At 33.8% G+C, this 288,358-nt stretch overlaps 2 long non-coding RNA genes across 2 annotated transcripts; one reads left to right on the forward strand and one right to left on the reverse strand.

The window, feature by feature from the left end:
• The first annotated feature begins 54,957 nt into the window (after positions 1–54,957).
• Positions 54,958–177,659, forward strand: LOC118194113 (uncharacterized). The gene is made up of 4 exons (XR_004759049.2): positions 54,958–55,366; positions 126,470–126,644; positions 160,654–160,764; positions 177,345–177,659. It is a non-coding gene; the product is annotated as an uncharacterized LOC118194113 (long non-coding RNA).
• Positions 135,728–214,484, reverse strand: LOC118194114 (uncharacterized). The gene is made up of 4 exons (XR_015038520.1): positions 214,409–214,484; positions 144,318–144,422; positions 139,904–140,012; positions 135,728–136,224 (listed from the first exon to the last, which is right to left on the reverse strand). It is a non-coding gene; the product is annotated as an uncharacterized LOC118194114 (long non-coding RNA).
• Positions 214,485–288,358: the final 73,874 nt, after the last annotated feature.

Genomic DNA, 288,358 nt, shown 5'->3' on the forward strand with positions numbered 1-288,358 from the left:
TAGAATTCTCTCTTGTTCTTCTGAAAGACTAACATTAGAAATATTAATTATTGGCTTGATGTTTACAATGGGAAGATTTTTTGAACTACTTGGACTGGAAGACTGTAAAAGAAGTTTTTCGAATTTAACTGCAAGGGTGTTTTTATGACGGTTAACTACATTCTCCGTTCTAGACCAAGACTTTTGTTCAAGGGCAGTGAATTTTGGATAAGTTTTAGCGAGTTCCAGATGAAGCTTATAGAGTTCATGTTCAATTTTGGACAATTGTTGACGTGTATCCCTTATCACGGACCGAAGTAAGGCAAGTTTGCAATTTAACAGAATTCTTGAAACGCGACTCGAAGGTTTTTGATTAGATTTGATTTGAATAAAATTGGGGATCAATTTTTTACATTTACATTTAAGTAAAAAGTCAAGATGATTCAGGAATTTTTGCCGTTTCAGGCGTAATTTAGTGAAACGATTAACGGATGAAGGCATGATAAACAATGCAGAAAATCAAACTAAATTAACTGAGCAATAATAAAGTACACAAAAAATAGCAGAAAAATCCCTCACTGAAATGAATAGAAAACAAAATGTTTGTAAGCAAAATGCATGAAATCAGACAAGCAAAGCACAATATCCAAATGTACAAAACATAAACATAACTTGAAAATTGCAAAAATGTACTCACTGAAACTCCTACAATCACAAAATGGCGGCCACACCACGTGCAAAAAAGAAAGCAAAATGTAAGCCTGTTTGGGGCTTCTATAATTAAGACACAATAACACGCCGAATAAATACTAATTCAGAAGTCAAACAACAAAAATCAGCGTTAATTTACAAAATTTTCACAGGACTAGTTTCGATGGTTTTACCGAACCATCATCTTCAGCTACAAAACCGCAAATGAACAAGATAGGAAATAATGTTTAGATAAGATAAGAAAGCCTGGACAAGAATAAGCAAGTGGCGCCATATGTTCGCGAAACCAGAACTAAAACATAATTTCTCTAAAAGCCGAAGGCAAATTTGGATTGGAATTAGGATCGTTAACTAGAACAGAAAGATTTTTATGAATGTGAAATGCCTCTAGAAAATCCAGTTCTCCAATGGAAGATGTTTTTTGAATAATTTTGGCAGCAGAAAAATTGAAAGTGTGATTTTCGGACCAACAATGTTGAGCAACAGAAGACTTCTGTGTTTCCTTTTTTCTAACATATGCCTCATGTTCTTTGACGCGAAATTTTAAGGCTCTCTTAGTTTGGCCAATGTAAATTAAACCGCACTGGCAAGGAATCCTATAAATACCCCAGGAATTCATATCCGGAATGGGGTCCTTGAGTATAGAAGTTGGAATTTTATTGATGGGAGAGTAAACAACCCGAAAGTTAAATTTCTGCAAAATATGTGCAACTTTATAGCTAATTGATGGAAAGAAGGGAATGACAACAGAATTTTTATAATCTCCTAAAATAAGAGTATGGCTTTTAGTGTGTTGAGATTAAAATTTTTTAACTGCTTCATGAATAATGTTGGGTGAAAAGCCCCTGTCAATAGCTATTGCTTTTAAATAATTTAGTTCTTCATCAAGGGCTAGTTTGGAGGAGCAAACTTGAAGAGCACGGAAAACATAGGAATAAAATGAAGCTAACTTTTGTTTAGTCGGATGACATGATTTAAAGTGTGGTGGAAGGCAAACCGATGAAGTTTTACGGTAAACTGTAGTACTGAAGTTGGATGTGTTACGTGTGACCAGAATGTCGAGAAACGGAAGAGAATTGCAAGTCTCAAGTTCAAAAGTGAACTGAATAGCAGGATCAATAGAATTCATTGTTGAAAGAACTCTATTTAAATCATCTTTATTACCTTCAAACAGGGTAAAAGTATCGTCTACGTAGCGGAACCATGCCGGGAAGTTTAAAGTTTCAAATAATTTTGATTCATAATAATGCATGTAGATATCAGCCACGATGGGACTGAGGGGGCTTCCCATGGCTAATCCCTCAGTTTGCTTGTAATATTTATTTTGAAAAACAAAATGTGTTTGTTTCAAACAGAGTTGAGTGAGAGAAATTAGCTCATCAATTTCGATGCAAGAGAAATGAAATTGGCGAAGTCTGGTTTCTAGACATCTTAATGCACCCTCCACTGGGACATTGGTGAATAATGATTTTACATCAAAAGAAACCATGAGACATGGTTTTAACCTTTTTTACAAACTCTATTGAATATTTTATGGTGTAAATGTTATTGTCTAATAGAGTGGAAAATCTAGAAACTAAATATTTAGCTAATGGATACGAGGCAGTACCTAAATTTGATACAATAGGGCGGAAAGGAATACCACTTTTATGAATTTTGGGAAGAGCATATAATCTGGCACAACTCGCAACAGATGGGATAAGCGAATGTTTTAAGTTGCTTGAAATGATTTGCGAAGATTTGATCGCAGTTTTTATTTTGGATAAGTCCGAAGGTGAAGGATCTTTAGGGATCGGATTATATGGTCCTTCGTTTAAGAGTTTAGTGACACCATCGATGTAAGCGTTCTTATCCATTACGACTATCTGGCCACCTTTTTCGGCCTTTGAAATGACAATATCCGGGTTAGAATGAATCTCGCGCATTGTGGCTCTTTCTCTCGCAGTTAGATTTGGTTTCAAAGGTTTATTATTGAATTTCACATTATGAGCGATAAGATGCCTAATCATTTCTTTCTGTGAATCTGAAACTTTACTGAACTTGAAAGCTTTTTCGATAGGAGCCAAAATCTTTGGAATCGAGGGTTTACAGGTTTGTGAGAAGTTAAAATTATATTTTAGAATTCTCTCTTGTTCTTCTGAAAGACTAACATTAGAAATACGAACTATTGGCTTGATGTTTACAATGGGAAGATTTTTTGAACTACTTGGACTGGAAGACTGTAAAAGAAGTTTTTCGAATTTAACTGCAAGGGTGTTTTTATGACGGTTAACTGCATTCTCCTTTCTAGACCAAGACTTTTGTTCAAGGGCAGTGAATTTTGGATATGTTTTAGCGAGTTCCAGATGAAGCTTATAGAGTTCATGTTCAATTTTGGACAATTGTTGACGTGTATCCCTTATCACGGACCGAAGTAAGGCAAGTTTGCAATTTAACAGAATTCTTGAAACGCGACTCGAAGGTTTTTGATTAGATTTGATTTGAATAAAATTGGGGATCAATTTTTTACATTTACATTTAAGTAAAAAGTCAAGATGATTCAGGAATTTTTGCCGTTTCAGGCGTAATTTAGTGAAACGATTAACGGATGAAGGCATGATAAACAATGCAGAAAATCAAACTAAATTAACTGAGCAATAATAAAGTACACACAAAATAGCAGAAAAATCCCTCACTGAAATGAATAGAAAACAAAATGTTTGTAAGCAAAATGCATGAAATCAGACAAGCAAAGCACAATATCCAAATGTACAAAACATAAACATAACTTGAAAATTGCAAAAATGTACTCACCGAAACTCCTACAAACACAAAATGGGGCCACACCACGTGCAAAAAAGAAAGCAAAATGTAAGCCTGTTTGGGGCTTCTATAATTAAGACACAATAACACGCCGAATAAATACTAATTCAGAAGTCAAACAACAAAACTCAGCGTTAATTTACAAAATTTTCACAGGACTAGTTTCGATGGTTTTACCGAACCATCATCTTCAGCTACAAAACCGCAAATGAACAAGATGGGAAATAATGTTTAGATAAGATAAGAAAGCCTGGACAAGAATAAGCAAGTGGCGCCATCTGTTCGCGAAACCAGAACTAAAACATAATTTCTCTAAAAGCCGAAGGCAAATTTGGATTGGAATTAGGATCGTTAACTAGAACAGAAAGATTTTTATGAATGTGAAATGCCTCTAGAAAATCCAGTTCTCCAATGGAAGATGTTTTATGAATAATTTTGGCAGCAGAAAAATTGAAAGTGTGATTTTCGGACCAACAATGTTGAGCAACAGAAGACTTCTGTGTTTCCTTTTTTCTAACATATGCCTCATGTTCTTTGACGCGAAATTTTAAGGCTCCCTTAGTTTGGCAAATGTAAATTAAACCGCACTGGCAAGGAATCCCATAAATACCCCAGGAATTCATATCCGGAATGGGGTCCTTGAGTATAGAAGTTGGAATTTTATTGATGGGAGAGTAAACAACCCGAAAGTTAAACTTCTGCAAAATATGTGCAACTTTATAGCTAATTGATGGAAAGAAGGGAATGACAACAGAATTTTAATAATCTCCTAAAATAAGAGTGTGGCTTTTAGTGTGTTGAGATTAAAATTTTTTAACTGCTTCATGAATAATGTTGGGTGAAAATCCTCTGTCAATAGCTATTGCTTTTAAATAATTTAGTTCTTCATCAAGGGCTAGTTTGGAGGAGCAAACTTGAAGAGCACGGAAAACATAGGAATAAAATGAAGCTAACTTTTGTTTAGTCGGATGACATGATTTAAAGTGTGGTGGAAGGCAAACCGATGAAGGTTTACGGTAAACTGTAGTACTGAAGTTGGATGTGTTACGTGTGACCAGAATGTCGAGAAACGGAAGAGAATTGCAAGTCTCAAGTTCAAAAGTGAACTGAATAGCAGGATCAATAGAATTCATTGTTGAAAGAACTCTATTTAAATCATCTTTATTACCTTCAAACAGGGTAAAAGTATCGTCTACGTAGCGGAACCATGCCGGGAAGTTTAAAGTTTCAAATAATTTTGATTCATAATAATGCATGTAGATATCAGCCACGATGGGACTGAGGGGGCTTCCCATGGCTAATCCCTCAGTTTGCTTGTAATATTTATTTTGGAAAACAAAATGTGTTTGTTTCAAACAGAGTTGGGTGAGAGAAATTAGCTCATCAATTTCGATGCAAGAGAAATGAAATTGGCGAAGTCTGGTTTCTAGACATCTTAATGCACCCTCCACTGGGACATTGGTGAATAATGATTTTACATCAAAAGAAACCATGAGTAAATTACGAGGAGAAATGGTTTTAACCTTTTTTACAAACTCTATTGAATTTTTTATGGTGTAAATGTTATTGTCTAATAGAGTGGAAAATCTAGAAACTAAATATTTAGCTAATGGATACGAGGCAGTACCTAAATTTGATACAATAGGGCGGAAAGGAATACCACTTTTATGAATTTTGGGAAGAGCATATAATCTGGCACAACTCGCAACAGATGGGATAAGCGAATGTTTTAAGTTGCTTGAAATGATTTGCGAAGATTTGATCGCAGTTTTTATTTTGGATAAGTCCGAAGGTGAAGGATCTTTAGGGATCGGATTATATGGTCCTTCGTTTAAGAGTTTAGTGACACCATCGATGTAAGCGTTCTTATCCATGACGACTATCTGGCCACCTTTGTCGGCCTTTGAAATGACAATATCCGGGTTAGAATGAATCTCGCGCATTGTAGCTCTTTCTCTCGCAGTTAGATTTGGTTTCAAAGGTTTATTATTGAATTTCACATTATGAGCGATAAGATGCCTAATCATTTCTTTCTGTGAATCTGAAACTTTACTGAACTTGAAAGCTTTTTCGATAGGAGCCAAAATCTTTGGAATCGAGGGTTTACAGGTTTGTGAGAAGTTAAAATTATATTTTAGAATTCTCTCTTGTTCTTCTGAAAGACTAACATTAGAAATACTAACTATTGGCTTGATGTTTACAATGGAAAGATTTTTTGAACTACTTGGACTGGAAGACTGTAAAAGAAGTTTTTCGAATTTAACTGCAAGAGTGTTTTTATGACGATTAACTGCATTCTCCGTTCTAGACCAAGACTTTTGTTCAAGGGCAGTGAATTTTGGATAAGTTTTAGCGAGTTCCAGATGAAGCTTATAGAGTTCATGTTCAATTTTGGACAATTGTTGACGTGTATCCCTTATCACGGACCGAAGTAAGGCAAGTTTGCAATTTAACAGAATTCTTGAAACGCGACTCGAAGGTTTTTGATTAGATTTGATTTGAATAAAATTGGGGATCAATTTTTTACATTTACATTTAAGTAAAAAGTCAAGATGATTCAGGAATTTTTGCCGTTTCAGGCGTAATTTAGTGAAACGATTAACGGATGAAGGCATGATAAACAATGCAGAAAATCAAACTAAATTAACTGAGCAATAATAAAGTACACACAAAATAGCAGAAAAATCCCTCACTGAAATGAATAGAAAACAAAATGTTTGTAAGCAAAATGCATGAAATCAGACAAGCAAAGCACAATATCCAAATGTACAAAACATAAACATAACTTGAAAATTGCAAAAATGTACTCACCGAAACTCCTACAAACACAAAATGGCGGCCACACCACGTGCAAAAAAGAAAGCAAAATGTAAGCCTGTTTGGGGCTTCTATAATTAAGACACAATAACACGCCGAATAAATACTAATTCAGAAGTCAAACAACAAAAATCAGCGTTAATTTACAAAATTTTCACAGGACTAGTTTCGATGGTTTTACCGAACCATCATCTTCAGCTGCAAAACCGCAAATGAACAAGATAGGAAATAATGTTTAGATAAGATAAGAAAGCCTGGACAAGAATAAGCAAGTGGCGCCATCTGTTGGCGAAACCAGAACTAAAACATAATTTCTCTAAAAGCCGAAGGCAAATTTGGATTGGAATTAGGATCGTTAACTAGAACAGAAAGATTTTTATGAATGTGAAATGCCTCTAGAAAATCCAGTTCTCCAATGGAAGATGTGTTTTGAATAATTTTGGCAGCAGAAAAATTGAAAGTGTGATTTTCGGACCAACAATGTTGACCAACAGAAGACTTCTGTGTTTCCTTTTTTCTAACATATGCCTCATGTTCTTTGACGCGAAATTTTAAGGCTCTCTTAGTTTGGACAATGTAAATTAAACCGCACTGGCAAGGAATCCTATAAATACCCCAGGAATTCATATCCAGAATGGGGTTCTTGAGTGTAGAAGTTGGAATTTTATTGATGGGAGAGTAAACAACCCGAAAGTTAAATTTGTGCAAAATATGTGCAACTTTATAGCTAATTGATGGAAAGAAGGGAATGACAACAGAATTTTTATAATCTCCTAAAATAAGAGTGTGGCTTTTAGTGTGTTGAGATGAGAATTTTTTAACTGCTTGATTAATAATGTTGGGTGAAAAGCCCCTGTCAATAGCTATTGCTTTTAAATAATTTAGTTCTTTATCAAGGGCTAGTTTGAAGGAGCAAACTTAATATTTAGTTTCTAGATTTTCCACTCTATTGGACAATAACATTTACACCATAAAAAATTCAATAGAGTTTGTAAAAAAGGTTAAAAACCTTTCTCCTCGTAATTTACTCATGGTTTCTTTTGATGTGAAATCATTATTCACCAATGTCCCAGTGGAGGGTGCATTAAGATGTCTAGAAACCAGACTTCGCGAATTTCATTTCTCTTGCATCGAAATTGATGAGCTAATTTCTCTCACTCAACTCTGTTTGAAACAAACACATTTTGTTTTCCAAAATAAATATTACAAGCAAACTGAGGGATTAGCCATGGGAAGCCCCCTCAGTCCCATCCTGGCTGATATCTACATGCATTATTATGAATCAAAATTATTTGAAACTTTAAACTTCCCGGCATGGTTCCGCTACGTAGACGATACTTTTACCCTGTTTGAAGGTAATAAAGATGATTTAAACAGAGTTCTTTCAACAATGAATTCTATTGATCCTGCTATTCAGTTCACTTTTGAACTTGAGACTTGCAATTCTCTTCCGTTTCTCGACATTCTGGTCACACGTAACACATCCAACTTCAGTACTACAGTTTACCGTTAACCTTCATCGGTTTGCCTTCCACCACAGTTTAAATCATGTCATCCGACTAAACAAAAGTTAGCTTCATTTTATTCCTATGTTTTCCGTGCTCTTCAAATTTGCTCCTCCAAACTAGCCCTTGATGAAGAACTAAATTATTTAAAAGCAATAGCTATTGACAGGGGCTTTTCACCCAACATTATTAATCAAGCAGTTAAAAAATTCTCATCTCAACACACTAAAAGCCACACTCTTATTTTAGGAGATTATAAAAATTCTGTTGTCATTCCCTTCTTTCCATCAATTAGCTATAAATTTGCACATATTTTGCAGAAATTTAACTTTCGGGTTGTTTACTCTCCCATCAATAAAATTCCAACTTCTATACTCAAGGACCCCATTCCGGATATGAATTCCTGGGGTATTTATAGGATTCCTTGCCAGTGCGGTTTAATTTACATTGGCCAAACTAAGAGAGCCTTAAAATTTCGCGTCAAAGAACATGAGGCATATGTTAGAAAAAAGGAAACACAGAAGTCTTCTGTTGCTCAACATTGTTGGTCCGAAAATCACACTTTCAATTTTTCTGCTGCCAAAATTATTCAAAAAACATCTTCCATTGGAGAACTGGATTTTCTAGAGGCATTTCACATTCATAAAAATCTTTCTGTTCTAGTTAACGATCCTAATTCCAATCCAAATTTGCCTTCGGCTTTTAGAGAAATTATGTTTTAGTTCTGGTTTCGCGAACAGATGGCTCCACTTGCTTATTCTTGTCCAGGCTTTCTTATCTTATCTAAACATTATTTCCTATCTTGTTCATTTGCGGTTTTGCAGCTGAAGATGATGGTTCGGTAAAACCATCGAAACTAGTCCTGTGAAAATTTTGTAAATTAACGCTGATTTTTGTTGTTTGACTTCTGAATTAGTATTTATTCGGCGTGTTATTGTGTCTTAATTAATACAAGGCATTTAATACATGCTGTGAAATTTTCTTTTTCGTTTAGTCATTCGCAGTTTCGTGACTACTCAGAATCCGTTTTTGCAATAAAAATAAGTAGAAATATTTACAAAGGAAATAACTGATTTCTTAGGTGGTATTTCATTTCAAGGGATTATTAATTGATTATTTAAGTATGACAAACTGCACACTGGCTGTCTATTTTGAAATGAGTTACTCTTTAAGTTTTTCTGAGAAGAGTTTTCTCTCATGTTTTCACTCTTGTTCGTTTCTTATCCCTCAAGAAAAGACTGATCACTCCTTCGTAATCCATTCTATTGTAAATCGAGTTAGGAACATTAATGAAGAAACCAACTGCTTAAAGAAAGGCACTCTTCGCCACCTGACTTCAGATGACATTGTTTACGCAGAAATAAGTGAAGTCAGTGTGGGAATAATTCTCCCGTTAGTCATTAAATGCGAACAAATCTATGTCGAGCAAACTGATCAGTCATAAGGCAAATTGCAAGTAGCTGAAGTGAATCTATCTAGCTAGTTTTCAACTACTTTCAAAGATTCAGTTTAAAGACCGTTATGCGACCAAAATAAAAAATAAATAATGTTTTTATTAGTGTCTTTTGAACTATTTAAAGACTTAGTTTATTTTGAGAGGAATGAATATAATGAGATAAACGAATGAACTATAGAATACTGAACTTTCTCCCAAACGAATTAAACACGTAGCGCTGACTACAACAAAATGTTGAGATGTTTATACACTATGAACTCTCAGAGCGGATTAGTTTATATAGATTACTTTATCACTCAAAATATACTTCATTTTATGGTTTCGGAAGTCAGCTGTTTTAAAATGATATATAGATATCATGAAAATATGTAGTTTTCTCTACTAAAAGGCCCATATTTTTGTGTGTCCGAAAAAGAACGGAGAAATAGAAAAAAAAAAAAAAAAATAAATGCCAAGATAGGAAAAAAAAACCCTCTCACTTTCATCTTCCGTTTCATGAGATAAAAATAGGGGCAAATTCTTTTCTTCATCGAAAGAGATATGTCCTATTCAAAAGTAGTTTTCCACTGCAAAGCTTCCGCATCCTGTTTCGTGGTCTGTAAATTTAACATGCGTGTGAAAAATCTTTCTATGAAATTTGAGCCTGCAAAAACGAGATAATGCGCTTATTTAGTTGATAAAACTGGAAGAGAAAATAAATAAATAATGATAACTGTAGCGAAATTACAACAAAGCGCTGAGAAATTTCAAACACAATTTTTGGATAAAAATGAGAAATAGGGGTTTTATCTAAAGTTGAAATAACTTCACAAAAGTAAAATTATCCATTACTCTGCTATACAAAAGCCTATGGAAATTATGTAAAGAGATAAAAATTATGTGCGTTTAAAGTAATAAACTGCAGAACAGCAAATACCTTTTAGAGGTTCTTTAACTACTCAAATCGACATGAAAGTAATGTATAAATTATTTTCACTAAAGTAAAATATAAAGACTTTTTAACAAATGATTCTTATTAATTCTTTAGGGAAAGCAGCTTTACAAAATATTCAGTAGCTTTTTGGAAATTTTTGTATATGAATTTAAAGTACGTAAGAGATCCTAAGAAACTTGAAAATTTGATTAATTCCATTTATAATAATCAAATTATTATTTTCTAAGTTACCAATAAAATGAAACTTAATTATACACTACTATGATATATTTAATAATAGTTTGTCTTCGGTATTTTCTTCTGAAGATAATTTCTTCCTTTGTCTCTGCTTAAGCGAGAAATAAAGCATTAATAAACTTAATTAACTGCACTGTAATTTGCTGCACTTACGCTAATTAAAGAACCCATTTCAATAAAAGCAAACAAATGCTTTGCTTAGGCAAAGAGACAATTAAAAGATTAAGAACGTCCTTTTTAAATACTAAACGTTTCCGTATATTGTTTACTTTAGAAACAAAGTTTTGACTTTTGGATCTAATTGCTTTTTAAGCTAGCATTCATAAAACTTCTGATTAAAGAAATATGATATTTAAACTGAATAATAAAAACTTAAGGTTCGACTCTTAATTAAGACGCTCATGATAACTTTTGTTCAGAAAATGTTGTCTGCACCGTAATTATGTGATCAACTGTTTGTTACAAAAGTCTCGCTGTTCTTAAAAAAATATTACATCACAACTTTATTAAGAAACATTATATAGCCTGACTAGAGGCTCTTCAGTCGCGTTAATTGGGAAATATCTTGCTGAAAACCGCTTAAGAAATACGGCAAAGGATCGGCTATAATCTTCGAAAAAACTTTAGTTTTGCGTTCAGTTAACATGTTAATTAATAAAACGTATCTCATCCTTAAAGAATACTGCTTGAACTACAAATCTTAAGATACTGTGAAATAAAAAATAAATGATTTTCAAGATAAGTTTAGTTATAAATAGGAGTAAATAATCTTTGAAGGAAATTCTAAAGTAAACAAAGTTGTTTAAATTATTTCAATTACACCGATATGTTCAAATGAACACATACACAGTACCTACACACAGAATTTGGTATACTTAAGCGTATACGCATTTTCTCAAGTGTAAATACGTTATATACACATGTGGAGCGTTGCTCAAATGTACATTTGCAGCTCCATGTCAAACATACGTTTATAGATACTTTTAATCCTAAAAAGCTTAAGTATAATGAAAAATTTACACTTAGATTTGTTAGTGTACAGTCAAGTGCACATATACAAATTTATAGTTCCATGTGTATTATGAATACTATTAATCAGATTTAATATAAAAGGAAGTTCAAGGAGAATTCAAAATAATTACGATGGCATGAGCATTATAATATAAAACTTGATTACAATTTTAACAACTATGCAGAGATTTCATTCACTAAGTTTGCCCTTAGTTGCCAGCTCGAAAATTTCCTAATTGAAAGGGAATTGATTATACGTCATTGCCCCCCATGCATCAAAGATACAGGAGAGTGAAGCATGGGATAAACAAAAATAGAAATACAAAAATACAAAACAGTAAGTAATATCATTACAACAATAGCTACATCAAAATGAAAAAACAAAATGGAAAATGAAAAAACAAATAACTACATTAAGCATTAATAATAATAATAATAATAATTATAAATTAGTCTCTGGATGTCAACTGCATCAACTCTCTAGCCCGCAAATATCGACTTTATAGGTTTGTTTCCTTCAACGAGAAACATTTTAGCAAATGATTTCTTTTCATCTCAGACTGTTATTTATACCAGTGCTGTGCATATGTTTAGCGAGATGACCATGTCCGATCTCCAAACGAAATACTGCAACTGCGATGGATCTGAGAGTGTTCGGGATATTACAAATCGAATCTATATACTTCTTATTCTTAATTTCTTCAAGTTCAACTTCAAAATTGTTCCTCAGGGTATTTTTTACTATTCTTTTCATTGATGTAAATGTAAGCCACTATTATTTGATTGGAAAATTTCAATTTCTTTTAGCTGATCTATCAGCCCACTCATCACCAGTAATTCCAACGTGAGTCGGGATCAACTGTAAGATGACATCATCTCTTTTGTGGCTAGAAGATACGAATTCTTTTTCAAGATTTAACGTTTTTTTTATCCCGCTACATTATGTGCAAAAATCGCTTGAATTGCTAAAAGAGAGTCTGAAAAAATAAAAAAAAATTATTGGGTTGGATTGTGCTAACAATAATTTGTTCAGTTGCAACTCTAATTGTCTCCAGTTCTCCATCGATATTTGTCCCAAATGGATCAAGGGAAGTGTAGAAGGTAAAACGCTCTGAATACACGCCAGCTCCAACTTTGTCGAGCATTTCCGGTCCATCAATAAATATGTGCAGCCAATTATTCTTTGCATACCTGGAGTAATTTGCCTCCACAGCAGCTAATTTAAGTTCACTATCAATTAGCGATGACTTCGTTTTAGCACACACCAAACAACATTCAGTTCTAACTGATTCTAGGTGGATAGGACTTGTTGTTTTCAATAGTTCCTATATGGGAACGTCCAGGAGAAAGTTGTCTGATTTCAGTTTTAAAACTTTCCGCAAAATTCCGTCTTGATTCTTCAATCTTATAGGTCTAGAGATATCATAATGTCTCCATAAATATATCGATGGTAATATGATTAATTTCTCATATAGTATTAAAGCTCCCTCCTGAATAATTTCCTATAGTGGTTTATTGCCTATGATGGCAAGCATTGCTTTTATTGGAGTGGTTTTCACAGCTCCAGTAGCAAGTCTCATGGCCTCATTTCGAAAGACTTCACGTTTTGAAATATTTACATTGCTGCAATATAATAGGTAATCAGGGCTTCCCAACAAAAGCAAATCAATGGTTTGACGTATAAATTATGTGTTTTCTTTAAAGTTTCTCTTCCGCAACCCTGTATTACCCCTGCGTCATTTAATGAACATGTGTCTTTTTCGAACTCTATCAATCACGTTATCAATATGTCTCGTTTAAGAAAGCTTTTTTCCAAAATCAACTCCTAAATAAATAGCTTCATCCGTCTCCCGGATGCTTCTACCACTATACTTAAAATCCATATTAGGTGGTTGATGATTCAGGGTAAATGTTTGGTACATGATTTTGTCAATATTCAGTTCTATTTCATTTTCTGTACAGCATTCATGTAACGCTTCCAGAGTCTGAATGACCCTAAGTATCATTTTATCAGTATGTGTTCTAGGTGCTGAAATTCATAGTACCAAGCCATTGGCAGATAAAATACATTTAATGTCCTTTATTTTTTTAAAAAAATTAGTCAGGAAGCTAATTAATGTAAACATTAAAAAGACTTGTGCTTGTCACACCCTGCGATAGACTATAATGAATTTGTTCGTAACCAGAGGTTTCCGATGGTATACCAAACTGCACAAAATCTTTGAGTAATGAAATTCTTTAGCCATCGGAGCATTTTATCACCGTTTCCCAGTATTTTTAATTTATTAATAAATTTAATTCTATAAATACTATCAACAAAAACTGAGCTGAACAAAAATTTTCACCAAAGTTTCAGCTCTATCTAAACTATCTTTAATTGCTTGTGACATTCTTATGACTTGTTGATTTGTAGACTGATGAATTCTAAATCCACTCTGAGTATCTTAAAAGATCATGATATTTTAAATAAAAATCAAGACTTTTATTGATCTTTCTATCCATTGTCTTAGCCATAGTGAAATTTAGTAACTATCTGGACATTTGCTGGTTTATCTTTCTTTGCTATCGGGATAATAATAGATTTTCACTAGGTTACTGTAAGGTAAGAAATGCTTAATACATTCTGCATGAATGCCATCAGGACCAAGACTCTTCTTAATATTTTGTTTCTCAATAACATAATTCAGTTCACTCATGGAAAATTCCATACAACAAATATCTTCACCAACCGAACGATTACGAACAATTAATTTGTTTAAAACTCTAAGATCTAGAACAGGCATACAGCAGAACTATGCATTTTATTCCCGACTGTTAGATAGATTATCTTATCCTAAACGCGTAGTACAGAGACTGCTTTTGATTGGTTAGTTGTTATTTAATTCTTTATTTTTTTATTTTTCTTTCTAGTTAAGAGTCTTTCATTCTGTATCTTCTTTGACTTCATGATAGGGATCTCGAATGCAATAGCAAAAGAATTATGTAACCTTATTCTATAAAAATAATGCAATTTATACACATACACAGATAAAAATCTTAAAGAGTTCTAGTCTCTATTGCCAACAGACAGTTGTAATTAAAATGAGAATTATTTTTCTCATAATTGCATCTTCTAATGTGTTTTTAATTAAATTATAAGAGACTGTTTCCAATCCATATCCCTTACCGGAGAAGGCCATTCCTTTTAATTTTCGAAAGGTGTGATTAGAACATGGCTTGGCTTTTAGTTTTTTGCTATATAAATTGATTTAAGACTGATGGAGAATCTTGAGTTGGAGATTAACTGCTATGTCAAAAATAGCAGATTAAATATTCCACAAAAGGAAAATTGTATGTGGGAGATTTAACTGCAATGTCTATACGGGGATATAATTTTGCTCTTCACATTCTTTCTTAAAATGTCCGATTTTATTTTCCTTATACCGTTTTCTTGACAATCTCATCAACGTGACCGCTTCTATTCGGTGCTGGAATTCACTATCACTTTATACATCATTTCATTATTCAAATTATTTTACTTAATGTCTTTAATGGATTAACTTTTATCTTAAGAAATAAAAGGCTATGAAAATAGCAAAGTATGCATTGTAGTAATTTTTTCTAACAAATATTTAACGCACCTGAAAATACATTTCCATCCTTACCAGATAATATCAAAATGTAAAACATATGGGGTTTTGTTACATTTATAATGTCTGAGATTGGATAGGCTAAGCTGAAACCTGTGGAAGTTATAAGTCTTAACTGAACTAAATATATAGTTGTATGAAATAATTTCTTCATTGTTAACAAACTTTAATTCTGACTTCATTGTTAAAACTTTAATTCTGGTTTTGTGTATTGCTAAATATATATAAGAAACTTAAAGTTTGAAAAGAGTGAAAATGGTTTAGATTGCTCTACGATAAATTGTAAATTTGCTCTAATTAATTTTATGGATGTTTAGCATGGAATATTTGCTTCATTTCGTATTTTAGAATACCTCCTGTATAAAAGAGTGCTCTTCGGGTAAATGGCTCTAATAAAGCATATCTAATTGTTTTTGAAAGTTTAGTGACCCTCACCGTAATGTGGTGAGATTTTGTCAGGCTGCTTATTTTATGAAAGCTTTCGAAACATCGATATCAAATAGTAGAAAGTTATCTAAAAATCCATACAAATCATCTCCACCTTTATCTTACATGTGAAAGACAGATTGCACTCTTGCGTTAGTTCAGTTCAACCTTAGTGAACATACACTGAGGACAAGATATTGGAGAGCATGTCGAAGTACTTCCAGCAAAATGTGTTTTATCTGATAGAGTAGTAAATTAAAATGTATTTTCTGGAACGAAAACTGTTTCTGTTTCCTGAAGAGTGTTACAGCTACATGACTTAAATTTATCAAATGGCTCAGTTCTAGCTACTTGATTCATTTGAATAATATTTTATATTTAATTTTTGGGCCACACTAAATCTTCAATATATACTTCAGAAACATGGCTGTCCTGTCATATTACCTCGTGGCACTAGCTCCTCCAAATGATGTTGTGGTATACTTAATGTTTCACTATACTTTATTTGAAATGCTTTTGATTTATTCTACTCTCTTGTATTTTAAAAAGCTTTGTCCTCGTCGTTTTGATACTTTTTCTTTGAAGTATCAAATTCTTTCTGTTCTAATATGTTTATAAAAATTTATTCATTTATTTTTTTACTAATTTTTTTGCAGCTTTTAAAGTGTTGTTTTAGTTAAAGGTTAGGTTTCAGCTTTTTTCTTTTGTTATAATTTATTTAACTTTGAATACACTTAAAAACTTAAAACAATGAAACCCTAAATTCAAAAAACCAAAACCTGTGTCCCGCTGTCGAGCTGCAGTAAATTGGTTGCAGTAATTAAACTGATTTTTATAATATTTGAGCCATTTCTTTTCCATTATTGCCAAATTAGGTGCGATATTTGAATCTGCTTCGAATTTTATTTGAATTTAATTATCTCTCTCTCTCTCTCTCTCTCTATATATATATATATATATATATATGTACACACACACACACTGCCCAACAAAGAAATTGTAACACCATGACAGTTTGGGTAGAGCGTGATGTTAATTGATACACAGGCAAATCATGCGTATGTAAATAAGATCTTTTGTAGAAAGCTAAATTTAGACCGTACTCAAATATACAGAGAATCAATAATATTTGTATGACCACGTCTTGCGGTGATGCAAGCTGCAACCCTGCGAGGTACAAATTCAATTAGTCTGGGCATAGTGTTCTAAGAGATGGAAGCCCATATGCTTTGAACCCTTTTCCAAAGTTCGTCCTCCGATAATGGCTAGACAGAGCAGACAAATTACTATAAGTCACGTCGCAGATATGCTCAATCAGCGAAATATCAGGGGACATTGCAGGCCAGGGAAACAATGGAACATGCTGCTAGGCTTGTTGGTTAATGAATGCCCTGTGCGGTGCCCCATTGTCCTGCGCAAAATACGCAACACCTCATCAACGTATCCTTGTGCCGTCAGTGTGCCTGTAATGCGTAGCAGACGTGACGTAGTATCATGACTGATGACACCCCCAACCTACCTGTACATTGACAAGCGGTGTTACGTTCAGCAATAGTGGTCAGATTGGCTATATCTCCCCGACGCATCCAGACTCTTAGTCGACGACTGTCATAAGACAAACAAAACCAAGACTCGTCGCTGAATACAATAATTGTGCCAATTCAGATGTGAAATTGGCTCGTTCATGACGCCATCGCAGTCAAGTCGATAGATTCTCGTTAATGACAACCTTCGCAAACACGGCTTTCAGAAAAAGGTCGGTAAGCTGTTCTTCCAGATACTGGAGTATCGCACGCTTTCTACATATGCCGTAAAATGCCCGCAGCAGTCGACTGTTGGGCCTCCACTGCTTCTCTTCGTGTGTGTCGATCTATGCGTTTTGTAGTACGTGTAGATGGACCTGATCTTTCCCGAATATTTTCATTTCCTTCATCATTTCATATAGACCTAGTTCTATGCACAGTGGTTACATCTACTTGCGTATCAGGATCGATACGACGGTAAGACGACAAAGTGGAAGACACGTGTCTTCAGGAACATTGAAATTCTCAAGATTCTGAATGCTGTAAGCAGCAAAGAATAGCGAACATTGGTTCTTCGTCCGTTTCCTTCCTTTTATCTCGCTTTATAGTCAAGTGGATAACTTGAATCTTATATCATCTGCGTGACATGTTTCGCTACGTATTCATAGAAATTTGCATATTTATACGAGCAAATTTTCATGGTGCTGCATTTCTATGTTGGACATTGTATATATATATATGTATATATATATATATATATATGGATTAATTTAAGACATTATTATAAGAAATTTAAAATAACTTTTTTCATTGAAATAACTATCTCATCCAAGGAAAAATTGTTCAAGTCATTTTTATTGCCTCATGCTAATTGGTAGTGAATTGAAAAATTATTAAGTTAAGTATTGGAGCTGTAATGTTTTTTTCTTAAAAGAGTAATTCAGGTTTGTAAAAGTATAAATACGAGAAACAAATAAAAGCTATTAATCACCTTCTGGTTAATGCTCCAAATAGAACTTTTCAAGGGGTTAGTATCTAAAATATTAAACTCAGATGACTAATAAGTGCCTAACACGAGTTTCCTTTTTCCTGCCAGTGTGGGAATTCAAATCGGTGCTATACAATTGTCCAAAAATGTTAATAATATTTCTAATAATCCCATGATGACAAAAACTACCCCAACGTGTCTTTAGCACCATACCAATAAACGGCAAATTAAATAAAATTAAATTCATAATAAAACTAAACTGAAATGTAAAATTACACACAAAACAAAATTTATGAAAAGCTACAAACCGAGAAAAACTGTACACAAAAGTATTTATGTACGTATGTATCTATATATGTATATATTTATATAATGGTAAATATTATGTATTATAAGGTATTTTCATCCTCCTTTCTGCGTAGTTTGGCGGTGTAATTGGAAACATACTGGACACGTATACGAGAGGTCCAGGATTCGAGTCTCGAAAAGGGCATTGCACGTTTTTGACGTCTGCTTCAAAAAAATCTAATGACTACAGTATAACTACTGATAATAACTTTTATATTTTTTCTTTGTCATTTTTCCTGAAAGTGTTTCTGTTTGCATGCTCAAAAGGCCTTTTTTAATTTTTATATTTCGATCCATTTCTTTTTATGATACCAGTTCTATCTTTGTTATACCAAGTTGTCTAAACTTGCAGTATTTCTGTTCAGAGCATTCGTTTTTATAATCCAAAAATATATTTTATTCCCTCAGAATTTGATAAATATATTCTATCCCCTTATTCATGCTTTCCCAAACCACTTTACCGGCAGGTATTTTAGAAGCAAATTATGAAATTAAACATGTAAATGAAAGAATGGAAAAAGTTTGTTTTCGCCTTTATGTCAGTAAAACTTGTAAAACAAAGTTAATCCAAATTTCCATGCTATAGTTTAAATACTGAAGTTATTCACTTTCATCATAGTCGTTGAAAATAACAGAGGCTTAGATTAAAAAGTAAATAATTAACCTTTTATAGCAGTTTAGCCAGCTAGTTCAAAATGTTAACAGTTCAAACGAGCTAATATTCCCAAACTCAGTTCTCAGCAAACCTCCATGCAAATAAGTCTTCATAATTCAGAAAGATGATTCTAGTATATGACTCCTAAGAGAGTAATTATTCCTAACAAATCTTAGTTATCAGTGCGAGGTTCAAGACTTTAGAGTTGTTCTAAATTAATGAATTGCAAAGTAACGGAAATATCTTATAACAAAAGTGAATGTAGTACAAATTAAATATCGGTTCCTTTTGTCGCGTGCTTTTATTTAAAAGTTCAGGCAACTTACTGACTTACCCACTGGATAATTTGAACAGTCCAGAAAGATTCGCTAGTCTAATTTTCTTTTAAAAAGGAAAGAACACAGCGTATGTCATACGTCAGTTGCTCTCTTATAACTTTTAAGGATTAAAACAGTCAGTTGCTCTCTTATAACTTTTAAGGATCTTATAACTTTTAAGGATCTTATAACTTTTAAGGATCTTATAACTTTTAAGGATCAGTATTTAGTGTGATAAAATAGTTCGCTTAGGGAGACGAGTATTACTTACAAAAGTAATCAAAGTAATGCATAAAAATATATGAAGTTTGGAAAAATAAATGTAAAATACGAATATGAATATAATAAGCTGGAAACGTCTAACATGTATTAAAAAATTAGTTACATAAACGCGTTGTACTATCATAAGGTCAAATTTACATCAAATATCATAATTTCTATTATTTTCGTTCAGTATAATCATAATTTTTCAGTTTACATGTACACTTTGTTAAAATACATATTCTGTACTGAGATTTAGGAAAACTCATATACTCTAAAGCATTGGACTAGTTTGATATAAACAGATTTCCATATTGGTCCACTATTGGGCGATAGCATAAAGTACAAATATTCAACTGGTTTATTGCATGGCATTTCTGCTTTTCTGGAGTGCACTTTGGGTTCCACCGCAGCCCGAGCTTTTAAAAACTTCCAAATACTTGTAATTAATCCTGCACTAAAACCCAAGTGTTCATATGGATATACGAGATAGATACATGGTAATATTTGTGGTTTCCTCATGTATAAGTTGAATACGAAACAGTTTCTCTTAGAAAGTCCTCCAGGAAGGCATCCTTCCCCTTAGGCAGATAACTATCGTATACATTTTCACATTCAAATAAACTTATTAAACCCCTAAACCCTATGTGCAACATAGCAACGAAGAAAGTTTGCTGCGCGGTGTCTTTCAAAAAAGCATCCCTGTGTTTAATCGATAAGCTTTACATGGTTTGTAATAACAAACTAAACTGTCACAGATTTGCTATTTAACTCGAATCTTTTAATGATTTTAATTTTAAATTGCTTTTAGAAAAAGAAGGGGAAAATCTAAGTATTCTCTCGTAACTTCCCTTCTGTTTATTCATTCACTTTTTTGCGTGGTGCTTTACCATTGGCCGTTAAATTGCTGCATTTACAATTGATGCATTACCATTGGTTAAGACCATTGAATGCTAGGATCTCAAACCGAGTTCTGTACCAGGTGAACGAGATAGCTGCATGGCTCAGTTGCGTAGTTTTCACCATGTCTAACGTCATTATGAGTCATGTTTACTTATAAAGTCCTCCTCAAAGGCATCTCTCTCTTAGGCAGACAGCACTCGTGAGTTTTGCTATATTTAGATTACATAACATCATTTATTTATTACTTTTTGTATATCTATTTATATCTAACAGCCGAAATATATTTATAATGTCATATTATTGCTAAAATTCCTTTATACTCTTTAATAATTAAATGATTCTTCTTTTCTTTTTTCCCATGTTGCATATTTATTTGAATTGCGTATATTTTTGATACGTTAGTTTGTCAGTAAGTTTTTGCTTTTGCAAGTGGTCGCATAAAAATTAGGTTTAGTTTATATTTTAATAAATTTTTACGTGACCAAAATTATGACACGTGAAATTCTATTTTATTGAATTCATTTTTAAACTGAAACCAGGGGTGCGTAACCAACTGTTCAAGAAATAGTATTTAATCATGGAACTTTTCCCAAACTCCTTGCAAAAGGATAAAAAATATACTAGCGAAAAAGTGTACTTCAAAAGCTCAGGGCCGTTATTTATCAAGAAAAGTGCATCTCATCTGCTGTTAGGGAAAAAAGATGTTAGAGCCATGGTAAAAGAAGCAAAAGAAAACCTCTGCTAAGTAAGAAACAAAGAAAAATTTGGATAGCTAGACTTACAAGGTACAAATAACGTAAAATTGGTATATATATATATATATATATATATATACCACTGCATTTAAACTGAAAATATTTAATTTAATTTGGTAATTACTAGTGCATTTGTTTTAATTATTTCCATTCTCTCGCAATGAGAAATTTGTACATTTCATTTTTTCATTTCATTTTCATTCAAGTTTGTACATTTGTACATTCTTTTGTACATAGATTTATGTTTCTGAAATTGCTATATTTTGCTTCAACATTCCTTTTTAAGACTTGCAATTAAAAGTGCTACTAATATAAAAACAATTTTTTCCACAAAATTAAAAAAAATGTTTGCCAAATATATGCTCATTTCAAATAAAAATACAATATTTGTATCAGTGAAAAGGTTACTTAAAAGCAGATTTATATGCAAACAGTTACACACGCATGTATATGTTTATAACAAAATAATAATTTTAAATTCTAATTTTAATTTTAGATTCATATTCCACTGAAGCACCTTGAATAATGCGAAGATAAAAATATATAGCAATAAAGTATAAGAACATTGCAGACCAAATATAACTGCAGATAACTAAAAAAATGGAACTCAAACGTAGAAAATGATAAAAAATCTTAAAATCCAGAAAGGGGGCTTTTAATTCCTTGGAACTATTTTTTAAATTTTAATTTGTGTATATTGCTTTAGCTGTTAAAATGACATGGATTCTAACGTAAGATCGAAACGTTAGGAATTAATTTTTCTATGTACCTCTTAACTACTTCAACTTTAGGTGCGATGTTTAATTATTTTCTTCAGCACTTGTTCCCCTCAAATTTGAATTTTAGTACATATAAATATATTGAAATTTTAAATTTAATGTGTGCATTATTTCACTACTGATCTCAATAGTGTTTTAATTTATTTATTCATAGTTTTTGTAGTTAATGCAGACAGTTGTTTTAAATTATTGCTTGATCCAGGTTGAATATGTAATGAATTTAATTTTTTAATTTTTTTTATAAAAATGAAGTATATACTATATATTGTCTACTATTTAAATATCTACTATGTGTCTACTATATATCTACAATATATTTTAAAATCAAATATGTGCTGTATAGTGTCATATAAGTGGCACACATTTTTAAAGGTGAATATCAAAATCAGGCAATTAAAAATTTCATGAAAGGAAATTTTTAATTGCTTGCTTTAGTCCTGTGCATGCATTTAACTATACGTCCATATTCTAATGTATGCATTACTCATGAATTGCATTTAGAGTTAGGCAATATAATATTAATATTAAATACACCAAGCATTAAAATACTTTGTTTAAATTTGCCCAAAGTAATGACTAAGTCTTTTACAGATAAGTGTATTTAAATTTTATTTTAGTTTATGCACATTCTGCACTGAGAGATGCTATTTAGAGAGCAAGTCAAACATTTCTAAATAAGTTAATATTTTAAAAGTTATTTTCTATTTATCTATACTGCATATAATTATTAGCAAATAATAATATATTTTTGGTTTACATGCTGAATGTAATTTTTAAAAACTTTTATCATGCTTCTATAGTTTTATTAATTTAGTGTTTAAATAAATATCTTTTTAATATATATGCTATGTCAGGACACTTTTACAGGGCAGAAGCTAAAATTTATTAAATTATGCTACATTAATGTATTAAAAGCCCTTACTTGTAAGTAAAAGTATAATCTATAAGCCTTATTACTGATGAGAAAACTTCTTTATAAATTAGTAATAGTATATTGCATAAAAAATAGGGCGTTTATAAAAAACACCAATTGGAGCTATTATGCATATTTTATTGGCGGTGGTTTTTGTGCTTCTAAGAATTTCAAATTAATTTTTCATTCATTAATATTTAAATAGTTCTAGTTGAAGTTAAATCTAGTAATTATTCTAGTTGAAGTTAAATCTAGTAATTATTCTAGTTAAAGTAATATTTTAGGTAAAGATATTATTTTCCGTAAAGAAAAAAGAATTGTACACTGAACTCATGAAAGATGATATGACGTTATTTACTGTGTTTGGCTGAGTGAATACGTTTACATTCTGTAAAATAATCTTAGGTATTTGTTTTAAGGAAATGAAGTTATACAATAAACTTAAAATTTACATACTCCTTTTTTCCTAATATATTATGATGTCTGAAATTGTTTTAACAAGTTTTTCCTGCCCACTGTAAACGTTATCTGTGTTAAGGAATTAAGTATGAATAAAGGACTTCTTGGCGAAATTGCTATTAATCAATTAGCAATTCCTTTAGTAAATAGCCGTAATTAATAAAATACACACATAATTTGTAAGAATTGAAAATAAGAATTAAAATTAAAATGTTGATTTACCTAACTTGCACTTTTATTATGATGCATTGAAATAGGATACCAACTAAGAATTTAAAAATAATAATGAAATAACTAACACATTCAACGGTCCATCGTACAATGAAGGATTTTACTTTTGGAACACGTTTGTTAAGAGTATGTGCTAAGGTTAATGACAAGCATAATGCTATAAAAGTGACTGTGAGAGAATAGGAATTTATAAACTAATAAACAATCCTGAGTCAGTAAAAGCTGTTGAATGAAAATTTTGCATTTCAGTATGATTACACAAAGAAATTACAATGTGGGAATAGGTAGCACTGTGCAAAGAAGGAATTGCTGGCTTTCTTTCTTCACTATATGTATTTATTTACGTGCACAGAGGTTGCGATCAATCCTACATGTAACTCCATGTGACTTTGCACATTGCTTACTCCTAAACTATAATTCGTTCAGAACTCCACCGTAATGCAAATTCAAAATTTTCTCATGACTCAAGGATTATATATAGGATACACGTTCATTTGTGGCAAAGATATAAAGTTCTTTAATGTTTCTTTAAATCTTTAATGTTTAAAGACTTTCAAAAATTTAAAACAAAAACGAATTTAAGTATGATAAAAAATTACAGTCAGAATACATACTTAGTCGCAAAAGACATTCCAGCTACATCTGAAAGACTTTAAAAAAATGGAAAGTAATAGAAAACATTATTTAATTATCATCTAATGAGAATTTTAGTTCTTATTTAGTTAAGTTGGTTTATTTCTTATCTTCTACGTTGGAGACCAAAAGTGCTGGCCTCTGTGTCCCGAAGTGCGGGAGCGGCTGTAAACTGTGACAAATAAAGGATAAAGTTAACCCTTCTCAATTAGTGCTATCTCTTCTATGCACATGCGAACCTAGTTTGAGTTAGCTCCCTGTTCCTACTCAGGACTCCAGTAATGTTTCCCAAGGCAATTAGAAGGAATAGCAGTCCTGACAATGCGTACTAAGGTCCACACCAATAAGTCTCAGTATTAAAGAAATAATAAAAATTTAAGTTAATAAAGTGTTATTTATTGTTGTCTTCAAATTTCATTTTAAGCAGTGCAGTTAGGAATTAAAAAATAAAGATTGTATGTCATATCGAATGGTAGCAAACCGGACGTCAGCTGTTTGCTGCTCAACTTGAGAAATGAATTAAAAATCTTACCTCACGCTATAAAATCTTAGAGACGTGGATGGTAAATGTATAGAAGCGTAACGTAATGTCAATATCCGAAAACTTTGAAAGACTCAGCTAAAGATGTTTCTAATGTCGGGAAACATTACTTTGATATTTTTGTGGAGCTTTATCTTTGTTACAACAAAGGGAATTTTTTAATATCAACAGCGTTGAACATTTAAACGACATTCGTTGTATAACATTTAATTGAAAATTTGGTCTGTCTTTTGTTTATAAAAGGAAGTGGATATATAAGAAAATGGATCGGCAATAAATAATCATAGTGAAACACAGCATATATTTGGAAAACATGGGAAGAACGAATGAACGAATGAACGTGTGATTGTGGTTCAATAACCTCAATGAATCTATCAAAATAAGCTTTCAAATATTGTGAGACTTTTGTACCTGACACCTTCCGGCAAAATTAAAAAGGCTCAAAACTGAGTGTGGTTTTTAATGGTCGAATTGGTTAAACAAAGCTAAATAAGTAATAAATTAATGAATGAATATCCTAAATCAGCGTGGATTGGATTGGATTGGATTGGATTATTCAGTTATGATAAAGCACACAAGGGCTATCTGCCTAAAGAGTGGGATGCTTTCGTGGAAGACTTTCTAAGGGAAACTGGCTCGTATACACGTTACACATGGGGAAAACCACGAAAACGCCCATGCAGCCAGCCCGTTCGCGGTATTCGAACCTCGGACCGAACTACCAGTGTTCAGCGTCTTTACCGCTCGGCCGCTGGTAGGCTCTAAATCAGCGTGGTGGGCTCTAAATCATGCGATCTAAATCAACGTGATGGGCTCTAAATCGTGGTAGGCCACTGGTGGGCTCTAAATCATGCGGCCCTCTTATTCATTTTGTTGGCACTTGTCCTTACTGAAAAAAAAGTGTTAGTTAAACAGTTAAACATTTGGAAAAACAAAAGACTCTCCTCACTGCTTTAATTAATAAATAATAAATATAAATAATCGTATTAAATATAATAATTAAATAATAAAAATTATAAGGCTCACTGAGCCAATGAAAATGGTTGTAAACATTGTTAATTTAATAAAGGGAAGCAAAACCCAGAGACAGAGAGCGTTTATTGCATTTGTGAACAGTTCGGATGCTGAGTACGCTGACATTTCATTGTCACCATACTCAGCATCCGAACTGATGCTGAGTATGGTGATTCATTGTACTGTCAAGTTTGCTAGCTAAGTGCTGGAAATTGTCTGTAATAGCTTTTTGGGTTGAGGAATGAAATTATTACTTTCTTCAAAAAAGGAAATATTGGGCATGAGTATCAAGAAAAATTGGAAGAAATCCAATTTTTAAATAGTCTTGCTTTTCTGACAGATTTAAAATCCCATCTAAATGCTTTAAACTTGAAACTACAAGGCAGAAAACAAAATATATCCCAGCTTTCTGGACATATTGAAGGCTTTCGCAAAAACCTTGAAGTAATGCAAATTGCATTGATGGCAAAATAATAAGGCACATTTTCCATTTTATCAGCAACTGAAAGATGAAAATGACAGACATTTTAGTACGTTTCATGAAATAATTGTTGATATCAAGAAAGAGCTCCAGGACAGATACCAGGATTTTGACTCCCGAAAATCAAAACTTTCGTCGTTAAACAACCCCATGCAGATTGAAGTCAGTGAGGTGTCTTGCGACCTTCAAATGGAAATTTGTGATCTTCAGGCAGATCCATTCTACCAGACTAAAAAGTGTGATGTCACTGAACATTTCTGGAAACTGATTTCTAAAGAACGTTTTCCCAAACTGCATAACTTCTCTTTGCAAATGTTATCGCTATGGCAGAACATATGTCTGTGAAAGTGCTTTTTCTGCTCTCAAACAAATTAAATCAAAAACGTGAAATTGCATTGAAAGTGCTTCACTGGAATCGAGCCAGAGACTTTGCCTTACTGAAATTACAGTGAGCATAGATAAACTCGTGTGAAGAAAGCAGGGCCAATCATCACATTGATTTCTAGACTGTAAAATAGAGTAATGTATTAAACTAGTGATTTATATGTAATTCATTTTCTTTCTTTAATGTCTCTGGCCCTTACTCTCCTACACTAAAGTTTGATTGACCCTCGGGTAACTAAAGCTTGGACCACACTGTCCTAAATATTGAGCTCCTAGCTCAGATATATTAATTTATCAGAGTTAGCTTATCCTAGATGTTACCAAAACCATCGTAGATATCATCCTTATATCTTAGGCAAAAATAAATAAATAAATAATAAACCTTAATGAAAAAATATTCTAATATCAGCACAATGATTCGAGATGTCGTTATTTAAATTATTTCGTATCCGTATAAAAATGCTGCTATAGTGAACTACGCAACATGCACACATAGAAGTGATCTTTGAGATTTAAATCTAAATTTTTACGATGCAATGCATATGTTTTTGTTGTAAATTCTGCTAAAATTAGTTTACTAATTAAAATTCATAACAGGTACATTTTTCTTTGATAAAACATGAACCTCGAAACACTTATTTCAAATTTTTCGATTTGTAGAATTTTTAAAATTCGGTCTTTTTTAATCCATTACCTATTACCCTTTCTCCTGAAATCAGATACTTTTTGAGCCTTGAAATCGAAGTTTTCTCGTAACTGTTTACCATTCATTGAGGAATAAGTCACAAAATATTAGGGTAATTTTTTTTTCCTTTTTTTTTTTCGAGACCAATTTTTTTTATGCTACTTAATCTCAAAAATGCCGTTATTTACCACAGAAACAAACGTTTCCAACTTTTTAATTTTGAGAAATATTCGTGAATATTGAATTCAGAATAGTGCATTTAAAAGGACATATTATACATATAATTAAGAAAGATATCATCTTCACGAAACAGTATTTCTTTAATAGTCGAAACCCAACAAATGTTAAACACGTGATTACGTTTGATTTCCTTATCATTTCCCAGATATATTGTACCAAAACTGAAAATTGTCGTGCTCCTACCAAAATAAATAAAAAAAAAATTCTGAAAGCACTCTTAAAGTCACAATATACTTAGTGATGGTTTAATATTACCAATCGAATTTAAGCCATAATTCCGGTGATTTTACTAAATCTCAAATTGAGCAAGTATTATGTTAAGGTGTCAACTGTTAAGCAGATATTAGTTTTCTTGCTAGATTTCAAATTCTTTAAAGCTGAAGTGAAATTTTCATGCATTTAGGCTTAAATGTAAGAAATGGTTGTTTGCCTAATTCTTCCCGAATTATTTGCTTTTGGAATATTTAATGCAAAAACTTAAAAACAATTTTTGTAACTTTTTACTTTTGTTCCCCTGTTCATTTATTCTGATTCTTACTTTAAATGTTTGCTCTTTTTTATTATTTATCATTGTTCTTGTGTGATTTTTGAGCTGTTTTATATGTTTGGATTGATCTTACGAATATAGCCATATATAACAAAAACAACATCAACTTTAAAAAAATATCGATTGGGCTGTAATAATTTAGAATTGAAGAGCCTGCATAATTTTTAACTCCTTCAAATAATAGCATTATGTTTTTGACCTTGAACTACTGTATGTCATACATTTTTCTTCTCTATATAAATTAATAAAAAACACAAATGAACGAATCGAATTTTAATAATTCTATATTTTCCATAGTTTACGCTGTCTTAGATATAAAGTAATAAACCATTATTTTATTTCAATGACTCGAAATCATCACTAAAACATCTGACGTAATAATATACCTGACACGACGAACATAGAATAGCAGTTTATTCCTTCATTCTTAATTCTTCAACTAATCTATCATTTGCAAATTTCTTCTGCTCTGCATTTAATGAGCACCTCATTAACAGTGTTTCAAAAATAAGAAAATGCTCTTTAAGCTTCTAATGTAATAACCTATTTGTAAGCCTATTAATAATGAATTAGTATGCATATAAGTAAAAGAACAAACTAGATGCTAATGTATATACTTTATTGTTGTGTTTTCGCAAGAATTCTAAAAAATGTTATATAATGTTAGATAATGTTCATAAATATAGAATTATCCAATCTGTTTAATGAAAACTCTTGAACTCTTTATATATATACATAATGAATATATAGCATATATATATATATATATATATATATAAATTAGATACTGATGGGATGGAATGACCATGCACAAGAGATATAGCAGCTGTTCAGCTTTTTATTATATATTTAATGAAACACACATTTATTTCTTGACAAATAATATTTTACACATATAGCTTGTTGGCGTAAGTCGCGCAAAATATTGAGAAACTAATGTTAAAAAAATGACATTTTTTAAAATTTACATCAACTAGCGATGGAAGATTTACTTAACGTGAAGAAACCAAACAAAATATCAAAGAGAAAAATAATCCTGAAAATAAAATTAAATTAAATCGAAAACGCAAATTGAAATGTTCTGGTAACACTTTTCGTATTTTTCAAGAAGCTTATCTTTATTTTGAACACTATAATTTTTCAAATTTTAAAGATATACGTAAAACAGAAATTTTCAAATTAAATTTAAGTAAAAAGAATTTGATTTTTTAAAACATATAACATAATTCAATGATTTAATCAAAATGTAACTGCCCCGAAGCACTAAGCGAGGAAATACGCTTTTACCTTTTACTATCCAAAATCATAAAAGATACTTCAATAATATTAAAATTTACTGAGTCTTTAACGACAGGGTTTTAACAATAGGTAACAGGTTCAACTATTTTCTCGATCGAGAAGCCATTTGGGTAAATTTCCTATTCTTCATTTTAGAAAGGAACAACATAATACTCCATTTCACTACATAATAAAAATCACAAGAAATCATTCCTTCGAAGAGACTGAATTTCTGGTGAATTATAAAATGAAGTCTATATATTTAGAGAAAAGAGAAATAAGCTCATTATGTATTACGGAAATAAATTTTGTAAAGATAAAAAAACTGAAAATGATTTGAAATGGAGTTGCTGCGTATGAAAATGTATAATATTATATAATGGCAGTGAAGTTAAAATGTTATTAGAAAGTGAACTGTATCATAATCATGAAATCGTGAGACACTTCTACGGACGCTTTTGTCAAATTATAAGAAACGAAAAGTAGCACAAGATATGTGAGCCCAACCGTAAAATCTAATTTATGAGAAAATAATGAGTCCTCCCCAAAACTGTGGTATAAATATGGGTATATTCATTGTCCGTTACGTTGAATATATCACCAAATATATAGCTCAGGCAAGAAAGTAAATTCATTCTCCAATGTGCAAATTCCTTGATGAAATGTATACTGTACTGATTAACATTGATACATCTTTCAGCTAGGAATGCGTGTTAATAGTAACTGTGAAAAGAATGCTTATCTACAGACGTGAAATTAGAATGCCTTGCTAACCGTGACAGAATTTTCATGGGTAGAATAATTTCTTACTATCGAAGTACAGGTTGGACGAATATTAACTCTATGTTCTCTCGCTGCGCATCTCGCGATTTCCACGGGCAGCGTAGAAGTAGCAAAATTTGCGCAACAAGCTATTTCCGCGAGGATGAATTCTTGCCGTCTATTTAACTGTGCAACCCGCTCTTCTCAAGTTCAAGGTTTCCTTTCGGCTTTTCTGTGATGTTTAATTGTTTATTTAGATGCGGGCTAACAGATAACGTTAATTGTCCTCATTTCTGCCAAATATACAAAAATACGTAATGTAGCATTTTGTGCGCGCTTTTCAGAGCTCAAAGATGTCTGGTAGGAAGCGTTTCGCAAGTGATGTAACCTATATTCCTGACGATATTTCCGACACTGATAGTAGTTCTGACTCTGATTTCAAGTATATTGAAGATAGTTATAGCTAAACTGATGAGAATTTCTCGGATTCCTCTGCAGATAATGATGAATTTGAAAATTCAGTTTTTATTGAAAATGTTCGACAGTGGTGCAAAATTCATATGCAAAATATTACATTATGCAAATATTTTCATTAGTATATATATTTTGCCTTTGCATTTCACAAAATAAGTCATAATTTAACCAATATTAATGTTCAAAATAAAAATGTTCCTTTTATATCATCATTCTTCAATTTCAGTATTCTGACAATCTTTTCTTATGATCTAATTCTATATTGAAAAAAAAAAAAAAAACTCTTTTGCAAAAAAATTTTTGTATATTTTAACTCTAAAACATATGTAGATTTGAAATATGTAATAAAAAAATACGTCATTTTTGAACCTATTTTCACAAAACAAGTACACAGTGAGAGGGTTAAAAACTGTGTACAATTTTCTAATACTTAACGAACTTTCATGTAAGAAAAAGCATCTTTGCATTGGTAGAATTTAATTGCATGATATCTCATTTGTGTCATTGCAGGTATCTGTGGCAGACCATGGCGCCACATCTAACCTTTCGTAAGCAGGCTCAGCTGGTATTCGGGTATGAAATGTGGCGGTCCGTTACACAAGTATAGAGAAGGTGGCGAAATGTAAGAGGACTCCGTATAGAGACATTAGATATTTTTGAAAGCAGGAAAGGTGAAAAATTAACCACGCCTTTGCCGGGAATCGAACCACGGACCTCTGAAATACCGGCCCAGCGTGCAGAACCACTATACCATGAATGCACGCTAGGAAAGTGGAAGAAATACCTTATAATACTCCCCTTTTCAAAGGGCGACTGGGGTTTTCAGGAGACCCAATCGCCAAATCCTGGGTGTGGAGAAACCTCATCCAACATCTTTTTAGTTCGGGGGCCACTATAGAGACATTAGGTATTTTTGGAAGCATTAAAGGTGACAAATTAATCACACCTTTCCCGAAAATCTAACCACGGACCTCTGGAACACCGGCCCAGCGTGCAGAACCACTACACCCCGAAGGCACACTAGGAAAGTGGGAGAAATACCTTATATCCGTGCCTAAGATAGATGCAAAGACCGCAAGGATCTTGAAGCTAATTAACACAGGTTCTGTATCATATGTTAGTAGACGCAATCGCCCTTCGACATACAGGACGGAGGAAAATGTGCAAAAGGTTCAAGAAATATTCTCTCGAAATCCTCATAAATCACAAATACAGGCATCTCGTGAAAGTGGTTTAACCGTACGCGCAATCCGAAGTGAGATTGTACTGGGATGCCAGTTGATTCCCCATACGCAAGGCTTTGCGTCAATCTGAACTGACATAAATGAGATACCACGTAAATAAATTCTACTATTCTAAAGAACAAAATGTTCTTTGTTACATGAAAATTCGTTAACTATTAAAAACGTCATAAACAATTTTCAGTGGGGAGTTAATTCTCTCCTAATCTATATATTTACTTTAATTATTAAACATAACAGCGTAGACAATGTATTTTGTAAACGTTTTCCCCTTTGAATGCGGAAAGAGCTGAAACGTTTAGATGTGTGTTTCAAGTATTGTAGTACTGTAGTAATTGTACTGTATTGTAAGTACTGTAGTAAATTATAACAGGATTTCGAGCCTCAAAATCTAATAACAGATTTTCAACAAAACATATATCTATCTGTGATTTTTTTTTCCAAAACTGTTTAATTGTTGCCTGCAGATTTCATTTAAGGGAGGAGTGGTGGAGATGTATTTAAGACGCAAGATTAAGTTCCGAGTGCAAAAACTCCAAATCCGGAATCAGAATTTGATTTGACCAGATGGAAGTTAAAAAAAAATTAAGCAGTAGAATATTTATTATCTGAACAACTAAGAGTTATTCAATTTTTCGATTTCTTAGACGATAATTATAAAAGTGAAAATTCAAAATTTTCTTCAGCTGCGGGCATCTTTTAAGTATCATTTCAAACAGACAACAAATGCCTCAGAAATTTTGTTCTAAATTTAACGATATATTTCATTTCTACTTACTGTTTCGACTAAATAGATTTAATTAGATAAGCGTACTTCTTTAAATCTTTTATCATTTACCAAAAAATATTTCCTAGACAACATGCTTTCCTGCCCGTCAAAAACAATAATACAAGAATTTGTACAAGGCCTAACTGCATGACTTAAAATTTTGTTTAACGCGTGGCAGATCATTATGCAGAAGACGTACATGAAATTATGTAATGTCAATTGGATTTCGTGTCACTTATTTACAAAATTATGTGAAATGTTTGATATTTTTATCAAAAAGAGTTTAAATGAGGCAGGAAGTATATGTCATTTATTTACAAGAAATTAATGTCATATCAATCCAAAATAACTAATATAAATTATTGAAGTAAAATAATGTCATATCAGTTTATAACGTTGCGCGCCTCCAACTTGCACGCAACCAAGAGGTGACTGTGAAAACTTGTATAAAAGATAGAAGCTTGTGAAGGGTTTAAGTCCCTTTTTATTCAACGTAATAAATTACAATTGCGTTCTTTTGACGCTTACAGACGGTGCCAACTTGGCAGTCAAATAAACATAATAACCTGAAAAGAAAATAAAGACAAGATTCTAACTACGAGGCTCTCTAAAATAACTAACTCACCGCGTTTTACAATACCGCTGCTAATTCAGCAGACTTGAAGCTCACTGGAACGATGACCACTACTTCCCGCCAAGCACATAGGCCGCAACGCGGGGTTCTTCAATTCTCGCTAACTACCTCCGCGCTCGCTAAGTAAGAGAATCACTCACACCGAACTTGTTTCCTTCTATTTAAATCAGAATACTTCCGCTGATAATTTGAATCCTTGCGCGTTCTACTCAAATTTACATATTCTGGCATTGGCAGTTCCAGGGGAAAGTAAGGCTTGACAGGAAAGATAGTTGAAACTTAAAATAAATGTTAGTTAAAATAAATATAAACCCTACATTTGCCGCTGCCAGAATTTGGAAAACTTGGAAGCAGGTCCTACAAACGACCTGTTGTAAGTTTATCTAATTCTGAACTAACTGGCGAGAACCTCGTTTACACAAAAAAAAAAAAAAATCTTATGTAACAATTATATATTAAAATTCTGTTACTCGTTACAAAGCTTTCTTCTTACAGCAACTTTTCCTGGACTTCATCAATCAATCTTGGTCTTTCCTTCCAGCATCTGGAAGGAATAAGTATCAGTATCTTTCTACATACATTATAATTTACACTTTCTTGACACAATAAATTTTTGTTTTTAACGATTCGTTTTTCTTAGTTATTGCTTACTTCACATTCATTCAATTTTTCAAGCATTAATTTAACTTTACCCTGGCTCTCCACCGTGTGTGGTGTCAAACGGGAATATTCGTGTTTTAGTCTTACAACACTTCCCCTAACCACCATGATTTGTTAGAATTCAACAACCAAATAGACACACCTTACTAGACATTCTACAACTCAATGAGCTACTTCAATATTCTTAAAAATTCAAATGTAGGTGGAGAACCCTACAAAACACATTCATTCTAACTTCCCCCTCATTCATCTTTAAACATGCAGGCTTTCGCTCTAAAGCATGACTTTATCTACAATTTACTACTTAAATTTTGACTTCATTGCTTTTAAGCATTCACTTTTAGCATCTACAATTTTATGCTTCTAGACTAAATTCTACTTTTACATAACCTTCAAGTATTTACATACATTTACAAAATTTTATACATATGCTTTTTACAATTTACCATAAAATGAATAAGAGAAAATAAATTTTTACTTTACTCATTCTTCGCCAAGCTGGCGGCACTGAAACTAAAATTCTTATTAATACGAAGTTATTTTTATCTTCGGCCAAATTTTGGCTTTAACATAACAGAATTAGTCTTTCGACCAACAGAAAATGCTTGTTTTTAGCTTTTACACTTAAAGAAAATAATACTTTTGCCTTAGCTAAATAAAGTAAAACAAAACTAAGTCTCAACCGAGACATATTGACTTTCGTCAAAACATAGAACTTCGTACTTATGCATAACATTTCGGAACAAAAGAGAAAAAAATTTATAGAAGGTTTTAACTTATCTTTGAGTTTTCGATGCTTGAAACTCCGTCATCCGTTTTTGGCAAAATTGATCCCAAGTTAGAGGTTTCATGGATGTCAATCTTCTCCTTATTGATCTCCGAGTGTCGTCCATGTTGCTTTTTCTTTTGCGTCCTCTACATACTGGCCTCTTGACGGAGTAATCGTCTGGCTGTTGGCCTTTCCGTTTCTGCCTGGGACGGCTGGTCTTGACGTCCTCCGGTCTGGAGTCCTTCTTGAACTTCTTCTGTTCTTCGTATTTTTGTGCCTCCTGCTGGCGTTTCAGTTTCCGGAACGGCGGCCTTGCTGGCACCTGACTCTGTGGCCGTGTGCGCGTTCTCCTTGATGTGTAATTTCTCCTGCCATCCTTTGTAGGTGGTGTTTTCGTCTTTACCACGGTTTCTTTACCCGGTTCATCTGTATTTTTGTTTTTCTTAAACGCCGGAGTTTGAAAATCATTTTTTCTTTTTGACACCGACGTCCGGGCTGTAGAAGTGCTAGGTCTCTCTTCAGTTCTCCGTTTCTTGGGTGGTGGAATAGTTGTTGTAGTCTCTGACCCTTCTATTTCGTTTAGACTTGAGTCCTGCAAGAAACTTTTAAGGATTTCAAAATCATTTGGATTATAGTATTTTTTCACCTGGTCTGGACTTGCTTTACAGATTTCCCCTCTGTCGTTCTTAAGATATAATACTACCCCTTTGATTTCCTGAATTACATAGGGGCCTTCAAACTTTGGAGCTAGCTTTGCCATAAAATTGTCTGGGGCACTTGATAAAGAAAATTTCCGCTTCAATACTTTATCCCCAACTTTAAAATCTGCTTCACGGCGTTTTCTATCATAATATAACTTTTGTCTATTTCTTGCCGTATCCGAGGTTTTAAGCGCCTGATCAATCAACTTTTGCACATCTTGTTGTTTGAACTCCTGCTCTCTTTGTTGCACAAAGAATAATTTATCTAAAGGCGTAATTAACTTTCTGCCTAAAAATAATTCTGCTGGAGTTTTTCCCGTAGTATCATGATGTGCCGTTCTTAAAGCATAAGCTAATTCATTTATGTAGCCATCCCAGCGCTTGTGATGTGTGCTCACGTAACTGCGAATTATTTTTACTATGTTTTTATTTACTCTTTCTGCTATGTTAGCCTGTGGTCTATACGGAACCATTTTGATATGGCGTATGCCAAGTCCATTGCATATGTTTTCAAATACTTGACTAATGAATTGTTTTCCGTTATCGCTAATGACTTTTATCGGTGCACCGTATTTTAAAATGTATCTGTGTAAGAATGCATCTGCGACTGTTTTGGCTGACGCGCGTTTAAGAGGAACAATTTCTATCCATTTTGAAAAATGATCTACTATTACTAAAAGAAAACGATTTTTATTTAACTCGCTCTGGGGGAAGGGACCAAGGAGATCTATTCCTAAAATTTCATTCGGAAATGTAGCGCGAATGCTATTTAAGTACCCGGCCGGGCTGTAATTAATATCATTTATTAACTGACATTGATTGCAGGACCTGACATACGCCGTTACTATTTTGTATAATTGCGGGAAATATACCGCCTCGCGTACCCTTTTTATAGTCTTTCTGACCCCGAGGTGGCCCGCTGTTTTTTTTTCGTGCAACTCCCTCAAAATGCTTAATCGAAGCGAGGCTGGGATGACTGGCTTCTACTCAAGATTTTCGTTTGTTGTTTTCGTATAGAATAATAAATTATCTATTATTTCATAGTTTTTTGCTCTATTTCTTATCGCATCGATATCTGTGTGCTCAAAGCTTTCGGGGTCTTTCAAATAAGCATAGATATTTCCAAATTCAGGATCAGCTTTCAGTTCAGTAATAACCGTATCTCTAGAATCTAAAATTTTTGAAGTCAACACAGCGCATTTAATTTCATTTCCTTCGTCGTCCAGTTTTATACGAGAAAGTGCGTCAGCTACATTGTTTTCCTTACCCGGTTTATATTTTATTGTGATATTATATTCTTGGAGTTTTAAAGCCCATCTTATTAACCTGGGCGTTAGGTTTTTTCCCGAGTAAAGTCTACCAACAGCCGCATGATCCGAAAAGACTGTTACTGGCGATTTGCCGAAATAAACTCGAAATTTGTGTACAGCCATTAATACGGCTAATGTTTCTCTTTCTGTAGCTGTATAATTCCTTTGTGTCTGATTCAATGTTTTACTAAAAAATGGCAGCGGATGGTTATTTTGCATAAGAACCGCACCCACCGCATAGTCTGACGCATCTGCCGCAATTTCCAGGTTTTCGTTCCCCTCAGGGAATTTTAAAACAGGGGCATTAATAAGCGCTTCTTTTAATCTTTCAAAAGCTGTGTTAGCTTCCGCTGTCCACGTAAATTTACTCTTTTTTCTTTTGATTACTAAGAGTGGTTCAACAATATTAGCGAAATCTTTTATGAAAGATCGATAGTAAGAACATAATCCAAGGAAAGACGAAAGTTTCTTGGCGGTGTTGGGCGGTGGGAAATTCTTAATAGCTTTTATTTTTGAATCTTGCGTTTCTATACCCTTTTGCGAAATTTTATAACCGAGATATTTAAGTTCTTTAGTTGCGAACTTGCATTTTGAGGCGTTAATTGTAAGACCGGCCTCTTTTAATAATTTAAAAACTTGTTCGAGGTCATTAATGTGTTGTTCCAACGTACTACTCGTTATAATTATATCATCTAGATAAATTAAAGTTGATTTTCCTAGGACAGGCTTTAGAACAATGTCCATAGCTCTCTGGAAAGTTGATGGGGCCCCACACAACCCAAAGGGCATGCGTAAAAATGCATAAGTGCCCGATTTTGTTATAAACGCGGTTTTGTGTATATCTTCGGGTCTCATAGCTATTTGATAGTAGCCAGACGTTAAGTCCAAAGTAGACATATAACTTGTCGATTTGATCTGTCTAATGATCTCGTCTATAACCGGCAAAGGGTAAACTGGAAATTTAGTAATGCTATTTAGTTTTCTATAATCGATAGCAAACCTCCAAGCCCTTTTATCTGAAGGAGGAAACTCGTTCTTTTTCCTACATAGTACGACTGGACTCGCGTACTCACTATTTATGGGCGTTATTATTTTATTCTTTAACATCTCCTGAATATGTTCTTCGATGATTAAGTCTTTTTGTTTATCATAGCGATACGGTTTAGTCCTACAAGGTTTTTCGGCATTTAATTGAATCTTGTGAGTCACGATTTGACAGTTTCCTGGTTTTTCTAAAAACAAATGAGAAAAATTACTCACCACTTGCTGTATTGCTTTACTTTCCTGGTCATTCAAATGGCTAAGGTCCAATTCAGGTGTCTCCACAGGTTCCACCACCCTCTGGTCCATCTCCAGCACCACGGAACTATCTTGAAAATTTAATTTGGCCCTCGCGGCCCTTAAAAAGTCCATACCTAAAATAAGAGAGTGTTGCAGGTGTTTCACCACAAAAATTAATACTTTGAGATTTTCCTCTTTTACCTGTAAGTTTAATGATAATTTCCCGATGCAGTGACATGTTTTTCCTTGCGCCGCTATAATTTCCGTATTTCTGGTTTTCCCATACAGCATATCCGTTAGCTTGATTTTTCGTAAAATAAAGTCCGTCAAATCTGCTGTATCCCGTTGATAGAAACTATATAGCTCGGCTTCCAGCCGTGCGCGATCTTTCACTATGGGGAAGGCCTTTACTAACGATTTTTTGAAATTTTCAAATGTATACGTCGGGCTTCCAAATTCACCTAGAAGAAATTTGCCTATATTTTTCCACCATAGCGCGGCCTGTCCTCTTAGTGCTGATGTGGCGATGGCAACTTTTTGTCTTTCAGGCACAGGGTAGAGCTGAAAGTGGTTTTCTATACCTTCTAAAAATACGGACACCGAATTTTTTCCGTCGAAATAGACGTTTGGCTTGATTGATGCTCTCAAAGTCTGGACCAGGTATCCAAATCCTTCTAACTGCGTTGTCATTTCTTGGTGTTGTCCAGCGGCTTCCATCCAGTTTTCAGCCATTTCAGTTCGATAAGTGTTCGGGCGCCAATATAACGTTGCGCGCCTCCAACTTGCACGCAACCAAGAGGTGACTGTGAAAACTTGTATAAAAGATAGAAGCTTGTGAAGGGTTTAAGTCCCTTTTTATTCAACGTAATAAATTACAATTGCGTTCTCTTGACGCTTACAGACGGTGCCAAGTTGGCAGTCAAATAAACATAATAACCTGAAAAGAAAATAAAGACGAGATTCTAACTACGAGGCTCTCTAAAATAACTAACTCACCGCGTTTTACAATACCGCTGCTAATTCAGCAGACTTGAAGCTCACTGGAACGATGACCACTACTTCCCGCCAAGCACATAGGCCGCAACGCGGGGTTCTTCAATTCTCGCTAACTACCTCCGCGCTCGCTAAGTAAGAGAATCACTCACACCGAACTTGTTTCCTTCTATTTAAATCAGAATACTTCCGCTGATAATTTGAATCCTTGCGCGTTCTACTCAAATTTACATATTCTGGCATTGGCAGTTCCAGGGCAAAGTAAGGCTTGACAGGAAAGATAGTTTAAACTTAAAATAAATGTTAGTTAAAATAAATATAAACCCTACAAGTTACATTCTGTAGAGACATTACGTTATTTCGAAGCAGGAGTGATGAAAAATGAATAAAGCTCTCGCCGAGACTTGAACCACGGACCTCTCGAATACGTGTCGATTGTGCTGAGCACAACACCACAAAGGCATGCTAAGAAGACAGGAGAAATACTTTATAATTCCAATACTGAATTTCCACGAGTGCAATTCATTCATTGAGCTTAAAGCGGGGTTAACGAATCAGGAGAGAAAATCACCTGCACATTTGCTCTTTCCCCTGTTTAGTTGCGTGAGTATAATTCACCAACACCGTTGCCAATGAATAAATTTTCTCTTGGACCTTGTCTGCAGATCTCCATATCTGATACCTAAATATTATTTTCTTGGTACCTTTCTAGTGTCCGGTTTAGCGAAGATTCTCTCTTGTCTTCTAAGGCAATACACAGAAACAGCAGTGTTGTTATCAAAAGGTAGATTGATGAGAACACATGTGCAATTTTAAAACGAAGAGCTCAAAGTCAAGATGCCCAGCAGTTGGATGAAAAGGCGATATAGTGGCTGAAATTCTGAAACAGAGAAGAATTCGAAAACAATAACTTAAATTAATGATAAAAATAATCCGACAGCTTAGAAATATCCGAAATAACTCAATCAGTTTTAAAATGTTCATCTAAAATAAGGTAAAATTTTTTCTGATCACTACTGGTTGAATTCCATTTTATCGTTAAATAGCGCTATATCTACTATGCGTAAAATTAACCTGTATAATATCGATTATCTTCTGCTAAACAATAAATATAATTTATTACTTTGATTGAGAGAGTTAGTTACATAGCATGTTGATGAAGTAATATAAATATGAGTAATTCTTGATTGGACACAAGTATATTTTAATGGCATAACACTTCTGTTATACTCAGGTTAAGAGAAATGTTAAATGAAATTTAAATCAGACTATACCATTGAAAGAGATGAAATCCTGTGCAACAATTAGTCTACATAAGTAAATTATAAAAATAATTTGCTAGGTACAAAATCAGATTACTGAAGAATTTTTTATTTAAAAAATAATAATTTAAAACTTCAGAACTGAAATCATTTATGTTGAAAATTATGCCTGGAAGACCCGTTAGCTTTAATAATTACGACCTCATCGCTTGAAACACTTATCTTCTTGGATAAGAATTCAGAAAAAAATAAAATTAATTTCTTGAATAAAACGATTACCATTAACAGATAATGTCCACAGTGATACTTTCAAATTAATTTAGCATTTAACTGTTTCCATAGTATTCGTTTGCGTGGTAAAAAATAAAATAAATAACAAAAGTAAAAATTATCACTCTTCTGTCAGGTACTTGGTTGAGAATGTTAGTAATCACTTACAATAGAGTACAGGTTACTGGCATACGAGCTTTACATTTTATCATGTTTGCACTGAAACCATATTTACAGTGTTGGATTATGTTAAATACACGGGAAAGGACTGTAATTGCCATGCATTTTCGTTCGGAATTAAAGAGGCATTAGTACATGAAATTTTCGGAAAAATATAATTAGAAAAGACTTACACAGATGGAAAGGATGTGCGTGAAAATTTTGCGCGGAAGATTAGTAAAGATGGGTATCTAACCGACAAATCCTTTAGTCATTCCAATTAGCGATTCAGTAAAAGAGGATCTGAAAGATATATTTTCACTTCAGTTTTAAATTTGTTATGCAACAGCTAACTTAACTAAGTAAAGACGGGTATCTAACCGACAAATCCTCTAGTCATTCTAATTAGCGATTCAGTAAAAAAAGGATCTGAAAGATATCTTTTCACTTCAGTTTTAAATTTGTTATGTAACAGCTAACTTAACTAAGTAAAGACGGGTATCTAACCGACAAATCCTCTAGTCATTACAATTAGCGATTCAGTAAAAAGAGGATCTGAAAGATATCTTTTCACTTCAGTTTTAAATTTGTTATATAACAGCTAACTTAAAAAGATTACCTGAAAAGGTTACTGATTGCAAAGGTTTATCGTGTTCAGAATCAATAGAATTCACAACACTAAGTTAGTTCTTCCAGTTTAACACTGGAAGAAATGTTACTACGGACAATTTTTTGCTTCCTTAAATTTATAAAGAAATTTAAAAAAAGACTTCGATATGTTAGCACAGTCAATCGTGTAAACATTTGGTCTCTCTTATCGTTAAAGAAGATGAGAAATATATTGTTGTAAATCAGTTAGACAAGAAGAGGGCCGTAACGTCAGAATAATAGAAATGATAATATATACACCTCACTCTTATCAGGGAAAAAGGAAGAAAGGTATCTTTGTCATGAGTTCATTTCAGTCCAGCTCTGAAAGTTGTATCAAACGAAAAAAACATCCGAGAGTATGAGATTTTACGATGCAATCAAATATGGAATCAATATTTTGGCTCAAATTGCCCGAAAATATTCCGTCAAGTCTCCAAACCGAAGTTGTTCAGTACACGTGTTTTAACGTCCTTGATTTATCTAGGATAAAACTCATGCCTCATCTATGAGAAGACTACTTGCGAGGAAGACAGTAGTCGTCGTGATTTCATTTAAAATCTGACCTAACAGCTTCGAAAAAACTGCATTTTCCCGGAAAAGTATTTTCTTGGTACTATAAGAAGCATAAAAGATGTTCCTTCTGAAAATAATTGTAAAGAGCATCAAATTAACCAGTGTAAGGAAAATAAAGCTGCAAATGCTTATGCAAGCTGGAAAAAATATTTTCATGAATCTTGCGTTAGGGAAAATTAGTAAATAAATCATTTGTGTAAACTGGAAAGACGAATAAAGTAAGTATTTTGCTTCATTTTTAATACCTGTATGTACACCTATTTTAAGAATAAGAAACAATATTTTATTCTGCGAATATTTAGATAAAACTATTAGTATAGCGTATAAATATTAAAGATTTATATTCTAAAAGAGAAATTGTTGTCATTTAATTCTATAAAATAAAAAAAATTAAATCTCTGAAACGTTTTAAAACGCATAAAAAAATTAATTTAATGAACTAAATTATAACATGTTTTATTTAAAAATGCAAAACTGCTAGATTTTCCCCCGTTAACTAATAGTATTCAAAATGACCGCATACCATAATTAGTAATCTTCTTAATTATTATTCAAGTTTATCATTTTATCACCTTTTTTAATGTGTTAGGAAGAAAGGAGAAACTAAAGAAAATGCTTCTGAATTTGTGTTTAATAAGAAAAGAATCAAACGACACCAAATCCCTCAATGTCGTCACCGTAAGTGTAACCAGTAACACAGTATAGTGTGATGAAAGCTATTCAGAATTTATTTCCATGTTTATTGGATAGCAATTTCAAAATTTGGATAAATTTACTTTGGGTGAAATGCTTCAAAAAGCTAGTTGCATTGTTCTGAAAATTTAGCTGCTTAAAAAATATACATTATTGCAGTTTCAGTAAGGATTATTATTAATTTTTATAGCGTTTTATCATTTTAATGTTATTTTCTTGACGTAATAAAGTAATTTAGTGAAACCACTCAGCAACAGTTGACATGCATCCTGAAATGTACGAGATATATGTATTAGGTATAATATATTACACTGGTGTGCAAAAATTAAGGACGAAGTCGAAAAATTAGCATATCAGCTGAACGAAGAGGCAGAGCGAACAGAAACACCAATCAGGAGATTAAGTAAGGTGATGTACGGTAGCACATGCGCAGATATGCAGGTAGACGTAATGGGGAGTGTCTAAGTAGTATAAAGCATGTTGTCGGTGTAAGATCAGTATTTCTGGCAAAGAGATTGCACGCCGTATAGCAGTTAAAACCACACCGAGTTGCTGCCTCAGCGAGAAATGGCGAATAATCAATCTGTTAGACGACATCTGGATGCTTTTACCCGAGGTCGAATCATTGGAAAGTTGGAGGAAGGCCGCAGTGTTACAAGTGTGGCTGCAGAGTTCGGAATTGCTCACAGCATCGTTTCACGACTTTGGAGACAATTTCAAACTACAGGAACAGCTATCCGGGGGTTTAGTAGTGGTCGTCCACGAGGAACCGCACCCGCAGATGACCGGTATATTGCCTTACAGGCCAGAAGAAACAGGCGGCAGACAGCGGGAGAAATCGCTACACACGACACAGGCGACTGGACGACCCATATCGCGTTTTACCGTGGCCAGAAGACTGCACGGTGGTGGTCTGTTTGCCCGACGCCCTGTACGGTGTGTACCTCTAACGCCTGCCCATCGGAGAAGGCGTTCTCTGTGGTGCCGGGAACACCGGAATTGGAGAGACAATGAATGGGGACGAGTACTCTTTACAGATGAGAGCAGATTCAGTCTGAGTAGCGATTCTCATCGCATACTCATCTGGAGAGAGCGGGGAAGCCGCAATCATCCTTGGAACATCATTGAAAGGGACAGGTATGGAGGTGGCGGTGTTCTCGTTTGGGGAGGCATCATGCTTGGTAGTCGTACAGACCTTCACATCTTCGACGCAGGTTCAGTCAACGGGACCCGTTATTGTAACGAGATTCTTCTTCCATATGTGCGTCGTTTTAGAGGCGCTATGGGTCCGCAGTTCCTTTTCATGGACGACAATGCACCATGTCATCGCACAGTTGCTGCCGAACAGCTCTTAGAGAGTGAGGATATTGAGCGTATGGATTGGCCGGCACGATCTCCGGATCTCAATCCCATCGAGCATGTATGGGATTTTCTAGGCAGACGCTTGGCAGCTCGTACCTTACCACCAGTAACGATTCCGGAGCTTCGATTGGCGCTGCAAGACGAATGGGCAGCAATGCCTCAACAACTCATTGACACCCTCGTTCTCAGCATGGGCAGACGCTGTGAAACCTGCCTAGCAGTCAGGGGAGATCATATCCCCTATTAAAGACCGGATGTTTCTTGCTGGACACCCATCACAGGGATGTTTCGGCCTTCAGTCGCATTGCGCTCCATGCTACTTTTTCAATAAAGCTTCTTTTTATCTCTCTGATTTCTTTTTTAGTAAGTGTTGCTTACATTACTCATGTCCTTACGTATTGGGGATCTTAGAGTATTAAATTTGTTGATTTGGAAAGCTTTTGTACAAAGTTATATTGAAAAAACCGTCTCGTCCTTAATTTTTGGTCACCAGTGTATGTGAAGTCCTTAGAATATTTAAAAATTAAATTTTATAAACTAATTAATACACAGTTCGTCGTAAATAATACAATATTTATAGCAATGAAGTAACTTAAATTACAGCAACAAAAATAAAATTTGAAAAAAAAAAAAAAAAAAAGTTTCTGAGAAATTTGATAACTCTATTAAAATATTTACGCTGTAACATGAAATAGAAATTTCTTTTTAGTACTTTAGTAGTATATAAATTGTAGACAATATATCCTGGTTGCCTTTGAATAGTTAATATTTCAAATATATTCATTCTTTAGGAGTAGGAAGCAGAAGCCATGTCCTCGCTAGGATTCGAAATCCGGATCTTTCAGTTGCTAACCGGATGAGTTTCCATTACACCACAAAGGCACGCGGTAAGAAAAAAAAGTATTTTACATTAGTACCTTAAAATAAAAAAAATGCTCTAAAATAATTTTTGCAATCCAAACGTTTGTTGTTATTTTCATCATCATAATGAAAGTTAATCGAAATAAATTAAAGTTAATCGAAAAATTATACCATAAAATTACAAGAAAAATAATTCATCCTAGTTTATTCTTAGTCAATATTTTAACGTTAGTATTTTAGTAATTTAATTCTTATGATGTGTTACTCCATAAAATGTTTTCCTTAAACAACAGAAGATTCAAATTCAAAAGCATAATATAGCTTCATATTTTAAGATTTGAATTTTTTTATAGGTTATACGTAACATTTCATCTGTTTTTATTGTTCGTTAAATTAATTATGTGGCACAATAAGCTAAGATTCAGATTTGTGTGAGTTTTCTTTGCTACTCGTTAAATAAACCTACTATAGCAAATATAAGATTGAATAAAAGGAAGAAAGCTGGGAGCAAATTCTGCTGATCATATTTTACATATTTCACTTCGATTTATTGCTTTTCTAAATGCATTTTTTTATCTGAACTGGGACAAAAAAAGTCCCTATCAATCATCTACGATGTATAAGCTTCGCAAAGTTTCATCATGCGAAATGAAATTGAAACCCATTACTTTTAGCCTCGAAGATCTTCCAAAAAAGGAGAAAAAAAAAAAAAAACAGATGTTACTTCCCACAAATAACAAAATGAGGCACAGGAAGAAAAAATATTACAAATCGAAGAACAGAAAGAGAACCAATCGAAAAGCAAACTCATCTTTGCTTCGTGTAACTTTTCGGGCGAAAGAGAGGAGCTGCTGGCGTAAATAATGCAAGGACCAGGTACTTAGAAACCGCGTACTGCCTCTAAAAAAGGGGACGTACTAAAAGCATGTAAGATACGTTACCTGATGTGAATTAATGACAAAATTTCGGAATTCATTTACGCGCTCTTAAATCATGAAGTAATACTGAGTTTTACTTATTCTATAATGCAATGCTGACAGACAGGATTCATCTGTATATGATTTATGTTTACAGATAAAATCGATTATTAATATTGGAAGCTTTCCACGAGGAAAATGGAAAAGCTATTTTCTTTCGAAATACCGTAATCTAGGATATGATATGACCATGAAAATTATGAACCTACAAACAGTCACTGTGATTAATTAAAACCCAAATTTGTATGGAAATATAATATCTTTTATGTCTCCATTTATTTACTATTTATTTACTAATGCACTTTATTACTATTTATTTACTAATGCAGCAATGTCTCTAATACATTATGAATAATGAATACATTTGAAAGAAACGCCGCGAGTAATTCTTAGGGCTCCTTTCCTATTAGCATTGTGGCATGGAGAGTCAGATGCCATACTTCTGGACCCGGGTTCGAATCCTTTGTCTTTGTGGGCTGGGAACACTTAAAGTACGCTCGAGCCGAAAATCCTCTCTAGGGAGGTACGATATGAGAAGGGGATAGGACATCCCTCGATTAGTCCCCTCGGGAAGTTTTCCGTTAAAACTGGACAAATCTTCCCCTCTCTTTTTCGATGTGATTTAGATGCCCCCTATGATGCACCCTGAGCCAGTTGTAGTGATGAGAAGGCTAAATGACTGTTGACTTCGGTTTTTCCAGACGAACGCTCAACTACAAAAGGGTTAAACAGAAATCTTGGGGCTTAGAGCTAATGCAAACATATTATAATATGCTCTGAGTCTAAGACTCGAATGTATATATATGTCTCATAAACTATTTTGCCTATTCTAGCTTTCTTAGGTGCATTTATATACAAATTTGTACATGTTCACTGAGTGATGTATTATTGTTAACGTTGATTTCTGAAATCATTTAAATGCCGCAAATGTTTCTTAGCCACAGTTAATTTTGCTTTTTGGAAAAAAAAAAAAAAAAAAAAAAAACTGATAACAATAAAGGTATATTTTGAAAGGATGTTATATCATTGTGACAGAATTTCTGCCCCTATGATAGTATTCACTTAAATTTATGTAGCACTTCTATTTCGGTATTACAATAGGTTTCGGTGTTATAATCCTACTTTTGTTAGTTCAAAGCTTATTTGCCTTTGTTTATTTGTTCTAATGTTCCCCACACGAATAACCTACTGGATAAGAAAATGCGAATGTGCTTCAGAATTTATTCAGAAGTTAGCTAGACTACAAGCGAGGTAGCTCTTTTACTGTGATGTCCGTGATGCAATTACTTTAATTTAAACAGCTTCTGAGACCTAATTCCGGGTTGGTTAGCAGAAACGAGCATTTGCTTCAAATTCAGGGTCCCCTGATCGTCCGTGACGCGTTATTCTCATTTAATTAGACAGTTTATTAAGCTTCTATTCGATCTATTCGTGATTGATTAGAATTAATGAGTTTATTACTGGATAAAATGGACTCAGATGCTTCTTTCGCTACGTTATAGGCATTAATTTTGTTTCAAAATCTTCTCTGTTATTATTACGTCTGATCTTGTTGTGTTTCTTTCTTTTAGCTTACAATTCCTTATCTGAATGAGTGTTTAGAATCGCGTTTAATTTAAATGAGAACGAGTAGTATTTAAGTCGAAGTTCCACTGACTGCGAGAGAGAAAGAGAATCAGAATTTCTGAATAGCGCGCGTTCACGTTTTGGCTACGTCTCTCTAAGCTGTTACTACGCTCGGCTGTATTACGTGCCCTTGAGAGCTTCGCTGGATAATTCGATACTTAGAGACCAACTAGTTAGAAATTGTGTTAGCTTTGGTTAAATCTCTTTAGTTAGTCATTAGTTAAGTCTTATTTCTTATATTTTTGAGTTCAAGCCCAAGTGGAGGCTTTGTTGTACGTCCTGAGAAAGGGACCGCCTGTACACCTTTAGTTTGAGCAATAAAGGGCAATTAACCCTTCTTGAGTTTTACGTGTCTGTTTCTGGATTTGAGCGATTATTCGCTTAGTAGTTCCCTAGGTTCCTTTACACTTAATTTGTAGAGACATTAGGAATTTTTTGAAAGCAGGAGAAGGGGAAAATGAGCACCTCCTTCGCCGGGAATCTAACCACGGACCTCTGGAATACGCGCCCAGCGTGCAGACTACTACACAACGAAGGTACGCTAAAAATACCTGTATAAGTTAATGGATAAAAGGGAGGCTTCCTGTAAAATAACTGATAGCCAAAAGAATTCCATGTTATCGCCTTTCTCAAGTTACTAGTTTAATGAGTTGTTCATGAGGAACTGATTAGCTTCGTTCGACATTTAAACAGATATTCATAACATTCGCAATATTAGCTGCGGGAAGTTTCTACGAAATTGTCGCAAAGGCAGAGTATGTATCATAATTAATGCAGATATGATTTATTTATCCTTTAAAAATGTGAAATCTTCACGTGTTTGTTTAGGTTTATGCCTTGTTAATTATGGCAATGCATAGGGTTATCTACTTTCTGTATAAGGAGAGAAATGCATTCTTAGAGGATTAGGCAAGAGATATTTCTTCGTATTCATGTTACCACATGGTGAAATCCGAGAAAAATTCCATACAGCTATTCGCTCACTGGGATTCGAAAATATCTCGCTAAATCTTAACATTTTTATTCCCATTTTTCAGTACTGCAGTAATTGATGAAATAAAATAGCATCTGTATAAATTTAATGTATTTATATAACTTTTCAAGTTGGTTGCTAGTTTTCCAAACTGCTTCGTGTCTCCAAAACATCCCACAGTACTTTTATCGGAAAATACAATAATGCACGTGTAAATGGATCTACATATTTCTAGCGCTCATTTTAAAGGATAAACTTCATTTGAATTTAATGATATTTTCCTGTGGCTTTATGAGTGTTGTTTGCCGGTCTTTCTTGTACCGTACACATACATGTATGCGTCTACTCATGTTTTATGTTTATTATATTTATGATGTAATTTATCTACCCCCTTTTTCAGATTTTAAGCTTCTTTCATTCTGGTTTCATTGTTTCGGTAGAGCTGCATAGATATAAATTCAAATTAAATTTTATATTTTAGTCCAGTACATTATTAACGACCTGTTTGTCGTATGTGTTTGATAGCTAGAATATTAATTCCTATTCAGTTTAAACGCTCTGTAACCGAAGGATTATGCGTTATATAGCAGTCCCGTGTATTTGGCTTGTAATCCATCATTGTCAAGTTGTCAAGACGGAGTACTTTGAGGCACGTCCTGTGGGACACATTCCAAAACGCTTCTTACGTTCGACAAAAAAGCCTTTGTTCCAGCTTAACAGTTCATTAATAGTTTAGTTGCGGTGTTAAGCAGAGGTCTTTTAACCAGCTTTTAAATGCATCATGTTAGATGAAAATGTTAAAGATTTCAGACGTAACATTTATGAATTTTGCAAACCTCAGCATCTATGTGCTATAAAAGTAAGTCGCAAGAAAGGTATTATTAAAATGAACGTCTAATATTAATATATTTTATGCATGACTTAAAGATTTTCTTTAAGTTCTACTCAAAATTATTCGCAAGAACGATTTTAAAGACTGCTTACTTCTCTTAGAGTTAACACCTTTTAATCAGTCAAGTATTTTTAAATTTCTGAAAGAAAGAATTGTTTTTCAGTTCCTTTTTAAGATGACAAGTAATTCATTATTTGAGGATGTTTCGCTGTACTTCGTTAGCTTTATTCATGCTATTTTTGTAAACTGGTCCTTGTTGTTGGGATTTTTGCATTCATCAGATTCTGAAATTGTCCTAAGTCTTTCAAAAGTGGAAACCATGAACTCAAAATCTTCACTTTGCATGAATTCGTTACAATTATAAGACGTCCGTAAACTGTACGTGTCGGAAGTTTATCTTCCAGATCTCAGAATTGAAAAAAAATTGAAAATGAGTCTATATATGCTACTTGATTTAGCTGCTACTTGAAACAAATAATGTCTGTTTTCTTCTGACCGTTATTTTCTTTCTTCGTTTAATTTTGAACTGTTTTTAACAGATGTTTTGTAACCACGTTCTTTAACAGATAATGCGATGACCGAAACAGCAAGTTGCCCTTTTCGTTGAAAGTAACTATGTCGTAATTTCTTGTCACCGAACAGAATATGATACGAAATTCGTTGATTATCTAATCAATATATGTAACTGTTCACTGTGTTTTCAAAAATACAAGCTTTAACAAAGAGACATTACTGGAAGCAATACCACCAAAAATTGTCAAGTACTTGAGATTGAGCATTTTCTTTTATGAAATATACCATCCAAAATCTAAAAATTAATCTACCAGACATTACCACTGCAATTAGTGACACCACCTCACTTAGACGTTCCAAAATATCGCTACCTTTCTCTTAAGAGTTCGCCCTGCAATTGAGGAACTTTCCCTCTCTGATATGCGCCCCCAAGCAGTACAGAATTTTGAAATCCCACCTTAGGAAAATGTACGGATTCAGCTTCTTAATGTTTTAAAGCATCATGCGAAGGCAAGCACTAACGAGATCATTTACAGACAACTCTTCGCTGAGCACAGGCACAAATATAGCAGTTATTTTCCAGTCTATACATATGGTTCAAAGTCAAAAGATCATGTCGGAATGGCATTTGTAATTGAAGATCACATGGAGGGCAGACGCTTGAACCATGCTTTCTCTGTCTTAACATCCGAACTAACTGCGATATATTATAGTCTTTTGTACATCTCAAGGCTCTGCCACAATAAGTTTATAGTTTATACAGACTCTTGTAGTGCGCTTAAATCATTAGAAACTTTTTCCCATACTCAAAATCCAGTCATAGTGGATATTCTGAAGTTACATATAAACTTAACGAGTCGTGGGTATGATATCCTGTACTGCTGGGTTCCCGGCCATGTGGGAATAAAAGGGAATGAGCTGGCAGATATCACAGCGAAATGTGCTGTTGATCTGTCCAGTCGCCTCATCCCTTTTGGAGACATCTGTTGTGAAGTCAAAGAGAAGATCCGAAAAAAATGGCAGCAACTTTGGGATGTTCAGCTTCAAAACAAGTTAAGACATGTAAAGCCTAGAATTGAGCATTGGGAATTAACTAGAAATCGTAAGGAGGAAGTTCTTTTGACTCGCCTCAGAATTGGTCACACCAGAGTGACACATAACTACCTTTTAAAAGCTGAGAATGAGCCTGTTTGTTCAAATTGTAATGTTTGTCTATCTGTTCGTCATATTTTAATTGAGTGTCCCTGTTTTAACAGTCTTCGTCAGAAATATTTTAATAGCTGTGACTTACCTCTCGACCGTTTAATCGGAAGAGAGGTCAATTGTAATTTATTTTATTATTTAAAAGAGACTGGCTTTTATTACCAAATCTAATTTGTTTTGAAGACTGTGTCTTGAATTTTAATGTGTGCTTTTAACTTTTGTTTATATGACTTCATCCTCTGGATTTGGTAAATTTATCTACTTGTTTTTATTTATTCAATTTTAATGTTATCAATTGTAATCATCCCATCTTGTGTTTGGCGCGTTATAATCATCTGTGGTTTTTGCGCCATAATCACTCACTCACTCACTCACTCACTCGTTCCAAAATATCGAGCACTGGGTTGTTCTCTGCAGAAAGGTGACGACCCTCTCCAGCCTTTATGGTTCAAAATATTAGACATATTTTTTATTATTTATTTATTTGTATTTCGCTATTAAGCACTACACAGAAAGTAAAAGTATTTTAATGAAAACTGGTTCGTATCCGCGTTACACGTAACAAAATCTACGAAAAGGGCCATGCAGCCAGTCGTTTGCCCGAACCCAAACCCTGGACTGAGCTACTAACTAGTATTTAACGGCCTTTTACTCCTCGGTGACTGGTGGCACTTTAGATACCTGTTGAAAAATGTGCATTCATAATTTCGTTTAACATGTAGGAAATATCAAAATAAATTTTCCATAAAATACATTGCACTTTGTACGTTATGACACGGTAACTGAGTCGATGGTCTTCTCAGCTAAAATGGATTTTAGCTTGATGATACGAAATATTTGATTCAATTGTTTTAGTTATAATTTTCCTATTGGAACACTGCTGTTCTGTACTTTTTTTGTCGATGGAAATGAAGCTGCATGTTGAAGATTTTCAAATATATAAGCTACTGAGAATTTTCCCTTTAATATGATATATTTACTTGCAACTAAATAAAATTTTTAGAAATTGAAATGTTTCACTGAAAATTATGCAATCATTGTCTATTCTAAATAAAGGGAAAAAATGAATAAACCCCATTAAAATGCATAAGAATTATAATTTTTCAACTTCCTTCTAATTTTCTATTTATTTCATACGATATTTCATAATCGGTCTTTATCTGCAATTTCCTAGCAAACATGATTTATTCCTCTAATTCTGTCCCAAGTTGCAATTACCTGCATTTGAAAAATCAATTTTGCAAGGGTTTTTTTACGAAACTCTTTGATCACATTAAAGCACCTAAATGTGCTATGTAAAGCATGTTAGTGTAAATATATTTGATGATATTTAAAACAGTAACATTAATGCATTTGATATTTAATAAAACAGCAAATATCAAGTATCTATAACACATAAACGTTAAATACCAATTTATATTTAGCACATAGACATTCAACAAACACATTACCTAATACTAAAGTTGTGAATGTTCTTTTCAAAGATATTGCAGTGTGTTTGTATAAAATGAATCCCAAGCTGTATTGGCAAACACCTATATGTTATCCGGATGGATGGTTATTTCGAATTGTTTGCCCAGAATGAGGGAGAAAGTTTATCAGTAAATATTTGTCAAATACCTGGATAAATAAACGTATCAGGACACTTAAGTGTTATTTGTTGAACGTATACTAGAATTATTTGTTCAGCGTATAAATCAAACACAGAAATGTCTTAGAACTAATTTTCCTGATCTTCAGCTTTCGAAAAAGCTATCACCTAAATGTTTAGTGCCATTACGTCAGCAGTTCCATTACATTAGAATTATGAGGCAATCGATCTTTTTATTATCGCACATGGAATTATTGTATTAATATTTCAGTGTAATAAATGAATAGCTTGACAACTTAAAGGTACTTTTATGATTACGGAAAAGGTATTACATTTAAAATATATTTCATTTTGGAATGCTTAGAGTAAGAAAAAATAAGAATCCCTCTTAAAGGTTCTCCTATTTCATTTGGCAAATTGAATTTCTAATAACGTAAAGTAATAAATTGAGTAAGTAACCATATGTCCTAACATTTGTCTTTCTGTTTTTAGGCTATTAACGAAAAGGTGAGCTCTGCCATTATGAAGTAAGGCCAATTTAGGAAGAAAGCGAAAAAATTACTCGTCTGCTAATTTATGTTCTTAATTTTTAAGACACTCTTGCAGATATAACTTTTGCTTCAAACGGGGCATTTTTCTTCAGGCTTTCAAGCTACACATTGTTGTAATTAAAATATTTGGAAAACATTTTTATAAGAAATTACAAAAGCTAAGGCTTTCAAAGTGCGTGATATGGTTTTTATTAGACATATTTTATGATGCATAGTGGCAACCACTTTTAAGAAACAGTGAATATTGAAGGAATCAGGCGCGAAGAACTGAGACTAGACGAACAAAGGTTATGTTTTAACAAGTTAAAATTTTAGATTTAAGAAATCGTGATTGCCGCTTTCTAAATCCAATTTTTTTCATATTTAGTGATGAAAATAAAAAATCAATTCCTTCCCCTTATCGTTAGCTGAAGAAATGCTTATTGTCATTTCTTTCCCTACATAACAGCAGAGGAGAGTTATTATGCGACAGCCTAAAGGGCTCCTTGAATGACAAAGAACTTCTTAGTAAAAGGTACTTGAAAGATCGAAAGAGTTACAAATCTCTTTAGTATTTTGTTGTAAAAAGGGACTACTACTCAAAGGTGACTTTGGTTTATGTGCTCACGTAAGATACGTTCAGCTTTAATTATTTAATGTTTCGATATTAAGAGTATCCTGCCGCGCAAGACAAAAAATTTCTTTACTTACTGCGTAAGAAAAATTTACTGAAAATTAAAATCCTTCCTCGCCATGGAACAAGAAAGAAAATTCTTTTGTATTATAAATTATAAAACCAACGCTGTGATAAGATTCTAAAAGATAGAAAGATATTCGGTTGGCAAATTATAATCTTTACAGAAGATGGAAAAAAGAAACAGGGAAGGCAACTATGTTTAAAACGGCACAACATATAAATGTTTCATAATTCCAAGTTTAAACGCTGCCATCAAGGTTCAAAATAATTTTAAAATATCTACAATTTTGAAGATAAATCAAGAGTAGAGACTTTCCTCAAACTGACGGAGGGTCAAGTCGCTAGAAATGCAAATCGAATAATAATTCTTGAAAAATTAGGTTACAATGAGAGAAAGCTGGAAATGATTTTACTGTAGAATCATGTCTCGCGCCTTAGTACCCACCAGTGCTGAGTGGTAAGCACTGATAATTCAGTTTGATTGGTTTATTTCGTTATGCATTAAATGGCACTAAAATTCTGTCCACTTAAGGGAAGGAATGCTTTCGTGGAGAGCATTCTAAGGGAAATTTCGTCGTATACACGTTACACGGGGGGAAATCATGAAAACGCCCATGAAGGCAGCCCCTTTGCTTAGATTCGAACCCAGGTCAAACTAGCAGGTTTCAGCGACTTTAATGCTTGGCTTTTGGTGGGTTCTACCGGTAATATTCATTGCAGCCTCTGACCAAATGGGCGGGGTGCATGGGAGGTTTTGTAGTTTTCCTTCATGTGTACTTGGATACGAGTCAGTTTCCCTTAAAATTTCTTCCACAAAGGCATCCTTTCCTGTAGGCGAATAAACCTCGAGTTGCTTTGACTTCATCAATCAATCTAACTTAACCTTATCTCATATTTCAGTCATTTCAAAATAGTCATAAACAGAATACACTTTATGTGATAATGACTACGTTAATTACTGGTTGAAAATATAACACCCATAGATTTCATTAAAAATATAACAAAAAGTCGATTTATAAAAGTTCCAAAATTGCGAGGCTACAAGACGACCGAGTGGTGAAAGCGCTGAACCTGTTCGCTTGGCATCGGTTCCAGTCACGGTGAACGACAGTCGCACGGGAGCCGCATGTGCGTGCAGAAGTGAGCTCCACGTTTTACTCGGTTAAAGCGCTGTATTAAACAGAAAAAGTGCATAATTTTTATATCAACGAAAAGATCTCGTCGAGAGCTTCAATTTGGTGTCAATTACTCGTGGCTACGCCGAATAGTTCCAGAGATTTGATTTAATATAATGTTAACTCCATTGTCTTTGTGATTACCATTGTAAACGGAATTGGGGAGTCGTCAGCTCAGTGAAGTGCCGCTCAGATGCAAATTTACTCGTATATTAAAGGATTTCTCGGCACCTTTTAGCCATCCAACTTCAATCTACATACCAAGAGTAAACTGGTACCTTCCACTTGCTTCCGGTACAAGTCTCAAGTCTGTGGTGACATCGTGAGTGCTTTTATATGTTTTTATAAAGTGTTTCTACAAATGCCATTTTCATGGTTTAATTTTTTAATATTGCTTCTTCTATGGGAGTGTTGCAGCCTTATAACAGTAAAAAGGTAGGCCACTCTATTATCTACATTTTGATGTGCATCTTAGAATTTTAGCTACAATAGTTATAATTTCATTAACTGATTTCTGCGCTTGGTAAAATCCTAGTATACGGTGCATCCTTGGTGCGATTTTGAAAATTATCGCCAACACGAAAATAACCCGTTTTCATCGTATATGTCCCGTTTACTACTCATCATAAAGTCGCCAAATCCCTTGTGCACCGGATACTAGGATTAAAACCTACGCTTTGACGCATCTGCATTTAATTTTTCCCCAGCTGACTTCCTTTTTCGTCCTTGAGGAAGAAACGGCGCAGAGTAAATTCACTTGATCAACCGCCCCCCCCCGCAACAATAACAACCTAACCTTCAAAGGTCATCTCAGAGTAAAGTCTGCTTTGGGAGTGCGCAAGTACAACTTCTCACGTGCTACTGTTTATATACAGAATTTATAACTTTTTTAATGTAGCACGTCATGGCCATTTTCTGAATACAGTTTTTCACATGAATAAGCACTTTTCCTGTAGCACATTCACTGCTAATTTTTGGACTGTTTATTTATTTATTTATTTATTTATTTATTATTTCCCTTCTTTTAATTTTTGCAATTCTTGTTTTTACGATTTCTGTTTTTTTTTTTTTTTTTTTTTTTTTTTTTTTTTTTTTTTTTTAAAGCATAGTGCATAGGTATTTTGTTGTTGCAATCTAATATTGCACAACTTCTTTTTCCAATTTAATTTTATGATAGTTAGTACCAACATATAGGTAGTGTAATCATCATTCATTATTGTGTGTCTATTTACTTTTGTTTCTTACATAACTTCAGTGTATTCTGTGTATATATAAAATACTTAAATTATGTTTATTATGTGCAATTCGAATAACAGCGCTCTGTAACTTTCGCTGGTCTCGGGATAAATTCGCAATACAAGCACATTTCAGCACGCATTGTTAAATATTTTGGTACCTAGTTTCATAGCTTTTTGTGTATTAATTTATTTTTACCGCCTTTATTTGATGTATTAATTTATTTGATGTATGTATGTATATAAGATAATCACTTACTGTTGTTAGTTTCTCAGCATTTAACTTACTGTAGTAATAAGCTCTTACAATAGTTGTTTTGTTCCAATAATTGCTGCTGTCGGCACTCACCACTACTCTCCATATCAGTAGTACCAGCACTTACCTGCAGCCATATTTGGCTACAGCACTTAGTACATTCAGCTTCAGGTTTCTTTGATTAGGGAGTTTCGTTTTTGCTACAACTGTGTACTAAGCAGTGCTGTTTTCCCGTTTTTAATGGGGACACTCGATACCTCTTCTACTTCAGGCAAAGATATTACTACCTTGATTACTCCCGACAGTCCATTGTCTAAGGCCTCAAGACTGGAGAAAATTAACGCAATTACGGAGGATATTAGGGAGCACCTTACAGTGTGCAGGGTCAGATCGAAGCTTAAGATTGCAGATCACGAGAAATTACAGGATTTTATTCGTAAGATCCTGAATTTAGTCTCACAGCAAGAGATCCTTATAGCTAACCAAGAGGGGCAAATTCTGGGACAAACAAGACATTTAAATTTGCAACGGCAGTCCTCAGCATCGGTAGCAGCAACCGTGGAAGTAGCAGCAACTTCACCAGTACAGCAAGCAGGGGACAGGCAGCAGCATTAAGAAGCAGCAGCAAACGAAGTCTTTACCGTTGTGGGTTAATAGACGCAGAAGACTAAATGAAGTTTCTCCAGCCACAAAGCTTCCTGACCACGTATGCTCCTTATTAAAAGTAAAGACACGAGTCGCACTACTGAAAGTGTTCAGAAGCAGCTAGTGAGTAGTATTACGCCTAACAAAGTAGGGATTAACGTCGTCCAAGTAAGGCCGACGCGCTCGCAGGAACTATTCATCACGTGTAGAGAGAAGACAGAACTGGACAACTCAGAGCCGCCATCAGTGATATTCCGGAATTAGATAACTCATTAACCACCTCACTGCGTACCTTTTTTTATCAAAATAGGTTTAAAAATTGCGTATTTTTTATTACATATTTCAAATCTTCATATATTTTACAGTTAAAATATACAAAAATTTTTTGTAAAAGAGAGGTATTTTTTCAATATAGAATTAGATCATAGAAAAAGGTTATCAGAATACTGAAATTGAAGAATAATGATATAAAAGGAAAATTTTGAAAATTAATATTTCTTAAATTATGATTTATTTTATAAAATACAAAAGTAAAACATATATATTAATGAAAATATTTGCATAATATAATATTTTGCATATCAATTTTTCACCACTGTTGAACGTTTCCAATAGAAACTTAATCATTCATCACTATCTACAGAGGAATCCGAGAATTTCTCATCAGTTTCGCTATATCTATCTTCAATATACTTGAAATCAGAGTCAGAACTACTACCAGTTTCGGAAATATCGTCAGGAATATAGCTTATATCAATCGCGAAACGTTTCCTGCCAGGCAGCTTTGAGCTCTGAAAAGCGCGCACAAAATGCTACATTACATATTCCTGTTTATTTGGCAGAAATGTGGACAATTAACGCCATCTGTTAGCCCACATCTAAATAAACAATTAAACATCACAGGAAAGCCGAAAGGAAACCTTGAACGGGGAAAGCGAGTTGCAGAAATTTTGCTACTTCCACGTTGTCCGTGGAAATCGCGGGATGCGCAGCGAGATGGTTGAGTGTAAGAGTGCCTAGACCACCTAGGCGTACACCATAATAGTCTTTGGAGTGCCACAGGACAGTACAGCTAGAGATATCATAGAGGCTCTCTCTAACTTCTTCCCAAGTAACACGAAAGAGTTTATATTCCCTATTCGTTCCTACCCAAAGGAGGATAACACCTGCCATTGTTTAGTCGGTGTTGCAAGGGAACGGGCCGAAGAGCTATTAGAAAAGAAAAGAATCTACATTGGACTTTGCGCCTGCAATTTCAAAGAATATCTCTAAGTGAAACTGTATTACAACTGCCAAGAATTTGGGCACTTTAGACCAAGGATGTCAAACTCGCGGCCAGCGGGCCGCATACGGCCCACAACGAATATTTTTGCGGCCCGGCCAATATATCGGCAAATAATAATATATAATAAGCCATATGCAAATGGAGGTGATCAAGATTCAATGCAACTCAAATTTGAAAGCAAAATTCATTGAAGTGGGCGTGCTTGAATTTTACAAATATTTACCAACCAGGTTTGAAAATACTCGAAAATTCGCATATGAAATTATTTCCATGTTTGGTAGTACTTATCGGTACGAGCAGTTATTTTCAGCCATGAAGGGTAATAAATCTCCTATTAGAAACCGTATTAATGATGCTCACCTTGGGTCAGCGTTGAAAGTTATCACTGCAAACAAAATTTCTCCCGAAATAGGAAAGATAATAGCAGAGAAGAGATGTCAAGTATCAGGACGTAAACATTAAATTTTTCTTGTTCTTTTCTATATAAATAAATATATATATATGTTTATTATTGTATTATTCGAAATAAATCTACGTTTCTATGAATATTGATTTTTTTTTTTTTTTTTTCGGCCCGCCTAAAGTTAAACCTTGTTTGTTTGGCCAAAGTGTACTTATGAGTTTGACATCCCTGCTTTAGACGTTAATGCAAGTCGAATACAGCCTGCTCCAAGTGTGGCAAAGGTCACCTGTAAAAGTGGGACTCAGTTACCATTAACTGTGTCAACTGCAGCCTCGCGAACTAGAAGACAGCTAGCACCTTCGACACACAACATCCAGGAAGCGCATCGAAGTGTCCATGTTAGAGACAAGAATGAGCGAATCAGACAGCGAGTCTACTCAATAACAGAGAAAGTTTACAACAGAGACTGGTCCAACATCAAAATTTTACAGTGCAATCTCCAAAGGGCAAGAGCAGCCACACTCAATTTGATGGAGGTGGTGTCCTCCAGTGCAGCAGACCTGGCACTCTTACAAGAATCTTACTTGAGGGACGGGAAACTTCTTGGCCAACCTTCAACAAGTAAATCCTACGCCTCCAGTACGAGAATGGCCGTCATCTTGTATAACGGCCTCTAAGTCCATTTCTTCTGCATATGACAGATTACACAGTAACAATCGTGATTGAATCCTCCAACGTGAAAATAACAATCACTTGCGTTTACTTCCCCCCAAGCATGCAAATTGAATACCTGCTACAGGAACTAAACCCAGCCTTACTACGAACATTCCAGAATACCACAGTGGCTGGTGACTTTAACTTCACCAACCCTTTATGCGGAGCACAAGCAGAAAATCGCAGAGCGCAGAAATTGTTAGATCGTTAGCAAGCAACCTATGTTACATTACAGAAAATAACCACCAATAAAGTTTTTCAACCCCTACAACTTACCGCTAAAGTAAAACAAGATGCAAAAAGCAAAACAGAAGCTAAACACTATCCTAGAAACAATCGTTGTTAAAGACAACACGAAATTTGATTTAGTAATTCACACAGAAATAAGGCAGAAGTTTAATAGGAAACGCTGGTAAAGCAGCAACAGAGATATTACTCTTCCTACAGACCACGAAGTTCATAATATCATCAAAGCCTTAGCTGACAAAAGAGCACCAGGTCCCGATGGCATAGATAATACTATTGTTAAAGAAATTCACAAAGAATTCCCAGGTTTGTTTCCAAAAATATGCAGAGCCTGCTGGCGACTCGGCCACGTCCCTAGAAGCATGAAACTAACCGAAATTGCACTCTTTCACAAGCAGGGCAAAGACCCGTCAGACCCGGCATCATATAGGCCTGTAAGCTTACTGCCTTCAATCAGTAAGATTTTAGAAAAAGTAATTCTACAACGCCTTAATTTCCACATGTACAGGAATAAGGTCTATAAACGAAAAACAATTCGGTTTCTGCGCAGGAAAGTCCACAGACAATATTTAAAGCTACTGCAACTTAAAAGAACAGTGGAAAAACCTTGTGCCATTAGCAGTTTAACATCGGGCCGGTAAGCAACCCAAGTTGTTATTGCCTGTGGTTCAGCCACTTGTGCAGGCCGTCCCCGGCGCATAATAACAGCAGGACAATGCCCGGCTTCATAACACTCGTCACACTCTGAACAGCCTCAGTGGACCTAATATCCTTTCTGGCAGGCAGCCTCATCCGTTGAACATGTTTGGGTTGCCATTGGACATGTGGTGCACAGGACATTGCAGGCGCATACTGTAGAGTATCTGAAAGCTGCAGTGAACTCGGATTGGTAAATAATATCTCAGGAGACCATTATAGCCTCACCGACAGTATGCCTTGCTGTTTAGAGGCTAATATAGCTGCCCGTGGTGACTACATTAGATACTCAATGGACAGTTTAATATTTCGTGTCTTTGTGTATTTCTTTAATCATCTGCATATGTGTTTTCCCGCCACAGATCCTGTTATTTTCACACAGCTACGCGCATTGCTTTCAGGTGTTTCAGTTCCATATTTGACGAGTGTATGTCATCAATGTTCAGCTGTATTTGTCTACATTATTTCTCTGACAGATTTCCTTTCAGACTGAAAACACGTTTCAAGAAATAAGGTTTTATTCAAACAGCTGATACTTTTCGTATTTTATCTCTTGCTACTGCATATTCACTCAGAAACCTTTTGATTTTATGCAAGCAAATGCTTCACTTCCGTTACATACGAACATTCTTATGAAATTCTTTAAGTTCTATCTTTAGGTAGGAGCATTTTAAATCTTCTGTGTATAAATTGCCAATGACTTTAACCTTTGAATCTAAATGAGAAATTTCCAATTTTAATAAATTATCCAATGAGATTTATTTGCCTGTCTGTGAGAAATGAACTTATAGGGGCAAATTGGCAAACAATGGTATAGATAAAAACTTTCGTGTCTGAAATCTTGAAATAGGTAAATTTTCAGTCGATTTAGAAACAATATTAGATCATAGAAATTAATGCCATTTTTACTGATTACTTATTATACTACTAATTACAGAAAATGTCCGTTTATTTATGTGCCCTTTAATCTTAAAAATAAGCTCTTCTAATTCGATATTTATTAATTTCTAAGATCAATGTTATTTGCTTCCATCTTGGAAATTTTCGTGATCGTCTCTGTTAAAGACCCAACTACGTGTACACCATTAGTATATGATTAATTGCAGTTCCGCGATATACAAATGAAATATTCAGATCTTTTCTTCAAGATGGGGAACATATTTCAGTTTTTCCTTGATAAAACAGTATTTTACTTGAAAGTAAAGTGCACTTTTAATTTTATTAAAGTTAACTTTTATCATAGAAATCACACTTAATTCATCTTTATGTCATGAACAATATGTTATTTTTTTTTTCCTTTCCGATAAAAAAAGGAAAAGACAAAATATGCATTTCCTCATTATGTGCATAATAGTTTTATTTCGAGCAATGTACATCATAATACATATGTCGTTTTATAAAATCAGTCTCAATAATCTAATGCTGAAATTATCTGCAGTAATATACATTTTTCTCCAATATCCGAGTTTAAATTTGGCTTTCTGCAAACTTTCTTCGAATTAGATGGCTGTTCTTGTCTTTTATCATCTACATGACATTTTATTAGAACAAATACTAGAATATGAAATGCAATACTGAATGTGAATTTACATGAAATGAATGCAATGAATATGAATATGAATGTAAGTAATGAATGCAATGAATATGAATATGAATGTAAGTAATGAATGCAATGAATATGAAATGTAATATAGAATATGAATTTGCATAGCTTAACTCACTTTACATTTCCTGTAAGTTTGGTTTAATTGCGTACCTTCATGGTGTAGCAATTTTCACAAACTTTAGTGTAATTACATGAAAAAAAAAACTTTCTAGGGATTACTAGGAATATATGTTTGCCAAAGAAACAAAGAAATATCAGCAGTTTTGTTGTTCTTTAAATACATTACTAACTGTTGTTATTGAAAGCAAAGAAATAAATTTCTGATCTTTCATATTAAGATTTTCTTTTAATCGAAACATAATATTTGCGAGAATTAGCTGAGTTTTATTCCTCTAGTATTGAAAGCTTTCAAGTATTTAATTTTTTCTTTTTTAAATATTCATATTGTTTTTATAGTTTATTTTCTATTTGTATATTCTATTTTCTTACGCTTCGAGTTGCAAGTATAACGTTCTGCAATATTAAAAAAAATCCTTTTGAACCAGTAGAAACAAGTTTAAATACACTGCTTTATTTTTAAACTTCGATTGCGTTTTGTGTAAGAAACTCGCTGGAAAACATTTAGAAATGATTGATTGCAGATGCATGAAATTAGCTACTGAATCAACAGTGAACTTCTCAGAAGTATATGAAGTATATAAAACGTACGAATGCCATAAAGTACTTGAATACACAATATTAAGTGAAATTAATTTTAAATAAAAAGTACTACTTACAGAAATAAAAGGTTTAATTTAAACAGGAAGTCATTTTTGAGAGATATTCCTTGCCCTTAACCTTTGGTACATTAATTTTTTCCATAGTTCTAATGATAATTGATACGAAAACAACGTAAGAAAATTCAGATACGGACACATGCGATTCGATGATGAGGATAGAAGTTAAAGGTAACAGGCTCAAAGAGTGGAAACGAAAAATGTCTGATGTAAACAAAGAAGCAAGTAAGTTGCAATTAAAGGAAAACAATTATGATAACATCAAAAGCGGGCAACAAAACAATTTTCTTTTTTAATATTGACGTAATTTGCATTGTTAGCTGTACTGAGACACTTCTATTTATTTTAAGAAAGAGAAGAAATGTGATACATTGCTGAATGAATAAATTAAGAAATATAAGAAGTTTAAAAATATTAAGAGTGTTTTATGTAATTTTAAATAAAAAAATCACATCTTCTATTAGTTAAATTTTTAATTAGTTATTATTATTTATTATTAGTTAAAATCCCCCAACAATTTGTTAGTTGACAACAAACGTCCCCTCACCATGAAAAAAAAAAAAAAAAAACAGGAAATGAAACACAGATGTGGACCCACCTTTCTGTTGTCAATGAACTGACCGGTGTGATTTGGAGAAATACAGTCTGTCATTTGTTCTAGTTTCTCGGTGAGCTCACTCTGGGAACACCTGAGGTTCGCCGTTCGATTTTAGGCAAGATTTCAAGGTAAACATTTAAAACTAATACAGGATAAGGGGATTAGTATACAGCCAAGAAATAACAGAGAAATTTCTTTTCAAACACTTCCTTTTATGCCCTAAAAAATCTGGAAGATTTCTTTGAAAAATGAGGGTCTTAACAAACTAAACATGGGTAAAATATATGGACTGGTTTGCGTTGAGCTGCCATCTACTATAAATTAAGAAGGTTCAGAGTAACGTACAGTAACCTATAAATCCTTTTCTCATTCAAATTTTCTGTGCTTATAGAAGGAAATTTGTAAGTGTGTCCAGACAGGGCACACAGTGCCGCAAAGGGTTAAATAAGTATATTTAATAAAAATTGTAAAGTGTAACCAATGATGACATGTGTAGAAAAATGTGTTAGCAAAGGTATGAAGCGTAATTGTAATTATTTAAGGAAACTGGAATTATGCTAATATATTTTGTTTCTTTAGTCTTTGGATTAATAGTTTTATTTTATCATTTTCCATTAAAATATTGATATGAAAACAAGTGCTTCAATGCTAAATTGTTGTTTGTTAAATTTAATGGGAAAATTTTTTAAATAGGGAAATGATTTATAAATTAGGAGTGTAAAATTAGAAGGGTTAGCGAAGCGGATTTTCGCTGTGTCATTCTATTCTGCAAAATACAGGAAACTCGTAGATTGTTTTAGAAGCTTTTTACATTGTTCTTTAGCTTGCACGGGGGTTGGATTACGTGATGTCTCTCGGTAAATTTCAAGGGTTAATGTGAGGTTACGTTAAAATGTCAACAGTTTTGGCGAAGTGGTATCCACTGTTGGCTATACTAGTTTTTTTGGTAGCGCTTGCGCAGAAGTCTGTTTTGAATGATTTCGCGGAATAGTGGTTTTAGTCGTGTTTAGTGGGTACGAATTTTTGGACTTCTGGTATCCTGTTTCTTGTGTGATCGCGCGTAGGATTTTCCATTGTTGAGCACATTTTACTCGGCTGTCCTTATAGTAATGCTCCCAGATTCTTCTTATCATTGGGAATTTGAGAGTGTCACTTGTTAAGCAACTGTATGTGTAACTTGTTAACAACTATATGTGTTTCAATGTCGCTGATCCAGTGATGTTTCTTGACCGTTTCCTGGACTAGATATCTCGATCCTGTGTGTTCTTACTTTCAATGTTACTGTGGGATTTTTCGGAGACGCCGGACTCTCGCGGGGGAGATTTTTGTACAGCAGAATCACTGGCCTTGTCCTAGTTCCCGACTCATCGAAGTAGCTGCTTTCGTCCCAGCACTGAGCGTCGTCCGCAAGCTTGGGTTCTCCTAAATAAGTTCCCTTTTTTTTTTATCTTGTTTAGTCTTGTTATTTTTCTTTAATTTTCTTAATTTGTATTTAATCTCATTAATGTAAAAGGGTTTTGTATGAATGAGCAGTTAGAATTTTCTTCGCTGTCTTTTTCTTAGTCGGTAGCAATGAAATTAAATTAACTGTTAGTCTGAAATAAACTGTTAGTCTGTTATTGAAAATATCATTAAACAAATAAGTAGCTACTGGAGAAGCTTTATTTATTAGGAAGAAGTGATAATGCTAAATAATAGTAACGGATTTTTTTTTTCTGTGCCAGGAAAGTAATTGATTACTCCTTTACTTATGTGAAGATATGATTTTGCTTAATATATGTACTTTTTGCTTTTTTTTGTTACTTATTAGTTAACCTAGAACTTAAAGCTAAATTAAATAAAAGAGATTAATTGCTTAAATGCTCTGCTAATTATTTTATCTTTTCTTAATGTGGTTGTTCTCAGGGTCACGAACCCGGCACTCGATAACACAACACATTGCCCCATTAAATTCGGTCTTAAATTTGAGTTTGGTGAAATTGACCTAAATAAGGAATATAAGTTTAAATGAGAATGAAGAAAAATATGTTTAGGTAATTTCTAACCTTTGAGTTTATTTTAATAAGTCAGTACCCTGGCGGTACTTTACTTCGGTACCATGATCGTACTGAACACTGGTGCCGTGACCCTTAGGCAGACGCGGTACTGAACAATTCTGTTTTGTTCTGTGTTTATTAATATAAACCGCTTAAGAGATCTTACGTTAGAGCGCAAATCTTTTACCAGAGTCTAAATGACCTGACAACGAAAGTATATTTTTTTGCAAGAAGTGTCATGTTGGCTTCGCATGTCTTTATTAGACAAAATTGTGTGGCATATGTTGTCCTGTAACGGGAAAGATGCAAAAACTTCTAAAGCAAGTGATATTTTGCTTAATTTCAATAATCCAGCCAATTACATTTTCTTCATCGATTTCGCAAAATGGATAAATAAATAAATTATAATAAAACAAAAAATTGACTGTATAAATTCAGGTTTACGTAAGAATAAAGGAAACAGAAATTTCTAACATTCGGTAGATAAGAAAATATTACACAAATTATACTATCGTCTAAAATTGAAATCTTAGAAGTTTTTAAATGTATTTAAAGTTATCCCTTTAGTTTTAAAGGCTGACTAACATGTGCTTCATAAAGAAACTTAAAAACTTGCAGAAGGTAATTGTTAATTCCAAAATGAGTTGCGAAAAAATGGAAATCGAGAAATTGATTTTAAACTTTTTCTGCATAACTGCATGATCTTGAAAGAAGATTTATTCAAAGAAAGTAGATAGCTCTTTATCAAACAAAAAGTGTCGTTAAAATGAAAAATCATTCAAGGAAAATATCATATTCATACTTTGCAATTGCATATGGACTTCGAACGAAATACAGAGTTTACAGAAGTACACCCAAAAGAAACAAATTTAGAATCCCACACAAATGGAAGTATAAAGAATGTAAGTTTCGGCGGAAAAAAAAATGGAAGTGGTAATATTATTCAGAGCATGATATTGCGTTAACTCATTTATTAACCATATAAGGTATTTCTCCCACTTTCCCTAGCGTGCCTTCGTGGTGTAGTGGTTCTGCACGCTGGGCCGGTATTCCAGAGGTCCGTGGTTCGATTCCCGGCGAAGGTGTTTGCTAATTTTTCATCTCTCCGGCTTTTCCAATTAACCCAATGTCTCTATAGTGGCGCCCGAACTAAAAGGGTGTTGGATGAGGTTTCTCCACACCCAGGATTTGGCGATTGGATCCCCTGAAAACCCCAGTCGCCCTTTAAAAAGGTGAGTATATAAGGTATTTCTCCCGCCTTCCTAGCGTGCCTTCGTTGTGTAGTGGTTCTGCACGCTGAGCGGGTATCCTGAGGTTAGTGGCTCGATTCCCGGCGAAGGCGGTTGGCATTTTCCATCTTTCCTGCTTCCAAAAATATACCTAATGTCTCTACAAGCAGATAGTTACTTGGAGCGTTTAGAGTTTCTAATATATTATTTTCTGATGATATTACATGTATGCATTTTTATTTAACAAAAGTAAACAACTTTAGAGAAGTTAGGCGCTCCGAAGTTCACGTATTTAAAAATATAAATTTTGTAACATTTTAAAAGGTGTCAGCTTAGCGACAAATTCACATTTTTTTAAAATTCTCTTACGCATTAAATACGTTAGCTATTTCAAAACATCAGAATTTAATCTAAAGTTACTTCAACTTGTGAGCACGTTATCTAACTTTGATTTCAATAGTTATATAAAATATAAAAATTATTTTGTTTCAATTGACAATTTCTGAACAATATTAATAACAGTTTTATCATTATCTGCTTGTATCACAAAAACGGAAAAACTTTAGTTTACAAGAGAACGGTTACATCATTCCGACAATCCTACATTATTTGCATTTTATTAGATGCACTGAATTATAGTTCTATATATAGATTAAATAATAACGTTGTTCATATTTTCAAACCTTCATAATTTTCATAAACTAACAGAGAATTAGAAAGAAAGAGTTATGTAGAGACTATTGTAGCAAACATTCTGCTCAGGAAACAAGTTCTTTCTCTCCTACATATAGAAAATCAGCCAGAATAAAGCGCTTGAAGAAAATCGAAAGTAATAAAAGAAGCTCCTCACACCTGTTTAAAATATTCATCGCAAAATCTCTTATTTCTAGTTCTCTCACGAGGTAATTTAAATCATGAAAAGAAATAGCTATGCCCCAAACGGCGTCTCGTGTCTTTTAGAGGAAAGTCCGTCTTCCTTCTATTAAGCGTTTCAGCAGACTTAATCTTGTTGAGGCTTCGGATAAGTGGATAATATTTGATATGCTGCCAGTATTCCTATCCCTCTCTGATATCTAAGTGGCGTGATGAAGTACCATAAAAATGCAGAACGTTAAAACGCAAAAGAAAATAACAAAAGGTTTATAAATAAATAAAAAATGTAAAAAAGAGCATAAGCACTTAAGCACAATACGAAAAGTAGTAACCTGAGTTAGCGTGGTTGTTCTTCTCAAGAAGAAAATATTTTATCTCGCACGAAGGGATTTTCTATATCGCTTCGAGCTATTATTATAAGAACTTCCATTTGCAAACAACGATTAGCTTCTTCCAATATTTGCTTATAATATTTGTATATTTCTTGAATGGTAATATGATCAAATGCAATTAACAGACTTTGAGTAAAATTGACGGAAGTAAAAATGGGTGACTTTAAAATTGTGCATACTTTAATAACTGAACGTGAAAATGTTTGCTTCAAATATATGCGAATATATTAAAATTGCTCCTTAGGTTTTGATGTGACTGGAAACATGCGCATACTATATATGTAAATTTTCATAAATTTTTTTGCTACTTAACGTCTTATCTCTTTTCGACGACAAAGTAGCGTGATTTAGCTCCCATTATGGATGCCCTTGTCCTTTAGCCTCAGTACCAATAAGCGGTTGAAACACCCGTTGCGGAAATTTCCGCCAATGATCGACGGAATGATACGTAAATACTAATTTCTTTCTTATATTTTAAGCTAACATTTTAAATTAATTTGAGCTTAATTTAAAATTTTAACATAGATCCCTTCGTTGGAAAAGATTAAAATGGTGCCCATTTTTAATTTTTTTTTAAGTTTATATTCGCTGTTAGTTAATTAAGTGTAATGTCGCAATATCATTTTAAAATTCACATAGGAAATTATAAAAAAACACCTGAATTTAGTTACTTTACAATGACTTGTAAAAAACAGGAAAATGCTGAATTTTTTCAATCGGCTAATTAATCGGCAGATACTGAAATTCTTGAATATTTAGTATATAGAACATTTTCGTTATTTTTATTGTAATAATTTCTGCAATTCTTCAAATGTGAAAAAATTCAGTAGCAAATTCTAAAGAAAAATATGTATTCTGTATTTTAATGTATTAAATGCATATTTCAAATAAGTAGTAGAGAGAAAAAGTCTGTTCTCTAATAGCAGAAAAACATAAAGTAACTTTTGCAGCATCCGTGAAACCGAATATAATATTATAACGACCAAATAGTGAGTGTTTTAATAGAAAAGTACGCAAGAATTGAAGCATAATAAGTAGACTTTCATAAAGGCGAATGGTGAAAGGAATTCAGTCAAAAACATTTCGATCCTTATGTAAAATGGGGATTGGAAAATATGGATAGTAGTAAATAGTTGTAAGAGAATGAAACTACGAGAAACGATAATAGCTAATCTCCTAATCCTTTTCTAGTGTTTATATTGTAACTGCCGTGGTTCGTTTTGTTGGTGTCTCGTAATCCACTTAAGAAGGAGACATTTGTGTTTTCCGCAGAAGTATTAGTTTACTTTCGCATAAGAGATATAGATGCATTATTTAAAATAACTATGTTTACTATGGAAGGTGGACTTTAAAAATTAGTTTTTCAAGTTTTTGTGTTTTCAATAAGAAATTTTATAGATATACGCATCATAACATCAGTTTATAAAATATATGTTCAAAATTTTAATTTATTTTAAATTAAAAAATTTTAAAACAAATAATTAATTATTTTAATTAAAGATTTGAAATGCTTCTTGCGAGCTAATTTTCAATATTTTTTCCTAATTTTTCCTTTAAGTTTGTTATAAAAACTTGAAAAAAGTTTTAGCGTATCCGTTATTGAATATGATGGATCAGAAAGTTTTAAAAACAATTTTTGTGAACTTAGACCGAGTTTTCGGAAAAATATCTCCTTTTGTTAAGCATTATCACAAGTGTAAACTTCTTAATAACCTCATATTCCAAAACGCATACACAGATCTATTGTAACATATAACAAGATAGTTTCTTCCAAATATCTTTCATTTTTAACTAAAAATGAGACGCATGGAGCATTTTTAAGACATACGAACTGCGAAAAATTTTGTTTTGAGACAACAGAGTTTAAAGTTTTCCTTCAAACTTACTTTAATACATATTCATGAGAAACAGCAAATTAACCTTAAATATGAATATGTAGACACTAGATAATATTTTTGTATCATTTAACCATTTTTAATTTCATAATATTAATATGAGAAAAATAAACATATCGCAAATTGGTTCCTGATTCGAAGTTTGAGGTAGAAACAATTTATGCATTATATCCAATGAAACTTTTAAAATTCACTCGCATCATATGTTTCACCTTCATTTGTTACATTTACATTATCTTTTAATGCTGTACAATATTTTTTACTATTTCTGTTTTTTCCCAAGCAGGTAAACTTATCCTTTTGCTTTGGTTCAAGCGACGTTGATCACGCTTTTTTGCAATGAGTAGAGAAAACGAGATTGTTTCCTCATGTTCTAGACTTATAACATTTACATAACCATTACATAACCATTTACATAACCATACAAGTTAAATTCATTAATAGTTGTCAGTACTTGACATTTTTAGCCTTTATTTCAGAAATAAACACTTCTTTTGGGCAAATATGTAAATTATTACATCAGTAAATAACTGTTGAAATACTTTTTTTTATATTTTTCTCCAAAATTTAAAGGGCAAAGTTTTTATTCATTTTAAATGCTTGTAACTTCTTTAAAAATTAGAATATTTTAACTCTTTTTTGCATACGATATTGTTACGCATATGGAATATTATAAGAGTAAAAATACAAATTCAACATTTTGGTAGATTTTTAGCTATTTTAAAGTCCACCGTCCCCTTAAGTGTATATTTTCATCCATGTCTTCATTAATAGGGTGGGTATCCACCGGTGACGGATTAGGATTTTCAGGAGTAGTTTGATTAGCTGGTTTTCTAGACAGTTTACGAGGTCTTCGAGTGACATTGCTAAGGGGCCTCCATCACAGTCTGACTCTTCAGCATCTAAAACTTTATACATAGTTACATCTTCTTCGGAGTTAGACGGACTTTGCACGTCTGGTATTTATTTTACTGGAAGGCAGTGATCGGAATTTATTAACATTTTCACTTTTCTGGAAGGTGTCTTGATCAGGAACCTTAGGTAATCTCTCAGCATTCATCATGAGGAATTTCTGCTCAGCAAACGCTTTGAAACGCCGGAAGAAATGAAGATCTCAGGTTTCATTTTCATTTAAACATCCTCTATCCTTTTGCAGAAGCTCGAGGTTAGTAATCACAGCATTTATGTAAATAGCCCCAAACTGCCTCCATATTGGAGGGAAGCAGTAACAAGCGATGCTGTAGTAGGTGCAAAGCCACAAGGCTAACTAGGCCTTTTTACACCACAGCCAGCTGAAGCCCAATTTCCTAAGTACCTTGCAACGTATATGAAGTAAAGAGCATGATCAGCAAAACTCAAAGCGAGAGGAAACACACCTTCCTACTCTTTCTTCTCCAAACCGGCCAATTCGCATCAAATCCTTCATAGCTTTTATCAGCGCACTACGTGACGCACAACTTCGGCAATCCAAAATTTTCTTACGCACAACATCTTACTGTGCTTCGCACTTACGCTAATTTTCACATTTTTTCTGCCTTGCATTTTGTAGTTGCTATCGTTGCTACTGCCATTGGTCCGTAGCAATTGTCTACCAGATCAGTTTGTGCCCTCTGCTGTGCGTAAATGCGAGCTGAGCTCGTCCAAGTCATAAAAGGTTTCAGAACAAAAGAGACTTATGCTGCAATTCTTGAGACTTGATTTGGTATTCGAGTGTAGGAACACCTGATCTTTTACCAGTTTGTCATACACTCAGAGCACTATTGAAGATGTAAAATCATATTTTTTTTTCAAAACTGTAATAAGCAAAGTATTCAATTTAAGTTCCAGAATGCCTGTTTCTTAATTAAAAGTTTGCTTCGTCTGCACTTCTGCTTGTCTTCTCGTTCGTATTGGTCAGAAAATTGAATTATATGAAACCGAATTTTCACATTTTAGTGGATATGTGTAATTTTAGTATCCTGCTTAGTTCCTGAATCTTTTACAGTGTAACATTTTGCATTCTGAAGAAATTTTGTAAGCTGAATGTTAGAATACATTAGGCTGCAGAGTACAGAATTTAAAACTGAGAGTCTCATTTGATGCTTTCTGTTCATTAAGCATAATAGAAGTTTATAATTAACAAAGGTGTTCGTTTGAAATCTGTAGTTATACAATTAGCTTCTGCAAAATTACTTAATACAAAGTATCGTGAAATTTGAATCCTTTCCAATACCAATTGAACGGTAGAAAAAATAATTTCATATGAAATAAAGTAAAACTCGTTTAACTATATTTTGTTCTTCCAGAAACAAAAATAATGATTTGTTCTCCAAGCACAAAAAATATACCATAATAACTTCCATTAGCGGAAAATGATACTTACATAAGAAAGCCATTCGCATCAGATTATCTGACTGCTTATTGACTTTCAACCACTTTTATTCGGAAAACAAATATAAAAGCAATAGAGAGCAGAGTACATGAAATAATTGAAAATCTATTATTAGGAGTCTAGTGCATATACTTACAAGAAGAGGAAAATTCAGCAACAACATAGCATACAAAGGACTTTTATGTTTTAATTGATGTATGTATTGCCTGATATGTTTTCATCTAACGGTTTCATAGTGTTGAACATTATTCATGTGTGAAACAGTCAGAACTAAACAATGTTTTTAATATAATTATAGATTCAAATTATTCACATTATTTAAAAGTTGCACTACTTTGTACACTGGATTTTGTCCGTTGCGTTTTGCTTTGTGATCATCGATTTTTGAAAACGATCGTTTTCCTTTCTACACCTAATGACAAGTAAATTTCAAGAAAACATATGATAGAAATAATTCCTTACGTGAAAACGAAACTGCAAGAAATGATTTAAAAGAGTTAGAGCTCTTATGAGATGAGATTTAAAACTGTAGCAAGAGAATTCTACTTTAGATCAACAGAAGTAATTATTACAAGAAATGAAATAAACAAAACCAAGTGTTTTAGTCTCTTTGCTTATTTTATAATGGGGGGCCGCAACCTCTTTTAGGGCAAGTCAAACTCGGATGTATTGTCTTTTATTAATATTATATATTGCCAGCTATAAATACGTTGTAGCATTCTAAAGGCTTTGCATTTACTATAGTTCTTTGGAATTAAAAAATGCTTATTATATGGATCGTTGATTCTTTCAAATAATTTTAATAAAGCGCGTAAAGAACATTTGGCGTTATTACGCCTTATAACAAATATGCTAAATTTCAAAAGTCGCGTTTTCGAGAGATGAAAAATGCAAATGAAAATTCGCCAATGGGCACAGTAGGAACTGGAGATACAAAGCTGTCGCTTTTTTTTTTTTTTTTTTTTTTTTGTGAAAAGCGTGCATAAATGATATGTACGTACTGTATATAGTTTCTGAATGTGCTTTAGAACGTTAGTTACGCAAAAGCTATCTCGCAACCCGCAGGGCCAGAATATACCTAAAACAGACCCTCGGTATGTGCAATAGATTGACGCAGATGTCGTTATGTTAATTTGCTAACCGTATATGAATTTAATTTTGCAGAGAGATTCTCGATTGCGAGCACATAACTTTCACTGTTTGAAAGTTTGCAAAACTACTCTTTGTCTAAGGCGAGGGGCCCTTAGGCAGATAGCAATCGAATGCTTTGCGATAATTGAATTTTCCCTTACCATGTAGCGACATTAGGTATTTTTTTTTGGAAGCAGGGAAGATGAAAAATAGCAAACGTCTTCGCCGGGAATCGAACCACTGACCCAGGATTTGACGACTGGGTTTGGCCAAATCCTGGGTGTGGAGAATCCTCATCCAACACCCTTTTTAGTTCGGGCGCCACTGTAGAGACGTTAGGTATTTTTTTTGGGGGGGAAGTAGGAAAGATGAAATATAGCAAACGCCTTCGGCGGGAATCGAACCACTGACCTCTGAAATACCGGCTGAGTGTGCTTACCACTACACCACGAAGGCACGCTAAGAAGGTGGGAGAAATACCTTATAACCATACCTAGTTTAATTTTGTTTTTATTTATTTAATTACTATGTATTTACTATTACTTACTGTTTTTATTTATTTGTTTTTACTTGAATTTTTTTCAGTTTTATTTAATTTTTTTTTTATTTATTTATTGTTTTTTACTTTAGTTTTTGTCATGCTGAGTTTACCAAGTTTACAATTACCAAGGTGGACAAGGTTAACTTAGGCTTAGTCTAAGAAACATTCAGAGAGTTTTCTGGTTCATTTGAAAAATTTAAATTTTAAACCATTTCAGTTTTTTAATACCGTCCTGAGTAAATGTCCACATGAAACGTCATGAGTCCTGATTCCCCATGAAAACCGTCCTGAGTTATAACTTTACAAAATTTGCATAGCACTATAAAGCAGATAATATTTTAGTTTATTTCCTAAAGTGTTTTTAATCAATTGTTTCTGAGATATATGTATATATTAAAACATTAAAAAGACATATATCAATCATATTAAATATACAGACATATTAAAAGATTAACAAATATATTCACGTGTATAAAAAAGTAAAAATAGTTACTGGAAAAATCAAATTTGATATTGGGTTTATTGAGATAATAAATCGCAAGGTACGAACCCACACAGTTTTGCATTTTTCGTGTCTACTAAATTACTGCTTTTGATTTCGTTCAACTTATTATCTACGAAATTTTAACTGACTTTTAGCGGTGTAATAATTTGAATACTTTCATTTAAAGTGACTTAAAATTAAAAAAAAAATACAAATTAGAGCTCTATCAGTAAGTCTTAAAATTTCTATTTGGGGAAACATAAATCTTGATTAAATTTGATATTATACGTTTTTATTTACAGTCTCAGCTTTGCTTTCAAATAATTCATTTCTTTTGTTAAAGCAACCAAATTTCGTAAACATAATTGTTAATTTTCCTTCTATGTTTAACCCAAATAAATATAACTGTTGCATTTAAGTAACTGAGAATTAAATCTCATAATAACTAAAAATAAACTAAAACGAAAATATTATAAAGCGAAATGTTGAATTTACGTAAACTTGATAATGGTTTTAAATATGAAAGGGTGTGCTTCCCCAAAAGACGCTTCATAATAACTTCAGCTTTACAGATATGTAGATTTCCAAGAATGGAAATTTTATTTCATTTTGCAACTTTTTATCAAATTTATGCTTAATATTTCACTTCGAAATTTCCCAAGTGTCAAATGAAGTTCTTTAATTTCCATTTATAAATTTACAAGAGACTAAAAATTACCTCCTAATAATCCCTTAGTTCATGTCATAAAATTCTGTAACCTTCATATAAAATGAACTATAGAAAGAAGACTCGTATTTTAGCATCAGACTCGTATTTTGCACCACATTATTCCGTGCCGTAATATACGGGGTCATTTATAAGGCATTTCTCCCACTTCCCTACCGTGCCTTCGTGGTGTAACGGTAGCACGCTGAGCCGGTATTCCAGAGGTCCGTAGTTCGATTCCCGACGAAGGCGGTTGCATGTTTTTCATCTTTTCTGCTTCCAATTAACCTAATGGCTCTACAGTGGCGCCTGAACTAAACGAGTTGTGGATGATGATTCTCCACACCCACTATTTGGCGACTAGGAGCTCTAAAACCCTACACGCCCTTTAAAAAGGGGAGTATATAAGGTATTTCTCCCACTTCCCTACCGTGCCTTCGTGGTGTAACGGTAGCACGCTGGGCCGGTATTCCAGAGGTCCGTGGTTCGATTCCCGGCAAAGGCGGTTGCTAATTTTTCATCTTGCCTGCTTCCAACAAAATACCTAATTTCTCACACATTAAATACAATAATTGTGCAAATATGTACATAATATTCGACATGATATGTGATAGATTAAACGAGTTTCAATTTATATCACTACATTATTTAAAAAAGAAAAAAAAAAAAAAAAGATGAATTATTACGAAGTATATTTGTTGCTTTCAAAATCTATTAACTTATTAATTAGGTACAGTATAAATAAATATGGAAGATAAATTAAATTAAATAGCTTAGGTTGTGCCGATTGGCATGTCTAACAGGTAGTTATTCGCATAGCCATGTAATAGAAAATTTTAACATTTTATTTTTTTTGCAATAACCACACTTGCCAAGTCCCGTGAAATCATATCGTAACAATTTTGGAGGTTTCTAACGTCAGAACACATTTACCGATGCCAAACATACTAAAATGATATGAAAATGAAGAGTACTTTGCTTTAAGGACCGTTTCGTCAGCAAATAAGGCTGGATAAACCACGTCCATCGTCAGTAGGGCTCGTAAGCTCTGCTTTTCCATGTTATTACTAACAGTGCTGATCATTTTTCTGTGAAAAGTCAAATAAAAACGGTCGCACATGTTTTTGCACAGATGGTGCATATTATCTGTGCAAATGTAGAAGTATAAATTTTATGTGTAAAAGTCACATTCAATCGATATGGGGAAATTTTATGCGCAAATATTATTGCTGAGATTTGACGCACATGTGAATAAAACTACTTTTTTTTTTTTAAATTCTATACAAATTGGTATTTAATTTTTCAGAGGATGAATTTGAAATTTTATTATAAGATAAATTGCGATCTGCATTCAAAAGACAGAAGAGATACACGGGATATTTCCTTTGTATATAAAATAATCTTTGCGTCAGATATCATGTTTGAGGCCATCGGATACTTTTCATAAGAAAAAAAAATATTAATTTGCACCAAATAGTCAACTATAATTTGAATTCTCGATATTTCTTTCGAATTTCGAGAGCAATGTATGACGAACTGTTTGTAACTGTAGTCAGGTAAATAATATTCTTGAACTCAATACGTTTCACTAAAAATTCAGTCACGTATGCATTTAGGAAGCTAACAATAAAATGACTAAGGAAAAAAAAGTATATTCCTTTATCCTGTACAAAATGAAAATCAGGAAAAAATATTTGCAACTTTTGAAAAATATTTCCCACGCTATGTGCAATACTCGTATGCATATTCTAAAAATGCCGCGAATACTAATCAAAATATGGTTTCGTTTAAAAATTCTAGATTTTTCGCAAGCTTCCTGCTTATAATATGAAAATTTTACAACTAAATTCAACAGAGGTTAACAAGAAACATGACAACGCGTAAGCGAAACATTTACATGAATTTTGGATTGAAAATAGTGCGAATAGTGAAAATAGTGTAAATTCTGCGAGATAAGATGATTTAAATAAAATAATTTTAGGTAAAAATAATGCACAAAACAGATCAAATTTTTTTCTTTTACAATATGGTAGCCAGTTTATAAGAAATTCAAGAAGAAATCTGGCAGGTTAAGAAAGATATGGAGGATATAATGAACCGTACCATAATTTTAGTTAGTTGGATGATAAGGGATTTTCCACTAATCGCCATTTTCTTAATTATTCGTATCCTTCATTTCTGTAGGTGAACTAGTCCAACATTTTTTCAGAGAAGCAAAAGCATGTGTTTGATATATAGTACCGGCAGAAAACGTGCTTGAGTATAAAACACGTGTTTGAAGTCAGGTGAAAAGCAATGGCATAAGCAAATGACAATTTGCGGAAAATCCACTATCATCTGGCAAGTTTCAGAAATTAACTACTCTACAGCTCCGTATATCTATAATATCTTTCTGAAATACACTTTATACACCTGGAATTTCAATATATGTAATTTACGCTCTACACAGTGGCGTAACTAGAACTCTTGGGCCCCTATGCAAAAAAAAAATGTTCCTGGGCCCCTTTCCCAATAAAATTAATGTGCGTAAAAATAAATAAATAAATAAAAACCGCGAAAATTTAAAAAAAATCAAGGATTCCAGGAGCCAATGTTTTCATGATGATTTTTATCACATCTGGATTAATTGTTAAAAAATAAAAGCAATTAGGGAACCAGTTGAAAGGTACGTAACGTGAAGAAAGAATAAAAAGGAAAATAATTTCTATTGACCAACTGGTGAAATGAAAATTTGCTTTAGTCTGGGTCTTTGACGTCAGATGATTTTAATTTCAGTTACTTAAGACTTTGTGTGTGAGTGCGAGAGACAGATTTTTCTCTCCTTCCGTTGAGATGCATACTGATAATAAATGAATAAGTCTATATAAAAAAAGGAACATATCGACGTATAGCATTAAGAAAAGGAAGAAAATATGTCTACTGATTATTTGATTATAATGCGAATTATACAGAAACAAATTAATACATAAAATAAGTACTTTATAATAAATAGTTACAATTAATTTCCACTTCCACCGCTTTTTGATTTGGGATTGCAAAAGGAGAAACCTTTCCTTTAGGGGGTCGCCTTTAATAATTTTCAGGTTTGAGACTAAAGAATACAAAGAAACTTTTCCTATTTTCCGCTCACTGCTATCCCTAAATTGGGGTAGGTCATGAAGTTATTATTTCATAGTCGAATGCTGGAATTTTAACTTTTGCAAACACTTGAATTTAGCTGTTTCGGGTGCTTCCAAGAGCCTCCTATCTGCGTCATACAGAGAATTGTGTTACTGCACCATATAGGTAGGGGGCCCTTAAAAACTTAAAAGAAAACGAATTCTATTATCTACATATACTTAAGGATTCTAAAGCTGAAAGTAAATTGTAGTGAAATCAAGGCTATTCCTCAACTATATTAATATTAACAATCGTGTAAAAGGGGTTTAACACAAAATCCAAACTTATCAAAATTAAAATAAGAATTTATACTACTACAAATTCTAAAAATAAAAATGAAAAGCCAAAGGGAAAATATACAAGATAAAAAATATAAAAATAATAATTAATCTTCTTTTATTGAAATTCTAATTCCGAACTCATCAAGGGAAAATGAATTAAAGCTTCTTTATATATGTAATGGAATCCGTCTTTTAAGTTTAAACATCTAAATGTAGTTCAGCAGGACATTTAAGGGCCCCTTAAGCCTTCGGGCCCCTATGCGACGGCATTCCTTGCATACCCTTATTTACGCCATTGGCTATACACTTCACTTAGATTCCAAATTGTGATAGCAAAACGTTGATATATATTTCGCGTCCTTAGTTACAAATTATTTTTTAAATCTTCGTACCTCATTAAATATTCACTTTTCAAACATTCAATTCACATTGTTTTCATTTCAAATTTCACTTTAATATTTTATTTGAATATTTTAATACTTTCCTCAACTTCTTAAATTTGGTGGGAAACTCTGCATGTTGTATGCCAGAATATAATAAACAAAATGGGTACCGGATGATGAGAACTATTTCTATTAATTATTTTGTTGCTAGTCCCTTAACTGTGCTCACGACTAACTTTTCTTTAGAAAACGTGAATTAAAGAAGATGCAGTTACAGAATAATTTGTCGTGCAGTTCCCTAAAGATTCGACATAAATATTTACAAAATCTGATGTGTACACCACATGACTTCCTTGTACGGAATATTAAATTATACGCATTTTTTCTTGAATTTCATTTAAATTGATCGGATTGGTGGTGTTGGTGTTGGTGTATTTAATTATGGCAAAGCACAAGAGGGCTATCTGCCTAAGAGGAGGGATGCCTTCGTGGAGGACTTTCTAAGGGAAACGGCTCGTATACACGTTACACATGGGGAAAACCACGAAAACGCCCATGCAGCCAGCCCGTTCGCGGTATTTGAACCTCGGACTAAACTACCAGTGTTCAGCGATGATTGGATTGAATTAAATCTACTTCGTCGACAGCGCATAAACCACAATAGAATAAATGCAATCTTTAAAATTCACTATATTTGTTTATTATAACGACACTCTGAATGCACAAAATTTATATCATTTGAAGAATTATCGTTGCCACATGTTCTATTCAAATATTATAATAAAGCTAAAACGATGTATGAAAGAAATTAAGCAAACAAAACAGAAAAGAAACAGTTTTTCACAGACGATTTAGTATTTCTCATTCAATTAATTCAGTTCTCACTTCGAGATAAGGCAAAAATACATAAAAACTCAAAATATCTGCATTAAAAATTACGAAGTAAATCTTAAACACTTATTTCCTCAAAAAAATTGCAGAAAGGATTAAGCATGATTTAATTCACAATAATAAATGAAGGCGTTAGTTTTGTGTTGCGAAGCTTAGTCTCTCTAGATTGGCAACAAATCTACAATTCTGCTGTTTCTAAAGTAAACAAATATGTCCTCCATGTTATATAAAACTTAACCGCACTTAAACAGTTTTTAAATTGTTTATAATTGTACTAATATTGCTTCCAGAATTACGAAAGGCATAAAAACCTTAACCGGAAGATAAAAACAACGTAATTCAATCATTTTTAAAGCAAAAAAATGTACAATTTACAAACATATAAGAGTAAAGAAACTGAGATCACCGAGTCGGGTAACAGAGTGGATATATATATAAATATGTTTATATACATTTGGTGCGGCCGATTGCAACCAAAATACGAGGTGCACATCTACATGTTATAGCAGTCCTATATACAAAATTTCAACGTTCTGAGGCTACTCGTTTTTGAGTTATGCGAGTTATGCGAGATACATACGTTCGTACCACGAAAAATTCTCTTCAGAATTAATTTTAAAGCAGTTTTACATTTTTTTTTTTTTTTTTTTTAGGAAAAGAGTGTTTTATTATGTCCTTACGTACAGATATCACGCAAAAACATCGTTAAATTGCATTCGATAGCGGTCAAAATGGATATTTTCGTTGAAATATGCTGCCTGAAGCTTTTCGCGATTACAATACTTTTTTACTTCGTAGAAGGAAGTAAAAATAACCGCTTACTTTGGGGTGTATAGTGTTGCAGTATCATTAGGTTATGTTCAAGCAGGAGACATGAAGAATGAGCAACAATGTCGCCGGGACTCGAAGCTGGACTTCTCGAATACGTGCCGAGTGTTACCGTTACACCATGAAGGCATACTGGAAGAAGGGAGAAAATAACTTATAATGTATGTTCCCACTTGTTTTGTATGATTTTTATCTCCTGCTTTGGGGATTTGGGAAACACAACTTTAATAAGTTTAGAGTATTTATTTAAATAGATTTACTGCAGTATTAATCATTTAAGAGATTAGCCTAAAGAGATGTTCGGCCTAAGGTAAGTATGCTAAATCAGCTTTTGGTATACATTAGTTTATATTGGTAATTTAAGTAGAATTAAGTAGCCCTTAGTAAATAAACAAAGGCTCTACTAATAGATATTTGCTCAGGAAAATGTCAAAGATAAATTTAGAGGAAAGCTACTATAAATTGTTATAGATATTATCACATATTTGAAGAGATTTTCACATATTTCACACGGTTATTTTCAAATGACAAATTTTATCAGAAATAAAATCAAATTCATAAGATTTAACATCAGAAATGAACATAAATATCAACTTTGTTTCACAAATGACTGAAATATTATACTAATTTAAGACTTGTTGATCTCAGGTCTTGAACCTTATGTAATATATGGGCGAAAAGAAGCCATAAAATTCCATAAATCAAAGTGTCGAATAATATTTCATTTATGATTGCTAGAGACCTTTCTTTTGTAAAAATGAATAAAAAGTTTGACTTGCAGAATACAAAAACACAGTAATTATCTTTGATCAAATTCATCTGCTTTAGGAAAGATGAACGTGAACGGAGTGTTCCAACTAAAATCCCCTAAAGGGATAAACTGATGTTCGCTTTTCCCGCGGCAAGGGGAAAATACAGTTAGAACACAAACGAAAGATGATATGGTAAGATGTATAAATCCGGCACTGTGCCGCGTATGATATTTCATATTTGTTTTAATCATGTTTGTTACTGTTAACAATAAATAATCAAAAGACAACTACTGTAAATTAAATGGAGAAGACAAAACGAAGAAACCACACGGAGGAAATGTGTATCGAATAAAAGGTGCTGCACAAATGAGGACACCTTACGAAAACATTCGGGATCATGAAGTATTTAATTCTGAGCTTTCTATATCACTTATATAGCAAGCGTTTGTTTTGATAATTATCAACTGCTAGCAACCTTAAAAAAGGAGGGAATGAAATATTTTCTTTAAGTCTAATGTTCCTTTAATCTAGTTTATGCTATTGAATCTCATTACCTTATTTATCGATTTTCACCAGAAACATGCTTCTGACGGAACAAAAAATCGAAGAAATCCGAATCACAGAAGAAAATCAAGCAAACGAATGCTTGGCTGCTGCTACGAGAAAATATTTAAGAAGAAATTTCAGAGAATATATAGCTCACTGGAACAATATCGAGTGTTATTTATTTTAAGGGAAACGAATTTTCTTTCAGTAGGCGGGAACTGCTATCTGATTTCGGAGCAAACATTAGAAATTCGAACGGCTACATTCACCCTGCTTCAATATAGTACCTCATTTACACTTAAATGGAAGAAAGTTTTGATGCCCTAGAGTTCGTCTCTGAATAAAATTTTTATCGCTCTTTCATTCTTTTGATCATCAAATGAAGTGGCAAAATCTATTAATGCACTCTTTTGATACCGTTCGGTAAATAAAAGTCAAGTATTAAATAAATTTTCCTCGCTCATACTGCTTGGAGATTTTGTTAACTATACTACAAGTACGTATATTTGTTACGCACACTAAAGAAAAATGTCATAAATTTTGATGCAAATGCGATTTCTAACACTTTAGTTCAGTATCGCAGTACACCTAAGTAATTTTGAATTATAAATCGTAATCCACAGTAGTGCTTCTTTATCCGAGAAAGATACACCTTGAGAGGAAGCCTTACTACAGATAAGGCAAATTTACGAATTACATAGGACATATTATATATCGGGATACTCGTGTAAAGTACATAGGTATGTCAATGTTTAATTGATTAGTTATAAACAAGATGGTTTCACCAGTGTTACATAAAGTAAAGCGTGCTCTATTAATTCTATATTTACAGTGTACTCTTACTATCTTTTATAAATGATAAATCTTTTATATCTTATATATCTGATCTTTTATAAATCTTATATATCTGATAAATCTTATATATCTGATCTTTTATAAATCTTATATATCTGATAAATCTTATATATCTGATCTTTTATAAATCTTACTATCTATAAGATAGTCAAGATCCTAATCTTTTATCCTAACTCCCAAGAGATGGTACAGCAATGAAATACGTGCCTGACCTGTACTTTGTGATACAACGATGAGTGTCAAGGGATAACAGAACAATAAAATTGGGATTTCTAATTAAAGTAACTATCACATAAACAATGGAATATTTTTCCGAATCGTGTGTGATTGTTGGCCACGAGTGGCCGAGCGGTAAAATGGCGAAGAATATTAGTTTGGTCTGGGGTTCGAATCCCAGCAAACTGACTAGCTGCATGGGCGTTTTCGTGTTTTCCTCCATGTGTAACGTATACGCGAGCCAGTTTTTTCTTAGAAAATCTTCCACGAAAGCATTATTCTCTTTAGGCAGAGAGTTTTTGAGTGCTTTGTCATAATCCAAATACACCAACCAAACCAAACGTATTTGCTTGTTTCTGTTGATGGTCGGAATTACTATGGGAAGAAAACAAGAGGCTTCACTTCTCTATTTTGTGGTCTATTTAAGGTAAAGAACTTATCTCATGCTACATTTTATTTAAAAAAAATGGATCTAGAATGGCAATATTTAGAGATATTTAATTTAAAATTTTGAAAATATTTGGCTTTTATGGCATCCGCAATGTAAAACAAGGTTACACTTTCGATCATTTAATTCCATAACGGCAATTTAATTCTTCAGTCGGCCATCATAATAGAAATTTAGCACTAATTTATAACGTATTTCTACCGACTTCTTAGCATACCTTCGTGGTGTAGTGGTCAGCACGCTCGACGCGAATTCCAGAGGTCCGTGGTTCGAGTCCCGGCGAGGACATTGCTCATTCTTCAAATCTCCTGCTTCGAAATAACCTAATGTCTCTACAGTGGTGCCCGAACTAAAGGTGGTGAATGATGGTTCTTCACCACCAGGATTTGGCGATTGGGTCCCCTAAAACCCCAGTTTCCCTTTAAAAGGAGGGAGTATATGAAGTATTTCTCCCTTAGAACATATGTTCAGAACGAAACATATGTTCAAGCCATATCAGAATGCCGAGAGATCTGGGACAACACTGATGCAGGTCGAGTGGGACATAAATATTTTCCGAAGGTCTCCACAAAAATCAAGACTAACTGCAACTATTCCTGATGCACAACTACATGTAAGTCATTGTCTCAATCCTGCATATTTATGCAGATGTGAAAAACAGAAAAGGTCATGTATACTGCTCTGGTATCAAGGGCGAATTCAATCATTACCTGCCCCATTGTCACATGACGGCAAATCTACATCTGTCAAAAACAACGACAAGTAATGAACGAAAATGGTGCGAGCTGATCCCAGGTAATAATGGAGCTCCATACAGAGCTACAGAGATAATTAAATTCATAAATGATAAATCTGATGAGTTGCAGCGCCTACCAAGACTGAAAAGACCGTAAACCTTAAAGACGGTAAACAAGAATTCTGTAAAACATTTTATAATTGTAACACCAAATAACGCAGTTCTGAATTCTGTTCTAATTTCAGATATAAAGATACAGATCCAAATTTTGTCTTTCGGAACGAAAATTGTAAAACAAAATACTTGTAAATTTAAATACCTGTAAAATTCCGTTTTCAAGATTTGTAAAATTCCGTTTTCAAGATTTGTAAAATTTCCAGTGTCTATAGGTTCCAGTTACACGCAATGTACGCGAAACTGCATTTGTAAACTATTATTGTAATTCTACTAATACACAAAAATAAATGCCCGATTCGACGCCCGGTGGCGCAGTGGCTAGCGCATCGCGCAGCAGGACTACAGGTCCGGGGTTCGATTCCCGGGCTGGGCAAGGTCGACTCAGCCTTTCATCTTTTAATTTCCATCACTTGGGTCGGTAAAGTGAGTACAAAGTTCGGTTGGGGACTAAACACTGGGGGTCCTGCGACAAGCTGACCACTTACGCTCCCCGAGGCCGACGGTCAAGAAAGCAGATTTCGGGCACAGCAGGCCTTGGCCCATTAGGGCTGTTACGCCATTGAGTTTCGTTTTTTAAATGCACGATTCGTCTGCCTGTCGACCCTGCCTTTGGGCTGTATTTGGCTAGGTTGTAGATAACTTCTCACTGGCTGAACGTAATGGCTTGGAGCATAATAGCAAATAAGCTGTCCAATCAAAAGGAGTGAGAAAAGCAATTAAATTTGGCTTATTTGACTGTGGCAAAGCCCTAGAAGGCTACCTGTCTAAGGGAAGAGATGCCTTCGTGGACGACTTTCTCAGGCAAACTGGCTCATATCTACGTCACACATATCGAAAACCACAAAAGGCCCGTGTAGCCAGCCCGTTCGTCTAGAATCGAATGCAGGTCGAACTGTTGGTGTTCAGCGACTGTAACGTTCTGCCTCTGGTAAACAATTTTAACATAAGAACCATTTCTTTTTTATATTTGAGAAAAAATAGTCACAATAGATCTTCAATAACTGAACTCATGGACATTGAACCAGTGATTGCAAGAATATTTTTTTTTAAATGTCCGGAACAATTTTACACCATTTATGCGGGAGTTGCCTTAGAATTTAATAACTTATACCTGCTTCCATAAAAAAACATGTAAATATATCATGAAATATTGTGATATAAATTAAGCAATGAGAGAAATTTTGCAATGAAAATACAAAACAATAATTTTATCTCAAATTTCCTTATTAGGTTGAAATGTATTTAGCGACTTTCTTAACTGTGTAGCATATGCTGGGGTTATACATAATCAGAAGAAAAGAGACGAAGTTGGTTGTTAGCAGCATTTGAATACCGGTGAACCAAATTTCTCCATAAATCATGAAATTAATTATTCATTAATTGAAATCATAAGACTCATGGTTCTAAATTAGGACCAATTAATAAAAAACATTAGTTGCAAGGGAAAACATTTGGAATTTTGAAAATCGAATTTATAAGTATTTTAAGCATATACGTGTGTTATAGATCACGTTTTAATAAGAGGACTTTTAATATGAATACAATTTTAAAACTATCATCGAGGCGTTGCTAAATTACGAACTAAATAAAAATGTCTTGTTCGTTTTTCGTAAACTGTATAATAGCTGGGAATTAAGTAGGCATTTTTAATATTAAACATACACATTTTAGTTATAATTTCTGAATAGGATTTCATTTAAATTGTAGTGGTAGTTCCGAGCCGGAATTGATTCCAGGTAAACGAGCTGGCTACATGGGCGTTTCTGTGGTTTTGCTCAAGTGTAACGTGTATATGAGCCATTTCCCTTAGAAAGTCCTTCACGAAAACTTCCCTCCCTTAAGCAGACAGGCCTCGCGTTTATTGCTGTAATTAAATAAACCAAACCGTTTATAAATTAGATGCTGACAATTCTGATGATTTCAACATTTGATCTTCTGGAAGTTATTTCAATAATTGACAGCCACAGATAATAAAAGACTTCACTATATTCGCACTTCAGTAATGAGCTTAAGCATGTACCTTCAACTACAGCTGTTTTTCACAAAGCTTAAGATGTCCACGTTGCTTTTGAACAATGCAAAAACCGATGGACATTTTGTGTATATAATCAAAAAAAAAAAAAAAAATAGGCTATGTTGAAGTGAAAATCAAAACAGAATAAATTAAAATGTCATTTATTTTTATCAAGCTTTATAAGAGTATATCGTCCTATTTACCCATCTGCTTGCATTGATCTCTGTGTAACGTACAGCTCTATTTCCTCCTTAATTCTGAAAATAAGAATAATAAATAAAATTAATAAAGTAATAAAAGCCTTGCGAAGCTAAAGGTATTTTCTATATGGTTTTATTAGATTTACGTAACTAAAAGATTAAAACTACCGTGTCATTTTAATACTTAATACTTTAGCAACATCATGAGAAGAGCCGTTCCTAGTTAGTTTGCTGTTAAACTTGGAGTCATTAAAATTCTCGAAGTATTGTCCATTATTTTTCCATTATCTTCCCAAGAACGATCTGTTTCAAATATTATCAGAATTTTTCTGTTAATTATTGGGAAAATGACTGATGATCTTTCTGTCGAATCAATCTTTAAGAAATACAAATTTTGTGACAGTTTAGAAAAGTAAGTACCGTATTTGACGGCATAAAAGACGCACTTTTTTTCCTAAATTTGGTTTCAAAAATGTTACCTGCGTCTTGTACGTGAAGGACACAGGTTAACTTTCAATACTGAATGCTATTTTTAGCCCGGATAAAGATCTAGACACACATAGACAAACTTTTTTTTCTTGTGTGTGGGGCCTTCTAAATAAGGGTGCGTCTTATATGCCGTCAAATAAGGTATTAAACTGATTATTTAAAAAAACGGCTCCTATATGGTTCACACCAATTATTCACCACTAGGAACAGAAATGTAGTTCCGCCGCACTAAATATTAAGATCTTTCCCACGCATATTATGATGAAGAACATTACGAGGAGTAGTCTGAAGGTCTTCCCCTACCATCAACCTTTCGAAAAGACTTTTCGCTCCCCTTTTACTTTGAGTACTCCGTTGCCACTCAGACACTATATTTACAAGCATCCATGCTTTCTCCGGGATTCGAAACCAAACGCAACAAATGGTAAGGCAGACAGGAGCAGTAGATACTATAGCGATTGGGGCGATTCTACAGAGGAATTCAAGGCACAGGATCTACTTTGTGTTTGCAAGACTAGAGTGACATTTGCAGAGAAGCTCTATACCTTACAAATAATTTTAGAAGGTCAGCAATCAATGATCTCGTACGTGTAGAACGTTTCAGCTTCCTGTCTTTTTCCTATATGAAAACTGCAGTCACCCATCCAAGTAACTTGACAACTATTTATGAGAACAAATCAGCTTTGAATATAAGCTTTGAAAATCAGCATTGTTTTACATGTAATGATTTTCTTCTAATGAAAGTGGGCGTATGAGGCTTTTAAAACAAAGAATTGTTTTTCTATAAATGTCTTCACACATTTATGATAAGTTTTTGTGGTGACAAATTTTTATGCTGGAACTTGTTTGCCAATCTATGTTTTTATACATGTGTTTATTGATGTATGAACACACTTTACACATTTATGATATTAAAACAATTTATTTAAATGAAAATATTTAAAAAAATAATTTTATAAGTCGGTAAATAAGAGATTACAACAATTAATCCAGAACAAACTTGTCCATTATTACGTTAAAATCACATTTTTGCTATTTAATTTGTATAAGAAAGAGTTCAGGAAGGAATTTGTTTTCATTTTAAATTTCTCATGGATACAAAATCTTTTGTCTAACATTAATTACAAATAAAGAACCGTTCTTTATAATGAAACAACAAATTTCAAATTACAGATAGCATTTTTATGAGCTTAAGTGGCTGTTGCTTCAATATTTGTCTTTATTTAAATTGAATTTAAAGCATTGTGAAAGTACAAGCGCAAATGATTTCTGTTGTTCAGTTCGCTGGTGAATATTGATTCTTCAATCATATACGTTTTTCATCATGTAGGAAATATTTTAAATAGCACTTTTTCTTAGTAATATTAATTTTATATTAATCATTTTTATTTCATTTGATATTCAAAATGAGTCTCTATTAATAGATCTCTCAATTTATAACTATGGTGGGAAGCGTTTAACTTCGGAAAATATCTTACATATTTCGATGCTTTGAAAGGAGGTAAATGACTGTATGCGTTAGCATGTATGCATATTATGTGTGGCAAAACATGTTCAGGGGATACATTCAGAATGTGCTAGGTGTACAGACTGCAACTATGAAAGTTTAGTTTGGTTTATTTAATTACGGCAAAGCACACTAGGGCTATTTGTCTAAGGGAAAGGATGCCTTCTTGGAGGACTTTCTAAGGGAAATCATACACATTTGAAAGAATAAAATTTTCAGCTACTCAATTGTTCATTTATTTGTAATGAATTGTGTGTGTGTGATTATGGCAAAGCCTCGGGGGCTATCTGCCTAAGAGGAGGGACGCCTTCGTGGAGGACTTTCTAAGGGAAACTGGCTCGTATACACGTTACACATGAGGGAAACCACGAAAACGACCATGCAGCCAGCCCGTTCGCGGGATTCGAACCTCGGTCCGAACTACCAGCGTTCAGCGACCTTACCGCTTGGCCGCTGGTGGGCCTGCAACTATGAAAGAGCAATGGTAATATATTTTTGCATTAATTCTTACTTAACTTAGCCTAACTATTAACTAGTAAAACATGAATCTTAACATTACACATCAAATTCATGAAGTGAGAACGCTCCAGTACATTCTTAGTAATATGTATTATTATAATAAATGCAAACGACTTTGAGATCTTTCAGGCACGACTGGTGTTAAAGAGGGTAACATTCTGTAGCGTTAAAACGAGGTCTATGAGCTGAATGAGTAGCAGATCTGGTCGTTAGTGTACGAAGCAGAACATTCCTTTTTCATGAATGCTCTTTTCGATTTCTCAGCTTCGTATGCTTTTCGTCTCTAAACTGTGATTCAAGGTATTTGTGAAATTGTATAATTTTTTTTGCAAAATTTTACGATATAAAATAGTACTGACGCGTGGTAAAGTAGTTGAATACTGGTAGTATGACCTGGGTTCAAATCCTGGCAAATGGGCTGAATAAATGAGCACTTTCGTAATAAACATGAACAGTGGATACGAAATGATATGCATCATGGATACTTTTTCCCTTTGAAAGTCTTCTACTGAGGCATTAATTTTCTTAGACAAATAACTCATGTCTATTTTGCCATAACCGATTAAATAAAGGTAATTGGGTACAAACGAAAATAGAAAATAAGCGGAAAGCATGGACAGCACTGATATCTTCGAAACTAGTTCCTTATAATAATGCACAGTTTAAAAGGAATAGGAAGAACTTCTTGTTATAAATCGTAAAAAAAAAAAAAAAAAAAAAAGTTGAAAACTTGAACGCTTTGAGATCAAAGGCATTTAAAAACAGGTTTTGAAAGTCAGTGTAGGGCCTTAGAAATTATTTACAATGAACGTTTCATTAACTGAGTTCATAGAAGATTCTAAGTTAAGGCAAAGATGTGTCCATTTCTTTATATTGGATTACGAAGCCGAGAAACGGGAACCCCAAAATAATTTAAGAACTTCGTTCAAATTAAGTGTCTGACTGAGTACTGAAGTTTCTGGTATGCGCCTATTTGACGAAAATTTTGCCAAATATCCTGAAATTCCAACATCTAATTATAAAATATGATGCTCTGTTTCTGATAAATATATTTGCACGTTACGTACTTGAAAAAAAGTCTATGCGCATATTTATAAAACTAATATTTACATAGTTTATTACTACTTTCTACGTAACCTTAAAAGTATATCAAATGAGTCATGCTTAGTTCCAAACATATTATTGATACTATTTCTTATTATTCAGCAAAATATCATTTTCATACATGTCTACTTTAATGTAATTATCGTGGCAGTTTCTAAGTTCATTCAGATTAATTTGCTTGAAAGCTTCGCATTTACATTATTTTATTTAATAACAAAAGTTTGAAGTGCGTAAGACTTTGTTCTTTAAAAGATACCTCAACTCAACTGACATATTTGATTGACTGGAATTTTCTAAATTCCATAGTTTAATTAAATTTTGAATACTTTTAAAAGAACCTTTTTTATTTTTTGTTAGTTGCCATTATGTACGACATCCACATCTCTGTAGATAGATGTCCTGAGGTTAAGATTAAAAATATAATATAATTAGATTCAGTTCATACATAAAATTTTCTGGTTTTTCTTGGAGTTTAGACTGAAATGGATTGGCTTTGCTACGTTAGACAGGAATGACGAAATGCTTACAAGCTGCTTGTCTGATGAAGCGAATTTTGTTCTGGCATATGATGTGCATAGATTTCAAGAAGAATTAACTATCCCTTTCTCTAGCAGCAGCTCCGGCTTAGATGGTATTTAAAATCCCATCTGAGGAGGAAAGTTAAAGAACTTTCTCACTTAGGTAGGAACACGAAGAGGAAATTTTTAACCCTTTGTCTTGCTAATTGCACCAAGGGATCTGAAAAGTGTTTTAATGCCCTTCTTCGCTTTTTTTCCTTGCGAAATTCCTTTTATTATGAGCAGCTTCCCAAATGCTGCATTCATGAAGGCTACAATTTCAGGTGTCCTAGCAATTTTCACAGAGGAAGCTTCAGTACTCTCTGAAAGAAGACCCAAATCTTTAATAAAGAGTTATTTTCAATTGACTTAATGAATAAAGGACATTATTTTCGCCTTATATTTATGTAGCTGTACTTATCTCTATATGGACAGACATACATAAATGTGCATTTTTACTATATAGTTTTAAATACTTTCTTAATATATTTTGAATTAAGGAAAAGTTTCTGTAACTTACGAAAAGTTTCTGTAACGTATATTTCTCCTGTATAATTTTTCTCACATTTCATTGTTTAGCTTACATCATGATGGAAGTGAATCTAATGAAAATATCATCTAAATTAAAATGTGACTTATTTTAAATCCATTGCTAATTTAGTCCTCCTTTCAGAAAATTTTATATAATCACACTTTTAGTTTACTTTACTACCAAGTGTAAGACATCCAGTCACCTGCAGAGAGTAACTAATCGGCTAAGAGCCCAGTTGTCTGAAATGTTTATATTTCAGGGAGTTTTAGAATGCAGGACGTCTTGTGTTAAACAGGGATAATTCTAATGGATTTTAGCCTTTAGCTAAGTATCAAGTTTCAAAAAGTGGAGGGTCACGCGAATCCCCGTGAATGTATCTCGAGCAAATTTAAGAAAGCTTGCACTTAAAAGAGATATAGTGTATATATGAAAGCGATATAAATAATCCTTACATCGAACAATTATATTAAACAATACTAATGTTAACACGTATTGTTTAATATAATTGTAATAATGTTGTTTAATATGTTGGTAAAATTATGGATAAGTTTAAAAACAATTTTTATTGTAGATAATATATTCAAGTTACAAAAGGCAAGTGCTTCGCATTTTTAACACAAAATGAAAGTAAACAATACTAATACTAACACTTAAATAATCAAAACTGATGATAAATGCAGTAACATTTGAACTAATTAAAAAGTAATGCTTAAATGAAAAATGCAGTTCATAACCTATATTAATACCTTAGATTAATTATTAAAGGTACATATAATTGAACAATGCTTAAATTAGCACAATTAATACTTAAATTAGAAATTACTACATGTAAATCTGCTACACAACATACTTAGATTAAATACAGCTGAAATTATTGTGTCTAAAAGAAATAGAGATACTGATGTACAGATGATCATTCTCTTATTGTAACATCAAAAATATTTTAAACAAAATCGATAACTTAGTTAAATTATGAGATAAGTTAACAAGGAAGTTGAGTTTTTAATTTAGCATTGCTTTACTAACCACATGCAACGTCTTAGTATTTAACACGACGTATGTGATTTTTACTACTGTCTTTTAAACCACTGTTGAAATCTTAACGAATTTTTAGTAAATCTTCAGTTTCAATTTCCTGAAGGACTGAAAAAACGTTAGCACAAATCCTCTGTTGTTGCTGAAAATTTCAGATAACTGGACGTTGTAACTGAGCATAAGCGTATAAAATACGATAATTCTAAATTTATGTAGATGCTTTGTGCTAAATATTTGCATTAAAATTATATGTCTTGTTCTAAAACTTCATGAAATTTTAACTGCAGGCTTAAATTCTAATTCATCGTCTAATATTTTAATTACCATTATTTCTGCTCCAGGTTCAAACATATTCTATTACATGCATGCTTGTATTCTATTTTAATAAAATATTTTTATCTTTCAATGAATTGTAATAAATTTAAAAACATAAGTTCAAAATTGATACTTTATCTTGGAGTTATTTGTTAACGATATCTCTTATGAGAACAATATGGCGTCATATTATCAAATAAAATACAAATTTAAAATAGCATATTTTAAAGCAAAAATTATCATATAATTAAATTATCATATTAAATAATTTCATATAATGTATCATAAATTTTCCTGAAAGGACTGAATTGTTTCAATATTACTTCCCCATGCAGTATTTAACGGTTACTTCGGTATTAAATTGGACATAATATTCAAAAGAATTGTCTGAATTGTAGGAGAACAAAATAAAGGCTGCCTCTTTTTAATTTTCGTGCTTTTTTTTTTTTTTTTTTTTTTTTGTTACAAGCATAATTTATTATTTATAAATTCAATTTACGTCTTTTCAAAATTTAAAAATCTTGTTTCCCATATTTGGAGATGCTCGAATTTTGGAGTGAAAATATAAGATAATAAACAAAAAGATACTTCAGAATCGTAATTTGCATTTTATATCCATTTGCGAGTTTCAGTCATTTACTGTATTTATTACTTCTCGTTACCAGCGTGTTAGCTTTCAGCTATTTTCATGTTTATGAGAGAAGACGTATATTTGTGTATGGCCAATATGAACTAAATAGTGTATTGCCAATATGAACTTTTGTGTTAAAAAATTAGTTACTAAATCCATGTATACAGACAGATAAACTGTATATAGTTGCTTTTAACGAAACAGGCTATTTTGTCTCTTACAGAAATTTCAAAATGCTGTCAAATTTTTGTCCCAAAAATTACTCTTTTTTGCAATTACAAATTCCAAGTTTGGAATTTTTTAGTTAATTGTATAAATAAATTTTATCTTTAAAAAATTAAGGTTTTATATTTGTTATTGTATTGCAAAAGATAATAATAACCAATATATTAAATTATTAAAATTGCACCAGTAATCGTTAAATTATTAAATATTAATTTTTCAGTTACGCTTTATCATTTTATTCAAAGGTGGAATGATGCTTATGTCGTTGACTTGAAATTAAACTAAATAAGCATTTATCGGTGTATAACGGTGTACACGATGGATAATACGAAAAATCTCTGAATTTTTAACTTTTCCTAATTGCATTCGATATACAATTCAGTTTCACTGTGAAAATGTACATGTTAAATATCATTTATACAATTACATCTTCCTACTTTTATTTTTTCCGAATTTGTTCTGCATAGTCCCTCATTTTCAACTAATATAATAATAACAAAAAATGGAGAATTTTGAGCCGTCGAGCAGCGTTTCGTTTTAGGTTATGTTTTCTCGCTATGTAAGTTTTGGAGACAGCTTTTGCTAACTTTGATTCTAGTCTAACAAGGAAAACTCTTGAACTTCCCGACGACAAACATCATGGTATATTTAGGGGTAATCACGTATGTGAACAGAATAACAGGTACAAAATTTGTCATTTCGGAGCGGTAAAATCCTACGAGAGCCACACCCATGGCGACAAACTGGGAAAGTGCAGAATCGCCCACTGCTTCGCGCGTTTCTGAAAATCCCTGACTTCAAAATAACAAGTCAAAGAAATACTCAAACTCGGTTTCCATGTACACACCGACCTATTTTCACTTAAAAAAATCAGAGAATTGCACAAACATGGCATTGCACACTCCCTTGACTTTGTCCATATACACACAGATACGCTCCATATAAGTGGGCGATTCCGCATTAACTTGAAAATAACAAGTCAAAGAATTGCACAAACTCGGTATCCATGTACACATTGACGTATTTTCACTTAAAAAACATCAGAGAATTGCGCATACTTGGCACTTCGCACTCGCTTTCTCCATGTGCACATCGATACGCGCCATATAAGTGCGCGATTCTGCAACTACCCTTAGTTCAAGGATTTATGCGCTTGGAATATCTAGTGTACCAAAGTAGGGTTACCAAGATTGGAGCAAATATCGTCAACCAAAATAATTCGCGAATTCGTTGTATTCGCTAGTATACAACTTTTCGGAGCTTTTGCGTTCAAAACAGGAGCGTATAAAGTGACGTAGACTTTAGGATTTGTCGCAATGTTGCAAAGAACCAACGTCTCCGTCTCGCGAAGTTAACGTCAAAGATGACTATATCGCGTAAGTAGTTTTTCAATATTTGCCTCTTGGAGAGCAAAACCTGAAGTCAGATGCACACGCACACACACCAGACACTCTAGAAAAAATAAATAAAAATAAATTAATAAAATAAATTAAATTAATAAATACAATTAAAATTCAATGAAGTTCAAATGCTATTCAGCTTCTAAAGACTGGATATTTAAATTTTCATCAGATTTGTAGCTGAATCAGTAAAAAACCACGATGCTACCTTCGAGATTCGATCTCTGGATCTTTTGACCCTAAACATCGAGCACTAAACACGGGGTTACTTAATGTACAACCTGAATGAAAGTCATCCCGAATGTTTTGGTGGGGAACCCTTCGGTACATTCCCTAGGGAATGAACGGAGTTGGGTAAATTCATACTGACACAGGGGTAGATATATTGATACATAGGGTGTGCAAGGTTTATCCTAAGTTTTTAACAGTTAATTTTTAGTTAAAGCCACTTTCTTGTCGCTTCTAATTTCAGCTTACAAATTTCCTGCCAGAACGTGTTTTCAGAATCGCGGTTAAATGCAAATGAGGGAGGAGAAAGTATTTAAAGTTGAAGTTCTACTGACTTCGTTAGAGAGCTAAAGATTCTGAACAGCTCGTGTTCGCCTTTTAGGCTACACTCTCTCTAAGCTATTTCTACGCTCAGTCGTATTTTAGGCAGTTTATAGCTTCGCCTTTTAGTTAACGTTAAGGGGCCAACTCCTGTAGAATTGTGATAGATTCGGCTATATCTCTTCAGTTAAGTTTAGTTAAGTTTTATTCCTTAGCATTCTTGAGTTCAAGCCCACGTAGAGGTTTTTCTGTAATTTCTGAGAGAGGACAGTCTGTTAAATTTATTTTGAATACTAAAGGGTAATTAACCGTTTCGAGTCTGTTCTCTGTCTATTAAACTAAAGAGATTATACCCTTACCATTTCTCTAGGTCTCACATATTTAGCTCTAAGTTATAGGTTGGAATATTACAGGTGCATACATACAGGTGTGTGTGTGTGTATAAAGAATGAAATTTATAACCAGTTTTTTACAAAGCTTAAGAATTGAATTTCAAATGAAAATCTTAAAAAGAATATAAGAATTAGTAATATTCCCTAACCCTTCACAACAAACTCCACAATACTGAAATAAGAATAGATAAATGCATTGTCTGAAATTCACAGCAATTATTTCATTTTCGCTGTCATGATAAATGGCTACAGTAATAGATCAATGCAACCAGTCACAACTTTGCACTCCGAATAGAAGAAAGGACAAAGAAGTTATCCGTTATATGTATGAACATACATCTAAAATATACGCGTATAATATTATGTTTCGAACAGAAAATCATTCCAAGTAAGCAAGCTAAGATATTTTTCATTCAGGGGAGTTGGAACCCCAAAATCTTCAAAAGATTGTGATTTCGGATTTTTTCATTTTCAAATTCTCTACACTTTAATCTTTCTAAAAATACAATTTTTTAATCTCTATGAAAATTAGAACTGTAAAAAAATCTAGTTTTAATTTGTCATCTACTGCTTTGATCAATGAGGATTTTTACATAAACACGCGTTTTTCCCGAAACGTGATTTTTTTATACTCAATGTACCGTTTCTCAGGAACTACTGCTCACAGGTATCTAAACTTTTTATGGCTCATTTATTAGGTTCTTAATATTTACTGAAATGAGCATTTTGTAATAAACTTAGAAAAAAATATTTTTATTTTTTTGTGTGAGAAAAGTGCTAAATTTTACTATGCCTAACAAAATATCATGTAATTTACTCTAAAATTCAAAATGTTTCAAAAGCTCATTTCAGTATAATCAGATAGGTATACTTTAATTACAAAAAAAAAAAAAAAAAAATTCAAGCTTGTATCTACAGCAGATTTTGAGAAAAGGTACATCGAAAATGGCCAATTTAAGATTGTCGGTATAGGGGTTTCTGATACTCCTTCAGTTTGTGAATACACTCATCTGAAAACGCGAGTTAAACGCAATTTAAATGAGAGCTAATATTTAAAAGGAAGCAATGTATCAGAGCATAAACGAGAACTGAGCTAATAACGTACAGTTAATACATGAGTTTTATTGGTCGTTTGTCATGGTTACAATATAATGATATAAAACGAAAACGAGTATGACGAAGAAAAAATGTTAAAGGCACTAATTAGCAACAAAAATAACGTAGCGTAAATAAAATCGCATTGCTATAGTTTCGGAGCTTAAATAGCTTTCGTTTTTAGCTCCAGAATTCAAAATTACAGTTGAGAATCATATGCTGACATAATAACAAAAAATGTAAATTTATGGAAAGCCAAGTTGTGGGATGCCTTTCTAAGGGAAAGTGGCTTGTATACACGTTACACATGGGGAAAACAACGAAAACGCCCATGCAGCCAGCCCGTTTGCGGGATTCGAACCTCGGACCGAGCTAGCAGTGTTCAGCAACTTTACCGCTCGGCCGCTGGATGGCTGTGGGGAATGAAGGATTTATACATTTTGTTTTTTTCTGGCGTAAGTCTTCTGCTCCTCAGTGCAAAATTTCAGGGCTCGCTTTGCTTGATCAATGTATATTAAGCCATATTGTCAAAGAATGCTGTAGATTCTTCAGGAGTTCATATCTGGAATGAAGTCTTTAAGTATCGGAATCTGAATTTTATTGGTAGGAGAAATGTATTGGTCTTATTGGTAGGAAGAGAGTTGATTACTTGTGGTGGTGGGGGAATGGTTTACTTGTTTTCCTGTAGCCAAAACTATTCATAAAATCACTTTCGTTGATTATTTAAATTTCCTAGAGGCATTCCACATTCACAAAAATCTTTCAGTGATGGTTAATAATCCCAATTCTAAGCCGCCTTTCTGCTTTTCAGGAAATTACTTACCAGTTACTTATCTTTCACTTTTATCTCACTAGATGGAGCCAGAAGCTTTGTTAATTCCTTAATTGGAACTTTCTCGAATTTTTTTTTCCCTGCTGTTGTCACTTGAGCCCTTATTTCTCAGTTGTTATTTTGATTCCTGCAGCTGAAGAAAGTTCCAGTTTCGAAACTAACTTTTCAAATTATAGTATTACACACTTGTCCATGTCACGCTGTTTTTTTGTTGGTAAATAATGCCTTTAAACTATTGGTGTTATTGCACTGTAAAATTATTATTTCATATATTTAACTGAAAATTATTTGAAATATGCAACTGAAACCTATGTTTGAAAATGTTAACATTATATTGAAACCACTTTTAAATACACAATTCGTGATATAAAACTCACTGTCTCAGATGTTACAGTAGTTATCAAAATCTCACTAAGTGATCTATATCTTTGGGTTCGTGTTCGGATACGAATTCTAGATGAGAGAAGGATATTTGTTTTTGTTATGTCCTGGCAGAATGAATAAAACGGTACTTAAAAAAATCTGTAGATTACGTGTCTTCTGAATGAAATTTGTCCTTTACAGGCTAGGAAAGGAGTTTACGAGACCCTCGACTTCCGTTTTATGGACCAAACGTTTTATTCACCAAAACTGGAAAGAAGTTCAGCCATATATCTTTCGCATGCTTTGCTTACAATCAAAAGTAGAATAAATACAATCAAAAGTAGAATTTGAATTTTACTTCAAGATGTCTTTAAACATTTTATGGTTCACCATTGAAGTAACTATACAAATTATGCATAGTTCAATTAACCCTTTAAATCATTTACAGAGAATTATAACTTTGAAAGCATACATATAATAAAATATCGAACAATCTGCAAATACTGTAATGAATAAGTATTAAATTCACTTCAAGTTTCAAATTATTCGCTTGGCTGGATTTTAACATTCACGGTATTATTTCTTCCGAAACTTAATAGCGATGCTAAAATCCATAATTATCATTAACCGAGTCAATGGTATTTAAATAACTTGATCCATTCTGAGGTGACGGGACCACTTCCCAGGGTGAATCTTTCCTTCCTATTTGTAGATCCATATTCGTATTCGGTACACTAAATGTAGTCTTCGAAGGGGAATCTAAAAGCAAATAAATATGGATACTTTATTTCCTCTCTTACGGTTTCTAATCTTTATGTTTAATCGCTTCAGAATGGGGACAGAAATGTAAATATTCTGGAGGAACCAGATTTTTCCCACCCTTTGCTTCCACTTTTCCAGATAGCAGTTCGTTGGTGACTTTCATTCCTCCCTCCATTTTAAATGTAGCCACCCGACGACCCATGTTGTGGTTTAATTAAAAGGCTTTTGTGCCCCTCTTGCCGAGAAACTTCGCTCATTCTTCAGGTCTGATTTTAATAAATGCCTCTTCTGCCCCCTTCAGACTTGAGTCACTAAGTTCTTCGAGTGATGCTCTGTGAAAGGAATTATTTTTCTCTGTGAATGAAACGAATGTGCAAGAACAACATTTCTTGCTTGTTAATTGCTCATGCAGAATGTTGAATGCAGTGATGCTTTAATAACAAAATACATACGCTAGTTTATTTCTTTTCAGAGCTCTAAACACTTATACAATTTTAACCGAATTAGACCGAAAAACATTCTACAGATTTCTCTCTTCATTAAATGTAAAAAGACCACTAATATCCTTCTTTCCGATGTAAACATTTAAAAATGATGTGAGTAATGCTGCAGTTATGCATATAAATATTAAATATTTATTTCCATACTATAACATATAGCAGTTGTAATTCTGCGTCAAACTAGGAGTCATTTCTCAAGGTAACCAGGCAATATTAAAATCTTATAACTTAAACTTCTGTTACCTTGTTAACCCGGCGGAAGTCGCACCAAGAAAAGTTACTAGAGTGGGCGCGTGGGGTATCACATACCCCAATATTTAAAATACAACAAAAATAGTATTATTTAGTTTTAAAACTGTTTTTTTTTTTTTTTTTTTTTTTTTTTTTTTTTTTTTTTGTTCACGTGTATTATAAATAAGTGAATAATAATTGGTTTCAAAAAATTAATTTCCGAAATAATCTTAGAGTTAAAATTAAGATAAATGAAAATAATAAACATCATGCCTCTAAATTTCATTGCATCTCTAATACACCATGCTTATTTTATTTAAAAATTAACGAAATGCATTCATGTGTTCTTGGCGCAGAATGTTTTGACATTTTAAACATTGCATTCACGTTCTTCTGTCCTTGGCGCGTGGGCAAAAAATTTGACACATCTTTCATACTTAGTTGTTTCGAATTTCATGCATTCGTTTTAATTCTTCGTCGAAACTTCTGCTTTTGTTTTGCATGCAGTACGTCAATTTCTTGGAAAAGTATTAATCTCTGATCTTTGTTCAATACTTTTTTTCATTAATTGTAATGCTAAGTCCTTCAAAAACAGACTTCTGGTTCTGGTTGGTGGATTAGCAGTTGAATGTAATATAATTCAAGCATTTATTACAGCAACATTCAATGCAGGAAAGAAAATTACCATTGGCCACCTTCTTGTTATTCTGGCAATTGAATAATTGGCTGACATTTCATCCCCCATATCCACTGATTCTTTAGTCATATTATTAAAACATATAATTCTGGACGTTTTATTTTCTCCAATAGTATCATATATAGTATGATCGTTATATAATGTTGAAAGCATAAGAACAGTTTTTCCTTTTTTTAGGAACATCAGGAATTAATGTTTTATCTTTTTCGAAACCAAAACATTCTAGAAAATATTCTCAGTTTCATCTTCAGTTTCCGAAACGCAATCTTCATCGCTTTCAAATATTTCTAATAAATCTCACATGCGTTGCATCTCCAGTTCATAGGGACTCATTATTTTTACGATAATGCAGTTAGAAATTCTTAAGAATTTAATGTCAAGTACTTTAAAATCACTTGCGAGTAGAAATATTTACTGTTACACTCTAGAAATAAATTTTTGAACTAAATATTCCGTCAGAAAAACACTTACGCGGACAGTCGCGTGGGGTGTGTCATACCGCAGTTCCAACAAAATACCGATAAATTTTTTTTCTGAAACACACAGGCAAAGAAAAAGCGGTTCTGAAAGTCAAAACCACAACTAGAAACTCAGCTACTGAAAGCAGCACAGAATTTCAGTTTCACAAGTTAGGAATATTCCACTTTTATGTAGGGTTGGGGTATGATACACCTCACTCGCCTTCCCGCGGGTTAAATGTCCATCAACTGAAATATTAATACCGAAAATTACATTTATCGTGTATTTCTAATGCTTTAGAAAATAACTGACATTTAATTTCCCGGTTTCCGGTTTTAAACCAAGCACGAAAATCACTATGCTTTTCTGTTTTCAAATGCAGGATAGCTTCAATTATAGGCGACATAGGTAGCGGCCGAAAGCATCAGTTTTCAGAGGCCATCAGTTAAGTCGTTGTCAGAAGTGATAACTAAATGAAGGTATGCTTTGGTTTGAATTACTAATCCGTTCATTTTATACAGAGAGCTATCAATTTTTGTTATCTAGGGTGTCGGAAACATTGAAGCTGAGCCAGTTTAAATGCATTTATTCGTTTTTTTAAATCACCGATAAATCCATCTTAGTCCCTGCTTGCTGATAAATTACTTAATTAAACATATAATAGTCTGCAAGCAGATACCTATCTCTTAAATCAAAACTTTGTTATTCGTACAGCAACTTATTCTGTTATACATTTATTTGTCATTATTCTAAAACAATACTCAAAAATCTTTTCTTTAGCTTCAATAAGTGGCCTTAGAATCAAGAGTTTTAAGGAATAAAAATAAAAATAACAATTCTGTACAATCTGTCGTTCTCAGCATTTTTAGCCTAAGCTGCTGTACTCATACTATAAGGTATTTCTCCCACTTCTCTAGCGTGCCTTCGTGGTGTAACGGTAACACGCTGGGCCGGTATTTGGTATCCGGTTCGATTCCCGGCGAAGGCGGTTGCATATTTCTCATCTTTCCTGCTTCCAATTAACATAATGACTCTACAAGTGGCGCCCGAACTAAAAGGGTTGTGGATGATGATTCTCAGCACCCAGGATTTGGCGACTAGGTCACCTAAAATCCTAGTCGCCCTTTAAAAAGGGGAGTATATAAGGTATTTCTCCCATTCTCTAGCGTGCGTTCCTGGTGTAACGGTAGCACGCTGGGCTGGTATTCCAGAGGTCCGTGGTTCGATTCCCAGGGAAGGCGGTTGCATATTTTTCATCTTGTCTGCTTCCAATTAACCTAATAACTCTACAGTGGCGCCCGAACTAAAAGAGTTGTGGATGATGAATCACCACACCCAGGATTTGGCGATTGGGTCCCCTGTAAACCCCAGTCGCCCTTTAAAAAGGGGGGGTATATAAGATATTTCTCCCACTTTCCTAGCGTGCCTTCGTGGTGTAGTGGTTCTGCACGCTGAGCCGGTATTCCAGAGGTCCGTGGTTCGATTCCCGGCGAAGGCGGTTGCTAATTTTTCATCTCTTCGTCTTTTTCAACTAACGTAATGTCTCTACAGTACTAGAAACAACAACAGCAAAGGAAAATATACTCGTAGGTGTGCAGCTTTATTTAGGGCATTGTTTATATTTATATGTGCGTAAGTGTATTACTATCACTGAGCTACTGGCATTCGTTAAAATCATGCTACGAACAAGTCATAAATTGCTTGAGAGTTGTTTCATGAACTGAATCTTGCATTGTGGCACAAGGACAAAATTTATATAATAATTAGTAAAACTTAAAGCTATTACATAGAAATATAATTTTTGCATGCATTTGATGTACTATTATTAACAATTTATATGTCCTGAATTCTCCTTAACTTAAGATAACACTTAAATTTCTACCACCTTATTTCTCAGTTACATTATAACAATTTGACAGATTGCTTTCTAGACAATTAAATACCTCTATTAGTCACTCACTCTCAAACTTTGCCTTCACTGCAATGTCAAACGGTAGCCCTTATCTTAACTTGACTGTATAAACAACGCACCCCTAGAATGTAGAATATAAAATATTAACTTGCTTTTTCAGCGCTGGTTCGTTGACTTGAAATAAAACAAAACCAAAATCGATGTATTCTTGAATTACAGCTAGCGGCTGGAACGTAAATGTTGCTATTATCAAACCTGGGTCGGATAACCTCTTTTATTGAAGTTCACACTTACCAAAACCACGCCGAAAGTCCTGCTTTCACTTTTGGTCTGACAGGGGCTTTCGCTAGGCAAGGCTCATGGCGGTAGCAATAGCCAAAGTCTATGCTGTATGTTAAGCAGGTAACAATTCTTACTCTTAAATTAAAACTATGTGGCTTGACATAAAATCTGCATCTACTCCTGGATGGTTACAGCCGAAACCATCGCGGCAAAAACATCGTGGACGAAAACGTCGCGGAAAAAACAACGCAAGGCGAAAACGTCGTGCTACAAAACATCGTGGGAGAAAACATCACAGTTCTAAAACATCGTCGAAAATAAAGCGGTTCAAAAACTTCGCAGTTTAAAAACATCGTCGTCGAAAATATCGTGGTAAAAAATAAAGTATCTACAAATCATCGCATGACGATAACATCGCAGACATGCTTTTTTCAGGCATGCTTTAATAAGTGTAAATGGATATTCCCATAATGATTTGTGAGCACAAGATGGAAAGAAGGATAATTTTTACTTTCATATTTTTTATTAATTAATAAATTTTTGCTGAGAAAAAAAGGGAACTTAAGCATAGAAAATTAATGCAACTTATAGCACTTAATAGAATTTTAAACCGACATAGTTAACTACAAAAGGCCATTAATAAATCATTTTTATAAAGTTTTTACTGGTAATACTTCACGAAAAGTATAATCTATAAGTTACATTTGATTTTCTATGCTTAAGTTTCCTTCTTACGTTTTCAGCAAAAATTTCTTAGTTAATAAAAAATGTGAAAGTAAAATTTATCCTTCTTTACACCTTGCGCTCACAAATCATTATGGGAATATCCATTTACAATTATTAAAACCTGAAAAAAGCATGTCTGCGGTGTTATCGTCATGCGATGATTTGTAGATACTTTATTTTTTACCACGATATTTTCGACGACGATGTTTTTAAACTGCGATGTTTTTGAACCGCTTTATTTTCGACGACGATGTTTCGTGCCACGATGTTTTAGAACTGCGATGTTTTCTCTTTGCGATGTTTTCTCCCACGATGTTTTGTAGCACGACGTTTTCGCCTTGCGTTGTTTTATCAGCGACGTTTTCGTCCACGATGTTTTTGCCGCGATGTTATCGGCGGACACCTCCTGGATTTGACGAGTTGTAGATGAAACGAGTCATTAAAAAAATTAAAAAATAAATCCTAGCTGTGGGTTAAATTTTAATGAAATATCATAAAGCATACTTAATAATCAGCAACTGGGAACATTTTAATCTGTACCCATCCAGATAGAGTATCTTTGGTGCAAAATACATACCCTAAAATAGTATACAAAGTAAAGGCTCCTATTAATAAAATATGAGTGTAAAGCAAATATATTTTTAGTAACAATTGCATTTACTTTTATTGTTATTCTCTAATACGAAAATATGCTATTACTAATTTCAAAGAAAGCTCTCTTACAATTCCATTATATTAAAATTATAAAAATGATCGAACCACATCAATAATCACACCATTAAGTTTTAAAATAATTTTGTTGGTGATGGTGTTGTTTTATGATTTATTGATAGTAATATTTTGTTTAAATCATTTTAAAATGAAAGTCATTAAATTAAAAAAAATATGATTTATTTATAATGTAGCTTTGTATATTTAAATTTAAAAAAATACTAAATTTGATAAAAGTTTGTTAAAGAATTTTAAGGATTTTACTTGGGTTAGGTTAGGTTATTTAATTACGGCAAAGCCTCGAGGGGTATCTGCCTAATGGGAGGGATGCCTTCGTGGAGGACTTTCTAAGTGAAACTGGCTCCTATACATGTTACACATGGGGAAAACTACGTAAACCCCCATGCAGCCAGCCCGTTCGCGGTATTCGAACCTCGGACCAAACTACCAGTGTTCAGCGACTTTACCGCTCGGCCGCTGGTGGGCGATTTTTCTTGGGGAAGGTTCCTAATGCGATTAATTTTTGCACTATTGTTTAAATGTCTCTGAATTTATATTTTTAAATTTTTGCTGCATTTTAAGAATGAAATTATTGTTTGAAAATTTAAAATTCTATGAATTTCTTTAATGTTTTAAAGATAAACGTTAAAGGCTCTCACCTTATGAAAAAAATACATTTTTTTCTTAAGTATTTTTATTTTTTAATATAACAAAGTGAATTTTTAATTTTTTTATAAGGGAATGATAGAGCAGTTCGAAGATGGCTATTTGCCTCTTTCTAAGGAACGGAGGCCTTTTATTCAGTAACTGCAAATTTGGCATTCTTTTTGGACACTGGTGCAGAATAAATACACAAGTTCACTCAATTTGGATAAGTCAATAAGATGGATATGTTAGCATTTAGAAAAAGTTGTGGGGTCTTCAGGTTTTGTAAAGAATAAGTAAATTTAAATGTCTTAATAACAATGGAAATCATAATTTCAGTAGATTATCTCAAATAATGCTATAAGGAGTGAAAAGTTTGAAATTTGTTATGTTTATGAATGATGTATATTCCACCATGAAAATGCCTTCCTAAACTAGCCCACCAGTGGGCGAACGGTAAAGTCGCTGAACACTGGTATTTCGGTCCGAGGTTCGAATCCCGCGAGCGGGCTGGCTGCATGGGTGTTTTCGTGGTTTTCCCCATGTATATTTTCCCCTTTTAGCAGATAGCCCTAGTGTGCTTTGCCATAATTAAATACACCACACCTTCCTAAACTATCATTATGGAAATTCTAAAAAATAAATTATGGTAATTTTAATTCGGAAAAAAAATTCCATTATATGTTCGCATTCATTCGCTCAGTTTTTGTTGCAGATCTTATTAACAGAACTGAAAAATATTACATGGAATTAATTTAAATATAGTTTCTTTTCAAGATTTTTTATGTAGTTAATTGCATTGAGGATGATTCAGTTTGGACGAATTTTATCATCGGTTTTCACTAGTTCTAATGTTTTCTTAATATAGGCTATGCTTTCTATAGTAAATTAATTTCCAAGTAAAGTTCCAGGTATAATTTTCGAATTAATCCGAATTAATTTTACATTTTCTCTTCAAAGGCATTAGAAATAGTATTTAGAAATTAATGTGAAATAATTCTACAGCCTGTGTATCCATAAAACATACTTTTGTTTTTGTATGATTTAAGGTGAATTAAGTAAAAGAAAATTTAGAAATCCACCTAATGAAACGAATTGTTTTGTGAGCGCATTACTAAAAATTTTGGATTTGAATATGATGTACTCATGACGACTATCTGGCAACGTGAAGGGATGCTTTCTTGAAAGACTTTCTAAGATTGCTTAGCTCGTATTCCTTTAAACATGGAGAAAAGTCTACTATGCAACCAGCTCGATCGCTTGCGCTTGAACTAGGGCCCAGTTACTAGCATTCAGATATCTTAACCACTCCTACACTAGGTGTTTTTGGTGTATTTAATTATGGCAAAGCACACTAGGGCTATCTGCCTAAGAGGAGGGATGCCTTCGTGGAGGACTTTCTAAGGGAAACTGCCTCGTATACACGTTACGCATGGGGAAAACCACGAAAACGCCCATGCAGTCAACCCGTTCGCGGGATTCGAACCTCGGACCGAACTACCAGTGTTTAGCGACTTTTACCGCTCGGCCGCTGTTGGGCCACTCCTACACTAGAGAGAGGGACATTACTGAAAATGCGATATTACGTATAAAGGAGCTATTGTTTTGTTAAATGTAGTTTATAAATTTGAAAACCCTTTTGGTTACCCTTGGAATTTTCATTATGGAAATTATTTATTTAACTGATATTCGTGAGTATTGCTTTATTTCTTTAACTACTATTTATATATAAATATATGTCAGTTTTTCTTATAGAATGATTATTATTTATTGATTAATAAAAGTCAGTTTTGTCGTATTAAGGGGACTCATACACCTTAAACCCCTTATGATCTTCGAATATGTGACTGTTGCAAGAATTGGGGTAACTTATTTATTTTAAAAGCAATTACTTCCAACTTTTTATGGCTGTCTACATAATATAGCTGCTTTCTGAAATCGTAATCAGAAAGTTTGTGTTGCCACAAATATTTTTGTAATTTAATCCGCTTTGTGACAAAAATTTTCGTCATGTTTCCATCTTGCGCGCACAGTTTAAAATTATCTGTTGCATTATTTAATTCCATAGTTTATAATGTAGCTTTTATAACATTTGAAAACTTCAGTAAACCAAAAAAAATTGAGAATTTCATGTTAAATTTTTATTTTATTTGGAGTTGAGTTTATAAAATGTATTTTATTAAAAAAAAATCTGTAATGTTTTCATGCATAAAATTTTTTAATATTAAAATATTCATCATATTTTTGGTTCAGTTAGAAAATAGTGCCCATATAAAGAATTCCATCAAATTTCAAGTATGTACCATTAGCCATTTTTAAAATATCATGCGCGCAAGGTGGAAAAATGACGAAATATGTTATCACAAAGCGGATTAAATTACAAAAATATTTGTGGCAACACAAACTTTCTGATTACTAGTTTCCAAAGTAGCTATATTATGTAGTCAGCTGTAAAAAGTTGGAGGGAATTACTTTTAAAGTAAATAAAATATTTCAATTCTTGCAACAGTCACATAATTTGAAGCTCATAAGGGGTTTAATGTGTATGAGCCCCTTTAATAAGGCAAAACAGGATAAAGAATTACGAAATTTAATTATTCATTACTTACATAAAATGGGTAAGTGTTGTGTATTGAAGTGTAATACATCTTTTCGATGGAGTACCAGCTGAAGCTCGTCATTTAGCTATAACTGAAGGATTTCCTTCTTCAGAAAAGTCTGTTCCTTGCTTCTTTAAGAATCCGATAAAATTCATTCCTAAAAGACCTCGAATAAGAGTCTCTAGAGGAACTATTCTTTGGGGAATATTCTTGGTACAAATCGAGTGGGAAAACTCAGAAAGTGTTGTGTATACATAGCATAAACAAACTCGAGAAACAATCAAGTGAAGAAAATCCTTTCCCGAAGGGAAAATTTAAAAATAGTAACAAGTAACTAAAAAATTTATAAATCAATACGGTTAGTCGCTGAAAGTTCATAAGAATCTTAGGATGAGATGGTTTCTGAAACAAAGCCTTCTGGAAGTAACTGGTGCTTGAAATGAATTCCCACGCTTCAGTTGTGATGAACCGAAAATTGTTCGCAGAGTTCAAGAAGATGCATTTAGTCTATAAGATCAACTATTCGAAAACGATTATTTATGATAGTGTGTCCTTTTGTACATTTATGACGTTAATGTCCAATTACTAACAAAGAATATTATATCTTTTAAGTGATTCAAGCGAAATAAATTTGAAGTGCTTTACACAGAACAAAATATCTAAATTATTTTAGCCCAGGTGCAGAACTTTTTAAATTATATGGTTTCATCTTATTTAATTACTGTAACAGAAAACCTTTCAATAAATTTTCCTGTAGATATTTTTTTTTCCTTTCCTTTTATTTTTTGGAAACATATTTACGATTTTAAATATAATTTGTTTTTGCATGAGGTATTTAAATAAAATGCAGTGATATCATTTATTTACAAATCTGAAATGATAGAAATGTACAAAAGAAACGAAAAATAAGTGAAAAAGCTTTCAGCTATGATAAATATTTTTTCCGACTGCCTACGACCAGATGTTTTAAAATTTATTTATAACATTATTGACTATAATTTTACTTTTTTCTTCCTCATTCGAAACCCTACCCCTCATTCGAAATGAAAGATTATATTCATATATGCAGATATATAGATCGATATCTTTTAAAATGTTTACGAAAAATTTGTTAGAAAGGAAGTTTGCTTATGCCTCTGTTGGCACATTATTTAGCAAAACCTGAATAACCGAGAAGGCCAAATGTTTTTATAACCACTGAATTTAATCATATTTTAGAATTCCATACGATCGGGTTAAATACACCCTCATTCCAACAGTAGTCCTGATTAGTTTAAATGCTGTTTCTCCGCCCCTTCTTGCCGGTCACCTTGGCGATCGCCAAATCCTTTTCTTTTATTTCGAAAGTTCTTCCCACCATTCAGACTGTAAGGTATTTCTGCCGCCTTCTTAGCATGCCTTCGTGGTGTAGTGGTCAGCACACTCGACGCGTATTCGAGAGGTCCGTCTTTCAAGTCCCGGTGAGGGCATTGCTACTTTTTCATCTTTTCTGCTTCTAAATAACCTAATGTCTCTGCAAGACGCTGTCACCTGCTATTCGCTGTCAGCCTATGAAACTGTACTCGAAACACTCGACGCGTATTCGAGAGGTCCGTGTTTCAAGTCCCGGTGAGGGCATTGCTACTTTTTCATCTTTTCTGCTTCTAAATAACCTAATGTCTCTGCAAGACGCTGTCACCTGCTATTCGCTGTCAGCCTATGAAACTGTCCGTTAGATCTCTGGACATATTCTACTGCACGCGTACATTGGGCCGCCCTCCAATTTTCAAATTTAAGGGGTATCAGAAACCTTAAATTTGACGTATACCGACAATACCGATCTATACCGACAATGTTAAATTGGCCATTTTCGATGTACCTTTTCTCAAAGTCTGCTGTAGATACAAGCTTGAATTTTTTTCTGTAATTAAATTATACCTATCTGATTAAACTGAAATGAGCTTTTGAAACATTTTGAATTTTAGAGTAAATTACAGGATATTTTGTTAGGCATAGTAAAATTTAGCACTTTTCTCACACAAAAAAATTAAAATATTTTTTTCTAAGTTTATTACAAAAAGCTCATTTCAGTAAATATTAGGGAACCTAATAAATAAGCCATAAAAGTTTAGATACCTGCGAGCAGTAGTTCCTGAGAAAAGGTACATCGAGTATAAAAAAATCACGTTTGGAGAAAAACGCGTTTTTAGGTAAAAATCCTCATTGATCAAAGCAGTAGATGACAAATTAAAACTAGATTTTTTTACAGTTCATATTTTCAAAGAGATTAAAGAATGGTATTTTTAGAAACAATGTGTAGAGAATTTGAAAATGCAAAAATCCAAAATCACAATTTTTTGAAGATTTTGGGGTTCCAACTCCCCTTAACGGCCAGCTCAAACAACTGTTCCAAAATTTTTTAGTTCAATAAAATCTTTAATTTGGAGTAATAATCGGGGCAAAATAATATGAATCACTTCGTTATCGGTCCTTAGAACTTACAATAAATTAATGTTTTGTAAAAAATAAATTCGGTCAACTTCTCGATCTTCCTTTGATACTTGTTGAGTAATTTAGCTTCTAACTACGCTCAGTCTTTGACCACTGGGATTGCTTCTACCAGAGCGGTCTAAAATCTTTCAAATTTCAAAATACCAGGGCGGTGGTAGATATCGTTATATTTTGAACTTCTGCGACCAGGTATAGTAAAAGGTGATTGTCCATCTGTTAAGAAAACTTAATGACTGATATTCTACCATCAAATATCACAGTGCGCTTCATGCAGGTCCGTGTTCTATCCACTAGGAAACCAAATCTTTCCATAGGGTTTACTGGAGCCGGTGGGTTCTGGGACGTTGGTGGGGGCAGGGAGAAGGTGGGCTTACCTGAGCCATTGGTTCGATTTATTTAGGGCCCCAGTATAAGATCTAGTCTTCTTGTTTTGCATAAACTGCTACTAGATCTACTTGAAAGTCTATTTAGCTACTTCTTGCTAAGACTAGATATTGAATCCAAAAATGGAAGGTTGTAAAAGACCCTTTTATTGAACTCAGTTACTTACAGGCGACACTGTCTTACGTGCTTGCAGTTTCACTACAAACCAAGTTAATAGTACGCTAGTAGTTCAGGACTACACAAATTAATTTAGCCTAACTATTTGACTCAGGAATCTACACCAGCGTGATCGGCGACAAGAATGCGAAGTCGAGATTCAGAATTCAAACAGCTGGTAGAAATAATAGAGTGCGCACTCAATAGCGAAAGTACGCATTGACTAATCTTTTCGCTGCTTCTGTACACTATCATTCACCGTAGCTCATTTATATCCTGGTGAGTAAAAGCAAGGGGAAACTAGGAAAGACAGAAAAAGCTAAAATCTAAATAAATATCAGTAAAATAAATATAATCCTGACAATCTTTTCCTTGTAGAGACGTTAGGTATTTTTTAGAGCAGGCAAGATAAAAAATTAGCAACGCCGGGAATAGAGCCGCCGATCTCTGGAATACGCGCCCAGCGTTCAGACCACCACACCACGAAGGCATGCGAAGAAGGCGGGAGAAATACCTTACATGCTTCCCCTTTTAAAGTGCGACTAGGGTTTTTAGGGGACCCAATCGCCAAATCCTGACTCTGGAGAATCATCATCCAACGCACTTTTTAGTTTGGGAGCCACTGTAGAGACATTAGGTATTTTCTGGAAGCAGGCAAGATGAAAAATTAACAACGCCTTCGCCGGGAATCGAAACGCGGACCTCTGGAATACGCGCCCAGCGGGCAGACCACCACACTACGAAGGGACCACACTATAAAAACACAGATAATAAATATATGCATGAAAAAGGAGAAACGGGACATATGACAATTGCATTAGGATTAATGTACACTGCTGGCCACCCAAATTGCAACACCAAGAAAGACAAGAGACAACAAAATTGATTTAGTAGATAACATGTTGACCAAGTATCAAATTAAATATATAGACTTCTGTGAAGTCCTTCCAGAATCAGAAGCCAGAGTAGCCGCCATTGTTGGAGATCACCGCTGCCACACGCCTCGGCATTGATTCAAACATACTTTGGATGAGTTCTTGGAATACAGCAGACCGAGCAGCTTCCACACGTTGCCAAAGTTGATCTGGTGTGGCAGCTTGGGATGTAATCTGGGTCAATCGTTCAGCAACCATGGACCACATGTTTTCTATCGACGAAAGATCCGGAGAGCGAGCCGGCCAAGGAAACAATTCAATCTGTCGATTGACGAAGAACCCTTGGACAATGCATGCCACGTGTGGTCGCGCATTATCCTGTTGAAATATGGCTGCGGGCAAGCCCTGAAGGTAATGAAGGACACCTGGCTCCAACACCTCGGAGATGTAGCGCTGGCTGTTTAAAGTACCGGCAATGCGTATCAGAGGAGTGCGAGAGTAATATCCAATACCGCCCCGTACCATAATACTCGGTGCAGGACCAGTGTGGCGGTGCATAATGCAGCTGTTCAGCATCCTTTCTCCACGGTGTCTCCAGACTCGAATCCATCCATCGTGGTATTGCAGACAGAAGCGTGACTCGTCAGTAAAGGCAATTTCATTCTATTCTGCCGTCTGCATCCTTCTTTCATCGCACCATTGGCGGCAGAGACGTCTGTGGTTCTGCGTCAAGGGTAGACAAAGCAATGGACGTCTTGCGAACAGACCACTCTGATGTAAACGGCGTTGAATGGTACGCGCAGACACTGGATGATGCGTTACAGACTGAATGTGCTGTGCAGTGGTTCGTGATCTGACTGAGCGATCTGTCACTGCTATGCGCACAATGTTCCTGTCGTCACGTGAAGTGGTACACTGAGGTGGATGCGATCGAACACGTCGGTCCGTCGTAACCTCCTGCATCCAACGGTCACATATCCGCATTACAGTTGTTTGGTTTCGTTGAACACGACTACCGATTTCCCTGAAAGATATTCCACCCTCTCGATAGGCCATTATTCTTCCTCTGTCGAACTCGGATATTTGATCAAATGATGATCGCTGTTTACTACGAGGCATAATTGATCTTTTTTTTTTTTTTTTTTTAATGAAAAAAACCACAAGAAAAACACAATTGCCGACGAACTTGAAATCGTTGAAAACTCCCAGCCTTAAATAGCGCTGCTTTGAACTGGTGTCGCTGCACAGGCGGGCGTGATGTTCGTTTGAGCTAAAATTCAAATCATTTGCATATCTCACCTCCACTAATGCATGCTGTAAATTTCACGTTATTTCTATGCTTCCTTCAGGGTGTTGCATTTACGGTGGACAGCAGTGTATTAAAAAAGATTAATAAAAGAAAATACATTTGAATTTTGCGATGGACATTCATCTGTATTCATCGTTTATAGAAAATGTATTTTTACCTTATGCATTCATTTTCAGTAACGTAGGGTTTTAAACGTTTATTATTATTATTATTATTTTAAATTTTAAGACATACAGAGTAAACCTGATAAACATATATCAAAGAATTATTTATAAATCCGAATTTAAAGACTCAGAACAAAATAAATATCAATGTTATTTATTTCAAATAGCGCAAGGAAACAAAATAACAAGGCACAAACAAATGTTTAAAATCAAGCCAAAAGTAAATGAGAAATGTTTTTGAACATTGTCAAATGTTCAAAAATCTTACAAAACAAAAATATGTTCTTAACTAATGAATAAATAAAAAATTGCTAGACAATTTTTAAAGACATTAGGATATTTTTTGGAAGCGGGCGAGATGAAAAATATCAACCACCTTCGCCGGGAATCGAACCACGGACCTCTAGAATACCGGCTCAGTGTGCAGAACCTATACACCACGAAGGCACGCTAGAAAGCTGGATAAACACCTTATAGTAAAGTCTTTGTAGGGTGTTTCCTGCAAATATGTCCATAAGAATTCCACTTTTGAACTATCTGTAACATGTCGCCAGAAGTATTTAAACCATTAATATAGTTAAACCTCTTAAATAGATTTGTAAAATTTTAAAAAAATTAAAAATTACATAATGGAAAAATAGTTATGACGCTATTAATAGTAGAACGTTATACAATATCTGTGTAAAAAGCGAAATGTCAGCAGTATCTTTCAATTTATTGGGATAAATCTCATCTTACATTAATAATGTTTAAATTGCTTACAACAGTAAAATTGTACAACTGCTATATTTCTGACAGTGCCTATTGAAATTCGCATTGATAGAAATGTTTTCTAAAAGAAATATTCATAAAATTCCGAAGTGAAGCACATATCACGATGGAATTAAATTATTGAAAACTGTATAATTTATTTATTTATTAGAAAATTATTTTTCTTGGAAAAAATTACAAACGAGGGTAAAATAAATGTACAGATTGTTTAAATAGTAGTTTTTAATTCTGTGAAGTCAATGACAGTTAAATTTAGGTTTAAGGGGAAAAAAACACCTCTATTATTATTGAGCTGGTTTGGTTCATTAATGTATTCTTTTAGGTCCTTAACTAATGAATAAATAAAAACTGCTAGACAAGTTGTAAAGACATTAGGATATTTTTTGTAAGCAAGCAAGATGAATAGTAGCAACTGCTTTTGTCGGGAATCGAACCACGGATCTCTAGAGTATCGGCACGGCGTGCAGAACCACTACACTACGAAGGGACGCTAGAAAACAGCCGAAATACCTTATAAAGTCTTTGTAGGCTGTTTCCTGCAAATATGTCCATAAGGATTCCACTTTTTGAACTATCTGTAGCATTTAATAATCTGCTCCAACCTACTATTTTAAGTACATTTTTTAAGTTTGTGTTGGTTTCTTGTAAAAATTACTTTCTGTACTCCAAAATCCCTGATCTCTCAGATTCTTCGGTGTTTCTTGATATTATCTCGAACGATTTGGTCTCATGGACAATTATGTAGTATTTTTAGGACAGTACATTATAATATTGTGTTTCCAGTACATAGAATATAAATATATTGCATTTTGTTAATTCATTTTATTTATCTGCTATTTATATTACATCAAAGAAAGTGTTCTCAATTTGGAATTCCAAATTGTATTATAATCTCATTATGTTCTAAATTATTATTTTTAATAAATACTGAATTCGGGGTGCAATGTGGAATTGTACGATGTACCACAACAGGTAAATTCTTGATTCGTTGAAAAGTTCATTTCCTAAGCGGTTCAGTTCCTAAGCGGTTAGGTAAAGTTCATCTTCTAAGCTCCCTAAAAATGTTCATCTCAATATTTTCCATGTGAATTCTTATAAAGCTCGTTTTTTTTTTCCTTTTTTCCCTCCCTATCTTTAGGGTTAGTTAATACGGGAAGGCATTACTAGATGCCATATGGTACATAGCTGGTGTCCCCCATACTTTTACCTGCAGGGTGTAATTCCTGTAGCAATATTCTAAAATGAAATTTGAGGTCTTCGAAAAACCTAAAACAAAAGAATACAAGTGTTCAAACACAAATATTTCGAACTTTGAATTCTTTATATTGGATTGAAACACTGACTGTTTATAGTAATTAAAATTGGAACGAAAAGCTCTATAATTTTTAATTTCACTAGCAAAGATAAAAGTAAATATAGTTAAAATAACAAAAGAAATTTGTTTGGTTTTTCCATTACATAATGAAATTTCAATATTATACCATTTGTTTCACAAAGAGCAACAATCTTCGAATCTAAAATGTGCTTTTGCTAATAATTTTGCCTCCAGGTTCTAACTCCTTAAATACAGCCTGGAGCTAGGTGAAGAGCTCTAAATTCGGAAGTTTCTTCCAACCTTTCCAAAAATATAAATAAAAATTCCAGTTCCTTTCTTCTGAGAAAAAATAATTTGACTTTCCGCCTAGTGCCCAGAACGTGAATTTGGAATAGGTTTGCTGCTTAATTTCCCCTGGATGTTTTCCTCTCTGGAATATCACTTCCGATATACCCTAGAGTTAGAAACGTACCAAACTACTCTTTTCGAGCGAGTAATACTCTCCTGGTAAGAAACGGGGGGATAGATAGAGGATAGGAGGGAGACTTCAATCTTTTCCCCTTAATCTCTACTGGGATTCACATGTGAAATTTTATGCATGCTTTAGAGTTTAAGGTTAGGCCAGGATACGGAGGCTTGAAAATTCTGCATGCATAAAAATGTCAAGAATCAAAACAGACGAATACTAAACTGAAGTTGAATGCCTGCATAGAAAAGAAGTAAAAATAATTACGTTATTTCTACTTCTATTTTCCAGTCGCCATTAAAACCACTTCCGCAAAATAGCTGAGCGTTTCGTTACCGTACAGAAATAAATTAAGCATGGTGTAATAAATTTTGAAGATTTAAAAAATAATTCTTAAAACATCTTCGGCAAACTGACAAAACATTAATATTTGTAAACTTGAGCGGTATGTTTTAAACATCCCAGAAACATACCATCAGTTCTAAACCTTAATCTGCAATCTGCAGAGTTGTGGCATTTTAGTAGTTGAGTGTAATGAAGCGAAACACACATATTACAATCTATTCCAGTCAGTCCAGCCCACGTGTGAGTGGACGCGGGGTATTTTGCGGGGTGCTGACAATATCACCGAAGGAATCGCGTTTACTTCTTGATTTTCACAATACTGAGATCTTATAAGTGACATAGTTATGTTTCTTTTTACCGACTTATTTCAACTTTTAAAATGTGCTAACTTCTATTTTGCACTTTAATAATCCTTAGGTAAATCCTAAGAATTATTAAAGCCTAATCCTTAGAAGTCGTCGTGTGCCTTAAACATTTAAAGTGCTGTATCTCTTTTGTTACATTCTAATTATCTTTTGAATTAGTGTCCTAGTATGCTTTAAACTTATACAGTCTCGTATTCTTTGGCAATGTAAACTAACGAGCTCTAGCAAGTCTGTAGAGGAATTATCCTCAAGTCTTAAAATAGAGAGTCAGAAGAGGGGTGTAAATGACCCTTTATTAATTCGCAGGATCGCGCAGGAAGGATTAATCGCGCAGGAAGTTTCTGACTCGTAGAAGCCGGCGAAACAAGTCTAATGTTCAGCGCCACAGAATAAAATCGGTATTGAGTCAAAATAACAACGTGTTCTTCAATCAGGCATAACACGCTCTAAAATTTATTTCTGAAACCTTCGTTTTCCCTTAATTTGAATACCCACGTTCTGCAGGAAAGCGTGAGTGAAAAGGAGAATGAAAAGAAAGTTGCTTTAATTCAAAGTTAACTATTAGCAAAAATATGTATAATTAGCTTTTAAATATATAGCTACAAAAGTAGTATATTCAAATAAATCTTACTCAGACAGCCATATTATGCTTTGCCGTAATCAGTGCTTTGCCTACTTGAAGAATGAATTATTAGTTTATTAATATTTTATGCATACCTAAATACATTACATTAACTACCAAATATAATCTCTGGTTTTATATTGTAAAATGATCGTCGTATTATTTTAAAATTTCAGGAGAATAATGCGGTATGGTAAATGAAATTAGAGACTTCTTATTATGTAGATAACTCTCTTTACATATACGACTTCTGTTTTATAATTCTGGCTCTTTTATTTTTACTAACCAAGCTCATTTAGTTTCAAGGCCCATAATAGCTATGTCTGGGTGAAAAACTTTAAACTTACCATCTTCGTTTTCCGTAACTTCTGTCAGAATTTTAATGTTATTTATATTCTAATTCAGCAATTACAGTATGCATATATTTATTTTGCCATCTTATATTACTCTTTACTTTGTATCTCTTCTTTCGTTACAGCAAACCTAAAATTCGTTGATTGCGCAAAATATTTCTTCCTCCATTTCACGCCTAAGTCGTTATTTTGCCCGATTTTGTTGAAAATATATTGTCTAGTTTATTACCGCCATGACTGGATGATTTTCAGTTTTGAAATTTTGAATCCATTGTATTATGTTGCGTTGATTTACCGTACCAGAATGGTCAATGGAGACTATGTATACTTTCGCTTAGAAAATAAAATTAAAAAATTGCTTAGCCTTCAAATTCTGCTTCAGTTATCGTGTATAGAAATAGCAATAAATATTGATGGTTTATTCCATAAATCAAATCAAATAATAATTTACTCTTCCCGATTTTGGTGAATATTATTTCTACTAGAAACGCATTTATCCTGGCTGCATATTATAGCAGTTCAAAACCAAAAGATTATGAATTTTTAAAAGAATTCACAGACGAAGTTGTGAAATTATCTAATGAAGGTATTAACTTCGGAAGCGGAAATAAAATTAAACATTCTGTGAAACATATTATATGTGGCGCGCCAACAAAATCATATATTTTGTGCACTAAAGGTATTGAAATTGTTCGAAGTGCAATATTTTTTGTAAAGCTGCAGAGAAATTAGGCTTTTTTTGGAAGTAGGAAAGATGAAAAATTAACAAAACCTTCGCCGGGAATCTCTGAAGCAAAAATTGCCGCGGACCTCTGAAATATCGGCCCAGTGTGCAGACCCACACCACGAAGGCACGAGAAGGTGGGAGAAATACTTTCTAAAACATGTTAACAACAGGATACGTTTTCCAGGATCCGTTGGTGTACTACGTCAAAATACCGATTTTTATGTCTCAAGAAGAACTGACTGATGACGGTTACCACAAAGATTATCCCATTTTAAGAATTATTTCAAATATAGGACTAATAATATTCCATTAAACTTTATGCGTTTTGTGTGCTTGGGAGTAGTGCAAAATTATCACTATTTTTATAGGCGGTGGCAGCTTACAAGCACGATTACCACATGAAAATGTTGAAAAAATTTTTTAAAAAATTGAGCAATTGAAGGTACACTGCTCAAAAAAAAAAATGGGACAGTCCTATATCTCCCGATCTACTGGGCCGATTGACAAAATTCAAATTGCGTTCTTCATGTCTCGAAAGCGCGACTTAGGATATATATTAGATTTATATATAGCACTATTCTAACATAGGTATTTTGACACAAAATCGGACTTTTTCTGAAGTAACATACCAATTTTTTTACATATTTCGATTCTACGACTCAAATTACGCCTAAATATGAAAATTTGTAAAATTTGGAGCGAAATTTACGGAGAAATTCACAAATTTATGTTGGCACTTTTTTGTCAGTTTGCACCAAGAATACTTCACTTGGCGAACTTCTTAATATATGGCAACCTAGTTTCCTTAGGAAAAAAAGTCACCATCGTTCCTTTTTTCCAAATAATATTCTTTATATTATATTTTTAATTATAACTTATTATTTTAAGTATTTTTTGTTTTTCGAATTTCATTTTAATTGTTTAAGTTGCACTTTTTTTTTTTTTTCGAATAACTGTTTTAAAAATTTCTATTTACCTATTCGAACTGCGTAAATAAAGATGCAGCGTTTATTTATTTTTTTTTTCAAATAGTTTTCTTTATATATATTTTTCGTCATAGCTATTATTTTAGGTCATTTTTAAATTTTTATACTTTTATTTTAATTGTTTGTGTTGCATTGTATCTTCAGATAATTGTTTTAAAATTTTCTATTTATTCCTTCGAACTGAGCATTTTAAATATATTTATTAATATCAATTTTCCAGAATTTGATTTTATTTATTTGAACTGCGTTTTTTTCCGAAGAATACTTTGTAACCCAGACTACGATGCGTTTGAAAACTGCATACTATATTAAAAGAGAAAATACAGTAAAGCACAGTTTTACACGCCTTTCAATGTTCCGTTCAGAAAAAAATATATATAAATAAGAGAGATGTATTACCGATATTTTAACTTAGGATGACTTGCATACACTGCTTTAAACAGTTTTATCATTGTGCCCATTGCTTTACACAATTTTATCCTACATTTGGTTTCTTAAAATGTTATTCATATTTTAGTCAAATATTTTATTTTTGAAATCGCAAGAATCAAATATCATAAGATTGAAAAGTTTTAAATTTAAAAAAAAATACGAATACTAAATTTTACGAAAAAATTTATTTTTCTTCTCTGTTTCTTTAAGCATTCTGAAAGTATATTGAAAAGTATCCAACTTTTCGAAACATTTTGGTATTTCTGACAATCATTTTAAATAAAGTTATCGCCTTCCATTTCATAAAGGCCCACAAACGGCTGAGCGGTAAAGTTGCTGAACACTGGTAGTTCACTCCGGGGTTCGAACCCCGGTAAACGGGCTGGTTGCATGGGCGTTTTCGTACCGCGTATGACAGCTGGTTTCCCTTAGAAAGTTCTTCACGAAGTATTTCGTCAGAGCCTTTATCAGTCTTTAGAGGCTAAACATTTTGTGTGTGTGTGTGTATTTAATTATGGCAAATCACACTAGGGCTATCTGCCTAAAGGGAGGGATGCCTTTCGTGGAGGACTTTCTAAGGGAAACTGGCTCGTATACACGTTACACATGGGGAAAACCACGAAAACGGCCATGCAGCCAGCCCGTTCGCGGGATTCGAACCTCGGACCGAACTACCAGTGTTCAACGACTTACCGCTCGGCCGCTGGCTAAACATTTTGAAGCTATGAGATGAAATAAAGACTGGTTTCATTAAAAGGTTTTGGTTTATTTTATTATGACAAAGCACACTACGGCTATCTGCCTAAGGGGAGGGATGCCTTCCTGGAGGACTTTCTAAGGGAAACTGGCTCGCATACACGTTACACACGGGGAAAACCACGAAAACGCCCATGCAGCCAGCCCGTTCGCGTTATTCGAACCTCGGACCGAACTACCAGTGTTCAGCGACTTTACCGCTCGGCCGCTGTTTCATCAGGAAGGGAAAAAAAACATCTTTAAGTGACATCCACATACATCACTGGATAAACTCCTGAATCTTCAAATAATTCGACTGAGGAAATCATGGGATTCACCATTTATGATACGATATGATGTTCTATAACGTAATTTACACAACCATATAGTTTAAAACCAGTCGCTCTTCACTTTAATCTGCAATGATATCGTTTTGTCTTTTCTGTTAACACAAGCTCAATTGATGGTATTTGCTGGTGTACTCGTCCAAGTGTTTTCTCTTTGAACACCTAAATTCTTTGAAGTATCCTGAAAGTATATTCGAAAGCGTCCAACTTTTTGAACATCTTGGTACGTCTGACAGCCAAATTTCCCTGCAAATTTTTGCTTACTTTTCTCCCTAATTTTCTTCTTTCCTTCTACAGTTATTTTCAGTGCTCACACAAGAAAATTAAGATTTTTCGACTGCTAGACTTCAATACATTTTGCATTCTTGTCAGTTTTTTAAAATATCAATTATATGAATTGCGTTTCAGCTAAAGACAGCTTTTCATTTTCTAGTCATTTTAGCTATAAATAAAGTTTAAAGCGAAGTCCAAAGGATAAATATTTTAATTAAAAGATTTTTGATAAATGACAAAGAAATAAAACAGTCCAGCAGGGTTTATTCTGTACCACAGAGTAACCCGATTCTTATATCGGCTTAAACAATCTAAATCATATTAAAGATCATGTTTTTTATACAATCTATAACGCGAGAGAAAAATTAGCTTCTTAAAACATGCTTTCTAAGAAGATTAATATAAAAATTTATATTTTTATATATATTTTTTAAAGTTGGGACTTGAACCAAACTGTCAGACTTTTAAAGCTTATTTTACATGGTGGTTATTATTAAAGTTCCACTTTCCGGACCAAATGTTATCAAACTTGGGAATCGTGTAAAGGAGGTTATGAGAATTTATTTTCGGCGGAAAAAAAAAGAGTTCAAAAACTCACCATCAGGGGAAAAATGGAGCTGTATACAATATTGTTAAATGAAATAAGACACGAAAACATTTGTTTAAAATGTGTTTAATATTTTCCGAAACGTGTTACAAAGCATGTTCAATGTAGCGTCCAGCATTTTCCGAAAGCAAGTTAAATTATGTTACTGCATTCTCAACAGCAGCTCTTAGCATATCAGGTTTGGTTTTGGTTTGGTTTATTAGATTACGGCAAAGCACTCGAGGGCTATCTGCCTTAAGGGAGGGATGCCTTCGTGGAGGACTTTTTAAGGGAAACTGGCTCGTATACACGCTACACATAGCATATCAGGAGGAATGTTATCAGTGTATCACATTTTTCATTTCTGCCAAATTGTTTAGATTATCACTATAAACAGTGCTTTTGAGATAACCTCATAGACAAAAGTCACAGAGATTGAGGTCTGGTGGGAAGAGGGGAAGTGTTGGCCTATAAGACGTTCATTCGTGAAATGTTGCCTAAGTAACTATACGACACTCTTGAGGTGGTGCCCAGCCCTGCATAAAAATCGTAGTATCTAAAATGTCACGTTACTGCAGTTCATGTATCACGAAACATTTTAATATTGGCTCTAAGTGAGCTGCAATCGCAGTGGTCCAGCTGTCGACTGCTCTTCAGAAAAAAAATGGTTCAGTTATAAAACTAGCTGTCATTCAACAGTAAACGGTGTGAAATGACTGTTATGCAATCGAATGCAGTAGGAGAATGCAATGGAACTAGATAGATAACATGAGAATTTCTTTGGCCCAAATCGATTAAAAACGTTTTGAATCAGTATCTTCATGTTTTAGTGCCGAATTCAGGCTTAAAAAATTACAAATTAGCGATCTGTAAGAAAACGATTTCCAGATTGTACGCACTTGTGAGAGTGATTTGCGATCTCACATTTTCTAATCGCTAATTCGTGGTTTTCACGGACGAAATTCTCACTTACAGGGATGGCGCACTCGACATTTATCGAATTTAACGTCTTTAAATGGTAATTTGCCTACTTCAAAGTTTCTTAAGGGTATACAACATATTAAACCCGTTTAACAAAAGGTTAAGTTAGATTCCGACCCATATATCGTTTAACAATATTGCATACAGCGCCATTTCCCCCCTGGTGGTGAGGTTTCGAACTTCCTTTTTTTCGCCGAAAATAAATTCCCATGACCTCCTTTACACGATTTCCAAGTTTGATAACATTTGATCCAGTAGTTTTCCTTTTATGACCGTTTCAATGTGGAACTTTAATTATAACAACTCTGTATATTATTAAATTTTAATTTGAAGCTATGCGTTATATGTATACCATGCGTAAAATTTTCGCTTCTATGGAAAAATAAACAATCGAAGCAAATATACTTAGTATAATGGACCAAAACTGAAAACATTTCCCCTCCCCCCGAAAATAAAATATTGAAATTTCGAACTTGAATTTACTGGGTTATTGAAATATTTAATTTGACTTATCTTCTAAGTCCTAGTTCCGACAACAATTCCGTCAAAAATTCCGAATTACTTAAGTTGAAGTAAAAGATTTAGTATATACTCACTATATGCTAATAAAGTAATCAGAGTGTAATAAAAATAGATTATAGAATTTACGCTGATGTAACTTTTTGTCTGACTGCACAACATGTAATGGAAGAGAAGGTTTGTAGAGATCTGTTTTTGACATGCCTCTAAAAGTAGATGTCATATTAATTTTGTCTCTTCAATGTCAAACACTTTCCTTTGAGAGGCAACTTTAGTTTTTGAGAAAGAAAAAAAATCACAAGAAGACAAATTTGAAGAACATGCAGGACGATTGAATATACATACTTATTTTCCGAACACAAGCGGTTCTCCGACTGGTTATTGAATAATGAAAAGATGCATTGTCATGCAATACAAAACATTTGGAATACGTTTTCTGGCTGAATAACGTAAGATTAAAAGTCATCTGCTTAATTCACATCCATTTACAAGTCAACTACTCGGGCAATTGCAGAATCGTTTTGATCCTGAGCTTGTAAGACAAACCTAATATCACTGGACTTAAACACTTCTTTAATCTTCCGAGAACGTTCCTTCTTTAGCTCATATTCCAAGAATATTAAGTGAATACAATTATTGCCAAAGAAATTGTATATTCATTTGCACTACGGCTTGGTAGTTTACTAACGAGTTAACAAAACTTAAATTCTGCTTTTTGTGTCAAAGAATACAACAATATTTTAAGTATTTACAAATAAAATATTAAATTGGAGCCTCATCAGTTGCCTAGCATTTGAAAAAGAAAAGATTGTTAAATACTAATTGTTTGCTGCTCAGTCTAACCCAGGCTGCATGGTTGGTTTTCGTAGTTTTTTAGGTTCTCTTTACAAAGATTCTCTATGAAAGCATCTTAATCAAATAGCTCTCATGTTCTTTCTATGTTCAAATAACCAACTAACCTAGTTTAAGCGCGATTTCCAAGTGAAGTTACTGGTAAAATCCGAATACTCATTAAAAATCATGTAGCTAGCCAATCGGGAGTAACATGAAAGATACGGAACCAATAATTGAAATGTTGTTACGGTACGCTGTTTCTTAACTTAGATGGTCATTCCTTAATTAAATAGCCCACCAACGGCCGAGCGGTAAAGACGCTGAACACTGGTAGTTCAGTTCGAGTTTCGAATCCCGCGAACGGGCTGGCCGCATGGGCGATTTCGTGGTTTTCCCCATGTGTAACGTGTATACGAGCCAGTTTCCCTTACAAAGTCCTCCACCAAGGCATCCCTCCCTTTGGGCAGATAGCCCTCGTGTGCTTTGCCATAATTAAATAATCCAATTCAATCCTTAATTAAATATAATTGATTTGTAAATTCTACTAGAACTGACCGTAAGAATTGAAGTGGAAATAAGTAATATGGTGTGCAATCTTGATTAATATAAAATTAAAAATATTTGCATAGAAAAATGTTTGCATTCAGACAGAAAGTTTTTTGAAATATTTGCAATTACTTTATAAGAAGGATTTATTAATAACCGTAATAATTACTTATTATATTACTGATGATTAGGATTCAGTTCTTGACAATTACATTCTAAATTAGAATTTTAAGGATATAATGAAAATACGCTACGCACAAAAATACATTTTAGGAAAAAAAAAATGAGTTGATTTTTTATGTTTTAAAACTTCTTAAATTCATTTAGTAAACATCGTATCCTCGTTGTTTATTGAATCCAGAATGTTGGTGTCGTTTATATAATTATTCTTACTTGTCCACAGAATCTGCTGACTTATCCAGCCATTAAGTAGCTGCAGATCATTTCTACATAACCATTGAACTTCCATTAATTCAGTCGCTAGAGGGTTGTATGTTTATATCATAATTTGACTTTTATAAAAAATGATTATTCTAAATATTATGTTTCTATAAAAATATATCGTGCTTTAAAAATATGGATAATAGTATCAGCCGCTCTTTCAGCCACTTCAAAAGCAACAGTTTGTTTAGAAATAAATTATGCAGTTAATGTCATAAAATTCAAATAAATATCAAACGAAAATTCTCAGTTTTAGACAATTCGATTTAAACGAAGTAAAGTAGCAGACGATAAAACGCCGAAGGTAAAAATTTACCCTTACAAAAACTTACTCTTAAATTTTTTAAAAAAAAGAAAAGATACGAGAGAAATTTAAAAAAAAATAGTTAAAAATTTGAATAATATCATCTATAATTTAAAAAAATAGCCTTTCTTATAGTATTGATAAATATTTATTACGCGTCATTGAGGGAAAAAATGTCATATAATTAATTCTCCGTAAAATTTTACTTGAAGTTTAAGGTTAAAAATAGCTGTGGCAATTCAGTGTAACAAAAATCCATAGACCACATTTGGCGTTATTATCGCTCAAAAAAAAGGTGCCAAATTTCAAAACGCGAAATTATGTAAATTCGTGTATATCTTAGAAAAATTTGAATAAAAAAGTCTAATTTTTTGCAGATATGCTTAAAAATACACCTACTTTAAGATGATGGTAAAAATTTTATAGGTTATAATTCAAAATTTTTTTCGAAAAATCTATAAAAATTATTTAAAAATAGAAATCTAAAAAATAAAACACAAAAAATGGGTAAATTTTATTTGGAATGAACCTAAATTTCGAAATGTGAGAGAAAAAATAAAAAAAATTTAGTAAAAAAAGAGATATTAATAAATATTTGCCAAATTCAATTAACATTGAGGAGCTAAAATTTTGAGAGCTAATATTTCAAAAACTACTCGTACGATTTTTACAAAACTTGGTATTCTGGCATAATTTGAGCCTTAGAATCGAAATATGTAAAAAAATTGGTATGTTATTTCAGAAAAAGTCCGATTTTGTGTCAAAATACCTATGTTAGAATAGTGCTATATATAAATCTAATATATATCCTAAGTCGCGCTTTCGAGACATGAAAAACGCAGTTTGAATTTTGTCAATCGGCCCAGTAGAACGGGAGATATAGCACTGTCCCATTTTTTTTTTTTTTGAGCAGTGTACCAATTGAATTTCTACCAATGTACCTTCTGTACCAATTGAATTTGCAAGAAAACCAAGGGGACTAAAAGTATTGAAACACTGGAAAGCTACAGAATACCGTCAATTTTTACTGTACATTAGCCCACTTATTTTTTAAAAAAACTTTTAAACAAAAAGCTATATGATCATTTTTTACTACCTTATATTTCAAATAGACTCTTATGCGAAATACAGAATCAGACGACAATTCATGAACCCGCACAGTGTTACGCCGTCTATTGCCCACCGAAAGAGGGCGCTCCTGCTATTCATAAAAAGCTAAAAATAATTTATTTCTACTTTTAAAATGAATGGAGTTTTCTGTGACTGTGTTTCAGAGATGTGGCAACACGCGATTATTTTTACTTTAATTATGTTCTAAAGATATAAATGAGTTGTGTTTCCAGTTTGTACGTTGGAGCAGAAGTAAAATATTTATTATACTTATTTTTATTATGTTTATGATACTTATTATGTTTTGATTTCCAGCCCATTCCACAAAGAGGTGAACATAGCATTTTTGGTGTCAGAAGTGGGGTAAAGTGAAAATGAGGTAATAATGTGTATCATTCAAATTTTGGGAGAAAAAATACTGTGCTCATATGGGAATATGTTTTGTGCGGAAATCGACAATAAATATGATGGTTCCCTTGTGTAGATTATGGTGAGTAGTTATTTCAGTTTGTTTTAATAATGTTTAGTGTTAAATTCTGTTTATTAGTGTTGTGTATTGAGGTGTTCCTACTTGATAATTTGAGTTGATAGTGTCTGTGCTGAGTTTGATGTATTCGTTTTGTGCTTATTGTTTTCTAATTGTCCATTCAGGGTTGTTGTAATTTTCTTTGAATTAAGATGAATCTGAAGTCGCTTAAGTCATTAAAAAAAGACGAGTTGACCCTCGCGGCGGAAGAATTAGGGTTCGTAATTCAGAGCGGGGCGAAAATTGTTACTTTGGAGAAAACCTTAATATAAAGTTTAGAAGTTTATGAAAATGATGCTGAATTTGTGCAAAATGTTATTGATAATATTATAGAAGAAAAAAATTAGATTAGAGTTAGAGAAAATAAAACTTCCTCAGTTAAAGGCGGAATTATCTTTAGCGAACACTAGAAAAGACTTGCTACAAAATCCAAATGTTGAGACGGACAACTCAAATCGAAATATAGAAAATTTAATTAAAAGTGTAATAACATTAACAATTTCTGTACCTGCTAAAGCAGAATCCTTTAATCTCTTTTTCCAGTCAATCGAAAGGGCTTTTAGGACAAAACAAGTACCTGAAGACTTAACCCTTTCCGGCACGCTACCTTTTAAAGTCGGAGTTTTGATAAAAAAAAACAAAAAGGTGGGCAGTCTAATTAGGCCTAGAGGAGTACACAAGTAAAATTTTGTGAAGATAGCACTTATCGTTTTAATTCTGCGGGTGTGCCTAAAGTGACACACTGATTGAATAGAGCTTCGAAAAGAGTGCTGAAACGAGATTGTTGTCAATGAACTGACCGATGAGATGTGTAGAAACAAAGAATACAGACTCTCAGTTGTCCTAGATTATCCTTGAGCCTGGTCTGGGCACACCTAGGTTTCGCTGTTTGATTTTAAGCACGATTTCAAGGTAAAAATTTAAAACTAATATAGAATAAGGAGATTAGCATACAGCCAAAAAAATAACATAAAAATTTCTTTTCAAACAATTCCTTTTATACCCTAAGAAAATCTGGAAGATTTGTTTGAAAAATGAGGGTCTTAAAAAACTAAACATGGCTAAAATATATGGACTGGTTTGTGTTGAGCTGCCATCTACTATAAATAAAGAAGGTTCAGAGTAACCTATAAATCCTTTTTAATTCAAATTTTCAATCAGAAGGAAATTTTTACGTGTGTCCAAACCGGACACACTGTGCCGCAAAGGGTTAAAAGCAGAAATCCTATTAAATATTTTGGGAGAGAAGGTCACTAATTTAATGGTATATGTGAAGGAAGAAGATATTAATAATTACCATAAAGTCCATAATTTTAAAGGAATTTCGGCCAAACCCTCATGAGTGTTTAAATCATTTTCGTTCTACGCAAAAATTGTCATCTGAGAATTTTGTCAAGGTTAAGTGCAAATTTTGAATATTATTGTCAGTTGAGAAATGTAAACGATTTTAAATCGTTATGTGATCTTATGGTTTCGGATAAAATATTCAGTGAGCTTGATCGTGAATTAAAGCCCCATATAGCAGTTAAACAGGGAGAGATATGGTTCGAACCCCAAACTTTAGGTCGTGAATGCGATATTTATTTATCATTAAAAGGGAAACAGAAACCAGAATCCCTTTTTACAAAATCATTTACAGGTAACGGTAATAAAAGAGGCAACGGAAATAATGTTAATAAACTTCGTAATTATAATTACAAAAATATTTCTAATGTATATGTATCTGGAGCAAAAGATCAAACATGTATTTTGCGTAAAACAAATCCAAACCACTCCATACAAAATTGTCCGAATTTTAAAAGGCTTTCAGTAAATGAGCGTGTTGAAATAATTAAACAAAATAATCTTTCCCTCAAACGCTTTTCTTCTGAGTGTTATGCAAAAAACTGTAAAGTAAGAAATTGTTTCTGTGGGAAAGCTCATCATTCGATGATTCATTTCTATAAGCAAATTAAAGCTATACTAGAGAACGGTGGCGCTGAACAAACTCAATGCAATGCTTTTCAATGTCAAGGTAAATACAAAAATCATCTGTGCTATTACTAACTTGCAGTGTATACGTTAGCTCTATTGATAAAACAAAATTCAATAAAATGACGCGCATATTATGCGATAATGGCTCCGAAAGAAGCTGGTGTACGAAGTCCCTTGCCAATTGCTTAAAATTAAAAGCAGTCAGAAAACAAAATCTGTCAGTTTTCTCCTTTGGCTCAGCAAAGCATACTGAGAAATCACATGAAGTAGTAGAATTAAAATTATCTAGCAGATACAACCCTAATCAGTGTATTTCAGTGTAATCAGTGTAAAATTTCTGAACGAGATAGAGAATTCTTAAAATTTCTTTGGTATTCAGATAACCCTAGTGAAGAATATAAAACTATGATAATGAAAAGACTAACCTTTGGATGTAAAAGCTAATCTTTCGTTTTGAGTGCTACGATAAAGCATCATATAAAAAAAATGTGAGAAAAGTAAACCGAAGTCATTGGAATGTTAAATTCATCACTTTACGTAGGCCATTTATATTATGGTGGAGACAGTGTGAGAAAATCATTTGAGTTGTCGTCGGATGCTGTATCAATATTAAAGAGTGGTGGATTTAATTTGAGGAAATTGTGGTCCAACAGTAGAGAATTAGAAAAATTGTGAAGAGAAAGTGGACTTAGTGACAGTAAGATAGTGGTAGTACAACAGGGGAAAGTCCTAGGGTTGAATTGGAATCCTAATAGAGATGAGTTGTCGTTGGAGTTGAAGGTTTTGGTGGATTCGTGAAAAACGTTGCGACGCACTAAAAGATGTGTTTTACAGACAGCTGCAAGAATCTTTGGTCCTATTGGTTTGATTGCGCCAATTGTGATACGTATAAAGTTACTGTAACAGGAAATTTGGGAAAGAACGTGCGATTGGGACGAAGAGTTGCCGGATGACTTGCAGCAAAAGTGGATAGCGTGGTGTAATGAAATTGAAAAATTAATAGACGTTACTATTCCGAGGTATTGTTTTTTTCGGATTGGGAGAATGAGCAATCGGAAGTACATGTATCAGGTTCAATGTTTCTTCTAACCTTCTTCGGAAACATACAATGACCTGACTAGAACAGAGAGCTTACTAAAGCTATGTTCACTAATTGTAGTAAGTAGACAGGATACAGACGAAGGGTATACAAAACCCTTTATTTTTTCTTTATATCCAATGACTTCCGTACTTCGGAATACAATGACCCTCCACTCGGGGTCTAACTTAAAAGATATCAAAATAAAACTAAACTCTAATTTAACTTTAGAATAAGATTGGCCTTATAATAACAGGAAGCGTATGTAGCACAGAGACTGTGAACACTACAATACGTTTAATTTATCAAGAGGATTAAAACCTCTGGCCTGGAAGGCAAAGTAGCAACTGCGTAACTTCTAAGGTAAGCGGCCTGATCGAACTCACGGCTTCCTCTCTTCTGCTTGGCAAAAAGGCCACACTTAAATACTTGGCGTTCGCCAGACAACTTTGCATAAACTCCTTCACGCTTATAATTCTGGCCGGAAGTAGAAAATAAGAAGTGATAGTAAAGATTTAAAATAAAATAAACGTTAGTAAAACTTAAGATCCTTACACATGTGTTTTGCGATGCGTCACCAAGTGCTTACGGAACTGTTGTTTATTTTAAATATTGTGAGAATAATGGAAATTACAGAGTACCCTTTATAATATCGAAGAGTAGAGTGTTACTGTTAAAGAGACTAACGGCTGCTGCAGTTGGAACTAATGGCCATGGTAATAGGCGCTAGAGTGGGAACTTACCTTAAAAGTGTTTTTAAGGATAAAATTGGAAGACTAGTGTTTTGGAGTGATTTTTGTATTGCTTTGCATTGCGTGAAGGGAATTGCGAAGAGATGGAAAAATTCGTTGCAAACCGGGTTGTGGAAATTCAGGAGAGATCGAGTTCAAGGTGGTTGGTATTATTATCCGTCTGACGATAATCCCGCAGATTTGCTTACTAGAGGAATCTCAGCTGAGAAGTTGGTACTTAATAAAAAATGGTGGTCAAGTCCAATTTGGCTTCGGAAAAGTTTTGAGAGTTGGCCTAATTAGTGAGTTAGAGGATTACCAAATGTAAGCAGCGCGGAAATACAAAGAGAGCAAAGAAAAAGTTCTGTCAAATGTTTGTAGTTCAGTTGGAATTAGCTGAGCTGCTTCGGAACAAATCTTGAGTTTGGAGCAAGTTGCAGAGAGTTGTTATAAGAAATGTGAGGGGGAATAGAATTTTGACTGCCTTCTTAGAAACAAGTGAACTGAAAGAAGTGCATGATACTATAACTCCGAGTTTTCTAGATGGCTGACTTACCTTCTACCTATCCAAAGAGGGAAGCTCGCACGATCTCTGAACACTCCAATCTCAGTTCTGAACAACAACAAAAAAAAACTGAGAGCTGATGCTCTTTCCGATCTTATGCAATTTCCCCAGGGTGTATGAGTAATTCAGCTATTCTGCTTTTTCCTCTTCATTGGGTAGACAACTCAGAGTGAAGCCTGGCCTTCTCCAGAAGCTTGGAATTTCCCATGTAAAGCTTGGTTGTTTGTTTTACCCTTCGGCCATAATTTTTGGCAAATTGCCTTTCCAGTAAGTTTCGAAGCCGTTGAATTATAAAACATCACTGCAGCCAGCTTCCTGTTTGAACAGCAAATTTCATATGGAGAAATTCTGTAAGAAGAAAAATACATTTATTAAAAATATAATGCAGCCATACTGATATCAAAACTGCAGAAAGCAGTGACATCACCAATTAAATATTGAATGCCTTCGCATTTTGCTGAATCTTACAGAATGGTTTGGGTACCCTATCATCAGCTTTACTTGCACACCTGAATTTGTATTAAAGTAGCGCACAACAATTAGCACAAGTTTTATATTATTTCTGTTTGATGCATCCATACTTTCAGACGCGAAGTTTGACTTCTTTAAGCTCTGCTTGAGCTAAAAGGCTTAATGACATTTAAAACTATTGCCTTAGTTTTTCCGAGTAATAATTTAGGTTAAAAAAACTACGAAATTAGTTTTGATGAACAAGAATTCGAATTGAGTATTATGCTATGGTCTGCTATGTGGTAAGCAAAGGTCGCTTCTTTCTCTGCTAAGTCTACGTTTTTTGTCATTAGAACTTGCAGTCTTAAGAAAACACTTGTCAGTTTTGATGAGCTAGCGGCATATGCTTAACTCTTTTTTGTGTTTACTTGACTGCAAATGATCTTTTATATTGGATCGACCACCGTGAGCAACCGAACACTCAGAACTATAATGTGAACATTTAGCTCTATCATCTTCATCTTGATTACCAGTACCAGTTCATTAACTTCTTTGAAAAAGGAAATTAATTCTGTAAATCCTCGGCGAATTTAAATTAAAATTTTTAATAACTTCAAACATAAATAAAACAATGCTAGCTCACTAAAACAACAGGCACCGCTGACAGGGACTGACTGACCTTCTCTCTATCAAAAATTTGAATTGGGAATCGCCTCATTCTTTGTCTCTATCGCAAGCGGTTACTGCCGAGACGGGCGAGTCCAATGTTATCGCACACTAAGGATGCAATAACATTGGACTCGCCCGTCTCGGCAGTAACCTCTTGCAGCGAAATCTCTTCTGGCGCTAAAGCTACAATGGACTCGCCCAATATTGGACTCTCCCAAAATTGGACTTGCCCGGAGAGCCTCTCGCATTGCGCACGATCACAATTGGCGAAACAAGACAAATCACTCTTCTATAGTTTTCACTGCAGAAGTGGGCCCACCAACGGCCGAGCGGTAAAGTCGCTGAACACTGGTAGTTTGGTCCGAGGTTCGAATCCCGCGAATGGGCTGGCTGCATGGTTGTTTTTTTGGTTTACTTTCCAGTAAAAATATTTGGTATTTTGGTTGCATTATGTTTCAGTTTATATTTCTAGTTCAGCTGATGACGGGATAATGGGGGCCCAGTGTGTTACGCCATCCATTGCTCGCCGAAAGAGCGCGCTCCTGCTATTCATAAAAACCTAAAAATAATGTATTTCTACTTTTAAATGAATGAAGTTTCCTGTGATTGTGTTTCAGAGATGTGGCAAACCGCGATTATTTTTATTGTAATTGAGTTGTGTTTCCAGTTTTTATTTTTTGGAGCAAAAATAAAATATTTATGATATTTATTGTGTAGAGTTTTGATTTCCAGCCCATTCCACAAAGAGGTGAACATAACACACAGTCTCTATTAAATATCTTCGTACTAAATTTTGTGCTTTATTATGGAACACAGTACATTTCTCATAACGTTCACGGCCTACTGCATATTTGCGAAGATATAAAAATGTTTGGGCTGTTAGTAATCGCAGTGCATTTAAATTTGAAAGCTATATGTCTTCTATAAAAAAATTGCTTAGAAAATCTTCCGCTCCATTACAGAAATTAGCAAAACGAACTCATGAACTGTTTAATCATATTGTAGCCATCAATAATGATTCAATCAACGTAACCGACTTAAGTTCAGAATTTCAAAATTTACACACATCTGGTCCACTACTTATAGGTTATTAAATGCTTAATTTTATTATTGAATTTTGAATACAAATTAACTGAAGTCAGAACTGAATTTGTAGAATAATTTAATTATGAATTTATTAAAGAATTCAGTTTTGGGCAGTTGAAAGGTTAAAAATGATTGAAAGATTTTTAATATTTTAAAGCAAAATTTTCTCTTATAACATTTTGTATTAATAATTCATTTCAAGTCCCTTGCTCAGTTTTAGATATGTATACAAATTATTAAATTATTTGAAATTCAAATTAGAAAAATAAATTCTATAAATATTCATAAAATTTCTTATTTTTCCATAGTAACCACAGATAGAGGACCTGTGATTATCTGTGGAAAATAAGTAGGTTTTAGGTTATTGAAACAACTTCACACACTTTCAATGGATTATAAAGAAGATTCCTGAGGATATACTAGGATGTAACATTAAGCAGTTGAGAATATGTATTTAAGAGGTTAAAGGGATATTGTAACTAGTATTTCAAATTTTGATAACATCCCATGCGCTGTCGGTGGGACCTAGATAGGATGTCCTAAGGATATACTGGGATGTGACATTAAGCACTCGGGAGGATGAGTTTAGGAGGAAACTGGGATATTACGGGATGTCCTGAGGATGTAGTAAGTAGGAGTTCAGATCCTAATAACATCCCGTACGTTGTCGATGGGATTTTGTTAGGATATACTGGATGTGACAATAAGCACGCGGGAGGATGTGTTTAGGAGGTTCGGGGGATATTCCGGGATGGCCTGAGGATGTGCGCATATCCCTCAAGAAACATCCTCAGTATATTCCAAGGATGTTTTTGTGCACCTTCATGCAATCTAAAAAATGGTCAGTTGTCAAATTACAGTAATTCAGGAAAGCATAAGGTATTTAATTGCTCGTTCAAATTTAATGAATTTGAAACTCAATAAAAATATATCATTTTAATGTAATGAAGTATGAATGTAAGTCATTTCAATGTTAAATAAACAAAGTCACACAAGGTTAAATAACTCATATGACACCTTTAATGAATTTTAGTGATTTTTATCGGAAAATCATTTTGAAGGATAAGTAACGGATTTTCAAGTTAATTTATTAGCCAAATTTTCTCAACACTGAGGCAGCTGTCCGCATGTTCAAGAACTTTCAAAAGTCATTTGAAGGTCGAATCCATCAACTTGAAGGTTATTCAAGGTTAGGTAGCTCAAACGAAACGAGTGAACGAAACTTACGTTCAATTGTTTTTAAGCGAATAGCCTTTCAAGGTTGAATAACGGATTTTCAAGGTCACTGCCCATCACATTTTGAGAAAATTTATCGTTTCGGTGCTTTGAAAGTCATTTGAAGGTCAAATCGGTCTATTTGAAGGTCATTCAAGGTTAGATTGCTCGAACGAATCTCAGCTGAACGAAATTTGCGCTGAATTGTTTTAAGAGAATAGCCCTTCAAGGTTGAATAACGGATTTTCAAGGTCACTGCCCATCACATTTTGAGAAAATTTATCGTTTCAGTGCTTTGAAAGTCATTTGAAGGTCAAATCGGTCTACTTGAAGGTCATTCAAGGTTAAGTAGCTCGAATGAAACTCAGTTGAACGAAATTTGCGCTTAATTGTTTTAAGAGAATAGCCCTTCAAGGTTGAATAACGGATTTTCAAGGTCACTGCCCATCAAATTTTGAGAAAATTTATCGTTTCGGTGCTTTGAAAGTCATTTGAAGGTCAAATCAGTCTATTTGAAGGTCATTCAAGGTTAGATTGCTCGAACGAAACTCAAATGAACGAAATTTGCGCTGAATTGTTTTAAGAGAATAGGCTTTCAATAGGTTGAATAACGGATTTTCAAGGTCACTGAGCACGTTTCGGTACTTTTAAAAGTCATTTCAAGGTTAAATATATCGAATATAGGATCATTCAAGGTCAGATAGGTGAAATAACACTTTAATAAAATTTAAGCTTAGTGGTTCCTAGTATGTTTGTAGGTTCAAGAGCTTTTGAAAGTCATTTGAAGGTCAAATCGGTCAAATTGAAGGTCATTCAAGGTTAAGGACGATTTAAAAGTTGTTTAAGCGATTGGCAAAATGGTGAGAAGTACAAAAAATCGTTTTCATGTTCAAACAAGGTAAATCTATGGGAGGGATCTACATTAAACGAAAAATTCGGAGGTTTTGCTAATCGCTGCATGAAAATGTCCTCAAAAGTACTTTTCAAATTTATTGCAAGTGAAAGAATATTATTTTTCTTTTATACTTTATTTTTACTTTTTATCCTTTTACCCTTTTATTCCTTTTCCTATGTTGGAAACATGAATTTTTAACTTTTTCAGTAACTTGTAACATTTTCGCTAACTTGTAACATTGTTTCACAGAACCGTGGGTAGCAGGTGTTCCAAATGCAAAAATTGAAATTCGAAAGTATTTTAATAGACTGTTTAATCTATGTGTGATCATCTGAAATAATTAATTACGTTTTGGATTGACTTTACACAGAAACAATGAAAGCTTTGTAAAATTTATTTTCACAAAAGAAATATTTTACAGATCTAGAGCTTTCTACAAGTACTTATATAGCTCTTTTTAGTATAGCACAGCTCAATCAGTAGTTACCATCTCAAACTACTAATATCAAAAACACAACACAATGGAAAACAAATCCAAAGAGGGAAGCTCGCACGATCTCTGAACACTCCAATCTCAGTTCTGAACAACAACAAAAAAAATACTGAGAGCTGATGCTCTTTCCCATCTTATGCATTTTCCCCAGGGTGTATGAGTAATTCAGCTATTCTGCTTTTTCCTCTTCATTGGGTAGACAACTCAGAGTGAAGCCTGGCCTTCTCCAGAAGCTTGGAATTTCCCATGTAAAGCTTGGTTGTTTGTTTTACCCTTCGGCCATAATTTTTGGCAAATTGCCTTTCCAGTAAGTTTCGAAGCCGTTGAATTATAAAACATCACTGCAGCCAGCTTCCTGTTTGAACAGCAAATTTCATATGGAGAAATTCTGTAAGAAGAAAAATACATTTATTAAAAATATAATGCAGCCATACTGATATCAAAACTGCAGAAAGCAGTGACATCACCAATTAAATATTGAATGCCTTCGCATTTTGCTGAATCTTACAGAATGGTTTGGGTACCCTATCATCAGCTTTACTTGCATACCTGAATTTGTATTAAAGTAGCGCACAACAATTAGCACAAGTTTTATATTATTTCTGTTTGATGCATCCATACTTTCAGACGCGAAGTTTGACTTCTTTAAGCTCTGCTTGAGCTAAAAGGCTTAATGACATTTAAAACTATTGCCTTAGTTTTTCCGAGTAATAATTTAGGTTAAAAAAACTACGAAATTAGTTTTGATGAACAAGAATTCGAATTGAGTATTATGCTATGGTCTGCTATGTGGTAAGCAAAGGTCGCTTCTTTCTCTGCTAAGTCTACGTTTTTTGTCATTAGAACTTGCAGTCTTAAGAAAACACTTGTCAGTTTTGATGAGCTAGCGCCATATGCTTAACTCTTTTTTGTGTTTACTCGACTGCAAATGATCTTTTATATTGGATCGACCACCGTGAGCAACCGAACACTCAGAACTATAATGTGAACATTTAACTCTATCGTCTTCATCTTGATTACCAGTACCAGTACATTAACTTCTTCGAAAAAGGAAATTAATTCTTTAAATCCCGGCGAATTTAAATTATAATTTTTAATAACTTCAAACATAAATAAAATAATGCTAGCTCACTAAAACAACAGGCACCGCTGACAGGGACTGACTGACCTTCTCTCTATCAAAAATTTGAATTGGGAATCGCCTCATTCTTTGTCTCTATCGCAAGCGGTTACTGCCGAAACGGGCGAGTCCAATGTTATCGCACAAGGGTGCAATAACATTGGACTCGCCGTCTCGGCAGTAACCGCTTGCAGCGAAATCTCTTCTGGCGCTAAAGCTACAATGTGACTTTGGACTCGCCCAATATTGGACTCTCCCAAAATTGGACTCGCCCGGAGAGCCTCTCGCATTGCGCACGATCACGATTGGCGAAACAAGACAAATCACTCTTCTATAATTTTCACTGCAGAAGTGGTCCCACCAAGGGCCGAGCGGCAAAGTCGCTGAACACTGGTAGTTTGGTCCGAGGTTCGAATCCCGCGAACGGGCTGGCTGCATGGTTGTTTTTTGGTTTACTTTCTAGTAAAAATATTTGGTACTCTTCTGGTATCGGGATCCGATTTAAAGTGTACTTACACATACACATGTATACACATACCATATGCGTACATCAACACATACATCTATACATACATTTCTGAATTTGGTACTGATAAAAGAAAAGTACCAAATATTTATATTAGCATTTCTCTGAATTTTTATATTATATAATCATGACAAGAAATTCTTCAAAGATAGAAAGTGGAGAGAAAAACAATGATTCGTACAAAGAAGAGATATAAATGAAGCTGCAGGGATAATACATCATATTAACTGATTGCCGAGTTTACCGCAGGGGACTGCGTCCAAAGCAAAATTTATAAGTTCTGCGTACACATAAAAGAGAAAATATAAAAACATTTCAATATGAATGAAAGCCTACACCTGAAAAAGAAATTTTTAATATAAATTAGATGAGTTTTATACGCCGCAAGACCGGTATAGTGTTTAGCGTCGCTGACTGCGGTGATGAAGGGACCGGGTTCGAATCTCAGAGAAGGCATGGATATTTATAAATGTATCGTTTCTGTGCGACATAGCGGCACTCCAAATATGCGGCCAGCCGAAAACACGAGTTAGTGGAGCTTCCTCTTGTGGTTTGATGGAAGGAGAGAGGGGTGGAAGACCCTCGTATCCGCTCCCTTCTGGGGTGCTCTTCATGAAAAGTGGGGACGGAACTGAACTAAATCCTACTGCCAGCTGTAAAGTTCTCAAGGCTGTTGCCAACGACAAGCGTATCATGCGCTCCTTGCCACGAGGAATTTCGTGGGCTTGGGCTGGTGCTACTATCAGGCAAGTGAGCATAAGTAATAAAATCAACAACAACAAAAGTGTCTAAGCGAAGAACACGTACATTATATATGGTTGACGGCTTAAAGAAACTTTCCGGTATTAGGTTGCATTTAATGAAGGGAATTTTTACTGCTTTAATTGGTTTTTGTCTCGTAAGTGATTTGTTTCATTAGTAAATTATGTGGAACTTGAATCACTGAGAAAATACATCTATGAAAACTGATGAATATTTGAGCTTAAGAAAGCCAACTTCATTCTTTTAAGTTCTAGAACCAAATTAACTTCCTTATTTTAGAATATTTACAAATTGCTTATTAATTTAATCTGTAATCAAAGTTTAAAAAGCAATTGTAAAGTGTTTTCGCTTAATAGATTTAACTTAGAAGCAACAGAACGCTAGTAAGATAAGCAGTATTGAATGTCAATAATGTTTTGTTATTATTTACGTGTTCTGCCCTAAAAGTCACTTCACGGAAGGGAGGGATGTCTTCATGGAGGACTTTCTAAGGGTAACTGGCTCTTTCACATGGAGAAAACCACGAAAACGACCATAGAGCCAGCCCATTCGCGGAATTCGAACCTCGGACCAAACTACCAGAGTTCACGGATTTTAACTCTCGGCCGCTAGTGGGGTCTGTCAATAATGCTTTTTATGGTGAATAACTTTTGTGATGTTTAAAAAACTCGATTTAGTCGAAAACCATAAATTAAAAACGTTGCTCTAAATTATAAAATGCTGCTTTGTTAAAAATAGTTAACCCGTTTGAAAAAATATTAACAGACAGAAGTGCGCATTTATAAATAAAATATAAAATTTTCAATTAATAAAATGTAAAAAATTAAAAACGCTAATAAATAAATAAAGAAGCATGATGGAAAGTTTAAAAGAATTGTCTAAATTTATATATATATATATAATTTTTTTTTACTTTCTAGTAAAAAAATATTTGGTACTCTTCTGGTATCGGGATCCGATTCAGAAATGTGCGTATGTATGTATGTGTACGTACGCACATATATGTTTGTATTGTAGAGACATTAGGATATTTTGGAAGCCAAAGAGATGAAAAATTAGCAACCGCCTTCGCCGGGAATCGAACCACGGACCTCTGAAATACCGGCTCAGTGTGCAGAACCACTACACCACGAAGGACGCTATGAAAGTGGGAGAAATACCTTATATACTCCCCTTTTTAAAGGGCGACTAGGGTTTTAGCGGACCTAGTCGCCAAATCCTGGGTGTGGAGAATCATCATCCACAACCCTTTTAGTTAGGGCGCCACTGTAGAGACATTAGGATATTTTGGAAGCCAAAGAGATGAAGAATTAGCAACCGCCTTCGCCGGGAATCGAACCACGGACCTCTGAAATACCGGCTCAGTGTGCAGAACCACTACACCACGAAGGACGCTAGGAAAGTGGGAGAAATACCTTATAGTGTATGCATATATGTGCGTACGTACACATACTCATGTATACACTTAGACCATATGCATACATGAACACATACATACACCATATGCATATAAGAGCACATACATCCATACATACATTTCTGAATTTGGTGCTGATAAAAGAAGAGTACCAAATATTTATATTAGCATTTCTCTGAATTTTTATAACATATAATCATGACACTTTGAAAGAAAGTGGAGAGAAAAACAATGATACGTACAGAGAAGACATGTAAATGAAGCTGCAGGGATAATACTTCATATTTTCTGATTGCCGAGTTTACAGCAGCGGACTGCATCCAAAGCAAAATTTATAAGTTCTGTGTACACCTAAAAAGAGAAAATATAAAAAACATTTCAATATGAATGAAAGGTGAATGAAAGCCTACAGCTGAAAAAGAAATTTTTAATATGAATTAGATAAGTTTTATACGCCTCAAGACTGGTATAGTGGTTAGCGTCGCTGACTGCGGAGACGGAGGGACCGAGTTCGAATCTCAGAGAAGGCATGGATTGTTTGTAAATGTATCGTTTCGATGCGGCATGGCGGCACTTCAAATATGCGGCCAGACGAAAACTCTCGTGTGTACACGAGTTCGTGGAGTTGGTGGAACGGGAGAGGGATGGAAGACCCTAGGATCCGCTCCCCTCTGGGATCCTAGGGTCCTCTCCGTCCCCAATTTTGATGAATTGGAGACGGAACTGAGCTAAATCCAACGGTCAGCTGTAAAGTTCTCAAGGCTGTTGCCAACGACAAGCGTATCTTGCGCTCCTTGCCACAAGGAATTTCGTGGGCTTGGGCTGGTGCTACTATCAGACAAGTGAGCATAAGTAATAAAATCAACAACAACAAAAGTGTCTAAGCGAAGAACACGTACATTATATATGGTGACGGCTTAAAGAAACTTTACGGTATTAGGTTGCATTTAATGAAGGGAATTTTTACTGCTTTAATTGGTTTTTTGTCTCGTAAGTGATTTGTTTCATTAGTAAATTATGTGCAACTTGAATCAGTGAGAAAGTACATCTATGAAAACTGATGAATGTTTGAGCTTAAGAAAGCCAACTTCAATGTGAGATTGATATTTGCATGAATCTTCGTGTAGTTTTTAACATAATTGACGAATTTTCAACTAAGTTTCATTTAATTTTGATTGAATCATTTGCATAATTTCATAAAATGCAAATTCGGCAAAACCTTTTAAACAAGAATTTACCGGATTTTTAATTTTTGCGAGAAGTTTTACATTCTAGAACCAAATTAAATACTTGCCAATATTAGCACCCAACAGCGGTCGAGCGGTAAAGTCCCTGAAAACTGGATTCCGTTCTGGGTTCAAATCCAGGCGAAAGAGCTGGCTGCCTGGGCGTTTTCCCTATTTCTAACGTGTATACGAGCCAATTTCCCTTGTAAAGCTCGAAGGCATCCTTCCACTCAGGCAGATAGCCCTTGTTGTTATGTGTTAATTGTTTTTATTTTCAGACTTTAAGTTAATTGCTTACTTAGTTCAGTTTTGATGAGTAATTGAAGCTATTAATTTTTGCTTTAGTTTGTTTAATTTTGATTGTAGGTTTAAACTGTAATTTTTATAAACTTTAAATTTAGGTTTGGTTGCTTTAAAAGTGTTCTTAATTTGAAGTTGTTTAATTTTAATTTGAGTTTAGGGACTTAAGTTTTACTTGGTTTTTGTACTTGTTTGTTGTAAACAACCCCTAAGGTTGTTTAACTTTAATTATTTTAAAGTTTTGTTGCTGCACTTTTAGTGTGCTAATTTTTTATTAGGTAACTTAATTTTTTTTTACCCCTCTTTCTATTAAAGTTTCTCAAATTCATATTTTCTGACTAGTGGTAATGGTCAATCAATTGTGAATGAAACTCAATCTTGAAAATGAATACGTATACTTATTTCTTCTGAAGAAACAACTTATAATGCGTGTATTTCGGTAACTGAACTTAATTGTTAATTAAGAGTTTAATTTGTGCTTTATTAAATTCGTTTATTGTGTTGAAAACAATTCACTGGTTCTGCAATTTTCCCATCCAATGTTGTCGGCTTGGAATTCGTTCTCAGAATTCCTTATCTGGGGATTGCCGCGCCTCGAATTCCTTTTGCAAAGCTTTTACCATATGTGCTAATTTCTTTACAATCTGTGCTGTTTTGCATATTCGAAACCCTGTTTGCTCTGGCATCTCTAGCATAGAAATGTTCTGTTGGGAGATTGTTTACGTGGGGGTGAAGATTCGTCAGTTAGGTTGCTCGCTATACTAGAGAAAGACCCCGATGCGAGGCTAGTGCTTTTCCCTTTTCCTTCAGCAGAGTGGTATTTGACCTCACGCCGTGGCCTTGGGGGTTGTGCTGTTGAACCGCGTTGTTTGCCAAATTCTGGTAGATTAGGAAATCGTTCTCCTGAAGATATATCTGTTTCTTCTCTTTGGAGCTAGCCGTACTTGGCGTTTTCCCCCCATAACCTTACTTCGCCAATGGTAAAAAATCTCGCCAGTGTACAAAAAGTGCTGCGTTGTTGGGATGGCAGAGGGAGAGCGACAAAAAAGAAGCTATGCAGCGTAGAACCTACTCAGAAGTCGGAAAAAATTACTTCCTGAGATGGAAAAGATGGCGTGGCTGAGCAGTAAGAGAAGAGAGCGGAATCAGCAGCTCATGAGTCTGCCTGAAGGGTGTGTGTGTGTGTGTGTGTGATTATGGCAAAGCCTCGAGGGTTATCTGCCTAAGGGGAGGGATGCCTTCGTGGAGGCCTTTCTAAGGGAACTGGCTCGTATACACGTTACACATGGGGAAAACCACGAAAACGCCCATGCAGCCAGCCCGTTCGCGGGATTCGAACCTCGGACCGAACTACCAGTGTTCAGCGACTTTACCGCTCGGCCGCTGGTGGGCCTGCCTGAAGGAAACTGCAGAATGGAGGAGTTCCTAACCGCCACCCCTGTGGCCAATGTTTAAATATGTTTCTCTTATTTTTTTTCTTTTATCATTACAGATCCAGCAACCTGTATATGCAGAATTTGATTGTTAACAACACCTGTGTACTATCGGAGGGGGCCTCTCTAATATTTTTGAATGTTAATTAATATACAATTATTTCCCTCTTTATTTTGTCGTGTCAGCTAACAATGTTAAATTTGATGACCGCCACCACCCAAAGTAAAAAAAAAAAAAAAAAAAAAAAAAAAAATAGAAATGTAACTGTAAACCTTTGATGTCACTAAATAAACGTAAGATTGATTTTACTTACTTTTTGTATTGTTTTTAATTTTATTACTTTTTGACACTGGACCATATACTCTGATTTACTGTATTTTTGCCATTCTGATAATTACACGAATAGTTATTGAATGTGATTTACACTTTATAGATGTCGTATTGCACTAAATACTCTTGAGAACTGTTAAGATGTGGAGCATGTTTACACATTAACCATTTTCAATAATGACATACTTACACTCGGTGCTATGAATATTATATTCTAAGTATTGTTGATTAGTGCACATAATGTCAGATGTTATACCATTCAATTCATAATATAACCACATAGTGTTCCTTGCCATAATAAATAAAACCAAAAAGCAGATAACATTAATTTAAAATATTACAGAATCTAATTCTTTCAGTAGCTATTTTAAGAATTAACTTCCTTATTTTAGAATATTTACAAATTGCTAATTAATTTAATCTGTAATCAAAGTTTAAATACAATTTAAAAGTGTTTTCGCTTAATAGATTTACCTAAGGAGCAACACAACGCTGGTAAGATAAGCAGTATGGAATGTCAATAATGCTTTTTTATTATTTACGTGTTCTGCCCTAAAAGGCACTACACGGAAGGGAGGGATGCCTTCATGGAGAACTTTCTAAGGGAAACTGGCTCGTATTAACCCCTTTCACATGGAGAAAACCACGAAAACGACCATACAGCCAGCTCATTCGCGGAATTCGAACCTCGGACCGAACTACCAGAGTTCACGGACTTTAAATCTCGGCCGATAGTGGGGTCTGTCAATAATGCTTTTTCTGGTGAATAACTTTCGTGATGTTTAAACAACTGGATTTAGTCAAAAACCATAAATTAAAAATTTTCCTCTAAATTATAAAATGCTTTGTTAAAAATAATTAACCCATTTGAAAAAAATATCATCATTCAAAAGTTCGCATATATAAATAAAATAAAAAAGATTTAATTAATCAAATGTAAAAAATTAAAAACGCTAATAAATAAATAAAGAAACATGATGGAAAGTTTAAAAGAATTGTCTAAATATATATATATATATATATATATTTTTTTTTTCTTTCTAGTAAAAAAATATTTGGTACTCTTCTGGTATCGGGATACGATTCAGAAATGTGCGTATGTATGTGTACGTACGCACATATATGTTTGTATATGCATGTATGTGCGTACCTACACATACACATGTATACACTTAGACCATATGCATACATGAACACATACATAGACCATATGCATACAAGAACACATACATCCATACATACATTTCTGAATTTGGTGCTTATAAAAGAAGAGTACCAAATATTTATATTAGCATTTCTTTGAATTTTTATAACATATATTCATGACACTTTGAAGGAAAGTGGAGAGAAAAACAATGATACGTACAGAGAAGACATGTAAATGAAGCTGCAGGGATAATACTTCATATTAACTGATTGCCGAGTTTACAGCAGCGGACTGCATAGCAAAATTTATAAGTTCTGCGTACACCTAAAAAGAGAAAATATAAAAAACATTTCAATATGAATGAAAGGTGAATGAAAGCCTACAGCTGAAAAAGAAATTTTTAATATGAATTAGATAAGTTTTATACGCCTCAAAACCGGTATAGTGGTTAGCGTCGCTGACTGCGGAGACGAAGGGACCGGTTTCGAATCTCAGAGAAGGCAGGGATGTTTGTAAATGTATCGTTTCGGGGCCGGCATGGCGGCACTCCAAATATGCGGTCAGACGAAAACTCTCGTGTGTACATGAGTTCGTGAAGCTTCCCTTTGTGGTTTGGTGGAGGGGGAGAGGGGGGAAAACCCTTGGATCCGCTCCCCTCTGGGGTGCTGTCCATCTAAATTGGGGTCGGAAGTGAGCTAAATTGCAATGTCTCTTGTAAGGTGCTCGAGGCTGCTTGCCAACCATAATGTTGCGATCGTTGTCACCAGGAATTTCGTGGATTTGGGTTGATGTTACTGTAAGAGAAGTGAGCATAAGTAACAACAGCAAGTGTTATTTATATTCTCAAACTACTTCAGCTTCATTTTGAGTTGACTCGTGTCAGTTTATACGTAACTTCTCACAAGCGGCGGAACAGTAAAATCACTCAACACGGGTAGTTCGGTTCGAGGTTGGAATCCTGCGTACGGGCAGGCCGCATTGGCGTTTCCGTGATTTCTCTCATGTGTAACGTGTATACCAGCCAGTTTGCTTTAAAATGTTTTTCCACGAAGCCAGGCAGATAGCACTTGAGGCTTTGCCGTAGTCACATAAACAAACAGTTTTATCCTTACAATAGGGTCGGCCCACCAGCGGCCGAGCGGTAAAGTCGCTGAACACTGGTAGTTCGGTCCGAGGTTCGAATCCCGCGAACGGGCTGGCTTCATGGGTGTTTTCGTGGTTTTCCCCATGTGTAACGTGTATACGAGCCAGTTTCCCTTAGAAAGTCCTCCACGAAAGGCATCCCTCCCCTTAGGCAGATAGCCCTAGTGTGCTTTGCCATAATTAAATACACCACCACACCACCACTATCCTTACAATAGGAGATTTAATTGTTTCTTATACTTATATCTGCACTTTTAATAATTCAAAATTTTATTTAGCATTTTATGCCTCTTTGCCAATTTAGAAAGCTGACCCTCCTTCCACGGATCAAATAGCTTTTGTGCTTTCGATATATGTTTAATGTTTTATTTTATAACTTTTTAAATACTTATTGATTCGTGATATCTGTTTCTCTTACTGTTGCTTGAAAAATTACATTTATATTTTACATTTTAATGTTTCCTAGAACAACTATCGTTTTCAAGGTTAAGGACGCTCCAGTGTTACATTGTTTTATTGAGTGATACATCAGGTGATGGAGGAATACACGTGACGCGTGATTCCATATTTTTTTTTCTCTAGCTCTATTTAGAGAAGAGAGACGGCAATTTTTTTGGTCCCAACAACGAGCTGTAGCCGTTTACTGGCATTGGCCACTACTAAGACTAGAAGCAGCTGTCTCTTTATTGTGGGGATACGTTACATGTGGGCCATCGTTGCCTCCTACAACTTACATCCATGTCTTCTCCTGGATTTGAACCCAAGCCCTTCTGTGCAGCAGTCAGAATTTCTAACCTCTTTCCTGTCTGGGCGGCCGGATGGCAGTTTTAAAATTCCACCTCGTACGCACTTCGACGCACCGAACAGCGAAAAAAAAACATCTTGCAGGAGTGCGAAAATTATCGTTTTTTAGCGTTAAATTTTTTAATAGAGTTTTTAATTACTATCTCGGATTATGAAAACTACGAAAATAAGAATGGTCAAAATAGCTTCCGAAGAATTTTTGGAATCGGGGGGGGAGTTGTAGGGTTCCCTCTTGAAACTCAGCTACCCGCCGTTTCGAAGGAAATGAAGTAACAAATAAATAAACAGACGCGCAAAGATTTTAACAGTCTAGATTAGCAACCAAGAGGCCACTCCATGTTCATATAATTTTGCTTGGTTACGTAGCGCGTAACTGGTTTAATTAAAGCTCTTTCATGAAATTACTTATATGTTATAATAATCAAAATATTTTGAACTGATGAGAAAAAATGTACAATCACTTTTCCATAAAATGTCTATCTGCCGCCCAACCAGTAGAGTGGTTAGCGTCTCTGACTGCCGTGACTAAGGGACCGGGTTCGAATCCCGGAGAAGGCATGTATGTTTGTAAATGTTCAGTTTAGTTTACGAGTGTGTTGCAACTCTCCTGGCCAAAAATAATAGGCCTTATGGTTAACGTAGGTGACCGTATCCATAGCAATTTCAGCATCGCTTTAGACGTAGATATACAATTTTACTTATTATTAACAGCGATTGGCAATTGGATTTCCATCCAAAAGGAAACCCTGACAGACACCAGAGATTTGAAATACCTCTCTTTCACTTGTCGGAATCCTAAACAATGGCCTAGTACAGTCTCCAACACATTCACATTCTATTTTTAATGATTTGATCATCCTCCACAGTATCAGAAACATTATAAATTATAACCTTCGGGTTAATAAATGTTTTCCTACGAGGTCTCACAATATTCGCTAGTTTCTCATTTTTCAACAATTGCTCTTTCAAGTATTTTACAATCTTCTCAATTGGCTAACAGCACCATCACATCTCCATTTTTTCTACTATAAGAATTAATTACTCTTATGCCTAAATTTGGTGGATTAATATTTCGTTTAATTTCCGTAAATACATCTATATCATTCTTAAGTGATTTTATTACAATTTCATTATACTCAGATCCTTTAGGTTTCAACACCTTATCTTCCTTCTCAACACTTGGTATCTATTACAAGTGTATTTCCACTCACTTTCTCCTCATTTCCTTTTCTTTCCTTAACTTTCATATCTCTTTGATATATTCTTTTATTTCAGCGATGTCTTGTATTAAGTTTTCCAATTTATCCTCTGTTTTCTTCATTTTTTCCATTTCAACATACATTAAATTAAGACAAGTCATCCAGTTGGCAATATAAACTAATACTTGGTTCAGTGTTTAAGTGCCTTTGAAATTCTTTACTCTCTCATATCCTCAACAACTTTATTTAATCTATCGATTACTAAAAATACATCTTCGTCATCTTCCAGGATCTCATTATGCATAGGAATGGATTCTCTTAATGTAAGCACTGAAAACTAGGATAAAATGCGAGTTTAGAACATATTCGCAAATAAATAAAATACTCTATAAAATTCCAAAATGTCTAATAATCCATTTTCATATCAGAATCACAATATAAAACTTTTAAAATAATTTTCCATAAAAAACCAAATTTTTTCTCACTAAAATTGAATAAATTGACCAATGGGCAGAAAGGTTTAGTATATGATGCACCAAAAGGGTTTTGAAGTTTCGCCCTCACCGGACAGAAAGACTTAATAAATGGTGGACCAACTTTTCAAATGTCAACTGACAGCATCCATTAGGCCCAGCTCAGTATTCAAACATTTAAAAGTTCGTAATTTCAAAACAATTCAAAATAATCAAACAAACAGTACATATTCTGAAACCGGAACATAAGATCTTTTAAATAAAACTGGTTTCAGCACAAAAAAGTCAATATTTACCAGAATATCAATCAATTAAATGAGGCTACCAAACTCGTCGCCACGTCAGCTCAGTATTCGAAATTTTTAAAGTTCATAAATTTAAAAGTATTCAAAATAATCAAAAGAGCAATACATTTTCTGAAACCGGAACATATAGTCTTTCAAATGAAATTGGCTTTAACACGATCTTGTTTGTAAATGTATAGTGTCGGTGCGGCGAAAAGTCCTATCGTGGGGTTTTGTGGAAGGAATAGGGGTAGGAAATCCTCGGATCCTACCTTCCGGGGTGCTCTTCATCAAAATTGGCGGCGGAACTGAGCTAAATCCGGTATGGTGTTCAAGCCTTTTGCCAACGACAGGCGTATCTTGCGCTGCTTGCCACGAAGAATCTCGTGGGCTTGATTTGATGTTACTGTCAGGCAAATGAACATAAGTAACAACAACAACATCTAAATAGTTCATAAAAACTGTTCCAATGGAACAGGAGAACGTACTATTTTAGGTAACTAGCCTTTGTGTGCTTTGTCATCAACAAATTAGCGAAACCAACTTTAAAGGGCCGTTCCCACTAGGATTTATCTAAGCTAACTGACGTAGCCGATCCATCTCCAAAACCAGTTTTCGACACATGGATCTGACTCCGTTAGCTCAGATAAACCCCAGTGTGAACGGGCTTTTAAAGTTACGCTGCATATAATTTCTCTTATTAAAAAATGAAGGTTATCTTTAGCATGTACACAGTGGAGTGGCGACCATAACTGGTGCCCAGGGCAAAGTACCTTTTTGGCGCACCCCCTCAAAGAACACTTACAGTAATATGATGTATAGAATACATTAGTAATAATAAAATAATGCAAATAATAATAAAATGCTGAATCTGGCATAAAATACTCTAAATTATATTAAGGATAATTACAACCTAACTACACTAGCATCGAATTCCAGAAATGTATCTGTGTCGGCGGAATAATCAGACATACGATGATCTAGAATTAGTTAAAAAGGTATTATTTATTTTACAAAGTTTTATAATTGTTTTTAAAAAAGCACAATTCTTAAACAGTTAAAAGTTTAATGTACATTATAGATAAGTAGATATATTTATTAATAATAATGTACTATTATAATACATAAATACAATTAATTACTATGTATACATTTTTCTTGCCTTGTTTGAAGCAAATTTATCAATTATTTCATCAAAGTGGATCATTTCAAATTTTTCTCATTCCACATTTAAAAATGCTAGATGACTTAGGGGATCTTGTCTCATCGTTGATTGTAAATATGTCAAAGTTTATTTTAATTTGCTGAATGAACGTTCATATTTGATAGGGAAATAACTCATGCCCATAAATTAAGGATAATTCGGAGTCACGCGGAAATCGAACTCTAAAATAAATATATCACCTGTAAAATCACTACACACATCTTCAAGAATCATATGCAAATTTCAGGAAGTAACCAGATGACACCGATGGTACGTCACAATGACGAGAGAGTAAGAGAGTGATATGTAAGGAATACAGGCAAAGAAGTAAAATTGTTCGCAGGCGCTTAATAAGCATTTCAGTGCAATAACCGAATAGCTATGACACAAAGGACGCAATTGGATGATTTTTACGTGGTAGAATTACCGGCCGTCTGGAATGTGGGCGTACCATTTGCAAGTATCAGACGAACTTGGAATTGCACAGAGTGTCATCTCCAGGCTTTGGCAACGATTCCAAGATGGTGGTAATGTGAGTAGACGTTACAGCACAGGTCGTCCCAGAGTTACAACGCCGAATGAGGACCGGTATTTGACAGTTACTGCCAAAAGAAACAGGCGGAGCACAGCCTCAGACCTGTCTCGTCAGCTCTCTTCAGCCACTGGTACGACAATTTCAAGGCAGGTCGTGTACAGACGCTTAGGGCAGATTGGTCTATATGCTCGTAGACCTGTCAGATACGTTCCACTTACTGCTACTCACTGTCGCCTGCGGTTAGCCTGGAGTAGAGAGCATGCATTGTGCACACCGCAACAGTGGGCTCGTGTGATGTTTTCCGACGAGTCCAGGTTTAGCTTGCAATCTGATTCTCGCCGGACATTCATATGGAGAGCTCCAGGTACCCGTTACCACCAAGAAAACATCACTGAACGACACCGTTACGGTGGTGCAGGAGTACTCGTTTGGGGTGGAATTATTCTGGGTTCCAGAACTGAAATGCATGTTCAAATTGGAACCATGATAAGCCAAATCTATCGGGACGTCATTCTGGAACAACATGTACGTTTGTTTCGGGGCGCTATGGGCGCACAATTTGTGTTTATAGATAACAACGCCCGTCCTCACCGTGCAAACATCGTAAGCGAATGCCTTCAATCGGAGAATATCACCCGTATGGACTGGCCAGCATTCTCACCGGACTTGAATCCAGTAGAGCACGTGTGGGACATGCTTGGCCGACGAGTTGCAGCCCGTCAACCTCCTCCTACATGTCTACGGAACTTCGGAGAGCATTGCTTTTTGAGTAGTGTAATATCCCCCCAAGATCAGATCGATAATTTGATACTCAGCATGCCTAGGCGTTGTACAGACTGTATTGCATCGTCTGGGAGACATACAATGTATTACCAATTATACCAACCATGTAATATTGGTTTTTTGTAAATAGGTTTTTTTTGTAATTTGCTCCAGGGAGAAAAAATCGCTAATTTTTTTAATAATATCAAACATATAGCATCTTTTTTTGCTCTTTACCTTTTGTTTAATAAATAAGCTTTACAAATAAGTCAAATTTGTTTTGCTTCTAACTCTTCCTTTGCCTGATTTTGCATTATGCTTAATTTATGGACATGAGTGTAGTAATGGGTATTTGAAATGCGACACTTAGGTTTTGAAAAACATTTTCTCCATAGATCTGTAATGGAGTTTTAGGTTCAGTTTCTTTGTTGCGGAGTAACATCTTCCAGTCACATTCACAGCCCAAAACGATTAGGGGATATTGTGAGTTCGGTATCAAATAACCATATAATCAACAACCTTTTTAACTAAAGTAGAAGAGATTATGTAGGAAAATTATAACGTTTACAAAATTCGGAATATACAAATTTAGTCTGTGACGTCGAAAACAAGGCGTTTCAGATAAGGAATAAGGAGCGACCTGCAATATTCCTTTTGTAGTAGGATATTAGAAACAATTGGCACGCGTTTACTGCTTTGTAGCAGTGAATATACGATGTCTCACCAAGATGACTTTGTTTTATCGGTAGCCAGGAAGGCCATCAGTCGTTTCCGGGAGAGTCAAACGCAATCCATTGTAGCGGAAACGTTAGGAGTTTCCCAAAATGTTATTTCCAGACTATAGAATCTGTTTCTGGAAACTGGATATGTTTGAGAAATTCGGGACAAGGTCGTGTTATCGTTTTAAAATAAAAAGCGTGCATTTCGCTCAAATATATATATATATATATATATATATATATATATATTAGAGAAATAAAGTGGTCAGAAAGAATGTTTTGTATGCGGAGATATTTGGTTGATGTACTGAAAACATTTTATTACACATTTTTTTCAGACAAATCAAGAAAATAAATAATTAATTATATTACAATAATTATTAATATTAAATATATTTTCTAGAAAGCGATCAAAATGAAAACTGAAATTTTCCGAAAAATCTTGTTTGGAGATCATTTGGCGCCCCTCTAAGAGCGACGCCCGGGGCATCCATACATCCCCTTGCCCTCCCCCGTCGCTACGCACTGCATGCATAATTACGAGCTTGGGGATCCGAAAGACGAAACTAAATTCTTATTTGCAATATCTTTTTAAGAGACACGTTCTAAAAATTTTTGATACTCATATCATATAACATTTTTAATCCAACCACAAACAAATCTTTCTTAATTTAATTTTTTACCTTTGATACTTTTAAGGATTACTATGAAACAAGCATATTTTATAAAGCATAGGAAAGAAAAATAATAACAAATTTTAAATCAGGAAGGAGAAATATGAAAAATACAAAACTGACATAAATCTTTCTTTTCGAATAACGTCAGTTCAAGAATAATAATAACCTAATAGAAATATATTAGACTTCGAAACGTGAAGCAATCACCAAAATATTTGGCATTGAAATGCAGCTATGACCACAAATAGTGTAGAAAAATCATTGAAAAGCGGAAACAGTGATAGCTCAGAATTGATGACTTCTTCACTAACATAAATTTTGAAGGCGTTCCTCGCCGAAGAGACTGGCATCATCTATCAGACTTTTCATTTAATAATTCGTTTGTAAGTTATCTGATCATATATCTAGTTTGCCTTTCTTGCATTCGATTTGTAGTTTATTTCTTAGAGTCCAAATAAAGACCGTCTAAATCTTTTTAGACTTGACATTAATAATTGCAATTAATGAGCTAAATTGTATTAAATAAGATTTAAACGATCTCTGAAATAAATGAAAATGCTGCTGAATGTTTTGCAATTATAAAGCAAAATTAAAATTTTGATACAGTAATTATTCTAATGTACAAAATCTTAAGAAAACGAAAACACTCTTAATTTTCTCTGCATTCCTGCACAATATTATGAACGTAGGTATATCCACTAAACAATATCACTCCACTAAACAATATCAAGACCTGTACTATTTTGCAGGGTACTGAAAATACTGTAAAAGCTTGAAAAATGGAAAGGAATTACAGTAAAATCTTTAACTCATACTTTGTTAGCAAGACTAATATCTAACTGAAAATAAGAGACATTTTCTTGCTGAATATGCACTGCTTTCCAAGTGAGCCCACAGTGTTTATTTCCATATATATTGATTCTGGACATGTGCATCCAGTTACAAAAGATTTCAGACTATGGTAGATATTTATGATTAGAGTTTAGACGTTAGGAGTTATGTGAATTTGAAAGCATAAAAGATATTTTTAAATGATTCCTGTAGAGCAAACAGCTCAGTTAGTAAAATGCACTGTAATAAGCTGAAGGAAAAGCGAACGGAAATACGTTTCATATCAATAGCTAGACCTTTTACTTATAATGGCTGAGAAGTACTTTAGAAGACATTATACCTTAATTCCTTTACCGTGCAATAGTATTAACTTTTACATTGAACTAATTTTGATCGCAAGAAACTTACTTCTTATAAAACTGTATCACATTTAAAGGATGCGGATCAGGGTTAATGTAAAATGACCCATACGTAAATACTAATTGACTGAAAATACAAAAATTTTTAAAAGCAGCTGATTACCCTTTGATTCCTATTGTTAATACGAAATTATTTGAATACAACGGTTCTTTCTTCATGTGTGTAGAGAATAAAGTTTTACTCAAAGCGTTTAAAATAATGTACGTTTTTTCTTAAGCTTGGTAACCTCGTACATTTTGACATGAAATTCAAGTCTAAATCTCCATCCAAATATTGAGCATGCGATATAGTAGATGACACTACACTATAATATAAAGTACGATGCAATCGCATCTGTTATGTGTTCGTTTCCTGTAGATTGAACGAGCTAGTTGCCCAGTGATATCCTGATATTTTCTGTATTTAAACGCGAATGCGAGCAAAAGCCGATCTTCTCATTAAACTTCTCATTAAAAAAATTCAAAATCCAAATAAAACTTTGCACATCTTTGGATAACATTTGGCATAAAAATGGCTCATATTATAAAGTATTTCTCCCGCCTTCTTGGCAAGCCTTCGTGGTGTGGTGGTCTGTACGCTGGGCACGTATTCTAGATGCCCGCGGTTCGATTCCCGGCGAAAGTGTTGCTTATTTTTCATCTTTCCTGCTTCCAAAAAAATCCTAATGTCACTAGTGGCGCCCGAGCTAAAATGGTGCTGGATGATGATTCTCTACACACAGGATTTGGCGACTGTCTTCCCTAAAGAACCCCAGTCGAACTTTAAAAGAAGGAGTATAAAAGGCGGGAGTGTTCTCCCGCCTTCTTGGCATGCCTTCGTGGTATGGTGGTCTGCACGCTAGGAGCGTATTCCAGAAGTTCGCGGCTCGATTCCCGGCGAAGGCGGCTGCTCATTTTTCATCTTGCCTACTTTCAAAAACTCCTAATGTCTCTACAATATTTGTGATTTATAAAAATCATGTATGTAATCGAAAATACCCTCTTTCGAGTTCTAACAACTCAAAAATTATGTCTGTGTAACAAGACAAACATGATCGAACTATGTTTGTTTAAGAAAAGTAATATTATAATACAAATTATAATAAAATATATATCTTTTAAGTTATTGTTAGGGCTAACGCATTTTTAACGACTAAATGTATCTTATGTTTTGCCATTTAGTTCCAGAACTTAAAAATCTTAAAAATCAAAGATATATGTATATGATATTTTTCTTTAAAATGGTACAATTTATGATTTCAGCTATTGATATACAATGACTGAATCATTTTGTAGACTAACTTGCTTCGATATACTTATACCACAAATATATCAAAGACAATATTAATTTTCGGTATTTGGTAGATAACAAATTTGTTATAGAAACATACCAAACAATCTGAGATAAAGCTAGGGTGAAAATCCAAGTTCATTAATTTTGGGATGCATTATAGGTGTCTTAACAGAAGTAAGTGCGGGTATGTTCCAGTACTGTAATTTAAGTACTTGTTTACTTGCACATTTAAGTTTCACATTAAGTAAGTTGAAAAATGAGTTCTGACTGAGACATTAGCAAAATGGAGAAATAATATTCATCCTTAAGGAGGATTCTAATTTAACTTTGGATCATTCTTAGAAGATCCTGCTATCCATCTTACTCTCAAAATTATTTTACTATATTCTTTTTGAATTAAGAGTCTTAAATTTAATCCTCGTTTCTTCCGCAGTATGCAAATATCATGGTGTTAAAATTAATGCCTGAGAAGAAAAGAACTTATCTGCCTTTGGAATAGCACTAACACGTAATAGTTACAGAACAGTTGTGCAATTTTTTAGAGAGTTCGCTTATCAGTTTTGAAGCACTACGCATTTCAATGTTTTTTTTAAGGAATTTATTATTTACTCCTAAAAACTCAAATTAAATACATTTAAGTGTGTCCCATAGTTGAATATTAGCAGCAAAGACAACCATCATTCACCTCAAACGGTATGCATCTTACCTTTTAAAATGTTTGGATCAGTTTTGAATAAGACGTTCCATAGAACAAAATACATTCTAATATTTTTAAATGACAAATTTCCTGAATAAGATTTTCTTCCCTTTGAGTATTTTTATTAAAGGAGCAGTTTCATATGTCTGGGTAATAAAAGAGTCTAAGACACTACACATATAGTTTTACTGCCATGTTCACATCTATTCTGAGAGTTCTTTGATTTATTCATATATTAGTCAAATTAAAATTTTATACGTCTTACTATGTTCATTTAGTTAAGTCGTAAATTTCAAGTTGTAAATATGACCAAGTCGTTCAATTATATTTTTATATCTTCACACAGCAAATTTATTATATAATTCATAAAATAATGCATTTACATATCAGTTATGCAACATATCTGTAAATTAATGGAAAATTTCCGTGTAAATGTAAGTGGAAATTTTAGCCCTGTTATGGAAGAGAAGAGGCTGTTTGATTGGTTCGATTACCAGTACTTCGTTCTCTAACCAAACAAGCCAAAATTTCAAGAGGAGCTAGTATCGAATACGCTTCAATTAGTTTGTCAAAAATATGCTTGCAATGAAATACTTATTTCTTATTGAAGAATATATTTTCTTGCTTGTTTTCCATCAAATAACCAGAATTAACACTATTATGTTTCACTTAATGAGCTTTCGAAATACATCTTCAGCTGTTATTTGTTGTCATGTCATTGATTTAAGTAGCACTTCGTAATAAAATTACTTATCCCTAAAGACGTTCTAAAAACAGAATGACATCCACTTTGGTTATCAGCAAGGAATGCATTCCTTGCCTTGTGCAGCCTTTGCCATGTGAATAATTTATGCTTAGTTGGAAAATCCTTAGGCGTACAAACTTCAGAAGTAATTATTTTTAATCTGTAACTCTTTCTCTTTCGCTCGCTAAAACGTACGCTATAAATGACAAAACTTAGGATTTCGGCTAATGAATTGATATTAGGTGACACGACGCATTTAGGTAAGGGTGAAGTAAAAGAAAGTAATACGTAAATTCGTTCGGAAGTCAATGCGATGGAAATTCTGTGATTCTTCGGAAAAGCCAATTACGTGTTTACCTGAAAGCTGTAAAACATAAATGCTGTCAGGAATAAAAATTCTTGGGATCAATATAAAAGTTTCTTATGTTTAATAATTCAAATAATTCACAACGTCGTTTTAGTACAGGGTAATGTCAAATTTGTGAAATTATTCTATATAATTTTGAAATTCTTTATATTTGCTGACCTTCTTATATTAAGATGACATGCCTTTTGCCCGTCGTTTTAGTACAGGGTGAAGTCAAATTTGTGAAATTATTCTATATAATTTTGAAATTCATTATATTTGCTGACCTTCTTATATTAAGATGATATGCCTTTTGCCCGTCGTTTTAGTACAGGGTAATGTCAAATTTGTGAATTTATTCTATATAATTTTGAAATTCATTATATTTGTTGACCTTCTTATATTAAGATGGTATGCCTTTTGACGTAGTTATATATTCTAAAATAAGAAGTAAAAATAAAACAACAGTTATTGGAATCTTTATAAATTAAAATGTCTTAAAATGGATTCGCACTTCAAAAAACTTGTAAGATTTGTGCATTAGTAAGACTGCGTTACTCCCCAAGCGCAATTCAAAATCAAGCAATATATTACGAATAGATTATCATACCATAACTTTTTCTTAATCCATAAAAAATAAATCGGCACTAAGCCATTAATGGTTAGATTATAGACTATTATGTAAAACGGAATTATTTTACCGTTTTTATGAATACTAATTTCATTGGCGGGAAATAAAAGCCGTCATCAATTGGAATAAATATAAATTAAGAAGGGTCTAAATGATAACTTGAAAACACATTTAATTTCTGTTAATGTTCCTCTTCTACAACGAATTTTCGTACATACTTTATTATGACTGGAAATAAGCATGGCGCTGTAACATTTCTTTAAGCACTCTGACTTCATTTTGAACTGCTTTTAAACTTATTATTAGGTGTGTGGTGTGGTGTGGTGTGGTGTATTTAATTATGGCAAAGCACACTAGGGCTATCTGCCTAAGGGAAGGGATGCCTTTCGTGGAGGACTTTCTAAGGGAAACTAGCTCGTATACACGTTACACATGGGGAAAACCACGAAAACGCTCATGCAGCCAGCCCGTTCGCGGGATTCGAACATCGGAGCGAACTACCAGTGTACAGCGACTTTACCGCTCGGCCGCTGGTGGGCGCCTTATTATTAGGTATCGAAATAAAATATTTGCATTCTATTGCCGTTGCAAGATTTCCTGTAATTCTAGATTCCATATACACGTGAGTCATGTGAATACTGAATTTTATTGTTGTTAGTATTTCATATTTGTAATTTTCAGAAATTTTGCATGATTTTAAATATAAATATTAATTTAAAGTAATTATTCGTTCTTTTTAATATATTTCAAAATAGTATTTAGCTTATTGCAAAACAGAGTATTGCAAAAAATTTATAATTGAAATTTTTTACCCCATGCATGCTTTAAACTGCTTCAGAGCTCTTCTAAGCATAATGTTACTGTATATATATTCTTGTTTTGGTATTAACAACAAAAGCAAATTGCAAAATTTGTTAACCAGGCTTTATGTTAAATATACTAACTCGTGAACAATAAGCAGCATCTAGTATCTAATACAATTTTTTAGTTTCAGCAATTCCTAATATTTGGTAATATTCGGAATGGATAAAGAATCAATTATAATATTATTTCTTTAAATTTACTGTTGGTATTATGTGCTCTTCCATCAATTTTAGATTTACTGGTTAAGTGATGAAAATCGGAAACCGGTGGATGGTATGCTTGTTTCCCATTACACCAATTTTTATATAGTGCGTATTAAATAAATATTGTTAACACATCTAGTATTCGCATGCTATTTTATTTTCGTAATCCTTTTGAGGGATTTTCTAATAGTTATAAAGAACAAATTAATCGGCTTAAAGTACCGCAATGTGACAAATCTCTTTAAAAAAAAAAAAAAAAAAAAAAAAAAAATATTGGCTGGTGTAAATGAAAGGGCATATAAATAAACTTCATGTATGTATGTATATATATATATATATATATATATATATAACGTTTGTACATACATGTTATATATATAAAATATTATATATATGAATGAAAAGTAAAAATGAATAAAAATGAAAGATATAGATTCATTTAATTGTTTTTCTGAAAACATTATTATGGCCCACCAGCGGCCGAGCGGTAAAGACGCCGAACACTGGCAGTTCGGTCCCAGGTTCGAATCCCGCGAACGGGCTGGCTGCATGGGCGTTTTCGTGGTTTTCTTCATGTGTAACGTATATACGAGCCAGTTTCCCTTAGAAAGTCCTCCACGAAGGCATTCCTCCCTTTAGGCAGATAGCACTCGTGTGCTTTGCCATAATCGAATAATCTAACCTGAAAATATTATAATTTTGAAACTTTAATTTACGTCTTTATTGGTTCAGAAACGGCAGAATTACTCACTTCTTTCATTACAACAAACCCCTGATAACGACGCAGCGAAAGATGTAAATTTCATATTTCATTTTGGTTTTGGCAGGTATTGACCCTTTATATTGCAGTTTTCCACTAGTTTTTGTTTTTGAATATAATTTCTTTCGAAATTATTATGGGATAAATTTTAAACTTATTATTTGTTTTAATTTATTTTACATATGCATGCATATATATATATTAATGTGATTCGAATTTGCGCAGTATAAATGCATAGTTTTTTTTTTTTTTTTTTTTTTTTTTTTTTTTTTAAATTCTGTACAGTATAGGAAGCGTTTTTCTTTACAAAATTTTACATAAAGCAAACTTTTATAGATTACGCTATTGAAGATGGAATCACACTGTATACTTTTCAACCTGAGAAGCAGTAATCCCTTAACGAGGATGACATTTTCATGAATGATTGATGAAAAATGGAGCAGAGGAAAGAAAAATTAATCTTAGTGGAGATGCGAAAGAAATTTATGCTTCGATGTCTTTTTACTTGAGGAAAGTTTGCCAATCAGAATTCCTGACAAGTTCTTTTGATGAGCCTGATTCCACTTTGATGAATAGCATGTCACGGAAAATCTTATGGATTGCTCGCTAAAATAAGTCTTCTTGTACGCTGTGAGACTTTGATCAGTTCGAAGTTAGAGAAAAATTACCGAATACCATCTTTCGTCGGGAAGAGTTTTATAAGGAACACATAATAAAGAAAACATTAATAGTGACGCATAAAATATTCTTAAAGAATTAAATGTTTTCTTGTTTAAAAGAAAGACTGCATAAATTTTTGTAATTTTTCAAAATGCATATGAAAAATACTTAGTCATTAATTTTCCCCACGTAATTAATTTGAATTGCAAATGGTAAACTAAAAAGAAGGCAGGAGTTACTACCTCAGTAACAAGCAAACAAAAAGTGCAGTGATATATAGTCTTGATTACAATATTTAACCCTTAGATGAAATCTTGGAAACTCAAAGTGCTGATAAAATTTATATTTAAAATCAGTAACACGGGAACATAATATAATTTTGCATGAAAAGTTTCTAAATTCTAGTTTTGAGGTTGCTTTTGTTTATTTAAATACGAAACAATGTTCATTATAATATATAAAAGTAACTATTTTTTAATAATAACAACAAAACTTGATGTTAATAAAAATCGTGGATTTAAATTATTCCGAATTGAATATGGAATGAATTTTAAACGGATTATTTATTTTAATTAATTTTGGTAGTTAAAGCTTAATAAACCTTTGTAGAGTCATTAGGTTAATTGGAAGCAGAAAAGATGAAAAATATGCAACCGCTTTCGCCGGGAATCGAATCACGGACCTCTGGAATACCGGCCCAGCGTGCTACCGTTACACCACGAAGGCACGCTAGGGAAGTGAGAGAAATACCTTATATACTCCCCTTTTTAAAGGGCGACTAGGGTTTTATAGGACCTAGTCGCCAAATCCTGGGTCGGAGAATCATCATCCACAACCTTTTTAGTTCGGGCGCCACTTGTAGAGTCATTAGGTTAACTGTAAGCAGAAAAGATGAAAAATATGCAACCGTCTTCGCTGGGATTAGAACCACGGACCTCTGGAATACCGGCCCAGCGTGCTACTGTTACACCACCAAGGCACGCTAGGGAAGTGGGAGAAATACCTTATACCTTCTGCTATAATACAAACTTTATAGGACAAACGAAATCAAATATAGCTGAATAATTATATCCAAATTTAAAACTTTATTATGTATTTTTTAAACGTTTACTTAAGTTACATATATTCAGTTCTGGAGAGTTTTTTGTAGCCATTAAATGAGATATCTTTACCCCAAAATTAAAAGAAATGAAATATTTGAAAACTTTTCCTGTAAAACTCATTTAAACCTTTTGATTTCTGAGAAAATGCTTTCCATACGCTACTTTATCATTAAAATAGTTTTAATAATCTTCATGATTTAATGAACTGTCACTTTTCGTTTAGGTAAAAAAAGGGAACGCTGTATGTGATGAGCTCCTATCTTCTGAAGAATATGTATGAAAAGAAAAAAACCGAAAGAAAAGAAAAAAAAGGAAGAAAAAAAGGAAGAAAATAGTAATCCATATTCTATCATCCGAGATTAAAATATTTTTAATTTACAGCATATGTAAAAATTGGACATTTATTTTGTGTACTAACTATAATACATGTTTTTTACTAACTACAAATGTATTTAAACTAAATTTATTATTAAGGTAATTTAAATTTAAAGCAAATAACAAAAACTAATTTATTTTATCTTCAAGTCACTATCTGTTGTCTGAGAAAACAAGTTTCAGTATTAAGCTTCCTCTTATTTAGAAAAATAAGAAAATTTTACCTTAGTAATTTATTTTTACTTGTTGAAATTATTATAAAGAGCAATTTTATGTTGTAAAAATAAACTATTAAATCATGTTAAAATTATTCTTCAGAACAATTTTAAACTTTTATTGACTTTAAAAATGGAGTCTTGAAAATTTTTGAACCATTGTGTTATGTTACGTTGATTTACCGTATCACACATTTTTGATCCTCGCGATTTGGAAATTGTTGCTACTGAGATAATTTAAAACCTTTCAATTATATCGAAAATAGTCAGTTCTCAAAGTATAGTTATTCAGGAAAGCATAAGATATTTCATTTCTCGTTAAAATTTAATGAATTTGAAACTCCGTAAAAATATATCATTTGAATGCAATGAATAAATTTCTCAAAGATTTATTTTTCTAATTTTTAGTAATGTATTCAATTGGTGTTATTTAAATATAATTTATAATACATTCAATCAATAATTCCGAAGAACAGTTGCACCATTTTTGAAATCGATAAGAATATGTGTAACGGCATTTGTTATAACTCTGCACTAAATTGTTTCTTAACAATTTTCCATAAACATTTTGTTAAACAAGTGAAAGGAATCAATCTTCGCTAGCCTGGTTGTTCCCAACATGAAAATTACATTAGAAAAATTCGATTTGTTCTCGTTTCGATGCAATAGATTAGGTGCGCATTTAACAATCACAATCTGACTGTATGAAAGTATTGTTGAGCTCCTGGGAATTCGCAGTAATGTTGTAAATTTGTGAAAATATGGGCAGAATAATCAATCAATAGACTTTGCAAAAGCAATTTTAATAAAGGAAATAAATAGCGTTCGCGCCTACCCCTGCGGCGAGGGAAGGGGTGTAAACAGCTGTTCAAAACGCACAAAATCAGCAGTCAAACGTTGTAAATTAGGTAGGGTGTGTGTGTGTGTGTGATTATGGCAAAGCCTCGAGGGCTATCTGCCTAAGAGGAGGGATGCCTTCGTGGAGGACTTTCTAAGGGAAACTGGCTCGTATACACGTTACACATGGGTAAATTAGGTAGGAAAGATCAGAAATGACATTTTTTCCCTCTTGGCGCAATCCAGCCTAGTTTCGTTGCTGATTTTCATTGCAGTAAAGAAATAAAAAGACATGAGAAATAGACTAGTCAGGAGAGTTGAAAACATTGGTCTGCAGATGTATTGGCTGTCGGATCGACAGAAACGAAGTGTCGGTTGTTGTGCAGTATCGAAACAGAAGCATTAAATTGTTCCGTATATTCAGAAACATTTAGCCATTTATCGTCTGTAAGCACGCGTCTAAAGAACCTGTGTGTTATTTGACACTTTTGCGTTGTGAAAACAAATTGCGATTTATAAGTGTTCAAAACTTTCGTGTGTAAATGCTAATAAAGCTTACGCGGAGTATGGGCATAAATATGCAAAACAAAGTTGGGCATATGTGCGAGAAAGATAAAGATGCGAAATTGGAGGCCAGCTTTTCGTGTATGTTGCATCATTTTTTCCTCATACATGGACACATAAAAAAGATTGCCATGTGAAATTTGGATTTACCATGATATAGAGAACAAACTGATCACAAAACAGAGTACCATTTCTTATTAATTCCTCCTGTTTGCAAGGGATATACTAAAACGAAAAAAGACACTTTCTGGTTCAATGACTTTCTGGTTCAATCTTCTGGTTCAATCAATGGGGCACCGAGATCTGCCCTCTTAGCTAGATCCCTGATTTTACATAATCGAGATGACAGAGACCCCCCCCCCAGAATGCTTCAGCTTGGAGATGAATGAACGAGATAATATAGAGCAGTCCTCGGCATCTCAAGACTCTGAATGTCCCCAATCATTGGCGGCTAGTAAACAACATAAAATAACACAAGCCAAATTAAATAACCTGTAGAGATTTATATTTATTTTAACTAATAATTAAAATTTTAGTTCAGACTTTCCTATAAGCCTTCATTCCCCTAATTGCCAGTGCCAGAATAGTTAAATTTGGTAGCGCGCGTGGAAGAATGCAAATTGAGGAGGAATGTTTAACTACCGAAGCTTTAGAAGAGAAGTTAGAAAGTTGGGCTGTAGCTGCCGTCTGTGCCGTAGGTACGCTTGCTGATTGCTGGTTCAAGTGGCGTAATTGTATTTATCTGCTGCCACTAGTTTTGGAAGGGAGTTGAAGTTCGGGATCTCGCTGAGCCCTGTAGGTCAGTTTAGCTCTAGTTAAACATTTCAACTTTTGATTTTCAATCACCTGTTTTTCAGTTACGGCCGAAGTACAGGCGAAGTTTGTTAGCGTCGAGTTGACGCAGTGTAAATTTTAAAGAGTTAATAAAGGGTTTGAACCCTTCTTCTGTGTAGTTTCTTGCTACTCCTGTATCCAGATAGAAGTTAACCCACCTGGACACTACAAACCTAATCAGGAGCTTCCAAAATATAATAATGATTTATTGAATTTGTAGCTGCAACAATAAGATCATCGGGAAAATAAAACTGTTTCTGCTCTTTTTGAAGTAAACGAGAACCTGATTTTGTGCAATGGCATCGAAGATTTCTTCAACGATGAATATGTCACATATGTCAAAAAACTACCAACTTTTTATAGATTCTTTCAAGTTGTCTTTCGAAGTATTTTGCTGTATTATGATACTGTTCTTCCTTCGATACCTCTTGCTTATGTAGTTGATTTTATGGAAATTTATGAGGGTATGGAAAATATTCTTCTGTAATATTAGATTCGTATCATAAATTTGCTTTAATTTTAAGATTACTAAAATTTCGCTGGATTTAAAAAAGGGTTTAAATGGAATACTGTTTTTTTTCCTTTCTATCGACAGTCGTACCAGGACTTTTCATTACGAAAAGGACTTTTTTTACATCTTTCACAAATGGTATGTACTTCACAACCTTTTCCGAAGTCTAACAAAGATACTGATTCCCTTACTTCATATCTAAAAGCGACTGGTAAATAACTTTGTAAATGAGTAGTGAAATGATGGTACAATACACATTTGCACATCTAAGTTTGGGTAAGATGAAAGAAGGTATATTTAAATCTCAATACATGATTGATTATGTGATTTTTAGATTTCATTGAACCAGAAAGTTATTGTTGATTAACAAACAGCACTTACAAGGGAAAATAAAATACTAAAATTTGTAGAACAGTGTAATTTAAAAGAATTTTTTTAAAAAAGTAACTGTATTATATGTACCCACATTTATAAAATTTTGGAGTCATCAAGAAATCAGAGGAATAGAGTGTTTCAGAAATAAACAAAAGTTTCAGAAAATGTTAAATAAAGTCAGACGTGCAAAATATTACAAACACAGATTTAAAGAGGATTTCTGAACTCAACAGCGTCCTCTGGACAATAGTGTGAGGCGGTTACGTAAAGGACCCATGCAATTCACGAACCAGACAAGTAATATATCATTGTCTGTGAAATGGAGGCTGTCCCATAAGAGCTACTATAAATCATCGATATCAAAGGGCGGCATAGAAATAAATCACAGACAACTGGAATGAAATATCAGCCTGCATAAAGAATTACAAAAAAGTGCACTTTGTTCTTTAGTATTAGTACAACTCTGAAAGACTTCTGGGATTGTCTGCTTTTGCGAGCCGGCGGGATCTACTAAACTAAGATTCGCTGCAAGCATAGCATGACCGTGAACCATAGTCTCCAAACAGTACAGATAGTACATGAAGACAGAAAACGGCGTGAAATATGTCGCGTTTTATGATGATTTCCGATTTAACCTGCATTATAGAGATACCTGCACTGTAGGGAGGGCAGTACACGTATTAGAGGCTATTGTGGTAAGCACATTCCTTCTAATATACTTTTGAGTAGCATGGAGGGAAAACGGCTGTTGTGTTTGAGTAGAACTCCATATGTTTGTACTGGTGATTCCAGTTGCTACATTTTGATATGTCAAAAATGTTCTAACAGCTTAGATAATGCATTTCCTTTTGGTCATTCCTTGGTTTATATTCCGATAAGAAAACGCTTGGTTACATGCTGCACAGAATGCTGAAGTCTTCGAGATGCGGTAGATATCTTTTCCTCTCTCGCATATCCCCGACTGAAATGCATGAAATATCATCATTCGACAACTGGACAATTCGTTTCCTTCGGCAGTCAATATTAGTGAACTGTTTAACTCGAACTGCAGCAGCCTATCCGGCAATATCCCAGTGAGAAATAGGTTTTTCCCTGGGATATTGCCGGAAATCTTTGGTTCGATGCCGTGACATAGAAAAACAGCCATTACCATTCGTCGCAAATTTCCAAAATCTTATTTCCATGACATTAATATAATTTTACTGGTGTTAAAACTTTAAACGCGTATTTTCATTATTATGAGTAATACGTAATACAAATTTCTTTCCAATCTGATGAAAACTTTATGGCGTTATAAATTTTGTAAATACGAATATGTAAATATCATTAACTACAAGACCTCTAGTAATTCAAGCTAAAAGGTCTGTTGACGCTCAAAAGCATGAAGTGGCGACTGAGAAAAAATAGAACTTCAATTCGAATGAACTGTGAACTGAATTGAAGAAACTGTGCTTAAGAAAGTGAATTTATGCAGCTGATTTTTGAATAACTTTATATTTAGTGTTTCGATGAAAGCAAAGTGTCAGTGATTATTATGTCCGGAATTAGCTAAAGATTACAGTAGCTACGTTTATATTATAGAAATGAGTATAAGAATATGGAAATGAATCACGGTATGTAATTTAACGATTCTCTGACACATTCAGTAAATCTCACTTTACAATCAAACTTCACGAAAAATATTTTTATAGCACAGTGCCCACTTACTATTGTGTATTGCCCATTGTGACATCAGCCTCCTTTTTACTGGTTATTGCATTTAATTCACTCCAAGAATTCAAGAGAATAATAATAAAATTCAAAATATTAATCATTAAAAATTTCCATCAAGGAAACCAAATAAAATTTGGAGCAAATTAAGGGTTTGTTTCTTAATTTGCCCTCCTTAAATCATAAATTACATTTAATAATACTGTACAATCTGGCATCCAGATAATCGGTTGCGCAATTATCCCGGATTGTTTGAACCAGGATTATTCACAGCACTAAATAAATACAAAAAATGATAAAGTGTTTTCCCAAAAATATTTCCTTCCAAATTTTCAATAAATAAACGCGATTACCAAATTTAAATATTTTTATAAGAGATAATTTTTTAAAATGCGTGCATTAAAATTTTGTCAGTGCAATATCCATGTATGCATATTTTTCTTTTTTCGCCTTTTCTCTTCATAGATTTCTATATAGCAATGAGTTTTATAGTTTTTTATAGTTCGGTGAATTAAATGGGTACGTTCAAATTTGGTATCAGCTTTCGTAATATCTTCTGATCAGATTTCATCTACGTCAATAGTTTTTGGTAGATATCCAACTGCAATTTTTTTCGTGTAGGTATTACAACACAATCATCACTGTCTAAATTGTCCTTCCTTTCTTCAAATGCCGTTGTTCATCTATGCACCCCAATAAGTGTTTTATTACCTAGTTAATCAGTGTTCAGGTTGATGCGCTAAATCATGCTGACGGTATCAAACTGATTGAAACAATATTGTTCTCCGGTTTCCTCTGAATTATAAAATCAGCGAAAGAGTTTCATATCAAAAAATAATATTTTTACAATGTATTAAGATATACTTCCTCTTACTGCTTTTGCTAATTTATATCATCTTTTGCCTTCATTTTTCATAACGTTCCTGGTGATGCAGCATTTCCAAAATTTCATTAAATCTTTCACAACGAAGTCGCACGAAATGCTCGTGCATTCAGAGATCGGCGGGTCACCCGCACACTTGCGTCCACCTGGTGCTTTTCCCCAATCACATTAATGCACTGCTCATTGGTTTCGGGAGTTGTTAAATGAGATGCCAAACATTCCTTTGAAGCTACTAAAAGTAGCTCTCTTATTTGAATGCGTGTAAGGATTATGTTAATTTTATTAACAGTTAAATTTTGAGTTAAAGATCCTTTCCCATCGATTCTTAACTTCAACTTACTACTTCCGGCCAGAGCGTAGTTTTAGAATCACGTCTGAACGCATAATTAAGAAGAGCGGTATTTAACCTCGAAGTTCTTCTGTCTTAGTGAGAGAGATACCAGGTATTCTGTCTGCACGCGTCTGCCTTTTTAGGCTACTCTCTCGTAAGCTATTATTACGCTCAGCCGTACTTTAGGCCCTTGATAGCTTCGCAGTCTATTAACGTTAAGGGGCCAACTCTGTTAGAATCTTGATAGCTTCGGCTATATCTCTTTAGTTAAGATTAGGTTAGTATTATTCTTAGTCTCTTAACTTCAAGCCGAAGTGACGGCTTTATTGTACACTCCAAGACGGAGTTTTGTTAAACCTTAGTTGGAATAATAAAGTTTACCCTTTCTATCTTCTTGTTTCCTGTCACACGAACTCAAGCGATTATTCACTTATCAGTTCTTAAGATTCTTCACTTGCAACAGTAACTTAGAATTACAAAGTGAGGAACTCTACATGCGTATTTCCTTTCCTATGTCAGCGTTTAGCTAGTGATGCTCTCAGGGCACGATGCTAGGGCAGGATTGTCCTTAGGGCAGGATATCCTTAGGGCAGGATTGTAAATCCTTAAGGATAAACTGCCCACCGTGGGTGAAACCTCACAAATATCTCCAAGAGAGAAAGAAACGCTTAACTTAAGTAGGTTATTGTTAATGCTCTAGCATTCTACTTTGCAATGGGGAAAACAAATCCAATCCATGAAACATTCGTACACACGAGCGTTTCAGATGTTATAGAGGACTAATTTTGGACCGACGGATACGAAAGCTTTAAAGTAGCAGCATTTCTCCTGTTGTTGCTTTTATGGCCTGCGACATCATGCGGCGTAAAAGCCTTAAGTAACCTCTTGATCCAATAGTTGAATCAACGGTGTCGTTATATGGTGGAAGAAAAGCTATTTGTTTGTACAATTTCGTTTAAATTACAAAGACCAGTCGAATAACCTGAGGTATTATCTAACACAAAGAAAATCTTAAAATCTAATTCATTTTCTCTACTAAAACATTCTCTCGCAGGAAAAAAATAGTTCATTAACCAATCTTCAGATAACTCTACCCACGCTGAAAGCAATAGTACGTTGAGACTATTTTGTTTCTTGGTCAAATTTTAAGCAATTCTAGGATTTTCTTCAAGGTAACAAAACGCATTTTTTTTATATCACGCTTAATTTGCAGTGATAACAATATAAGAAAGCCTTCGGAAATTTTATATCTACGGCACGACATTAGTTGTAATGCGTAGCATTAATTCACTACTTATTTCGAGTTTTTGAATGCTTGCACGACTTTAACTGCTATGCACAGTATTACTTTTCTACTCATTTTGAATTTTTAATGCTTTAGTTCTCTTTTTGCTTTAGCAAGAATTCTTTAATTTTGGCCATTTCATGAGTCTATTTATAATATATTGTACAGACATTTTATTACATGCACTGTTTACTTTTTATATATCGTGCTGTTTAAAATGCACATTTTCGTTTCACAATTATTTCTTAGTCTATTAGAGCATTGCGGTACGACAATAACCTTATTCCTAAACTGTTATTTTACAAAAATCAATTTAAAAATATTTCAAAAGAAAATATAAAGTATTTATTTACGAAAGAAATATCCAGGTGAGGAATTATAAAAATTGTAAATAATCTAATTGGATATGATTATTTTGAAGTAGATTGATTATGTAATGAATTTCTAAAATTGTAACTAAGTTGAATTCTATTTTGTGATTACTTATTTAGTTAGAAAGATTATGTAATAAGCAATAATGTGTTTTTCAATTTTGAATTTATGCTAAAGGTTATGCAAATTTGATTAATTTAAATGAATAAGTGATTCAGTGTTTTAGAGAGATGGAAAATTTCGATTCACAAAATTCTTATAACAAAACATTTAGTTGTATCATGTATTACTCTAACTATGATGCTGAATTTATTCAGAATAAAGGTCGAGGTGACCCTACTGGCGAGGACAGAGAATCTTCGGAGGACGAGTTAAGGGCGAGCTACCCAGTATTTTAAATTAGTTAACTAGTTTATTTGGTTCTTTGATTGTTTCTCAGTTTTACCGGTTTGCCAGTATTGGCGGTACGGTTTATAAGTTGAATTTAGGTTTAAGTTTCTCTCATTGTTTATTGGCTTATAACACTTATAACATTTTTCAACAACACACTAACATTTTTCATTCTCTTGAAGTTCTGGTTTGTAGAAATGATATTCTCCTTAGTTTCACGCGGCGTTTTAGACAAATTGCTCTTTTCTGGTACTTGGAGATATTGTTCTCTAAATCTATGTATAAAATTTGTGTTACTAATTTTTCTTCAGTGAAAACATTTCTATAAAGAAATCGTTACACAGATTCGAATATGAGACTGATTGACATTTTTTTGGGCATTTACTCATCTTTTCTGTGTATTTTACAATTGTAATTAATCGTAAAATGTAAAATATATAACTGCTTTCCAGTCGTGTTACGATATCTCTCGGTGAATACAAGAAAGTTATAACTAATATTATTAATACGCAAATTTTTAGAATAAAAAAGTTTGCAACGAAACACATAAGAAGAACTACAAAACATATTAATAAATCTCCTCCTAGAACATCAAATTTCAAAACTCACAATTTCACGCACTTAAAAAGAGCTGGCATTAACATTATATTTCAAACTACTTGTTTACAGAGAAATGATAATTTTTACTCACACATGACAAGAAGATAACTATTGGATGACGTTTTACGAGTAATTTAATGTGAATATGTAATTAAAAACCTCTTTTCTTTTAAAATTTAGGCTAGGCTTTAACGAACGTACTACTCATTAAGTACTTTTTATTAAATTTTGGCATTCTATCCTGTCTAACAAAACAAAGGACCTTTTTTGATTTCTTAAGACGTATTATAGCGTGAATAATTTTGACTTTTTAACACCTGCATTTCGTTTTCCTGAACAAGGCCAGTATTAAAGCTAAGATTGTGAAATTACGTCGCCATTTTTCATGGTTCTTTTTCAGGACTTGTAACAGAAAATAAGACGTCATTGTTCGTCCTAAGGCTGCCTTCTTCCTAGTTAACACCACTCTTTCCAGTTTTTCCACCAATAGAATCACATCTAGAAAGCACGGGATTTTTAATTATTTTTTGTTCTTTTCCATTCGACCTCCACTGGCTTTACAAGTTTGAGATAACAATTTTCCCATGTTATGGTAAAACTTTAAGCAAAATTCGTTTAAAATTTTTGCAACCCTTTTTTCATGCATTCTTTTGCTCTTCGTTGTTTATCTTAATTCATTAACAAATTTTAGGCTTTGCTCTTAAACCAGCGAATATCTCTTTTTCATTTCAAAACTTTGTTGCTCTTGTGCTACGGATTTTAGAAACTAGCACTTCAATTTTTTTTTAGTTTTCTGTTCTTACTTTTTAGATCAAATTTTCATTTAATTCAATTAATTTTTTACACGTTGGATTAGTTTTGTTTTATATATTTTTGTATACGATACACTGAAATTGTAAATTATGGTTGGACTTTTAACCTTTATTACTTGTTTATGCTATTATTTTTTTAACTCGGCCCGTATGTCACAAATTTTGAATATAGTTTTATTTTCCAAATATTGGATTACACATTTTGCGTATGATTTTTTTAACAAGTAAACTGGATTATTAATTTTGCAAGTATTGTTTCTGCGCTCAATCTACTGCAAATAATTTTATATTTGTCTCTTACTTCACAGTTTCATTCAATTAATTCATGTTTTTGATGCGGTAATTTTGCAATTGTTTGCACTGTTAACATGGGAAATTAGGTTTCGGATGCATGTTACTTTTTTGTTTCTCTACGATTATTTTTTAAATTTTAAACTTAAATTTGCGTCTTTGTCGCTTCAGAAAGAGGCTGTTTTATTGATTTACTTTTTTAGGTGCACCCAACAGGTGGTTTAGGTTTTTTAGGTGATGATGATGCAGCGAAAGATGTAAATTCAATATTTCATTTTTTGATTTTGCCGTATTTTGCAAACCTATTTCTATCAGTTTGCAAATGCGCTTCTGGTTTTATTCGTTTTTTCATGTGATTTATTCCGAATTGAATATGTGATGAATTTTTAAACTTATATTTTTATTTTCCATTTTATATATATATATATAATGTTGAATGATCTAAAACTCACAGTTCGAAAACAATATATATGCACCTTTTTATCATTTAGTTTTAAAAAAAGCATTCTAAACTAGAGTATTTTTTTACCATAAAATTTAAAGCATTATTTTTTAATTACTTTGGCATTTGTGCATAATTAATAACTTTTACGGAATGGGAAAACTAGTTTAAAAAAGCTTAATTTTTAAAGCGTGTATAATATGAATATTCATATTAGGCCCACCAGCGGCCGAGGGGTAAAGTCGCTGAACACTGGTAGTTCGGTCCGAGGTTCGAATCTCGCAAACAGGCTGGCTGCATGGGTGTTTTCCCCATGTGTAACGTGTATACGAGCCAGTTTCTCTTAGAAAGTCCTCCACGAAGGCATCTCTCCCCTTGGGCAGATAGCCTTAGTGTGCTTTGCCATAATTAAATAAACCAAACGAAACCAAACTATTCATATCATTAAAAATTAAATCCATGTGCACATATGCATATATATAGGTATATAACTTTTAATGCATTCTCACGGTACTTAAGGCTAATTTACTTTACATATATTCATCTTTTTGACGCTAGCAGAATATTATAACAAAAGTAATGCAATAATCCTTGAAGGAAATATCCTTTTTATGTAATTGTGAACGAAACTTTTTATAGTCTTGTTTCGAGCCGTCGTTTCATCATTGGAGAATCCTCCGGTAAAATATCAAAAGCAATTTTATTTTTCGAGACCCGAAAGTTGTCATGCAGCTCATTTTTAATTGAATTTCTTCACTGTGTCCCCCCCCGCCGGTATCATATCCAGCTGTAACAGTCTAGCCCACTTTGGCACGTGTTAAAATAAGTGATAAGCGAGGTTTGGAATATTGTTAAAACGATCTACATTGTCCCCCTAGTTGTGATAGATGGGCAAGCAGTAGCCCATTATGGGCAGAACATAAAGCTGTCAAGAACAGTCATTCGGCCACATAAGGGGCAACTGCAGCAGAGTGTCAGCATTCGTGAACGAAAAGACATGGGCGAACGGAAAATGATTTTTACTTTTCAAAGGATGACCTTACCATCTTCCAAGAAGGCTTTCGCTTCGAATATATAAAGATAGAGAACGAAAATTTTTTGGCTCCCAAAATGTTTGAAGAAACGAAGCGAATGCGAAAAAAGGGAACATAAGCGCCAACGCGGCACTTTCTATAGATATAAATTTTCAGAAAAAGGAAAAGAAAGCTTAAAAAAAGAACATTCGGTGAAAAAAATTTATTTTGCTTTAACGTTTCAAAAACATATTTTATAAGTGCGCAGGATATGAATGAAACGTAGCATGAAAGTGTCAAAAAATGATGTTCGTAAAGAAATATATTTCTACTTTCAGGATAAGAACCGCAACACGATAGCCTGTTTCATGTTCGTTGAATTCTAAAATGACCATTTAAGAATAATTTTATTACCAAATTATTCCACACAGAATCAACAGACTAGGAGAAGACTGTAAAGCATAATTACTTTAATCCATGAAGTTTAACTACTTTCCAAACAGAAAAGCCTTCTAACTGTAATACTGTTACGAATTAAAAACTAAAAAAATCAATAATATGATTTAGGACTTCTAGTAAACTTATATAGTAGATTCCATAGAAAACTAATAACTGAACGCTCCCGTTTCTGCACATAATTCCTGCTGCTCATAGATGAAACTCTTGTTTCTCTTACGCTTTGTGTATGAAATTCTTACTGATATTCTCCCTTTCGCAAACTAGATATGAAAAAGTTATTCTTAAAAATGTTCTCCATGAAGCCGTTACCTCAAGAAAGTTTAGGTTAGATTTGGTTACCAAAATACGGCAAAGCGCATGACGCATTATATGGCTTAGTGAAATTAGATATTTGTGGGCGACGACTTAAGGTCAGGTAACTCATATTCGCGTTGCGCATGAGAAAGGCATGAAGGGGTTCAAATCCCGGCAAACAGGCCATTCAACCAGCCTGTTTGCCGGGATTGACTACCAAACCTGGGTTGACTACTAGTGATAAATACCGCTCGACCGTTTGTGGTCCCTTTTAAGACAGACTGATTATTTGCCTCAATAGTTTACCTTAGCCACCATCAAGGTTACAAGCACCATTAAATAAACATTTATAGGATGTGCAGTAGAGCTTATAAGGCACATAAATACGAATGAAGATAATAATTTTCTTGTTAACTGAATGCAAATTTTTTAAGTTTTATTACAAACAGAAAACAATTGAGGAATTACTTTATTGCTTATAGAGTAATAATTTGAAGGAACTTTCTCTTTGGTTTTACGTTCATTAATGCAAGTGCTATTTATTGCATGTATTATTATGGTTTTTCCCTTTATTGAACTTTCTTTAAAGTAAAAGCAAGCAAACACGTTAAAATGCTTATGTAGTTTCATGCACTCTTTAGTTAATGGGAGAAATAAATTCCTAGTTTCTAAATATTATGCACTTGTTTAAATGCAACCAAATATGACCTTGCTTTAGCTCTTTGGTTTCATACGATAACTAGGTTCTTCGGCTTAACATTGAAGGATATCTTTAGGAATTTGTAAGAGAATTATAAAAGGAAAGTTCAGTTAATTGTAATTTATTTTATGTATCAAAAACTAAGAAAACAAATTTTAGTAATACTAAATTAAATTTAGAATTTAAATCAAATTTCAGTAAAATGATGTAAGAAAATTTGCGTCCCTCCTTTGCGGTCGAAAAAGATTCCGCGGCAGAATACGGAAGTAGGTGAAGACTGTGTGCCTCCCCCCGATGTGCATTATCAACGTGGCAACAGCCGTCAATCATTTCAGTGTAGTGTGACGATTTCAAGGCAGGGAAACCTGCAGTGGAATACAGCTGTGGAAGACTAGATTGTAATAGGAATCTAGCAAAGTATCCCTAGTAATTTGCTACACTGCCAAGTTCCTGCTTAACTAAATGAACTCTCAAGTAGAATCAACTCATGTTGTACCAATCAAGTACATTTATCTGTTTTTCATCATATGGTTTTACTAACGTGTCATAATCTGAAATGAAATGTATAGATATTAATAGATATTATATAGATTGTATAAATAGATATTAATGTCAGCCTGATTTATTGCAACGCCAATATTTAAATCATATACAAGCATATAATGTAAATGGAATTTTTAATTTGCAGATAGCCACTCTTGCGCCACAAGTAGTGACGTTATAAGATTGTCTCTTATATATGTTTGCAATGAAGTAATGAGAACGTTATGGGCAGAACTTGCTGTGAAGGACGAGAATGAAGAGATGTCGCCAAGAATCACACCAGTTTGGAAACGTGGAGTGAACTGCACATCTCATGGTGGGAGGTGGCTGTAACAGAAAATGTAAAGCTGAAGAAAAGACCCCGTATAACCTGCAGTATACTAACAATAAAAGGATTATAGTTCATCTTCATGTGACGTGTAAATTTCATTTTCGAACCAACACATGCAAAGGAACAACCTGAAAATGGTCTGTCTATAGCGGAAAGTTTTTGTGTCTGTACATAGCTCCTTTAAAGTGGTGGTTAACTGGCGAATCTACAAAGGTAATTTGTGTTTTGAGCTACAGTGGGTAAAGAAAGTATTAGCAATTGCCTATAATTGATCATATTAACTAACAAAGGAAATACTTGACAATTTTAGGTGTACATAACGGACACGGGAGGTAATAAACACACAAATCTAATGAAACTTTCGTTTTTATATGCCTTTTACGCAAAACATTCTGCCTTCAATAGTCTCGAATTTATTTTCTATATTACGCAGGTAACTTCTCTTTTTATTTTCTCTTGACCTGCCTCAATCTTTACTTGAACAGCCTTTATTTCTCCTTTAACAGTTACTTCACCGGCTTTCGTTTCCTCTTTAACGGATACTTGACCAGATTTCATCTCTTCTTGGCCAGCTTTCTTTAAATGCAGCAAAGGCTGCTATCAACTGTCTTAACTGCTCTTCCATTGCTCTTGTAATTGGCATTCAAATCCCACTTCTGACATTAAAAAGTGCTGCGTGCGTATGAGTTCGTAATAAATTGAATGCACTAGTCGATAAAAAGTTAACAAAAATTATTCTTATCCCAAGAAATTAAACAAAATGCTGAAATTTCCTCAGAGATATTCGTACATTATTTCAATATCTCACAGTAGTTATATTTTGAACTACTAAAACGTTAAATAGATTTCAAATAAACAAAACATAGAGAAAGCTAATCCGATCTCACCGAGAATTCGCTACAATTAATAACAGCACTAGGCTGACAACTGAACTGAGATGTTTTGATCCGGCTTTTATGAGCTGGTATTTTCTCGATTTTTCTGAACAGCAAAAGAGTACAATTACGAGATATCTATTTATTAAAATGTTAAAACGCGCATGCTGCTGTAGTTTAATTTTTCGTACGTAGCTTTCTCTTCAAACAAGTCTCGTGCTGCACTGCACGGGACTATAAAACAATTTTAATTACAAATTCTGCTAAAAATAGCTAAATAAATATAAAATCCGTAACAGGCTAATGTCTGAACCTAACCAATAGCAAATGTTTGTAGCACATAATATCAGAGATTCAGGCTACTGTTCCAGACGAAAATTGGGATTACATTGACGAAAATGGGAAGCCAAGTGATTGTGTGTAACAAGGACATTTTCCAGGTTATTTGCTAGTTCATAAACTTTGGTAGAATGTCAAAGACAGGTTAAAGTCAACAGCAATTCCATGTTTTCAAATCCAAGTTATGAGGAAGCATTGAAAAAACGGAAACACTCTTCATATGCCGTAGCAGGACTAGTAATTTCAAATACCTTGTCTTTTGCAAAACTGAAGAGAGTGACTGCGTAATGTCTGAGATTTATCAACAATGCCAAATTGCTGGCGAGAATAAATTTAAGATTCCTAACTGCGAAGGAGCTGGACTACAGTGTTTCCTTTTGTGTTGAACAAGTTCAAGCGGTAAGCTGTTCTGACTTTAAAAGTATTAAAGCAGGGAATTAAACACATACAAATTCTCGAATTCTTAATTTGTAACCTTTCCTAGATAATGATAGTGCCTTTAGAGTTGGTGGTAGGTTACAGAATATCAACTTAAAATTCTGTCAGAAGCATCCAGCTATTTTACCCGATAAACATGTGTTAACAGAAAACATACTATATTTGGGATTACTTTCTTTATCTAAAATAATCCTGAATGCAGAAGGGGTTATGCTAATGTGCATAATGGTATTGCTGATTAGCGATAACAAATAAATGTCAAGAGGAAAAGGACGTTAATATCCTGCATAACTGACTCAACATCTCGCCTATTGATATATATGTTTTTAACGGAAACGGACGTGTAAAGCCCAAATTTCATGCCTACTCGCAATCGCAAATTAATTAGGGTTCTGACAGCCTTCAGATAAATGTCAAACAGCATTTCCGCAGCATGTAAAAAAATGGTAAGATGTACCAAATTTTGTTTCAAGAAAGGAAGTTCATAATGATGTCTAGATTTTACATAAGGAAGTTTAATTAATGAATCTTTTTCCTGTTTGTTTAGCTACATTCCGTTTCCTCTATTGGTCGAGAACGTATTAACAGCATTTTCCTTTCACTGACATAAATTCGGGGAAAATATTAATATAATTTTGTATCAATCGTAACAAATTTCGCAAATTTTTACATGAAACGAATCTAAATTGTTTATCGGCATTATTATTTATGTATTCAATCAAATACAAAGGGGTTTGATTTCTTTTAGAACGAGGCAGTTCATATAACTCAGTTATTTCCGTTATTTCTGATGTCATCTGAACTTTTAAAAATTCGGTGCCTAGGCAAATAAACCCATTTAAAACACATAATATATTGATTATAATAGCACATTAACTATACTATGGTATATAAGCAGTCTGCTAATCATTCAAATTTCTAAAATATGCCAATATTCCCAATAAACAACAAAATTTTTATTAGCTATATTAGTTATATTTGCTGTATTATTTCTTTAAATATACTATGTATCTAATATATATAATTGTATTAATGTTATAAATATATATAGTTATATTAATATTATATATTATTATTATTATTAATTACTCCTAGGTAACATGTGGCGGCAACATCATCATATTTGAAATGTGATTCGACGCAAAAGTGGAAAAGATACAAAATTAAAGATGGAGACTTATAGTCCTTCTGGCCTAATAGTAACAGAACAAAGAGGAGAAAACAAGATACTTTTCATCGGTAAACATATTACAAAACATATGCGTACTGTAATACTGAAATTTTGCTGCTATTTAAAATATGGAATTGTAGGAGGTCATATGCTGGCTACATAAGATTCTTTTGTGCTGCCTTTGCATCAATTAATTTTGCTGTTTCATCTTTCGTGGTCTCAATAAAAATTGGACTCATGTAGTCGTGTCATGGATATTATCACTGTCATTGCACATTTGGCGGTGCGCCCTGCCATTAAATTCCATACACTTGCAGTTATTTTTGCAGTAACTTAATCTACTTCTATCTGCAGGTATTTGGTCTGTCTCTACGCGCTGAAAATTAATGAAATGTAAAATAGAGCTTCCACTCACTCATTAACTCGGCAGCTTGGATCGTGAATGTTCGTACTAGTCACTTATACAATCTTAAAAGTTCTTACATATCACGCTATTATAAAACAAAGAATTCTTTGAGAGCAGCAGTAGCAAATTTAATGGCAGTGATTATCAGATACACAACTCAGGACAACAGAAAACGTTATTACTGATAGAACGTGTTTCGAGGTAAGTTAAGCTTTATAAAAGTAGCTGTATCTATATTATTTTGTGCAGTCTCTCTCGAAGTTGAAATTTGTGATTAGGACGCTTCCTAAATAAACAACATAACACTATATCAAAACAGTAGTTTACGAACATAAAGTTTTAATAAATTTTGGCAATTTATTCTGCCATTTTCTTCAACATTTAACTCGCAGAAAAGCTTAATTTTTATTAAAATATTTATTTTTATTACTCCATGTACAGTAAGTTTAATAAAGAGTTCAGAACGACAAAATCTGTCACAGCCTGCAAGAAGTATTTCATTAATTATTCTAAATAAATCATACGTGAAGCTGGTGAAGTTTTCCGATATTTCATGAAACTAAATCATTTTTATTGGTTTCATTAACCGAGTTAATGGTTCCTACATTAGCAGAACGGATTCAACAAAGCACTATCTAATATTGCCCTAGTGTTATTGACCAACAAATTTCAGTTACAACTTATTTCAAATACGATTACAGTGATAGCTGCAAAGTAATTTTCGCAACTCAGTTATTAATTTTCTATACTATTTCACAAAGTGAGAAAAGATTTTCAAATAATGACGTTTCAATATGCTGAACTTGCTTAATTTAATCTATTATAACTATAACACGTAATGTTGCTTGAGTAAATAAATTTAACCATACATATTTTTATTATTTAATAGAAGTGCTTCCTCATGATAAGCTTAAATTTGTTTCATTCATACGTGCATAAATTGCATGCATAATGTGAAACAGCACATTAATATTTAATTAGTTTTCTTTTTATTAAGCACCAGACTTTGTTTCGAAATTCGCAATAACATGTTGGCAGACAAATGCAACGCAAAATGGTCATGATAAGTAGAAAGCCAGAAAATATGGCCTTAGTTTTCTCTCATATGTTAGAGAAGTGTCAGAAATGTTACTCATCGTGTTCATAACTTTCCTAAATATGATCTGTCAGCTGTCTTTCCCTTACACTCCCTACTTTTCGATTCTTACATGATTTAATTTACGCCAGCGTTCAAGTTTTTATTAATGTCATATCACAGTGGGATTTTAAGAAGTGTAGGACTCAAGCTACTGACAAATTTTGAGTAGTTTAAATTATAAAACAAATCCCCACTGTACTGCTTATTGAGTATCAATATTGACTTCATCTCAATAACCGTCTTTTCTTGAAATAAAAGAAAACTAAGCTAATCGAAGAATTTTTATCCATTTTCTTTCGTTTTCTCTTTACGGGCATTAATTTTAGATCTTAATCCTTTCAGGTGCGGTATATAAAATAATTTAAATTGTAGTAAAATTTTGCATGAACTATAACTTATGGACCCTAAGGACACAAAATTGAGACTTAAATAAAATCTAGAGCGAAATACTGAATTTTGAGAAATTTTTTTTACGGGTAGCTGCCAACTGCTAATTTTTTTTTTAAAATTAATTTTGCGTACTTTTGATGTGCTTCTGTTGTGATGAGTGCTTGAATATAGTTATGTAAGTCTGAAGACAAAAAATTTTTAAATTTTGGTAGAAATTTAAAATTTTAAAAGTAAAATTTATGTTTTTATGCACTTTGGGGATGCAACCCAGCTGAACATATATATTTAAAATATGGGTAAAAAGCTTTTCAAGTTGATTTAAATTCAATATTATTATTTTACAAAAAAAAATTAGCAAATATAACACTGCATGCGTAAATCGTATCATGCTGTAACTGAACTAGTATAATATTACAATCAGATGTAACTTAGCCGAAAATTAAAGAAAATTGAAAAATGAAACACTACGACTCAGCTGAGAAAGTATGTTAAATTTTTGAATTTGTACTTTATGCTTTAAATAATATGTGAAAAAAAACCATACTTCATACTATGATACGAAGAATCGCCCCCCCCCTCCACGCACACACACTTTAGATGATCGAGGACGGTAAGGGTCCCTGTTTTTATTTTTTGTAAATATAGGTTGTAATATATCTTTTTTGTGCAGGAAGAAACGCCGTTATTATTTTTATTTTTTTTTATTTTTATTTTATACACCTCAAAGCTCTTATTCCGATTTTCAACCCCTTTGGCATCCTAGGGGCTCCTTTTCAACTTTTGGATAAACATGGCATCTAAAACGGGCCTTAGAACTATTTTCCCTCCTTTCACCAACTGTGAAAATTTATTTCGGAAACAACCTATTTGTATCAACCAGATGGCGAATTTCTCTTGTGTTCTCTAGTCTTTCACCTGAAATTAACAAAGAATTAAAAAAATATTCCCTAAAGAATAAAAGCATGCTTTCAAACCAGCAGTTTTTGTGATTACACTATGAGATTGAATTTAAGTACATTTCCATTTTAAGGGAGTTTTCCCTTTGTGTGATCTTATCATACCTCACAAAGAGAAGAAGGCGTGACTCCCGAATGACAAATTGGTTGTCAATCCCCTCTTTTCATTTCCCTTGCATCCTAGGATTTTGGAAAACACGAAGCAACGGGTATCTTTTGAGGGCCACATTTAACCCCCAGAATTGTGTAAAGTTTTGACCCCAGACGGCAATTTTGAAATCGATGAGTCTTTCTCTTGGAAAAGGAATAAGTGCTGAAATAAAAATTTTAGCTAAACACAGACGAATGAAACTTGAGCTGAGTACACAAAGAATAAATGAAACTAATATATTTGTATTCGTTCCTAGCGCAGGGTCAGTAAACTCCCCATTCCTCCATGAACATAATATTTAATTCTAAACGACTTATAAATTAAGCATGGAAAATTATTACATCATAAACTGTTATAATAATAAAGAAATTGTGCCATGTCACAGAGTAGAAAAGTAGAAGACTGGTGCTGCCAATCTATTGGCGTGTTACCCTCAGTGTGGGCGCCGATATATATTATATACCGGTTTTAAAATCGTATAAATAATCTGTTAATTATCCCTTCTGACTGAAATGAAGTAAATATATAAGATTCAGTATGTGTACGTCATATATTTGCCGATTCTGAATTTTTACTTTCTCTCCAATAGAATTTATCAATCTTCCAACATGATACCTTGGAACGAGGTATATTAATTTCATAACTGCAAAATATTGAGCATTCATAGGGTAATGCTGCCATTTAGAATCGAAAGAAAACACTAGACACTTACGATTATAGCTTTTGATGTAGAAAAATTAGCATTTTTTTCGGAGGTTAAAAAATTGACAAACAACCGGTATATTATTATATACCGGTGCCCTTCAAAGTGTTAAGCAAATAAATTTTAGTAATCTTTTCTTCAGATAAATATAGCATGAAATGATTTTAATGTTAAAAAAGACGCAACAACTAGTAGATAACTAAAGCATGGCATTTTTCGAGATGCATTTTTTTATCTTTGTTAAGCATGTTTCGCATTATCATGGTAAGAAACATTTTAAATCTTCGCATTCTTACTATTAATCAATAAATTAGATTTCCTTTATTAATAGATGCTAAAGGTAAAATCCTCTCTCTTTAACGCATGAGGTTAAAATATGAAAGCTAAAAGCAATGTGGCTAGACATTTTAACCGGAAATTCGACCATTGATACTGGCTGTGCACAAGTAACAAGTTACTAAGCTAATACCCAAAAAGTAATAAGCATCATTCTTGTTATAATACATTATTATTATTTGAGCTTAGCATGTATTCTAATGCAAAATAAAATTTTAAAATGTCTAAAATTTAACACGCGTTGAAATCGGAATAAACCACGTACAAAAATAAAAACAAAGAAAAACAGGAGCACAGAGACAAACAACAAGAAATGGTGCGCTGGCAACATATACCCAAAATAAAAAATGAAAATGGAATTTACATCTTTCGGCACATCATCTTCAGTGAAATAAGGAAATAAAACCTGTTCCCGAAAATATAACTTTGAGCCTTTGTGTGAAATTGTTTTTAATTGTTTCCAGGAAGATAAGGAGAAGGAGTGCATTACGTTGGTTTAACTGTACTAGCTTACAAATGGCGCGAATTTGTGAATCTCGTGGCTTTCTGAATTTTTGCTACTTTTATGCTATAGCTGCCGTTTTCGGGCTGGCTTTTCTTCGCCATCTTTTGCAGTTAACGGAGTGAGTGCTATTAATGGCATTACTACTGGAGATGTTTTTTACGTACAGAAGCTACGTTGATGGCAGCTGTTACTATTCAGACCCTCAGTTAATGCGAAATATAGCGGTTTCCTTTTTTTCTTGTGGAGTTTGTTTGGCTTTTCGTTCCATTATTTTAAATCATCACAATATCGAGAGCATAACTTTAAATAACAGTACCTGAAATTTCGGTTCGATTTGGATGAACGAATAAGGTGCTATGGGTTCATATAAGGGGAAGTTTTTTTACGATACTGCACACACACACACACACACACACACACACACACACACATATATATATATATATAGAATGAACTAAAATTCACTGAAATCGAAAACACGTTTTTCTAATACTTGCGCAATAATTTCAAAGTAAGATAATAATTTATTTACTAAAGATATATAGATTATATTATCTCCTAACATAAATTCAGTAGAATGTAACAAAATGAGGGAACCCAGAAGTAGGAAGTTTAATTCCGAAAATTGTTTTTTAAAAGGAACTTAAATGCAAATCATGAAAAAAAAAAAGCTTTTTAAGGGGACTTAAATTTAAATCATGAAAAAGATATATATATATACATACTTTTATTACAATATTTTGTCAGTCACAACTATCATTATAATATCCTTATGTGTATATATCTTGTGTGTATATATATATACATACCTTTGTTATAATATCTTGTGTATGTATATATATATACCCATTACCTGCTAGGCGAAGCCAGAAGAAAACCGTTTATAACCGCGTGGAGGGTAAGACGAATAGTGTTCGCTAGCACACATCGGCGAATTTCTTGGTGTTATCTTGCAACAATCTGTTAAATTCACATCAGAACATTAAAAATGAGTAACCACCAACGTTTAGATGATGGAATGATGTGGCGAATTGTAGGGAGGCTAGAGGTAGGCCAGTCAAAAGTCCAGATATGCAGAGAGTTTAATTTAACGCCCAGCGTCGTGCGTAACCTACGGAAAGAGTTCCAAGATACTGGCCCACCAAAAGAAAGTCTGGACAAGGTCGTCCAAAAGCTACGACGGTCAGAGAAGATCGCTATTTTTCCATTTTAGCAAGGCGTAATAGAGGGGCTACAGCTTCTCAGCTCTCTCGGGACCTGTATGCAGCCACAGAAACCTGTGTAACAAGGGTGACTGTTTCCAAAAGACTGACTGAGAGAGCGCTGTTTACCAGAAGACCGGCTGTTTGCGTTTCACTCACGTCTACGGACAGGAAAGTCCGATTAGCATGGCGCAGGCAGCATAGTGATTGGAGTACGGAGCAATGGGCGACCGTTCTGTTCACCGACGAGTCCCATTTTAGCCTAAACACCGATTCTCGCCGTACTTTCATGTGGAGAGAGCCAGGGACCCGCTACCTACCCTCCAATGTCCGCGAAATCAACAATTATGGCGGTGGCGGTGTAATGGTCTAGGCAGACATCATGTTGGACGCACACCCCTCTATCCCTATACCTCACACCAGTCACAGACATAGGCTCTGTGACTGGTGTGAGGTATAGGGATGAGGTCTTGTGACTGGTGTGAGGTATAGGAATGAGGTATTGTGACTGGTGTGAGGTATAGGGATGAGGTATGTTCGCCTTCTTCGGGGTGCAGTGGGCCCCGAGTTCATCTTACAGTACGATAACGCGAGGCCACATAGAGCTCTTCTGGTCGACGAATTTTTCGATTGAGTGGGACCAATTGCCACAGGCACTGATAAACTGCCTTATTTCCAGTATGTCATCACGCTGCGAGGCCTGTATGGCTGTAAGAGGGGACCATACTCCCATTAACCCATTTCTTTTATGTCTTCTGCAACCGCTGTTTCGGACCTTCAGACTCCCATGTTACAAACATGTGTTACACACGGACATGTTTGTCTATTATAACTGTTGAATGTTTATTTTGTTTGTATTGTATCAACCTAAGTTCACACCAAATTTTACCAATATCTGTCCAGTAGTTCTGGAGATCGTAGATCAAATATGAAAATTCTCTTAATTTATTTCACCAGTGTACTTGTCTATACATGCGTTTTTTACGAATTCTGCGAGTTGCATTTTATATTGGAATGTATTACGGCAAATTTCTAGAAAATTATGCAGGGAAAATTCTTGTTTTTAGTTATTTATTGTCAGCCTCTACTTTCTTTAAATGTGATTGAAGATGCTTAATTCCTCTTTAGGTTTCATTAGAATCCTTCACATTTACTTAAATTACGTACAGGTCGTACAGGGTCGGAAACTCACTAGTTATTTATTAGGATAATGTTTGTAAATATTCTGTAAGATAACATTTGCAAAACTTTATTATTAAAGTATTGATTTTTCTTTTTCCATATGTTCCACTTATTAAATTAAACTAATTGCCTGTCGAATTATTTAGGGCGACTGAGCTAATGCATTTTTAGAAAAATGTTTGCTCGTGAATAAGATAGATCTTTCCTATTGCCTGTCAAATTTCTTTGAGCTTTTTTTATTTAAAATTTCAGCCAATAGATGCTGAATTTTGCTAATAACTAAACTTTAAGTTGCTTTCTTCTGCTGTGTATCCAAATGCAAGCTTTTTTATGAAAGACTACCGAATCATTTTTGTAAATTAATGAAAATTGTATGTTTCCCAGTTATCAGCTTCATAACTAGGTCAAGACGGGAAGAATGAGGCATCAGCTTCTGGTAAAAAGAAAGAACCACTCTAAAATCTATTAAAATATGCGTCAACGTAAACGCGATATTAATGTACAGAATGGCGCATTTTTGAGCTTTGCCTCAGATATTAAAATTTTCGCCGGTGCTTAACGTTTAACAATTACGATTAAAATTGTGCTGCATTCGCCTATAAATTTTAATAAAATAATTTCTTATATTCATTATAATATATTGTTTGAGTCAGGTATCTAAAACTATTAAATATATTACCTTAATTAAAAAACACGAAGACTTTCACTTTGCTAGCATTAATACCAAATTTTATGACAAGTAATATTAAAGCCAAATTTTATGTCAGGAAACTGTAGAATGTTGATTTATTATTACAGAAGTTGCATATTAATTAGTTTGCATACTACATCATTTACGTAAAGTAAAATAAAATATGGTAGACTTCCACAGTACGTATTGTCTTTATGATTAAAGGTGTAAATTATTTTGTATCTCCTTTTTTGAATAATTTCCGAGCAATCTTTACATAAAAGTGAAAACAATTTTAAATCTGAATTTTGTAGGGATGTTTCAGGAACTTTTACAATATTCGATTAAAAATTTTCCATTTTCTTCTGAAGATCATGCTATATCCATTAATACCAGAAGCAGAATTGTGGTTTGATCCTACTTATCGCAGAAAGCAATGGAGCATAACAATCCATTTTTACCTCTATTTGCATGCGCAGAGAGTTTCGGTTCTGTGCCTGTGATAAATGAATTCTTTATTTGTATCAGTATATGTGGGCAATCGATCCAACGTAATACGTTATTTCAGAGAAGATTTATGGAAGAAAGGCTTCACGTTTTCTGATCTGTGTGTGGCGAATACAATTAAACTGCGATCAGTGGCTCTTCATTTATTACGGACACCTGCCAATAACTCCAACTTGTAAAAAAATGTGTCTTCCATGGTGCTGGAAAACTACGCAATGCTTTGACGTTAGTTGCCTGTTGAAGTGGCTCATTAACATGTATAGGAGTTAAACTTCGATATGATGTGTTACGGAAGTAGTGTAGTAATCGGACGAAGTTGAAAGATTGTATCGAGTCAGCTGAAGGGGGTACTGGATCTCATTAGATTGGACAGCTTTATCGGAAACACATAGCATCGCGTTGATCCTCATTTTGACAAACGTTCCGTTGCAAATAAGCGGCCGGCATCAATTTCCGATTTTCCTAATGTCGTAAACAGTAACTGCCAACCATGTCATGTGAAATTATTATAAGCAATTGATCATATGGTTTCATGCTTTGTTTTGCCCGATACAAACTTGTTCAAAATTAATCAGTGTTTCGCATTTGTATAAGCGACTTGTATATGTTGCTTTCAAAGATATAAAAGTTTATAAAATTAGATATAAAACAACAGTTTGCTGGAAATATCTTTCCAAAACAACATAACTTGCAGCACTGTGGTTTGATCCTACTTATCGCAATAGAAATAAGGATAGTAGATAAGAAATGAAATCGTATTCAGAAGTAATGAAATAAATTTTTTTTTTATTCATTATAAACCATGAATGTAAGGAAAATTATCTTTCTCCCTGGAGAAGGAATTTTTTTACATATTTCAAAATTACTTAACATATTTCTGAGCTGTAATGGATTGCATAGAAAATTAGTTATTTTCATTTAATGTCCTTGCGAGCTGTAACTAAATCGATAACAGCAGTGATGATTAAGAGTGGGTTGACACTGGAGACAGATTGACCCGTCTCAGTGAAAGATACCGGGATTGTGGAATAAGAGGTAAAAAATGGTTGAGATTGCACCTTGCTCGGCAGTTGGCAAGGAAACAACATTCACCTCTGGTGTCCATCAATTCGACGATGGATGCTCCGCAGGAACAGATTCAAAAGCAGGCCCTATCCACGGCGGTAACAATTCATGACCGCGACTTTACACAGGGAACTATCACGGCTGGAAGTAGCTCGTCGATGGGACACCAATTAGGCCTAACGGAGGGGAAAGTCGAAACAGGAAGCTGACCCTTCCTCTGTATGGTGAAGCATCAATAGTCGATGACAGACGTGATATCGTTAGTGGTGAGGATGATCGTTGTTTCTCGCCTCGGAGCAGTGTTCAGGAACATTAAGTAGTAGCATAAATTTGCAAGGCAAGGAAGTGCGTAACTGTATCTTTAGTGATGGAAGAAAAGTACAAATCTACGGCAGCTTAATTCTAACAATGCCTGTATTCCTTTTGCCGAGAAGTTAGGTGGAAAAAAAATCTGTCTCTTCCCTAGCGTGCAAGCGCTTAAGCCGTAAACTTCCACATTCCCGAAAGCTCTTCAAAAGAAATTAGAAAAATCTGCAACCACGCCAAGACGAAACCAATGTAAAAATTCGTATCTATTTTTGTTTGCAGTTCAACATTTCAAAATATCACTCTGAGAAGCTCGTCAAGGAAACTAACCCTTTTCTGGGAAAATTCTTCCCTCCGGAAATGGGTAGGAAAATCATACATCACCTGTCAGAAATCTACTCTGGAAGGTTAAAAATTGGGCTTCCAATTTGATAGTTCAAAGTCAGAAAATATGCGCCATTTCTACAATAAATTTATGTTTAATTGTAAATAATCACTCAGTCAATAACGCTAGGCTGAAAACTATAATTCTACCAGAAAGGACAAATTTTCTGAACAAAAATATATAAAAGTCAGTAAATTAATTTAATAATTTCTATTCTTCAATTGAGATAATATTCCAGAAATAATTTGTAGGATTCCCCACTGTTTAATTCTAAGTTACACTTAAAAGTGAAGAATTTTAAGAACTAGTAAGCGAATAATCGCTTGAGTTCGTGAGAAACTTGGAAAGGGTTAAAAGACCCTTTATTATCCAAATAAGATTTAACAGAACTCCGTCTTGCAGTTATACAATAAAGCCGACACATGGGATTGAATTTAAGAGACTAAAAATCAAACTAAGCTAATCTTAACTAAGATATAGCCGAAGCTATCAAAATTCTAACAGAGTTGGCCCGTTAACGCTAACTGACTGATCAAGGGTCTAAAGTACGGCCGAGCGTAATAATAGCTTACGAGAGAGTAGCCTAAAAAGACGAACGCGTGCAGCCAGAATACCTGGTATCTCTCTCGCCAAGACCGAAGAACTTCGCGGTTAAATACCGCTCTTCCTCATTAGCATTCAGACTTGATGCTAAAACTACGTTCTGGCCGGAAATAATAAGTTGAAATTAAGAAGCGATAGGAAAGGAAGTTTAACTCAAATTTTATCTGTTAATAAAATTAACATAATCCTTTCAACTTGAAACATTGTTCTCTTTAGCACGGATCAAAATCCAAGACATAAATTTTGAGTTTCCCAAAACTGACTACACTGAGTTTAAACAAATTAAATAACTGTCATTAACTTATAAAAATAATACTAGCAAAAAAAAATTATTAAACTCATTATTAATATCAGTAGTAAAGTGTATGGCTGAAATTTAGTATACACTTTGGTTAGTTAAATAAATTAAGCTGCACAACACAGATATATAGATATAAAAAGATATTTTTATGTTAATGAACAATAACATCTCGATTGTCGCTTTCAGATCCTCAGCGATTCATCTGGAACCCAGAAATTCACTAAAGGAAATCGCATTACGTTATAAGGATTATGTTAATTTTATTAACAGTTAAATTCTGAGTTAAACTCCTTTCCTGTCAAATTCTTAACTTCAACTTACTACTTCCGGCCAGAACGTAGTTTTAGAATCACGTCTAAATACATAATGAGGAGGAGCGGTATTTAAACAGCGAAGTTCTTCGGTCTTAGCGAGAGAGATACCAGGCATTCTGTCTGCACGCGTCTGCCTTTTTAGGCTACTCTCTCGTAAGCTATTATTACGCTCGGCCGTACTTTAGGCCCTTGATCAGTCAATTAGCGTTAAGAGGGCCAACTCGGTTAGAATCTTGATAGCTTCGGCTATGTCGCTTTAGTTTAGATTAGTTTCAGTTTACTTCTTAGCCTATTAATTCAAGCCCAAGTGTCGGTTTTTATTGAACACTTCAAGACGGAGTTCTGTTAAATCTTATCTGAATAATTAAATGTTATTTACCCTTTCATCTTGTTGTTTCTGATCACACGAACTTAAGCGATTATTCACTTATCAGTTCTTAAGATTCTTCACGTTCAACTGTAACTTAGCATTTACAAAGTGGGAAACTCTACAACGTTATGTATGTTTGCGCAACAGCACTCAGATTCTGAAGCTTCTAAACGTGATTTAGATGTCGTATGCAATAATATAAAAGGATACGCAGAATTTGAAAAGGTGTTTTCAATAAAAAAATATAACAATTTTCTAATATCGATTTCAGTTTTAGCTTTATTCCAGAAACTTTGTTTTAATAGCTCAAAAACCTATTTGAGTTTCGTGATTTAGCTAAGGCGATGCCCTGCTCGGATTGTTAAATGCCAATCAGATCAGATCCAGCAATTGCTACGTCATGCTATGTGGTTCCAGCCTAATGGTTCTCCAGTGCATTTCAGCAGTGGAGCAATACTGGAGTAATACGTTCGGACGGCAGTGAATTTGGCATGGTGGTACTGTTTATTGGTGCTTGTATGTTCGCTACACATATCCTCCCATGGTATTTTTTTCTTGGATCCCATGAAATATATGATGTAGCCGTGGACAATGAGGAGAATCTTGTCGTACACATCTGCCCTGCTGTCGCGACCTTCCGCGAGACGCCCGGAATATTTCCAAACGTACGTGTTTCTATGCACCACAGTAATCAGATGTGTGTTACTGACGTTAATCTGATCTCGAACCCTCTTTGAGTAATCTGCTCTGCCGGAAGATTCTACACGCAAAAGAAAGTCACCTTGTGTATAACAATTGATTGCTAATTTCTTATTGATATTATTAATAATGTCATTATTGAGGTTTTCGTAGATTATTTACGGTTACTTCATTAAGACAAAGCAATTCGATGGCAATTTACTTATAATGAGGGATGCCTTCATGGAGGGATTTTTATAGGAGAGTTGTTCGTATGCGCTCTTTAAGGAAAACCACGAAACCTTTCATGCAGCTGGCCAATTTGTTAGCATACAAACTCGGATCGCGCTACCAGTGTTCAGCAATTTTAATGCTCGTCATTTGTGGGCGTCCTATATTGTTAATAAATAGGCTAAGTTTCATTGTTGAAGTTGGCCCACCAGCGGCCGAGCGGTAAAAGTCGCTAAACACTGGTAGTTCGGTCCGAGGTTCGAATCCCGCGAATGAGCTGGCTGCATGGGCGTTTTCGTGGTTTTCCCCATGTGCAACGGGTATACGAGTCAGTTTCCCTTAGAAAGTCCTCTACGAAGGCATCCCTCCCCTTAGACAGATAGCCCTAGTGTGCTTTGCCATAATTAAATAAACCAAACCATTGTTCAAATTGTTCATGAACTGAAACATGTAACCAAACCTTCACTTGTGCCATGATAACCTACATACGAAATTATTTGAATTTCAATGCTTGTGGGTAGATAAGTCTCCACTAGCAACCAAACATTTGCTTTCATTAATACCTGTAAGCATAAGTTTCATTTACAGTTTCATTTTTACAAAAGGCACTCAACATTGTTTTCAGGTATGAAATGGGATATTCAAGTATATTAGCAAAGGAGCAACAAGAAATTTCAGCTTAACATTTTCTTATTACTGCTGAAATGCTTTTAAAATTCTATTTGGCTCCAAAATGTTTTTGTTGACCCGGTCTGGAATAAAAATGGATGCCTAGATATATACGTAAAATTGTATTTACTTTATAACACATAACTCTAAGTCAGAAACTTTTAAGTTCCAAGATGCATTTATCTGCTATCTTTAAACCGAATGTTCTAGTCACAAATGTAACCTGTGATAAGTCTTCTCAGAAGCCTAATCTTAGGTCAGTAGCATTCCGTCATCATTGAACCGTACGCAATCTCCAAACCGACTTCCTAAGCCAAATAATTAACCCAGTGGTCACTGAGGTTGTAAACTTATGAAGATCGATGACCAAGTAACTGCTGAAAGTTTTGATTGCCGCTTAATTACTGTCTTCCGAAGTAGTTCATGGGAGTCACTTTAGCACAACTTCGCGTTTAAATGTCACCTTTCAAGCATCAGAAATCATGATATCTCTTTATATTAAGAAAGTACCAAAGGATTTAGTAAATCTGAGTAAGATTTCGTCTAATATTGCAATTATTTAAAAGGCTCTATTGGCCTCAAGAATGTAAGTCTGATATTATCAGTATTAACAATTTCAACTTTAAAGCCACTCGCCCCACTAGGCGCCGAGCAGAAAAGTCGCTGAACACAGTTAGTACGAGTTAACTTCGACTTAGGCGAACGGGCTGGCTGCATGGGCGTTTTTATGGTTTTTACCCATGTGTAAAATGCACACAACCAGTTTTCCTCAGAACGTCCTCCACGAAGGCATCCTTCCCGTAGCCCTCAAGTGCTTTGTCATAAAATAAGCGAAACCAAAACCAACTTTAAGCCGTTAAATAATTGCTCTGAATTATAAAAATATTTTTAGCTCTGCATGTCTCAGTTTTCCCTTAATTTCATAGTTTTTATTCCACAAGCTGATGGTACTTTCTGTCAGAATATGTGTGCAATAAGAAAGCATGTTGTAAATGAAAATTAAACTCCCAAAACGCTAACCGACTATTTTCGAACCTGAAAAAGAGAGGTAAAAGAGGCAAAATATTGAAAAAAAATTGCCGGGAGGAGGTTTCTAAGGTAATTATCACTTTATTAGCTTATAAATGACAGTGAATTTGAATTTTCCTTACATTTTAAGTCTTGATTTACAAAATTTTACTATTTCTTCGAAATGTTGAATTATTCTTAATGGATTGATAGTTTTTAATACTTGATTCTATACTATTATAAGGTGTTTCTCCCACCTTCCTAGCGTGCCTTCGTGGTCTAGTGGTTCTGCACGCTGGACCAGTATTCCAGAGGTCCGTAGTTCGATTCCAGGCGAAGGCGATTGCTTATTTTTCATCTCTCCGGCTTCCAGAAAAATCCTAATATCTCTACACTACTACTACTGATGCTGCTCCTGCTACAGCTGGCGGCTGCTCCTCCTGCTGCTCCTACTGCTGGTGCTTCTGCTGCTGCTACTACTACTACTGCTCTTCTTCTTCTTCTTCTTATTATTATTATCTCTTTCTCTTTGATTTAGAGTCATTTGCTAAGGTTATAAGTTATTTCTCCCGCCATCTTAGGGAGCCTTCGTGTTGTAGTGGTCTGCACGCTCAGCACGTATTTAGAGGTCCACGGTTCGATTCCCGGCGAATTCATTGCATATTTTTTATCTTGCCTGCTTCCAAAAATACCTAATGTCTCTACAGTGGCGCCCGAACTAAAAAGGGTTTTGGATGACTTATAAGTCATGTGTTGCATATAGATATCACAAAAGAGCATTTTTAAATGGAACAGAAATTGTAAAATCGCTTCATCTGCTGTTGGCTGTAACACAGAAAATCTTAACAATGAAATGTGCCTTAAGCATTTCGTTTAGTTCTTCAGTTGGATGAAAACTTAAAATTGCACAATTTTGTATTAATAAGAGATTCTATATGAATTATCCTACATAAATTTAGTAAAACATAAAATTAGTAAAACCATTATTTGATCGTGGAAATTTTGATAATAATAAATAAATTATTTGAAAACTTTAAATACATATAAATAATCTTTATTTAAAGAGCGTGATAGATTCGTTATTCGCAGTAAAGTAAATCGTAAACTAAAGCTTGATAATGATATCGTAAGAACTGTAATACTAGTAATCAGCACATAACATATACATATTTGAGGCACAATTTGAAACCAATTATCATTCTTGTTCACGAAATGATCTCAAGTTACGTAGCTAGTAAGTATTTACAGCCAACATATATGAAATCAACAAAGATAAGATTTTTTTTTAAATTTGTCTATTTTTAATTAAATCATTCGCAACAATACCTCTAGAATTTAATGAAGTTTTAATTAACTTTGAAGCAGCTGTGTTAATTGTTAAAATACATATAAATTCTTAAATATTTAAGTTTTATTAAATCTTCACAGTTCACATTAAACTCACAAACTTTGTTCCCATTAAACTCATGACACACATTTAAGCATATCCTAACTAGCTACTTAAAGACTGCTGAGCATAATTAAAAATTTTAAATATCAACTTATCAAAATACAGAGAGCATTTTCTGTCTTGTATTTTTATGCATATATAAATTAAACCTTTATTGCATTGTTACTTCTCATGAAACACTCACTCAAATATTTGGAAATAAACTTGCATAATCCTCATCAACTTCGCAATCAAATGTTTATATTCTTTACTAGAAGTCCTCTTAAGATATTTTCCAAAGTTTTCCTCGAATGATCTCATTTTTCATTCTTGCATATTTATTGATCTTCTCCATCAGGACTGTTGTGGTTACTTAATGGATCTTTTCTACTACAAGAATCCAATCAAAGTACGTGATTTTTCCACCTGCTGTCCTTTCTTGAAGCTGTATATTCTGTCTTTTCCACCCAGATCCTTTCTTTCTGTTTCTGTTACATGTAAATTTGTTAACGTTTTTCTCGGTATTTCTCACCATACTTGGTAGTCCTCAGCTCCAATATTTATTGTTTATTCAACCTATAGCGGTTTCACATAGTTTCGTCATCATATGTATAAGTACAACTTTAATTACACAGGAGGAGAAATTAATAAAATACTTTGCAGAAATATTAAGCAATGTCCTTTCACAAAACTTGCTGAAAAATATTTTTAACTAACTGCAAACAACATTATATTTATTTCCAAAATTGTAAAACATATATGAATAGATCGTACTCGTAAACATAAGTCAATGCACCTACATTTAGGTATATATGTATAGGTCTGTATATGCAAAGTTTTATTTTAGAGTTCACATGATAAGCGTTACTCAGTAAATAAACGGAAGAATTTTCAAGTGTTTTTTGTCTTTTTTTACTGAAAATATTACCTTTCTTTAGTTGTTTTGTCAAGTAGGTTTCTTGCTTTCAGTCATTTTGCCATTTGCACTGTTTGCTCCCTAACTTGTGATAATTAATTATTACATTGCTCCATTGGCGTAACAGCCTGTTTTGGAAAAGGAACTACATTTTTACATACATACATACATGTAAAGAAAAATACATACATGTAAAAATCCTGTATGCCTGTACGTTTACTGTTGTTTAACAGAAACTGTTTTTTCTAGAAATTTTATAATTCAATAGATGATTTAAAATCATTCCTTATGATGGGTAGAATAAATTAATTTTCTTGCACCCAAATCCTTCTCCTAGACACAAAGATACACTCATGTCCATAAATTATGGATAATGCAAAATCAGGCAAAGGAAGAGTTAGAAGCAAAACAAATTTGACTTATTTGTAAAGCTTATTTATAAAACAAAAGATAAAGAGCAAAAAAAGATGCTATATGCTTGGTATTATTAAAAAAAATTAGCGATTTTTTCTCTCTGGAGCAAATTACAAAAAACCCTATTTATAAAAGCAATATTACATGGTTGGCATGATTGTTAATACATTGTATGTCTCCCAGACGATGCAATACAGTCCGTACAAAGCCTAGGCATGTTGAGTATCAAATTATCGATCTGATCTTGGGGGATATTACACCACTCAAAAAGCAATGCTCTCCGAAGTAGACATGTAGGAGGACGTTGAAGGGCTGCAACTCGTCGGCCAAGCATGTCCCACACGTGCTCTACTGGATTCAAGTCCGGTGAGAATACTGGCCAGTCCATACGGGTGATATATCCTCCGATTGAAGGCATTTGCTTACGATGTTTGGACGGTGAGGACGGGCGTTGTTATCTATAAACACAAATTGTGCGCCCATAGCGCCCCGAAACAAACGTACATGTTGTTCCAGAATGACGTCCCGATAGATTTGGCTTATCATGGTTCCAATTTGAACATGCATTTCAGTTCTGGAACCCAGAATAATTCCACCCCAAACGAGTACTCCTGCACCACCGTAACGGTGTCGTTCAGTGATGTTTTCTTGGTGGTAACGGGTACCTGGAGCTCTCCATATGAATGTCCGGCGAGAATCAGATTGCAAGCTAAACCTGGACTCGTCGGAAAACATCACACGAGCCCACTGTTGCGGTGTGCACAATGCATGCTCTCTACTCCAGGCTAACCGCAGGCGACAGTGAGTTGCAGTAAGTGGAACGCATCTGACAAGTCTACGAGCATATAGAACAATCTGCCCTAAGCGTCTGTACACGGTCTGCCTTGAAATTGTCGTACCAGTGGCTGAAGAGAGCTGACGAGACAGGTCTGAGGCAGTGCTCCGCCTGTTTTTTGGCAGTAACTGCCAAATACCGGTCCTCATTCGGCGTTGTAACTCTGGGGCGACCTGTGCTGTAACGTCTACTCACATTACCATCATCTTGGAATCGTTGCCAAAGCCTGGACATGGCACTCTGGGCAATTCCAAATTCGTCTGATACTTCCAGTTGAGTACGCCCACATTCCAGACGGCCGATAATTCTACTACGTAAAAAAATCATCCAAATGCGTCGTTTGTGTCATAACTATTCGGTTATTGAACTGAAATGCTTATAAAGCGCCTGCGAACAATTTTACTTCTTTGACTGTATTCCTTATATATAACTCTCTCGTACACTCTCGTCATTGTGACGTACCATCGGTGTCATCTGGTTACTTCCTGAAATTTGCATATGATTCTTGAAGATGTGTGTACTGATTTTACAGGTGATATATTTATTTAAGAGTTCGATTTCCCCGTGACTCGGAATTATCCTTAATTTATGAACATGAGTGTATTATTCGGATAATTAAGTATTGCTAAAATTTAAGTGGATTTTTTTTTGTATTACCTAAATAGTACAAAAAAGATTAATTTTTCACGAGTTAGAAAGTGAAAATCGGAAGCGGTCTGGTATAATTTTTTAGATAGCTTAATTTTGTTTGTTAGATTGAACATATGTAACCATTTTTACTTCTTCAGCGAAAGAACAGTTTTCTAAAAAAAAATAAGTTAACTTTTTATTTAATTTTTTACTATCTGGTCTCTTACCTTTGTTTACTGTTTCTTTCCAAATTTTGTTTTTACGTTCCATTTTAAGCTAAATACAGATATTGCTCACGAATTAAAATATATTTTCTTATACCTGATATGAAGGAAATGATTAAATTCTATGCATTTTTTATGATTTGTTTGTTGCTAGTGAGTAAAATATTACCGGATTTTTTTTCTCAAACATTTCAACTAATTTTTAACACTGATAATTAGTAAGCTTTACCGTTTTAATTTCTAAGTGTCTGACATTACGAGTTCTCCTTAAAAATTAGAATGAGATTTTAAATTATTTAGTGGCAAGCATTTTGAAATTAACTTACTTCTTTTCCTACGTATCAAATTCTTTTTATTGGATAAACGAATTGCGGAATGAAAGTAACATTTCGAATGAGAAATATTGCACACTTTGTTAATTTTTCAATCTCCGTGTAGTGATTACTACATGCTTGCATTTACTCAGAATTCGCATTCATTCATTCATTTCAGTAATTATATACTTTTAATATCTTTTCCTTTTTTGCTGTTTATCGAATTCGGTATTTTAATTTACACCACAAATCATGTTATTAAAAAAGAGGTAAAAGCAAGTAAGTTATTTTTTGCTTTACTATCGCTTGCCACGTGCTGGAACAGTAAAATAATATATCAGGAAGCATGATCGTTATTTCCGAAACGTTTACATTCTGTTCGTTTTTCAATCTATTTCATAACTGGAAATTTTGAATTTAGAAAGCAACACGAGTGAATTATCTTATGGTTCGTGTATTGATGATATTTAATGCTTTAAGGAACGTATTGGTTTCTGTGTCACTTATTTGCATTTTGTGGAAAATATCCACTTTTGTCTATAAATAGGTGTATGTCTCTGTGCTTCTACGAAATACTAAGTATTTTAATATAAAATAAAGGAAACATTCTTACGCCTTGAAAAGGCATTTTTTGGTTTGTTTGTTTAAGGCAAAGCACGCGAACTGTGGCTGAGAAAAGAGAGGGATGCTTTCGTGGAGAACTTTCTAAGGAAAAATGGTTCCTATACAAATTACACATGGCGAAAGAAAAGGAAAAGTCTCATTAACACCAAGAAATTTTATGCCAAATCATGTAAAAAGGGTAGCCATGGAAATATGAATTAGGAAATATTACCATCAGTTGTTAAAGCTTACAGCTCTTAACTGAATACTGGTTTTCGGACTACTTCTTTTGTAATTTGTACATATACATCTATATATATATATACATCTATGAATTTCCATAAAAATACTTTAAATACTTCCGAATTTTCAGTTACCAGAAGTACAGTGATAAAAAATTATATCATAACACTAACATGAAGTTGCGCTAGATAAATGGAATTTAGAAGGGGTGTTTACACATTCGAAAGATGACGTATATATAGACTAGACCAATACGTATGGTGCTGGCAATGTCACCATGAACATGCAAATTATGTTTGCTTTAGACAGGCTATGTAAACGTTGTGGACTTTATTTATCTTCCGGATTACCCACGGTGAGCGAGATTTGGTTCAAGAGTCCTTTAAAGAGACTGTATCAGCAATTTACTGAATTTGAACGAGTCAGTGTAATAGGGCTAGGAGAAAGCGATTTTCTTTACGCAGTATTATAAAAAAGACTTGGTAGGGACGTATCTACTGTGCATGCGTTTTAGGAGCGGTGGTTACGAGTAAGTACTGTCTTAAACAGGCCGGGCTCAGGCTGCACGCGTGCCACCACTCAAAGGGAAGACCGTCGTATTCAATACATGTCTGTGGTGTATCGTACTGCATCTCCAGCATACATTTAAGCTTTTGTTAGCTCCTAAGTGCTATACTGAACTGTAGCAATTCGATTACTTGAGGTACAGTTTCGAGCCAGATGCCCTGTAGCTGCCATACGACTAGGCTAAATCATCGCCTTCTGCCACGTCGATCATGTCAAGCTAGAACTCATTCGAGAAGGAATGCAGCTCTGTAGTGTTTCTAGATCAGAATAGTTTCTGTTTTGGTGCCAATGAAGGCCAAATATTAATTTAGAAGGACGCGAGCTGAACCCTCGTAACCAAGCTTTCTGCTTCTTAGTCACTTTGAACCTACGCCAAGAGTCATGGTCTGGGAAGCAATACTATAACAGCAACATCACTCTTGGTGAATTTATTTTATTTATTTTCTTTTCTTTTATTAAAAGAAACTCAACTAGTACCACATAGTATCACATGGGGCTTACAGAAGTAAGTATGAAACACAATACAAAATAAACAAGAGAAAATTGAAATAAAATTAAGGATGATTACAAAGTTTTACAATGAATTGACAAAAAGTGTTAAAAGCACTTCTCTCGGAAATAAATTGGTTCTGGAGGCCAGTTAATATTAAAATTTTTAAGTCCCAGTTTCAAGACTTTTCTTTCGCTCTCATATTTAGGACATAGAAGAAGCACATGTTCTACATTCTCCTCGCCGCCGAGGCCACAGTCACAGACAGACTCAGGACTCAACTTAAATCTGTTCAAATAACTTTTAAAATTCCCATGTCCAGTAAGAAACTGGGTTAATTTGTAATTTGTAAAGAAATGATGACACGACAATCTCATTTTAATAGAAAGGAAAAAATCTCCTTGTTAAACTCCCTTTATTTGTATTAATGAATTCGGGATTCCACGACTCTACAATGCTTTCATACATGACCTTCTTATAGAAGGAATTAGGGCTATTGTCAAAAGTGTCAATTTCCCGCTTAGTCGCAGTCTTAGCAAGGAAATCGGCTCGTTCGTTCCCAACAACACCTGTATGACCACGAACAAATAAAAATGAAACCGAAATATTTTTATCCTTTAGATTCTTCAGTTTTTTTTAATCTCGATAATGATATTATTAGAAGAAGAAATACATTTTAAGATCTCCAAGGATGAAAGGGAATCAATACAAATGAGATAGTCTGAAACAGCACTATTTTGTTTAGAGACCCATTTGACGGCGAAGTTTATGCACAGAAGTTCAGCTATGAAAACGGTACATTCATCTCTGATTCTAAATTGAAAGTGCTCAAATTCAAGACCATTTTTGAAGACAATAAATGCGAGACCAACCTTGCCATCAATTTTGCTGCCATCAGTATAGCAAGTTACAGGCGAATCATCTACGATTTTATTGCTAAACTGAATAAAATTAATAGCATTTCTTTCTGAAGGCTGAGGGATATCAGATAGAGGTAAAATACAATCATACTGAGAGACAGTAGAAGCAGAAATATTTTCCTTATAAGCAATAGAATGAAGAATGGCAATGTCAATTGGAGGAAAGCCAAAAATTGCATAAACAGACTCATAGCTTACGGTACAATATCCACATATGACCCGCAGAAGTATCCGCCTTTGAACGCGTCGCAAATATCTATAATTTATCTTCTTCTTGACCGATATACCCCAGGCTCTAGATTCATACATAATGAAGGGTGCGGTGCGGTGCATTTAATTATCGCAAAGCACACGAGGGCTATCTGCCTAAGGGGAGGGATGCCTTTTGTGGAGGACTTTCTAAGGGAAACTGGCTCGTATATACGTTACACATGGGGAAAACCACGAAAACACCCATGCAGCCAGCCCGTTCGCGGGATTCGAACCTCGGACCGAACTACCAGTGTTCAGCGACTTTACCGCTCGGCCGCTGGTGGGCTATATAATGAAGGGTGCAATTCCTTGTTTATAAGATTACTAAGTAAAATGTATGTATTCATGAAATCCATGAAAATGAATTTGACAAATATGTTACCCAAACTGAAGTTTTCATTTCGGAAACCGCAGTGTTACAAAATATGCAAATCGCTTCCTGTAAAAACAATTTTTCACTCTAGGTGCGTACCAGATGCAAATTAAATTAATTCGGTAAAATTTGGTTCTGTTTACAAATTCGGTAAAATTTTGTTACTGGAAAAATGTGAGCTTAATTGAGAAGTGCTCAAAAGTTACCTTCACCATTCGCCAAGGACTAGAAATTCAAATTAATCCCAAATACTGTTAACAAACCTGAGAACCCAACTGCCGAACTGGCATTCTTTAACAGTAGTTATTCACATAAAAAAGTATTCTTTCCCTTTCAGTATTAACGTTGTCTTATTATGATATTCATTAAGTCCTTATACAAACTTTTACAAGGGACAGTGTAATGTATAAGTGTTTACAATTTGCTAGAATGTTGCTGAGCATACAGACAATTTTTCATTTAAACCAGTAAGAGGCCAAACACTTATATAAATTCCTCCAAAACTGAACTGAAGTGCTTCTCATTAGGAAAAAGGAATGTATGTTCATATGTCTCTTCAAATCTTTCAAGCTAAATGCATGACTCATTGCTGATAGAAACGCCTTCTCTTTATTTTTTCCTCTGTTTGTTCTGCCTCATACTTTAAATCTTCATAGCATAATCTGATGTGAAAAATCTAAATTTACAAGTAGTTTACTCAAATGTGTTGCTTCTTGAAAAGTTAGCTTTGTTAAACTTCTCTGTTAAGTAAACTTTTGGATGGCATTACAACTCTTTTCTTTTCAGACTTTCCCATTGTATACGTAGTTACTGGGTATAAAATTTAACCCATTTGCATCATCGCTCCTAACGCATTTCTTCCATTTGCTATGGAAACAGCATTTTTGTTTACGTATAAGCTCACTTGCTTTGAAATTAACATCTCATTCAAATGTCATATATTTGATCTTAAAATACTACCCCTTCATTCGCATCGGTATTCTCTAAACAGTCAAATGCTTTATGTCTATCGTTGAAATTTAATAGATGGTTTATTTTATAATTCATATATATTTTATAGATATCACTGTAGAGACATTAGGATTTTTTTGGAAGCAAGCAAGATGAAAAATTAGCAACCGCCTTCGCCGGGAATCGAACCACGGACCTCTGGAATACTGGCCCAGCGTTCAGAGCCACTACACCACGAAGGTACCCTAGGAAAGCGGAAGAAATACCTTATATACTCCCCTTTTAAAGGGTGACTGGGGTTATTATGGGACCCAATCGCCCAAATCCTGGATGTGCAGAAACTTCATCCAACATCCTTTTAGTTCGGGCGCCACTGTACAGATATTAGGATTTTTTTGGAAGCAAGCAAGATGAAAATTTAGTAACCGCCTTCGCCGGGAATCGAACCACGGACCTCTGGACTACCGGCCCAGCGTGCAGAACCACTACACCACGAAGGCACGCTAGGAAGGTAGGAGAAATACCTTATAGAATTAGTGAATTTTGTTTCTCAGACTCCTTTCTAAATTAAAACCTGGAGTATACATTAAATTCTTTATTAAAAGTGATACTCAAATTTTGTGCATTCGAGTAATAAACTGATAACTAGATGATTTGAAACATTATTATCATACTATTGCTTTCAGCTCTCTTTCATAGGAATTATGAAGCCGGATCAAACTACCAGTTTCCTGTGGCCTGACCACGTGTTAACACTTTATCGTGCGGTTTTGCTTTCGGTATTATTTTAGGTTATGGGCTAATTGGTTAAGACAGAGAAAGTCGAGAGCTATCTGCCTATGCGGAGGGACGTTTTCGATGAGATCTTTTTAAGGAAACCTGGCTCGCACACACGTTTCACATAGGAAAACTCTCGAAAACCCGCATATTGTTCGCTAAGATTTGAACCCTGGTTGAACTACCAGTATTCAGCGATTTTACCGCTTGGCATCTGGCGAACGTTTCTCTTGAGGGAAAGAAACATTTGTTGGCACTGAAGTCTTTGAAAACGTTATTTGAAGAATAAGGTATTAAATAAATAAATATATTTAAAAATTTAATCAAATATTTATATCTAATGCATAATTGATCTGCAGTAAGGAATTGGCAAATAATATTAATTTGTTTTGCAAATTCAATAAACCACTGTGAAAAAGTAAACTTTTGTAGCACTGAAATTTAGTAAGCACATAAATGCAAAAAAAGGTATTGCAAAAAACATAAACATCTTAAAGGTAGCGCTAAAGATAAAGTAAAGAGTTTACATCCCTCGGCACATCATCTTCAGGGAGATGGTATATGGGTAGAAGTAAATGAATGAACCCGTTTCTGAACTGATAATGACACAAATTTACCAAATTTTAAAACTTCAAGAAACCAGACAGAAATTTGTGTCTTCATCAGCTCATCCCTTGCAAGATGGAATGAGAAGAGCAGCCCATATTCTTACAAATCCGAAAAGTGTTCAAATCTAAATAACTGCACAGACAGCATCAAAACCTTCCATTTGATTCAAATAAATACAAACCAGGTTGAGTAGAACAATTCTTTAAACAAGTATACAAACAAAACTAAATAGTAAAAAAAAAATAGCTTGTAGCTATCAAGTTATTCGTCGTAAAGCAAGTATTTAGATCGGGAAAATTCGTGAAAATTTGTAGCTAGTAATTCAAATAAATTAAGGAAGACAAATAACTAAGCAGAACCTATGCAGATATGCGCATTCGAAACATTAAGTTGAGCTAACTTCACACGTGCAAAGATGCAGAAGAATATCAAAGGAATCTATTAAACAAATAATATCATACCAAAAACAATCTTTTAATTGTTTCCTATGTATATGTATGTATGTATGCGCACAGGAACATCTGACTAATATTAACTCACATCGCTCAAATAAACTCTATAATAATGAGAGCACTCCTAGTATAGTATGACAGTTATACTTACTGTTTTACCAATTTAATTTTGCTTAAGATATTTTTAACTGTGAATGAAGCGCAGAAAAATAATTGCGTATTAATATGCTTTAACATAAAGAAATTCACTAAACTTTCGATAAAATAAAATGCATACTAGGCTTCAAAAATATCAGAACATTGGAATCGTATTCTAAAGGAGTGCAGTACTATAGTTATAACTTTTTTACAGAATTTATGTTAGCGCTGTAGTGAATAGATATTGAGATTTCCAAATCGATAGCTGAGTTCCCAGTTTCTCCTTTGTTTTGGACCCTTTTATCACCTTACTGCATTTTAATAATTATTTAATTAAATCAAAATCTTTCTTCTTAAAGCAATTGATATTTAAATTGGTTCCAAACGTTAAAAAAATCTATTAAAACGAACCTTTTAATTAATATTTTAGTAACCATTGATGAAGAGATCTTTATACTTCTGAGTATAAACTTATCTTTCCACGAAGCGTGAGATTACTTCAGGCAGTAAAAAATATTGGAATTATGGAATGATATAAAATTTTAAGGAAAACAATTTTGGGGAACACAATTATTTAATGTAATTAGAGGATCTTGTATTTACTCTTCTTTCATATCTCTCCAATGGATTAAGTTAGGATATCTGACCATATTTTAAATGTGCTTATGCATTACATTTTCAACCAGTTAATTAAATGCTGCATTTTCTCTAATTTATTTTCTACGTATGACGTTTTACAGTTCTTGAAGCTTGAAGAGAGAAATTTTCAGATAAACGTTTTGAATAAATATCTAAAACCCCTATTCTATTAATGAATATTCTTGGAAGGCTAACCAACAGGAAAGTGGTTAAACCGCTCACTGGACGTTCGATTTGGATTTCATATTCCAGCAAACAGACTGGCTGCAAGGGAGGTTTCGTGGATTCCCTCATGTGTTATGTAAACACGAGCAGCTTCTCTTCGAAATTCAGATACAAAAGCATTCATTCCTTTAGGCAGATAGCCCTCAAGCGTTTTGCATCGCCATTATCTAAATGGGAAGGTAGAAACAGCTCATTTGAGAATTCAATTTGAAATATTCATTCAAGCCATTCATCAGATTTTTGAGTTACGTAAGACTCTAGAAAATAACATATAAATTTTAAATTATTAAAATATTTAAACATTACTATATCTTCAAAACAATATCGATCCAATAAAGGCCTTTTTTTCTTGAAATAGTTCTTTTTTTCGCTTAAGACCTTGAAAGTACGAGGTAAATCTATTAAGCTATTACTCTGCATAGGCTAAAACGATTACGTTATAATTTTTGATTATAAAAGGTAATATTATATTACTCTGCATAGGCTAAAACGATTACGTTATCATTTTTGATTATAAAAGGTAATATTATATTACTCTGCATAGGCTAAAACGATTACGTTATCATTTTTGATTATAAAAGGTAATATTATATTACTCTGCATAGAGTAAAACAATTACGTTATCATTTTTGATTATAAAAGGTAATATTATATTACTTTGCATAGGCTAAAAGAATTACGTTATCATTTTTGATTATAAAAGGTAATATTATATTACTCTGCATAGGCTAAAACGATTACGTTATCATTTTTGATTATAAAAGGTAATATTATCTATATGCATTCAATTTCTCTTTGGAACGTAAACAGCAACAATTTATCTTTGGAACATAAAACGTTAATATCAGCGCTTATATTCTGGCCAAACGTTTTGCACGATTGATTATGCCAACATAATTAAGTCCTTGTTTTATTATTTCAGATGTAACAGTATTTACCATAGCATAATTTCTTCCTCTATCATAAAAGTGCTCAGTCAACCTATAAATAGCATGCCACTCAACGCTTTCTTCAACTGGTCTGCTTTAACATTTTTTCTAAGGATATCCATTTACAAAGTATTTTCTTTCTACATTAGCTAAAAGCCAACATTATATGCGGATTTTGCCTGATTTTGTGGCATGTACTGAACAAATCGTCGTCTTGCCTTTGTAGGAACAATTGTTCATCAAATTTTCGTTCACTTGCTTAGCAACGCAATAAGTCAGTAAAAGTATTCCATACCTCTGAAGCAAGAGCAAATTCATTTTCCCCAAGGATTTGTACCTAAGCATTTTTTCTGTAAAGAATATTGTGCTCCGGTATTTGGTCCAAACTCAACAAAAAGTCCAAACTCAAATTCTCTAAATTCAAAACAAAAAGTCCTTTTGGCAGCTAAAGTGCACAAGCATATAATAATACAATAAATGAGTGTAGCTCATTAAGTAACATGTTCCAGTTTAGATTTCCCTACAATTGAAGGCAATTGCTGTTTGTTTGTTAGGGCGCAGCCCGGTCCACCTTGCAAAACAAAGTGTGCCCTATGACCATATACGGGCTACGCCAGAAAACAATTCATAGGGGGCCACCCGGGAATGAACCGAGGCAATTGCTGTATGCTACTGAATATTTTTTCGTTGAAAAAGAGTCTGCATGAGCTATTTGTAATACCATACAATACTTTCATTTACCAAACGTAGCTGACCCATCTGCTTCTTGCAAAGCATTTTGAAGAGGAAGGTCTTCAAAGTAATTTTCTTTTTGAAAATTTCGATTTTTATTGAAAGAAATAATTTTCTTCTTTTACACTGTACCAAGTTTGGTTTTCTTCATCTTATGGTTGATTTTCTTCATTTTCAAAACATATAATTTGTCTTCGTTTACTATGAACTAACTAGCTCCACAACTTTGTCGTCAATGAAATAGTCGTGGTTAAAAAAAAAAACTCAACTATTTCCTTGTCCTCCATTAAATTCTCATTCAAGACTAAATTGTTAATTTCCGCATCTTCATATTCCAAGAATTTAATTTTTGGTATCGATACAATACGGAAATGATAAAGGAATTTTTTTTTTCATCAGGACCAGATGGTGAACTGTTACGGCAATTTCTTTAGAAGGAATAAAAGAACTGTTATTTGACGAATCGGATTCACTTGTTGTAACAGGAATAATCCAATATTTATCAGGTAAATTATAACAAATTTATTTATTAGATACTTGATTGGAACTAATTTCTGAAACGGAATTATCATCGGATACTTCTTGTAAATCTTTACCAAATTTTCTTCTGACAAATATTTTGTTCCAGTGGTTCTTCTAATGGCAAGAGTATTAATATAAAAAAATTACCGAACAGTTGCTAGAAAAATGAAAGTGTGACGCAGAACAAGGTAAAGAACTTATTAAAACATTCTGAGAAAAACATGAAAAACGTTTGGAGTATTACGATTCTGGGAAGGGGAGCCTCACCTCTATTCTAACCAGTGGTCAAATAAGATCTGCATGAAAATAAAAAGAAAATCCAAAATGGCGTCAATACGCTACCTACACCTAGCGAAGTTAGACTTTTTTAAATAGGTAAGAAATACCATGAAAATAACCGTTAGCCGTAATGCTAGATGCACACATTCATATATAAAAATAATTATTTAAAACAGGGCAAATATATTTTTTTTTCATTTTGGTATATATTTAGGAAAAGTAAAAAATATCAAGTATTTAAAAAGAAAAGTAAAAAAAAATAAGAACAATGCCTCATCACAAAACAACAGCCGGGATTCTTCTTTCTAATAGAGCTTAGTAACTCAGCTTTCACCTACTCAAAAGTGTGCAGTGCTCAAAAGTGCTTACAAAAGTTTGCAGAAACATATGTACACCTGCCTCCTGGTGGTAGTTTTGTTAACTATTGAATTTGTCAGTAAAATGCGTTCTTTACTAAACCAATTCTAAGCTGAAAATCGCTTTAAATTAAGAATGAAGAAACAAAAATGGCCATCTTATAATCAAGTAAATACGGTCGTTATTATAGAATAAATTCTTAATTCCGTTGCAATATCGTGATATTTGCAAAGTCACATTAGATAAAAATCGTAAGATCTGCATCATAAATAAGATTAAACTATTATTCATTACTCTTAACGCTTCGTATCACTCATAATGTACATTTGCTCTTGGCAGCTCGGATGATAAATAATTGAATACATAATTCAGTAATAGCTTATAAATTAGAAGGTACCCCCATGAGTAAAATCTTAATTACCTCCAAATTTACGAGAATTGATGTGTACTTGGGATTATATTCTCTCGAACAATAAAACGGTTTAGCAATTTAATGTTAGCCTAAGCAATAGAATTTTGTGGATTAATTAAATAGGAGCATTGGAGAACTAATTAAATAGTAATGTGTGTGCTGTAGTTCACAGTTAAATTCTTGAGGAGAATATAACTGCTCTCTGTTGAATATGAATGAAATGAGTTCAGAATCCGTAAGGAGAGTGAAAAAAATGATGCGGATTTAATTTATTTCTTCTTTATTCTACAATGTGAGAAATAATATTTAATATTGTTGCGCATTTTCCAGTTATGTAGTAGAGCCAGCGAAACTGCATAATGAATAATTTATAGATGCATAGATAGAAGCGAAAGCGCCTGTTGTTCGCCTGAGGTTTTAGGGATAAAAGGGAACAATTAGGTTATCTGAACATCGCAAAGCTCATAAAGACTATCTACCTAAAGGGAGCAATGACCTCTTAGAGTACTTTCAAAGGGAAAGTGGCTCGTTTTACGTTGCACTTTGCGAGAATAATGAAAATCAACCAAGCAGCAGCCCGTTCGCCCGAGATCGAGCCCCCATATTCTACTGTATTCAAGAGATCTGGCTAGTGTGGCCACGAACTAAGTATGATCTATGTCAGTTTTCTTCCTGAAACGTTTCCGTGGAATTTGCACGAGCAAATATATGCTTATCTCTACCAGCGACAGTGCCAACGAGTGACACTAGTGCCAGAATTGCAGCAGTAAAAATAATTAATTAATTAAGTAATCAAACAGTGAGGTATATAAATATTCAAGCTTACATGAATTTATGTATTCAATGTAAATTACGATACATACGAACTTTATGTATCCAAGAATTATGGTATATGTATATAGGTGTCAACAACCATACTAAGTACTCATAACTAATGTATATAGGATAATGTAATCAACTAATCAAATGTTTTTATTGCAATCAAGTATTTATTTATTTAACTGGTATTTAAATGTACAACAGTATTCATAACATAATTATGTATCTATTATAACAACGGATGTATGTACTCAAATAACTCAAGCTCCAAATAATGAATGTAAACAGGTCTAATGTATGTCTTACCGTAATCAAGTTGTCAAGTACATAACTAATTTATTCACGTAACTTTATAGTGTATCCAATGTATTAATGTATTTTTTGATGGATCATATTTCATGCATTTAAAAATTATTATTATTATTATCGTTAAGTTGTCCTGGGACTCGGGAGCTGCAGGTTCAAGATAGTGGAGGGCGTGGGACATATACCTGCTTACCTTTGTTAGACATCAGGTGTCCCCGTCCTCCGTCACCTGTCACCTATATTCAGAGATTTTAAACTCTCGGTCACCAGTTGGGACAAGAGGAGTAAGATGTTATGTCCAGCTTCTACCCACTTTGGACCCAGAACACCTCAGGTCGGGAAAACTGAAGATGTCCTATCCGTCTTCACTTGTCAAGAACTTCTCGAAGAGACTTTTGGATCTACAGATTTTTAAAAAACCCCTTACCGCAAAGATTCTGTACTGTTACAAAGGCTGGCCGGGTGCCCAATAAACAGGTTGCCCCAATGGAACGCAGGGCTAACTGATTGACAGCCAACCTCTGTAAATATCATATAGCCTGGAACTGCAGTACATTATGCATTTCTATGTAAAACGTTATACATACCTCCCTTCCTTTTATTTTCATCCTTTTCCCAAAATTTATCTTTACTTTTGTTTTCGTATGTACCTTAAAAGTATTCTTCAGTCTTTCATTGAAATTTAACTGTAATAATAAACTACTCAAGGAATATATTTTACAAAAAAAAAAAAAAAAGTCTAATTTACAGTATGAAACGTATTTCGTGAGAGATTTTTATAAAGGGGTCGGTAGTAAAGTTTTGTATCAATTGGAAATCGAATCTGGAACCCTTGAGACTGCAAAGAAATACTTTATCACTAAGCTTTCAAATTAAAGCAATGTCTACCGAGAAAAAAGCGTGGATATAATACATTTTCAAGCATTTATTAACTATTTCGCTTAATGGAAATATTCTTCTTAGAAGCCATATCTTAAGATTAAACAAAATCGAAAAATTTTAAAATTCATAAAAATAAAATTAAGTTAAATAACTTAAAATATGTACTACTTGTGTACAAACAAAAGCGTAACGGTTAAAATGGTAAAACAAGTGGTGCCGAGGAAAGCAATAAAAAGAAATAAAACAATTGCTCTTTCCCCCAAGGAAACTTTAAAAAAAGAAAAAAAATGAAAGGAAAAAATTTTAATTTTTCTAGAACTCCTTCTCTGTCTGAATTTTCTGAATATTTTGAGCATCAATTTCGTAAGATTTTAACAAAGATTTACATCTGTTTCCTCATTCTGTGGTGAGATTTTCTTTCAGCACCTTTTTTGGAAATTTTAAACTTATTAATTCTATTTTGCAAATGATCTCAGGTATGCTCAATAGAATTGAGATCTGTATTCTGCGCAGGCCTTTTGATTATATGCAGACAGTTACAGAAAATCCACAATCTTCAAATATCAGCTTTTCTATGGGATCATTATAGTTATCAATTTTGTGATGTAACAAATACTCCCATTTTTGATTATTTTGTATAACATTTTGTTTTAAATTATTTAAATGCATAAATTTATTCATTCTGCCATCAAATAAATGCAGAATTCCAATCTCGCAAGTACTCATACAGCCCCAGACATCTGGCCGCTTCCTCCATGTTTAAGTGAAGTAACAAGATTCTTCACTTGAAGTTCTGTATTGGGCTTCCGCCATACTGTTTGCTTTCTATCACTCGCAAAATATTAAACTTGTATTCACACACAAATATAAGCGAATTTCTGAAACCAGGAGGCTTTTTAATATAGCTCTTAGCGAACTGAAATCCTGTCCTTCGCTTTGCTTTACAGAGAAATGATTTACTTTGAGCTATTCCATTATGAATCTTACAGTTTAGAATATTTCTATAAATTTCCTCACTATCTGACATACAAACATTCACTGAGCATATAAAATCACTTTATAAGGTATTTCTCCCTCTTCCCTACCGTGCATTTGTGGTGTAACGGTAGCACGCTGGGCCGGTATTCCAGAGGTCCGTGGTTCGATTCCCGGCGAAGATGGCTGCATATTTATCATCTTTTCTGCTTCCAATTAAACTAATGACTCTACAACTTTAACTGTATTGATCACATACGGATTCGGAAAACCAGTGACCGAAAAGTAATGTCCAATTAGTTCGGGGCCCACCAGCTGCCGAGAAGTAAAGTCGCCATTAGTCGCTGTGCACTGAGCTTGGATTCTTGCTAACGTGCTAGCTGCATGGGTATTTCCTTCGTTTTCTTCACGCGTTCAGTGAATATGGGTCAGTTTTCCTTCGAACGTCCTCCACGAGGCATCCCTACCCTTAGGCGGATAAGCCTCTTGTGATAATTAAGGCCAAACCAGGTACTGCGGCTGAGATTCCAATTTCGACGAAAAGGCTTGTTAAATAGACGTTTCTGTGTTTTTTGCATGTGTAACATAGATACGAGCCAATATGCTCTGAAACGTCCTAAAAACGTCCTTCGCAAACACACAATTCTGGATAGGGAGGATAGCCCGCAGGTTCCCCTCTTCCAGTGGATCGCTGTGAATTCCCTGTCCGTGGTTTGTTATCAATAAAATTTGTTTTACGGTACTTCAAAATCACATTCAGAACACCTATTTTTATCACAGATTTCCACAATTTAAAAAAAAAAGTTACGTGCGTTGATTTGTTGGCTCGTTATAATTTCAAGATAATGTTCATTTCTTCAATCAGTTAAAACTGCTTAATCTTCTTAGCATTTTATTTCCCTTATCATTTAGTTGTTTCTCCCAGCGTTAAAAACTAAACACATAAAAATTTCGCTTTGCGAATTTTCAACGGTCCCTTTTATTTTATATCCGTTTCTTTTTACTGACTAAAGATAAAAAGCATAACCTATGAATAGTTTCTGTATCTTCAAAGGAAACCTAAGCTCACTTAAACACGGTAAGATTCTGTCCATCTTTGTCATATAAATTTACAAAATATGACACCTTAATTTATTTCAGTTCAATGAATGCGGTAAGGGAAATTGTTGTAAACGAATCATTTTTCTCTGTCACGTAATAATTAATGATTATCTGGATCTTTTCTTCCACTTTTTTATCTTTATCAATTATGTGGAAGAAACCACACTTAATCCCATGTGATGCTGCCAGAGCAGCCGAAGCATTGTCGTTCTCTCCCTTCCCCGAAATAAAAAGAGCTGCAAGTTTTTCGCCCCGATGAGCTAAAAAGGGATGCATTCCAAATTAGCATTTGAGGGAACTTCACTGTGTATTTATTATAAAATAAGAATGAATTATTTTAGGCATTTGCTACAACTCGTATTAAGTGTTTTCTTTCTATTTTAACTATCCCAATTCTATTTGACTTAAACTACCGTTGTTCGTTTAACAAAGTTATAATTGTATTCTTATAAATAAAGGGCAAAAATCATTAAAATGACAATTTGCGTGTACTTTTGAAGTAGTTTGATTTTAAAGGATTTTCACTTCCCCCCCCTTTTTTTTCGCGCGCGTGTGTGTGTGTGTGTGTGCAGGGCTTAATTTAAATCATTCGCACTAATTTAATATACACAAATCATTCGAAATGCATTCTCGAATTCCTATTTGATAGAACTGTTTAAGTCATTCAAAATATTTATATAGTTAAATGAATAAATCACAATAAACTGTTAATGGACATAAATCCGAATAAAACAATGGTGGTTGTAAATAGTGCAGAATGTCTAAAGGACTTACTTTTTCATAAATACTCTGATTAATCTAGGATGGAGATTAAAGCTGGAAACTGAAACTCAATTATCGTATATACCCGCGTATAAGTCGAGATATTTTGGACAAAACAACGACTTCAAAGTGGGGGGGTCGACTTATACGCGGAGCCATAAAAAATTAAAAGAATCGGAAGTTCAAAAATTTCTTTATATAATGCAGTTGTTTTCTTCCCGCACTCAAATTGGACGACTTATGAAATAAGTCACTTACTTGAAGTAATTTCATGACTTAAATTATGTGACGAACTAATCACAAAGTTTCATACTTTAACTAGAGTAAGTTTCGATTAAACCAAAGAATTTTGGCCCCCGAACAACCGATCAATATCGAGCAATAAAAAAGTTACGCCAACACGTCAAGAAAAGAGAAACGCAGATAGTTTTTACGTACGTATAAGTCTTTATAATAGTTATTGTTCATTCATGAAATACTTTTGTTAACAGGCGTACACGTCAAAATTTAAAAAAATAGCCCACGCAATAACTGAACAGTTTTGAATATTTCTTTTAACTTTTAAAAAGGGAAAATGCAGATAGATTTTACGTACGCGAATCTTTTCCGGAACAAATTCTAGAAGGTTACTATATAGTGACAAAACACCTAAAAACGACTGTGGCCTTAATTCGGGGAGGATTGACATCCGTCATTCAACCCCTAGATGTCTGCCTCAATAAGCCCTTCAAAGTAAATGTTAGAAAATATTGGGCAGATCTAGTAGTGATTGTAACAATACAGATTTCGAGACTGAAAATATGTATGATGACGAGCTAATGACGACAGAAGAGTTCTATGAAAAGTTTGGCGAATTTGACCATGAATCGGGCGTTGAAGGATTTTGAATTTGTTTATTTACCAAGGTATATTTTTTATCGTATATTTACTTTTTTTTTCTCAGATGATTTTGAATAAATGTAGTACTTAAAAAAAATGTTTCGAAGTTTCTCGATCGATTTCGGAAGTGGGGGTTCGACTTATACGCGGTATCGACTTATACGCGGGTATATACGGTAACAGATACTCTTGCTTGTATATTTTTCAGAAGTAATATTTCAGAATGGGAATTGAGTTACATTAAAAAGCAACGGGGGGCAGGCAAGTGAATTTTTTAAAACATTTCTCAGAGGCAATTACATGATTTCTATTTATGCAGTAAATTAAATTTGTTAATAGATTATGTATATTTTACTATGTATCACGTAAGATTTCTTCAAACATGTATAGTAACTTGTAGAAAGTTATTTGTTATATGCTAAGACATTTTAGTTGCTAATACGCCGTTATAAGTCTATCTATGTATACCCATGGAATACATAGAATATTAATCATTGCATGGCGGAAATATCGAATATTAATCATTGCAAATCGTTCAGTTTCCATTAAAGAAATAATTAAAAAACATTAGGAAAATGTTTTTAAACAATTATATTTAAAATGGGTACGATAATTAATGCACTACGAAAAAAGTAATTTATCATATAGTTTTAATGGGATATAATAGGTTAAGTAGTTCTATTTACGGAATTCATCTACAAATTTATATCGCGAATAATAAAAGCGTGGTAAATTTAGAATGATAATGGCTCATACATTTTAAAATGCAATTAAATTAACAGAAAATTTGAAAGGATAATGGCTTATACATTTATAAATGAAATTAAATGAATAGATTTCGTTACTTTGGCGGGCCGTGCTTTTTTATTTAAGATCAAAAAAGCATAATGTTAAAATAGATGGTGAATAATATTATTTCCAATCTCAAAAGAATTTATATCTTTTTCAATACTATTTAACTTATAATATGCAAATGTTGAGTTAACCTGAAAAGTGCTACATTTGGTTTTAGTAGAAATCAAAACTCCGATGTATTCATTTGATACAGAGACTTTCATCAAAGTACAAAGGAACTGCTTATGAATACTACAAACCCAGGTGTGGAGAACAGATTAATTGCAACGTATCATCTCTGTATTTCACTAATCATAGTTCCAAAGGATTGACTATGAGACCGCTGAAAATTGGAATTCTAGGCAGTTCTGTTCCAGTAACGGGTTGTTTTAACCAAGGGTAAATCCTGCAGCAATTTCTGCTCGGAATCCTGCAAATGACGTCATTCCTAGGATAGCTCTGAGAATGGTGGGACTGCGATACAGAAATATAGCTTTCTTAAGTTTAACATTTTGGATAATGTGGTTGCGAAGTTAGCTTTTAGTACGTTATTATCAATATTTGCTCAAGTAATGTGAGTTTGAGATTTTGAAGATCATTATCTAAGCTCTAGCAAAATACTATGAAGACATTTCAATTTACATCAGGCACTTATAGACTAGTTTAAAGGTTAGTTGATTAATAGGTACTAATTTCTAATAATCAGTTTTCAAAAATATACTATTAAATAAGAGAAGTAGATTAAAAATATAAAACCAATTAATATGATTAAGGACTTGCTATAATGAGCTTTCTAAACCGGTCAAAATAAATATCTTTTGTTTTTCTTTTTCTAAATCTTGGCCGTATCAGAAACTAATACAAGATAGCACACAGTAAAATGTTATTCTTATCGAATACTAGTTTCACGTTTGACAAATTTCTTTCTGCAAGGAAATATTAATGCTTAAACTCATCGTTATAATTCAATATGCGTGAATATGCTACATATTTAACAAACTAACATTAAAACACCAAAGTAAAATAAAGCTACGATAAAGTAATAAAATTAAAGTAAAATGAAGTAAGCAAAGTTGAGATAAAAATATCAAATTAAAATGAAGACATAAAGCGTATACTAACTTAGACATAAAGCGCACAATAATTCAAAAAAATATCTTCTCATCAATGTATTTCATAACCCGTGCAAACAAAATAAACAGTAAGCATTATTTTAACTCTTTGCACTCGAGGCCTTTTATTACAAGGACGAGCCAGCGACTCTAGGCGATTTTACGCATATTTGGTGAATTTGTTGCAGCTACTTAAAGTGATTTCACAGAAAATTTAAAGACATTTGATGGTTCTTTTATGTTTGAAGATACTAGCGATCCTGCGGTTATTTCGCCGGATACAAATGGTATTCTTTCCGGAATTTCTTCGGATTCCGTGCCAGTTCTTTATTCTGAATTTTTTACCTCTTCTGATAAATCACTGTTGCTTTTGCATTCATTCTCTATCACACTGATTTTTCGCCTTCTTACAATTCTTACTTCATTGCTATCGTCATCACTGCTTTCCTCCTTTCTATCGTAAAGTCTTCTATGCATAGACATAATTTTGATCTTCATGAACGAAAAATCGAACTCATGCTCACTATAACGTATTCCTTTATCGTATTCTAAAGCCTGAGTAAAAACTTTAAGGCCAGTAAAAATGTTTGAGAAAATGGAAACATTTAAACTGAGGAATTAAAATACCATTTGATTGATAATTATTGAGCTTAAATAAAAGTAAAAAAGTAGAAAAATTAATTTGCAAATATTTTATTATTAGAAAATATTACAGAACACACGGATGGATATTTGAGCCTGAGTAAAAACTTTAAGGCCAACATAGAAAATAACATATACGAAAAAAATTACAAATTCTTAGAAGGTTGTGTAGGAGCCATTTCTTCGAATTACTTCAAATATTCTTGTTTTCATGGATGAAACGAGTTTTTGACAAAGGGTGGGGTCGGTTTTATACCAGTCATCTTCGATAGTAGATTTCAGCTCTGTTGTTGATGTAAAATGTCTCCCATTTGCATAAACTCTTCTTGCTAAATCACTCCAAAGGTTCTCGATTGGGTTGAGGTCAGGTGATCTAGCTGGCCATTTCACAGTTTCAACATTGCTGACTTGGAACCCATTTTTTATGCTGTTACTCGAATGGATCGATGCATTGTCTTGCTGATATTTCCAATTTTCTCCAGCATGACATTCAACATTTGGCAAAAGATGATTTGTTAGAACATTTTGGTATCCTTGTGAATTCATTCTACCTGAAACGAATGCAATTGAGCCCACACCATTGTAAGCAAAACAGCCCCAAGTCATGACAGACCCTCCACATAATCTCCTCTTTCACGATCAGTTAACTTCTTACCCTTCGTCATCTTCACAAAGATCACCAATACTTCGAAGAAACGTATGAAAAATATGGAAACTGCAGTGTTGTCACAAGCTAGTAGTTGCAATGGTAATTACACTATTATATTATATTTATTTTTAAAAAATGACTGATGGCCTTAAAGCTCAGGCAGAAATACTAACTTTGTAAATAACCACATGTTTCTCATAATTATGCATTTACAAATTATGTTTATAGCATTTATTTCTTATTAATGAACTTTAATAATTAATATTATTTGAATCCCTTTTATTTCGTTTTACATTTTCTCAAAAATGTTTACTGGCCTTAAAGTTTTTACTCAGACTGTATACTTATGGGCTCCATAGCTTTGAAGATATTTGTCCTAATTTCATGACTGTCGACCTCGAATTAACATCTAAGTCTCATACATAGCAATAAGTTTAAAAACCGTACTTAAGATTAGTAGTTTTTTATACGTGCTGTTGAAGACAATCTTGAAGTGATATTTCTCAAGGCAAATCAAAATAAACATCGTTGTCGCTCGAATTACTGCGTCAAACTGAGCTAAGCGTCGCGTCAAATCAAGGATTACCTCATCAAATCAAGTGAGAACCGAGAGTCACTTCTCGAGTGCAAAGGCGTAATATGTTTACAAAGAATGAAACCTCATAAAATTTATAAGGAATATCTGCCGAACTCTGCTTTCATGATACATATAAAAGCTAATGTTGCATCTAGTGAAACATCAGGACCTGTCTCTGCGCATGACTTTTTCTACTTTTATCACTTTATAACTTAAATCTCTGACATCTCAGTTCTGGCTGTACTACGAACGTGAAATTAAAGGATAGATGTTTCCTCCTTTGATACTGCCGGGAGCAAGTAATAGAAAGGAACATAACAAAAGTAATTTCTGTGTGTAAAGGAAAACTTGGATTTATATACATATAAGTATGAAAAACCATTCAAATAACAAAATATTTACGTTCATAAAATTTAACAATAACTGAGACAGTCTCGGAGGGGGTAAAACTCATAAAATTATTATTCAATCATTTGCTAATAGAGACCTGCACAGTATAAATCAATAGCATTTATAGTACGGTGGTATATTTGAAACTATGGTTTCACCCACAAAACTGTTCAAATGTAGATTTCCTGCTGCGTACGAATTTAAGAGATTTTAGCGATAATACCTTAAGGTATGACTAAGTATAGATCATAGTATAATTATCTTAAGCCTTTTGTCTCCCAGACGGGAAAGCGTTTATGAATCTGATTGCTGTACCGAAGGGCCCGGGCTAGAATCTTGGAGAAGGTGCCCACCAGCGGCCGAGCGGTAAAAGTTGTTGAACACTCGTAGTTCAGTCCGAGCTTCGAATCCCGAAAGGGCTAACTGCATGGGCATTTTCATGGTTTTCTTCATGTGTAACATGTATACGAGTCAGTTTCCCTCTCCTTAGGAAAATAGCCCTCGTGTGGTTTGCCGAAATCAAATAAACCAAACCAAGCCAGTCCTGGAGAAAATTCATGGATATAAATAGAAGCCTTTTACAGAAGGCAACGACGGTTTGCCTATTAGGTGCCTCCATAATAAAATAACCACCGCTTCTGGCTTTAGTAATAGCCAAAGTAAATGGCTGGCCGACATTTAAAGAAAATCCTGAGCTTTCGAAAATCCTTGCTCGTAAACAGCACATAAGCATTTTAATCTAAATTAAGATAAATACTATTAGGCTTCATTTGCGCTTTCCGTACAAACTATATTGAATGTTATTGCTTATAGAAATAACGTTTCAAACAAAAAAAAAAAAAAAAAATCTCCAACGAACTCGGTTTTAGGATCAGTTATCCAAACATTACATTGTAAGATAATAGAAAAAAAGATATCTTTGTATATTTTTTCCCCTCAACACCTAGTTGCGAATCAGTTACAGAAACATCAATTTCTTAAATTCACACCAATTTATCACAAAGCAGTTTTGTCACTCTCGCTGTATATTATATCAAAAACTGTTCCTTTCTAAACTCGCCAAAAATGCTACTAATGGAAGCCAAGAAACGCATCAAATACGCAACAACCTACATTGGTTTTTAAAAATTAAGAAAAAATCATAAAAATAGCGATAACGTGTTCAAAAATAAGCCAATCCGTATAAAATATGAATAAGAAATCAAATGGTGTGGTGTGTGTGTGTGATTATGGCAAAGCCTCGAGGGCTATCTGCCTAAGGGGACGGATGCCATCGTGGAGGACTTTCTAAGGGAAACTGGCTCGTATACACGTTACACATGGGGAAAACCACGAAAACGCCCATGCAGCCAGCCCGTTCGCGGGATTCGAACCTCGGACCGAACTACTACTGTTCAGCGACTTTACCGCTCGGCCGCTGGTGTGCCCAGAAATCAAATGAGAATGACTGAGTATACTTGCAGTATATAAATTAGTGGCGATGCAGTCAGAATACGTCAACTGTGAGGAACATAAAACTTTTTAATTGAGGGAAAGCCTGTACATTTCGCTGTGATCCTGAGATAAGAAATCTGGGATAGGCAATTCCAAACAATGACCTCCAGGTGTCATTTGCCCGAAGAACTGCGATAGAGAGTTATTGATAGCTTCGAGGTAAGACAAAATCAGGCAACAATTTGTAACCATAGATTCAGCCAAGGGCGGGCAACCACTACGACGAGTGAGCGATGACCGATGCGCAAGAAGGTAAAGAACCTCAACTCAGATCCTCCTTTGTTGCAGCCACTGGAAGGTCGGTGTCAAAGCCAAGCGTGGCTTTGACACTTCATGAAAGTGGTCATAGAAGGGAATGTTTGAGGTGGGTGTGTCAACATGTCCACAGGACGGCTCATCAGTGGAGGGCATATCTCTTTACGGATGAGTCCAGGTTTAGCCTCTAGAGTGATAGTAGGCGTTATTTCATTTGGAGAGAACCTGGCAGCCGTTATCATACATCAAACATCCGTGAAAGAGATGTATACGGAGGAGGCAGTATCTGTGTTCTTTGGGTGAATCCACAGATCTCCATGCCTTTCACTTGGAACCATGAATGCCCAGGCGTATAGAGATAACATCCTTGATGCTTATGTGCGCCCTTGTGTCAAGGCAATACGTGATAATTTCCTACTACAAGAAGACAACGTGAAACTGCACAAGCCTCGCATCATTCATGATTATCTTAAGCAACAAACAATTCAGCACATGAAGAGGCCAGCTCAATCATCGAACCTGAATTCTGTCGACCATGTTTGGGATGCTTTAGGAAGACGTACAACTGCTCTCGATCCTTCTATTCAGATCCTTTCCACGCTTGCAACTGCTTTTCAAGAGCAATGGCTCTCACTTTCTACGAAACTGATAGACTGCATAAATTGATAGCATCGCATATTGCTGTATATGTTGTACTGCTCCTATGGCATATCATATACACTGAAGGTAATTTTCCTATACCACACTGACATACTCGATTTGTTCATTTCATATATATATATATATATATATATGCTAATTTCTATAGCATCCTAATTGCCTGGCAATTTCTTTTCATGATGTTTTATACTGTATTCTGTGGGTCAATTTCATTAAATTTTACAGGTAACTTTCTGCGTAATCATCATCTTTGCGATTTTTCCTTAATGAATGATGATACCCAGTGTAGGATATCCTTCTTATATAATCCAAGTGTGATATTGGTCGAAAAACTATTGTGAATATAAAATTTAAATACATTTTAATTTCTAAATGAGCTTTTATAACAATTACGTATTTATACAGGTTGACTCAAAAGTCGCTTTCATCAAACTTTCAAAACTTGTGGAATTTCGAAAGAAAGAATTTTAATTGTAATTCGTTTCACTAATTGGTACACCTATAATGTTTCAATAACTGACACACTTATATGTTATAAGGAAGATATATCAATAGAAATTCTAGTTATCCTTTATGCTGTCAGCTTAAAAAACCTTTTGTTTGTTGCAAGAAGGAGATGAGATTTTTCCCAATCATAACGAATTTTAATGATTGAACATTACTTCCTAACGTATTCTTACGGAAAATTTATTGGAACGCTTAATTTTTTTTCAAATATTCGTGAACCTAACAAGACAATGCTTCAATGCCTTTCCTCCTGGTAACCTTATTCCGATGAAATGTAAGCATTTACCAGAAGAAATGATATGGCCGTTCATCTCTTCTCAATTTGAACAAAATTAACGAAGTCATAAGCAAAATGTGGGAATAGTCAACATGGAGTGGTAGAAAATTGGCATCGGAATCAAATTTTTGCGTTGCGAAGAAATGTTCAATCATAAAACTTCGTTCTGTTTCAAAAAAAAAAAAAAAAAAAATCTCCAATTTGTACCAAACAAACGCTTTTTAGAGCTAACAATATAAACTGCAACATAAATCTCGAGTGATATCTTAATTGTGACAGTATAAGGATGTCATCCATACAGTTAATTTGAACTTAATATCCATGTTAGAGTTACCACAACTTTTAGAAGTTTGATGTGCGCGACTTTTCGATCACCCTGTATTATAGGAGTGAGTGATCGACGGGAGCAGGCGAGCATCCTCTCCCGGCCATGTGATTAATTGGTATAGCGCTGCGTCCACCTTTATAGATATACAGATACCTAACAAGAATATGCAAGTCAAAAATTATATATATATATATATATATATATAGTGTATATAATAAAATATGTAAGTAAAAAATTATATGTATATATATAATGTATATAATAAAATATGTAAGTCACAATATATATATATATATATAGTGTATATAATAAAATATATAAGTAAAATTATATATAGTGTATATAATAAAATATGTAAGTAAAAAATTATTAACTTTAATTTGGCAATGATAATTCTTATTCCCCATTTAAATTTAGGTACCTCCCCTTTCTGTTCTAAATTGTTTATAACAATTTTATTAGACTGCGTTTTTCCAAATTAATTCGTTGATACTTGCGTATGTAATCCTCATGAATTGCAGATGCCTCACCCTATCGAATACCTCAAAATTTAAACCAAGGAACAAAGTCTTTAAATACCGATGTTACTATTCCGCAGACGTTTTTTTCCCCTGCTTCGCCTTACTGCTAGCCAAGGGATAGATTGCTTCCTGCTTCGTCCTTAATCTAGGAAGATGCAAGCTCTACAGATCTGTTGGGCCAACGGCGCATCCGTAATCAAGGCTTGCTTTATTAGGAAAATAAAATTATAAAATTATGCATTTAAAGCAACGGCCACAACTGAAAGAATTTCTTCTATATATTCTCCCACCTTAAGTATCCACGCAGCTGTTTTTGCAAATCCTTGAGTCATCTCCTGCATTATTATATACATATACGTTGTTTTAATTTACATCTCTACATATAGTGAAATATACGTATATGAAATAGGGAAATATACATAAGGTTTGAGTTTATTAGGAAAAGAAATTCTGCATATGATGTCTGAGGAAAAGGCGTAGCGTAACTTAGCATAGGTGTAAAAAATACGTCATATGCATTGTTATGTAGCTTTTTGTATTTGGTTTTAATTTGTGTAGCCTATTTAACTTTAGATTTAAAAGTGGTTTTTAATATTAGCATTCTGAGTTTGACTTCAATTTTTTTCAAGAATTAGGGAACTATGTTTGTGTTATAACTGTTTTATGTAACTTGTAATGGTTTTTATTTAATTTTTCTTTGTAATTTTTGTCTAAAAGAATGTGAAAGCTTATTCTGGTTTATCTGTTTTTTCTTAAAAATCTTAGTTAGTACCGGGTGGTCATAATTAAACTGACAGTGCTCACAGTGTTCTGTAGTGCGATCTATTTGCGAGAATAACGCCACATTTTGTAGGAAGATTAAACAAACGGGGGACAAAGGATTCCGCGAAAAAAAATTAGTTCCAAAAGACACCGCTAGGGAAATATTTGGCGCTGTGTAATAGAAAATAGAGTGTTAACAAATGCAAATTAATACGGAATAAAATTACCTTTTGTTATAGATATGCCTTATGGACTATGGATATGCCTTACAGTACGGTATGGAAAATCTTGCGAAAGCTTATCAACTTCTGTCCGTACAAGATCAGCCGTGTACAGGAGTTACTGTACCCCGACCATGATAAGCGATTGATTTTTGCTCTCACCTTTCTTGCCGGAATGGAGGTGGATGATGCTTGGCCGTGGAAAATCTTATGGGGAGATGAGGTCCACTTTTACCTGAATGGAACTGTGAATATCCAGAACTGCCGAATTTGAGATGACAAATCACCACATGCAGTCACAGCAATTCCCTTGCATTCACCAAAGGTAATTGTTTGGTGTGGGTTCACAGCGGAATTTATCGTAGGTCCATTGTTCTATGAGACCATTACCCCGACAGGACCGGAAACCTGTTCTGTTACCGGAGAGAAATATCGCCACATGTTGAACAGTTTTGTCATTCAGGCACTTCAGCAAAGACAATGCCTGGGGGAAATCATTTTCATGCAAGATGGAGCCCCTCCACACGTTGCTGTACGGTGGCAACAGATGCTAAGACAGAAATTCACAACAGGAAGAGTCATTAGCCGCTACTTTCCAAATGCATGGGCACCTCGGTGATCTGATCTTACCCCATGCGACTTCTGGCTATGGGATTACCTTAAGTCCAAGGTCTATCAAAGAGTGGTCCAGAACCTGGCTACGTTGAAGGATAACATATTACGGACTGTACGAGAGATTCCTGCAGACATGTTACTTTCTGCTATTGTGCATACTGTGCACAGAATGCAATACGTGGTCCACAACAACGGCAACCACATTGAACCTCATTTGAATGCAAAATAAAAGGTAATTTCCGTATTGATTTGCCTTTGTTAACACTCTATTTTCTATTACACAGCGCCAAATATTCCCCTAGCGGTGACTTTTTGGAACTAATTTTTTTTTCTCGGAATCCTTCGTCCCCCGTTTTATTTAATCTTCCTACAAAATGTGGCGTCATTCTCGCAATAGATCGCACTACAGAACACTGTGAGCACTGCCAGTTTAATTATGGCCACCAGTTATTTTAAGTTGAATTATGCTTTTGAACTTGAAAACTTAGTCGCTTAATCGTGATAAGCATTTACCATTTGTTTTATTAGCTTACATAACTGGAACTGGGAACTTACAGGCTTTAGATGATTGCCTAGCTTTTCCCTTATATTAAAGAGGAAAAGCTCCGCCCAGTCGGTATAGTGGTCAGGGAAGCTGACTGCGATGCCGAAGGGCCTGGGTTCGAATCCCGGAGAAGGCATGGTTGTAACTGTCCGTCCCTTCACAGGAAAGGCGATCGTGGCCGACATATTAGGTGCCTCCATAACAAAGAGACCACCACATCCGGCCTTGTATAGATTAATGGACTGGATTACATTTGTAATTGTTCACAATCTACCATTGGAAAAAAAAAATATATGGGAAAAGCTGGGCAATCAGCTAAAGCCATGATTTAACGTTACCTATTGACCTTTTGACTCAATCTAAATTTAAGACTTATGAAGGCGGTGAAACGTACTCTGAGGATTTATGTACATATCATTTCAAGTAGTCAAAATAAAATTAACTACTGCAGCTGAGAAACAGGAATCCTTTAGATAATCGAAGTCTTACCGCAAAGCTATACGTGTAGGTTATAAGGCACCTGCCTTCTTAGCATGCCTTCGTAGTGTAGTGATCTGCACGCTGGGCACATATTCCAGAGGTCCGTGGTTCGATTCCCATCGAGAACGTTGCTAATTTTTCATCTCTCCTGCTTTCAAAAATTACCTAATGTCTCTATAAGGTGATGCGGTTTATTTATATACACCGGTGGTACAGCCAGTTACAGCTAAGAAGTTGTGCAAATTTAGCAAAAACCTTATCGAATTTTCGAGAAATTATCACAGATTAATTTCAAAATAGAATTGATGAAACCTATTTGCTGCTGGAAATTTAAAACTAAACTACTATTTAAAGGGCACTCAATCAAGTAGTATACAGAAAGGTTATCTTAGCTTGAACTTAACCAACCACCATCAGAGGACACTGCTTTGAATGCTAACTCATATTTCTATGTAGTTATCGATGATAATGCTTCAATAAGATGGGACAAGTTAGCAATAAAAGTAGATTAATGTGCATAAGAGAACGCTACTAAACGGAAAGAGTATCTGGCATCTTGTCGAATGAATGTATTACGAAAGTTGACCGCTTCTAATTGTTAATATTGACAACCTGACTCAAGTCAGACAAGCAAAAACTGTATTAAAAATTATTTTTCCACTTTGCCCGAAGAGGTTTTTAAAATCTCATTTTCAACAAGACATTCTTTTAAGTGAATTATATCCTTGATATTATCTTTGAAACTCATTCCACACGCAACTGCATTAATCGAAAGAAAACTCCAGGAAAATATTTTTTTTATAATAAATTATCTTTGCTTAACTGCCCATATAGTGAAAGCAGTTTCAATCATTTTATCATTTCTAATTTACGGTTTATATTTCCAATTTAAAATTGAGTAAGATTTTTAACATCAGAAGATAGCCTCATTTTTTTCGCTGTAAACCCTGATCTGGGGTAATTCAGTATACCCTTAAATAATAAAACATATTAATGCAGTACATTCTAAGGTATATTTACTTTCAATGTATTCGCAAATTCATTCTGCTTTGCACTTATCACATGTTCTTTCTCCAACATTGAATCGGAATCCTTAAAACGGTAGATGTTTATAGGAAGAGTGCCCGCGAATCCTAGATACAGTCCCTCTCGTCAACGAGAGCAATGGAGTGCAAGAAATGAGTGAGTGACGAGTCATTCGAATGGAAAGCGGGTTCCTTTACCAGTTGTATCCGCGACACCAAGGAACTCCGGTTCATCATAGCGGCACACTTTGCTTCAAATAAAGTCGTCTAGAGCTGTGTTGTTTCGCTTAGAAAAAGACGGCAGAGAATTTTTTTCCCACTGAAGTGATCTATGTATGATCTTAACGTTTTCACGGTTGCGTTTACTTGACATTCCTATAGATTTTTACAATATTTTTTCTTTAAAAAGAATCTCCTTCCAAATGCTCTGAAGTGAATTTCTAAAGAATTCTTTTATATAAATATTCGAAGGAAGTAACAAATACCAGCGGGTCCTACTCAAAGTTCTGCATTATTTGCTCTACATGAAAGCTTTTGAAGTTTCAATGTATTTCTATGAAATGAAAATATTAATATTTTGAGCAAACTTAAGAAATCAATTACTCAGATGTCGCTGTTTTAAAAAAAATTGTTCGGGAGAGTTCTTTAAGGAAATATTTTCTTGAGAAATAGACTTCTTCTTGGGTCCATTGTTCTTATAATCGCACCTCTTTCTTGAAAACCGCTTTGAATAATTTTATAGCTATGGACATAAAGTATCCGTTAATGGAATCGTTTTCAGGATTCCTATGTTTTATGGAAAATAAACAGCAATACAATTTTAGGAATACTCTGTTTTTCATATTTTAGCTCTTACCCTTTGTTCTACAGTTTGCCTCTTTCATCTTTCAGAATTAAAGGATTTCAAATCGTACTGCTCAGTTTTACTTACAATTTGTAGTTTTGCAAATTTCAAAGTTTGCCGCATTTTATACATGTTTGTCACAAAGTTAAAAGTAATATTCCTAATTCTCATTGAAATTGTATCTTTGACATCGTTTGTTCTAACAAAAAGGAAGGAAACTAGAATTAAATTGATAGATTGTTTTTAATTCAAAGAATAGAACGCTATATATTCGAAATTTCTGTTGCAGATAAAATGCCATTTTCATAGGTCATACAAAACAAAAGGTCACAAAAATGGGGCCCAGCATTTAAACATTAGTATAGTAAAGAAGAAAAATGTGTTTAAAATTAATACAAATGCAGAATTGCAAACCTCTGTGTAAATGCATAGTATTAAAATGCGGTAGCATTTAATTGCCTAGACTGTGAGTACGTCTAGAAATATTTTTGAAATGTTTTCCGATTGCAGCGAATGTAATTTATGTCTGTGACTTTATTTCGAGGATTTTTAACTTAACACTTTATTATGTAGATTTTACCTAAGCTACTTCCACTCTATTTATTGCTGCTTGAAAGTGCATACTTTCTTCTTTGATTTGAAATAATGCAGACATTTATATAAATTTCACGTTATGCTTTCGAACTTCAGAATTATTTAAGTTTCTCTAGTGGCGTTTTATTGCAACAGCCTCCAATTTCAGTTTCAAATTAATTTCACATTGCAGTTATGTACTAGCCTCTTATATCTCAACTGACATAGAGGATATACATTTATATAGTTCTTTATATAGCTGTATGTATACTTTATATTTGCACATAAATATAAGTTTACTTTATACTTACACATAAAAGTAAATAAAGTTACATCCTCTATTTCATTTAAAACGTAAAAATACATTACAAACTATTAAAAGGAAAGGGAGTATATTAGCTCTTTCTTTGTAAAATTTTACATGATGAAGAAGAAATAGGGGTGATATAATAAAGGAGAACGATTACTTACTTACAGCTCAAAGCTAGTGTTGAGATGGAAGGTAAACCTCAGTAGCGAAACGGTTGTAAATGCATGCGACGCTGTAGAAATTGTAATTTTAATTGAATTGCATAGTTTAAATTCTCATTAACATGAAAAGATTTTAATTAAGGCAAAAATCAAAAGCGAAAACTTAAGGAAGAAACTTTAAATTATGGAATGAAAATACCAACTTGTTAGAAAAATATTATCGATTCCTAATCCTTCGAAAAACTAGAAAAAAGATCTAAAATTTTATGAGATTTATCTGAAGGAAATATACATCTCGAATTGCTTAAAAATGTAACAGCTTATTAACATATAAGAAACAAGAGCAAAACTAGTTGCAACATTACAATTAAAACCATTTTAATAAATTATAAAACATATTGCTGAATGAATATCAGTTACTCAAAAATTGGAAATTGTATTGGAAACAGAGGTTTGCACATGTGTTTAAGCAGCATTTTTCTATCGAAGTGGAATGGAACTAAAAGTACAATGTTAATTTAAGCTATCATTTCAAATATGATGCATTTCAAATGATCAAATTACGATACATTTAGTTCATAAAAACAAACTGCATTATAACACTCATCGAGATATTTCACCAGCGCAGAACTAAAACTAAAAGTAGAATGTTAATGTGGAACTAAAAGTAGAATGTTAATTTAAGCCGTCATTTCAAATACGATGCTTTGCACATGTAATTCAAAAAAAAAAAAAATACAAATTGCATTATAACACTCATCGAGATATAACACCAGCGCAGAACTAAAACTAAAAGTAGAATGTTTAATGTGGAACTAAAAGTAGAATGTTAATTTAAGCCGTCATTTCAAATACGATGCTTTGCACATTTAATTCAAAAAAACAAATTGCATTATAACACTCTTTGAGATATTACACCAGCTCAGAATTAAAGGAACATATTTAAGAACTGACATTTCTGCTTTATGGAAAATATTCATGCAAAATTAATATCAATAAACATAATACCATAACATTAAATTTATTAACTCAAAGGGAATTAGGTTTAAATTTATATACATTTTTCTATTTTAGTAGTTTATATAAATGGTTCGTTAGTTTTAAATTTATTTAGTCTTTTACATTTCACTGTTGTTGGCTATGACATTATTGATGCGTGTCTCCATCAGGATACTTTGAATAATCCTTATTTACTCATGCAAATTCAAGCACATTTTCATGTAAATTTGGCAGCCTAAAAACTGTCGAGTGATTAAACAACTAAAAATTGTTTTAGTTTAATTTATTAAAACCTTAAAAGTCTTCATTATGATCCTATTCAGACATTGCTTTAGGATTTAAAATATCATTAGAACTCTATTTGTCAAATTACGGAGAAGGTTTAAAATTATCCTAATTGGTAAAACTAAATAGTAAGTGGATTAATTTCGCGATAACGTGAATCGAGTATGCAAATAAAATATTATTTTTTAATTAATTGCAATAAAATATTTCCTGTTAAATTATGCACACTACAAACTCAATAAAATAGTTGCTATGCAAAAAAAAAAAAAAAAAAAAAAAAAAAAAATATGACCAAATGAGAGAAAAAAAGTACAATTACTATAGATAACGCTATGCAAAAAAAAATTATCTAAATATATCTATTACGAGCATTTTGGAAAACGAGCGCAAATGATCTTTGATGAAAATGGAAGAAATAAAACAATTTTAAAATCGTTTTAAGTTTTTCGTATGATTAAGACCTCAGAAAGAGACATCTAGAAATTCCAATATGAAATTTAAAGCAAGAATGTTTTCATTTAGATGTAAAGGATTTTAGTTTACTAACACTTAATTTAATCTCGTGTAATGCAATTTAAAATATTAAATAGAAAAATACAGAAATAAATTTATGTTTATTTAGCTTATTAATAACACGAGTTGAAATAAGAACTATAGGGAGCATAATTTGAGTATTAGAAATGTCTAAATGCATTCCGACTCAAATTAAGCATATGCCATATATACTGAAATTTGTGAGGGAAAAGGGATTAACTCATTAACAACGTAAATGATATATTTTTCATTTCTCGTCTTTCGGTATTTTAGAGAAAGAGATAACGTCACTAGATAGCAGGGTTTGTGATCATATCGATTTAATTTTAAAGGTTTATGAAGAGCAACCCGTTGTTGATTCATTTGAGAATTCGAAGCGAAGCGATGAATATCTTCTTAATGTCTCGAGCAGTGGTATAGTGACAATGCAGTGCTGCCATTATTTTCAGCACAACAACATTTTACTGCTTTAACTCACTCCTGCGGAAAATGGAGCTAGAAACATTAAGCTCCGTTTTTCTATGTATGCACTACTCAGAAAGATATTTAGTATTCTTGACACATGAAAGTTTTAACATACTAATTAGGCATAGATGTAATCACAAGAGCAGAATGGGCCACTGTTTGAGATAGGGTGAGAAAGAGTTTATTCACTATTCAGAAGAATGCTAATATTTGTCCGGGAAATGTTATTAAGTTCCTTTACGATTGACACATCTGAGTCAAAGTTGCCTGCGCATTAGGCATTGTGAGATTTTAGCCTGCGTCAGTTTCCAAGAACACTAAAACGTACTGAAAGGAAAAGGAAAGGAAGAAATGCGTATACTTTATTTGAAGGGCATCTTTAATGGAAAGAGTCCATGTTCTGCTGTCGGAGTGTTTTTACTCATACAGTTTGTGTTTTGTCTCACGGAGAAATACATTTAGATTTCAGGTAAAGACAGAAAGTATTTTTCTTGAGATTAAAGCGAAGACATTTAGAAAATTTAGTTTGGCATGAGCTCTTTAAGGTAAATTCCAGTTCAAGTGAATTGCGAAGATGTCTGTTCGGTTGTCTTGGGTTTTCGGTCGGGATAAAAGCTTATATTTTTCACGTTTCAGAATAGTACGCAATGCAGTTGTTAGTTTTTATTAATACTTCCCATATGAATGAAAGTAAAATGATGCGAGTAACATAGATTTGGATTAAAAGAAACCCTAAGTTTTTAATTAAAAGGCTATAGAAAAGCATTTTTATTTAAGATATGCTAAAATATTTCATATTTTGTTTAAATTATAAAAATATCTAATTTGAATTAGCTTGGATTTAAATATGCTTAAAGAAAGAGAAATAATAGAATTATGTATATCATGTACAAATAGGCAAGTACTTTTACTTTTGCACATTTATATAATTGACAAATTGAAGAAATGTGAAGATTCATAAATTAAGTGCAAGAATGTTATTTAATTTTAGCAATTCGAAGTAAAATATTTTACATTAATAAAAAACTATAAAAATGAAAGAAGATAGAAATGATTCGGCATAAGATTTCAGATTTCCTTTTTTTTCTGTTTAAAGGAGTTTAATGGATTAAATAAAATGGGAAGCAAATAACAGATGTAGATTTACATTGTCAACCGAAATATCTCCTCGTGTAATGATTCCATGCTAAATACCATACATCCCGGCGTATAACGAACATCTTTAATACACACAAAAAAAAAAAAAAAAAAAAAAATAAGATCGAAACTTACTGGTGCCCGTTATTACGCCCGGTATAAAAATGTTCGATTAAAATAAAAGCAAAGAACATTATAAAATAATTCGTATATGAATTTATTGCTGTTTGTTAAAAAAAAATTACATACCATATGAACTTAAAAATTTTCTTCATCGGATAACATGAAAAGTGCGTCATCTTCGTCTCCCGTTATATCGTCAGATTCATCATCGTATTCTATTTCATCTTCATCATCATTGTTACTCTAATCCATAAATAAATAATCATCATCATCCTTCCATCTTTCACAAACACCAAACATACTTGTTACAGCACGATTTTCATTTTCTTTCGCAAAACGAACGGTGTGGTGGTGTATTTAATTATGGCAAAGCACACTAGGGCTATCTGCCTAAGGGGAGGGATGCCTTTGTGTTGGACTTTCTAAGGGAACTGGCTGGTATACACATTACACATGGGGAAAACCACGAAAACACCCATGCAGCCAGCCAGTTCGCGGGATTCGAACCTCGGACCGAACTACCAGTGTTCAGCGACTTTACCGCTCGGCCGCTGGTGGGCGCAAAACGAACGGCTTTGCATTTGAAACCAGCACTGTGTTTCTTTTCGCGAGAGTCAAATTTATTTGTATTTAGAGTATTTCAACTAAAACAAATGCGATTTACTAAAGGCTTCGATTCTCACTTCAGAATCATGGCTTCAAATGACTATATAGAGAAAATATTTAACTCCTAATTCCAAGAATTCATTCAAGTTGAAGTGTACTTTTACTCCAAATTATATCCCCCTTTTCTCGAAACTCTACAATAGCATTCTTTGGACATTTGCGTTGAATACTATCCACACTCTTTGCAGGACTATTTACTCCCTCAACCATTTAACCCTTTCCGGCACGCTACCTTTTATAGTCGGAGTTTTGATAAAAAGAAAAAAAAAAGGTAGGCAGTCTATTTAGGCCTAAAGGAGTACACAAGCAAAATTTAGTGAAGATAGCACTGAGAAACAATGAATGCAGACTCTCAGTTGTCCTAGATTATCGGTGAGCCCGGTCTGGGCACACCTAAGGTTCACCGTTTGATTTTAGGCAAGATTTAATGGTAAAAATTTAAAACTAATATATAATAACGAGATTAGCATACAGCCAAAAAATAACATAGAAATTTCTTTTCAAACAATTCCTTTTATATCCTAAAATAATCTGGAGGATTTCTTTGAAAAATGAGGGTCATAAGTGGCTAAAATATATGGACTGGTTTGTGTTGAGCTGCCATCTACTATAAATAAAGGAGGTTCAGAGTAACCTATAAATCCTTTTTCATTCAATTTTTCTCTGCGTACAGAAGGAAATTTTCAGGTGTGTCCAGATCGGACACACTGTGCCGCAAAGGGTTAGCCCATACACATATTGTTCCCCTTATAGCTTTGTCAATTCAGTATGCCAATGTTTGAAAGTCTAGGACAAATCTTCGAATAAATGACGTTAAAAGATAAGAGCATTGCACATCTATCTTTTAGTTTTCTTCGTGAAGAATTGGGTACCGGTTATAAGGCGAAGGTAACTCAAAATTTAAAAAATGTAGCTTGAAATTATAGATGTTCGTTATACACCCCTGCACGTTATACGCCAGAAAATACAGTAAATTTGTTTAAAAGTTTAGCACATAATTTGCGAATAAATGTAAATTATAATTGCAGGAACATTTAATCCAGTTTAGTATCGGAAATTACAAATTTATGTTAAATGTTTCTCTAAATTTTAGCGAAAAGTTCCGAGACATAGTTATATTATATATATATACTTAGAGAAGTAGACAAATTATTACGAGAATGAATATACACTCACGTTTGTGAAAATTGCAACACCAAGAAGGAATCGTCATAATTGAATGCAATTTAATACACAGTTGAGTGGTAGTGGTACAAATAAATGATTAAATGTTCAAAGCAAACAAACAAGAACAAGAGATCAGAATCAGTATTTTGTGTGGCCACCACGCGCCGCAATAAGTGCTGCTACACGACGTGGCATGGAGTCAAACAAAGTTTGAATGTCTGACTGAGAAAGAGCATTCCATATCGTTTGTACGCGTACCCAAAGTTCGTCTGCAGACGCAACAGGACGAGGATCACGAGCAAGACGCCGACCAATGACATACCACACATGTTCAATTGGCGACATATCCGGGGAACACGCAGGCCAAGGAAGAAGCTGTACCTGCTGCGCTGCAAAGAAGGATTTAACAATCCGAGCAGTATGAGGGCGGGCATTGTCCTGTTGAAATACAGCGCCTGGCAAGCTTTGAAGGAAGGGAACAGCTTCGGGCTGTAGAACTTCACGGATATACCGGTTGCTGTTCAGATTGCCCACAATTCGTAGCAATTGAGATCGTCTATGATATGCTATGGCGCCCCAGACCATAACTCCGGGTGTTCGTCCACTGTGGCGTTCGATAATGCACTCCGGAAGGTGGCGTTCACCGTCATAGCGTCTGACACGAATGCGGCCATCATGGTACCACAAATTAAAGCGGGATTCGTCAGAAAACACGACATGCTGCCAATCAGCACGCCAGTCTCTATGCTGATTGGCCCATTGTAGCCGCAGGCGGCGATGGTCGTGCGTTAGGGTGATCCTGTATAAAGGAGTCCGTGCGCGCAGTCTACACTGCAGCAGACGTCTACGAATTGATGAAGCACACAATGAAACACCTGTAGCTATTGACCACAGTACTGCCAATTGTCTAGAGGAAGCTGTACGGTCCGTCCGCGCCATGCGGACCAAGTGTCTATCATCGCGAGCTGACGTCACATTTCGGGGTCCACTCCCGGATTTCCGAGTTGTCCGACACTCGTCCGTCCACTGCTTCCAAACGCGCATCACTGTGCTGCTGTTACGCTGCACACGAGAGGCTACTGCACGATACGACAATCCAGCTTCACGAAGGCCGATGATTCTCCCTCGTTCAAACTCTGTAAGTTGTTAAAATCTCGCTCTCTTTCGTCGACGAGGCATAAGTACAGATTGAGTTAACGTTTACCACTAGCAGATAACCACCGATAACCATAGATGCCTCGCTACAGCCGTCTATTTATTCGGATCCATCAGCCGTTCAGAGGGCGCTGCTCAGCATACGCATGCGCTACGGATTTGCAATTCTAATCATTTGCATATCATGCGCTACTTTGCATTTCCTGAAAATTTCAGCTCACTCGCGTAAGTCCTTCATGGTGTTGCAATTTTCACAAACGTGAGTGTATGTACGAACAGGCTAATTATATCGAAGTTTAACATGTACGTGGTTATTAACATGTACATTATCAACACATGGTTAGAAACTCTTCAGAATAAAATGATCAGAATAGTACAATTACGCAGATAAATAATAAAGAGAGCACATATTCAATTTTTTGTTTTGAACTTCTTAAATTATGGTTTTCATGAGAATCTTTATAATATCCACCACAAATGTTGTATTTTATTTGTGGTTTTTCTAGATTTTCTTGGTTTTTGAAAAAAAATCTTTATCGAAAGGCAGCATTTTTTTTTTTCCTGTGTGAATATTTGATCTTTCATGTACTGAATAATATCAGATTTCAAATCCTGAGACTTCAGATTTAGTTATTAGATACTTTTCATCATAAATTAAAGTAAATTTATGTTTTAATGATTTTTATATTAGATGAATTATAAAATTCTCCAGAAATTCTGCATTTAACCAAGAAAATAATCATTTTGGAAATTAAATCCTTTTTGAAAAATAAATCTGATCTATTGCAAAATTTATCAGACCTTTTTTAATTAAATAATGAATAACCAGGAATTTATGAATTTCATAAAAGGAAAAGTCACGTAATTATGCCATAAACTATACCTCAATTTATTAGGTAACATTTTTGAAAGGAAATGTTTTCGGCTATATTTCAAAGATACTAATAAAATGTAGACAGACATATTAGAATTCATTTAGTTAATTAAGAATTATTTATTTATTTGATATCTAAATATACAAAATTAATAACTAAGGTGATAGTTCTTAATTTTATATTACTTTCGGTTAATTTAAGTTAAGGCAAAACAGAAATAGTCCACTTTTTATTAAATTTATTAAGGTTTTGTCAGATGTTGTAAGAAGGGACATTTCGTACCCTTCTTTAAGCTTCGTTTAGAATGACAATTAATCTTTAAATGTGATTTTTATGGGCAGGAGAATATTTTTTACCACATTCACAATCATATTTTGTATTATTAACTTATATTTGTAAATTTTATATATTTACAAAGTACCTAAATACTATTACGATTAAATGTTCCATAAATCAGATGTTTATAATTTTTAAAAGAAAATTATACTGCGTACCAAACTGCAAGTATCAGACGAACTTGGAATTGCCCAGAATGTCGTCTCCAGGCTTTGGTAACGATTCCAAGATGATGGTAATGTAAGTAGACGTTACAGCACAGGTCGTCCCAGAGTTACAACGCCGAATGAGGACCGGTATTTGGCAGTTACTGCGAAAAGAAACAGGCGGAGCAGAGCCTCAGACCTGTCTCGCTCTCTTCAGCCACTGGTACGACAATTTCAAGGCAGACCGTGTACAGTACCTTAGGGCAGATAGGTCTATATGCTCGTAGACCTGTTAGATGCGTTCCACTTACTGCAACTCACTGTCGCCTGCGGTTAGCATGGAGTAGACAGCATGCATTGTCGATACCGCAACAGTGGGCTTGTGTGATGTTTTCCGACGAGTCTAGGTTTAGCTTGCAGTCTGATTCTCGCCGGACTTTCATATGGAGAGCTCCAGAGTACCCGTTACCACCAAGAAAACATCATTAACGACACCGTTACGGTGGTGCAGGAGTGCTCGTTTGGGGTGGAATTATTCTGGGTTCCAGAACTGACCTGCTTGTTCAAATTGGAACCATGACAAACCAAGTCTATCGGGACATCATTCTGGAACAACATGTACGTTTGTTTCTGGGTGCCATGGGAGTACAATTTGTGTTTATGGATGACAACTCCCGTTCTTACCGTGCAAACATCGTAAGCGAATGCCTTCAATCGTAGGATATCACCCGTATGTACTGGCCAGCATTCTCACCGGATTTGAATCCAGTAGAGCACGTGTGGGACATGCTTGGCCGACGAATTGCAGCCCGTCAACGTCCTCCTATATGTCTATTGGAACTTCGGAAAGCATTGCTTTTTGAGTGGTGTAATATCCCCCAAGATCAGATCGATAATTTGATACTCAGCATGCCTAGGCGTTGTACGGACTGTATTTCATCGTCTGGGAGACATACAGTGTATTAGCAATCATACCAACCATGTAATATTGTTTTTTTTGTAAATAGGTTATTTTTTGTAATTTGCTCCAGGGAGAAAAAATCGCAAATTTGTTTTCATAATATCAAACATATAGCATCTTTTTTTGCACTTTACCTTTTGTTAATAAATGAGCTTTATAAATAAGTCAAATTTCTTTTGCTTGTAACTCTTCCTTTGCCTGATTTTGCATTATCCTTAATTTATGAACATGAGTGTAGTTTTATTAAATAAATCTGTTCTACTACTATACTTCTGTTTAAAAAAACATGTATATATTAAAAGCGTAATAATTTTTATCTTCTGAATAAATTACTGATATTTTTCTAGGTATTTTATGAAATATTAATTATTAAATTATTTATTAAATATTTTTCAGATTTTTAACAGCCGATTCTTTCGCTAAAAAATTTGTTTTGATTTATTAAGTTCCAGCGGAAAGGCCTCATGACTAAATTGTCGTTATTTTCGCTTGAAAATTTTGTGAAAGAAGTAAGTAACTTTTTGGCCGAAATATCTTTATTTCTTTCAGAAATATATTTCATACACTATAAACCACATTTTACAGAAGCAGGATGTTGTAAAAAATCATCATTATATGCAGTGTAAATTTCTTCATTAGATAATTTCAGAATTTTCAAAATTTTAGGAATAAAGTTATTTTTGGGTTTCATTTTAGCAAAATTTTATTCGCCAAAAGTTTCAAAATATTCTCTCTATATATATTTATGGTCGTTATAATAACAGACCCAATGAGGTCCTGGACCTTTAGCTATATCTAAATTAATAATTCCATTTTCAAATTCTTTAATCTAACGTAAAACACCCCTAAATTCTTTTGCATTTTTCATATTTACTTCAATCATTTGCGCTGAATTTTCCATGGCTGCTTCCTTTGTACGTTTCCTTCGGCTTAGACATGCATCGTTTTCCTAAAACGTTTTGAACTCCTAAGAACCTATATCACTTGCTGCTCCTAATCCCAGTGATGTTAAAATAGGTAATAACAAAGGTAGAAAACCTCTAAATATCTCTGGTTGTTCTTTCTACTAATTATCTAAAATTTTGGAAGATTCTTATGATTTTTTTAATGTCTGAATATGAAGGTGTGCCGGATAGAAATGTCCAATTTTTTAATATTTGAAGTATCTGTGTTATTTTTGTTTTTAAATATATCATAAAATGTTTTCAAACAACACTACCTTGTTTCAAACAATGCACTACCTTGTTTTATTTCAGAAATTTAGACATTTTTTTTAAATTCTTCATTCCATTTTCTAATTTCATAATTTTTAATTTTAGACATTTTCTTTCTTATTACAGTTCTTTTTCCATTATTATTTTGATTAATTTGCCTTTTTGTTGAATATAAATCATAATTTGGAGTTTTAGATTTATCAATCTGTAATGTTACTTCCTCTTTTTATTATAAGCAGATTTGAAGTTCTTCAGTAGTTTTCTCAATCAATTTAATCTCTTCATTCATTTTAATTTATTCCTTAGTTTCTTCATTCTTTCTTTAATATCTTCATTATTTTCTCCATTAGATATAACACCATTTTTATTTTATTTATTTATTAATATAACAGTTTGTTTATATAATTTCTTATATTTACTTGCTTTACACATTTTGTCAGTTAACTTTTAATCAGACTAGTTAGTTAACTAAAATATATAACCTGTAAACCCTTACCATATTTATCTTTAGTGGTAAAAATAAGCTCCAAAGCATGTGTCTAATTTTTAAATTGATTGAATATATGTTTATTTAATTTTGAAAGAGGTACACGAAGAAGTGATTTTACTCTTTTTTTTTTTTTTTCGGTCTAGGTTTCTTCTTATATTTGTTACAGCATCATTTCTCATTTCCTTTGATTTTAAAATTAAATCATTTATTGTCTCAAAACTTTCTTCAGTTAGTTTAGGTAATTTAAATTTTTGACATTCAAGAAGATGTTTATCTAAAGTTTTATCAAAATCAAATGAATGAACTTTTTCCTTAATTTGAGTACTTGTTGTAATCTTTGTCTTGGAATATTTTTCAAAATTATATGTATAAGCTAATTGTGGCAAATGGCTTGAAGATTATTCTAATGGGGGAAATGATATGTTTTGTAGGGCATCTTGAATGTTTTTTACAACGTCTTTATTTGATTTTTCATATTTTTGTATTTTTTTAGTAGATGATTTATAAAATATCACCAAAAATTTTTGAATACCTAATTTTTCTTTTATTCGATTATCATTTAAATATTATAAATATTATAAAATCTGATACGTTTTATAAAAATATTATAAATTCTTCAACGAATTGAACCATAACTAAATAGATGTGGCATAAAATTCATTATATTAGTTCATTTTCGTGACTATACTCTTACATTGAGAAAATGAATAATGACTTCGAAAAGAGGCGAAATATTCTTTGCATATTACCTGCATTCCTATAAGTTATCTGTATCCTTCGTATCTAAAAATGGGTAATAATATCTGTAATTTGTTGACAGAACTTGGCATAAGATTCAGTCATTCAGGTTTTTGATAAAGTGAGCTAGAAAAATCCTTTTGACTATCTCTATTCCTTTGTAAGGTGAGCCTCAAAATCAAATAATTGATATACGAATAAATAAATAAATAAATAAATAAAAACTTTGCAAAATAATACCCATGGATAGGACTGACAAACAAACTGAAGTAGTGGGAAATGAGCATATCCATAACCCGTATTTTGGAATAAAGCTCGTGTTTGTAATTAATCACTGTACAACTAAACGTTGGTAGCAAAGATTGGTGATAGATGAATAGCTTAGTTGAGAAACTGAAGTACGAATATTCGCGTAATATTGCTTAATGCACCGTGATGAATACACATCTAATTCGGCCGTTCTGTCTAACTACCACTCGAACTATCCCGCTGCGCTGTTTTGTCAAATTCCATGAAATGTGAGAGCAAGATTTCACGTCATGCTGCTGGCAATTTTCCTGCCACTTAGGTACAGTGTAGATCGCTATGATGTTTTGCATTTCATCATTCCTATTCTAGCAAGCTCTCTTTTGTCACTCCATACTTGGCCGCTTTCAAAGTCAAATCCTTGGAAGTTTAATCATAAACTTACATTTACTTACATTAAATAAACATGTTTGAAAGAGGTGTAAACATAAGGATTTTATCCATGTGACAAATGTATGCCAAGTGCCATATAGCAAAATAAATATTGCTATGATTTCGGCAAAAGAAGAAGGGGCTATGCAATTGTATGTTATTGCTTAGTTTGACATAGTAAATGTATACTAAGAAAATAATGCGGCTGCGCTTGAAAAATTTAGATGACGCAGTGATGATGATTTGCTCTGCTTAATTCGAATAAGCTGGTCATAAAAAGAACTGGAATTTCATTGGCAATATATCATTTTTAAAGAAGGAATGTTTTCAACAGAAAGGTAATTTTGTTTTAGTTTTTTCTGAAATGGATACTAGTAGAATTCCTCTGGAGCAACGAATTCGGTGAGTACGCCTGCAGTCTGCTAACGACAATATACAGGAAGTTTATCGCCACATGGGTCTATAGTATGCACCGGATGCTCCAGAGTCGAAGACAGCTGCAAGTTTAAACATACACTTCGAGGTAACTATATATCTGGCACCGTGCTGGATATGCTGGACACCAAAAGCAACAAACACTTTCAAGAATAACGAACAGCTGCAGCAGTCAACTGATTCGCGACGCCCGATCCAGCATCCCGGGATTACCTGGTCTAATGAATTCCGTACGGTTGTAGCATAATAAGGGGGATCGTCATCTTGCTCCCACCGCAACTGATTAAATTGGTCTCTGTTAAAAAAAAAAGGTTTGCAGTGTCTTTAATGAGCTCCAGATAGCCTCAGATAGATAATACCTCACAAATCCAAAACAACACGCTTCAACCCAGGCAGTTCCCTGAACATCATTACAGCAAATGTTCAAAGACATCAGATTGAAAACACATTGCCTGAAAGTCATCAACAGATTGATTGAAGTTCATTCTGATAACCGCTTGCAGTTTACTGAAGAGTAGCTCATCAATTTGAAAGAGGACTCACAGTTGGAGTGTAGACTGATGAAGCCAAATTCTGCACTACATGTCGGGTAATACAAACAGTTAGATTATTTATGTTTACTGAGCATAAATAAATCCATATTGGGTAGTTGAGTTAGATGATAAAAGTCTCAATATTATGATCTGGGAATGTACCAAGATGTCATTGAATTGTTTCCACTTTGAAGATGGTGTCAATGGTGAGAACTATCTGGAGCTCATTAAAGACACTGCAAACCCTTTTTTTAACAGAGACCAATTTAATCAGTTGCGGTGGGAGCAAGATGACGATCCCCCTTATTATGCTACAACCGTACGGAATTCATTGGACCAGGTACTCCCGGGATGCTGGATCGGGCGTCGCGAATCAGTTGACTGCCCGGCTTGCTCTCCTGATCTCCGCCCACTAGATTTTTTTCTGTCTTGATATTTAAACAATACAATTTATTTTCCGAAAATTAACACTCTACAGAACTTGAAGATTGCGATAACTGATTAGTTTACTGAACTGCGTGCAAAAGCGAGTGAAAATGTATCTTTGCGATTATAGGTCGTACAGTAGTGGCTTGTACTGACGCTGATGGAACGAAATTTGATCACACAACGGAAGCTGATGGTAAAGAATTTACAAAATAAGCCACCTGGTTTCTTCTTTTTATGTCAAATATACTAGAAATTACGGCCCGTAAAAGTCTACCACTTAAAGCCACCCCTATTTTCTTTAAAATACAATAATCACTAGTATGTCGCAATAAGGATATTTACCTCATTTGAGCAGCTCAGAAAATGTACAAGATGTAATAAAATCACACTATGAGTCTAACCAACATGAAAATAACTTCGGAATTTTAATTTACTTTAAAAACTAACAATATTATTTTTCTAAGCAGTCCCCACGTTCCTAACACAATTTACGTGACAATATCGCTATCCTACTCAAATTAAGAAGGATGTTTATTTATCAGCTAAAAGTGAATGCAGTTTTTAATGAACATGATGAAAGTAATTTGACTACTTTCCACATTAAAATAGCTAAATTTTTGTCTTAAGGCTTCAATTTACAACAATTTATATCAATTTTATTTTACAACAATTTCGCTTTAATTTACGAGATACATAATTTTTCCTACTCTGAATAATTTATCTGTACATGCATAGCGCATTTCATTTCGTCCTCTGTTTATTTATAATGCGAAGACTTTTGACAATGAAATTTTGATATCTGTATATATTTTTATATATGTATGTAGTATAAGCAAAATTGAAACTTAGATGTGCTTTGATTTTATTGACAAACACTACGTATTTCGAAAGATAAGTGCGTGTCCCTCTGTGTATATAAATTTGAATTTCAAACATAATTGAAACAAAATTGAAACTTAGATGTGCTTTGATTTTATTGACAAACTCTACGCATTTTGAAATATAAGTGCGTGTCCCTCTGTATATATAAATTTGAATTTCAAACATGAGAGGATAAAATAACAGAGGATTCGTAATATTTATGAAAGATTTATTAAAAAATCATTGACATCAAATAATTAAAACAGGGTCGAACAAATACTGGAACACCACAGACAATAACAATTTAACGAGTCCTATTTAACACACTCAGAAATGTATTCTGTTTTACATGGGATCTTTAACACTTGACAGTAAGACTGAATTCCACAGTTTTTAAAGCTTGTACATTACTTGAACAACTGCGTTTTTTTCTTCTTTTTTATGTATAGTAATTTTTAAATAGTTAACATTCCAAAATGCGTAAAGTGTTTTCATAAAATTAAACTAAATCTAAGAGGAAATTTTGCTTTGAGTTAAAATTGTAATTAGTGTCTTCTTCCGGACATCTTACTTGTACATTACATGTGTAATTTGTAAACGCTGCTTATGATTAAATTTCTATTAGTAAGTTTCTTCCACTTAAAAAGAATGATGCGCCTCGAGAATAAAGGAAATAAGAAAGTTTTTTTTAAGAATTATTTATGCATAATAGTAAATTTATGTTCGTTAGTTAAAATACGTGCATCCTTTTGACATATTTTATTCAGGTAAAATATTCTGAAACAAATTTCTCTTTAATATTAAAAATTTTAATTTCATTAAGACGAATTCCTGTTTTTTTCTGGGTAAAATTAAATCATTTTGCTTAAAGGTGATTAATCTCATCTGGGTAATCTTGGCTAATGAATGATGCTGGATTTTATGCAATAAATTCCAGCAATAAATCCAGCAAGAAAGAGTAAGAATAGTCTTAAGAGTAAACAATTATTTTTTTGGAGCAGGATTATTTTTTTATTATAAAATGCAGCATTTCTTAAAAGATAGCAATTGATAAAAAAAGTTGAAAACATATATCATGCATTTCCGGGAAACCTTATAAAAACGGCACTTTGAAGGCATAGGTGATTGTATGGGTTTTTTACTCCTTTCGGCAGTTTAATACTGACCGCTTCACACAATAGACGGTACTTTACCTGAAATGAAAAGCGTCCTTACATGGTTAAGCACTTCTTTCGTATGTGTTCCTAAAATGCACCTCTTTTTTTCTGTTGGAATAAAATGTTTTGCCAGCCAGCTCTGTACGTGGCCTCTTTAATCTACTGAAAAACAAGATTGCGGACCTTGTCTTTTGGCTTTCTTCCTAGCTCAGTATGGTGTTTGGGGATCAGCAATAACAAATGGGTTTGACTTAAAGCACTTTTAGTTTCGGGATTTATAACCACGGTTTCGTATTTGCAGCTTCAATTTTGCAATGAATTATAAAAAGAGAAAAGACACCCCTTGTTTAAAGTTTGTAAGTTTATTCCATTTTCAACTTTCTTCTACGCAAGAATATCTAGTACAGTGATTGATGTTCTCCTTTGACCTAAACGAATTATTGATTGAATGGAAAATTGTGGACATTTGAAGCAGAATGCGAGAACTGGCTACTTCATTTAGATAATTTTTTAATCTTCAAAATCAGCATATTTGATATGCATGTTCTCGATTTTTTGCTCAGACGGTTAATCAATTACTAAACATCTAAAAAATAAAACATAGTACGAGTTTTTATACCTAATATATTATTTTGCAGATTGCTGAGGTTTTGTTTTGCAACCTATAGTGTTATTATTATAATTCTTAACATCAAACGTCATTAACATAAATAATGAAATTACAATGAATTATTGCTGTGTGACCCATGTGTGTTTTTGATGATTAAATAGTTAAACTAGCCAGTGGAAAATCCATGTTTCGGATCCCAGTGAGAGAAGAGTTTATTTTTTACGTCTCCTTTTACGAAAACATATTAATCTCTACCGTTACGCCTGAGCTAAAATGTGGTTAACAATATTTAGAAAAATCCTAATAATTTTTAGAACATTAGACGACTAAAGATGCATAGTAGAAAATCTAAATACTCAAGGTCTTATTATATTTTTATTCTACGGAAGATACGTATTGTGCAAAAGAAATTGTGCGTAATACATACACTATATTTGGTCGCAATAGAACAAGAAAATAGTTTAACATTTTTTATTGAATATAGTATTGGAAGAAAATTTATCAATACGCGTCTTCCGAAGGCTCATGTTATAGAGATTTGAATGTATTATGACAAATGTAGAAACTGTTTTGGATTGATAAAGAACACTGAAAAGGAATGTATCAAAAATATACTAAAGACAACTGTATATCGTGGTTTTACTCTCAAAGTTTTCTCATGGTTAGTATTAATAGCGACAACCCATATGAAGAACGACAATTTTGGTAAGACAGAAGGAAGAGAAGAAAATAGCTGTGGTTAAAATTAAAAACTAGTAACAATAGGTTGTAGATACATTAGGTAGTTTTTGAAAGCAGGAAGTGTGAAAAATGAGCAATGCCCTCGCCGGGAGTCGAACCACGGACCTCTCGAATTCGCGTCGAGCGTGCTGATCAGTACACCATGAAGGCATGCGAAAAAGGCGGGGGCTGGAGAAATACCTTCTAAGGTAACATAGGAATTAGAGACACATTGACAGAAATGGAAGAACAAAGCAGTTAAGTAGAAAAATGTGGCATCTAAAGTAAAGAATATTATCGGAAAATTTATAAAATGAATAAATATAAAACATATCACTTTCAGTTCTAAAATTATAAATGGTGTTTTCAGTGGAACCGGAGGATAAATTTCATATAGAGGAAATAATAATTTAATAATGTTTAAATATAAGAACAAAGCACTACATTGTTGGAAAAGGGAAAATAAATAGTCATCTCTCTTGTAGAAAAGATTTTACAAGTAATTGCCAGTAACAACCCCAATTGTCTGCTGTAGTAATAATATGATCGCCGCACCACGTACTGCATAACAAATTTAATGCGGTATGCGACTTTTTTAATTGGTACCACTCAGTTGCATTTGATGTAAGTAACATCCATAAATATCTCCACGTGGACATAGCGAATCATAACCCCTTTTCTGGTAGCAAAAGGAAGAAATTCTACAGTGGATTTAGAGTCCAAGTCTTTCGTTGTCAGAAAAGCCCGTGATGCACACAGTAAGACCTCGTAAAAGTACACTCATGTCCACTTTCAGACTCAGATACGTTACTCACTCTTCATGACTTAAAATTTATTAGGATTTCAAAGAAATTTTATTAGGATTTCAAAGAAGTTGGGTAGATCGTCTTTTTGAGTTAAACTCATTGCAGTGGGAAAAACGAAGAACTAATTACAATTAACAGTTTGATGGCTATTTGCAAGTTATAGTATACAGTACATATCAGCATGGGTTTCGTTGGCACAATCTGCCATTAAGAAATGGGGAATGAATATGCGCACGAGCAGCTGGTTCCAGAGCATCTAACAGAGAATCTAATGCCACTACGACATATTTCGACTGTACTATAAGTTCTGCGAAGGGAAATCCCTGTTCTTCTAAAGCAATTGCTGGAAGAGACATGTAGAACATCAAATCTGACCCAGTGGCGAAGCGCAGGAGCAAAGAGGAGAATCAGCAATTCTGCGTACGAGGACTTAATTTTGCCCTCGAAATGACTGCGTACGAGGTCTACGCCAGACGTGCGTAGTCCTCTAGCACGTCCATAGCACCCCCAGCACGGCGCGTAGTCCGTGCGTATGTTTGCTAGCATAAGCTATGCTAGCAAATGAAATCACACACCGAAAAGCACGTCGCCAGCGAGAGGTCGTCCAAACGGTTTTAGGTTTTAGAAAAATAAGAGAACAAGTAGAAGCCACTAAAAAGGTAATTTAATTAATATTCAATAAATGACGGCCGTTGTATGACACAAGTTGTAACCGTATTTTATTGAATACTCTTTCACAGTCAACTGCTTTATTTTAAAAGTTGTTATATTGCTGGAGTTAGTTTTTGGTGTATTTAATATTGGGACACTTACAGAGCTTTTTGTTACACATGAAACATTGAACAATTAAATATAATTTTGTAATATTTGTAATAATTAAATATAATTTTGTAAGGAAGAAAATTTGATTTCGTATAAACTGTAATTTATTTTGGATCCTATTACTTATGGTGTTACATACAGGTGAAACATATGGATTTATTGGTCGGATAATTGCTTTATAAATATACAGTTTTTTCTCTTTAATGAGAAGTTAAAATTTATACCAATATCTATGATTTGAGATGGACAGTTATAATCTCTTTAAACAAAAACTTTGTGGTTCCAGCGCCATATTTAAAAGTGTAAAATAGAAGTTTCTTTCCGATTATGGCTCTTGATAAGAACTCAGTTAGCTTTTGGCTTTTCGTTCACGTCGCGGGCGAAAGACCTGCGTCCTTTGCGTAATGAGAATTTACGCCGGCGTAAAAAAAAAAAAAAAATACTACGTGGCGAGTGTATTCGTGTGGACTCCTGCATTAAGCATGAACGTTCATTCATCTGATTTCGCAAAATGATGTTGATATTTTTGTCTAATGAGACGAGCAATGTGTTTGTGGAGAAGACTGTAAGGTCACTGATGCATAAAGACATTAAGAGAACTCAACGAAAAAGTGTGTTGTTCTTGTTTCCTTTAAACTGCGAAGCAACATTTCAACACGTGACAGAGTATTCTGCGAAAGCTAAATTACGAAGTCCTTGTCTATGCTTCTTTCAGCTAAGCGTTTTTTTCTTTAGCTTTCAAATTTAGGCTGTTCAAACAGTCACCGAAAGTTCAGTAATTCATACAGCTCAAATCAAAGTTTTCTAAAGCTGTTGATACATTGAAATTTATATCGTGGCAGGCAGAATTGCATAACAAGTTTGACCTAACTAGATTCTAAAGTAGTTGATGCACTGTCCTGGTGATGCACCATACCTAGTTTCTGTTATTTGATTATCTTCTTTACCTTTCGATGTACAATAAGAATTTTGGTTGCCCAAAATATATATTTTATTTTGTGCTAGTAAGTGATTTTTAAAACTCTTATGAAAACGTGTTGTTAATGTGATTCCCCACCTAAACAAAAGATATTACCCTGTTTGTAAGTTATTAAGCATAAATCAATAAACATATAAAGTACTGTTTCAAATACATGCACTTATCTTTGCAAGTGTTATCTTAGGTTCATATTTATATTCCACTGTTAATTTGAGAATATGTAAGTATAAATTGAAATGAGATTGTCATGATCGTTAGCATCAGAAATTTCTATATAGTTTACCTCAGAATGATATCCTAGTGATTTAAATTAAGAATAACATTAGAATAATCCAAAAACATCGTCTCTGGGGTGTCCAGCAGGAGCTTTGGATTTAAATGGAACAATCTGACGACATAATGATTTATAAGAACATTTAAATTATCATAAAATCTATGCATCTCTCTGTTTCCATTAATGATTAACATAGAATGCTCTAAAGCAGGCAAAATTCCTCTGCTAGGATTGAGGACAAGGAAAGTAAGCAGGATTATGTAAGTATTTCACGGTTTGATTGCCCTGCAATTGAAAGAATCTGCAACAGTCTGTCAGTTTAACGAATGCCAATAACTGTTTTATCTAATTTATTGTCAGGTTTTCCCTCTATCCATAAGGATATCGGATTGGAAAGAAATTTTAAAGCAATTAATTAAAAAAATGGGGAAGGATATGCGAGATATAGATATCAATAGATTTTTATCACTTTTGCTGTCATAGTCAGCTGCTTAAAAGTCACATGAAGGTAATGAATGAAGCGTCATTATAACGGTTCTTATCTAAGCCCTCTAATATCTAATGCGAAAAATTACTCCCTTTTGTGGAACTCTTCGAATTTATTGGCAGAAATAGCTGCAACGTTGGTATTATATGAAACTGTTTAATAAAATATAATGTTTTTGTTCTCATGAATTTGATTATATTTTGAAATTAAATAAAATTTTAAAATTCTTAAATTATTATAAATAGTTATTAGTATCTAGTTGAGTAAGAACCGAACTAGTTATCATCGCAAATATCTTTTCATTCGCCCTGTACTTGGCGTCATCAAAATGATCAAATCGGAACGCTGGAAGATGTACGAGTCGAAGCACCAAGTAGCAAACGGTTTTTATTTGTAATGCTAGAACAATTTATACGTTTTAATGAATATGTATTTAACATACTAGGTATTTTGGATACTATGACTTGCAGGGATTTTAATATATTCAATCAATAAGCAGCTGTAAGTACTTTTTATTTATTTATTTTTTTTTAGTTTTATTGTCACAAGATTGACGTTGTAGGAATATACTGACTGCACAGCAAGCGCTTCAGAATTATCGAACATTTTAACATAAGAATAACAACCACAACGGTAAATTGAAAATATAAGTTTCTCGAAGCACACTCTTGATTTATTCTACACTCTAATTAACAATAAAATTTCATCTTAAACAATTTGTTAGAATTTTAGCATTTGATTAGTTGACTGCTTTTTAATAGACATAAGAATTAATGATTCTGTTCCAAGGAAACTGAATCCAAGTAAATACTCAAGGCTTAAATCTGTAACCGGGATTTACAATTTTGTCGTTGTTGACGTTAAGGCTTTAAAAGTATACTCTTCCAGAAGTGAAAAAGAGAAAAGACCCGTCTCTTTCAAAAAATATACCAACGTTGCTCCTCGAAAGATAGCAAAAATTCCAAATTATTCCAAAATTACTTAATTTACTTGTTCTGTTTCTCCCTAATGTAGCTAATAAAAATATTCAAAATGTCTGTTCCATATAAATTGGATTTCATTTACAGTTAAGATAAATTTAAAGGAAAAAAAAATAGAGATCTATTCTGTTAACAGGAAAACTGTTGTGAAGATATTTTACTTATACACCAAGCGTATAGACCAATTAATTTCAGGACAGTTTTAGTATTCTAGATATCCAGAATCGGTTACTAACAGATGAAATATATCATCACTGTTATTTATATTAAGTTATGTTTGGGAAGATTGTAGAGACATTAAGTAATTTTGAAGCTGGAGACTTGAAAAATGAGCAATCGCCTTCGCCGGGAATCGAACCACGGACATCTGGAATACCGGCCCCGCGTGCAGAACCACTACACCACGAAGGCACGCTAGGAAAGTGGAAGAAATACCTTATAAACTTAGCAAATATAAACTAAGCATTTATTTAGACACGACTTCTGGTTTTAGAAGAAATACGGCTAGCTTAAGAATGTACAACATAGCCGTGTTATGATTCTAACCTAAACAAATACTTTCAAATAAATTATTTCTAATTTCTATCAGGGCAGTTTTAGTATTCTAGATATCCAGAATCGGTTACTAACAGATGTGGTGTGGTGTATTTAATTATGGCAAAGCACACGAGGGCTATCTGCCTAAGAGGAGGGATGCCTTTCGTGGAGGACTTTCTAAGGGAAACTGGCTCGTATACACGTTACACATGGGGAAAACCACGAAAACACCCATGCAGCCAGCCCGTTCGCGGGATTCGAACCTCGGACCGAACTACCAGTGTTCAGCGACTTTACCGCTCGGCCGCTGGTGGGCCGTTACTAACAGATGAAATACATCATCACTGTTATTTATATTAAGTTATGTTCGTGAAGATTGTAGAGACATTAGGTAATTTTGAAGCAGGGCACTTGCATTTGCACAGGGCATTTGCACGCTATGGACTTAAGTACAGACACAATTCCCTAGTAATGTACTGAGTCTTCTTGATTAACCATACAAAGCATTGTCTTACCTAAAGCTATTGTATTTCCATTCTTAAAGAGAATATTATTCATTAAAGAGATTGTTAATTGAAAGAAGATGACTTCTTTTAATCTCTTTAATTTTTAAATCTACTGTTATGCAAATGGATTTCTTCCTGCTTCGACACACCTTTACTACGCACTTTCATAAAATGATTTAGTAGATCGTAGTGATGGTATTTCGGATATAATTTTACGAAATTAAAGTAAATTTTAGTTCGGCGAAACAGGTCCTCATTTGTTTATCGGCTTCTTTTCAATGTCTACGCTGAACGAAAAGATACCAGAGGTGAACGAAGTAATAGTCACTCGTTGTAAGTTGCATTAGCCAAGTATATTTACTGTGTGGTGTATTTAATTACGGCAAAGCACACTAGGGCTATCTGCCAAAGGGGAGGGATGCCTTTCGTGGAGGACTTTCTAAGGGAAACTGGCTCGTATACACGTTACACATGGGGAAAACCACGAAAACACCCATGCAGCCAGCCCGTTCGCGGGATTCGAACCTCGGACCGAACTACCAGTGTTCAGCGACTTTACCGCTCGGCCGCTGGTGGGCACCCAAGTATATTTAAACATAGCGAACAGGGAAGCACACCAGTTAAAAGTTAACTGTTAGAAAATTAATGTATAACATCTAAAGGCAAAGTTGCACAGCGTCTATAGATATCGAGAACCGCATTCTCTAAGTGCCAATGATTTTAAAAATTAGAGTAAGCGATATTCTCTCAGTCGATAAATTATAAATTTTAATGGCAGAAATAATATTCACACAACAACATGCAATGTACATTTTGCACGCTATGGACTTGAGTACAGACACAGTTCCCTAGTAATGTGTCTTCTTGATTAACTATACAAAGCATTGACTTACCTAAAGCTATTGCATTTCCATTCTTAAAGAGAATATTATTCATTAAAAAGATTGAAAGAAGATGTCTTCTTTCAATCTCTTTAATCTTTAAATCTATTGTTATGCGAATGGATTTCTTCCTGCTTCGACACATCTTTACTACGCACTTTCATAAAATGATTTAGTAGATCGTAATGATTGTATTTCAGATATAATTTTATGAAATTAAAGTAAATTTTAGCTCGGCGAAACAGGTATAATTAACACTTTTGTATCACATACATACACATCAAATGTAAATAATAAAATCGAGACTTGTAGCTGCTTCGCATTAAATAGCTTTCATTGTTAATTACCCGCTTTCGTTAGACACGCAATCCAAAAGGGGATTGTACAGATAAATATCATCAAATACAAGAACTTGAATGTTATAGTTTACATTAAAGCACTAATTTTTCTCTTTAATATAAATTACGTTGCTCTCAAGCATCGCAAATGTATTGCATTAATTAACGTGTAATATAGTTTTGGAGAGCTCCGAAGAAGAGTTTAGATAGCGTGTATTCTTCTTTTAAATTCCGCAAATCTCCTTTTAAATTCCGCAACTTGGATTTGCGCTCATTATTTGCATTCTTCATTCTTTTTTGGTCATGCCTTGTTATGCCCCTGTGCTTTATCTTTTTATATTACAATGAATACATGAAAAAGTTACGTATTTAAAAATATGTTATTGAGTTTTTAAGTATATTAAATAATAATTATATATTTTTGGCTTACATATTTTATATGATTTTTCCCTTACATCATGATATAGATTTATATCAGTAAACAATTAATTATCAAATTTATTAATAAATGTTTTGCGTAATAAAGTTAGTTACTGATATTTGAAACTGATAGCTAAGTAGGCTATCGATCCCTAATCGATCCCTTGTTCATCATTAACCCGCTTAAAAACTCCAACGGCTTGGAGGGGATTAATGCCAATTCGCTCTAGCAACCTGTATTTTACAGATTCTCCTTTACACGATTTTACACAAAAATTACGATTTAGTGCGATTACGAAATTACGATATACTATATATAGATATAAAACTGCAGACAGCCGCCGTAGATTCACATAACTTTATTACTGTATTACACAATTCTTTAGATGCCCAATCTATGTCCTCTCCAGATACTGGATATAAATAATCAACATTTTTGTTTATGCAAGAAATTATGATGCAGATTAATTTTAAAATGACGCAATTTAAAGACAGAAATGGGAAGCACTACGATTAAAATGAAGAATATAAGATGCTATTTCAGATTAAATTAAAAGTTTGCTTTATATGTTTTTATTATATACGAGGGCTATCCAGAAAGTAGATTACGTTTTGGAATAAAAAAATAAACAAAGTATAGGAAACAAATTTTATTATATACAGATGAAAGCCACACTCAAATACTACTTTTCTACATAGTCACCATACAAATTAAGGCATTTATCGTAGCGATGTACGAGCTTGGAAATTCCTTCGTCGAAAAATTCGGCCGCCTGCGCCTTCAACCACTTCGTTACCTCTTCTTGCAGCTGTGCGTCGTCATCAAAACGCTGCATAGCCAGCCACTTCTTCATTGCTGGGAATAGGTGGAAGTCGCTCGGTGCCAGGTCGGGACTGTACGGCGGATGAGGAAACAACTCCCACTTAAAAGATTCAAGAACTTTACGAGTGACATTTGCCGTGTGGGGCCGGGCGTTGTCGTGAATCAACAAGATCTTAGAGCTCAACATTCCTCTGCGCTTGTTTTGAATTGCTCTTCTGAGTTTTTGGAGAGTTTGGCAATACCTTTGAGAGTTTATTGTAGTGCCTCTTTCCAGGAAGTCCACCAAAATTACACCTTTTCTGTCCCAAAAAACAGTCGCCATCATCTTCCTTGCCGACATTGTTTGCATGCATTTCTTGGGTTTTTGGGGAGAACTTGTGTGCCCCCACTGCATTGATTGCAATTTCGTTTCACAGTTCACATGTTTCACCCATGTTTCGTCACCAGTAACGATGCGATCGAGTAAAGAGTCACCATCCTTATGGTAAGCGTCCAAAAAGTTCAACGCTGCAGCCATTCGCTGATTTTTGTGGTCCTCTGTCAAGATTTTTGGAATCCATCTTGCACAAAACTTGTGGTAACCAAGCTTTTCGCTGATGATTTCGTGCAACAAACTTCGCGAAATTTGTGGAAAACTCAAAGAAAGTTCCGTTATTGTGAAATTTCGATTTTCACGGACTTTAGCATCGACTTTTTCGAGAAGTTCGGCGGTCACTATGCTGGGTCTCCCACTTCGATCTTCGTCGTGAACATTGGTTCGGCCATTTTGAAATCTTATGACCCACTGACGCACTCCACCTTCAGTGATAATGTTGTCCCCATACACTTCACGAAGCTGCCGATAGATTTCTATCGGTTTACAGTTTTTTGCAGTCAGAAACCTTATTACTGAGCGCACCTCGCAGCTCGCGGGATTTTCAATTAACGCAGACATTTCAAACCGTCACAGTTTCTGAACGGAGCACAGCACGAACCTCTCACTAGCACGGCTAGATGCAGACTGAGCTGCGCAACGCTCTGACCCCAAGATGGCCGCGCTAGCCCCGCCCCTAGCGGACACAGACGGAAACGTAATCTATTTCCTGGATGGCCCTCGTATATGTTTATTATATATATATATATATAGTATATAACGTAGGTGAAAAATAAATAAAACATAAGTAATGAGCTTTTTAGCTTTAATGGTGATGAACTTCCACTAGACATGCATCTGCTACAGTCTGCTGTACCTGGTTACTTTTATTTCTTGGTGGTGACAAACCAGCTTGAGTGCAAAATATTAATTATACAATTTATCAGCCTTAAATTACGGCGATAAATGTATTCATCAAATGAGAAATCAATTAATTATCAACAAAAAATCTTATGAATTTGTTCACAAAAATCTTATGAACAGCTTCATGAACGTATAACTGCAAGAAAGTAATAGGACTGGTAGAGACATAATTCTTTTGGAAGTGACAAAATGACAGCCAGAACCTATGCGACACGGAATGGTTTTTATTCGGTAGCCAGTGTGGCTATGAAGGGCGGTGAAGCAGGTCTCTTTATGGCAAGGCGTACTGCAAATGCGGTATTCATGGACGCCTAGGTACTTGTTGCCGAAATACTTCAATCAATATGATGAGGTCCTGCATGGTAGCTGGAAAATAATGCCGCTCAGTCCGTTTGTACTCTACCAGCACTTCTATCTGAGCGACGATGCTCTAGCACCAGGTCAAGATTTTTTATTACATGCATACTAATGAAAATTCCTCTTACTACGTGCTGTAAGATTTTTGTTTAGTTGAACGCTGTCTCTAGAGCTCACTACTGCCCTGAGGCAACTACAGGACACTAAATTCCACATCACATATCTAATGCTATCCAGAATACTGGGATTGTTCACTATCAGCATTGGTGATGGAGTATGATGGTGATTGTGATGGTGATGGAGTCAAATCATATTGCCAGATATAAGACCAGGGTAACGCTCTGGCAAAAGCGGCTGGAGAATAACGGTAAGTCATTCAGCCACATATATACATGGAACGCATTCTGGAATATTATCAGACAGCATTTTTTCGAGCGGTTAGTAGCACACCTATTGTTGCTTGGTCGTGCATGTAATCCTACTTCATGCAACCAACTACTGATACTTTGGGTGGCTACTGACGTACCTTTGAAGGTGGCTTCGTATGTGATGTGCTGTTGCAATCGTGCCTTTACATGCCGTTTGGGAGATTTACCGTGTTGTACACTCCGTTTTATATTACTGCCCATCTGTTTCTACTCTGTGAAGCCAGACTTTTTTCCTGTGCTCTCTAAGTGTGCTTAAATATTATCAAATGGCACACCACTGAACACTTAGAGTGAATCCGTTTCTCTCATAGCAAGTCAAATAAGCTGTAGTAATCTGTAGTCCGATACCCGGGGAGACATGATCCCTTTCTTTCACATTGTATTCACACAGTATTAAGAATTTGAATCTCCGATACTTTTCTCGCGATTTCCACGTGGAAACTTTTCAACAGTTTCATTTTTTTATAAGTGGAAAATCACTCAGATTTCTCAAATAAAAATTATTTTTTGCATCGTATTTTGAAGTTTTCTCTCATAAAATATTTTAGGAATATTGTTCCTAAAGTTCGATGTGAAACAGCTTATTGGTTAAAAATTGCTTTATTTATCCAAGTTGTCTTGGCATGTCAGTGTTTCCAGTTTACTGGCGAAAATAAGTCTGTTCGATGACATCGTATTTTTATCAGTAGCATAAATCCACTTATGTAATTTATTTTATACTTTGTACTAGCATTTGGTGTTTTGTGTACCATATTTTGTCTCCTTCCTTGTATAACTTAAATTACGTATAGGAGATTCTGTATGAATTTGTAAGTCATTAGAATAAAGTGAATTACTGGAAAAAATTATTTAAAAACATTCATAAGAAGGTACTTCCTAACTGAAACGTTTGCGATATTTATTTTGAAATTCGATTATGTATTTAAGAATACGCACTAAAATTAATGTATTGAGGTATGTCTTATAAATTGTTATTTCGCTAATTACTTTATTTATTGTGAAATTAGTGCATGCACTGTGTAAGATAAGTATCTATAAGATATACACACATACATTCTGCATTTTAAAATCCCATATATCACATACTTTGCACCTAGAACAATTTAATATAACAGATTCTAGTCAATGATTAAACTACGAGCCGAAATTTTAAATAACGTCTTAGAAATGTACATCTTAACTATTATTATTTTTAGGCTCATTTTTGCATATAATTAGCCTGGGTAAGCCCACGTCGTTTTTCACTAAACTGATAGCAAAAGATTCGATTTAAATATTTGATTATCATTACATTTGTTGCTATTTTTGGTGTGTTTTTCATTTAGTTCAACATTCATAATATTGTTTAAATTGTTAAATCATTTCGTAAAGTGCATTGTATCATTTTGAAATTTAATTGGCTTTGTAAGGATGTATAGTTTTTAGTTTAATAACATATACTGTTGCTATAAGCTGTTAAACCACGAAAACGTATATTTTATAAAATGTTTTTCATTTATGGCCACTAGTGTATTTGATGCGGAATATATATTTTTAGCATCGGACAAATTAGAATAAATTTAAGTAAAAGCACTGAAAAAGATTTAGTTAAATGACAAGAACTACGTAATATATTTATAATATAGAAATAACACACTTAATTAAAACAAAATGCTCACTGTACTCATTTTGGGAAGTACAATTTACAATAAATTTACGTCAAAACGGAGGACAAACATTTCTGCATATTTTTACAATTACAGATATATATATATATATACACTTATTTTCAACAAATCTAATGTGGGTTTTTACGTCTAATTTTTTTTTAAGGATGCCTTTGCAGTATTGCGGTATTGATAATTGTGCTAAACCGGAAGTTTAAAAAGTGGAATCGATAATACCAAAGCTTTCTTATTAATTAAGTTTGAAAAAGGGAAATATATTTAATTTTTAATGACAAACTTATGAAAAATACAAAATTTTAAGCTGGCAGGGCGGGAAAAAGTAATACTATTTTAAAGCAACTTACGTTTTTGTAGAAAGTAAAACTCATGGCTGCAAACAAAATTCTCCTTTTCTTTTTCTTTGGAAGTGCTGCATGAAACGAAGCTCCTTGCATTACTATGAATAAATAATTTGTGCAGTTAGAGTGAGTATATTTTTAACTGAAACATTAACTTAATAGATATTTTATTCAAGCGAAGGAGAAAATCTCTCTAAGATACACTTTCAAATATTAATATCTTTAACCATTTTCATAGGTCACCGTAAATATTACAAAATATGATGAGAAGATTCTTCTAGCAGGCTTTCTGGCATTCCTTTTTAAGGTTAAATTTAATGAAAAAGTACTTTGAGATATATGTGTAGAAATTTAAATACTTACACAAATAGATGGTTAAAGTTCCAAAAATCTAAATCAATATTATAAGAACCAGCGTAAGGCTAATCACTCGAAACTGGTGACTAGAAAACACAAATAAGTTTTCTTCCCAAACAGTCCTCTTTATTGCATCCACGTATTATTGAAGACATTTAATTTTTCTTTCATTAAACGAATTCATTAACATAATTCATAATTTTCATTAACATTTTCTCTTAAAATTCAAACCAGAATTATGGAAATGTGTGATCCAGAATGAAATCAGAATCTTGGAAATGTGTGATCTTCCATAGTTTTCGTTTATTGTTTTATCTATAGAATAGAAAACTGGCATTCTTTGATATATCCCCTAAATCGCCTATTATTTTAAGAATTAATTTTTAGAATTTAATAAGTGCTTTACGTGAATAAAACCCTAAAAATCGCACTTTTTATTTTATTCCCTTATAAGGTATTTCTCCACCTTCCTAGCGTGCCTTCGTGGTGTAGTGGTTCTGCACGCTGGGCCGGTATTCCAGAGGTCTGTGGTTCGATTCCCGGCGAAGGCGTTGCTAATTTTTCATCTTGCCTGTTTCCAAAAATACCTAATGTCTCTACAAGCTCTATCTTTGAATATAAAGAAAGTCAAATAGTCTGCCGTCAATTATAACAAGAGCCATGCAAAATATAAAAATCAAAACATAGCTGCAATAGCTTTCACAATAAAAATTTGTTAATCTACAACGGAAGAACTCGTGAAACATTTAATAAAGTAGAAATTTTCAATATTTTTCCTCTCATTCGATAACAGTAAATTTATTACCATTTAAATTAGCCATACCTTCTCTAACACACTGGGAATAGCTAGCGTTAAAACGTTAATATGAAAATTTCCTGTCATTTCAAAGTTTTCGCTTCGTTCAAAATTTGAAGAGGTTATGCATCAGTTACTGCACATAATGCGCAACTTTCAAAATTGCCCAGTTAAGTGACAATCATAGCTCTTGTTTTTAAACATTTATCAGAAGAGTTATCTTTTCAGTAGTGCACCAACAAATTCTCCTATCCCAATAAACTAGAAGTTTAAGTCACAGATGCCAGTAAACTCAGTTATTTTAAAAGCTGTATGTCATACGAATTTAATGATATACGCCAAGTTTACTGATCTGTTAAGGCGCAACGGGGTTGAAGGCAATAAGAGCTACGATTATTCTGCAAACTGTAGCTGACAAAGAAGAGATTTATTTTTAACAAGCAAAATTTATTTTGTGTATTTCAGTTTTCAATAGCCATTTATTTTAATACTTATTTTTCTTTACGTAAGTAAATATATTTCAGTGACACTTTTTATTCCAACAATGAAACATTGATAAATGACTTTAAATTTCGTGGTAATTTAGCTTCATACTTTTACATTATTTTCAGTACAAATATATTTTCACATTATTTTATTGGTTGTTCATTTAGCTCGAATGTGTTTACGCCTCTATAGCATATAAACAAGCGCGTGATAAATTTACGTATGGGTATTTCCATACCGTTCTTCCATACCGCTGTAATAGCAATCTATATTTCATTTATCTTGAAAAAAGAAATACAGTTTTTCAAAGTAACAAAAATTAAATTTCTTACACAAAATTACAGATGTAAAGTACAAATAATGAAAGAAGAAATGAGGAAAAACAGACAAGTATTTTAAATTAATAAAAATTGAATTTCTTACGAAACTAATAGATGCAATTTATTGCACAACAAATATGCAAATTCATAATATCAAAGTGCTAATTAATTTGTCATTGCTTACATCTCATTGGCAACTCATTGCATTCTCATTGGAATTAACTAATTTCCATTCACTAGTTAGTATATTCAAAATTTAACAGACGCTTTTTCACTCACTTAAGAACTCCACAACAATCCCCTTCACACACACCACGTCCCTCCCACGTACCAAAAATAGCTTTTCAAAGATTCACCGCCTGTAATAATTCGAAGTATCCTAACTGTTGATAACCGGAATTTCGGATAGTAGGACAGAGAAACCTAATTTGGACCAATTTTGTATTTTTCATTATATAGAAAGACGAAGAAGGGCCAATAAAAATTAAGTAGTAGAAATAAACTCACTAAGTATACCTTCAAAATAGAACCATTTATTAAATTCTAAAAATTATTTATAACGGTGAAAAATGAATTCAAAAAAGTTGTGTCATCGGTTCAATTTAGGAAACCGGTTTCCTTATTTGAACCGCTAGTTTCCTAAATTGGACCATGATCTTTCTTAACGGCAATTACAACAAAAGAACCTTTTAACTGCAGCACTAACTCCAGCACACCGAGTATGTATCCAAGCGTGACATTTAATGCATTGTATCATTTCTTCTTTCTTGGTTTCTTCACATAGTATACAAAACCATGAATCACCCGGTTCTTTTTTTATGTTTCTGCATTTTGTTAAACTTTGGAAGTTTTGGTATAACCGAGATTTGTAAGGGGCTGCTTGTTATTTCCACTGCTTTATGGGCTATTGGTGCACTGCGAGAAGGCGAAGGGCCAGTTGGGTTTTGATTTTTCTTTGATCGAGGTGATATTTTTTCAAGAACTGTCCTAAATCGCTTGTTTTCGTAATCACTTCTATCTTCATAATCATTACTAATAGAAGGTGAAACAGGGCTTTTGCAATATTTCTGCAATTAGCTTTTAAAATAAATTTTAAGCGCGCTTACCATACTTCGTCTCGGAGACGAATGGTTGCCATTCCCGTAAGTTTTTCGAAGGGTAGCATTCTAAGGTTAATTATAATTTATCCATGAAAAAAATGTCGTTGCCGAAATTGGACCGGTTCAGTTTCGGCAACTGTTTTTGGTCCAACTTGGGAAACTTGAATATTTAATGCTTGATACTGTACAGAAACGTCAAACTAACATGAAGCAAACGCAAAATTATAATTGCGAATTGTAGATAAATAAGCAAGTTTTGTGATGGTAAATTAAGACATGTAATTTCTTACGTATTTTGTAAGATTGCTCTTGTTGTCTCAAGAAATCTAGCTGTCGGTTCAAAGATAAAACCACGAAAGCGTCATTCGTTTAGCTCCTTCAACCGTCAGGAAGAAAACATAGGGGTATGTAACTAATGTTTCAGAGCATAAACTGTACGGTCTGTTATGGAGTTGTATTTCTCGTTTATCTGGAAACGGCAAAAAGCATTAGGGTTATCACCTACGTAAAAGTGCATGGGACACCAGAGACTTCAGTACAGAATCAAACAGGGATTTCTCTCCCTAAAGGAGAGATGCCTTCGTGTAAAACATTTCGAGAAAACTACTCGCAATGTGCTTGTATTATTCAACTTACATCTGAATACCAATATGCTCAATGAGGGTGTCATTCATATTAAAATGAAACAAATCTCTTGAGTAATTCGCACTAAGATTCTCAAACGGCGTAAAAAAATTACATTTTCAGAATAAATTTACAGAACCAATACAGACGGTCTCCAGGCAGTTTTATCATCTACTCCTTTTCCTTCAATGAAAATTAATCTTGCTATGGCCAATACAGAAATTGTAAATATAATTATGCAACAATTGGGAATTGTATCTGCAAAAAATAAACATAAATTATTTACTTTAATTTGTCAGCAAGTATATAACTAGGAAATGTTTGACTTCAATTATTTAACTCAAAAGACAACTAAGAAAAGCATAGTTTCTAAAGCGGCAGTCCATTAGTGGAAAAGTGAACAAAACATTTTGGCACTCAACTGAATATAACAGGTTGGAATCCTCGCAACTGAGTTGGCTGCATAGGAATTTTTTTTTTATTTTGTCCAGGTGTGAAATGAAAAAGAGCAATTTTAATTTCAGCTTTGAACGCAGTAATAGAGTAAACAAGAATAACCTAAAGCAGAATTAACCAATGATCGAGTGAACACCGAGTGCGGAACACTTTTGAACCCTGGGAATTTATCCTGGATTTAAATCCTCACGAGCTAGCTGATTTTATTGGACCTTTATGATTTTCTCCATCTTTAGTATCTCCCGTACTTTCTCCATCTTATAAATTAGAAAATCATGAACCAAGACAAGTTTTCCCTCAGGATATAGTCCTTGCGAGCTTTATCTTAATCAAGCAACTGACACATTAACATAATTATACCCCGAAGCACAGTTTAGCCAACTCTTAATGGGAACTCGGGAACAAAAACAAGTATTTAGATAATATTTCTTAGAAAATTATTTTCTTATCTTATATGAAATATCATCATTGTATTATGTTAATATTAAATACATATTATTATCAGCACACATATTATTTACAAACCAACCGTTATATATTGTGTTAATAATAATCAAATTATGGTTTGTTAATTTAATTACATCAAAGCACACATGAACTATCTGCTGAAGAAAAGATGTTTTGAGATAAACCTTTTAACCATTAAATGAACTAATTTTTATTTTTATTTTTAAAAGTCAAAAGTACATTAGAATTGATATCAAATAAAATAGGAAACGTACTGAAAAAAATTTTAACTAAGTGCTTATTCCAATTTTTGAAAAAAATATTATTGTTGTTGATTGGCTACATTATGCATTTAAACAAAAATTACAAATTATGAAAATTTTTAAAACAATTATTGTTTTTGTGCAGGCACAGTTCAAAACAATTTTAAAACTTTGAATACATCAAAATAGTAATAATAAACACAAAATCAAAAATTCGTAAATACAAATGATGTCCACATTTTAGACATTGACTCACAATAATAACCGTTACACTGTTAGTGGTTGCCACCACACTGAAACTTTCACAAATATATATGTAATCCAATTGTATCCAATTGGTTACATTATGCAGTAAGTTAAAATTTGCGTTTTGATTTGATTTATACGACTAAATATGTGTATGTTCCCAAATGGCAAGTACATGCATTTTAGGGTTAAATAAAACTGGCAACTATATATGTTATGTTACAAATGGGAACAACCACAAAATCCTGTTCGGTCAGCTAGTTTGCCGGAATTTGAAGCCGAGACGAGCTACCGGTGTTCAAAGGGTTTAGCTACTGAGTCACAGATGGTCAGGCCGAAAGCGATATTAAAAGCATGTCAATGAAGACATTGCAAGTATTTTCTATAAAGGTAACTTAATTGAATAGTTGAAGACACAATTTAATAGTACTTAAAAACTGATTGTTTTAATATGAATTCTTTTCGATTTAATAGATCGAACTCGTATATTAAATATCAATAACTGACTTGATTTTTGTTAAAATACAAATTTTTCCGCACTATATATGTTTTTACATTGTATATTCATTCGAAATTCCTATCTGTAAATACTATCTGCTTGTTGAATCAGAATAATAAGTAATTTCCTTAAGAGATTTTCCCCAAAATAGAATCAATATTTCAGAGTCTGAAAGATCAAAATTGATTAGCAATGAGTAAATCAAATTTATGAGTATTAACTATTAAATGGGTGACTCGTAGGTGCCAAAAGTTGTATGAAGCTTTAAGTTTTTGTAGTTATCTAGAGCATACGGCTTCGGCGAGAAAGCACTTTGAGTTAGTGAGAAAGAAAAAATGAGACTGATTGAACGAGACTCTAGGGCACTATGCAATCTTCTATGAATCCCCATAAGTCCTTAAGATTCCTATACTTTCTTACTGTATGACTTAATGCTGTTAGTTCGGGTAGCTGGAGAGAGATTATCCAAGTTAAACGGTCGGCGGTCTTTATGAAGAATCTTGTTTCATAAATCGGACATATTTCAGTGTGGAAAATTATATATTTACTATAGTATTTATATACTACATGTATATATATATAGTGCTAGAATATGCTATATATATTACTATAGAATTACTGTAGTTTTTATAGTAATATGCAAAAACAGTATTTATAGTTATATGCAACAATTTTGCAACATCATTTATTAACTCTAGTAATAAATTTAATATGTTTAAAAACACAATTAATAAATTTCGAATTATAAAGAATGGGTCAAAGATTTTTATTTTTCTAAAACGGGATACTGTAGGTGGAAAAAGGTAAATAAATATGCACTTTAAATTAATGTAACTATTAAAACGATTCAGGGATATCTTTATGATATTCGATTTGGCAAATCTGATAATATTTTGGCAGTTTATTTACAAGAGAATAATACGAAAATTTTTATGAACATTTATTCGATAAAGTGTGCGCTTGATTTATTGTATAGACAGGAATGCTGTGAAGATTATAAAGTATCTCGTGACACTGGAAGTCGCCGAAAGATTGTTTGTTTAACCGCTATATCGTTGAATGAAATTGTACGTATCGTTATATGCAACCGCTGTATGCATTTATTTGGAAATATTTAAATTCTTTTTACGCTGCTTTGTTGGATTATTTATTTACTAGCCTGGCTTTTAAATGTAACGGAGAAATGCCTGAAGGGAACACCAAACATTAAATTTAAAAACTGTACAGAATATTACTCTGCAGAACAATTTTATCAAAAAAATCAATAAAAATTTATTATATATTATATATGACAATGAAATATACTAATCTCTTAAAAACAGTGACATAAGAAATACGATGAAAAATTGTTGCCAAACCCATGTTTCTAAAAAAATGAAACTATTCAAAATGATGCGATTTAATCAACAACAATAACAAAGGAAAATTGTTGCCAAAATCACATTTTTAAAGATGTGAGAAGTATACTCGGAAGCTTCATTTAAAATTTTTTTTTTAAAATACAAAATATGATCATTTTTCCAAAATTCTTTTTGTAAAAGCAGTCGCAAGGATGAAAGTTTAACGTGTCCAAAAATCAAAGAAAAATAAACTCTACATTTTTAAAAATAAACTTTTTAAAAAAAAATCCCATTGAAAAGGCGTTAAGCTGACTTTGTTAAATAAATTCGTATTTAATCGATTTATTCAAACACGAAATTTATTTTAAATTCGTAAAATAGCTAAGTGCCTACGTTTCATGACGATGTGAAAATGGAGTGTGTAGAGTAAAATCTCGCTTTCCTATAGCCCGTTATGTCTGAAAATGACGCGATTTCGTCACAAAACGTAAAATAAAAAAAAAAAAATTCGAGTTCGAATTTCGAAAAAATCGCTTCGAGGTGCACTGGCTCTTATCTAGATGCACCTATGTACCAAATATCGTAGCCGTGGGTCTATTAGCTTACGCGCAGCGCGAACGAAAGATACACACACACAGAGACACTTTCTTTTATTATATGTAGAGATTTACATTGCGTTTGGGGTGATATTTTTTTAATATGCATGCCTATTTCTAATACCTAATTGTGATTTTGTTGATCTGAGAATAGTAATGTTCAAAATGTAAAAATAGCTTAAATGATATACGAGATAAACTATTCAAACGACAGATCGTTCCTCAATTTTTCTGGAAGTTCTGTCTTTTATAAATAGGATAAGAGAATTCATATCTGTTAATGTTATTTCAGTTGTTATAAATTGGGAGATTTATGTGAATTGTGAGTTTAGTCTGCACATGATTTTGGCAATTATCGATACACCCACTAAGGAGAAATATTTTATACTTTCCTTCTGCTTAAGCTGCTGTAATTGCTGTTTTTAAATTACTTTTACAATAGTTTACTTTTTAACTTCTTCTTGTGCATACGGAATGATCCTTCTAAGAAATATAAACGAACCGGTAACTCGCAACAATATATTCTGAATTTTTTGGGTAAAATTTGAAGATCAGGCTGTAAGAGAAGGACGCCAGCTTAATTTAAAATTAACGAAACTTCGAAATACTCTAAAACGTATATAAGCTTAATAGTATTGCTGTTCGAAATTGATTAATTTTTAATACAGTATTTAGTGTTTTAAAACTGTGTAGTGTAACCACCGAAGATAAAATAGAAGGATACGCTTTTTTCTTTCGCAGTTGATGTAGTGCTTCTGACTTTTGATAGTCTGAGAGGTGTGGCACTTTTGTATATTTCCAGCCCAACGTCATTTCCTTAAAACTCAGATACTTTTTTGGAACTTAAAAAGAGAAACTTAAATAGCTTTTTTGGACGTAAAAAACATTCTACCTATGTGTGAAATACAGGGGTTGGACAAAAATATGGAAACACCTTTAAAAAAACATGTTTCTTTGCTTAATATGGTGTAGGAAACCCGTTGGCATCCAAAACAGCTTGCAGTCTTCTCGGAATGGATAAATACAGTTCCTGTATGTTTGCCAAGGGAATATTATACCATTCTTCCTGCAAAACGGTGGCAAGTTCAGATAACGATGTTGGCGGTGGATAACGAGAACGCACTTTCCGTTCCAATGTAGACCACAAAGGTTCGATAATATTCAGATCTGGTGACTGTGGTGGCCAGGGGAGATGGGACAACTCATCCTCGTGCTCAGAAAACCAGTCCTGGACAATGTGAGCTGTGTGAACAGGGGCTTTGTCGTCTTGGAAGAAACCATCACCATCGGGGAACAAAGTTTGTACCATGGGATGAACTTGATCGGCCAAAATGTTCACATAAGTCTTGGCAGTCATGTGCCCTGAGACAGTTATCATGGGGCTAGCAGAGAACCACGATACGGCTGCCCAAACCATAACAGAACCCCCGCTATGTTTCACTCTTGGCAACAAGCAGTCTGTATTATAGGCTTGAGATGGCGTTCTCCAGACGTAAACTCGGCCAGAAGTGGGAAACAATGTGAAAGAAGACTCGTCAGACCATATTACTCGCTTCCACTGCTCTATAGTCCAGGCCTTTATGACTTAAACACCACCTTTTCCTGTTACAGGCATTAGCATCACTGATGAGTGGCTTCTCAATTGCAGCACGGCCAGCAATTGCCTGTTTATGAAGCTCCCTTCTAACTGTTTTGGTACTCACAGGGTTCGGTAACACAACATTCATTTCAGCAGTAACTTTTGCAGCTGTGGTCTTCTTATTTTTCGACACAATTGCCCTTAATGATCGTCTGTCACGATCACTCAGGACACACTTTCGTCCGCGCTGTGATTTAGCAGATGATGTTTTTCCGCTTTTCAAATATGCAGAATAAATCTTCGATACAGTACCTCTTGAAACACTAAACACCTCGGCTACCTTGCTTACGGAAGCACCTACCATACGTGCTCCAACAATTTGCCCACGTTCGGAGTCTGTGAACTCTGACATAATGCAATGACAAACTCACATAACAGTACTCCGACAACAACTGAACTGTTTAGCACATTTACGAAGTTGTATAGGTGGCGTCAGTAGTCAAAAATGCCAGCGCCACCTACATATTTCATTAAAATGAATCTTTCTTTTCAAACATGCATTTCACAAGGTGTTTCCATATTTTTGTCCATCCACTGTAGATTAATACTTATTTTATCTGGCTGTTAACTTTTAGCTGAAAAACGCAGCAGCAAACTGGAAGAAAACTGATCAAAAATAAGCGCAAGGAAATCACAAATGAGACATAATGGAAAGGAAAATGATAATACTAATGCAAACTGTGTTTACATGAATCCTTTAACAAATTTAAATGGTTTCCAATGATAATAAAGAAATAAATACACGAAAGGTATACAGGTAACGGAAGAATGTTTAAAATTGTTCTTAAAATACCCTCATGTTATGAAAATGGCTTTTAAAATGCGATTTGCATTATCAATAAAAGAAAATAATGACATTGTGGTATAAAATGTTTCAGACATTGCGTTATTATTTTTCATCAAATAAATGCGAAAATGAGAATGATATTTAATATCATGAAGTAGGAAAGATGGTTTAGTCATTTGAATATGGTAAAGCATAAGAGGGCTACATGCCTAAGAGGAAGAATAATTTCGTGGAGAACGTACTAAGGGAAACTGACTCGTATTAATGCTAAAAATAGAAAAAAAACTAGGAAAATTAACAAATCAGCCAGTCCATCCACCTACGTTTGGGATAGAGACGTGTAACAACAGCCTTCAGCAGTCTTAACCGCTCGGCCACTGGTAAGTAAAGGAAATTTAAGAACGATGAAGTGAAACTATATTTTTATTAATATTACATTAAAACAATACATGCAGGTTTTATTCAGTTGATGAATATGTCTTACCTAAAAAAATATATGTCTTAAATGATTGTAATTTACCTTACTAGAAAAGTACAGTGAAGGAACAGAAAATAAAAGTCTGCAGATGTCGAAACAGGAAGCACTTTAAATAATATGAGTATTTATTTATACGTAGCTTTCCAAATAATTGGGACTCTGAAATATTGTAGGAAAAGACAAAATATATATTTATGCTTATATTTACGACGTAATTGCGGAATATTTACCGCCGAAAGTGTCAAAATCATAGATCACAGCAGTAAGCCTCTCCTTTTACCTTCTATTCTTTCCGCTGCGAGTGTAACATACTATAACTACTGGCACCACATACAAGCCACCGAAAGGATTTTTAACGGATTTTGTTTCTCAAATATTTCTGAACTGTTCTGCAAGATTAAAAACAAAAATCAGGCTATTTCCCTTTCGCAGATTCTATATGCGAAATGATTAATGAATTAAGTGAGACTATACTGTTTTTCGATTTAAGAAAGGGATTTATCAATTAAGGATTTTGTAATTTTTACGCTTTATAATATTCTGCAAGCGTTATGCCACCGACTTCCACACATTTTGAGTTGCGTTCGAAGGTATTTTTCAACTCAGTGAAAATTAATTCATCTAAAATAAAAGACCTAATTGTTTTAAGTTTTCTTTTAATTTTGATACAGCTACTATTAATGCGCAATTTGGAGCATTTCGGAGTAAGTTTACCTTTTTTATTAATTTGCAATTTCTTCAAAGTGAGAACATGTTTTCTTTAATTTCGGAATATTTTAGCGAGCACTCAATGAAATAAAAAAGAGCTCTTTTATCTCTATACAATAAAAAAACTCCAGCGATCTGAAGTTAAACAGTAAATGAATATTAGTTTAACTTGGACTATAAGCTGACTTAAAAGCTTATCAAAATTCAACATTTAACAAGGTGTTTATTTTAGAGAAAAGGCTATGTTTCAAGATAATTTGGAATGCCTTTTTTTCCCAAGAAGCTAAAAGATTCTTAAGATCAGTGTAAATTCAAAAGTCAAATTTTGCTCTTTTACCTTCATCGTAAATATATTTAAGGCTCAGTAACAATAATGTGCAAAAGCTTTCTTATTCCTTCCAATTAACATACTACATCTGATATTATCAAAGAAATTTTCTTAAGCAATTTTTTCAACATTCATTTCCTTAAAACTTAAAAATATCAAAGATTTCCAAGCGTTAAGCAAAGCCTTAAGCGAAATGTACTAGTGCGTTAGAAAAATGCCAAAAACATTCCGGCAGAATATAAAATATCCCCTTTTAAACCGTTTTTCTCATTCAGCTTTTAAAGTTATGCAATTATTTGGGTTTAAAAATGAGGCAAATATTTCTTTTTCGCTTTCCCACTTTCCTTCCGTATTAACTTGCGAACAAAATTCGAATTTTAAATATAAATTATATTTGCTAAAGTGCATCTTAAACTACTTTGATATGAAACATTTTTATGAAAATTATACTTATGAAACGTTACAGTTGTGGGCATTTTGGCAACATTGAATATCTTCCTCAAAATACCACTTCTTTCATGAATTCAAATAAAACGATTTCCATTCCATGCCAATTCAAACCAGGTCCTGCAAAAGTAGATTTATGGATATTTATTTCGTCTCTCACTTTTATTTAAATAAGGTAATCCTTGACTCTAATGCTCTACTTTCGAAGAAAATTTGATTTATGTAATGCTAAGAGAAAGCTTTTTGCTTGCACCAAAAGCGCCATCAGAAAGTGAATTCATTGGTGCACTTATTTGAATTTATCCGTAGCTTATATTCAAAGAATTTGGGAAAGCAATCCAAATATTCGGAAGAAACTTCCAAGGGGACGGTGTTAAGATTTTTTTTATTTTTAAGAAAAAATGTCTTTTTTATTAAGAGATAGTAGAAGTTTTAAAATAGCAAATATTAACAAAAGGTAATAAGAAAGAAATACATATCATCGAATTTATTTTCTTCATGCATAGTGATTTCTTATTACCCTTAAAACGCCAACTCAAAGTAAGCCAGCGTTCCCTTATAATTAATTTATTTGAAGTTGAATTTAAAAACCTAAGGCAATGTTTCCTATAGACTGAATAAAATGCAACTCTTTTTATGATTCATTACAAAAAAGATAAGTTTTGTAAACTCGCATAGTGCATTAAATAATGGGGAGTGATAAAAATTATGCAAATATTTCATTTCATTTTCTTGCAATTTTTTATCCAAACGGCTTATGATCTAACCGAATAAGTTAATAATACTCACTTAACATACGTTAGGAAATTCTGAGAGAAATGATTTTGAGTTATATGAAGGTGTTTCTCTTTTCACACACACGATAGCAAATAACGAATAAATAAATAAAACTCAGCAGTCAACAAATATGCAATCATTTAAAAACTGTTTTGCTCAATGCGAATTAGCTTCAAAACAGAATGCTAGTCACACATCATTCATAATAAATAGAAGGAATATTGAAAAACACGGAACTAACTGAAGCTAAAAATTAAACGGGATGCCAGTTATTATTGCAACGGTAAGTGATTGGTTTGGTTTAGTCGATTATGGCAATGCACTTTAACCATTAAATGCATGAATTTTCATATTTTTACCAAATATTTATTTCTTCGTGGTCATGGTGTAAATTAATATGAAAAAATATTAAAAAAAATATTTAACACTTTCTATTGGTTATTTTTTGAATTTTTAGGTTTGATGTATATATGTATCGTTATGCATTTAGCACTAAAATGTAAACCACATAAAAAATCATTTACAATACTATATTGAATAAATATTTAATTATTTATTGTTTTTAGAAGATATTGACTTTAATTAAAATTTTATTAACATTTAATTCTAATTAATCATGTTCAGACTTTATAAAAATTAAAATTGTGGTGAAAATTTAAAGAAAAATGACGAATCAAATATTTTGTACATGCATATTTATTTTACAATTTGTGTTGTATGGAAAATTTCGAAATAGTTTCTATCCTTAGTTAGACATAATGCTACAGTGCGTTTTTCCCATCCAATAAATGTTTGGCATTTTAAAACAAGTGCGATTTTTGTCCCATATGGGAGCATGTTGAATTTTATCCTGTGTTACTCAGGTTGGAGGAATGTTTGATGCAGGACTTCTCTGTCTTTTGACATCGTAATCATTTTGTAAAAGACTGCTCGGTCTTCCACGCTTAAGAACTGAACTTTCACCCATTTTGTACTGTACAACGGGTAGCTCAACCTGAAAGGCGGCCAGGTGTAGCAAATCCTTGGGGTTAGTGCCGTTCTGTAGAGACACTCTTTTGTACATCAGCCATGCATTTATGACCGCAAGGTCTTAGAAGTGGTAAAAAATCTCATATGCCACTTTCTTGATCGTAGAGCTATTTTGTATCTTCTTCTGTGGCTATCCAGCAAAACTATGTCCCCACTATCCAGCAAATCTATGCCCCCATGTTTGTTGCGTCGTTTCACAACATTTGGGCAGTCCACAGTAACTGTCTCTTTTTTCTTCTTATCGAAACTAGATATCTATTCAACGGGATGTTTCTTGGCAAACGTGGACAACAGGAGCACATTCTTACTGTCTTTCCACACTAAAATACATATTTCAGTTCCACTGCAGTCTGCAACGTATTCAACGCTTGTTCTCCTCGAATCTTTTTAGTTGTTCTTCTACAAGGAGCTTGCAACCTAGAATACTGTTCCTACACACAGATCCCAAACAAAGAATGCCCTCATCAGCTAAACACTTCATTGTGTCAATTGAAGTATAAAAGTTGTCAAAAAACAATTTGAAATTTTGATTTCCAGGAATCTCCCTACAAAGTTTAATCACAACATTTACATTAGTGCCCAATTCTGCATCATTTGTTAAGCGATTGTAAAGTAGGTATCCTTGGCCTGAATATACATCAGCTTGTAAGCAAATCCATCGAGACCACATAAAACATAGTCTGAAAACAACTTCTTAGTAAATGAACATAAATAAAAAAATAAAGGAATTTTCAGTACAAACAAACAATATACTTACTACATAATTAGAGACATAAAATTAATATTTTATGACTCTAAATAAGAACAATGCATGCAAATATCGAGTGGGTATTGCTGATATAAAAATAATCATGAAATAAAAAGTATTATGAAGTATTATAATTTAAAATCATTTTTAAATTTTAACCTGATTCATATATGCATCACACTGCACTCTAGAATGAAGTCTAATCATAAATACATGGTGATGCCTATATGAATCAAACAGAAAAATTTTAATATTTCATTTTAAAACACGTCTATAGTTTAATACTAATATAGCATTGAAAAGTACATACCTTCAGCAGTACAGAGTAAAATTTTTAAGCTTCTAATATCGAATTTATGAATAACACAAAGCTAGCTTTACCGCTGTAAAAACAAAAATGAATTCTGTGTTCTTGGCACTAATGAAATAAAGAGTACAGTTTTACGTTGCCATCTACTAAGAAAAAGAATAGATAAACATTGATATGGATATAGTAAGATAAAAATCAGTCCAGTAAACCATCTGCTTTGTAATTTTTTAATGCTAAATTCAGTAAAAATTGGTATGATTCATATGCGCATCACCATGCATTGAACGGTTAAGGCTATTTTTTTTTAATTAAGGGAAGGGATAATTTTGTGGAGGACTTTCTAAGGGAAACTGGTTCGTATATGCCTTACACACGGGGGAAATCACGAAAATATTCATGCAGCCAGACCGTTCTCCTGGAATCAAATTCAGAACATTATTCTCCTATCAATAAATTTCCCAGTTCCATACTTAAGAATCCCATTCTGGATACAATTTCCTAGGGCTTCCTTTCCAATGTGATTTAATTTACATTGTTAAAACTAGGAGAGTCTTAAAATTTCGCGTTAAAGAACACGAGGCATATGTCAGGAAAAAGAAAATACAGAAGTCCTCTGTTGCGCAGCAGTGTTGGCCCAAAAATCAGACTTTCCATTTTTCTCTAGCCAAAAATGATTTAAGAAACAGCTTCCGTTGGTGAATTAGATTTTCTAGAGACGTTTCGCATTCAAAAAAATCTTTCTGTTCCAGTTAACGACCCTAATTCCAATCCATCTTGACCTTTAACCTTTAAGGATATTTTGTTTTAGTTTTCTTGTTTCATAAATAGATGGCGCCAGTAGCTTAACTTCTTGTCCAGCCATTATTGTCTTATCTTATCTCATTCATTTGCACTTTAGCAGCTAAGGGAGATGGTGCGATAGTTAAGCCATCGAAACTAGTCCTGGAAAATTTGCAAATATAACGCTGATTTTTGTAGTTTGACTTCTAAAGTAATCGTTTTTCGGTATGTTGTATTAACCTGGGTTTAATAAGTTGGAAATACTGCCCGTCTTTCCACGAGTTCAAAATAATTTGTAAAAAAAAATTCTTTTTTCAGTTTATTTTGTCATGTGTTTATTACTACTATTATTTTAATTTGATTTAACATATTTATATACATATTCCATCTCCCTTTTCACTAATATATATTATGTATTTCAAAGGACTAATCAATTTCAGTAATATTCTTTCTACCCACACAAATACTTTGCTACTTAAGTATGCAGTGTACATTGTTACCACAAATCAGCTTCTAAATCATACGCTGAAAAAATTAAGAAGGAAAGTACACTAAGAGTGAAAATATACAACTAAAATAATGTTATTTAAGTCGTTTTATAATATTTGAACTAGACTGCAAAAATTACCAGAAATGTTGGATTATATTCTATTTTAAATTGAGAAGCTCCTTTGCCCCCAAATGGCTAAAGCTCCCCAAAACTGGCAGTTTGATCTAACTTCTGTTCCTCATAAATAGGCCAAGGTCCAAGTTTTCTAACTTTTGCCAGTGTAATGTAAACACGATTAGATTTTTTCTCAACGTGTCTTTCATGAAACTATTATTTCACCTTTCGTAGATTTCTTTTATATTTCACCTTAATTAAATCATCTTATTAATTTAGAATTTATTAAAAATTTGGTAACTACTATTAGCTATTAAAATGTATGAATTTACTTACTTATTTTAAATTATGTAAATGTCTTATTTTGTGAAAGGAGTAAAAATAGAGGAATTAATGAAAAAATAAGTAAAATCTAAAAAATATTTTACATTAATCATTTTAGTTTATAATATAATTCGTAACATCAAATAATAATTGACCTGACTGTGAAATAGGAAATTTTTTTAATAAGTAATTGTCTATATTTTTATGAAAGGGGACAAATTATACCAGATTATTATTTATTGGCATATGTAGCATAAAAATAAAATTCACTTGCTACATTATTTACTGCTACTATAAAACTTGGTTAGGCCAATTTTGCTTTCTGCATTTAAATTTATTATTTAATACTTAATTTGGTATTATTCAAATTAAAAAAGAAAAGGTAACATTTTTCAAACCGTGATATTTTGATAATGTTCATTTTACTAATCTTATTTAATGTCTTCTCTTATTCTTTAGATGCTGAATTTGGAAAACTGAATACAGTGCTCTATTGCTTTTATATATTTGCGAAAGTTTGTAAGATTTTGAAGTTTTGAAAACTAGATAATTAAAATGATGTGCATTATAATCATGGCTTCACCATTTTGATTTTTGTAGGCATTTTCTGAATTCGATAAGAAAAATAACATGTAAAAGTATTTACTTTTTATAAGCAATAGGGGAAAAGCTAACTATTAAAGAAACATATTTAACATGTGAACAATCAATCATCAATTATAATTCATACCTGAAAATCTTAGGAATAACACTGAAATCATAATACAGATCATTAAGTTACAAAAATTAACCTATTCATGCATTAGATATCAGCCTGTCTTATTTTAAGTTACCTAAAACAAATGAAATTTTAAAAAATTAAATTAAATGTAAATGGCATATTAAATTTTAGGAATAAGGATTTTTATTATTATTAATATTATTTATGATGTACTGAAAATATAATTCTTGCCCCCTTTCAAGTTAAGAATGATAAAACACAATGTCCGAGGTGCATTTTAGTTTCGGTTGAATGACATTTAAGTTCCGTTTATTTTCTCTAAATAATAAAATTAATAGGGGTTTTTTTCTGTTAGTAGTGGCTAGTTCTAATTTAGGTTTCTTTTATTATTATTGATTTAAACTGGCTTTTAATTTACATGAGACATATCAAACTAAAATTTTAGAGACTACCATCCATTCTTTATCAGTTAATGTATGTTATTTTTTTAACGGGCAAAATATGTATAGTATTAAAGCATCAGCTCAACAAAAATATTATTAAATTGACCCTGGAAGAAAATACAATTTCTTGTAAGTTTCACTATATCCTGAAAACACAATTAGCTTTGAAACATTTAATTAACAAGAAATAAATAAATAAATTTATGGAAATAAAATGGACATTAATAAAAAGAAAATTTCATAGATATTGATACATAGGTAGTGTGTCTATGAAGAAAACTGCAGGTATACTTTTATGTAAACAAAAGTCATAATCTGAAAAGACAAAAGATAGGTGTCTCTTACTGCTTTTATTTTTCTTAAGTTGAAACATATAAAAGTAATTTATTTTTGAAATTTACTTAGTTATTTCTTCATTCAATACATAATACTAAATATGAATTTTTTAAAATAAAAAATAATATTTTTAACGACTTCAAAAATACTTCAAAAATTTCAAAAAATATTTCTGTTGTCCATCTCAATAACTGCTTTAATGTAAAATTATACAATATTAATTTTACATATTTTTAGAAAACAGATTTACTTAACGAACAACTTTTTGGTTCCTTATCTCAGCTTATCACATTTAATAAGGCATAGAAAATTTCAGCACATGCATGGAAAATATATGGGGATGGTGTGGTTTAAACAATGTATAAAATTTAACTGTAGCTGGTACATATATTCTATTTTACCGATATAAGCGCCGGTATATGGAATGCCGGTATCTAAAAGCGCCGGTATGCTTAAATCAAATGTGTTTAAAACGGCACTTTTACGTTTGTAAAAATATGTGTAGAATTCATACAAAATGTACGTATAAACGCAGTGCTATATTTAGTATGAAAATAGCGGATATGTGCATTTTTGTTCCAACGCAGTAAATGGTAAAGAATATTTACCTGATTGTTTTTATCAAAATTATTCCTAATATGCATAGCAAAAAAATAAGGAAAATTTACGTTAATTTCTGCATAAAGTATACGTTTGTGAAAAGTAAAATACATATTGCTTTGATTTGCGTAAATTTTCACTAAAAATAAACGAAATAAAAAAAAATGGCAAGATTTACTTATATGCAAACATATACGTAAACACTTGAGATATACGTATATTATACGTAAAAACTACCAACAAAGCGCGAACATTTGCATAAATATACCTAAGTTTTACGTGTAACGTACGTACATTGGAACATAAAGTATGCGTAAATATTTAGGACTTCTTCCGGGCATTTTATGATATTTTTACTTTTTGTAAGGAGGACCATTCATATATTGCACCTGATTTTCACTTGCAATTTACTACTGCATACTGCCTGGGTAAGTCGTGATTCGATATTTGGATATTGTCATCTGTATCCGCAGCGATTTTTAGCCACTCGAATTGAACTACGCTTTCGAAAATTGCAACGTTAGGATATATGCCAGATGGCCTATAAAATGTATAATAGAAAAGAATTGAGAACTGATATGGGGGGCAAAATAACAGCTATATTAAAGATTATTTTGTTGCCTAATAGATTCGTTAAAACATTTCAATTAGTGGCGTGCATAAGACATTCAAACGGTGCCTGTGAAAATGGATACAATATAGATCGTTTTCTCTGTCATAGACTCGAATATCTCTAAAAGGTGAATATAAGTATCTAATGGTATCAGTCAAAAAGTAACCGTCTCCACACGACCTCTGAGTTACTCACAAATTTCAATTTCGACGTCTCCACCCCACGTTAAGTCCCATTGTCTTTTTCAACAGTACAAACAAAATTTCGTCATCTCATAATCAGGAGGATGGTCTCATAGGATATGCTATAGCCCCTGAAAGAAGGTAAAGTTAACTTGTGGAAAGTTAAAGATTCGAGCTCCTGATCTCAAATCCTGAAAGTGAAAGTACAAAAATGCATAGAGGTGGACACTGAGTTTGCATGGGACAATTTGGCCAAATTATCCAAAACCTGCCTTCCTGAAGCAATAAGGAGACATGGAAAGGTTTAGAAATGAAGCGATATAAATATCACGGGACTGTGTTTAAAGAAACCAGAATGTGCTGAATTGTAACAAAAACTCGATATCGAAATTTTTGAAGTATTTAAGCTTTAGACCCAAAGTAATAATTTTATTAACTTTCAAATCTAGTACAAAATGCCTTCAAATTGTTACATAATTTTATTTTTGTACAATAATGGTAATAATAGCTTAAGTTTTAATATGTAGGAATAATATTAATGTATTTCTACTAGTTTTAAAACAAACACTGAGATATGTTTTCAAATACTTTTTGAAGGTGTGTGTCCTGGAATATTCAACTCAGAAGGTTACGATGCATGTGAGTAAAGCTAGAAGCATGTTTTAATAACTACAATAAAAGTTGCACTTCGGAAGAAAAATAGAAAGCCAGAGAAACGATGTTAGAAGCTCAATGTGGGCAAACTACGAGAAAATATAGAAAAAGGTGTTTAATGATATCTCTTGTTCACTATTCAGCCCAAGAACACTTTGCGACAAGAAAATATTTCGGTATCGTTTATGAAGTTTATTTTCTTTATTTTGTTTTAACATATATCTTCCTATAGATAAAAAGATATCAGTTAAACGTTTTTTGTACAATATACAGCTTGGTACAAAACCATTGTACCAAAGAAAAGTCTGCAAGCAATCGCCCTTAAAGCGTAAAAATAACGTAAGGCTAAAAAATTATAGTTAAAGAAACTGAAAAGTATAGACTTGATTTATTTCATTAATTAACAGAACAAGTGATATTTCCCAGCGTATAAATATATTACTGTCCATCCTGAGAACTGCATTCTGAAGGAACAGTCTTGAAATAGGTGCTTTGTGTTAGCCACACTTATGCTAATCTAGTAAACGTTAAGTGCAGGAGAGACAAACCAACCAAATGGGAATGATGACACCAGCCTCGAGACATCACTAAATGGGATGTTGAAGTTGAAAACACATGTTGAAGTTGCGACAATGACGAAGTGTAGACAAAGATCTAGTACTCTACAGCAAGAATTAGGATCTGCTGCGCAGTAATTTTTGAAAAAAATATAAAGAATCAATCTAAATATAGTCAAGTTGGAATAAGTCAAAACCTCATGAAACGCTCAGCTCGAAAAACAAATATTAAAAACTCCACTTTGAATTAGTATCATTTTCGAATAACATCTTTCGATATTCACTCCAACTAATCTTCAAACTTCTAGTTCCGACAACCAATTCGCCTAATATTTCGCCAAACTGAAGTTCAAGTAATACAAGGTTTAGTGTAGATTCACAGTATGGCAATTAAGTAATTAGAGTTTATTAAAAAAATAGAAACGTTGCAGAGTTTAAATTGATACAACTTTCTGTCTTATTAATACAATAGGATAGGTAATTAAGTAGAAGGTTCTCTGTTGTAAGTAGGACGTCTGTTGTTTGAAAAAATAAAAGAGTAAAATGTCGTATTCATTTTATCTCTTCCATATTAGAAAAAAAAACTTTACTTTAAAAAGACACTTTAGTTTTCTTGAAGTGAAAATAACCTCAAGGAGATAAATCTGGAGAACACGCGTGATGACTGAGTATATTTTCGGGGGAGATCAGCTCTGCGAAGATGGACCAGTAGGAAGATGCATTATCGTGCAATACAATGCATTTGGAAACAAGGTTTCTGATTGAATAATGCAAGATTAAAAATCGTGTGCATAATTCTCAGCTATTTAAATTAGCCATTGAATCAGACATTTAAAGGTGCAGCATCCTTAAGTTACAGTTGAATTTGAAGAATCTCAAGAACTGGTAGGCGAATAATCACTTGAGTTCGTGAGACAGTAAATAAGACTTGAAAAGGGTTAAAGACCCTTTATTATTACAATAAGGTTTAACAGAATTCCGTCTTGGAGTTTTACAATCAAGCTGCCACTCGGGCTTGAACTTAGGAAACTAAAAACTAAAGCTTAATTAAACTTAACTAAAAAGATATAGCCGAAGCTATCAAAATTCTAACAGAGTTGGACCCTTAAAGCTGAATAACGGCGAAACTATCAAGGGCCTAAAGTAAGGTTGAGCGTAATAATAGCTTAAGAAAGAAAGAGTAGTCTGAAAAGGGGACGTGTGCTAGCCAGAATCACTGGTTCTCTCTAACAAAGACAGTAGAACTTCGCGGTTAAATACTTCTCCTCAGTTTGCATTCAAAGGCAATTCTAAAAATACATTCTGGCCGGAAGTTGTAAGTTGAAATTCAGGAAGACAGGAAAGGAACTTTAACTCAAAATTTAACTGTTAGGAAAATTATCATAATCCTTACAAGTTTATAAGAGAAACCTAATGCCATTTAATCTGAACTGCAGTTAAACTTCCCAGGATGTATAACGCAAGGTTTAGCGTAGATTCGAGAAACACCAAGCGAATTCAATAATAGCTAATGTAGCTGTACTTTCATTAGCTCTACAACTTGGTAATTTGAAACTAAGCACGATAAAGAAATTTGAAAAATATTTGCAAAATATAGTACATTATATGGTAAATAAGTAATAAAATAATTTTAAAGGAAATGTAATACATGGCATGAAATCACTGGTGAGCTCAGCTACAAGACTATTATAAATGAGGAATATGACCGATTATTGTATTTACCAGTAGTGCCAGTTTTACGTCATTTCTTGTCATTATTATTAAATAACTATATTTTAAAATGTATCATTCTTAAGCGTGAAAAGTTTTACTGCATATTTTTAATCAACATTTATTTAAATCCAATTATTTGTAAAATTGCGCAGCAGTAAACATAAAGACATATAAACGATTGGTAAATGTTCCTTGCTTTTAATAAAAGTAAATTTGGAAGAGAACATCGAAATTCAACAGGTAAATTATTTACGTATTTGCTTGAAAAAAATTCAGATTTTTAATATAAGTTGCGGCTAATTATAAAAAAGCTAAACAGCCCTTCAGAGTTAAAAAACAAATCTCCGTAATATTAAGAAATTGCTTTAATATATTCAGATAATAGACATCCTCAACGTTTAATGATGAATGAATTTTAAGAAGTAATATTAAATACATATTTTATAGTCCTATTATCTGAGAACTTGCCTACAAACACAGATTAGTTTCCTAATCAAATGTTAATTTTCGCATAATGTTTTAAAGAAAGAGTTAGAAATCCGTAATTATTAACATTGAGAAATGTTGACATTATCATTTGAGTCGCTAGATAAATAATTTTTGTTATAACTTAAAGAAGTGCCATTTTAATCAGTTTTCACGCGTAATATTCTCTTCCTCTTACCGCAAAATATCTAGTTGTGAACTCTCCAAATGCTCGAAAGAAATCCTAAAGCAAACTCTGCATTGTTTCCAATTATTTGTAAGAAGGAAAAGGTATTGGATTGAAATGTAACGTCATAGTTTCAAGAAGCATTAAAAGCCTAGAAAATGTGCACTTTCTTCGTTCACTTGAAGATCCTTGCTTCTCTTGGGATCGAAAACTCTCTTCCACTTTCCTTTTCATCCATTAAGTTTTCTTTCAGAGGAAAAATTCGGATGCAGTCCGTATGGGAGGAGGTAAATTCTTTCCTTTCTTAGTTTATTTTTTCGGTAACCATTTTTAGATCACATTGGGTTGCAAATGATGTGAAGGTCTGTATTTCTGCTGCGTGAACTCTTCGTTCCACATTAAATTTAAATACAGAGGCTCAGTTTTAAGTTCAAGATTTTCAACATACGCTCATACTAGAGTTTCAGTCCTCCCTCTCTAAAGCATGATAGGTCAAAATGCAGTAAATATTTATCGACTGTCTTATATTTCACTGTACTGAACAGGACGAAGAAATCGCTAAGCATTGTAAAACATATTTACTTGCAGATAATATTAAGCCGCGAAAATTGAATTGAATTCAAATATTCAAAATTTCTTGAAGAAACATCATATTAACTAAGCACATTTTATTATTAATTTTAAAATTTATCTATTATATAAGACTTTCTGGTGGCATTTTATCTTTTGAAAATATATGAGTTTATTTGTTCCCACTACAGAGCCGTTACGCTTGTAGTTATTAAAATATTATGATCATTTTTACAGTCCATAACAATACTCCAGAAATTATGCCAATGTTTCAGAACTTTGAGAAGATTGGCTAAGTAAACGGAAATCAGTTTAATAAAGTTACCTAAGAATACGCTTCTTTCAACATATTTAGAGAAATCATATTTTGTCACGCATTTCTAACTAGTGAAGAAATAATAGTTGAATAAAAAAATATGAAATTTTAGGTAAGGATAGCGCTTTTACAGAATTCCTTGTAGTTACTACATGTACACTCATGTCCATAAATTAAGGATAATTCAGAGTCACGCGGAAATCGAACTCTAAAATAAATATATCACCCGTAAAATCACTACACACATCTTCAAGAATCATATGCGAATTTCAGGAACTAACCAGATGACACCGATGGTACGTCACAATCACGAGAGTGTAAGAGAGTGATATATAAGGAATACAGGCAAAGAAGTAAAATTGTTCGCAGACGCTTTATAAGCATTTCAGTGCAATAATCGAATAGTTATGACACAGAGGATGCATTTGGATGTTTTTTACATGGTAGAATTATCGGCCGTCTGGAATGTGGGCGTATCCAACTGGAAGTATCAGACGAACTTGGAATTGCCCAGAGTGTCATCTCCAGGCTTTGGCAACGATTCCAAGGTGATGGTAATGTGACTAGACGTTACAGCACAGGTCGCCCCAGAGTTACAACGCCGAATGAGGACCGGTATTTGGCAGTTACTGCCAAAGAACAGGCGGAACACTGCCTCAGACCTGTCTCGTCAGCTCTCTTCAGCCACTGGTACGACAATTTCAAGGCAGACCGTGTACAGACGCTTAGGGAAGATTGGTCTATATGCTCGTAGACTTGTCAGATGCGTTCCACTTACTGCAACTCACTGTCGCCTGCGGTTAGCGTGGAGTAGAGAGCATGCATTGTGGACACCGCAACAGTGGGCTTGTGTAATGTTTTCCGACGAGTACAGGTTTAGCTTGCAGTCTGATTCTCGCCGGACTTTCATATGGAGAGCTCCAGGTTACCCGTTACCACCAAGAAAACATCATTAACGACACCGTTACGGTGGTGCAGGAGTGCTCGTTTGGGGTGGAATTATTCTGGGTTCCAGAACTGACCTGCATGTTCAAATTGGAACCATGACAAGCCAAATCTATCGGGACGTCATTCTGGAACAACATGCACGTTTGTTTCGGGGCGCCATGGGCGCACAATTTGTGTTTATGGATGACAACGCCCGTCCTCACCGTGCAAACATCGTAAGCGAATGCCTTCAATCGGAGGATATCACCCGTATGGACTGGCCAGCATTCTTACCGGACTTGAATCCAGTAGAGCACGTGTGGGACATGCTTGGCCGACGAGTTGCAGCCCGTCAACCTCCTCCTAAATGTCTACTGGAACTTCGGAGAGCATTGCTTTTTGAGTGGTGTAATATCCCCCAAGATCAGATCGATAATTTGATACTCAGCATGCCTAGGCGTTGTACGGACTCTATTGCATCGTCTGGGACACATACAATGTATTAACAATCATACCAAACATGTAATATTGAATTTTTGTAAATAGGTTATTTTTTGTAATTTGCTCGAGGGGGAAAAATCGCTAATTTTTTTAATAATATCAAATATATAGCATCTTTTTTTGCTCTTTACCTTTTGTTTAATTATTAAGCTTTACAAATAAGTCAAATTTATTTTGCTTCTAACTCTTCCTTTGCCTGATTTTGCATTATCCTTAATTTATGGACATGAGTGTATTTAAGGAACGATATTCCGGAAGGCTAATTATTTGGAATAATTTAAAACTTTCAAATATTAAGTGTATTTTAGTTTCTTAAATTGCATACCTAAGAATTTCCTAATTATTTGAAGATAGTTCGTGCACATACTAAAATTGATTTATCGTTAACAATGTATATACCAAGTTACACCAGTTATGTATTTTATTATTAAAAAAACCTATTATTGAAATGGTTTTAATTAAAAATGGCTATGCAGTTTCAGATTTTAATTTAACTCTTATTGTTCTGTAACTATAATACGTGAACCTTCTTAAGAAAGATTCCACATAAAAAGGAAAATAAGCTCTATTATTTTCTTGCGATTCCTTGCGATTTTAATCTATTTCGCTCTGAAGCTGCTTTTTTGTAATTAGGTATAGAGTCAAATATTATGAACGTATGTCTTCTAATTTAGTATTCTTTTAATGTGTAGTACCGGAAAGATATATAAAAACTGTATAAGGCGCTATTTCATTTAATTTTTAACATAAGAAACCACAAAACCCAGTAGAATGAGAACACGGAGACTTTATTGTTTACCAGGCCCCGTGAAATCCAAATTAAGAATTTACAATGCAAAGCTTGATTCATCACGTGGATGATGACTTAGGATAACATTATACAGGTATTCAATAGGATAACATTATACAGGTGTTTCATAGATCATGGTACAAACTTGGAGGGATGGTGGAGTGTACTGAAACATGCATTTTTTGTATAGGAATGTAGTGTCTAAAGTGACGGATTAAGGCAGGAACGCAAAAAAACAACACAAGAGGAAAATGTGTTTATATACAAAATCAACGCAAAGTGCTTCTTTGCAGCAATACAGTATTCGCAATAAATGTTCAAAAAAGGGAACACTAACAGTAATAGGAAATACAGCTGTGATTGGGGCTGGCATGCAGTGGTAGAGGGCGATAGTGAGCCGGACAAACCACGATCCGATGCATCAGAGGATCATTCGCAACTCTGATATCGAGCATGATGGGTGAGTTTACGCACAGGGAAAAAGCTGACATGCATCTCATGTATGGTGCTGCTAATGGGAACGGCAGAGCAGCGCTACGGTTGTACCAGGAACGGTTTCCAAACAGGCGTATGCCGAAGCACACAATATTCGAGAGGTTGCATCGGTCTCTGTGAAACGGGTCATTTGAAGCCACCTCTGACGCTAGGAGTGGATGAAGAAGTGCACGGTAACTTCGCATTGAAGAATCAATCTTGAACATAGTGGATGAATCACCTCAGACAAGTACAAGAGCTATTGCACGTCGTCTGCAGCTGAGTCATTCCACCCTTTGGAGAGTACTGCATGAAAATGGTTTGCACCCATACAATTTGCAGAGAGTCCAAGCCTTGCAAGAGACAGATTGCCCTCTTCGAGTTCATTTCTGTCATTGGTTCTTGCAGCAGTGTGCGGCTCAGACGGATTTCCAATCGGTTGTGCTATTCACGGACGAGGCAACTTTCTCACAGGACGGCATCTTCCATAGCCGCAACATGCACGTGTGGGCAACTCATAAGCCACACGGCACACGTCCGCATGCATTCCAAACCCGCTTCTCCGTGAATGTGTGGGCGGGTATAATTAACGACTACCTTATAGGCCCATACCTCTTACCTGCACGTACAAATGGCTTACGTTATTATATTTTTCTGCAAGGGGTGCTACCCAAATTGCTGCAGGATGTTACAGCTGTCGTTCGTGAACGCATGTGGTTCCAGCATGATGGTGTACCAGCCCATAACCACGTGCGGGTCCGCAATTACTTGGATGGGACATTTCCGTCTCGATGGACTGGCCGTGGTGGATGGCCACCCCGTTTGCCAGATTTATCCAGCATGGATTTTTTTTATGGGGCCATAAAAAAATGCATGTTTTGGTACGCTCCACCCCTCCAAGTTTGTCCCATGATCTATGAAACACCCTGTATAGTGTAACATTAGACGGAAAGGTTAGAAAGACTGCATTAAAGAAGTTCCTAACTTCCAAAAGTATTAAACTGCGCATTCGCACTATAAAAACCTTAGAATAGTAAATAATTAAATTGATAATTACAAGTTGGAACGTTTATTTCATTGGACATTCCTTTACACAAATGCATATGAAAGAGGTTTTATTTAAGGTAAAATATTTTGAGAAAACAAATACATACATATAACTAAGTAGTTGCCCAGGAAATAAAGAAAATTTTTTTGCAGCTGTAACATTTCCATCTCAATGAACTAATGTTAATAGTAAACTGCGACTTATTTATATTAACTATTATTTCAACAAGCCGAAATAAATAACAAAATGCTATAGAAACGTTCCATTTGTATTTGTAGTCACAACGTTAATTATGTATTAAAGCACGACAATTCTTATCAGAGCTAATATCCGACGGCTTTCTTTCAAATGACTTGGCAGCATAATGTCATTTTCATCAACATGGTTAAGCAAAAATTAATTTAATTTTCAAGCGTAAGTACGTTTATTCATAGAGTTATTGGATTCACGTTTATTTCCGATTTATGTTTTACCAAAACATAAAAGGCATACGTCAGTCTCTTCAGGATGTCTCTAATTTTATGTCACGGCTATGAAGATTATCAAGACTTTTCTTTATTTAGTTGGTTCATATTTGATTTAGCTTGCCCTAAAAGAAAATTATGTTAACTCTCCCAAATGTAACAAAGAGATTTTTCAAATCTTGACAAAATAGCAGTTAAGCCTTTACAGGCCTTATTTACTAATTTGTTGATAAAGACTCGTGCTTTTTAAATTTTTTGCTTAGAGTCGGCACCACTTATTTCAGAAATATTTCAATTAAAACATGTAAGCAGTGTTCATTTAATTGGCAATAAGTGCGCTAAATTATCATTCATGAATAATATCTCGTTACTCATAAACAATAGTTTTGTATTGAACTATTTTTAAATTGCACGAAAGCATTTTTATCAAGTACATGTATTAACATAGTGTTATGGGAATCCTGCACATTCATTTCGAGTTGATACAAACAAAAGTTCAAACTTTTCTCTTAAAACATCCTTATACTTTATATTTCGTGCTGTTTCCTGCGTTCTGCTAATTAGCAGTCTATATCAAGGCAAAAGAAGTATGAGATTTAGGTGTATGTTAATTATTATATTAAGGATAATAAATATGAACAACATTTTTACATTTTTATTTAGGGAACAGGAAGAATTACAGGAAGATCAGTCCTTAACAAAAGCGTCACAATTTCAATTTTTTAAAATTTTATAGATACGTTTTTTAATTGCCAAGTTGCAATACTTCCTCAACATAAACTCAAACATAACTGCCAATTCAATTTAAAAGTATGAAGTATCTCTAAAACTCACAAACTTATGGTCCCAGTAGAAAAGAATAGTAAAAGTACTGATGTAAATGAAATGTATTAGCTGAAATGTTTTGTGAAAGTAATATATTCTGTTCTTAAAAAAGTTTGAGTAATGGAATCACGCTAGAAAAACTGAAACATTTAATAGAAACTCTAGTTTTGTAGTATTATTTTCTCTAATTGTCTTTTTCCATTCAGCTTAAAAGCCCACCAGCGGCCGAGCGGTAAAGTCGGTGAACACTGGTAGTTCGGTCCGAGGTTCGAATCCCGCGAACGGGCTGGCTGCATGGGTGTTTTAGTAGTTTTCCCTATGTGTAACGTGTATACGAGCCAGTTTCCCTTAGAACGACCTCCACGAAGGCATCCATCCCCTTAGGCAGATAGCCCTCGAGGCTTTGCCGTAATTAAAATAACCTAACCTAACCTAACCATTCAGCTTAACTATACCTCATTTTCCTTTATTCATTCATCGCATATTTATTTTAATTTATTTTTCTTTGTTAAAATGTACTTTTATTTTTCACCTACAGCATTGTGAAATGAAGTTATCGTGAAGAATCCCACATCAAACATTTAGGTATATTTGTTTAGTACACACAAGGTTAGCAATTTCGTAAGGGTGGTACTCCATGTTACAACACAGCGTTCTACTTTTTCTGGCATATTTCTTACAGGCGGTTCCGAATATTGGCCTCAAAATGTAATTTTATGGCCTTCGAAACTGAAAATTCACTTACATTTTTATTGACGGCTGAGCACGAAAAGCACATGCACTAATTTTTGTCGCAAACATATTCGCTCGGGCTGCGACCTACTGAAATTACAGTTATTGAAAAGTACAGGCAGGTTGACGGTTTCATTACTTTGTTGAATTAACACATGGACCCATTAGGTACGGTATCTTGTGTAATGCTTCTCAAATCCTTTGAGCAACTGCTTAGAGTCAATTACAATTCTAAACTTAATGATATCCCACAAAACAGAACCTGATGTTATTTTATATAGCATTGCAGTTTAAAAAGTGAAAGCTAAAGCAAACCCTCTTTCCCCCATCTATGCATAAATAACCATCATTATGCTCAAGACACATTCACCTAAGTTCATTAAATACCGGGTGATCAAAAAGTCAGTATAAATTTGAAAACTTAATAAATCACGGAATAATGTAGATAGAGAGGTAAAAATTGACACACATACTTAGAATGACATGGGGTTTTATTAGAACCAAAAAAAAGTTTAAAAAATGTATGATTTTATGCAGGATGGCGCTCCACTCCATATTGCTAGACGCGTGAAAGATCTCTTGCGCGCGTCGTTTGGTGATGATCGTGTGCTCAGCCGCCACTTTCGCCACGCTTGGCCTCCCAGGTCCCCAGACCTCAGTCCGTGCGACTATTTGCTTTGGGGTTACCTGAAGTCGCAAGTGTATCGTGATCGACCGACATCTCTAGGGATTCTGAAAGACAACATCTGACGCCAATGCCTCACCATAACTCCGGACATGCTTTACAGTGCTGTTCACAACATTATTCCTCGACTACAGCTATTGTTGAGGAATGATGGTGAACATATTGAGCATTTCCTGTAAAGAACATCATCTTTGCTTTGCCTTAATTTGTTATGCTAATTATTGCTTTTCTGATCAGATTATTGCTTTTCTAATAAAACCCCATGTCATTCTAAGCATGTGTGTCAATTTTTACCTCTCTATCTACAATATTCCGTGATTTATTAAGTTTTCAAATTTATACTGACTTTTTGATCACCCTGTATATCATGTCCCAATGATCAGGTTTTCGAGTAAACTTCGCTGTAAGTGTTCTTGATACTTGAAATTTCATACAGGGCTGTCTGCGCATTCATTCGTTCTACTGTTTCGAACAGATTCTTTTGATCTATTCTTACGATCTAAATCTATTGACTTCAGCTCTAACAAACTGCAGATATTTTACAGCATTACATGTTCTTCAGTTTGGTAAAAGAACATCCGGCACCTTTGCACGTCAGAATACGACACGTCTCAGTATGACTGAGTGTTTAATGTAATTTAATGTAAGATGCAAATGTCTATCTTCTAGGACAGTGGTTCTCAACCTTTTAACTACCGCGTACCATCTAAACAAAAATTGAAAAACATTAGTACGGACCACTACATTTTACCTGATTCTTTTTCAATTTCTCAATAGAAATATTAATATATATATATATATATATATATTGCCATTTGCACAACCTATTGGCTCTTTGTATTAAATAATAACACATAAAAAACTATTAGATCAAAAACTGATTTACGTTTTAATTATCAAAATTCCAGTTATAATATTTTAATTCTAAAATTTAGTGTGAAATTTGGACCTGTTTAAGAGAGTTCAATTTCTTCATGTCTGCTCTCATTTCATTTAACTTTAACGGTAAATTATGATACACTTGTAACTTTGGTCTGTATTTATATTTTAAAATTACCATGGAAAAAATCATTGTTCACACAAACAGGCAATACAAATTTGATAGCTTTATTTGAAATGCCTTTAAATTATTTTTTTCGGTTCAGCGAAAAGACAACAAGAGTGTTATTTTAGAGATCTTCAGTTAGATTTCGATCACAGGAAATTTCTATCAACTATTCTTTTTCTTTACGAGATTTTTGAATTCAATAGTTAAAAATACTTTGTTTCTTTGCTTACCACCTATTTTTATCTTGCGTACCACCGGTTGAGAACCGCTGTTCTAGGTTATATATTGCTATTTTGATGACAATCGTTGAGAAGCCTACGCAAATGAATTATTTCGAGAAGCCTTCGTAAACGAATTATTATTAATTTCGCAAAGAAATTATCATTTTTCCAATCCTTGCAATTAGTAAACGATTTTAAATTCAAACATTTTGATGCTACTCTCAATTTTGAAATTTGCATTGTAGCTACTGAAGCTTTAATCATAACACCTGCCTTTCTATATTAGTATTTGGTGGATCATTCAGGATATCAATCGATTTGATTAGGCTTGCCTTTCTGTTTTCATCATTGGAAGACTTAAGAAACATTAATTTTCAATGAAAAGATTCATTAATACTGCATAAATGTGGTTTAATATGAAAAGGTTACATTTTCATCTTCGCGTATGCTGCATGATACGCACAGATATACAGATATAATGGGAAACTTTGTTTAACAACTAATTGTATCAGAAATTTATTAAAATATAACAATGGAAAAGGAGTATTAGAGGGCTGCGCGCTCATAAATTTTTATCAAAGTAGTTTATCAACAATTTTATGATACTTTCTTATCTCTACGAGCAGGGGAATACAGCTTATTGTCTTCACTGGGAATAATATTATGAATAAAATGCATATGCATTGCAAACGACAGCAGATTTTAAAAATCATTTTGCAAAATATGCTGCACACATATGTTCTTCTGAATTCTGATAAAGTTTTGTTAATGTAACTCAAAGAACTTTATACTGCTATATAATTTGTTTGAGATTTTTAACATGGCTTCGCTAAAATTTAAGTTACAAAGATGAAGTTTATGTAAACAGTAACTTAATAGTTAATATTAAAGTCATGATAATATATTTGCGCTGCAGATTGAAGGAAATGATACTCGCTAAATTGAAACGAATCAATACATACGTAAAAACCAAATGCTTTTGTTGTAAATTTTTAGCTGTGGAGTAAGATGGAAACACATTTGAAAAAATGCTAGTAAAGTACATGTACATAAATGAAATATGTTTAGGTAAAACAACTCTATTGATTTCCTACATGAATAGCTTCATAAGGGCATTATCGGGCTCCACCAGTGGTCAAGTGGAGAGCAACGCTGGATACCGGTAATTCAACCTGGCTTAAATCCGATCGTAGTCAAACTGGGTGGATGTATGGCTGGATTTTGCGGTTTTTATAATGTATAACATAACTATGAACCCGCGTCCCTCAGAAAGACCTATACGAAGGCATTTCTCCACTTATGCAGATAGCCCTCGTGGCTTTGCCATTTTTAAGTGGCAAAGCCACGAGTTCAGATAGCCTAACCTCATCTCGTAAATGCATTATAGAGAAATCAATGATGCTATGAAACTTAAAAGTCTTCTCTGTAAATGTAACTTTCAAACCATTAATGTAATTTCCTAATATTTTCACATAACGGATTCTTTAAATTATCACCGGAAGGAACTGCTGCAGACAAAGTGTCTAAAAATAGTTAGTTAAATAAGGTAGGTAGTTATATAAGTGCAGTTATATTAAGCACATTTTCCCTCTTTTCTGCATGCCTTCGTGAAGTAACGGTAGCACACTTGACGCGTATTCGAGAGGTCCAGGCTGGAGTTTCGACGAGAGCATTGTACATTTTTCATGTCTTTCATTTTTCATGTTTCTAATAGATCGACAGGTTTTGAAACAATACTTAGTATTATAAATGTAATTTGATCAACATCCAGTTTTATAGTCTATGAGGGAACGTTGAGCAAAATCCCGATATTGTATGTGAAAAAATTTATATTAACAGCACGGTTTTAGCAGTCATCACATTAGCATGTCGGGTAGGATGTTCTGAAAGCACATATAAGGTAAAATATGTAAACATGTTGTGTGAAAGTA

This window comes from Stegodyphus dumicola, chromosome X1 (assembly GCF_044657685.1).
Source record: "Stegodyphus dumicola isolate Sdum_Otavi_A_Nest chromosome X1, ASM4465768v1".
NCBI lineage: Eukaryota > Metazoa > Arthropoda > Arachnida > Araneae > Eresidae > Stegodyphus > Stegodyphus dumicola.